The following is a 288358-nucleotide window of genomic DNA, read 5'->3' as shown; positions in this document are numbered from 1 at the left end:
TTCCCGCTATTCTCATGGCCCAATACCTTCCCCTTTTTCCGCACACTCTGAATAGGCCCTTCATCTGCCAGTCTTGAAATGCCCAGCTTCCAAAACTGTGAGAAGTTAATGGCAAGCCACCCCAAGCAGAGCGGATGAGGTACCACCCTCAAGGGGACATCACCACTCCCCACCCAATCTATCAGAAGTACAGGCATCGCACTCAGAGGGTCCACAGTGCCGTGGACGTCAGGATTAGGATGAGCTACTCGCAGACAAGAAGCACCATTGCTTCCTAGACAGAAAGGACAAGGACACGGGATGGAGGGGGGCGCACGGGACAGCGGTAGAGCCTTCCCTGCGCTATGGAGAACAGAAGGAAGTGCTAGCTGGTGTGGTTGTCCAGAGATCTTAGCCGGCCTTCTCTCAGAGCCACGCCCATCCCAAGCAGGCCTGGTTTCTCCAACAGGGTTAACAACGCCAAACACAGGTTCTAACCCCTTGGGTTGAGGGGGGGATATTAGGGGTTAGGGTTTTGTTTATTTTGTGAGGGGGTGGGAGAGAGGAGGGTTGTTTGGTTGGTTTTGTTTTGTTTTTGTTTGTCTATTGATGCAGGATCTCCTAATGTCAAACTTGCTGGGTCAAGGATGACCTTGATGGATCTGCCTCCACCTCTGGGGCTTGTATTACAAGCATGTGTTAATATGATCCTTTAACATCTTAATTTTAAGTTTCCCTTGGTAAGGAGAAGAGAAAGATTCGCCGGATTTAAACTAGAACACAAGCAGAGCGTTGAGAACCGCAGCCTGTTGCCAGGTAGTAAAGTTATAAAAAATGGAGGCGCCCTAGCATGTCCGCCCAAGACCTTTCCCTGCAGTTCCATCAGCCCCAGGCTGGCTACAAGACTGTTGCGTTTATTTTTAAAACCTGAGTGAGAAGATTCGGGATCAATGTTTTATCGTGGAGACACTGAGATCCCCCACACCGCCTGCACTGGCAGCTGCTAAACAAGGAGCCTTCCCCGAGCCAGCGCGCCCAGTGTCTCGCAGCCTCGCTCGCCCTGCCGGCTCGTTCTGTGGACTCGGGCGCCCTCTCGCGGTCGCACGCACCGGCCTAGGGAGCCCGAGTCCCCGGGCGGATCCTCGGGCTCACCGCCCGCTGCTGCCCTCAAGCCCGCAGCCTCCCCCGGGCCTCGTCAGCGCGCGGGGAGCCCGTGTTTACGAGATCGCCGGGCTCCCGCGGGCCGCAGCGTTGACGGCCAGCCCGCGATGCTAACGAGCCCCAGCGGAGCGCAGCCGAGGCCCGGCCTTGGCAACCGTGCAGCCGCCCGGCAGCTCCCAGAGCCACCAGAGCGGAGACGGCCGCGGCCCCCCCACTGAGGAGACAGAGAGACCTAAACTAGAGTTCACTGTGCCTTGGCCCCATCCCCAGATCCCCCCTTCCTCCCGGCCCACCCAAAAGCCTTGGCTGCCGAACCCTAGCCCCTGGTCCAGTGACATTCCCAGTGACCAGAGGCCAAGGGGAGAAGTGGGGAAGTGATCACTGGGTCTCAGTCTGGGATGTGTGGATGTTCCACTTATACTGCAAACTGAAAAGGCTAACCTCGGGACAAGATCCACACATCTGGAGGGGAGATCAGTCATGGCTCCAGCCCAGAGGAGGTTTGCATGTATTAAAAACCCAACACTTATTGTTGTGCGCCAGAAATTATGTAGAATTATATTGGTTTCCTCACTTAGTCCTGATAACATTGAGATAGGCCCTTTTGTGCACACACATGTTCCCATTTCGCAGAAGGAAACTAAGCCCACAAGGCGACACTGAGACCCACAGTGACAGACTGCAGCAAAACAAAAGCCCTGTGAGCTTGGCTTCGTGGCACACACTGATAATTCCAGCACTCAGGAGGTAGAAGCAAGACGATGTAAAATTCAAGGCCGTCTTCCACTACACAGCCAGTTAGAGTAGCCTGGGCTATGGGAGACCCTGTATCAGAAATTTTAAGAAATAAAAAAAGGAAAAGGCAGAGAAAGCCTTGTTTTCCCAATTGTCTTTTAGGAGACAACACACCGGTGCTACAAACAAAACAGCACTATGGCCCCGGCCCTGAGTTTGAGAACCACTGTATGCGCTCTCCCTCAGCTTTCAGGGCTGGAGGGCTGACAATTTCTGTTAATGAGTTGGAGTCTCTCAGAGGGGAAAGGTGTTTCTCTTGGTTCAATTCTTTGAAAAGATACTAGCGTCCTGTGACAGTTTTACGGAGTGCACCCTGGGACACACCTCAAATGTTTGCCTTGCTCAAGAACACCATCCTTGGCCTTGTGGGACGTCCCTGGTAGTGTGGGGTAGTGACAGCTTCCTCTGTTCACATCCTATGTCCCAAGCACCATCCTACATGCTAGCCTATTCCTCCAAGCACCCCAGATTACTTTGAGGGAAGGGAAACCGCTAAGAGCTGAGGGTGAAATGCAATAATACAAAGCTGCAGCGGGGGCAAAGAATCCGTGGTCTGCTTTTGTCCTCCCATTAGAATCACTCTCCGTGGTCTGCTTTTGTCCTCCCATTAGAATCACTCTCCGTGGTCTGCTTTTGTCCTCCCATTAGAATCACTCTCCGTGGTCTGCTTTTGCCCTTCCCCCATTAGAATCACTCTCCGTGGTCTGCTTTTGTCCTCCCATTAGAATCACTCTCCGTGGTCTGCTTTTGCCCTTCCCCCATTAGAATCACTCTCCGTGGTCTGCTTTTGCCCTTCCCCCATTAGAATCACTCTCCGTGGTCTGCTTTTGTCCTTCTCCCATTTTGCAGAATGAAACCTCTGTGCACAGCAATGAAGTCACTTTTTTTAGGTCAGAGTCACACTGTTAGCAAGTGGGCCAACGGTGTGAACTCAGGCCAGACCCGTGGTGATAAGTATGTCAGCGTCTACACTGCCTCTCCACCACACTTGCAGGGGAAATCTCAAGGCTGAGTCCTCTCTGTACAGCTAGTTTTATGGTTCTCTTCTCCCTCTAGGGCCTCCCTCCTCTGTCTGTCCATAGCAACCACCCCCATATGTGAAGAAATATCACCCCAAGGATGAAGAAATGGGGACAAGATTTGAGTTTAAACAATACTTGATTGGATCCTGGCACCACTGTTTGCCAGCAGGGTGGTTTGCGAGAACTAATGTAACCACCACCCCCAGTAGAAAAGCGACCTCATTGCCTATGAGAACGAGGTGGGCTGAGGTCGTGTTTACAGAACACTTGGACAGGGCCCAATCCTTTATAAGAACTCAACAAACCCTGTCTGACTTCAGTTCCTCTGGGAACCCTCCGCCCCACATCTAGATGAGGATAGAGGGCCTCTGCTAAGGGGTTTGGCCCACCTCAGCCACCCCACCCTTGACCTTGAAACTATGGCCTTATGTATCTGAATCCCCTTAAAATCTGTCTCCAAGGACAGCCATGTTCACTGCTGCAACCCCAGGGCCTACAGCACCAGCCTTGGCACACAGTAGGAGCCGCTTGAGCTGGTGGGTCAATGGCTGGATCATAGTAACTGCAAAGATGGCTGGAATTAACTGTTGAGATCCCACCACGCAGAGGACCAGCTCCAGCATTCCCCATGAACTCACTTAAAACAACTACCCTATGAGGTGCGTGCTAATATTTTGTGATTTGGGGAAGCAGAGGCACAGAAATAATGGAGAAAGGCTATGTGCACAGTATGACTTTAGAGTCTGCAGACGGGTAGGCAGATAGATGGCTGCTTCTTTCCCATCACATGGCTGCTGAGGTGGCCAAACAGTACTAAAGTACATAGAGTATCCACGCAAGCCCTGCTCCTCCCTAAGCCTGTATCTCCTCCCATCTGTGCAGTGAGGGGCAGGCCTAGTTAGGGACAGGCCCTTGACTGTCTGAAAGCCTAGGAAATCGGGGGAGAATAGGGAAGGACTGGTGCCCAGGGAGACCTAAAAGCAGCACAGTCACTAGGTCAACCCAACCTGGAGCAGAGAACTCAGGGGTCACCAGAGTGGTAAGCCCACACCAGTGTTTATGAGCACCAGGATCAGAGCTGGCTGAATCCTGCTAGGAATAAGAGGTCAGAGTCAAGGTCACAGCCGGGCTAAAGGCAATGATATTCATTCCCAGTACTCGGCTCTTCAGTTTGTGTAACATCATCTTGTCCTCCTGCCAACTCTGTGACTGTTGGTCTGGAGAACAAAGTCCTGAGAAACCTGGGCCTGCACCAGACATACACATGGATCAGTGTTGACTAACAGACCTGCCTGTTGATTGACAGAGCCATTCAAACTGCAGTACATTGGACACTAAAAATTGCTCTGTGTCTTTAAGTGGGAAGCAGGCAGGGCCCAGGCGTCACACCTGAGGAAGCGAGAGAAGCAGCCATGGAACTCATTAAAAGTTTAGCCAGGCAAGGAAGTGGGCACCTGGGGCAGATGGGGCTCCTGGGATTCAGGCCTCAGCTGGACCAGGCATTAGGTCCAGGTTGCAGTAATTGGGCTCCAGGTGTCCTGCTGAGTCTGCATCCTCAGGGGCACCTAAAGGAGCCACGAAGGTCCGGCTCATTATGGCCTAATTAGTGGCAAATCGCTTGGCAGCCTGAGGGACTCACGATGAGCTCGGAGGGAGAAAAGTTTGAGTACCTGTAATCTTCTCCCATGGCGTCCACAACTTTCTCTGCTGAAGCCAAAACTTTCCCCAACCCTGAGGGACACCAGGTCCCTGTTGATCCCCAGGTTTCTCCACGTTGCTCAGGCCCAGGCATGAGCCCCAGCCACTGTCTGACCATCTGAGGCACTGCTGGCTCCTCAGGGCCTCAGTTTGCCCTGACCCTGTCCCCACCCTGTCCTGGGACACGAGGTCAGGAACTACGACAATGAAATGGCCCCTCCATTCCCAGGGTCCGTCACAAATGCCCCATTTCCTTCTCACAGCAGCCACGGGAGGGAGCAAAGGTGATGCAAAGATGATGCCAGGGTCAAGCGGCCATGTCTCAGAAGCAGACATCTTACATCATGCGATCCATGTGCCCCGGAAGATCTCCAGGGGGTGGATTCCTCACCCCGACTTAGAGAAAAATAAGCCAAGACCCAGAGACTTCCCAACTGTCCACCATGTCTAACTGCCCCTGTGGGGAGTAGTAGCTCTAGACTGAGCCCCCACTCTACTGCCGCTGTGCAAATACACACAATATGGATTTAGCTCCTCTGATCTCTATTTCTTTATACACAGGAGGGGATTTTAAGCAATCTACTGCATAACATTATTAGGTTGAAGGCAGTGTCTATGACACCTGTCACAGGTACAGCCCTAGGTAATTTTTCTTTTTCCTGTGGTTTATACCACAGTATTTTAATGGGATACGGGGTCACAAAATTTGGTACTAATAATTCTGAAAGTAATTTTTCTCCCTTAGCCCATGTCAGGTTTTGAGTCTACTGCAGGCTTTCCATGCCCTCCTCAGGCAGGCGTAGAGTCTGATGAAGACTGGGAAGTGAGTCCAGCATGGCCCCTGGAATGGAGAGACAGGCTGGGCATCCCTGTGGAATGTCACAATCTGCCTGTGCTCAGCCTCAGCATCCCTGCTCCTTGGCATTATTGTGAGAACAGAGTTGAGAGATGTGGGTGAGCATGTCCTGTGCGTTCTAGAACTGAAGAGAATTATTCTGTACTGTCTCCCACACAAGGCAGCTATGGTCCCGAAGACTGGGACTCCTATCTGGAGGTCACCAGGCCCAGAGTGAAGTCCAGGGCTTTCCGGCCCAGAGAGTGTAGGAGCCGATTGGCAGGAAGGGACAGATTTTTCTTAGCACTTTCACATCACTTCACCCTGCTGACACCGCTGCACGGCACACGTCACCATGAGCATGCACAGCACACAGCACCATGACTATGCACAGCACACCTCACCATGACTATATACAGCACACCTCACCATGAGCACACACAGCACACCTCACCATGAGCACACACAGCACACCTCACCATGACTATACACAGCACACCTCACCATGAGCATGCACAGCACACCTCACCATGACTATATACAGCACACCTCACCATGAGCATGCACAGCACACCTCACCATGACTATACACAGCACACCTCACCATGAGCATGCACAGCACACCTCACCATGACTATACACAGCACACCTCACCATGAGCACACACAGCACACCTCACCATGACTATACACAGCACACCTCACCATGAGCATGCACAGCACACCTCACCATGACTATATACAGCACACGTCACCATGACTATGCACAGCACACCTCACCATGACTATATACAGCACACCTCACCATGACTATATACAGCACACCTCACCATGACTATATACAGCACACCTCACCATGACTATATACAGCACACCTCACCATGACTATATACAGCACACCTCACCATGACTATATACAGCACACCTCACCATGACTATATACAGCACACCTCACCATGACTATGCACAGCTCACATCACCATGACTATGCGCAGCACACCTCACCATGACTATATACAGCACACCTCACCATGACTATATACAGCACACCTCACCATGACTATATACAGCACACCTCACCATGACTATATACAGCACACCTCACCATGACTACATACAGCACACCTCACCATGACTATATACAGCACACCTCACCATGACTATATACAGCACACCTCACCATGACTACATACAGCACACCTCACCATGACTATATACAGCACACGTCACCATGACTATGCACAGCACACCTCACCATGACTATATACAGCACACCTCACCATGACTATATACAGCACACCTCACCATGACTATATACAGCACACCTCACCATGACTATATACAGCACACCTCACCATGACTATATACAGCACACCTCACCATGACTATGCACAGCACACCTCACCATGACTATATACAGCACACCTCACCATGACTATATACAGCACACCTCACCATGACTATATACGGCACACCTCACCATGACTATATACGGCACACCTCACCATGACTATATACAGCACACCTCACCATGACTATATACAGCACACCTCACCATGACTATATACAGCACACCTCACCATGACTATATACAGCACACCTCACCATGACTATATACGGCACACCTCACTATGACTATGCACGGCACACGTCACCATGAGCACACACGGCACACCTCACCATGAGCATGCACGGCACACGGCACCATGAGCACACACGGCACACGTCACCATGAGCACACACGGCACACGTCACCATGAGCACACACGGCACACGGCACCATGAGCATGCACGGCACACGGCACCATGAGCTCACACGGCACCATGAGCACGCACGGCACACGGCACCATGAGCATGCACGGCACACGGCACCATGAGCACACACGGCACAAGGCACCATGAGCACACGGCACACGGCACCATGAGCACACACGGCACCATGAGCACACACGGCACCATGAGCACGCACGGCACACGGCACCATGAGCACACTCGGCACACAGCACCACGAGCACGCACGGCACACGGCACCATGAGCACGCACGGCACACGGCACCATGAGCACACAGCACACGGCACCATGAGCACACGGCACACGGCACCATGAGCACACACGGCACACGTCACCATGAGCACACACGGCACACGGCACCATGAGCACACTCGGCACACGGCACCATGAGCATGCACGGCACACGGCACCATGAGCACGCACGGCACAAGGCACCATGAGCACGTACGGCACACGGCACCATGAGCACACACGGCACACGTCACCATGAGCACACGGCACACGGCACCATGAGCACGCATGGCACACGGCACCATGAGCACACACGGCACACGGCACCATGAGCACACACGTCACCATGAGCACATACGGCACCATGAGCACACACGGCACACGGCACCATGAGCACACACGGCACCATGAGCACACACGGCACCATGAGCACACACGGCACCATGAGCACACACGGCACCATGAGCACACACGGCACACGGCACCATGAGCACACACGGCACCATGAGCACACAGGGCACCATGAGCACACACGGCACCATGAGCACACACGGCACCATGAGCACACACGGCACCATGAGCACACACGGCACACGGCACCATGAGCACACACAGCACACATCACCATGAGCACACACGGCACCATGAGCACACACGGCACCATGAGCACACACGGCACCATGAGCACACACGGCACACGGCACCATGAGCACACACAGCACACATCACCATGAGCACACACGGCACCATGAGCACACACGGCACCATGAGCACACACGGCACCATGAGCACACACGGCACACGGCACCATGAGCATGCACGGCACCATGAGCACACACGGCACCATGAGCACACACGGCACACGGCACCATGAGCATGCACGGCACCATGAGCACACACGGCACACGTCACCATGAGCACACACGGCACACGGCACCATGAGCACACACGGCCCACGGCACCATGAGCACACACGGCACACGGCACCATGAGCATGCACGGCACCATGAGCACACACAGCTCACCTCACCATGAGCATGCACGGCACACATCACCATGAGCACGCACGGCACACGTCACCATGAGCATGCACGGCACACAGCACCATGAGCACGCATGGCACACGGCACCATGAGCACGCACGGCACACAGCACCATGAGCATGCACGGCACACAGCACCATGAGCACGCACGGCACACGGCACCATGAGCACACTCGGCACACAGCACCACGAGCACGCACGGCACACGGCACCATGAGCACGCACGGCACACGGCACCATGAGCACACAGCACACGGCACCATGAGCACACGGCACACGGCACCATGAGCACACACGGCACACGTCACCATGAGCACACACGGCACACGGCACCATGAGCACACTCGGCACACGGCACCATGAGCATGCACGGCACACGGCACCATGAGCACGCACGGCACAAGGCACCATGAGCACGTACGGCACACGGCACCATGAGCACACACGGCACACGTCACCATGAGCACACGGCACACGGCACCATGAGCACGCATGGCACACGGCACCATGAGCACACACGGCACACGGCACCATGAGCACACACGTCACCATGAGCACATACGGCACCATGAGCACACACGGCACACGGCACCATGAGCACACACGTCACCATGAGCACATACGGCACCATGAGCACACACGGCACACGGCACCATGAGCACACACGGCACCATGAGCACACACGGCACCATGAGCACACACGGCACACGGCACCATGAGCACACACGGCACCATGAGCACACAGGGCACCATGAGCACACACGGCACCATGAGCACACACGGCACCATGAGCACACACGGCACCATGAGCACACACGGCACACGGCACCATGAGCACACACGTCACCATGAGCACATACGGCACCATGAGCACACACGGCACACGGCACCATGAGCACACACGGCACCATGAGCACACACGGCACCATGAGCACACACGGCACACGGCACCATGAGCACACACGGCACCATGAGCACACAGGGCACCATGAGCACACACGGCACCATGAGCACACACGGCACCATGAGCACACACGGCACCATGAGCACACACGGCACACGGCACCATGAGCACACACAGCACACATCACCATGAGCACACACGGCACCATGAGCACACACGGCACCATGAGCACACACGGCACCATGAGCACACACGGCACACGGCACCATGAGCACACACAGCACACATCACCATGAGCACACACGGCACCATGAGCACACACGGCACCATGAGCACACACGGCACCATGAGCACACACGGCACACGGCACCATGAGCATGCACGGCACCATGAGCACACACGGCACCATGAGCACACACGGCACACGGCACCATGAGCATGCACGGCACCATGAGCACACACGGCACACGTCACCATGAGCACACACGGCACACGGCACCATGAGCACACACGGCCCACGGCACCATGAGCACACACGGCACACGGCACCATGAGCATGCACGGCACCATGAGCACACACAGCTCACCTCACCATGAGCATGCACGGCACACATCACCATGAGCACGCACGGCACACGTCACCATGAGCATGCACGGCACACAGCACCATGAGCACGCATGGCACACGGCACCATGAGCACGCACGGCACACAGCACCATGAGCATGCACGGCACACAGCACCATGAGCACGCACGGCACACGGCACCATGAGCACACACGTCACCATGAGCGCACACGGCACCATGAGCACACACATGGCACACGGCACCATGAGCATGCACGGCACCATGAGCACACACAGCACACATCACCATGAGCACACACGGCACCATGAGCACACACGGCACCATGAGCACACACGGCACCATGAGCACACACGGCACACGGCACCATGAGCACACACGGCACACGGCACCATGAGCTTGCACGGCACACAGCACCATGAGCATGCACGGCACACAGCACCATGAGCACGCACGGCACACGGCACCATGAGTACACACGTCACCATGAGCGCACACGGCACCATGAGCACACACATGGCACACGGCACCATGAGCATGCACGGCACCATGAGCACACACGGCACACGTCACCATGAGCATGCACGGCACACGGCACCATGAGCATGCACGGCACACGGCACCATGAGCATGCACGGCACACGGCACCATGAGCACACACGGCACACGGCACCATGAGCATGCACGGCACACGGCACCATGAGCACGCACGGCACACGGCACCATGAGCACACACGGCACCATGAGCACACACGGCACACGGCACCATGAGCATGCACGGCACACGGCACCATGAGCACGCACGGCACACGGCACCATGAGCACACACAGCACATGGCACCATGAGCACACAGGGCACCATGAGCACACACGGCACCATGAGCACACACGGCACCATGAGCACACACGGCACCATGAGCACGCACAGCACACGTCACCATGAGCATGCACAGCACACGTCACCATGAGCATGCACGGCACACATCACCATGAGCACACACGGCACACGTCACCATGAGCATGCACGGCACATGTCACCATGAGCACACACGGCACACGGCACCATGAGCATGCACGGCACACGGCACCATGAGCATGCACGGCACACGGCACCATGAGCATGCACGGCACACGGCACCATGAGCACACACGGCACACGTCACCATGAGCACACACGGCACACGGCACCATGAGCTTGCACGGCACACATCACCATGAGCATGCACGGCACACGGCACCATGAGCACACACGGCACAGGTCACCATGAGCACACACGGCACACGTCACCATGAGCACACACGGCACACGGCACCATGAGCTTGCACGGCACACGTCTCACACACGTATACACAGCTCACCTCACCATAAGCAACAGAGCCCATGCAGAGCAGAGAAAGGCAGAACTGGGGACACACAGAGGCTGATGGATGCCTCTCCTACATCCATCCTGAACAAAAGTGAAGAGCTTGCTATGTGTGCCCCACAGCCCTTCCTTCTGGCAGCCTCATGTGCCTCACGCTGTCTCTGAAGGAGAAAACCCTCATGCTTTCTCAGTCTTTGAAGCAAGGATGCGATCAATCGCCCCAATCTACATGATAGGCATTCACAACGGGACCAGAACCGAGGACAAAGGACTTGGGCCTCTATTCCTGATGGACCTGTGTCCAGGAAATGGCAGATAAAAGCTGGGGCTAGAACCTTCTAAGCACCCCTGAGTTTTCAGTGGGCTCCTGCTTCCACTGACTTTTCTGGCATCCTTGTGAGTCCTCGCCAGAACCAAACCTGCAGGAGGAGTGGGGACTTAGGAGGAAGGAGGGAGGTTAGGGTCCTGATGGGCAAGTGCCCTAGTCACCCTGCTTGATGCTGTGACAAAACCCCTAACAGTGGCCGCAAAGGCATGAAGACTATTTGGTTGCAGAAGGCAGAGTTCAGTCCGGTGGGAAAGGCTTAGCGGGGGAGCGCAGGCTGGTGGCAGGAGCTTGCAGTTACCACTTCTCACATCTTGGTGGAGTAGGAAGCAAACAGCACTAGAGTAGGCAGGACTTCCACAGATCTACCCCTAGTGGCCTGTGTCCACCAGGTAGGCCACGGGTCCTTCCAAAACAGCTACCACCTGATGATCAAGCGATAAATACAAAATGACCAAAGTTGGCCCCAAGTCCCCTGGAGAAGACTGGCTGGAACTCAGAAAAGCCATAGCACCCAACACAGGAAAGCATGGAAACCACCCTTGACGGGGCTTAGAGTCAAATGGTCCAGGTTCAAATCCCAGCTCGGCTGTTTCCTGGTCATGCAGCCGTGGGGACAGGGAGCCTTCACCTGCCTCCTCTTCTGTGAGTCAGGGTCAGGGTTGTTATAAGACTAGTTACAGTCTCAGATATTGTTTATAGACTCCACGTTGTCTGTGTCTGCGCTAGGGGACCTCAATTGACCCTGCACACAGCTGTATGCTACACCTCATCTAGGGGGCTCAGTAAATATGGCAGAAAGAACAAAGGAAGAAGAGGGGGGCAGAAGAGGGATGAAGTTGGTCTTGATGCTGTGCTCATTCATCAGAAGAGCAATCTGAGTCTCAAAGTGGAAGGTAGGGAATGAGATTATCTTCCAAGACTGCTCAAAACCAGAACAGAATCCAGGTCCCCCGCTCCAGGCCTCGACACTAGAATGGAGAGAGTCCTTTAGAGGGTGTGTAAAGCTGTACAAGGGAAGTCTAGCACTAAGGGCGCTCTAAACCAGCCCGGCCAGGCTCAAACATCCCAGACACAATCCCTGCAGCGTAGACCCCGGGTTCTGATGTGTGGCGCGTGGGTTCCACCTTGTGGCGTTTCTGAGAAGTGCAGCCTGTGACTGAATGGGTGGGAGGGAGTTATGCTGAGGAAGATGCAAGCAGAGGCCAGAGGTCTACTGGTGCACGGATCCTGGGGTGTCCAGACTGGATTGGAAAGGACAGGCAGCAACAGAAGCTTCACCCAGAGATCAAAAGGCCTACAGCCAAATAATTCTGCAGCCTGGGAGGAGCCAGAATTCAATAGCTGGGGTTGCTGGGTTTCCATCAGGGCCCTGAGGCCCCGGCCAGGCTCAAGTGACCTCTCACCTGTCCCCACAAACTGCAACCATACCACACCATTTTTCAAATTCCCTTCTACTTAAGCCTGAGGTCTTCAGGCATGATGCCTAGTTGCGGACGGGGGGTTGGGTACCCAGCCCAAAGCACCCTGTGAGGGAAGAGTTTCCATCCTTTCTATGTTCATGGGGGCAGGACTCTAGAGTGCACCCATCTAGTCCAGTAAAGTGACCTCCGTCCAGCCTGTGCCCAAGCGGGGTGCTCTAGAAAGAGTGGCCACATCAGAGCCAGGCCTGATGGAGTCCAGTGAGTCCTCACTAACACCCAGTTAGTCCAGCCAAGGGTGAGCTCTCCGGCCGGTCTGTCACAGCTGGGAGAGGTCTGAGGATCATTGCTTTACAAAGGCCTGTGAGACTCAAGTGGCCTGCAGCTTCTAGGGTTTAAGTAGTGAGATCAGAACACTGGGGAGGACAAATCAGGGGCTGGCAACTGAGTGGCTCATTCTTGACGAGGCACTGTTGGCCTTTCTCCTGGTAAATGTCACAGCTTTGTGGATAGATATATTTTTATACCTATCCTTTTGTTTAAGTCAGGGTCTCACATGCAGCTCTGACTCCTCTTTGTAGACTAGGCTGGCTTTGAACTCACTGAGATCCACTCACCTCACCTACTGAGTGCTGCGACTAAAGGCATGGCCAGAATATCCTTGGGGTAAAGAGGAGGAATGGTAGACCAAGATGTTTACAATCATTTCCTATGATTCCACAGCCTATATAGGACAAGATTTGAGGGAAGCCCTTCTCTTGGGCTGTTTGCCTACTGTCTGAAAGGTTTCCTTTATTCCTTCCCTGAAGACAGAGACAAGGCTGGAGGAAACAGCAGATCCAGCAAAGGGACCAGCATCCATTTTTAAGACTGTCCCCAGCAACAGTGGAGGTGTAAGTTTGAGAGATCACGGTGAGCAAAAGGAGGACCTTGTGTAAGAGTTTCAGCTCTAATGGAGAGGTATCCTGACAGTTGGGAGCCAAGGAACAACACAAAGTCTGGCTAAGCATAGCAGCCTACCGCCCTGCTCCAGGGAAAGGTTTCCCAATGTAACTTCTCTGCTCTGGAGAGGAAGGGAGGGTTTCACCAGCGAAGTTGCTACAGCCCTACTCCAGGATAAGTTTCCCCAATGTAACTTCTCTGCTCTGGAAGGGAGGGTTTTACCAGTGAAGTTGCTACAGCTCTGTTCCACTAGGGGAAGGTTCCCAGAAAAGTGCTGCACTTCTGCTTCCCTCAAACTTGAGCAAAAGTTATTACAGCTGGGTTCCTCTCCGCCAAAAATGTCACATGACACAGCAATCCTCGCTCAGGAGACTGGTTGGGAAGGAAGAATCCAGGAGGGTGGCTGCTGTTAGGGTGAGAAGCAGCAGCAAACTGAACAGGGTACAGAGCTTATATAGGGTTTCTCTGGGCAGGGGGAGCTTTCCAAGGTGATTTGGAATCGGATTTTTGCAGCCTGATTCTGGGGCAAACTCAGGTAATGGTGGGATTTCACACACAAGGACCTCAGAGATTGGTGGGATTCTGTGCTCAGGGTTTGAAGGGATTCTACAGCCTGACTCTGGAGTAAACTCAGGGATTGGTAGGATCTCAAGCCCTGGTCCTGGGGTCAAGTCAAGGTCAAGTCAGGGTGTTTTTCCTTGGCCCTTTTCACCTTACACCTTGTACAAAGGAGAATCTGCCCAGCATCCAGGAGACAGAAAGTCTGTCCTGTGCCTCTGCAACTAGGGTGGGCACCAGAGACTGGAGAGCCAGGGGACACACTCTGACCTCGCTTTGTGGCTACCCAGACTGCCTGCTCAGAGCCTCAGTTCTCATCTGCAGAGAGGGGCAATGCCACTCCTCTCCCCAATGAATTAGGTGAGGACCATGAATGAGCCTTCTTGTCCACAGTGTGGCCAGGCTCACAGAAACTATGGCCTAATCAAATCCAGGAGGGCTACTGAGTAGATAAAGTAAAGGACAAGAGTGAGTTCAGATGCCCAGAGCCAATGGTTTTGGTTTTGGTTTTGGTTTTAAAGCATGGTTGTACACATCTGTAACCTTCGGACTAGGGGGTGGAGACAGGTGAGCCTCAGACTGGTGACAACAGTGAGCCCCAGCTTCCAGAGACCCTGGGTCAGAACAATATAGGAAGCCAGCAGACAGCAGCTTCTGGCCTCTGAGTGTTCACACACTGGAGTAGTGTATGCATTTACACACACACACACACACACGCACACACACACAAAGAAATCTCAGTTGTTTTGGTTTATTTTCCATGCAATCTAGGAAGGGAAATCCATGAAGCTACCCACTCTAACACCCTTTTTTTTTAAGAAGAGACAGAGAGCCAGGCTTAATAACACATGCCTTTAATCCCAGCAATTGGGAGGCAAAGGCATGCAGATCTCTGAGTTCAAGGCCACCTTGTTCTACAAACAAGTTCCAGGACAGTCAGTGTTGTTACACAGAGAAACCCTGTCAAAAACACACACACACACACACACACACACAAAAGGGGGGGGTGACTAGCCAAGGACTTCCAGCCAGAGTGTTGCACACTCAAGAGTCTAGAGGCCCAGCTCCTTGTGGTTGCTGTCAGTGCCTCCTGGAGTCACAGGTTCTATTTCTCTGGGCTGGGGCTTGAGAGGTGCAGATGTAAGAGAGACACACGTTCAGAAGTCACTGGTGAGCTCTACACAGAGCACAGATATCTTGAGACAGATATTGTTGGAAACAGGATAAAGCTCTTTGTGCTAAGTACTGCCATTTTGACTTCAGACTCCATCTTACCTGTAGGGTGAAACAAAAATCACACTCCTGAGCCCTAGGAGAGCTGAGAACTTTCCAATAGCTGGCCCACTTCCTCTTTAAACAAGAAAAATGACCTGTTATTCATCTTTAGCTCTCTAAAAATATCACGGCTGCTCTTAACAACAGAAGGAGCAAAGGAATCTGATTAGCTAGACTGGAAAGCTACATTCTATGATGTTGACAATGACGGACATGTAATTGGACTTTGCTTTTGGCCACCAACCGGCTCCCAAATAAAGACATGAAAACTTATCACTAATTATAAATGCTCAGCCTTAGTTTGGCTTATCCCACTAACTCCTGTAACTTAATCTGTTTATTTTCATCTGTGTTTTGCTTTGGGACATTTTATCTTTTTTTTTTCATTCTGTATGACTTACTTTCCTGTTTCCTCCATGTCTGCCTGTGTGCCCTTGTAATCTCCCTGGTGTCTCTTTTTCTTTCTTTCTCAAGCCCAAGTTTCTCCTACCACTTACTCTCACTGCCCAGAGGTTCTGCCCATACCTCCTCCATCACTATTTGCCATTCAGCTTTTTGTTAGACCAATCGGGTGTCTTAGGCAGGCAAGGTAAAACAGCAACACATCTTTGCATTAACTATGCAATACATCTTTGCATAGGTAAATAAATATTCCACAACATTTCCCCTTTTTGTCTTAATAAGAAGAAAGTTTTTAGCTTTAACATGGTTAAACTATACACAATAAGAACAATTATCAAGTAAGAATTATATTTACAATATCCAGTCCATTATATTTGGCAAACTTAGAGAAAATACTTCATTGTCTATTCTATCTTGGTAAATCCAAAGTTGTATACCTAATTTACCTTCTATCCTAACCTATATCATCAACCCAAAACCATCTTTTTAGACCTCAAAATACTGAATCCAAGAACACATCAGAACTGTCATCCACCATGGTCAAGTCAGCTTCATCCCACAGATGCAGGGATGGTTCAACATACGAAAATCTGTCAACATAACTCACCATATAAACAAATGAAAAATAAAAGTCATATGATCATCTCATTAGATGTCAAAAAAAAGCTTTCGACATAATACAACATCCCTTCATGATAAAGGTCTTGGAGAGAGCACGGATACAAGGAACATACCTAAACATAATAAAGGCAATATACAGCAAGCCAACAGCCAACATCCCACTGAAATCAGGAACAAGTCAAGGTTGTCCACTCTCTCCATATCTATTCAATATAGTTCTTGAGGTCCTAACTAGAGCAATGAGACACCAAAAGGAAATTGAGGGGATACAAATTGGAAAAGAAGAAGTCAAACTCTCACTATTTGCTGATGATATGATAGTTTACATAAGTGATCCCAAAAATTCTACCAAGGAACTTCTACAACTCACGAACACTTTCAGCAATGTAGCAGGATACAAGATTAATGCAAAAAAAATTCAGTAGCCCTCTTGAACACATATGATAAAAGGGCTGAGAAAGAAATCAGAGAAACATCACCCTTCACAATAGCCACAAAGAGCATAAAATATCTTGGAGTAACGCTAACCAAACAAGTAGAAGACTTGTATGACAAGAACTTTAAATCTTTGAAGAAGACACCAGAAAGTGGAAAGACCTCCCATGCTCTTGAGTAGGCAGAATTAATATAGTAAAAATGGCAATCTTACCAAAAGCAATCTACAGATTCGATGCAATGCCCATCAAAATCCTAGCAAAATTCTTCAAAGACCTCAAAAGAATGGTACTCAACTTCATTTGAAAAAGGGAAAAAAACCAGGATAGCCAAAACAATCCTGTACAATAAAATAACTTCTGGAGGCATCACAATCTCTGACTTCAAACTCTACTACAGAGCTATAGTACTGAAAACAGCCTGGTACTGGAATAAGAACAGACAGGAGGACCAATGTAACCAAATAGAAGACCCAGATACCAATCCACACATCTTCGAACACCTGATATTTGATAAAGAAGCAAAAGATGAAAAAAAGAAAGCATATTTAACATGTGTTGCTGGCATAACTGGATATCAACATGTAGAAAAATGAAAATAGACCCATATCTATCACCATGCACAAAACTCAAGTCCAAATGGACCAAAGACCTCAACATAAAGCCAGCTACACTAAACCTTATAGAAGAGAAAGCAGGAAGTGCACTTGAATGCATTGCCACAGGAGACCACTTCCTAAATAGAACCTCAGCAGCACAGACACTGAGAGAAACAATGAATAAATAGAACCTCCTGAAACTGAAAAGCTTCTGTAAAGCAAAGGACACGGTCAACAAGACAAAACAACAGCCTACAGAATGGGAAAAGATCTTCACTAACCCCACATCAGACAGAGATCTGATCTCCAAAATATACAAAGAACTCAAGAAATTGGTCATCAAAAGAACACATAATCCAATAGAAAAAAATGAGTACAGACCTAAACAGAGAACTCTCAACAGAGGAATCTAAATTGGCTGAAGACACTTAAGGAAATGTTTAACATCCTTAGTCATCAGAGAAATGCAATTCAAAACAACTCTGAGATTCTATCTTACACCTGTAAGAATGGCCAAGATCAAAAACACTGATGACAACTTATGCTGGAGAGGTTGTGAGGAAAAGGGAACACTTCTGCATTGCTGGTGGGAATGCTAGCTGGTACAGCCCCTTTGGATGTCAGTGTGGTGATTTCTCAGAAAAATAGGAAACAATCTTCCTCAAGACCCAGTAATAACACTTTTGAGTATATATCCAAAGGATGTTCAATCATGCCACAAAAACATGTTCTCAACTATGTTCATAGCAGCTTTGTTTGTCATGGCCAGAACCTGGAAACAAGCTAAATGCCCCTCGATTAAAGAATGGATAAGAAAAATGTGGTACATTTACACAATGGAATACTACACCGCAAGAAAAAAAATGACATCTTAAATTTTGCAGGCAAATGGATGGAGCTAGAAAACATCATTTTGAGTGAGATAACCCAGACACAGAAAGACAATTATCACATGTACTCACTCATAAGTGTTTTTTAATGATTTTTTATTTATTTATTTATTTATTATGTATACAATATTCTGTCTGTGTATCTGCCTGAAGGCCAGAAGAGGGCACCAGACCTCATTACAGATGGTTGTGAGCCACCATCTGGTTGCTGGGAATTGAACTCAGAACCTTTGGAAGAGCAGGCAATGCTCTTAACCGCTGAGCCATCTCATAAGTGGTTTTTAAACATAAAGCAAAGAGAACCAGTCTACAAATCACAATCCCAGAGAACCTAGACAACAATGAGGACCCTAAGAGAGACATACATAGATCTAATCTACATGGGAAGTAGAAAAAGACAAGCTCTCCTGAGTAAAATGGGAGCATGGAGACCATGGGAGAGGGTTGAAGGGGAGGGGAGAGGCAGGGAGGGAAGCAGAGAAAAATGTAGAGATCAATAAAAATCAATTTAAAAAACATTTTCCTAGATAAACAACCTAATCTTTTATATTTCTCAACCCCATAAACTTTACATCTCATGTAAATTTCTTTTCTAAATTTGGCAACAAGTAAAACTATAGCTATAACTATCTCATCTCCAGCCCCATCAGAGACATGAGACATCGGATGCAATCTTAACCGAGTAAACAGGAAAAGCAGAGTAAGTGTTTTCTAAAACCATAGACATGACAGAAGCAGCTAGCTGCCTGGACAGTCACCTAAGGTTCCTCTGCACCATTAGGGCAGCCATCTTTAGCCTACAGACCTAGAATATCTGGCAGACTTTTCTGTGAAGCAAGAATTTTGAAGAACTTTCCTATCTTGTCTTGGCAAAGTTTGGCAGTCTTTTTCCTTTGTGTCCTGCTTGTCCAGATTGTACAGTATACTGTCAACAATCAAGACAAGGGTAGTTTCTTGCCCAAATGGCTAGCTTTGCCACAATTAAATAGAACTTCATATGGAGATTCTTTGATGCCCTTCATCCTTTTATGAAGTAAATCGGTTCTGCCAGGAGCAGACATGTCTCATGTCATCAAAAGCCTTAAGCATTGTAAGTGCCCTACTCTGTAGGTCTCTAAAGACAGATCAGCTATCTATCTAAAAGGTATCTGTTTACCCTTTAAAACATACCTAACATAACTACAAGTTTGATTGTTATAGGTGACTATTAACCTACATCTCTTAATTATCTGAAACAGATTGTAATAATAGCATTCAATGACTAGAATTTTATATTACATTTTTAAATGAGCTACATCGGTACAATATCTTAAATAAGAGTAGAAACATATATGCAGCATAACAAAATTAACCTTAAATTTGTATCACTATACAAAAGTCCATATCAATTTAAAACATTGGAGATGAATACTTATCTTTTTATCTTCTATCTCCACTAAATGACTGTGCTCCCTAGACTCCTCATCTGGTCATCTGTTTTGCCTTGGGACTTTTGACCTTTCATTCTGTATCTATTTTCCTGTTTCCTCCATGGCTGCCTGGCTGGCCCCTAGCATCTCCCTGGTGTCTCTTTTTCTATCTCTCCCAAGCCTAAATTTCTCCTTCCACTTACTCTCCCTGCCCAGAAGTTTTGCCTATAACTCCTCCATTGCTATTTGCCGTTCAGCTTTTTATTAGATCTATTAGATGCCCTCGGCAGGCAAAATAAAACAGCAACATATCATTGCATAGTTAAACAAACGCAATACATCTTTACAGGCTTAAACAAATATTCCCCAACAGGAACACACAGGGAAAGTCCCTAATCTTTGAATCCTAATTGGTGAGAAAATGTAACTGTAACTTGGCACAGATGCTTGTAGATTCTGTGCTTAAATACTCGGTAAGATGAACCTTCTGGGACACGGTCAGCTCCCGAATGTGTGCTGTTGTCCCTGACTAGTCAGTTTCTGTTTGTGCTGCCCCATTATTGAATCTTGCTTTTTGTAACCCCTTGTGTCTACACAGGTTGATTTGAAGCCTCAGACCACAACAATGTCAAGGACTTCCATGAGACCTTGTCTCCCATCTACTCTGCATGCCACAGCCATTCCTCCCATCCCCTACACACCGATTCCACAAAACCCCTCCTTCTGAAAGACTCAGACACTGTGACAAAGGCAAGCAGGGCAGCTTCCAGAGCTGGTGATGCCCACTCTGGTGAGGCTTGGGAAGAAAGGGCCAGTCAGACAGAGGGGTAGGCACCACATGAGTCAAGTGAGGAGGGTTGAGAGGTTCAGGGGGGCTGGGGAGAGGAGAGTCTTGAATGCAAGGTGAGAGTCTAGACTTGGCGAGTTGATGGTGAGAGCCTCAGTGGGCTTTGCTTAGGTGATGAGGGGCTGGAGGAAGTGAAGAGGCTGAAAGGGCTGACCTGCAGGAGACTTGGAGATGACCTAGAAAGAAGGCTCTAATAGCTCACCAGAGAGGACGCTGGAGATAAGACCAGCAATACCTGGTACATGGAGAGGGCCAAAGGACTTAGCACAGCCATGTGACCTTCCAAGAAAGATGATGGAAAAGAAAAGCTGACGCTGACGGGCATGGGGGTGGGTGAAGGAGCAGGCCCTCAGGTGACCCTGTTGCCTTTGAGATGCCTGGACCCACTTTCTGTGCCCCTTCTTGGTGAGCTGCCATGCAGACCTGGCCACTGACTTCAGGACCTGCCCTGTGCCCTTTGCCCTCTGCCCTCTACACTCTGCAGCCTCAGAATCTCACCATCTCATTGGACATTGCCAACCCACAGGAGGATACCCCAGTCTGAGAGAGGATGATCGGCTTGCCCGAGGAAGCTGTCTGAACCAAAGAAGAGGCATAACTGGGGGTTGAGGGTTCAAAGGGCCCTTGAGTGAACAACATCTTTCTGTCTGAATGTTCGCTCAGTAACTATGGGCAGCTGTTTCCTACAACAAGGCTTGAGGCTCACCTCCCCCAGAAAGCCAGCCTGGCTGACCACAACCTTAGCAGAGGTAGGTCCCATTCTTCTCAGCTGCTTCCCTAGAGTCCATGACTTTAGACCTCTACAAGATGGAACACAGCTTTGGACCCCACCATGACCATTAGACATACACCCGCATGTGACCCCAGAGCAAGGCTCCTCACCAACCCTCTCCTGCTTCTTCCACGCTCCACATATAAAGGCTTCAGTAAGCTGTGCAATGGCCTCACAAAATAAATGCCCAGGTCCTAACCCCTGGAGCCTATGAATGTGATCATATAGGAAAAGGGTATTTTGCAGATGAAGTTGAATGAAGGATCTTTGGGTGAGATCCTACTATTATTCAGATGGAGCCTGAATCCAATGACAAATGTCTGTATAAAACAGAAGGAAGAAAAAGGCTTGTGGATCTGGGCAGAGGTTGAAGTCCTGGGCCACAGGACACAGGGAAGAGTCGTGTGAGATGTACCTTGCCTGAAAGAGGGGATCCTTTCTCTTAGTAATCCTCACCCCTGAGCCTGGGTGGTGGCCAGTGAGTAGTGTGTGGGGTCCCTGACAGGTCCTAAAAGGCCCTCCAGCCCTCTGACTACCCACTCACCACACCCCACTGCCTCCCCACCCCATCACTGCTGAAGCACACTCCAGCCCTGGGCTCCAAGCCACACAATCTGGTTTGGTTTCTGCCTTCCTATTCCTTCACCCTCATCCATGGCTTCTGGATGGCTTCTCACAGCCACACACCCATGAACATCGGTATCCTTGTGTGAAGTCTCAACCCCACAACTCTCCTCCCAGCCTGTGTGCTGCTTCCCAACATCTCCAGCCTGGCTCGGGAGTCTGCTCCTCCGTGGGCTTTTCCTTCCCCGGACCCAAAGAGAAGCAAGGCAAGGGATGGTTGGAGGGAAGCAGGTTTGGGCCAAATGATCCTCGTAGCACTACCACAGGTCCGCAGAGTAAGTCACCTAAAAGCCCTAGATACCCCACCACTAATATGGGGTAATAAGATCCCACCTCAGCAGGACCTGCCACTTTCCATCCTCCTGCTCACAGGGTCTCCCTTTCCCATAAATCCCACAGGAGCCCCCAATCCTTCCACACCCTCCCACCACCACCATATACGCACAAATCACCACACCCAATAAAAGTCGCCTTTCCTTGGTTTCCTGGCTCCTCATTCCTGACAATTAGGTCCTGCCTGCTGGACTAATCAACACCCTGAAGCCCCCTCCTTGCCCCTCCCCTGGCAGAGTCACCCAGGCAATCAGCTAGGGCTGAGTTGGGGGCATAAGGTCTGAGTTCATCCTGACTCTCTTGGGTCTCTAGTTCCAGAACAAGGACATGGAACAGCACAGACCTCAGAAAGGGCCTGAATGCCAGGTGACCAGTTGGTTTCTCAGAGCTCCTAGGAGACCATGGGTCAGGCAGACAGCTCTTGCTCTGCCCATAGACTGAGCTAACGCCTGAGTCCCCAGGGGAAGGAGGAGGCGTACATTTAAAGACACTCGGGGAAGCCAGCTGGCTCTCTCTGCTCCTGCCTGTCTGTGCTGGCATGAGGATCAGCTCCAGGGTAAGTGTGGAGACGGGCTGGGAAGATGAGGAGGTCTGGGAGATGTGTGTGGCAGTGACTTAGACTCATCCCTGCTACCCCTCCCAGGGTCCCCATCACACCACTACCCCAGCCCACTCTGCTGCCTCCTTAGCCTCACCCCCAGGCCCAGGTCTTCTCAGAAGGAAATTGTTTTCTGTGTCCCTCTTTTTAGAAACTGGGTCTCATCCATCCCCCTTCCCATCATCCTTTTCCTTTCTAAGCTGTAATTTCTTCTGTAGGAGGACATCCAGGTACCTCCTTTGAGGCTGATGACAGGGATGGGGACTATGGCTTTGGAGTTCCATCCATCTCTGGCCTGATTCCCAAGTTTCAGCTCTATGGAAGCTCACCTAAACTTACCTTGACTCAGACTTTGGTTCTCTATTAGAAATCCAGACCCCTGAGCTCAGCCTCACAGTCCCATGCCCACCAGCTCAGCATCCCTGGTCTTTGGGTGGCGCCTCCCCCTCAGATTTTGTCCCTAGAGTTGAAATAGAGAGCATAATTTAGAGCAGAACTCCTTGGGTCTTCCCAGCTAGACCCTAAGCAATTTGGGCACTGAAGTCACGTCTAAGGCATATGTGAAGCCTGAGTGAGTGACCAGCAGAGTGACTGGGATACAACAAATGTCAAAAAAAATAGAGTGTTAGTAATAAATGGATAAAGAATAGATAAAGGGCCATGTCCTTTGCTGTCAGACCTAAACCAACATGGTACATGCTAGAGAACACACGCTACACCGAAAACGCTTGGTAAAATATAGGGTGCTTTTCCCCTCTTAGTTTTTAACATGATTCTGGGAATTCTAGTTTATTAAATATATATATATATATGTAAATTTCAGCTGTTAAAATCAGGGTGGGGGGTCAAGTAATTCTGCTCGAAATGCCCAAGAGAATCTCCTGAAAACACTTTAACAAGAGTGTACAGAACTGTGGTAGCCTCAGTGAAGCACACATGGACACACTCACAGCTCAGGAGATGCTCACTATTTGGCTGCTATGTTCCGAGTGTGACCCAGCTGTCTGTATTTGCCCTCAGGAATACAAATGGAGACAGGATGTCTGTTCCCATGGCCCTGTACAAATCACACCTCACAACTGCTGAGATGGTCAACATGACTTGAAAGCACAGGACATTGTAGTTTAGGGTTGGTGAGATGAATCAGGCTAAAACCGCTTTTCTCACACGCCTGATGCCTGAGTTCCATCCCTGGACCCCACAGTGGGAGGAGAGAACCAGCTCCTAAAAGATATCCTCTAACTCCTTCATGCATGCCAGGGCACACACACACACACACACACCACACAACACAACACACACATCATATACACACCATACACATAATACACACACATTATATAAATACTCATCATACATGCACATGTGTGCACATACAATCACATACACACACCATACATACTAATTTTTTTAATTTTGGAAAAAAAAACCACACTTTGTCACCAGACAGAAAGACAGAGTGTGGTCAAGATTTTGATTCTCCAGAGACTACTCTACAGGTTTAATGAAATCCCAATTTTTCAAATTACAACAAGGTAATTTTTGAAAACTAGCAAAGTGAAACTTTTTATCACTTAAGTGGGAAAATTAAATAAGAATAATGAAAATCTTAAAAGCACTTGTGAAAGTGTTGCATTAGGAACCTAACAATTCTATAGTGATCAAAATGGCTCTGGATCCTAACAACTCAGTGATATGAAGCAACCAGATTTAAAGGTTCAAAGGTATGATCCAAACATACATTTCCAGCCGGGCAGTGGTGGCGCACACCTTTAATGCCAGCACTCGGGAGGCAGAGGCAGGTGGATCACTGTGAGTTTGAAGCCAGCCTGGTCTACAAGAGCTACTTTCAGGACAGGCTCCAAAGCTACAGAGAAAGCCTGTCAAAAAAATACATTTCCCTTGAAGAAATGAGATGAAAAGATGCTCAGAAAGCACAGACTAGATGTGGTGGTGCACATTTGCCCTCCCAGCTAGCTGCAAAAGATAATTAGGAAATTTCCTGAGCAGGCAAACCCACTAACTCGGAAAGAACCTTAGCAATTGATCAGCAAATGTTTATGGGTGGACTGGGGCTAGTGAGAGTGTAATCGTGGTGGTTGTTGCTCCACGTCCTGTGAACACCCTAGGAACCACTAAGTTGTGCACTTGAAGTGAAGAAGTCCTGTAGCGAGTCATTTACAGTGAATATTTTGAAAATTGTATGGTGATGGTATGAGTACAAATGAGACATCACTACCTCAAAAATAACAATTAACAATAAAAAAAAACAACTAGAACACCTCAGGAAAAGGGACATAAGTCAGTGTTTACAAGAACCTGCTGCTCTTCCAGAGGACCCGAGTTTAGTTCCCAGCACACATGTTGGATAGCTCCAGCTCCAGGAGATCCAGCACCCTTATCTAGCCTCCTCGAGGACCTGTACACTTGATGGGTAATTGGAACAACAACCAAGTTGCTATCTGGGTAAAACCAAGTTAGATTATCACAGGTTGTGAGCCAAATGTATTTCATGCTGGTCAGAACTCATAAACACCTGGATGGAAAGATTGCTCAATGAATGTCATGGCTTGAAAGAGCAATGTCTCCCATTTGAACACTTGGTCCCCTATTGGTGGCACCATTTGGGAAGATTATAAAACCTTTAAGAGGTAGAGCTTTGCTGGAAGATGCTATGTCACTGGGGAGTGGGCTTTGAGGGTCTATGTCCTCACTTTGCTTCTTGCTCCCTCTCTCTGTTTCCTGTGTGCTGCTGAAGAGGTGACTTCAGCTTCCTGCTCAAGCTGCCTGATGCCAAGCCTCCCACCACTGTGGCTCTGTCTGCAGTTGAGAACTAGAATAAACTTTCTCTCAGAAGCCTCTCTCTCTTTTGCATGGTGTTTTAACACAGCAACAGAGATTAAGTAGAACAGTATAAAGTGTTTGCTGAACAAACATGAGAACCAAGACGGTTGGATCTCAGGTACACCAAGGTCAGAAAATATAGTCAAACAGTGAACAACCTGTCTCAGGAATTAGGTGAAAATTTGTACAGAAAGACACCTGGTGTTGACCTCCAGACACTCAGGCAAGCACACCAACACAAACATTCAGACACAAGCATACAAAAAATAAAACTCATACCCAAAGAATAACAGAATATATTCACTATCTGTTTGCCCTTTGAACAAGACAGTATTTTCTATGCTAAAAAACAAAGGAACTAATTTACAAAAAGATATATCAATTGAATTAATTTTATATGTGTAGACTTTAAGTTTTAGTAATACCACAAACAAAGTGAAAATTCTGACAAGATTAATAAACCATGTCTCAAAATACATAATGACGAACACTTAAACTACTAGGAAATACTAAGTTCCAGATAGACAACAAAATCAACTAGACATGTCAGCTAAAATGTCACTAACAGCCACCACAGAGTCAGTGATGAGCTCCATTCAAATTCTCTGGAAATCCACTTCACACATGAAAAAAGTGTGACTATCACTTGACCCACAGATTCTGCACGCAAAATCTGCTCCCATGATATATTGGAAATGCAAGCAATGACCTATAGAAAGATGTGTAGCTCATTAAATATAAGCCTAAAAGGCTTCTTCCTTCTTCTAGAAATATTGGAGACTAATGAAAATCCAAATACCCAGTCCAGCCTGGTAAGGCTGGGGCAGGTTCTTGCAGGGCCTTTCAGGGACTGAAACCAGGCATCCTCCCCCTCCTTCTCCCTGGAGCTGCCCTGTGTCCTCAGGCATCATGTCAGGGTGGAGCAATGGCACCTACAATGAGTCCTACACCAGCTTCCTCCTGGTGGGCTTCCCAGGGATACAAGAAGCCAGAGCCCTCCTGGTGCTGCCCTTCCTCAGCCTCTACCTGGTGATCCTCTTCACCAATGCCCTGGTCATCCACACAGTGGCATCCCAGCAGACCCTGCACCAGCCCATGTACCTGCTCATTGCCCTGCTACTGGCTGTCAATGTCTGCACTGCCACCACCGTGCTTCCGGCCATGCTGCTCAGCTTCTCCACACGTTTCAACCGCATCTCCCTCCCTCGGTGCCTGGGACAGATGTTCTGCATCTACTTTCTGGTTTCTATGGACTGCAACATCCTCCTGGTCATGGCCCTGGATCGCTATGTGGCTATCTGCTACCCTCTCCGCTACCCAGAGATAGTGACAGGACAGCTACTGGCTGGCCTGGTGGGGTTGGCAGCCACCAGGAGCACATGCATCGTTGCTCCAGTGGTGGTGCTGGCCTCCCGAGTGCGCTTCTGCCGCTCAGATGTGATCCATCACTTTGCCTGTGAGCACATGGCCCTGATGAAGCTCTCCTGTGGGGACATCTCACTGAATAAGACCATGGGACTCATCATACGCACCATTAACAGAGTCCTGGATATGCTTCTGCTTGGAGCCTCCTATTCCCGCATCCTCCAAGCCGTCTTCAAGATCTCATCAGGTGGAGCACGGTCTAAGGCCCTGAACACCTGTGGCTCCCACCTGCTGGTCATCTTCACTGTCTACTCCTCCACCATGTCCTCATCCATCGTCTACCGCATGGCCCGCGCTGCCTCCCAAGACACACACAACCTGCTCAGTGCTTTCTACCTGCTGCTCCCATGTCTGATCAACCCCATCATCTATGGGGCCAGAACCAAGGAAATCAGGCAGCACCTGGTGAGGTCATCCCTGAGTACAGGCCCATGAGTCTCTTCTGATAAATCCTTGTTCACTTTCAGTTAGCCCAGGTAAGACTGAGGAAGTGGGTACACGGGACCGAATTGCTACCATAATGCTCCCTCTCCTTACTCTGTTGTTTTGTTTCAGTTGAGTTAGTGTACAGAACAATAGGTAGCATCAAGGCATTCTTACAATGTGCCCTAGTGCTCTGTTCCCACACGTCCCCTTCACCCACGGTCCTTCTTTGTGCCCCTCACACCCCACCACCATCGCTGGATCACCCGCACCTTCAGATCACATGTACCCCATTATCCCTCTCCAAATTTTCCTCACCTAGCACAGAGAGGGGAGAGAGGGGAGCATGCCAGCAGCTCACTCAGTTCTGCTCTCCCGGCATCCTAACACCAGGTGCTGTCTAGTCTCTCAAAAGAGCATCAGTATGTCCTCAGCTGCACAGCAAATCCTGCTAAAGCTACGGGGGCTGTGATCTTCTAACCTCTCTTTAGCAATGCCTTCAGAATCACGTAAGATGTGTGTAGTAAGAGCGGCGGGCTGTGTCCCACCACCCGGCTAGCTTTATCCAAAATAATTACACAGAAACTGTATTCTTTTAAACACTGCTTGGCCCATTATATCTAGCCTTTTCTCGGCTAACTCTCGCACCTGGACTAGCCCATTTCTTATAATCTGTGTAGCCCACGAGCTGGCTTACCAGGAATGATCTCAACCTGCGTCTGCCTGGAGTGGGAGAATCATGGCAACTCCTTGACTCAGCTTCTTTCTCCCAGCATTCTGTTCTGTCTACTCCGCCTACCTAATTTTTTGTCCTAACAGAGGCCAAGCAGTTTCTTTATTACTTATCCAATGAACCAACAGATAGAAAGATGACCCTCCTCCATCATTTCCCCTTTTTCTATTTAAACAAAAAAGAAAGGCTTTAACTTTAACATAGTAAAATTACATATAGCAAAACAGTTATCAAGCAAGAATTACAGTTACAATATTTATATCTATTTTATCTTTTATCATAACTAAAAAAACTATAACTATAACTAACCATTCTTCAACTCCATCAAAGACTCCAGAAGGATATAATATTATCTAAGCAAACAAGAAATCCAAAGCTCTAGAAATGACAGAGACATCTCGCTGCCTGTACAGTCACCCAAAGTTCCTCTGTACTGTTGGGGCATCCATCTTCAGCCTTCAGGTCCATAGTATCCAGCAGACATTTCAATGAAGCAGGAAATTTCAAAGACAGTTCAGTCACTATATGTTGTGTCCTGCAGAATGTCTCACAGACTCTTTCATGAATCAGGAACCCTGAAAGACCGTCTCACCTTTAGGCAAGTTCAGCAGTCCTCTCTGTGGGTTCTCTGTGTCCAGTTTATGCATCAGTCCAGGCAAGAGCAGTTTCTTGCCCAAATGGCTATCAAGCTCCATAAGGATCCTCTTCGATGCCCATCTTCTTCTTGAAGTAGATTGGTGCTGCCAGGAGCAGATGTGTCTCATTGTCATGAAAAACCCTAAGTTATTAAAATATTTTAAATGCCATATTCTGTAGCCTTTGAGAGATATGAAGAATGCCTATCTGAAATATATCTCTATATATCTAGAAAATCTAAGTAACATGACTACAAACTTGACTATTATTTATGATTATCCATCAACAACCTATATTTCCTAATTATACATTACATTTTAAATGAACTACACAATCACAATACCTTAATCAAGATCAGAAATACATATACATATAACAAAATTGACCTTAAAATCTATACCAATGCAAATTATTCATACCTATATCATTTCCCCCTTTAAATGTAAAAGAACATTTATAAACAATATTTTGGGAACATGGGCACAGTTTTTTCTCTCCAAACTGCTTCCCGCTGAATGGGGGCTCTGTTAATCAGATCATTTAGGGTGTAACCTGTGTGCCAGGTTTATCTCAGTTGGCAGTTGAGTGAAGTAATTTTTTGAGGGTGTTCACAGGAGCTTTTCGGGAGGTCGTGGTCTATTATACCATATCGGGATAGATGCAATCCACAGGGTCTGGTCCTCTGTGAAAACAAAAGAAGACCTGCTCCAAAGCATCATATCCTTAGACCCAAATTTTGAAATCATAATATCCTTATGATATCTGTTCTGGTTCCATTTGGCAGTTCATATAATGAAATGTCTGTCTGTACTTAACTCCTTTACAGTCAAAAATTGTAAGAAAACACAATGACACAAAGAATCCAGACTCTCTGTGAATTTTCCATTTTTACGTGGCTTATTTTTCTTTATTTCTCTTAATCTATAACTATCTGTACTCTGTCTCTTTAAAGACTTTACCTTTTTTTAAAAAAAAACATTAACTTTATTCTCTATATTCTTTTTCTTCTTTCTCTCTCAAGCCTACGTACATTCATCCAACAGTATGACTCATTTAGTGGTCTGAATCTGTCCTATTGTGAATCTGCAATTTTTTACTATCCAGGAGCAGTTTTGATTTGTGCCTTTAAATCACTAGGCGCTTAAGAATCTAAGCTGTGCCGGGCGGTGGTGGTGCACGCCTTTAATCCCAGCACTCGGGAGGCAGAGGCAGGAGGATATCTGTGAGTTCGAGGCCAGCCTGGACTACAAGAGCTAGTTCCAGGACAGGAACCAAAAAAAAAGCTACGGAGAAACCCTGTCTCGAAAAATAAAATAAAAAAAAAAAAAAGAATGTGACATTCCTAGGTCAAAAACAGGTACTGCCTGCTGGCCCCGCCCAGTCCAACATGGCGGAGCTGCTCATGCCTCTGATCCTTGCCCATTGCACCACTAGCATATCGGAGCTGCTTGTGCCTCTGAGCTGCGGCATGCAATGTCCCCCTTTTAGGCACACAGCAGTCTAGTTGCCATCAAACAAATCGTAGCACTTTACTCCAAATGCTCCATTCAAAAGCTCTGTCTCCCGCAGGAGCCAGACAGAGATCGCAATGGCAGCACACCCCAGAAAGCTGGCATTTTAAAACAGCCAGTTTTTTCCTGCTGCTGAGTCAGGACAATTTCTTTGTGGCACGCAACCCACAAATAGCAAAAAGCTGTCTTAAATTCTCTCTCTCCCCTTTTCAAGCCCTCTCAGGTTTTATGTGGAGTTCATTAGCACGTTGGGTGCCACTCTGTAGTAAGAGCGGCGAGCTGTGTCCCGCCACCCGGCTAGCTTTATCCGAAATAATTACACAGAAACTGTATTCTTTTAAACACTACTTGGCCCATTATATCTAGCCTTTTCTCCGCTAACTCTCGCACCTGGACTAGCCCATTTCTTATAATCTGTGTAGCCCACGAGCTGGCTTACCAGGAATGATCTCAACCTGCGTCTGCCTGGAGTGGGAGAATCATGGCAACTCCTTGACTCAGCTTCTTTCTCCCAGCATTCTGTTCTGTCTACTCCGCCTACCTAATTTTTTGTCCTAACAGAGGCCAAGCAGTTTCTTTATTACTTAACCAATGAAACAACAGATAGAAAGATGACCCTCCTCCATCAGATGTGAAGAAGTCTGTAGCTCTTCTTCTTAATATATCTCACCACACAAGACCTTCACATTGTCCACATTTACAAATGGCATTTTAAACTGGGAGTCTCATGAAAACAATATTGACCTCCAAAAAAATAAAGAATGCATCTTGACATCTGGGTACCAGCTTTTCAGGAGAATCTATCACTGAGCAAATAAAATGAAGGAAAATGTTTTCCATGTTCTAAGAAGAATCAAATGGAAGGATACTCACAGAACTACCCCAGGCCTTGGCTCACGCTGACTCCTATTCGTAGGACAAGGGCCTAAAACAGCATTTTTAATTACCCAAAGATTTCATTGGAAGCAACATAGAGAATTCTTGGCTTAGAAAATCCAGAGGGCAGGTCTATCATTAAATATTATTGCGATAGCAAGTGATAATACAAAAGTATCATCCCAGCACTTGGAAGGTAGAGGCAGGAGGATAACCATGAATTTGGTGGCAGCCTATCTAGCAGATTCTAGGCCAGTCAAATCTACACATTAAGGCCCTGTATCAAAACAGGCAATAATGATAAATAATTATTAAGAGTGGCTGGGGATATAGGTCAGTGGCAAATACTTGCCCAGCGTGTGCCTAGGGACCCTGGATTAATCCTTAGCACCGGGAAGAAGGACGCGTTTGTTAGTGAGGTGGGGGTGGAGATAGAAGAGGCCTCTACTTGATACTTTATGGTCTATGAAGGTATCGTGACTCAAAAATACACAGCTTATTAAATAATACAAATAAATTATTAAGAATTTTAAGTGGAGGCTGGAGAGATGACTCAGTAGTTAAGATCACTGCCACTCTCTCAGAGAGCTTGAGTTCTGTTCCCAGCAGCCACGTCAAGCTGCTCGCAGCTACCTGTAACTCCAGCCGGCCTGCTAGGCCATCCACACACATGGCACACCCTTGCACATAAATAAACAAACATACACGTAAATAAAAATAAAGTTTAAATAATAATAGGCAGGCGGATCTCTGAGTTTGAGGCTAGCCTGGTCTGCAGTTTGACTTCCCTCAGGACCAAGTCAGCCAGACTGGAAGTGGAGTTCCATCAGCGCAGAAGTACCGTTTAAGGCTCCCTTCTCTGCCCACTGTGCAGCCCAGGATGGTCTCACTGAGCCCCATAGAAAACCATTTCCTACAGAAAGACAGACAGCCTTGCAGGAAAGTCTAGATCAGGGCCTCCCAACCATGGCTACACATTAGTTTCCAGGTAGCTTCTCAGTGTGTGTGCCACTGCTGGGCCTCAAGGCTTACCAAGCTCCCTCTCCTCGCTATATGTGGCTGCTGAACCCAGACTGTGAGTGTGTCCCCTCCCATCCTGACCCAGATTACAGTCTAAAATCAGCTCCCCTGCTGCATCCTGAACCCAGACTATGAGTGTGTCCCCTCCCATCTGGACACAGATTACAATCTAAAATCAGCACCCCTGCTGCATCCTGAACCCAGACTATGAGTGTGTCCCCTCCCATCCTGACCCAGATTACAGTCTAACATCAGCACACTGCTGCAGGCATCCTGAACCCCCTGGACCAAGCGTTATTCAAACTCTACTTTCTCTCAGACCCCTGGGCCTGAGCAACTCTCCTGCTGTGCCCAGAATGTCCTGGCTCTAGTGTGTCCAAATCACACTCTTGTGCAGAAGAATTGTCTGTATTCTGCCAATCATGTTTTAAATAAACGCTGATTGGCCAGGCAGGAAGTATAGGCGGGAAAACCAAACAGGAAGTAGAAATGATGCAAGGAGAACAGGAGAATTCTGGGAAGGAGGAAGCTGATTCCTCTCACTCCTGTCCAGACCACCGAAGCAGCAGGATGTGATCTGCCCCACTGAAAAAAAGGTACTGAGCCACATGGCTAACATAGATCAGAAAAATGGGTTAATCAAGATGTGAGAGTTAGCCAGTAAGAGGCTAGAGCTAATGGGCCAATCAGCTTATAATTTATGGAGACCTATGTGTGATTTTCTTTGTGGCTAAACAGTTGTGGGGTACCGGGCGGGACAAAAACCCCAACAACAAGCAGGCCCCATTCATGTTACAACACTCCATTAGAAGACATGCCTGGATCGTGCTTGACTTTCTTCTGACTTCCAGGTGTCATGTAGACACATGACCCTGAGATAGCCTCAGCCCCACACCAGGAGTCAGACACTACACATCCTTCTCCCTTCACCAGCTTCTCTTTTGGCCGCCAAGCCCTGGACTTTGTCCTCAAGAGCCTGGATAAAGAACTAGGCTGGGGGAGGGGACTGGAGTGAGGCTCAGTGGTTAAGGGTGCTGCTGCTTTGGCAAAGGACTCAGGTTGGTTCCCTGCACTCACAGGGCAGTTTACAACCCTCAGTAACTCCAGTTCCAGAGGATCCAATGCTCTCCTCTGACCTCCCTGGGCACCAAGCTTGTATGTGGCACACATACATACATGCAGACAAAACACTTATACACATCTAAATAAATAAATATTTTTAAAAGATCTAGGGCAGATTTAGAGTTTGTCCAGTGCAAATGCCATGGTCTCTACATCTTCCTCTGCGCTCATCTCTTGCCTCTTCTCCCGGCCATAGGCGGCAGGTTCAGTCTTTAGAGGCCGACAAACAGTCCAAGATGTGAAGTAATGAAGTTCTGGGAATTTTCAGGTTCTTCATATGGACTTGACTGTCTGTTTCCTCAGATGCCACAGGCAAAAAACAAACAACAACAAAATGAAAATTCAAAAGTAAAAACAGAGCCTACTCTCTTAGGTTGTAAGAAATAAATACGAATTCACAGGACAGGCATGGTGGGATATAGGCTTAGTTTCAGCTAAGGGCTGCTAGGGAAAGAAGGAATAAAGATGGGCGCATTTCACAGAAGGAACAAAAGCCAGGCAGGGTAAGGCTAGGAAGAGGAGGCAGCCCTCAAGGTCATTCCCAGTCCTGACTGCTTTCTCTACCCCACCCCAGAACACATGGGGTGGCAGCATTTCTAACAGAGGGGACACCGAAGGATGGGTGTTTGGAAATGAGGACATGACCCCAGTGTGCAGTATGCTGGGGCACAAGAGACAGACCTGGACATGGGGATATGGAGTCACTGGGGTTGATGGGTGGCTGACCCCATAGGATGAGAACCCTGGGAAGGGAAGGAGTGGGTGAGACAGTCAAAGGAAAATCCTGGCTAAGACTCTCTGCAGGGACTGGGCTCCCTAGAGACAAGTGTTCCCCCCTTCCCCTAGCTTCTCTCAGCAGGAGCTCTTCTCATTCTCCATCCCCCGCCCCACATAGAGGATCCTGGTGGCCACTGGGGCCCTGGTAATTGGCTAAGTCAGAACCTGGTAGGGAACCTCAGGAGCTCTTGTTTGCCTCAGGGAAGAAGGGAGAGAATTTAACTCACTCTGGCGACTGGCGCTGACTTGACCAGTCCTTACTTCCCCACCTGTGTCCTGGTAAGTAGGAGAATATGTGCTTAGCCAGGCAGAGGCAGGGGCGAGGCTCTCAGAGAAGATAGAGATGAGGCAGGGGCGAACTCCAGCTCCTCAGTTCCTCTTGCCAGTACGCCACCCTTTCCAATCCAGCGGAGAAGAAGAGCACGCATCCACAGTCCCAGCCTCTAATCTTGGTTGTCAGGGCTTCTGAGGTTGGTCATGTCTCCTAAGTCATCTTCTGAGAGGAACCCAGAACCGTACTGTAACAGACTGAATCTGACTTACTCCTTTCCTCGTGTGTGAAGGTAAATTCTAGACCTTCCTGACAGATGTGCGTCTCAGAGCAGCCAGTGTCGCGCTGAATAGTGTCCCCCAGCAAATCTGTGTACCTGAAGATCGGATGTCTGCCATCACAGCCAGTGCCACAAAGGACCCGGTTTTGTATAAGGGGGAGATCTGAGACAGAACCTTCCCTTTTCTGGACAGATGGGAACTAAGGTTGCGTGACCTATCTGCCTACAAACTCAGGGTAGCGTAGGTACCTATGCCCACGGACCAAGTCATCAGCCTTTCCTCTGTCCCCAGACTCTTTGTTCATGTCCAGGATTTACAGAGGGGCCCTGAGCTGACTTCTTTTATTTACCAAAAAGGGACATAGAGAAAGAAGCCCCAAACTTGATCTGGTGGCCCATACCTGCACTAGCACAGCCCTTGGGAAGTGTTAGCAAAAGATCAGGGGTTCAAGATCAACCTCTGCTACACAGTGAGTTTAAGACCAGCCTAAGGACATGAGACCCTGGGGGCAGGAGAGGTGGGGAGAAAGATAAGAAAAGATTCAGAGTCCTCCATGCTATTCAGCCTCTTTACAGAAATCCTGAGAGCCATTATAGTAAGTCCCACTTCAGAGCTAAGGAGCGAATAAATCCTTGACTTACCAGTTCACACCAGTGAATGGCAGAACTGGGTTTCCTTGTGACTGTCTCCACCATGCTGTCCCATGAGCTCAGCACACTCCAGCTTTCGCCCTCATCTCCCCAGCCTGGCCTCCCTCCACCTCAAAGTTCTTTCTTCTGATCAATGACAGGCACGCACTTTGATGCATCCTATAGTCAGGAGATGAAACACAGCCAGCACCTGTCCTGTCAGGATCACATTTAGACCAACCCAAACTCCTGTCCAAAAGCCTCCTCTAAAAGACTGGATTTGCCTCGCATGGTGACACACACCTTTAATCTCAGCACTTGGGAGGCAGAGGTAAGTGGATCTCTGAGTTTGAGGCCAGCCTGGTCTACAGAGAAAATTCCAAGACAGCCAGAGCGACACAGAGAAATCCTGTCTCAAAAAATCAAACCAAACAAACAAACACACTACCGTTTTATAGATTGGATGGGTTCTGTGTGACTCCTGGGAGCACACTCAGGAGAAAGGGAGGAATATTCAGAGGGATGCCAATAGCTCCATAGAAAGTTCTTGCTAACTGTGGTACAGTGGGTTGTTTCGCCAAAAGATAGAACTTTAAAACAAAGTAAAACCATTATCCTCAAAGGCCATTGTCCTCCCAATGTCAGATAGCTGTGCTCTGACCAAGGCACCAGACAGGGAATCACATTCTTGCAGGAGAACCTGACTCCCCCCTATGAGTCCATCCTCGGCTGTTCACAGATTCCTGAGCTCCACAGGGCTCCGATTCTGTGATCCCAGGGAACACGAGAATGGTTATGCTGCCCTCTCCTGCCCCGTTCTCACTACCACTAAATAACTTGAAATATGAGCCGCCCCTCACCTCCTTATGGTAGTCCAGGCTCTTCTCTGAGAACTTCGCTCAGCCCTGAGCCATAGTCTCCTCCCTTGGCCCCAGTCCCAGAGTCCAAACCCTCCTCTGCTCAGACATTGGGGTCAGCCTAGGATGGCTCTCGAGATTAAAGGTCTGAACTTCTGAAGGGAGAGTTGAAAACTCAGAGTTGAGGAGAATGTAGCATTCGGATGATGATTTCAGAAAGAAGTAGGGGTAGGAGGGAGAAAGAGGCGGGGAAGAACCAAAGAAACAGTTGTACAAGTCGCCCCGATGGTGCAGTCATAAAAGCCAACAGAGAAACTGCTCTGCTGCCCTTCCCCACCTTGGGTTTGTCCCATCAGCTGAACCTAGAAGGGAAAGGGTTCCACTTTGACACCTGGGAGTTCACGGTGTCTTCTCTCTTCTCACTTGGATCACATTCAATACAATCTGAAGCCACTCAAGACAGAGACAATCTATTGCTCACCTGACGTTCCAAGTCCCACGTATACAAACGAGCAAAAGTAGGTCTCCAGTCAGGACTCAGTGACGAATGGGAAACAGCCATAGAGGGACTGGGGAGTCGTCATTTCCATGAAGGGAGTCGTCACTTCCTAGATAGCAGACTAACTGTTAACATGCAGCTCTTCATTTCCTCTACAGAAACTCTGGAACCGATGACTGGCAAAGCACCCAGTCCAGCCTGGTAAGGCTGGGGCAGGTTCTTGCAGGGCCTTTCAGGGACTGAAACCAGACATCCTCCCCCTCCTTCTCCCTGGAGCTGCCCTGTGTCCTCAGGCATCATGTCAGGGTGGAGCAATGGCACCTACAATGAGTCCTACACCAGCTTCCTCCTGGTGGGCTTCCCAGGGATACAAGAAGCCAGAGCCCTCCTGGTGCTGCCCTTCCTCAGCCTCTACCTGGTGATCCTCTTCACCAATGCCCTGGTCATCCACACAGTGGCATCCCAGCAGACCCTGCACCAGCCCATGTACCTGCTCATTGCCCTGCTACTGGCTGTCAATGTCTGCACTGCCACCACCGTGCTTCCGGCCATGCTGTTCAGCTTCTCCACACGTTTCAACCGCATCTCCCTCCCTCGGTGCCTGGGACAGATGTTCTGCATCTACTTCTTCATTGTCTTTGACTGCAACATCCTCCTGGTCATGGCCCTGGATCGCTATGTGGCTATCTGCTACCCTCTCCGCTACCCAGAGATAGTGACAGGACAGCTACTGGCTGGCCTGGTGGGGTTGGCAGCCACCAGGAGCACATGCATCGTTGCTCCAGTGGTGGTGCTGGCCTCCCGAGTGCGCTTCTGCCGCTCAGATGTGATCCATCACTTTGCCTGTGAGCACATGGCCCTGATGAAGCTCTCCTGTGGGGACATCTCACTGAATAAGACCATGGGACTCACTGTTCGCATCTTCAACAGAGTCTTGGATATGCTTCTGCTAGGAGCCTCCTATTCCCGCATCCTCCAAGCCGTCTTCAAGATCTCATCAGGTGGAGCACGGTCTAAGGCCCTGAACACCTGTGGCTCCCACCTGCTGGTCATCTTCACTGTCTACTCCTCCACCATGTCCTCATCCATCGTCTACCGCATGGCCCGCGCTGCCTCCCAAGACACACACAACCTGCTCAGTGCTTTCTACCTGCTGCTCCCATGTCTGATCAACCCCATCATCTATGGGGCCAGAACCATGGAAATCAGGCAGCACCTGGTGACTCTGCTCCAAAGGACTCAACAACAGGTCTCCACTGAGAAGCCCCAGTCCCTGCCCTCACATAGAGAGCTTCCTGACTGATTGTCCAGGATTTGTGGGCCTCAAAATCACTTTCACTATTTAGTGAAGGAGGGCGTTCGTGTGAGTGCGTCATCTCTGGTATATTTTGTTCATGGCTACCTGATCTTTTCATGACAAAGTTCTGTTCCAGAGCCTCAGCTGTCTAGAACTCCTTGAGTTGCCCAGGATGACCTGGAACTCAAAGCGATTCTCCTCTCTTAGCTTGCCAAATGTTAGCGTTAGAGGCATGAGCCACAGTGTCCAGCTTATCTGCATTCATCTTTGAGAATCTTATATCTGCTTCCGGAAAACACCTACCCATTCTGAACTACTACCAACAGAGCAAGCATCTGTCCCTGGCTTGACATTCTCTCCCCGTCCCTTAGCATATGTTCCAGTCATTCATTCATTTGTACACCCATCAAATGTTTATTATGCATACATCATTGTAACTCAATGATATCAAAGAAAGAGAAAATTTTGTCCCTCTCCAGGAGATCCCCACGTTAGCAATCTATGGTGTGATAATATTCAGTGGTAGTTTCTGACATTCACTACAGGTAGGAATGCCTCACAGAGAACCCGGTGGTTTGAATGAGAGTTCTGGAAAGGCAAGGATAAGGAAAATGAAACCTATTCTAGGATAGAGTTGTAGACTCTCTGCTGTCTCCCTGATGTGATAGGGGGCTGGGGATGGGCAGGAGTGGCTACAATAGAAGACCTCATCTGTGATGGAAAGAAGTTTGAGCTTTTACTCCAAGCAATATTCACTGAAGAATCCAAAGCAAGGAGGTCCATCTCATACTGTGCACCATCACCGTGCTGCCATGGGAGAGTGTCTGATGCAGTGGCCAAGCAAGCTCCTAGGAGGCTGTTACACTAGTGCGGAGCAGAGAGAGATGACTGGGATTGCAAGTGGAAGAGTTGTAGTGAGGCCAGGAATGAGAGAGACCAGGACGAGGAGAGCTACAGCCAGGCGTGGGAGAGACCAGGAAGAGAGCTACAGCCAGGCGTGGGAGAGACCAGGACGAGGAGAGCTACAGCCAGGCGTGGGAGAGACCAGGACGAGGAGAGCTACAGCCAGGCGTGGGAGAGACCAGGACGAGGAGAGCTACAGCCAGGCGTGGGAGAGACCAGGAAGAGAGCTACAGCCAGGCGTGGGAGAGACCAGGAAGAGAGCTACAGCCAAGCGTGGGAGAGACCAGGAAGAGAGCTACAGCCAAGCGTGAGAGAGACCAGGAAGAGAGCTACAGCCAGGCGTGAGAGAGACCAGGACGAGGAGAGCTACAGCCAGGCGTGAGAGAGAGAGACCAGGAAGAGAGCTACAGCCAAGCGTGGGAGAGACCAGGAAGAGAGCTACAGCCAGGCGTGGGAGAGACCAGGAAGAGAGCTACAGCCAGGCATGGGAGAGATCAGGAAGAGAGCTACAGCCAGGCATGAGAGAGAACAGGAAGAGAGCTACAGCCAAGCGTGAGAGAGACCAGGAAGAGAGCTACAGCCAGGCGTGGGAGAGACCAGGAAGAGAGCTACAGCCAGGCGTGGGAGAGACCAGGAGGGAAGCTGGGTTTGTATATCAAAGTCAGGGGCAGAAACAAGGTGAATGGCTTTACCAATGCAAGGGAAGAGGCTGTGATCAGATTGGAGCAGTCAATGACTCTAAAACCTTGGATGGATCAGGGAGGACTGATGGATCTATCAACTCAGTGCTGTCCAAGTAGCTGATGAATGTTTCCACTTTGGTTGTTTCTTTCTCCAGGTCCTGGGAAGATGGCCCTGGCCTTCAATAGACTGGATATTTCGAGGAAAGGGATGAGGTGTGACTCAGTGGTGGAGCACATTTTCAGCATGCCCAGGGCAGGGGTCTAGCTCAGAACACACACACACACACACACACAGAGAGAGAGAGAGAGAGAGAGAGAGAGAGAGAGAGAGAGAGAGAGAGAGAGAGAGAGAGAAGCTACGTGAGATAGTCACTTTCAATGCAGTGAAATGGTGGGGATTGAAAAACCACCATGTTGAATTCCCATGAGAAACTTTACCCTCTCTGAGGAGTGGGTGGGGTTGGTGTGAGGGAAATGTACAGGGAGAGGAAGGAAGGACAGGAGGGGGAACTGGGATTGATATGTAAAATGAATTAATACAATTATAAAAAAAGAAAAAGAAAAACCACCATGAACCTAGCTGAGGATGGAGAGAAGCTTTCAGGAGGTAAATAGAAAACCATAAATGGCCTGGCGGTGGTGGTACACGCCTTTAATCCCAGCACTCAGGAGGCAGAGGCAGGTGGATCTCTATGAGTTCGAGGCCAGCCTGGTATACAAGAGCTAGTTTTGGGACAGGCTCCAAAGCTATAGAGAAACCTTCTCTCAAAAAACCAAAACGATAAAAATAAAAAAGAAAAAAAAAGGAAAGGAAAGAAAGAGAAGATGTGGCTAAAGTTTGCAAAAAAAGAAAGAACATGGAGCCCAGGAAAGGAGAGAGTAGAATATGAGTCTTCGTTCAGACACTCACAGGGGGCAGGAGCAGAAAGCAGCCTTGGAATCCTCCAGCCCACCTGAGAACTCTGCCTCCTGTTCTGTTAGTTGAAGCAGAAGCCTTCAGTGATGTGCAACCTGCAGCCAAAAGAGCAGAGCAGGAAAGGCAAGTCTTAGCAAGAGGGACCTTTCCAGTTTTGAAAGAGGGGATGGAGCTGAAGCCCCGAAGCTGTGCTGGGTCTCCAGGGACCCCACGTCCACACAGCTTCCTCCCAACTCCCAGCAGATAGCATGAGAGTCAGCAGCCCTGGGGTCGAGTCTGACCTCCCTGGACAAGAGGACAGATGAGACGGGAGTGTGCTGAGCAAGTGGGAAAGTTCCAGGTCATGGGGGTCAGCATGAAATATAAAAGTAGGCATGGGAGTGATGATCCAAAGAAGGAACTTGTTTGTGGGCTGTATGGAGGTAAAGGACCACTAAACAAAGATGTTAAATAGATCACTGATGGGTCAACTGCTCCGGCATCCGTCCTGCCCATGCCGGATCGCTTTCGGAACCCTGCAGATATTCAAACTGCTTATGTAAGATGGTATAGTAATCACATGTAACCTCCACTTGTTCTCCCATATACTTAAATAATTTATAGATACTAATGAGACTTAATACAGTGTAAAAAACTATATAAATAATTGCTATGATGTGCACTTAAGAAATCATAAACAGAGCTGGGTAGTGGTGATGCATGCCTTTAATCCCAGCACTCAGGTGGTAGGGGCAGGTGGATCTCTGAGTTTGAGGCCAGCTTGGTCTACAAGAGCAAGTTCTGGGACAGGCTCCAGAGCTACAAAGAAACCCTGTCTCAATTAGAAAGAAAGAAAGAAAGAAGGAAAGAAAGAAAGAAAGAAAGAAAGAAAGAAGAGAGAGAGAAAGAAAGAAGAGAGAGAAAGAAAGAAAATAAAGAAATCATAAAAATAAAGATCTATTAATGTTCAATACAGATGCAATTCTTAGAACTACTTTTAATCTATTGTTGGTTGAATCATGGGCACAGCATCTGTAGGTGGGGTGGCTCACTCTACTGTATGTAGTTCAGAAGAATGCCCAAGCTGGAGTCTTTATTATTTATCAAAATAAAAAGACTTTGAAGCCAGTGGATGGCAATGATGAAGAAAGAAGCCACCGTTTTGGAAACCATCTTTTTAGAAACAAAGGAAAAGCCACTGTGGGGTTGAAGAGATGGCTCAACAGTTAAGAGTGAGCACTGGCTACACTTGCAGAAGACCTAAGTTCAGTTCCCAACATTCATATGATGGCTCACAAACATCTGTAACTGCAACTCCAGAGGACCTAATGCCCTCTTCTGGCCTCTGTGGGCACTGCATACACATGGTGCACAGACATACATGCAGGCAAACACTCAAACACGTAAAATAAAACTAATTCCTTTTCTTTGTTTTGTTTTGACTTTGGTTTTTCTTTTTTTTTTTAATTGATTTTATTGAGCTCTACATTTTTCTCTTGATTTTGGCTTTTCACACACACAGGGTTTCTCTGTGTAGCCTTGATTGTCCTGGAACTCATCCTGTAGGCCAGGCTGGCCTCAAACTCACAAAAATCTTGTATGACACTAACTCCTGGGTGCTGTTAAAGGTGTGTGCCACATTAGCCAAGCTATAAAAATATTTTTTAAAAAAAGCCATTGATTGGAAGTACTATTCAGAAGCATCAAGACTGAGATTCTCAGAAAAATATCAAGAAATTTATTTGGAAGTAATCATCTTTTTATAAAAAATATTAGTTTATTTTTATTTTACATATGTATACTTACATATATATGTATACACACAAACATATACACACAGCACATGTGTGGGGAAGTGACTGAAGGTTTTGGGTCTCTGGGACTGGAGGTACAGATGGTGGTAAGTCATCTGATGAAGGTACTGATACTGAACCCTAGTTCTCTGCAAGAGCAACCAGGGCTCTTAACTGCTCAACCATCTCTCCAGTCCCAAACAACTGTTTCTTTATAATATATATTAAACTGAAGCTTTCCTTTCCTCAAAAGAACTTGAACACTTCAAGTACAAAATGAAGATGCTTCACAATACAGTACAAAGTAGTTGGTGTGGGGGGGTGTTTAAAATCCCATAAAAAAGCAACAACAATAAATCCTAAAGGAACCACTGAAATAATAGCAGACTGAAGAGGAACAAATTCATCTGGGTTTCTCCTTGTTCCCTCCCTCAAGTCCCTGCTCCCACGGGTCCCAAGTATAATTACCCAGGCCTCCGCAGACTCCCAGATCAGTGCCTTGAAACTGGGCACTGATCACACACCTTTTGCCTGCAGACGTCAAATCAAGGCCCGGTAAGTGACACACTTGGAGACTGTTTGCAGGCTGCCGTGGTGAGGACAAGGAATTATGGGAAATTTGGAGGCAGGTAAACCTGAGTTTGGAACCAACTTTACCTTTTACCTTTGGCAAACTTAGATTTGCATTTCAGTCCCAGAACTTAATTAATGCCTGCAGTACGTTAAGAATGCTAGTTCGATTCTTGAGTCTCCACCTCCGTATGGGTTAATATAAACAAGTGTTAATCTCTTGACATTGTCATGGGGAAGGACACACTATATGATAAATACCTGACACAGTATTGCCATGTAATAAACCCTCTTTTATTGCTGCTGAGAGACCAGCTCAGACGTTTCCGGTGCCTCCTCAGGAGGCCACAACGATGCCAAGGTAAGACCAAGAGTTGAAGCCTGGTTCTCTTGCCCGGTGAGACTAGAAAAGTCACTTGAAATCTTTGAACCTGGAAGGTTTGATTTTCATTCATACATTCAGCCTCAAAGAGCTCCTTCAAGTTCAATATGATCCCTTTGTACACTCGTCAGTTCCCAGAACACACTTTGTAAATGCCCTGTTCTGTAGACAGCTCTGTGCTGGGCACTCACAGAGATGAATAAGCCATGATCTCCCCACTAGAAATGCCTCTGGTCTAGTAAGGAGGTAGATAAACATGTCAGGAACTGCGCCAAGAGAAGGGCATGCCAAGGGCTCGGCTTGGAAAGGAAGAAGGGAGATTGGGACCTAGGGGAGGAAACGCTTCCTTTCTCTGATAACACAGTTAGTTGACTTTTCATAAGCTGGGGGAACAGAGGGAGACATGGAAGTTGCCCCGAGGTCAGAGAGAGAACAACCGTATCTCTCCTAGAACATGGCCACACTGACCACAGGCTGTATGGGGATGGGATGAGCTTTTTTTGGCTGCAGAGGTTATATCACCTCTTAAGGAATCATGTGATGTCTGCAGTCTGTTCTGCCATGGCTGCTCTTCACATCAATCCTCAAAGGACAGTTAGAGTTGTTATCTTACCCTATTAGTCTGCAGGTTCACATACCACGAAGCCTCCTGCAGTTTCTGCCTGCTCGCCCCTGGCTCTCATTCCCACTCCTCTCCCTTTAAGTCTTTCACGGACACTGGCTGTCCTCTCTGCTGTGCCTTGGGATGCTGTCTCACGCCCCACACTTCCATCCCCAATCTCAATCCTTCACCTGAAGAATTGACTAAAGATAGCAAAACTCTTTGCTTGTGAGTTGCTTAAAGCACCCAAATGCAATTCATTAACTCTACCTTCTAGAACCTCAATCTAATCCCTCCCTTCTCCAGGTTTGGCAACTCCGATATTATCGTTATATCTTTAAAACCTTGACATTATTGATCATTCTCTTTCTCTGTAATTGGTTGCTGTGTGACTGATTTGACTCTAGGAAGTTCTTCCTAGCCAGGTAAATGTCAGCCCTCCAGTCTCCCCAGCATGTCTTTTGTCCCTTCTTGGCAGGGTCATTATTCTGCATGCCTAAGATGTTCCTTATGGAATCTATCTGAGGACGCCTAAGACACAGGCAGGAAAACAAGTTAAAGATTTATGAGCAGCCTGCCCCTTTTGTTCTCCTTTATACCTTTGGTATATCTGAGAAAGAGGACTATAGGATGTCTGATGTCTTCCTAGCTACTGCTCCTTCAGTTTCTTTCCCTCCTTTAGTGTCCACTTCTCGCCTTGTCCGTGTCTCGCTGCCACCATCCTCTACAGTCTTTGACAGACTCAACTATGTAGATTTTCATCACTTTGCCACAAAGGTTGTCTGGTCCTCACCCAACCCAAGCAATGATAGATCTTCCAAAATATGCGGCCCAAAGCCACGTTCTGGAATTTTCAGGAAAACATCCCAGGGTGGGGGAATTCCAAACCCACCTTTTCCTGGACGCTCCTCCCCAGGAGGATTTGGTGACAAACCTGCCTCTTCTGGCATTCAGAGGGAGTCTTGTCATTGATGGAGGAAGGTCATTGGTTAAATAAAAAGAAACTGCTTGGCTCTCATTGGTTAGAAGATAGATGGGAGGAGTAAACAGAACAAAATGCTGGGAGGAAGAGGAAGTGAGGTCAGACTCGACAGCTCTCCTCTCCGGAGCAGACGCCTCAGAGAGACGCCATGCTCCCCGCTCCAGGGAAGATGCACGCTATGAAGCTCTGACCCAGGATGGACTTAGGCTAGAATCTTCCCGGTAAGATCGGTGCTATACAGATGATAAGAAATGGGCTAGTCCAGGTGCGAGAGTTAGCCTAGAAGAGGCTAGGTAGAAATGAGCCAAAGCAGTGTTTAAATGAATACAGTTTGTGTGTTGTCATTTCGGGCATAAGCTAGCCGAGCAGGCGGCTGGGGTGTTGGGGACGCAGCCCCGCCGCTCCATATTACTACATGTCATGACCACAGGAACACTGACAGAGAGGGAGGAGAGCATTTCTGATACTCCACAGCTCGCGAGGCTTCTCTGCTCTTCAGTGGAAGCCGTGGTTATGGCAGGGAAGTGACTAGCTGCTGGGTCCACCTGGCCATTTTCTGGGGATTCCAGACTTCCAATTCTAAAACTCTAGACAAACCAAGACAAAGTGTGAATCTTTTTTTTTCAAAGTGTGAATCTTGAACTTGTGAAAAAGAGTGCATTGTGGACCAGCTGCCTGGGCATAAATCCAAGTCTCATTTATTAGTGTGACTTGAACTAGATTTTACCTTTCTGTGTCTCAGTTTCCTTGTTGATAAGATGTTTTTGTTGCTGCTGCTCTGACAGGGTCTCATTATGTAGCCCTGGCTGGCATGGTGCTCACTGTCTACATCAGGTTAGTTTTGAACACAAAGAGACCTGCTTTCTGTGTTGTGGGTCTAAAGGCATGCGTCACCACACTTACCTGATGGAGGAGGGTCATCTGTCTATGTGTTACTCTCATTGGTTAATAAAGAAACTGCCTTCGCTTTTTGATAGGGCAAGATTTAGATAGGTGGAGTAGACAGAACAGAATGCTGAGAGAAAGAAAGCATAGTAGGTCAGACACGATGAATCTCAGACCCAAGATGGACATAGGCTAGAATCTTCCTGGTAAGCCACCATATCGTAGTGCTACACAGATTATTAGAAATGGGCTAGTTAAGATGTGAGAATTAGCCAATAAGAGGCTGAAACTAATGGGCCAAGCAGTGTTTAAAGGAATACAATTTGTATGTTGTTATTTCGGGTGTAAAGCTAGCCATGCAGGAGCTGGGTGGGATGAAAAGCAGGCCTGCCTGCAGCTCCTCACTACACTTACCAAGCTAAAGACTTTTTTACTGGAATTATTTATTTAATTGCATGTGCACAAGCACCTCGCTCACATCCATGTCTGTACATTGTGTGTGCCAGGGGTCTGCAGAGCTCAGAATAGGGCTTTTATTCCCTGGAACTGGGGCTATAGGCAGATGTGAGCCATCATGTGGGTGCTGGAAACTTAACCTGGTTCCTCCGGAAGAACAACAAATGCTGAACCATTTCTCCAGCTTCCCAAGTGAAGATTTTTTTTTAATATATTTCTGAAATTACTTGAAACATCTTTTCTGATGTATAATCACTATCAGAGAGGCACAACCTGGATGTACACCTCCTTCTAGTCCTCATCCATGTACCCAGCAAAGCTCTTGGAAGGTCTGTGCGGCTCTGCACTCAGCATCTGGTGGACCTTGCTTTCCCTGGACTCACCCTGGGGAAGGAAAGCAAGCTCCCAGGACAAGGTCAGGCAGGAGGTTCTGCCACCAGACTAGAAGGCTGAGGAAGGGACCAGACTCTGCAGCCTGGTGCCTTAGGCCCCAAGAAACCACTTTCCTCAGGAACTTTCCCCTGGCCTACATAGTGTGCCTTGAGCACACAGGAAAGTCCACTGCTTCTGGATGACTCTGCTCTCCAGTTTGAAACCTTACTTGGGTCTTTTCCCAAATTCCTAGGAACAAAGATACTTTCTATACTTTCTTGTCCTCCTAGCTAAAGATTTTTTATTGTTTTACCTCCGAACATCATTTTCACCCTCTTATATACCACATCTAATCTTCTGTCTAACATTTTATCCTACAATAAAACAACTATAAAATCCCCCAAACATATATAAATGTATCCCATACATTTCTATTTTACACAGAGAAAACCAGGAGCTCCCTGAGGACAAGGAATGTCTTATTCATCTGTGTTGCTCCCCAAACACCTGGCGGTGTACATGTCTGCTCCCAAGGAACACACACACTTACATACACACACTCATACACATACACACACACACACTTACACACACACACACATACACACACAGTCACACACACTCACACACACACTCATACACATACACACACACTCACACACACACTCATACACATACACACACACTCACACACACACTCATACACATACACACACACATACACACACACTCACACACACACTCACACACACACTCATACACACACACTCATACACACACACTCACACACATACTCATACACATATACACACACTCACACACACACTCACACACTCACACACACACTCACACACACACACACACACACCACAGGTAGCATTTCACCATGCCAGCCTCAGGCTCCTAAAATAAGCATTTTGTTCTATCAGCCTCTGATTCTCAAGCGTGGTGCCAGCCCAGGAGCAGAGTCAATGGGCAAGGGTGGAAACGCCAGCATCTTCAACTTTTCCTACACCAGCTTCCTCCTGGTGGGCTTCCCTGGACTGCGCGAGTGGCGCCCCCTTCTGGTCCTGCCTCTTTCCTTCCTCTACGTGTCCATCATTTCTGCCAATGCCTTAGTCATCCATACAGTGGTGGCCCAGAGAAGTCTGCATCAGCCAATGTACGTGCTCATTGCCCTGCTCCTGGCTGTCAACGTCTGTGCCTCCACGACTGTGATGCCTAAAATGCTGGAAGGCTTTGTGCGCTACGCCAATCCCATCTCGCTACGTGGCTGCCTGGTACAAATGTTCTTTATCTACTTCACGCTCCTTCTGGACTACAATCTCCTGTTAGCCATGGCCCTCGATCGCTACGTGGCCATTTGTCACCCACTTCGCTATTCAGAACTGATGACCTCTCATTTACTGGGCCTGATTGCTACCTTCGCTCTGACACGGAGCCTAGGAGTAGCAGTCTCCCTAGTGGTAGTAACTGCCACAGCTCGATTCTGCAGGACATCGGTGATACAGCACTTCACCTGCGAATACATTGCACTGCTGAACATAGCCTGTGGAGACCTGACCTTCAACAATCGGTTAGGATTGGCTATGCGGTTGGTCACCGTGACCTTTGACCTGACCTTATTGGGAACCTCCTACACCCGTATCATCTATGCTGCCTTCCGGATCTCTTCTGGGGGAGCCCGAGCCAAGGCCTTGCACACTTGTGGGTCCCACTTACTGGTCATCCTCACCATCTATCTTTCTGGTCTGTCTACTTCCATTGTCTTTCGAGTGGCCAAGACTGTGTCTCAAGATGTCCAGAACCTACTCAGTGCCATATACCTGCTGCTCCCAGGAGCCTTGAATCCTCTCATTTATGGGATGAGAACTAAGGAGATCCGGCAACACATAGAGAAAATGCTCTGTGGAAAGCGATCACCCCAAGACATCAGAGAGAAGTCAGAGAACATGAGAGGGGAGAGGGAGTTACCGGGATAGATGGCATCATCAGCTAGAGGCTGGGGCCGTGGCCTCTGCACACAAGAATTAGGCAGTCTGTACTGACAGGCTGGGTGGGTTCAGAGCAGCTTAGGGCTCGAAGGAGCCTCTTGTTGCAGCTGTGACTTGATAAATTCTTAGAACATTCTGTTACTAATCCCCCAAAATAGATCTGTTTGTATCTATCCTTCTAGATTCCTTTTATCTTCTTCACAGTTCTTGAAAAAGTTAAAATTCTTTATGAATGCCTACAGTTTCATTAGGAGACACAGAACAAGGCAAACAGACCACAATCTGCTCTGAATCCCTGTCTGAAGCAAAGTCCCAGCCCTTCCTGTGTCTCCTAGATAAAGCCTAAGACGTGACATGAATTTCAACATGACCAGATAGAGTGTCAGCCTTGGTTAAGTTCTAGAGTCCTGTCAGTCCTGAGAACCCAATCTAACACAAGCACACAGAGCCAGACAACCCTGAGTGTCATTAGGACCACACAAATAGGTCAAGTCTTATCCAGGAGCCTCAGTCTGAAAGACAGTCAGGCCAGACCTTCTCCAGGTTCTGGTCTGACATTCTCTGTTTGGTTTCTATTACTGTGATAAACACCAGGATCAAAAGCAACCTGGCTGGGACAGATTACCATCCAGCAAAGAGAAGAGAGCAGGGCAAGAACAAACGCAGAGTAAGGACCATGGAGGAACACTGCTTACTGGCTTGCTCACCATGGCTTGTTCAGCTTGCAACACCACCCACAGTAGGCTGGATCATCCCCCATCAATCATTAGTCAAGAAAATGCCCAAGACATCTCTCCAGGCCAGTCTGATGGAGGTCTTTGCTCAGCTGAGCTTCCCTCTTTCCAAATGACCAAAAACTAATCAATACAGCTCCTAAGACCAGAGTAGAGTCTACACTACAGGCTCCAAATGAGCCTAACTCCCAACCCAGAACCCTGTGGTCTCCTTGGATACACAGACACGGTGCTGCTACAGAGCCCAAATCTGGGGACCTGGTCTGACCCAAACACACATCAGGTCGTTCTCTCAATGGCGGTACGATCTATGGAAATACACTTCCTAACCAAGTATAGAGGTAATGTCTCAGGGGCACCTGATCCCAGGAGTTGAAGGCTAGCCTGAGCAACATAGGAAGACTCTCTATAAAATAATAAAGGGACTCTGTTGCTGAAGACTTCTACAGTCTCCTGTCTTCTGTGAATGTCTTTTAGGTATGTCCCAGAAATGGACTATCGTGAATGCTACACAAAACCTCCTGCCAACTAAGCGGGATTTTTTTCTTATCTTTCTCTGTTAGCAGATTATAGGAAACTCCTTAGGAATTCATGGGTGCAGATTGGGAGGGAGAATCAGTGGAGCAGGTGCAGGGACCACATGGACCAAGTGCCTTCAGTACTTGGTCAAGTCCAATAGTATTACATGCTCCTTCATTTGATAACAAAATGCTGGGCGTGCTCAAAATTATGGAGAGGTGAGTAAGACAACAACCCAGTCATGATACACAATACATGATAAAAGGCCACTTGGTAACCCACAGTTAAATCTCCGGTCCCTGCTTAGGCTAGCCACCAAGCGAAAAGGTATTTCTCAAAAGAATATGCATCCAGAGGATGGCAGGACTTCACCCCCAAATCCTCCAGCATCCTCCCAAAGGCTGAAGGGAACACCTGTCCGCACTGTGACCTCAGGATCAGTTTGGGTCTGCTGGATCCCACAGCCCCAGCAGCAGAGCAATTTGTGCAGCATCCTTGATGTGTGGCAGAGACTTCCCTTGCTTTGGACCACATTTAAAACAAACAGCTTTCCCAGGTACTCAGTAATACCAGATGAAGAATATTTTGCCTAAATCCCATGGGATTTAAGGTAGAAGTCCATCAGCTGTCCTACCCTTTCCCGGATCACAGAAGGTGAGGTGGTTTAGTTTATCCTCTACCTTACATCACAGGGATCCTGGAAATCCCTCTGGTGTTTTGTTCGATGTATCTCCTGCCCATAGACATGCCAATAAATCTAGACCAGTCTACATCTTCCCCATGTTACAAACACTGCTCCAATCTGCAATTATATCATCAATGTACCAGTTCTGTTTTGTAGAAGGCAAAGCTGACTGAAATCATGTGGGAACTAAATTATGACACAGAGCTGATGAATTGATATACCTTCAGAATAAGATGAGGGACTGGAGAAATGGCTCAGTGGTTAGGAGCTCTTTTAGGGGACCCGAGTTTAGCTCTCAGAAGTCACATCAGGAGACCCACAAGCGTCTGTCATCCCAGTCCCAGATCTGATGACTTCCTTTGGCCTTTGTGGGCAGCTGAACTATGTACACATACCCTAACTCAGACACACATATCTATACATAATTTAAAAAAAAAATCTTAAGGCCAGGCAGGGGTGGAGCATAACTTTAATCCCAGCTCTTAGGCAGAGGCAGGAAGATCTCTGAATTTGAAGCCAGCCTGATCTACTAAACAAGTTCCAGGACAGACAGGACTACACAGAGATCCTGTATTTAATTAATAAAACCTCTTAAAAGACAGTGGAAGTATGTTGCTGCTCTTGTCAGCTGAAAGCAAACCTGCTCCTGGTTGTCTTTACTATGGATAAGGAGGGAAAACAAAACAAACTAGGAACTGCAAACAGGCCAAGAGATAACATATCCAGCAAAACCAAAAAACCCATCTGATTGGATCACCACCCAGTTAAGCTTAGACTAATCCATTGTCATTCACTTGGTTTTTCCATAGGCCAAAGAAGTGATCTGAAGGAAGATGGGGTAGAAATCTCAAATTCACAGTGACCCTAACCTGGTGAGTGGCTAACATTTCCCTTTTCCTGGTGCAACAGTCCCCGGGCTGTAGTCACAGGACCAAGTGGAGACTCTGTAAGCTGCAGAGTGCATGCTACAATGAGGCCTTCTGAAGGAACGACCACAGGGTGGTTCTGGCATCCTCTTCAGACTGTGAGACAAAGCTGAGCAAGATCTACCTATAGATCATGATGATTTGGGGTGTTATCTGAAATTAGTGCAGTTAAAAGCCAAAATCCAGTAATCTGAGAGGTTTAACTTCTCTTCCCAGTGCACATCATCCCGTTCAAGGCTAGCAGGAACAGGAAGAAAGATTTCACTCAAAGGAATGTGGTCTCCCCTTCATTAAAGGGCTCTGGACCTAGAAACCTGACCAAACCTGGACACTGGGTAAAGTACTATAATATAGAATTCAATTAGACTGTTTATTGGACCCAAGCTTGTCCGTGCATACAGGTCAAGTAAGAACAGCACTCCCATCGACCTGGGGTCTAGGAACTCCCTGATTAACTGCCCAACCACAATCTACACACAAATAACACTGTCGCCTGACACTGCTGTCCTTCTTGGCAACCAACCATACTCTGCCTATAGGGATGGCTAGGACAGCTCTAGAAATTCAAGGAAATATTTACACAAACATAACCCGACTTCAGTGACCGCACATGGCTAAGGCCTTCCACAATAAGCAAAGCAGCAGTCTGGAGAATCTGATGTGCAGACTGGCCCCTTAAAAGTCAGAGTCTAGATTCTCAGTGTCAGAAGCCCACAAGGCAGGCCAGCTACAGAAAACAAGCTGGAACTTCCTGGAGGAACCAAGACAGTGGTCCTACTGGTCCAGACATTAATGCTGCCTCAGGCTAGAGGTGTGGCTCTGGAGGTGGTGCCTGCTAACAGGCAAGAATCCTTGAAGTAGGGACCCCAGCACAGCACACAGCAGGTACAGCAGCACACACCTGCAATCCCATTCTCAGCAACTGTAGACAAGGTGGTAGATTCAAGGTTACCCTCAGCTACACAGCCAGTCTGAGGCCAGCTAGGCTTCAGGAGGTGCCAGTCTCAAACAAAGCAAAACAAAACAAACCAGCTGTCTTAAACAAGCTAAAGGCTGATGGAAAACATGCATGAACAAATTACTAACAAATCAGAGCACCAACCATCGTGAAGCAGGAGATTCTTTTGAGTTCCATGAGAGAAAAAAAAGAACGATTAACTAAAGAAAAAAATAACCTCCCTGGATTTAATGAACATATCGATCTACAATAACATGAGAAGGGCCTTACAAAAATATGAGATGTAAGTATATAAGGATACGAAGACAGGGAAACCCTTAAGCACTTTTTATGAAAATATAATGGGACTGTCAATATGGTAGTTCCTCAAAGTCAACAAAAAATTATATAGTCCAACAGTGTTTGCTGTATAGAACCAACCAAACCAACCTGAAAGCAGGAATTCAACAGATACTTGTACACAAATGTTCGTGGTAGCCATCGTCCTTGAAAGCTAAAAAAGGAAACAGCTCAAGTTCATCTAATGGTGAGTGGAGGGACGTGTGTGACTGAGAGTTTACACCGTGACGCATCTAGGGATCACGTAAGACACAAAGGGACACATGCTGCATTCTCTGCATGCGATCCCTGGAGCACACATTCAGAAAGAAGTGAGATAGTGGAGTGTTCACAGGGACTGAGGAGACTGAGGACAAGGTAGTACTGTTTATGAGTTTCTTTCAGTGATGACAAAAACATTCTGGGAATGACTAGTGATGATAATTATGCAACAGTGTGAATATACTAAATGCCACGGAATCAAATTTAAAATGGATGAAACTGTCAATTTTATGTTATAGTTTATGTTATAGATATTTCATCACAGGGCAGGGAAGTGCATATATTAACATCAGACTTCTATATAGTCTAATCAATGCCTTTAAAATTTTGCCTCTGAACTCTAAACAGAAAATTGGTTTTTTTTTTTCCCCCAAATGACCTTTGTATGATAAATGACGATTGTACCACTACAGAATCGGTTAGAAATGTTTTTATTTCAAAATAACCTATAGAACCTCATCTAGGCAAGGTCTGGAACAGATGAGTAATCGCTTAGTTTATTCCTAGGCAATCAGTCTCTGTCCAAATGAAATGGTCAGACAGGAATGCTGGAGGATGATGAGACTTCGTGTCTACCTCCAAGAAGCCTCTTCTGCATACTTGAAACTTCAACTTTGAATCTATTATCAAAGCTGGGTTTGGTTATTTTTGTTTTGTTTTGTTAAAAATAACTTTACACTATGAAGAAACAGTACTGAGAATCAAGGACTCCTTTCCTGGCAGTAAGGTCCAGCAAAACCTTCCTGTAACGAAGCAAACCCACTATGCCTATCTAAGCTCAGGAAGTCTGCTGTGGCAGAGAGCTGGTCTCTCCTAGGCCTCTGCTCAGGACCCACACATCAGACACTCCTCTCTGTTCTCCAAAGAGCACACCATGGCTGCTGTGTTCCGCTCCTTCTCTTCTTCCTCCTTCAATGTCTTCTCCCTGTCCTTCAGCTTTTCCTTGTTCAGAGTGAACTGGATTGGATTAGCTGCAGGCCTTGTCCTTAAATAATACATGCCGGTCTTCAAACCCTACAAGGAAATACAGCTATTAGGAAGAATTCCGGGACAGTAGAGTCAAGAGCTTTGTTCAAAACAATTCTCATAGCCGGGCGATGGTGGCGCACGCCTTTAATCCCAGCACTCGGGAGGCAGAGGCAGGCGGATCTCTGTGAGTTCGAGACCAGCCTGGTCTACAGAGCTAGTTCCAGGACAGGTTCCAAAGCCATAGAGAAACCCTGTCTCGAAAAACCAAAAAACAAACAAACAAACAAAACAATTCTCATGTGATCGGTTACAAAATTTTTGAGACCTTTAAATATATTCCTATAAACCAACTTAAACTTTTTTAAACTTGCAATTTTATCTATTCTATGTAACATTCTGAAAAATGCTTAAATAGATAGCTAAACCTTGGAATTTTTGTCCCTAAAAGAGGATTACTTCTTGGAATGTCAAATATTTTTGTTAAGTTGTATTTACTTTTATATGTGTTACTTCCAGGTTTGTACAAAACAATGTTACTGCCTTGAACAGTAACCATTTTGGGGGATGAGATGGTCTCAACAGAATATCAAAACTTCACAAAGGTCATCCTGTCCAGTAATCCCAGGAGCAGACAATAGCACAGTAATAAATAAGAGTATTGGGAGTATTATGCTAAGGTGTGTTACTGTTGTTTATGTTGCATTTGTTTAATTCTGTGAAGCTGTGACTCTCTTTTTTTAATTTATTTCTTTATAAATAATACCAATCAAAATTTCCACTTCCTCCCCTCCCACTTCTCTCCTGCTCCCCCCCCACATCCTGTCCCCCTCCCCCTCCAGTCATGAGAGAGGGCAAGGTAGTTGTGACTCTTTACCTGTCTAGATCACCTGATGATCTAATAAAGGTCTTAACGGTCAACAGTGAGGCAGGAGAAAGGATAGGTGGGTTGGCAGGCAGAGAAGCCAGAGAAGAAGAAATATAAGGGGGGGGGGGGCAGTCATCCAGCTCTACACAGTACTCCACAGAGTAAGATTTACAGAAGTTAGAGAATGGGAAAGCCCCGAGGCAAAAGGCAGAAGGAATAATATAAATTAAGAAAAGCAGGCAAGAAACCAATCAAGCTAAGGCTAGACGTCTCCTTGTGTAATTCATTTGGGAGCTGGGTGGCAGCCCCCACAAAAGAGTCCAAAGAGCTTAACATCATCCTACTACAAGAGAGTCAATCTGTAATTCCATAGAAAGGTTCTCACACGTCAGGGAATAAGAATATAGAGCAGAAGAGGATTCTAGCACTTTGAAGTTGGCAACAGTGCAACCTGGCTCACACACTCCGGATAAAGCACCCATTCTTATGAATTAGTGGATTAACAGTGCAAGGCTACTCTGGAAAAGGCACACAAGATGGTCTTTGTAACAAAGGTCAGTAAAGAAGAGGGCAGTGGAAGAAAGAGAAAGGAAGGCTTAACAAAAGTAAGAGACAGAGGTCCAGACAACTGGAGCAAGTCATTGTCCTAACAAGGAGTTCATAGATCCAGTACTAACTGAGGAGCTATGGACAGTGGACGGTTTCTTGGGAAGAGAGAGTCAACATCCCAGTGGATGATCCCCCATCCAATACAAATGGGAGTTGGTGGATTATTTACAAACAAGAGAAAGAGGGCCAGGTGTGGTGGCGCACGCTTTCAACCCAGCACTTGGGAGGCAGAGAGAGACAGGCGGATCTCCTTGAGTTCGAGGCCAGTCTGGTCTACAGAGCAAGTTCCAGGACAGGCTCAGAAAAACCCTGTCTTGAAAAGACAAAAAACAGAAAGAAAAAAAGAAAAGGAAAAAAGAGAGAACATTAAGTTGTGGGAGTTGGGTGGATCTGGGAATAGTTGATTATGAATGATCAAACTACATTGTATGAAATTCTTAAAGACTAAGAATATAAAAGACAAAGCCAGGATGATGACTCAGTAGTTTAAGAATACTCTAGAGGACCTCAGTGCTCAGCTCCCAGCTCCCATTATCAGGAAGCTCACAACTGCTGAACAGAAACAAGAAAACCCAATGTGAAAGTCTGATCTGGCATAATGATGAGTGGCTACTCAGGTTTAACACATTTGAACTTCAAGCAAAAAAATACAAATAGCAATATGTAAAAGGTAACTAGAGCAGAAACTATTCCAATCCCCCAATATCCCAAGCTGGCAAAGCCCTCTCAGAGTGGCCAACCAACCTGCTTCCAGCCGTAGAAGTGCATACTCGTGAGTTTGCCATAGTTGGGCTCAGCAATGTGGATGTTTAAAGACTGGCTTTGATCGATGAAAGCGCCTCTCTCAGCAGCCATCTTGAGAACAGTCTTCTGAGAGATCTCCCACACCGTCTTATAGAGCTGCTTCAGGTCATCAGGAATTTCTGGTATGCTCTGGGAAAGGAAAACCATGTGTTGTTGTAATTCCAATTAAAGCAATATAACAAACAGGCTAACAATGCTTGCACTGATGTTTGGTTTGGTGTCCCTGCAGTTCTGACACTGCAATGCAGTTCCTATCTTAATGGTTTTAGCAAGTTTGCCCAAACTGCTTATCCCCTGCTTAGAAAGGCAATAAAATCTCATTTAATCAACCAAATATAAATTTGATGTAGTGATTTAAAAATGAGCTGGCTTATGGACAAAGCAGTTACTGTTTTAAATGTATTTAAGAAAGAAATGGGGACGGGTGGTGGTGGTACATGCTGGGAAGCAGAGGTAGGTGGATCTCCGTGAGTTCGAGAACAGCCAGGGTTACACAGAGAAACCCTGTCTCAAGGAAAGAAAAGAAAGGAAGGGAGGGAGAGAGGGAGGGAGGGAGGGAGGGAGGGAGGGAGGGAGGGAGGGAGGGAGGGAGGGAGGGAGGGAGAAAAAGTAAGAGTTAAGCTAATATACAGCAGAAACACAAGTAATCAGGGCTTTCAAGACACACAAACCAAGGAAGCAGTAAGATAAACTACTTCAAACGCTACAGATTGCACTTAGAGACCAAGTGATTTTCTTAGGCCTACGACTGACTGAATTGAAATACACACCTAGCTGGTGCTACAGTTTCTGCCATGAAAATCTGAGAGTTGAAGGGGTATTGCCAAGCTGGTGTGCTTAGCCAAGGCGCCCATCTACACAAATGCAATCACTTTATTGTTAAGCACTAGCTGAGTACCTTTCTAGCCTGCTGGTCTCAGTCCCCCATATTTTTAAAGTTTAACTCCAATTTCAGGATTTTAAGAAATCTGTAGGACAAATTCCAACTACCTGACATTCTTATTTACTTGGCAATAAATGCAACCCAAGCTTCAAGATTTTAAAAGCTCCCCGATTGTGCAGAAAAATCAGGAACTAATGTTTTATTGGAGAAACACTATGTAAAGATGTGTATAAAACTAGCATAACAATGCAGAAATGCAGACACATTAAAACAGTCTGTGTGGACTGTACTGCCTGGGAGAAGGGAGACGGCACCGCAACGTGCAGCTTAGAAAGCACACGTCATTTCAAGCCTGTACCTGGATGGAGCCATTGCATGCAATAATCTGGTTTTTCATCTCTTCGTTCCATAAGCCCCGTTCAGTAAGATCTTTCAGTAAGTGAGGATTCACAATCTGATGAAAAAAACAAAAGACGTGAAGAAATGAAATAACACTGTCAGGGCCTAGAAAGGATCCCAGGCTTAGCTGGAGCTCAAAGTAAGACAGCTGAATTACTTATTAGGTCCCCTAATAAACTCCACTGTTTTTTGGTTTCTTGTTGTTTTTTTTTTTTAAACAAAACCGAGAGGATCATTGCACCACACAAAGCTACCTCCCTTCTAGGTCTTGACATCTATCATTAAAGAAACAATATATTGTAGTAATCATTCTACAATTTATACACACATGTACGTACCACACACATATACATCAGATACATCAGATCATCAAAGTATTTGTCTTGGATTTTTGTAAACTAAAATTTTTTGAGGGTTTTGATTGTATGTGTACATACACACATAAAGGCCAGATGAATGAAATCCCCTAAATCTGGAATAACAGGTGGTTGCAAGCCATCCAGTGTGGGTGCTGAGAACCAAGCTTGGGTCCTCTGCAAGAACAGCACATGTCCTTAGACCCTAACGGCACCTGCAGGTATGCATGCACATAATTAACAAATCTTAAGTGGCTCAGCCTGTAAGGCATGTACCACCAAACCTGACAACCTGAGTTTCTCCCTGGAACTCATATGAAGGACAGACCCAGGAGCTGTCCTCTGTCCATGTGCAGTTTGGCCCGCCCCTCCCCCAAAAATGTTTTTAAAAGCTTAAGAAAAACTATAGCATTTGCAAAGAAGAAAAGAAATAACATTGTCTAAGCCAAGAAAGTTTATATAAACTGATTCTTCTTTCATTTTCTTACGTGATCACACAGTAAAAACTTCAGCAAAATAACTAGAAATGTAATGTCCCTATATAAACAAAACTTATTTCAAGACCTCTAGAAACCCACTTTTTTTAAAATTGGTAGTTTTCAACCTTGCAGCACAAAGAATTACCTGGGAATTTACAAAACAACACTGATCTGACCAACAGAAATTCTCATTGGTAACCGTGTCTGAGAACCATGCATTCCGACCTCTTTGCTTAAGACTATGTCTCAGGCAGCTCAAACTACCCAGGAACTGGCTATTTGTCACCAAAGACGACCTTCTGATTCTCCACCTCCAAGTGCTAGAATTAAAAGCATAACCACCATTCTTGACCCGAGAACTACTCTAAAATGGCAAGAGTAAAAAGTGGGATGGGATGGGATGGGATGGGGGGTGTTATGTAGCCTAGGCTAACCTAAAGCTAGAGTGCCCCCTACCTCAGTTTCCCAAGTGCTGGGATTATAAACACAAGCCACCATACCTGAGTAATGACATTTCTATGGGTACCTTTAATATCCCAACTAAAGCATGAGAGGTAGCATATATGGAACATGCAGGGAGTGCTCATACCTCTAATTCAAGTACTCAGGAGACAGAGGTAGGAGGCTCGCTGCCAGCCTGATTTCATAGTGAGACTTTTCAAGAAACAGAAACAACAAGTAGACATTTGTCTACTCTGACTCAGCCAGGCATGGTGGTGTGCACCTGCAATCCCAGCAGCTGAGAAGTGGAGAAAGAAGGAGCTGCTTGAGGTCATCCTCAGCAGCAGGGTAGCTAGAGGCCAGCTAGGGAAGATACACTCATACTGTAGCTGGTCACTGGCTGTTTAAGATGAGGATTAAGTTTTTACTCTCAGCTTTCAGAAGAGCTCCTATAAACCTGGGTGTAAAGGTCTCACCTGAAATTCTCCTGACAAGACCCTGCGCGTGTAGATGTTACTGGTGTAAGGCTCAATGGACTCATTATTCCCCAGAATCTGAGCAGTTGAAGCAGTAGGCATTGGGGCAATAAGTAAACTGTTTCTTATACCATACCTTAAAAGAAAAAGATTATTAGAGGTTAGTGCTAAAGACAACGTCTGCCAAGGCAGCTACTCTCCAACACTGCAGCAGACAGAGGCTGAGCATACCACCAGAGGCATGCAACTCACAAACTGACTTCAAACTACAGGAGGAGTACCGGTCACAGCAGGAGGCACTGTTCCACAACAGACCCAGAACCAGTGTAACTGGTAGCAAGCCTTATGAAGTCCTCACTTACCCCACTTGTTCTGGGCACTCGGGTTACAAACAGTACTCAATGTACTATTTTGCCCAGGTAACCTGAACTCAGTCATGAGTCCATCTGGATCCTGATGGCACAGTCATTCAATCCCACTCATCTTTACCATGTGCCTTAATGATCAGGGCCCCTTCCCACCATGCCGGGAAAGTGGTCAGGGCTAGTCATGTATCACACAACTCTCCGCTATCCTGTGTGAAGGGAAAAATTATACTCAGAGGAAATCTAAATGTCCCCTACTACCAATTACTAGTTTCTAAAAAATTACTTTTTTCACTTTTTAGCATCGAGAATATTTAAAGAACACTGATGGAGGAAGGTCATTGGTTAAATAAAAAGAAACTGCTTGGCCCTCATTGGTTAGAAGATAGGTGGGAGGAGTAAACAGAACAGAACGCTGGGAGGAAGAGGAAGTGAGCTCAGACTCCACAGCTCTCCTCTCGGGAGCAGATGCCTCAGAGAGACGCCATGCTCCCAGCTCCCAGGCAGACGCATGCGATGAAACTCCGACCCAGGATGGACATAGGCTAGAATCTTCCTGGTAAGCGCACCTAGGGGCGCTACACAGATGATTAGAAATGGGCTAAATTAATATGTGAGAATTAGCCTAGAAGAGGCTAGATAGAAATGGGCCAAGCAGTGATTAAATGAATACAGTTTGTGTGTTGTTATTTCGGGCATAAGCTAGCCAGGCAGCCGGGGTGCTGGGGACGCAGCCCCGCCGCTCTTATTTCAACAGAACACACTATTTAACATTCTTAGAAATCTTCATAGTTTAGCCTAGGATACCAACTCCCGGGCCTACAAAATGGCTCAGTGGATAAAGGCATCTGCCACCAACCCTGATTACCTGAGTTCAACATACAGAACGCACATAGTAAGAGAGAACCAACTCCTTCAGGCTGTCCTCTGACCTCTATGCATGAACCAACATACATGTATGTATGCACACACACACACACACACACACACATACATAATAAATAAACATTAAAAAATGTATAGACCAACCTCCATAGCATTTTGCTGCCCAGGTGGGAAACAAACATAAATGTCAAAACAAATACTTGTTCTTCAAGCATTAACAGTGACTCCCACCATTACACATACTGTCTGCACTGCCTGTATTACCTATGTTCCTCTAATACAGACAGCCTATCCTTCCTATGTTCTACCTGTTGATCCATATGGTGCACAGCACTGAGCAAGTCCTAAGGGGGTCTGTACAATGACATTTGCAATCTCACTGTCACCTTCTAGACGTAAGACATGAAGCAGACCACCTGTTTTCTCATGTCTCTACCTCCTCACCTGTAAATCCCAGTATCATGCTCATAGACAGGAGATCACTATGGTCATACTTGTTAGATCCCAACTATAGAATCATCTGTAATTGCTGAAAACATTTAGAAGATCTTCTTTCACTAGAAGATCTCCAAACCAACTTCAGAATCTCTCAAGTTCTAATTACATTTATATAATCAAACTGTATGTGTTTGGAAGAGGTCTAGAAAAACACATCAACAATAAATAAGGCTTATCTCTGGGGAAAGGAATAAACCAGGTTTCTGTTTGTTTTGTGGCGCAAGCAGCTGACAGAGTATAATGAACAGTTTTATTACTGTATTTAGGATAGGGTGTGGTGGTCTGTATGTTTGCAGTCAGTCTGAAATGTGGAGTGAATTTCTACTGAAAATACAAACAAAAACCAAAACAAAACAAAAAAATCTCCAAACTATTTATAAGCCCAGTGAATTAAAAAAGTAAAAATAAAAAAAAAATTTTTTTTAAAGTAGACCTATTTGGGCCAGGTAATGGTAGCACACACCTTTAATCCCAACACTCTGGAGGCAGAGGCAGGTGGATCTCTGTGAGTTTAAGGCCAGCCTGGTCTACCGAGTGAGTTCTAGGACAGCCTGGGCTACATAGGGACACCATGTCTTGAAAAAACTAAAAGTTATAACAAAACAAGAAATTAGCTAGCATAGGTGTTGAGCTCCTCAAACAACATCAACTCCTACTGAGAAGCCTACTGTGTGAAAGGCTTTCACTGTGCAGAGCAACTCAGAGGACTATTTTCTAGTATTTCCCCCTAAAGCCATTTCTGTGAGATAGGTCACAGCCCTGATTCAAAGTTATAACAGCATATATACTCCTGAAAAGCCAGAAAGCCCCAGCCTCCTGGCTTTCATGCTACTTTATACATCTTTACTTACTTTGCAATCTTCTCCTTGAGAAGCTTCCAGTCCCACAGGTCTGTAGGAGTAACATCCCACATATCATACTGAAGAATCTAAGAAACAGCCCATGTTTATGACGTTACTCTAAGGCAATTTAAAACAATGACCAACTTTTTTTTTAAAAAAGGGTAACTACCATATCCCCACATTAAGAAATATAAGCTCCTTGGCTGAGTGGTGGTGGCTGGCGACACACACCATTAATCCCAGCACTCAGGAGGCAGAGACAGGAAGAGTGAGTTCAAGGCCAGCCTGGTCTACAAAATAAGTTCCAGGGCAGTCAGGAGTATAGAAAAACCCTGTCTCGAAAAAAATAAAAAGGACTATCAGCTCCAGTGAGTCTCCTGGACAAAGTTCCATGAAGCATTAATGATCAGAAGCAGCCTGGGACCTTGTCTCACCACATTCCTGCAGATCTGCAAACCAGGAAATCTTAACATTCACGAGATGGTTTGAGATACATTCCTAGCCAGGTGGTGGGGGCACAGACTTTTAATCCCAACATTCGGGAGGCAGAGACAGGCAAATCTCTGTAAGTTCGAGGCCAGCCTGATCTACAGAGCGAGTTACAGGACAGGCATCAATAACTACAGAGAAACCCTATCTTGAAAAACCAAAGGAGGGGGGGGAAAGATACATTTCTTTTATAAAACATTCTCTCTCTTTTTTTCCTTGATCTGCATACTTGGCTAAGAATATCAAATTTCAAATAACTATACACTAGACTTTCTGAGTATCAGAATAAATGTAAAAGCTGAAAAGACATACTACTGATGACAAGGGCAGCATGGAAAACAGAATTCTAAGATGGCTCCCCAGATTCTAGTCCCCAGGGTCACAAGTCATGGATAATCGATGTCTTCTACTTGAGTGTGGACAGGACCTGGGAAACATCATAAATGTCCCACTGTCTCTTGCAGAACAGTGATTGCTGGATTTAGGGTCCACCTGAACACATCCAGGCCTCAATAATCCAAAACAACCCCATCTCGAGGTCCTAAACTAAATCTGTAAAAGCCATTCTGCAAACAAACGCACTCTCCCAGGCTCCATCCTCTGAGGAGGGGCCATTATTCCACCCATTACTGTACTCACAGGCAAAGGGAAATCTCAACTGTGTACTTACTCCTTTGCTGATTGGAGAGCCCTCATACGTTTCATAGGGTCCACATTCCTTGGCTAGGTCACAGCTGGCTTCCAAAGCTCCATAATAAATAGTTTCAAAGATTTGCTTATTCAATAACTGGGCTTCTGGGCTTTCAAAGGGGTACCTCATCAGGATGAAAGCATCTGCTAGACCTTGTACCCCAATTCCAATGGGCCGATGGCGTTTATTTGATAACTGTGCCTTTGTGTGAAAAGATTTGGGGAAAAAAGAAAAGAAAACATCACTGAACACAAAAGGTAACATCTTACACCACTGATACACATGACCTCCTCCTTTCCATTCTCTCACACCATTCCAAGGACATCCATCTAAATTAGAACTTGCAGACCAAGACAACTGTCCTCCATCTTGGATTCAGTAACTACCAATAAGCAGGGACATGTAACCATACCTCTGGGATAGGGTAGTAGTTTATATCAATTATCTTATTCAAATTTCGGACAATGACTTTAGTGACTTCAGCCAGTTTCTCAAAGTCATATGTGTGTTCTGGAGTGACATACATATTTAGAGCCAGAGAAGCCAAGTTACAAACAGCAACCTGCAATATAAAGATTCAGAATCACATACTTTTAGTTTCTTCTCTTTGTATCATTGAGATCATTACAGCCTTCAGAACTATCAGATGTCTATCAGACAACCACCCCCGACACCAGTGCTGAGAGAACCAAACTCAAGGAATTTATCAGTCTTTGCTGGGTAACCTCTTTACAACTAAGCTAAACCCCCACCCCTAAAACTGGGGTCTCCTCATCACTTCTCAGTGTATTTCTGACCTACCACCGTCAGCTACACAGGGAGTTGACTGGTCAGAATGCTGGAATGTTCTTAACTCTTTGATGTATGCCGTTCCCCATTCTCCCAAGTAGCTAAATTCTTATTTTTAAAATACAGCTTAGTTTAGTTTCTGGGTTTTGTTTTGTTTTTCTTTTTCTTTTTTTCAGTGCTGGGGAACAAAATTTCCTTCAACCACTTCAAGTGAATCCAAGCGAGGGAGTCACAGTTAGTAACTACCTCTACGATTCCCTCAGGATGCAGCAGCGTCTCTGCCTACCTCATCTTTGCTGGTATACTCTACTATTTCTGTACACAGGTTGCTGCATTTGATGGTGCCCAGGTTCTGCTGGTTGCTCTTCCGATTACAGGAATCTTTGTAGAGCATGTATGGGGTGCCCGTCTCTGTCTGAGACTCAATGATGGCGTACCAAAGCTGCTGAGCTTTCACAACTTTGCGGACACGACCCTGCTTCTCGTAACTGAAAGACAGATAGAATTATTCCAACATTCATACCCTGGGAAGAATACATGAAAATATAAAGTTATGTAAATTCTCAAAGCTTTACTGAAGAGGACAAAGGGAGTGATATTCACCTTTCTTAGAAAGCTGGTTCTATTTATTTCTTTATGTGTGCCTGTGTAGGTGTGTGTGAGGGAACATGCCTATGGGCACATGGAAGCCAGAGCTGGACAAACGGGTATTTTCAGGATGCCTGGCTTGTTACCTGGGGGCTGAGACCCAAAGCAGGGAGGGCCTTAAGACTGCATGAGCTGAGACCACCAGAAAACCAGCAGCTTTAGATTCCTTCAAATGACCCCACCAAATCAATAGCACTTATCAAAATAAAAGGGAACAAGAGCCATTATTAAAGCCATGGCACTGCTTACACTACCTCTGCCATGCCAGCTGCTCAGTCTGACTGTTATTCAGTCTGACTGCCTGTTGTTCAGTCTGACTGCCTGCTGTTCAGTCTGCCAGCTGTTCAGTCTGACTGCCTGCTGTTCAGTCTGACTGCCTGCTGTTCAGTCTGCCAGCTGTTCAGTCTGACTGCCTGCTGTTCAGTCTGACTGCCTGCTGTTCAGTCTGACTGCCTGCTGTTCAGTCTGCCAGCTGTTCAGTCTGACTGCCTGCTGTTCAGTCTGACTGCCTGCTGTTCAGTCTGCCAGCTGTTCAGTCTGACTGCCTGTTGTTCAGTCTGACTGCCTGCTGTTCAGTCTGCCAGCTGTTCAGTCTGACTGCCTGCTGTTCAGTCTGCCAGCTGTTCAGTCTGACTGCCTGCTGTTCAGTCTGCCTGCCTGCTGTTCAGTCTGACTGCCTGCTGTTCAGTCTGCCAGCTGTTCAGTCTGACTGCCTGCTGTTCAGTCTGACTGCCTGCTGTTCAGTCTGCCAGCTGTTCAGTCTGACTGCCTGCTGTTCAGTCTGCCAGCTGTTCAGTCTGACTGCCTGCTGTTCAGTCTGACTGCCTGCTGTTCAGTCTGCCTGCTGTTCAGTCTGACTGCCTGCTGTTCAGTCTGACTGCCTGCTGTTCAGTCTGACTGCCTGCTGTTCAGTCTGCCAGCTGTTCAGTCTGACTGCCTGCTGTTCAGTCTGACTGCCTGCTGTTCAGTCTGCCAGCTGTTCAGTCTGACTGCCTGTTGTTCAGTCTGACTGCCTGCTGTTCAGTCTGCCAGCTGTTCAGTCTGACTGCCTGCTGTTCAGTCTGCCAGCTGTTCAGTCTGACTGCCTGCTGTTCAGTCTGACAGCTGTTCAGTCTGACTGCCTGCTGTTCAGTCTGCCAGCTGTTCAGTCTGACTGCCTGATGTTCAGTCTGACTGCCTGCTGTTCAGTCTGACTGCCTGATGTTCAGTCTGACTGCCTGCTGTTCAGTCTGCCAGCTGTTCAGTCTGACTGCCTGATGTTCAGTCTGACTGCCTGCTGTTCAGTCTGACTGCCTGCTGTTCAGTCTGACTGCCTGCTGTTCAGTCTGCCAGCTGTTCAGTCTGACTGCCTGATGTTCAGTCTGACTGCCTGATGTTCAGTCTGACTGCCTGCTGTTCAGTCTGACTGCCTGCTGTTCAGTCTGCCAGCTGTTCAGTCTGACTGCCTGATGTTCAGTCTGACTGCCTGCTGTTCAGTCTGCCAGCTGTTCAGTCTGACTGCCTGATGTTCAGTCTGACTGCCTGATGTTCAGTCTGACTGCCTGCTGTTCAGTCTGACTGCCTGTTGTTCAGTCTGACTGCCTGATGTTCAGTCTGACTGCCTGATGTTCAGTCTGACTGCCTGCTGTTCAGTCTGACTGCCTGCTGTTCAGTCTGACTGCCTGTTGTTCAGTCTGACTGCCTGCTGTTTTTCTCAAACTGTAGCAAAGCTGTCATTCAGCTTCAAAGAAATAAAAAACCAAAATTCACTACTGTGCTAATTTTAATGAATTGTCAACATGTGTGTCCTAGTTACTTGTATTTTATATTATCAAAAGTACTATACTGGGCCAGAGAGATGGCTCAGTAAGGAAGGGCACTTGCTGACAAATCTGAGACCCTGAGTTTGACACTGGGGACCATCCAGTGGAAGGAGAGAAGCAACTCCTGCAAAATGTACTCTGACCTCCACATCTGCACTGTGGCACACTTGGGGCCCCAATCCCAAAATAATTACATAAATGTAATTTTTTAAAAAAGTACTATGCTATAAAATAACTCAGCTAGTCTTTAATCTCAGTTTTTATAAGAATCAATTAAAAAAATTACCAAGCACCCAAATATTAAGAAGATAATAATTTTGGTGAAAAAGTCAAGAAACATCAAACAAAAACCAAATTAATAATTACACTCTCTTCTAGACTCTTTCAAAGATTTCTAGAAATGAACTAATGATTAAATATTTTTCTCTTGGGCTGGAGAGATGGCTCAGTGGTTAAGAGCCTTGCCTGCTCTTCCAAAGGTCCTGAGTTCAATTCCTGGCAACCACATGGTGGCTCACAACCATCTGTAATGAGGTCTGGTGCCCTCTTCCGGCCTGCAGACATACACACAGACAGAATATTGTATACATAATAAATAAATAAATAAATATTAAAAAAAATTTTTTCTCTTTATCCAAAGGCAGGGCTCAAACTTGGTGCCTCACAACAGGGTAGGCAAATGCTCTTAAGAGTCTCAGTGTTAGCCCACCATAAACACATTTTGATATCTGGATACCCTGAGAAAGAGAAACCATGGCTCAAACAATTATAACATTAATATTTTTCTCATACCTTTCATATAACTTCTCAAACTCCTCTCCCCAAACCTCATCCAGACCAGGACACTCATTTGGACACATCAATGACCAGTCCTACAGAGAAGTAATACCAGCTATGAGAAATGTCATACAACCAGCCCAGCCCATTACAAACACTCCAAGAAGCGGGCTTTCATGGAAATTGGGTATAAAAGTAATAATTTGGGGGCCCAAAACTGTGCACAGGTGCCAGCCCTCTCACCTGGTTAGTCTCCACTCGCTTCATGAAGAGATCCGGAATCCAAAGTGCAAAGAAGAGATCCCGGGCTCGCTGCTCTTCCTTCCCTGTGTTCTTCTTCAAGTCAAGGAACTCAAAGATGTCTAAGTGCCAAGGCTCCAGGTAAATAGCAAATGCCCCAGGACGCTAAAGGTAAGAAAGTTAGCATTCTTATCTGAACCAAAATAAAACAAAGAAGCTTCAGATTTTGCAAAGAACTTTTATGTCTCCTTTCATCTTTATTATGATCAGTGAAATAAATTTACCCTCAAAAGTAAATATTAATATTTTTCTTTAAATTGTAGGAGTAGAACTGAACTGACATAGAGAAAGCTTAGGGGTTGGAAAGATGACTGGCTCAGTAGTTAAGATCATTTGTTGCTTTCAGAGGACCAGAGTTCAGTTCCCAGCACCCACATTAGGTAGCTCACAAGTGCCCATTCCACTTCCAGGAGATCTGACACCCTCTTCTGGCTGCCATAGGCATCTGCATGCAGGCATGGACACACACAGCTAAAAGAGAACATCTGGAACAAGAGTGATTTGTTCCAAGTGGCTGTGAAGTGCAGGCAGAGCAGAGCACTTCACACCAGTGAAGCAGAGGCTCTCCTCACTGCAGCGCAGAGCACTTCACACCAGTGAAGCGCAAGCTCTCCTCACTGCAGAGCAGAGCACTTCACACCAGTGAAGCGCAGGCTCTCCTCACTGCAGCGCAGAGCACTTCACACCAGTGAAGCACAGGCTCTCCTCACTGCAGAGCAGAGCACTTCACACCAGTGAAGCGCAGGCTCTCCTCACTGCAGAGCAGAGCACTTCACACCAGTGAAGCGCAGGCTCTCCTCACTGCAGAGCAGAGCACTTCACACCAGTGAAGCGCAGGCTCTCCTCACTGCAGAGCAGAGCACTTCACACCAGTGAAGCGCAGGCTCTCCTCACTGCACGCAGAGCACTTCACACCATGACCAGTACACGAAGGCCACGACAAGTTGCTTTAACTTTAGCAATATAACAAGTGCTCTTAGCTAAGGAGAAAGACTAAGCAGCTGGGTGACACATACTTGTAACCTCAGCACTTGGGAGAGAAAGAAAAGAGAATCAGGAACTAAGGGCCAGTCAGGGCTACACGAGAACACCTCAAACAAACAAACAAAAAATGGTGATCTACCTTATGAAAGTTGTCAAAGTTCATTAGATAAAAAGATAAAACAGCCAGGGATCAAGTATGTGTGGGTGATATTAGCAATGACTGAATGCAAAAGTACATTAGCAAACATTCTGGAGTACTCAAAGTGCCCTGTATCTTAACTATGTATGGCAGTTATTCTAGATGTACTTTCATTAAAATCCATTCAACTACATATTAAGCAAGCAACTATGTCTCTTTAATTTTATTAAGTAAAAAAAAAAAAAAAGCCGGGCAGTGGTGGCGCACGCCTTTAATCCCAGCACTAGGGAGGCAGAGGCAGGCGGATCTCTGTGAATTCGAGACCAGCCTGGTCTACAAGAGCTAGTTCCAGGACAGGCTCCAAAAACACAGAGAAACCCTGTCTCGAAAAACCACAAAAAAAAAAATCACACAATATTCAAGACCAATCTAGACTGCACAGCAAGTCTGAGTGAGGTCAGCTTAAGGTTACAAAATAAGATTCTGCCTTTTAAAAAGAAGGCATGGTATTTAGAAAATTGGGGGGGGGGGCGCACTGGAGAGATTCGAGCTCAGTTCCCTGCACACACACTGGTTGGTTCACAACCACCTAGAGCTCCAGACCCAAGGATCCAATGCCCTCTTCTGGACTCCATGAGTACCCATTTGTACATGCTCACAGAGATATACACATGCTAATCACATAAAGAATAAATCTTTAAAAACAAAGTGAAACAATATATGACTGAACCAACTTTCACAGCTAAAGACTTTCAGTTCAGATCTCCAGCACTTGCCAGTAACAAAGCATACCTTGTTTCCGCCTTGATCCACATATCGAGCTGTGTTATTATATACTCTCAGCATCGGTACAAGGCCATTCGAATTGCCATTAGTCTGAAAGAAAGGTCAAGAATAAAGGCATCTGGATGAGACAAAGGGCTCTACAAGGAAAAAAACCCCAAACAGTTCAAAGTAAAAAGCAGTTCCGGGCCGGGCGATGGTGGCGCACGCCTTTAATCCCAGCACTCGGGAGGCAGAGGCTGGCGGATCTCTGTGAGTTCGAGACCAGCCTGGTCTACAGAGCTAGTTCCAGGACAGGTTCCAAAGCCACAGAGAAACCCTGTCTCGAAAAAAACAAACAAACAAACAAAAAAAAAAAAAAAGCAGTTCCGGATCTTCACTTCAAGCAGCGACTGATTTCTAAGCAGCCACCTATGAGGTTTACCTGCTCTCCATCCACACCTGAGCAATGAAAACATAATGCCTAACAGAAGAATCAACACAATATCGCTAAGTTCTATGTTCAGCTGTTTTAACACAACCCTAATATAGAATGAGATAGAGTAAGTCAAAAAATTCCAAAACCAAGGTAATGAAATTTAAGTGCTAAAATTTAAGTCATTAGATAAAAATATACTTTGAGTACCTTAAAAGAAAAAACATAAAGAAAACACATACAATGATAGCATTTTTCCCCACTAAAGAATTCAAAACAACTTGGCACACACCTTTAATCCCAGCACTCCAGAGACAGAGGCAGGTGGATCTCTATGAGTTCAAGGACAACATGGTCTACAGAGTGAGCTCCAGGACAGGCTCCAAAACTACACAGAGAAACCCTGTCTCCAAAAACCAAAGCCACATAAATGACGGCTGCAATTACTGTTGCTTCAAAAAAAAAAAAACCATAATTCTAAAATCTGAGCTAAAAAATACTCTAGAGAGCCAGGCGGTGGAGGTGCGCGTCTTTAATCCCAGCACTTGAGAGGCAGAGGCAGGTGGATCTCTGTGAGTTCAAGGCCAGCCTGGTCTACAAGAGCTAATTCCAGGACAGGCACCAAAGCTACAGAGAAACCCTATGGGGGCAGGCGAGATCCTAGAGACTATCTCACATAACCTAACCCTCCAATGACAAACGGAGAAGTAAAAAGACTCTGCCACTCACAACTAGGTGTTAATTAACAGAAACCCATGCCTACCCAATGCTAGCATTATCATGCCCATGACTGGCTTTAGGTCATACAACTAAAAACTTACCCCAGCAATGTAGCTGCCAGTAGCCCGAATACAACTCACAGCAACACCAATTCCCCCAGCAGACTTAGAAATCAAGGCACACTGCTTCAGAGTATCATAAATTCCTTCAATGCTGTCATCTTTCATACTCAAAAGGAAACAACTGTCAGGAGAAAAAGGGACAACTCAAACAAGGCCATCAGTGAGTCACGAAAGTGGCTACACAATCTGGACAATCAAACCAAATGAGGTGAAACCTATAAAGCTCCGAAATGTTTTCACAAGAATATAAAACACCAATATATTCTATTATTTTAAACTAATCTTGCTACCTAACTTAGACATTAAGCCCAGAAGAAAGTTTTATAGGTAAGCCTAAAATATCAGTCTGATTTTTACCAGACTACACTTATGTGCCAGAATTAATTTTCTCAAACAAATTCTTACACATAAACTAGACTTTTCTAATTGTTAGTAAACCACCAGGGGAAAAAAAATGAAGGTTTTTTGTTATTGTTGTTTTTGAGACACGGTCTCTCTACATAGTCCTGGCTGTCCTAAAACTCATTATGTAGATCAGGCTGGCCTCAAACTCAGAGCTCTGCCTGTCCCTGTCCCCAGAGTGCTAAGATTAAAGGTGTACACTACCATGCCTGGCCCTACAACTGAAGTATTGTTGAATACCTAATGATCAGTCAATTATTTAACATGTACATTAAAAACAGTTCGCGTGCAGTCAGTCTTTCTTTAGAGATGGCTCCTCTACCTGAACTCTGGATCCATCTCATCACACTTCCTTCACCACCCTGAGTGTTAAAATACTCAAATAGATTCAAGTCACTGACTTTCTATAAAACACTCAGGTATTCAGAAAGATTATACACATGCATCTGCAAGGCACCTACCTCAAGAAATAAGATGCCACAGAGAACCCAATTTCAATTCCTATAATTAGTTATCCTTCTGAAGTTATCCCTTAACTCAATGTTATAGCAATTCATTCCTACAATACATGTAGGTTTATTTTCCTGTTTGTAAAGCAATCCGTTGTTTGAGTATCCCATACGTTCACTTGTTGCTCTTCTAAAAACTGTTCTATTCTTTCCTCCCTCCATTTATTTATTTACCTACTCTCTTAAAAGGGTACTGCTACACAGCCCAGGCTGACACTGAATTCAGAAAATTCTCGAACAATTGAGTGCTAGGACTCAAACTCAAGACCTTACACATGCTAGCAAGCACTCTACAACTGAGCTACAGCCCCAACCCTTGATGTTTGGAGGCAAGGTCTCCCTGTACAGCTCAGGATGGTTGTCAATTTGCTATGTAGAGCAGACTGACCCCAAATGACAATTCTGTGTTTACCCTGAGATCACAAGCACACCCATCATGCCTGGCTCTTAACAGCAAATCTTAAATTTTCCAAATGCTACAGCTCAGAATAAAAACTAATTTGTTGGGCTGAAGAGAGAGCTCAGAGGTTAAGAGCATTGCTTGCTCTTCCAAAGGTCCTGAGTTCTATTCCCAGCAATCACATGGCGGCTCACAACCACCTGTAATGGGGTCTGGTGCCCTCTTCTGGCCTGCAGGCATACAGACAGACAGAATATTGTATACATAATAAATAAATAAATATTTTTCAAAAAAAACTAATTTGTTTACACTGAATTATATTAAAGTATTTTGCTGAAATCTCTAATTTTAATCATTTGTCCATAGGTACTTTTGAATTCTTCATGTAAAAATCATATCTGTATCTTATTCTTCCATTTTCAATTATTTCTTTTTCTTATCTTACAATGCTAGCTCAGGCCTCCACTACCACACTAAAAACAGTGATAGAGACAAGGGTATTGTTTTACTTTTAGATTTATTTTATTTTATGTGTATGAATGAGTATTTTGCTTGTATGTGTATGTGTACCACACGCATGCCTGGTCAGGTGTGAGATCCTGTGGAACTGAGTTGTAGACAGTTACAAGCCACCATATGGGTACTGGAGATCAAAAGCAGGCCTACAACTAGAGCCACAAGTGCTATCAACCTCTGACCCAAAGCCCAGATCTAAATTCTTAATGGGCATCTTTTACCAAATTAAGGTTATTTTCGACAGCAATTTTGCTAATGAATTTTATTCTAAAACAACAATGAAGTACATAAATGTTAGTGCAATGAGGTGTGTATACAGACACTGGCATAGTCTTCATCCCTAAGACACAGAGGGTTTTTTCTCTTACTTACTCCAGACACTTTAACTGTGATCCCTTCCACAGTCAAGGCATCACCAGTAATCCTGTTATTCTGCCCATCAACTCAGGAACTGTCCTTAACCCAGATTCAGAACAGCACAAATCCCATCAATTTAATTCCCATGTATCTTAGGAATGTGCCTTTCCCAACCTCTACCTTCACCTCATTAATCCTTTCACAATTTTTAAAATAAATTACTGCAGGAATTTCTTAACTAGCTCCAGATACTTACTAATCATTTTAACAGTGCTGAAAACTCTTAACCCAAAGGTCTTGTGCATGCTAAGCACATGATCTACCACTAAACTATGGCCTATTTTTTACTTAAAAACTACTTTCTTGAAATACAAATGACATACAATTCCCTATCAAAAACATTCTGTTCAATGGCACCTAAAACACTCAGGTGCAGAGCCACCACCCCAGTCTGTGACGTTCTCACTAACAGCACTTGTCCTCTTCCAACTTATTTACCTAAGTCAGAGATTGTTCCAAATGCAAATTATTTCATTCATCAGAGTAGGCAATAATTGAAGTTTTTGTTTATTTTTAATGTAATGAACCACCTGGCTTTTTCTTATTTCCCTAGTCAAACCATTTATAAAAGCAGTTTAAGGGCCATAGAGATGGCTTGGTGGTTAAGAACACTGGCTGCTCGTTCAGATGACCCGGGTTCAATCCCTAGCACCCACATGACAGCTCAGAACTATCTAACTCCAGTTCCGGGGATCAATGCCCTTTCTGATCACAGGCAACAGGCACACACATGGTGCACATACAGACAGACAGACAAAAACAGTATCATAAAAAAAAAACCTTTAAAAAACAACAGCAGTGAAACATAGCTTTAGATGATACGTGCCTGGACAGCTGTGGACGGTTGGTCCCAGCGTTGAAGAGAGTAGGAGAGGCATGAGTAAACCACTTCTCAGAAAGCAGGTTGTAGGTTTCAATTGCAGCGTCGATATCTTCTTTGTGAATCCCCACAGATACCCTCATCAACATATGCTGTGGTCTTTCAGCCACTGAAAGAAGGTAGGAGTTTTCAGATAACAGGACATGTCAGAATAACTAGGCTCAAACATACCCAAGCAAAAAACTTAACAACAAGCAACACAATTCATAATAAACCAAAGTTTAAATGTCATTTAGAGATATTTTGTTGCCCTTACCATGTGAGAATCCCCAGAACCATGAGCTAAAAAAGTTTCTATTCTTTACAATAAAACAACAAAAAGGTTATTTGGAAGGCTGCAAAGTGGCTCAGGAGGTAAAAGCACTGTTGCTAAGGCTAAGAACTGGGTCCCACACTGTGGAAGGGAAGAACCAATTCTTCTCAGTTGGTCTCCAACTTCCACATGTACATTATGGCACAAGTACATATCTCTCCCTTCCCATACCTATGCACACAAATAAATAAATGTAATAATTTTTAAATGTTTTGTTTGCATATGAATGACTATGTACCATGTGCACACCTGGTGCCCAGAGACCAGAAGAGGGCACTGAATCCCCTAGAGCTGCCATTACAGACAGTTGTGAGCACCCAGGCTCTTAACTGCTGAGTCATTTCTACAGTCCCAAAAACAATAAATGTTGTAAAATGTTATTTTGATTCTAAATAGAAATGTTAAGGCTAATAGTGCAAAGCCCTACATTCAACGTAATGAACAGAAAAGCTACCATACATTTTCATTTCTTACCTTTTCCATTTATCTTCAGTAAATAGGATCGTTCCAGTGTCTAGAAGAGCAAAGTCAACAAATAATTCTCGTTTTAAAATACATAGCAGATATACAATTTATAGTAAGGTGATCTGATGAAATCTCTCAAACTTATCATTTTAAATAAAAAGAAGAATATTTACCATTTCTACCTGCAGTCTAGAGCATTATCACTTAGCTGTTCTGCTGCAGCAAAAACTATATACAAACTCCTGGGGAAGGCCTGCTTGCATACAACAATTCTATAGGCTCAGCAGCAGCAGCAGAGACATCCTAACATCTGTGCAGTGCTTTTAAGAGACTAGACACTGACCCAAGCAACATGATTAGTCTCCAGAAGAGACATGTTGACTCTTACACTTTCCTCATTCTAAGGGGCTGATCGCACAGCTTATGAACAAGAACCGGGAGAGCTGAGCCCAGCTGGTCTGAAATAAACAGCCCTGTCCTTAGTCACTACGTTAGTAAGCACAAACACTCTCAGAGTAGGGAGTCAATAATAGGTATTGCAAAAAAAATAGTAGAATATAAAGTAATTGTGACAGATTATCCAAGTAATTTTTAAAAATAACCCAGAAGTAATATTTGGAAAGTCTGAAAGCTATTAATGAATAAGCTGTCTTTGCTTAAAGTTTCACCACTACCATAATCCTACCATAACCAGGTGCATCCATGTTGATTTCATCAAACATGAACAAAACCTTATACTTCCAGATTCAAGGAGGAATCCTCACATATTTGAGACCCATTATTTACTTACCTTAAAGCCAAAGTAGTTATAAGAGAAATCTCGGTCATAGATAATGGCAGAATTCAGGCGCTGAAGGAAATCAAAAGAATCCATAATTAAGATAATAAGACTTACTTTCATAACTTCTAATGTTTTTAGCTGACTCCAGAACTAAAACTAATATAGGATACCAAAGAGATAGCACTATGTCTACTCTCACAGACACAAATCTCACACACTGAGAGGCAGAGCGGTGGGAAGCATACGAACTGAACCCCAGTAGACTTTTTAAGACAAGCACGCAGGAGTGTGCTAGAGGCTGCGTGACAGGGCACTAGCATGCACAACCCTAGGCTCCATCCTTACCACAAAAAAAATTAAAACTTTAAAACATAATTATTTAAAAACTAGAGAACTTACACTAAGTGATTAATTTCCAAATTTCCCTTATGTTTGTATCAATCTGAAAGAATATGAGCATGAAAGTGACTATATGATCACCCTTAAACAGGCTTTCTATACTAGTAAATAGTAAAATACTGGTACCACATATTAATTCATTTTTAACTTTATTGCATGTGAGTATACTTATTTAAATTTGTTTGTTTGCTTTTTCTTTCTTTTTTTTTTCTGAGACGCGGTTTCTCTGTGGAACCCTGGCTGTACTGGAATTCACTAGGTGGACCAGGTTGACCTTGAACTCAGAGATCCACCAGCCTCTCCCTCCTGAATGCTGGGATTAAAGGTGTGCTCCTGCCTTTATTTATTTTTGAAACAGGAACTTGCTACATACCTCTGACTAACCTAGACTCACTAAGAAGACCTATAAACAGTCCTGACTCTTCCTCCTAGGGTCATAAGAACGCACCATTTCCAGTTACAAATATTTGTTTTGACAATGAACCCACTTTAAACTGAACAAAATAATATGTATTACAAACAAATGCACAGTAGTTTATAGGCTTTGAAAATTCATGGTTCTTCAACAGGTCGAAAACAAATTACTATTGTGGCAGTAAGATTTTATAAAATTGGTCACTGTTAAAGAGGTTCGGTAGGTTATAAAGCCACTTAAAGACAATAAAAGTGGTCACATCAGCCATACTACCTGAAATCCTGTTCCTTCTTCTGTCAAACTTTGAAGGGCGATTTTGTAATCCAAACCAGGCATGGGCTAGACTGATCAGTGAAGAACTGGGGTACGAGACTATGAGTATTTGTTTATCTTCTAATATTTACTTTTAGGCTTAGGTTTTGCTACTGTTACCTGTTTTTAACTTATTTTCAAAACTATGCAATGGGCCAGGTTTGGGGGCTCAGGCCTATAAAAGCACTCAGAAGGCAGAAGCATAGAGGACGGCTGCAGGTTCCAGGTCCACCATGGCTCCAAATTCAGATCGTGAAGAGAGGCTAGAGAGGACTCTGTGGTTAGGAGGAGCAGGGTCCACTTCCCTGCACCCACATGGTAATGCAGAACTATGTGTAACTGTAGTTGTCACAGGGATCTGAGAGCCTCTCCTGACATCTGTGGGCACCAGGCATGCACATGGTGCACATAAACACACGCAAGTAAAACTGTTATATACATAAAAATAAAATCAAAAAATCTTAAAGAAAAAGGGGGCGGGGAAAAAGACTTGTAAATAACATACAAATGGCTGCTTTAAGTCTCCAAAACTGATTTCTACCAAAACACTTACATGGCTATCATACCAGGATATTTACGTATTGCAGTGAAGATGGAAAATAAACTTTCATCCACAGAGGGATTCTCATGGGCACAATCAAAATAATTTACAAAATGGAATGCTAAGCAACTGATGACAGGATGAGGTAAATTCATAAACGCTGACAGTTATGAGCTATAGTTCTAAATAGCAACAGCGACAACAGTAAGCCCAATACAGTACACACACAGTGAAATGTTTTAAAATGCTTAAATGAAGTTGCTTTTACTAAAGAAAACCAGGATCTAGAGCAGGATTGGTTTTTATATACACCTTTTGTAGTGTTCAAATGTTCTTGATGAACGCATTTTGTTTTGCTTTGCTTCTGTTTAAGACAGGGTTTCTCTGTATAGCCTTGGCCATCCTAGAACTTGCTCTAGAGAATAGGCTAGACTTTAACTCAGAGATTCACCTGCCTCAGCCTGAACGCTGGGATTAAAGGTGAGCACGACCACTGTCCGGCCTTAAATGCATTATTAAATTAATTAATTAATTCCCACCAGAAAAAAAAATGTTGTACATACATCCTTATTGGCTATAACAATATCCAGGGTTGAACTGGCCACCATGGGAGAATGCTTGCCGTTGTGTGGATTTATGTAGTTGTAGAGATCCTCCATCACATCTGAGGAAAGATAAAATAAACAAGGAAAGCCAAACCGCTAAATGGCTATTTTAAAATAATGACTCTCGATTCTTGTTTTTTAATACAACCTACTTCAGCGCCTAGCAGAGAAAATACTCAACAAACATACCTCTGTTGAGTACCTATAGCATAACACATTACATATAAAAGAAACAGTCTTTAAAACATAATGAATATAAGCCCTTATAGCTTAACAGCAACTCCTAAATGGCTCTCACACACAGCTAAAAACAGGGTGCAGAAGGAAATTACCGTCACTTTGTGACACTTTTTTTTTTTTAATTTTTTTCAGAACAAAAACTTAGGTCAGCAAGATTGCTCAGCAGGTAAAGGGATTTGCCACCAAACCCGATGACCTGAGTTCTATCCCAGGGACCGACTCCCACAAGTTGTCCCTGGACCTTCACATGCATGCTGTGGTACACATTTGCCCACACATGTGCACAAACACACAAAATAAGCAGACATAATTAAAAATTAATTTTAATAAATTAAAAAGAACAGAAACTCAAGCCAAAATGATGACATATGCCTATAAACCCAGCACTTGGGGGATAGAGACAAGAGAATCAGGAGTTCAAGGCTGACATGGATTACAAACTGAGTTTGCAGGCACCCTAGGCTAAGAGAGACCCTGTCTCAACATATACCACACACACACACAATTTCACATACACACACATTTCACACAGCAGGTCAGCTACATGGAGAAGTAGGAAGTTCTAGTTCCTGCTTTTTAAAATAAGATGCAATCTTTGGAACTTATGTAATATTATCCCTATAATTTTATGACAATATTAAACTCTTTCTACCGCTGTTACTCCAGACATACCACTGAACACTTTCTTTGTTTCTTTGTGCAAGTTAGAGACAGCAATCCTTGCTGCTAAGATGGCATAGTCAGGGTGCTTTGTAGTCAAGGTTGCGGCTGTCTCAGCAGCCAGAGTATCCAGTTCCACTGTGGTGACTCCGCTATACAGGCCTTGGATTACTTTCATGGTGATCTGAGCCTACAAAAATAAAACCAACAGTTATTTGAGCTTTCCCCCAAAAAACAAGAGCCTCCTTAAAAGAGCACTTAAGACAACCAAAGTCTTAACATAATCTCCTCATCCTTATCCCAATGTAAGAATCCATAAACCAACAAAACTACCAAAAATGTATCCTATACATATACAAATGAATTAGTGTCACTTTTCAAAAAGATGCCAGCGGATGGCAGAAGAGGTGTGGAACAGATACTCTGGGGCCGAAGTCACAATTGAGTTGTCACGTGGGTGCTGGGAATTGAACCCAGGTCCTCTGGAAGAGCAGCCATCGCTCCAACCCCCACCCCACACACTTCTGTTTTTGAGACAGGGACTCTCACTGATCCTGGAGTAGCACACCAGCCAGTAAACTTCAGGGAGACCCCGTATCTTCCTTCCCACAGGCATGCGCCATCACATCTGACTTCTCCATGCATGCTGGGGATCCAAACTCAGGTCCTTATGCTTACAAAGCAAGCACTACCAACGGAGCCATCTCCCCAGCGCCTATACCATACACTGTTGGCATACAGACATGTGCACACACACATGGGGGTAAGCTCACTTACCCACGCAGGTGCATGTGGAGGCTAGAGTTGACTTGAGATCCACCTGCCCCTGCCTCCCGAGTTGAAGTTTTTAGTTCAGTAAAGACCATTTAAATTTTAAAGATAAATAATACCAAAAGCATACTTTAGACTACATGAATAGCTTTGTATTTTGTTTTTTGTTCTTGTTTTCAGACATGTTCTTACTACCCTTGGCTAGCCTGAAACTAGAATAGTTTTTATAAGTATGTTTTAAATGAAGCTGATTATAATTTTCTCCCACGGTAGTAAGTATAAATTTACAAAAAGAAAAAAAAAACACAACAGAAACCTCACAAGCACACAGCACACACAGTCAGAGGAGCCAGCATAGAAAGTCTATGGAAAGAGGCCTCACTGTAACAACTGCCTTCTACTTACAGATAGTGTCTCCGAGTCTGGAGCTTGCCATTTTATGTGCGCCCAGGATCTGACCCTTTCTGCATGTGCCAGAGCTCTGATTACACACACTGTTGTACCTGGCTTTTCCACATAGGTGTTGAGATCCAAATTCAGGGACTCATGCTTATAGAGCCCACCAAACATTTTAAAGAAAAATAAAATTTAAGTTGTGTTTACTTATTTACTGTTTTAGAAACAGGTTAACTAGGAAAGCTGGCCAAAGCATATCTCCTTAAGAAGTGATGTGAGAGAAGTAGGCGGTTACATTTATAACACAGCTAAGCCACCGGATGGTGGTGGCGCACGCCTTTAATCCCAGCACTCGGGAGGCAGAGGCAGGTGGATCTCTGTGAGCTCGAGGCCAGCCTGGTCTACAAGAGCTAGTTCCAGGACAGCTCCAAGGCTACAGAGAAACTCTGTCTTGAAAAACCAAAACCAAAAAACAAACAAAACAACAAAAACCACAGTTAAGCCAGTTTGCTCCTGATTGCTTTCTTGACTCAACAGATAAGCAGGAAAGCAAAGAAGTCCATATAGCTTCTGGAAGTAATCAGAACTCAGAATAGCATATCATCTATGTGCCAAATATAACAGCATCCAACAGACTTTTTCAACAGGATCCACCCTGGGAAGCTAGTCAATTTCTGCATGTGGACAAATGTTTTTAGATGAGGCAATAGACTAAGATTCAAGAAACTCTACCTGGTTCTCATTACACTACCATTCAATCAGCCCCCTCTGCTCTCTTATCTACAAAACAAAGAAGATGAAATAGGACGAGGTCTCAGATTCATCCCAATATTAACATTTGACTATTTTAATTACTATCTAGAAGTTCAAAATGTGTAGATTTATAAAATTTTAAAGTGCAAAATTATTTTCTCACTTTGGCTACTAACTAAACATTTACCAAGTACTTAATCACATAAATGTCACACTGTGGCTCTCACAAGAATTCATGAGGGCTGGAGGACTGGCTCAGCAGTTAAGAGTGCGTACTGATGGCACACACCTTTAATCTCAGCACGTGGAGGCAGAGGCAGAGGCAGGTAAATCTCTATGAGTTCAAAGCCAGCGTGACCTACAAAGAGAGATCCAGGAAGGCCAGAGCTATGCAGAGAAATCTCATCTTGAAAAACCAGAAGAAAGAAGAAAAGAAAGGGGCTGGAGAGCACTGCCTGCTCTTCCAAAGGTCCTGAGTTCAATTCCCAGCAACCACATGGTGGCTCACAACCATCTGTACTGGGGTCTGGTGCCCTCTTCTGGCCTGCAGGGATACACACAGACAGAATATTGTATAAATAATAAATAAATAAATATAATTTTTTTTTGGGTCCTGGGGAGCCATTCACAGGACCTCCAAAAATTCTATAGCACGGGTTGTGTAATTTTTAAATTCCACCAATGCTAGGGCTGGAGAGATGGCTCAGTGGTTAAGAGCATTGCCTGCTCTTCCAAAGGTCCTGAGTTCAATTCCCAGCAACCACATGGTGGCTCACAACCATCTATAATGAGATCCGGTGCCCTCTTCTGGCCTGCAGGCAAACATACAGGCAGAATACTGTATACATAATAAATAAATCAATCTAGAAAGGAAGGAAGGAAGGAAGGAAGAAGGCTGCTCTTCCAGAGGAAGGAAGAAAGAAAGAAAGAAAGAAAGAAAGAAAGAAAGAAAGAAAGAAAGAAAGAAAGAAAGAAAGAAAGAAAGAACGAACACTGCTTTTCCAGAGGACCCGAAGTAGGTTCCCAACACCCACACGACAGCCTATATACTCTAGCTCCACAGGATCCGGTGACCTCTTCTGGTCCCTTTGGGCACTCAACTGCAAGACTTGGGCCCATCAAGTATTGCACAAGTGGATGACCGACACTCAGGGCCCTTCCCTTCACTGTCCAGCTAACGGCTGCTGGAGGGGTCAAATTCCTCAGCGATGCAATCACTGGTAAGTCGCCCTTGCTCCACCAGGTAAATTAAGCCCAGGGTCCTGCTCATACAAGTAGCCCTAATTAATTTTAACGAGTGAGGACAGACAGGGACACAGACAGACACAAACACGCAGAGTACTAAAAGGACTTATGAAGAAGTTTAGTGGGAAGGAGATAAGAGGACACTGGGCAAAAGATAATAAAAACATATTTTATATATGTACGTATAAAATTGTTAAGAGCATCTTAAAAGTTAAGAATAAGATACATCCACTCTTAATACTAGATGATGGAGATACATGTGTGGCTAGAGTGGAGAGGAACACAGGCACCAGGACAGGACAATGAGGTGCCTACACAGGGTAAGATTAACGGCTCCCTCTGTCCACATTCAGAATTCTCTGAAAAGTGAAAGCTCAAAGGACACATCTGAGTTTCGGGCAACAAATTCACATTTAACACTTAAGTATACTGTTAGTGAAGGTCTACAGATAAGAGACACAAAAAGTCACAAGAGGGGAAGAATCTACGATATAAATATACACACTATATTTACTTACAGGATCAACAAAGTCCATATTGAGTCCATAACAGAGTTTCTGGATTCGTGATGTAATTTTGTCAAACATAACTCGCTCTTGGCGGCCATCTGAAGAATCAAACCACAGTTTGCACTAGCAGTTACTAAGATGGGAATATGAAAGAATCGAGTGTAATCAGCTTTTGAAACTGACCAAAAAGAAATGTTAAGAGATCGTCTTTGGGGTCTGCAGAGACGGCTTGGTGGCTAACCTTGTCAATTTAATTGGATTAAAAGTCACCCACCTCAGCATTTAGGAGGCAGATGCAAGCAGATCTTTGTGAATTCAGGGCCAGCCTGGTCCACATAGCCAAAAGTGGTCAGCCACCACTAACTATATAGTAAAACCCTATCTCAAGAAACAAACGACACACAAAAAAACCCTCCAAAAAAAAAAAAATTCAGGGGTGGATACCACACTCCCACCTCCCAAAAGACCAGAAAAATGACTGTGGTGTCCAACGTCTTTTCTTTTCTAATTTCCAGGTCATCAACTTCGTGCTGTTTGTTTTTGTTTTAGAAATTAAAAAAAAAGACTGACAAAAGTGTTATCAGCTATATAAGTTTCAACTCTAGCCTCATCAATTACTGGCGGGGTGGGGGAGTGCTTTTCGTCAGTCTCTGAAACGTCTTCTGCAAAATGGAGCCAAAAGCAGCTGCGGATGGCGACTAGGAACAGCAGTGCTCGGGGACAAGCCCACACGGGAGTAACTGTGGAGGGCGCGCCACCACAAAGGCCAAGCGAACCCGGGGACTCAGCGGGCCCAGCGCGCTGACAGGGCGGGAAGCCGCGGCGGGAAGGGCGGGAAGCGCGGGGCGCCGCGGGGCGGGCGTGAGTGTCTGAGGTGCTGCAGCCGGGCGGCCGCTCTCCCTCCTCACCTCGCTTGATCACGTGCATCGCGCTGCCGGCTCGGGTGCCAAGGGTTTCGAGACCGATCTGCAGCTCCGCGGCGCTGATGGGCAGAGCGGCGGCCGAAAGTGAGCGCTGACTCCCAAGGAACGCTCGGCGAACGGACTGAGACTGCGCGACAGACAGCACTTTCCTCACCGCCAGGAACGAAAATCCGAACTCCTTCCCGCTCCCGCCACCCGTGACGTACAACGCAACGCCGCGCGACGGAATTCGAATGACGTTCTTGACGCTTCCAACGCCCGGAGCCGACTGCAGAAAACGAGTAGCGGAAAGTCAGCGTGCCCTTCCCGTGGTCGCCATATTGAGTATGGGCAAAGCCCCGGAGTCTGCGCCTCTCTCCCGCTTTGGGTAAAGGCGGACCTGGCGGGAACACTGTTCTGCCGCCATATTGGGTGTGGGCAAAGGGAGTCTCCGCCCACAAGTATTTTTAAATTTCGTAACAAAAAAGTAACTGCCCATAACACTTTTTTTTTCCTGTTTTACATTCTGGCAACCCCAAGATTTCCATCCGGTAAAGCCTACGCCCTGCAGACCAGAGGCAACTAGGAGGCCTGCACTCCTGAATTGAAGAACCAGGATAGACCAGGGGTATTTAGATTTTAGCCTTACAGAAATAGGTTTGGCAAAATTTTTAAGCAGGGAGATCCCATTCGCCTCTTTTTTTTCTTTTTCTTTTCTTTCTTTCTTTCTTTTTAATTTTTTTAAAATTTTATTTCTTTTCTTTTTTTGACACAGGGTTTCTCTATACTTTGGGGGCCTGTCCTGGAACTAGCTCTTGTAGACCAGGCTGGCCTTGAACTCACAGAGATCCGCCTGCCTCTGCCTCCCGAGTGGAGGGATTAAAGGCGTGCACCACCACTGCCCAGTATCGCCTTTGCAGCTTTGTAGATGGTGGTAGAGGTGGGATCAGCAATAAGGTAATTGTCACTTTGGGATGGGATGGTATTAATGAATGAACACAAAAAACATCAGTCCTATGGGATGTCACCATCGAATCCCTCAGAAGAGGAAGCAGAAACAATGTTGAGAGCCAGAGGGGATGGAGGACACCAAGGAAACAAGGTCCTCTAAATCAACTTGATCAAAGCTCGTGTGAACTCAGAGACTATGGCAGCATGCGTGCAGGGCCTGCATGTGCCTGCACCAGGTCCTTTGCATATACAGTATGGCTTCCAGTTTAGTGTTTGTATGGATTCCTGAGTGTGGAAACAAGCAGGTCTCTGATTCTTGTGCTTTTCTCTTGTGATCTTTGCCTTCTGTTGGTTTTGTTCAATACTGATGTCTTATTATACTTAATTCATTAATAAAAAATAAATTGCTGGGCAGTGGTGGTTGACGCCTTTAATCCCAGCACTAGGGAGGCAGAGGCAGGCGGATCTCTGTAAGTTTGAGGCCAGCCTGGTCGACAAGAGCTAGTTCCAGGACAGGCTCCAAAGCTAGAGAGAAACCCTGTCTCGAAAAACCAAAAATAATTATTATTCCTTAGAAACTTGTTTGTTTTCTAATGGGAGATTGAAAGGGAGGGGATCCAGATGGAAAGGAACTGGAAGAAGTAGAGGGAGGGGAAGATATAATCAGGATATATTATATGAGAAAAAAAAAACTATATTCAAAGGGGGAAAAGTGAAAGAATATGTGAAAAAATAAAATAATGAGGGTGCTATTCTGTACTTATACAGGGAAGATATAAAAACTAATTTGAGCCACTCAAACTGTCCTTTTAATGTAAGTGGCATATTTTGCTAAAATCTTTCACTTGTTCTTGTACCCTCCGGAAGCTGTTCATCCCCACCCACACAGCTCCCACTTAAAGGAGTCCTACTTGAAGCTAGAAGACCAGGGTGGTCCAGGGGACATGTGATGTATGTACACAATTAAGTATTATTCAAACATTAGAAACAAATTCGTGTCATTTGCTAGAAAATGGATCTGGAGAGTGTCGTGATAAGCCAAGCTCATAAAGACAAATACTGTATGTTTTCTCTCATGTGGGATCCAGATGCAAACCACCACAACAAAAAAACTCCACTAAACTTAAGCCAGCCACCAGAACTCCAGATTGGTACCTAGCCCATTCAGTGAAGCTTCCTCCAAGAGGTGATAGATGCTTAGAACCACAGCTAAATATTAGGCAGAGGGAGAAACCAAATTGAAGATCTCCATCAGGTCCCTCCCTTTAGAACTTGGGTAACCCCACAGAAGATGGAAAGAAAGAACTGTAGGAGCCACAGGGTTCATGGACACCAGAACATGGTCCACAGAATCAACTCAGCAGGGCTCATAGGGCCCACAGAGACTGAAGTGACCATCATGGAGCCTGCATGGGTTTGCACTAGTTTCTCTAAACAAGATATCATTATTAACTTGTTTTTGTGAGACTCCTAACAGTAGAAGTAGGGGTGTCTCTGACTCTCTAGCCTGCTCTTAGGACCCTTTTCCTTCTACTGGGTTGCATAGAGCAGCCTTGATATGAGGGGTGTGTGGCTAGTCTTAATTGTATCTTGTTATGCCATGTTTGGTTGATATGCCTGGGAGGCATATTTTTCTGAAGAGAAATGGAGAAAGTAGTTGGGGGCAAAGGGGAGAAGAGGGAAAGGGAGGAGTGGAGGAAAGGGAAACTGAGGTTGGGATGTGTTGTACAAGAGAAGACTAGACAAATATAAATATTTTTTTAAAAAACTTGAAGCAGGGGCTGGAGAGATGGCTCAGAGGTTAAGAGCACTGACTGCTCTTCCAGAGGTCCTAAGTTCAATTCCCAAAAACCACATGGTGGCTTACAGTCATCTATAATGAGATCTGGTGCCCTCTTCTGGCATGCAAGCATACATGGAAGGAATGTTGTATACATAATAAATAAATCTTTTTTTTTTTTAAAAAAAAAGCTTGAAGCAGCAGCACTATTTGGAAAGAGGAAAAGTGTTAACAGGGTAAAGGTTTCTCCATTTTCTCTCAGCTGAGCCATCTTTGGTTGCTACCCTGTGGTTTGAAAGAAAATGGTCCCCCAAAGGGAGTGGCACTATTAGGAGATGTAACCTTGTTGGAGGAAGTGTGTCACTGTGAGGGTGGGCTTTGAGGTTTATTTTACTCAAATTTCCCTCAGTTGTTACTGTCAGTTGACTTCCTCTTGCCTGCAAGATGTAGGACTCTCAACTACTCTGGGACCATATCTGCCAGTATGCCTTCTTGCTCCCCGTCATGATAATAGACTGAACCTCTAAAACTGTAAGAGACATCACAATTAAATGTTTTCTTTATAAAAGTTGCCATGGTCATGGTGTCTGTTCACAGCAATAAAAGCTCTAACCCATTGCCCTGAAAAGTTCCATGGGAAAACACCCAATCCTGTTCTAGAAACTCATGATCCTAAATGTCCCAGCTAACATGTTCTTGGCTCTTGTAAAACAGTTTGCTGGCTTCCCCTTGCAACTGCCAACCAGTATGGAGTTTTTCTGTGGTGTCTATAAAACCTCCCTGTAATATGCATTTGAGTCTGCTCTGTGAGAAGTGTTTCTCTCCAGGCAGTCACAAGCCAGCTTAACAGACTCTCAATTGCAGTGGCCTGAGTGGTCTCTGGGTTTCTACCCCATAACAAAGAGGACACCAATGTAGCAGTGATTCCATAGTTGAGAATGGACTAGAGCCCTGGCAAAAGAGAGATCCCTCTGTTCTAAGAGAACTGCTGAGAACTGAAACAATGCAGGCCTCCTCCTGAGAGAAGGCACGCTCAACTCTCACAGCAAAGCTATATACCGTGCCTTTGTCTCACAGTTTTCTTTTTTTTCTTTTTATTGATATTTATTGAGCTCTGCATTTTTCTCTGCTTCCCTCCCTGCCTCTCCCCTCTTCAATCCTCCAAGGTCCCCACGCTCCCAATTTACTCAGGAGATCTTGTCTTTTTCTACTTTCTACTTCCCATGTAGATTAGATCTATGTAAGTCTCTCTTAGTGTCTTCATTGTTGTCTGAGTTCTCTGGGATTGTGGTTTGTAGGCTGGCTCTTGTTGTTTTATGTTTAAAAACCACGTATGAATGAGTACATGTGATAATTGTCTTTCTGTGTCTGGGTTACCTCACTCAAAATAATGTTTTCTAGTTCCATCCAATTTCCTGCAAAATTCAAGCTGTCGTTATTTTTTCTGCTGTGTATACTCCATTGTGTAAATGTACCACATTTTTCTTATCCATTCTTTAATCGAGGGGCATTTAGGTTGTTTCCAGGTTCTGGCCATGACAAACAAAGCTGCTATGAACATAGTTGAGAACATGTCCTTGTGGCATGATTGAGCATCTTTTGGATGTATACCCAAAAGTGGTATTACTGGGTCTTGAGGAAGATGTTTCCTAATTTTCTGAGAAATCGCCACACTGACATCCAAAGGGGTTGTACCAGCTTGCATTCCCACCAGCAATGCAGAAGTGTGTTCCCTTTTCTCCACAACCTCTTCAGCATAAGTTGTCATCAGTGTTTTTGATCTTGGCCGTTCTTTCAGGTATAAGATGGAATCTCAGAGTTGTTTTGAATTGCATTTCTCTGATGACTAAGGATATTAAACATTTCCTTAAGTGTCTTTCTTAAGACTCTTTTTTTAAGAGTTCTCTGTTTAGGTCTGTACTCCATTTTTTTATTGGATTAAGTGATCTTTTGGTGTCCAATTTCTTGAGCTCTTTGTATATTTTGGAGATCAGACCTCTGTCTGATGTGGGGTTAATGAAGATCTTTTCCCATTCTGTAGGCGGTCATTTTGTCTTGTTGACTGTGTCCTTTAATTTACAGAAGCTTTTCAGTTTCAGGAGGTCCCATTTATTCATTGTTTCTCTCAGTGTCTGTGCTGCTGAGGTTCTATTTAGGAAGTGGTCTCCTGTGCCAAAGCGTTCAAGTGTACTTCCCACTTTGTCTTCTATAAGGTTCAGTGTAGCTGGCTTTATGTTCTGGTCTTTGATCCATTTGGACTTGAGTTTTGTGCATGGTGATAGATATGGGTCTATTTTCACTTTTCTACATGTTCATATCCAGTTATGCCAGCACCACTTGTTAAATATGCTTTCTTTTTTCCATTTGATGTTTTTTGTTTCTTTATCAAATATCAGGTGTTCAATGATGTGTAGATTGATATCCGGGTCTTCAATTCGGTTCCATTGGTCCTCCTGTCTGTTCTTATGCCAGTACCAGGCTGTTTTCAGTGCTGTAGCTCTGTAGTAGAGTTTGAAGTCAGGGATTGTGATGCCTCCGGAAGTTCTTTTATTGTACAGAATTGTTTTGGCTATCCTGTTTTTTTTTCCTTTTCCAAATAAAGTTGAGTACCGTTCTTTCGAGGTGTTTGAAGAATTTTGCTAGGATTTTGATGGGCATTGCATTGAATCTGTAGATTGCTTTTGGTAAGATTGCCATTTTTACTATATTAATTCTGCCTACCCAAGAGCATGGGAGGTCTTTCCACTTTCTGGTGTCTTCTTCAATTTCTTTCTTCAAAGATTTAAAGTTCTTGTCATACAAGTCTTCTACTTGTTTGGTTAGAGTTACTCAGAGATATTTTATGCTATTTGTGACTATTGTGAAGCATGTTGATTCTCTGATTTCTTCCCCAGCCCTTTTATCATCTGTGTACAAGAGGGCTACTGATTATTTTAAGTTAATCTTGTATCCTGATACATTGTTGAAAGTGTTCATGAGTTGTAGAAGTTCCTTGGTAGAATTTTTGGGATCACTTATGTAAACTATCATATCATCAGCAAACAGTGAGAGTTTGACTTCTTCTTTTCCAGTTTGTATCCCCTTGATCACCCTTTGGTGTCTTATTGCTCTAGCTAGGACCTCAAGAACTATATTGAATAGATATGGAGAGAGTGGACAACCTTGATATGTTCCAGATTTCAGTGGAATCACTAGGAGTTTCTCTCCATTTAGTTTGATGTTAGCTGTTGACTTGCTGTATATTGCCTTATTTATGTTTAGGTATGGTCCTTGTATCCCTGTTCTCTCCAAGACCTTTATCACGAAGGGATGTTGTATTTTGTCAAATGCTTTTTCGGCATCTAATGAGATGATCATGTGATTTTTATTCTTCAGCTCATTTATATGGTGGATTACATTGACAGATTTTTGTATGTTGAACCATCCCTGCATCTATGGGATGAAGCCGACTTGGTCATGGTGGATGATGGTTCTGATGTGTTCTTGGATTTGATTTGCTAGTATTTTATTTAGTATTTTTGCATCAATGTTTCATGAGTGAAATTGGTCTGTAATTCTCTTTCTTAGTAATGTCTTTCTGTAGTTTGGGTATCAGGGTAATTGTAGCCTTATAAAAAGTTTGGCAATGTTCCCTCTGTTTCTATTGTGTGGAATAATTTGAGGAGTATTGGTATTAGTTCCTCTTTGAAAGTCTTGTAGAATTCTGAGCTGAAACCATCTGGTCCTGGGCTTTTAATTTTTAGTTGGGAGACTTTTGATGATTATTTCTATTTCTTCAGCAGTTATAGGTCTGTTTAATTTGCTTATCTGGTCTTGATTTAATTTTGTTATGTCCCCCCCTTTCATTTCTGATTTTGTTAATTTGGATATTCTCTCTCTGCCTTTTGGTTAGTTTGGATAAAGGTTTGTCTATTTTGTTGATTTTTCTCGAAGAACCAACTCTTTGTCTCATTGATTCTTTGTATTGTTTTCTGTTTCTATTTTGTTGATTTCAGCTCTCAATTTGATCATTTCCTACCGTCTAGTTCTTTGTTGTAAAGGTTTTTGTTGTTGTTGTTGTTGTTGTTTTTTTTTTTTTTGGTTTTTCGAGACAGGGTTTCTCTGTGGTTTTGGAGCCTGCCCTGGAACTAGCTCTTGTAGACCAGACTGGTCTCGAACTCACAGAGATCCGTCTGCCTCTGCCTCCCAAGTGCTGGGATTAAAAGGGTGCACCACCACCACCCGGCTTGTTCTAAAGTTTTCAAATGTTCTGTTAATTCACTAGTGTGGGATTTTTCCAGCTTCTTTATGTAGGCATTTAGTGCTATGAACTTTTCTCTTAACACTGCTTTCATGTGTCCCATAAATTTTGGTATGTTGTGTGGTCATTTTCATTGAATTTTAGGAAGCCATTAATTTCCCCCTTTATTTCTTCCTTGACCCATTGATGATTCAGGTGAGCATTGTTTAATTTCCATGTGTTTGCAGGTTTTCTGGAATTTGTATTGCTGTTCACTTCTAGTTTTAAAGCATGGTGATCTGATAAGGTACATTGGGTTATTCCAACTCTTTTGTATTTGTTGAGGTTTGTTTTTTACGGAGTTATGTGGTCAATTTTTGAGAAGGTTCCATGAGGTGCTGAGAAGAAGGTATATTCTTTTCTGTTTGGATGGAATATTCTATAGATGTCTGTTAAGTCCATTTGAGTCATAACATCTATTAGTTCTCTTATTTCTCTGTTCAGTTTTTGTCTGATTGACCTGTCCAGTGGTGAGAGGGGAGTGTTGAAATCTCCCACTATTAGTGTGTGGGGTTTAATATATGATTTAAGCTTTAGAAGTGTTTCTTTGATATATGAGGGTGCCCTTGTATTTGGGGCATAGATGTTCAGTATTGAAATTTCTTCTTGATGGTTTTTCCTGTGAGTAATATTAAATGTCCTTCTTTGTCTCTTTTGACTGATTTTAGCTTAAAGTATATTTTGTTAGATATTAGGATAGCTACATCTGCTTGTTTCTTAGATCCATTTGATTGGTATTTTTCCCAACCTTTACTCTGACACGATGTCTGTCTTTGAGGTTGAGATGCGTTTCTTGTTTGCAGAAGAAGAATGGATTCTGTTTTTGTATCCAATCTGTTAGCCTATGCCTTTTTATGGGTGAGTTGAGTACCATTTACATTAAGGGATGTTAATGATGAGTGGTTGCTATCTCCTGTTAATTTAGTTTTCATCATTGGTGATGTTAATTTGTGCATTTTTTTTCCTTCAGGATTTGCTGTAATGAGATCATCAATTGTCTGTGTTTTTGTTGATGTAGCCATCTTCCTTGGGTTGGAGTTTTCCTTCTAATATTTTGTGTAGGGCTGGGTTTGTGGCTAGGTATTGGTAAAATCTAGATTTGTCATGGAATATCTTGTTTTGTCCTCCTATGATGATCGACACTTTTGCTGGGTATAGTAGTATGGGCTGGCATTCGTGGACTCTTAATGTCTGCATAATGCTTGACCATGACCTTCTAGCTTTCATTGTCTCCACTGAGAACTCAGGTGTAATTCTGATAGGTCTACCTTTATATGTTACTTGGTCTTTTTCCTTTGCAGCTCTTAATATTCTTTCTTTACTGTTTAGTGTTTTGATTATTATGTGGCAAGAGGACTTTTTTGGGGGAGGAATCCAGTCTATTTGGTGTTCTGTGAGCTTCTTGTATCTTCATAGGCATATCTTTCTTTAGGTAGGGAAAGTTTTCTTCTATGATTTTGTAAAATAAATTTTCTGTGCCTTTGAGTTGAACTTCTTCTATATCTATTATTCTAATATTTGGCCTTTTAAATGTTGTCCCATATTTCATGGATATTTTGGGTTAAAATTGTTAGATTTAATGTTTTCTTTAACTGTTAAGTGTATTTCCTGTATTTTATCATCAGCGCCTGAGATTCTCTCTTCCATTTCTTGTACTCTGTTTTCATGCTTGCATTTGTGGTTCCTGCTCTTTTTCTTCTGATTTCTGTTTCTATAATTCCTTCGGCTTATGTTTTATTTTTTCTATCTCTGTTTTCAAGTCCTGTATAGTTTCTATGTTTGAGTTCTTTTTCTTGGTTTTAAGTGACTTGCCGATATGTTCCAGTTTTTTGTTTGTTTTTTCCTCCACATCTTTAAGGTAATTTCTCATTTCATCTTTAAGAATTTCAAACATTCTCTTGAGGTTATTTTTTGGATCATTTTCTTCTGGTTCATCCATATTTGGTCGTTCAGGTCTTACTTTTGTAGGGTCTTTAGGTTTTACTGATATTGTGTTGCTTTTTGTGGTGTAGCATGTGATCTTACCTATTCTACTCATCTTTTCCTCAAATAGGTGTGGTTGGGGCTGTCTGAGATTCTGTTGAATAATCTAGGTGACAGTGAATCCAAAGCTCAGATGGTTGTTCCTCATGGTACAGTCAGTGTCACAGTTCTAGTGACCCAGTTGGTTATTCCTGTTCCTGGAGGTAACTCAGTGCTCCTGTGCTTTGGTCTGCTTCCTTGGAGTTTGCTGTCTCAGGCCTACTGTGGCCTAGGCTGCTGGCTTTGATCTGTTTCTGTAAATTTTTTGTTGTTGTTGTTTTTTGAGACAGGTTTCTCTGTACCTTTGGAGCCTGTCCTGGAACTAGCTCTTGTAGACCAAGCTGGTCTCAAACTCACAGAGATCAGCCTGCCTCTGCCTCCCGAGTTCTGGGATTAAAGGCATGCACCACCACTACCCAGCTGTTTCTGTAAATCTTGGTCTAGATCTCCTGTTGTAGAAGTCCCTGGCTTGGAGTTGGACCTGTTCTGGTGGCAATCACTGGCTCTGGATCTGGTGGCTGGGTCAATCCTGATCTGCCGTGTCCTGGGACTGGGTTTGCTCCTGGCTTCTGTTCCTGGTGGAGTTTGTTCTCTCTGTGTCTTAGGTAACTGGTTCAGTCCCACTCTGTTTCCAGTGGAGGTTGCAGACTCTGAGTCAGGTCGTTGGCTTACTCCTGGTCTGCCAGAGTCCCAGGACTGGGTTGGCTTCTGGTTTCTGCTCCCAGTGAAGCTTGTTTCCTCCAGCTTTCTCTGTCCTTGTCTCATAGTTTTCTATAAACTGTAAAAGACTACCAGCATGCTAGAGAAAAGGATGGAGTTATTTTTTCTCCCCAGTAACAAAACTACAAATCAATCCATTTCCCATTCCAAATTTCTGTTTCCTAATTTCTTTTGAAATGCAGAGAAACTAAGATGATAGGTTTATGGACCTAAGAATGAATGGGTTGAGGGGTGGAAGTGAAAAATATCCAAGTACTTGCTAGACATACATGAGGATGCCAATAAAAACTCAGTATTTTATTCAATGAATGTACACTTTTTTTAAATTTATTTATTTATTAAAGATTTCTGCCTCCTCCCCGCCACCGCCTCCCATTTCCCTCCCCCTCCCCCGATCAAGTCCCCCTCCCTCATCAGCTCGAAGAGCAATCAGGGTTCCCTGACCTGTGGGAAGTCTAAGGACCACCCACCTCCACCCAGGTCTAGGAAGGTGAGCATCCAAACTGCCTAGGCTCCCCCAAAGCCAGTACGTGCAGTAGGATCAAAAACCCACTGCCATTGTTCTTGACTTCTCAGTAGTCCTCATTGTCCGCTATGTTCAGCAAGTCCGGTTTTATCCCATACTTTTTCAGACCCAGGCCAGCTGGCTTTAGTGGGTTCCCGATAGAACATCCCCATTGTCTCAGTGTGTGGGTGCACCCCTCGCGGTCCTGAGTTCCTTGCTCGCGCTCTCTCTCCTTCTGCTCCTGATTTGGACCTTGAGATTTCAGTCCGGTGTTCCAATGTGGGTCTCTGTCTCCCAAAAAGAGGAACACGGGATGTACTCACTCATATTTGGTTTCTAGCCATAAATAAAGGACATTGAGCCTATAATTTGCGATCTTAGAGAAGTTAAATAAGAAGGTGAATCCAAAGACAAACATATAGGCATCCTCCTGAATATTAACCTTCATCAGGCGATGAATGTACACTTTTTAAAAAAGATGGGTCCATCGAGGTGGTGATAAGGCATTTACCACCAAGGCTGACAATTGGAATCAAACCTTCAGGGTCCACATGGTAAAAGAACCAATTACCACAAGCTGTTCTCTGATGTCCTCACAGGCATATGATAAATAAGTATATTTTCCCCCTTTAAGATGGCTCAAATAGAGAACTGTCAAAAGGGCAGAGTGGCATAAACCTGTAATCCTAGGATTTGAGCAGTGGCTGCAGGAGGATTACGGGTTCAAGGTCAGCCTGGAATACATAAGACCCCCTTTTTAAAGAAGTTTTCTTAAAAAGGAAATAAAAAAAATAGGACTGTTGGATTTAATCAATAAAACTGAATCCCAAGTATTGTGTAAGACAAGATTATACTAAAAAATCTTCACCCGGAGCTAGAGAGAGGTTAAGAGCACTGGCTGCTCTTCCAGACATCCTGAGTTCTGTTCCCAGCAACCACATGGTGGCTCACAACCATCTATGATCGGATCTGATGCTGTCTTCTGGTGTGCAGGCACACATGCAGTCAGGACACTATATACATAATAAATAAATAAACCTTTAAAAAAGAATCTTCACTTGAAACTCAAATTTTCTAAGTATCCTGTATTTTATTAGGCATCTCCCAGACAGAGGGCTTCCGGGTATGTGCACTAGAGCTTCATTCACCCTGCAAATGAATAATAGTCTCTTTATCCTTTTTATGTTTTTTTAAAAATGCTTATAATTTATTTAGGCTGGTGGTGGTAGAGAATGCCTTTATCCCAGGGAAGCAAATACAGACACATCTCTGAGTTTGAGGTCAGCCTGGTCTAAAGAGCAAGTCCCAGGACAGCCATGGCTACTCAGAAAAACCCTGTCTCAGGAAGGGGAAAAAATGCGAATGTATTTTTTGTGCCCCTGCCTGTGCATGCACACCATGGCTCATGTGTAGAAATTAGAGGACAGAACTTCCAGATTTGGTTCTGTCCTTCCACCATGTGGGTCTCTGGGATGAAATTCAGGCTTAATGTCAAGTGCCCTAACCCAATGGGCTATTTCACCAGCCCTTCATCCCTTTCGCTAAGCCAGAGAGAACACAATGAGAGAGTAACAGCCAGCAGAGGTTAAAATCTCCTACATGCTTTATTGGACTTCAAAGAATCTCATGAAATAACACAGAAAAGCCCATGTGAGAGTGTCCAGGGGGCTACAAGGCAGTCTATAGCCTAGCACCCGCCTAAGACCGGCCCCAGCTGCACCCAACCCAGGCCCAAATTAGGATCTCAGGGTAAAGGCATGACAGAATGGGGCAAAGGGAAAAATACCTTTACAGCCATAGCAAAAACAGGTAAAGAAGAGAGTTGTCTGGAAGATGGGAGGCGTGAGCAAGAAGTGGTCACACAGCAGCCTTCACATACAGATACTGTCTTCCTTCACCACCCCCTCCCCAAAACAGTTGTATCTGTTTTGAGCCTCTGGTCCAGGCTATGCAGTAACATGAAAATGGAGTCTGACAAGGGAGGATGCTGTGCAGGCACTTGGGAAATTCAGGAGATTTATTTTACTTTATTTTATTTACTTTAAAACTGTTTGTCTTTTGGTTCAAATACAATATCCTTGCACAGGGCTCCACAAGAGCCCTGTGTCATGACTGTGGCTCCCATAGCCAGGGGAGTAAGTTGTCCTGAGCCCCAGCAGTACTGATGCTTGAGGAGCTTCAGGGAAGCACCTCGTAAGAGATACACTCCTGCAATATAGGGGAACAGAGGTAAGAGGAAGGCAGAAGTGGGCAGGGCAAGAGAGAAATGGCAAGTGCCTTATAGCCCACAGCTTTGGCATCTACTTATCCTCCACCTAAGAGAAGTCTCTCCCCAATAACGCAAGCCTGGCCTCTCCTCAAAACTCGTGACTTGTTCCCTGGGAGTTGGTTCATTCCCTGAATGGAGCCCCGGAGATCCAAATGAGCTCCAGGATGAGGTTCCCTCCAACCTATCACACGTCCACAGAACAAACAGTCTGGGATAAGCAGAACGATGCTGAGTAGGATGAAGAGATCTGAGGTACAGGTGTCAGAAGTTACTCCTCCTATCTTCCCTACAACTGTTAGGAAAGTTAGGGAGTAATGGGGGAGAGGAGCTTGAAAGCAGGAAACAGAAACAAAAACCAAACCTCAAAACTGGGACAGCAGAGATGGTGGAGCTGGGACACTGCTGAAATGGCACTAAGACATGCACTGGAGTGGAGAGGGTGTGACGGCAGCCATGGTTGGAAGGAAGGGTTTCAGGGCAGGCCGGCCATGGTGGTCAATTAATAAATAATGATGAAGGATCAAGGATGAGTGGGGCAGGTATGTACAGTGCCCAGAACCCAGGCCAGCCCCTCCGTGCCCCACTCCAGGGGCCAGATAGCTCAAAGAAAGGAAGGGGGGAAGGCAAGGCTGTCTCAACACTGCCATCCTATCCTGCCTACTTCTTAAGAGGCTTCTTAAAAATTTTGAGGGGAAACTTCTTCCTGCCTGGGCTAGAGTCTGTCTCCTCACCAATAGAACCATTATCCTCCTCAGCCACAGCCTTCTTGCCAGCCAAGTGGGGAATCCGTGTGTTTCGGCTACCTTGCAGGGCTCGGCTGTCCCCAACTGGTGATGGTGTGTCTGGGTCTGGGGAACTAGGGCTATAAGAATGGGAAGAATCCAAAAGTGGGGAGCTACCAGGTGGGCCTGAAGGGTTCAACTCCATCAGGCTGTGGGCCTTGTCTAGGCCGTGGTTCAGCGCCAGTAATGCCTTCTTGGCCAGAGCAGGGCTGTCAGGCAGTTTCTCCACCAGAGCTCCTGGATGGACCCCCTCAATCAGCCGATGGCTGCCATTGGAAGGCATGGCACTGAGAGCCTCATCTGCAGCACGGCCCATCTGAGGAGGCTTGGGAGCCACACGCTGGCGGTCACTCATGTGGAGGGAGGACTCCGAATCGGAATGGGTCAAATCCCTGTAAGACATTGGACAGAGAGGAAAAAAGAACATAGAATATAGGGAAATGGGAAGAGGAGGAGAAGAAAAAGAGAGGAAAAGTAGGATTATGGAGGAAACAAAGTGGGTAGAAATAGGAGAAAGGGAACAATGATGAAAAGAGACAGAAAGAAATAAAAACATATGTTATTATATACCATCACCATCAGGGAAACAGCTTTACATTGGCTGAATATCAAGGTTCTACACTGATAAAAACCATAGGCTCAAATTCCATAGGCATCCTCTTCAATAATCCACCTTCCCATGTCTGGTAAAGTTTATTAGGACTAAATCCTAAACTACCATAGAAGCATCATGTTGCTCCGAATCACCATTTCCCATGCCTTCCTCCCCCCACTTAATTCTATCACACCTGGGATACATGCAGTCTAGGCCAGGCTCCAAAGAACAGGACACATGCAGTCAGCAGGCCTGGTCAAGGCCGGGGAGAAGTTAGAACAGCCTAGCAAACAATCTCTCATTCATCCCAAAGGCCGAGATGTTGCCTCTTCCTACCCTCTCACAGGATCTAAAGGAGGCCATGGAGAAGTTCTGCAGAGTTCAAATCAAAGCAGGAAGTGTGGGATTTGTCAGAGCTCTGTTGACAGGGAGAATTTAGAGAGGCATAGGAAGATAGAACATTGGCCTTTAAGGTACAGGGCTTGAAAAGAGCTCTAAACCCTTCTGTGATCTTAGTTAGATAAGTCATCAAACTTTGCTGAGCTTCAATCTTTGCCCAATGAAGATGGTATCAAACTAATTACAAGACTGGAGGAACAAAAATGTTAACAAAGCACTTAGAAACTGCAAAGTATTGTAGAAGAAAGGCAATAGAGCCAGCCAACCTGGAAGGTCAATAGAGGACCAGTTATAAGAGGTCTTCTTTGCAGATCTGAATTATGGGATCATGCCATTACATACTGGACATATACTCTGAGTCTAGTTCAGGGACTAAAAACCCTTCAAGGGCTTGGTGAGCCAGGGAAGGCCATGAGCCAATCTCAGATGCCTCTGCTCCTGCTTCTACAACAAAGGGGTGACTATTAGGATTACCCTGTCAATCTTGAATTCTCTTTCACTTTCCTAGAGGCCTGAGATCCCACAACAGAGGCAAAGGAGAGGGCCAAAGGAAAGGTATAAACATCTGAGTTAGAAGAGTAGGAGAGGAAATACTAAACAGGAAATAGGTAAGAAGGAAGTCAGGGGTCAAAGGTTAGGAAGGCCACCAGTCTTCTGAAACAGGCAAAAAGTATGAGGTTGGCTCATAGCTATTTTAGGTCTCTCTCAGGAAACAACTGGGCAGCAATTCCAAGGGTCAGTACCTTCCTATTTACAGGTGGAAGGGAAACAATGCAAGTACCCATTCCACTACTACAATACTGCTTCGGCCACATAGTCTACTGTCCATAATCAGTCAGTCTCCTATTTGGCTTTATATATCTGACACTTTTATCTAAATGCGTCTTCACCAAGTGCACATCTGTAATCCCAGTACTTGGAGGGCGAAGGCAGGAGAACTACCCCAAATCCAAGGCAAGCCTTCTGTACATATATAGTAAGCCCCAGGATGAATGGCTAGGGCTATATAGGAAAACCATGTTTCAAAAACAAAATAAATTAAACAAAAAGCTGGTGTGGTACCACACACCTATACTCTCAGCAACTGGGAAGTAGAGACTGAGGATCAGGAGTCAAGATTACCCTTAGCACATACCAAGTTTAAGGCCAGCCAGGACTATATCTTAAACAATAATAAAAAAAGTGTCCTTGTTTCTCTAAGCACACAACAATCCTCCCCCATAAACAGAAATCACCTAGAAAGATGTTCTGAGAAGCACACTAAAAATGGTGGCTCTTTTAAACTAAGAAAGTAAGAATCCTATCAATTTCTACCTTTATAGCACTAAGAAAAAGATAAAAAAAGGTTTGGACCTCTCAGCCTCATTTTTCCTGACCTACAGTCTAGAACTTGTTCTCGATCCTCATCCTTCCATGCCTCCCTCATCAATTAAATGATAAGAATCCCATAGAAGGATAAGAACCTAGGAGAAAGCCTTTGTAGATATAAGAGGGGAAAAGTCCATTAAAGTAAGCTCACCTTCCCTCCCTGAACTTCTGAGACATTTTAGGCCAGAGTTATCCCTCCCCAAAGGCTAGGCTGCCTTGGACTCCCATCCCAAGCTACTAACCTTACTAGAGAGCCTGTTTGCCTTTAGAGATGATCCTCTGGTGCATGGTGCAAAAGAAAATTAAGCAGTGAACAGGCCAGGTGAATGCAGGAACTACCCACCCTTCCTCCCAATTGTCCTCGGCTTAGACCTTGGAGCATGAAATTACAGCAACCCCTAGATTCCCCAACCCATTTCAGTCTTCTCCATGGGTATGACGAGGAACAGTCTCTCTTCCCACACTTTCAGATGAAAATGATGATGAGAGTGAAAATGGGCAGCTCTGCTAAGCAATAATCCTTAAGGGCAGTTTCTTTGTGGAGGCAAAAGAACAGCCCTCAAGGATAACTATCCAAAGGTTCATGAAGCAGAGGTAGAGAGAGGGACAGCCACCGTTAGGCCAGACCCAAGAAATCAACAGAGTAAGCAGGCTGCAGCTCTACAACCCGGACACAGGACTGGACACAGCCACAATTTCAGGGATGAGATGTACTTGCGGAGGCAAGTCTTTTCTTGGGGTCCCCTAAGCTTGTCCCATACAAGGTCAAGGCTACTACCTCCGATCTTAGCCTAACATTTTGACATATTAGCAGGGAAAGTTAATGAGCTGCCAGATCAGGCTGAGGAGAACTTTCAACTCTTTTCTGCGTCGCTTACTGAAACCTTGCAAAAGAACAAGTATCCTAAATGAAAAGTTAAGTTCTGTCTGTGCTCTACCTGATTATCTCTGCGACCTGGGCAAAGCTGCCCTTTCAGAGCCTTAACTCCCTACTCTAACAAAGTATTTCAATACCTGCCTAACTTTTCTTGCCCCAAATTTTCAAATCTGTATTTCTTCTCCTGTAGTGTAATTCCACGAAGGCTGTGCTCATTTACTCAGTCAAACTAGACACTTCTTTTTGCATCTCTAGTCAGTTATAAGTAAACTATCTTGCCATACTGAGACCCAGCTCTGCCCCAGCGGTATGCTGCAACCTCAGCATTCCTTAGTCTTCTCTTTCCTACCTGCATACAGGCCACTACTCTGTTATTTCTAAAATGGAAAGATTTTAGTTTGTATTTTATTACACATATTTATTTTGTGTATGTGCACACAAGCACACACATATGGCACAGATGTGGAGGTCAGAGGACCACTTCCAGGGGCTGGTTCCTTCATTCTATCATGCGGACTTCTGGGTTCAAAGTCAGGTCATCAGGCTTGGCAGCAAGCACTTGTGATTATCCCATGTCCTTTCAAACAGAAGTACAGCCAATTCACTTTCATCTAGAAACCCTTTATGCTCCACTTCTTAAGAGATAAAGACTAAATCCTTAGCCTTTCTGAACTTTTCATCATTCTGACCTCATCTACTACTGCTTCTCTCCAACACATATGCAATATTTTCATTACAAATATATACTATGTTCTTACACTTCAATTCCTCTACACATAACATCTCCTCAAGCTAGAACACTATTCCTTTCTCCATGAACAGGGCTTCACCACCAATGTCATCTCTTTTGTGACACATTCCACCTAGATACACACTGTTAGTCATTCCTCCTTCCTCAGTACCCCAGAGCACTTATAAAATCGGCTCATAATTGACGTGTGTGCCATTCCCAGATAAAACTATATGTCATGATTACTGGGATTTCATCTTATCATCCATGAAAGAACCTAACACAGTACATTTGTTTAAGGAGTAAAGGAAATGAGAGAACTGATCTGAAAGTGCATAATTTAAACAAGTGTTATAGGATCATGAGGGAAGAGGACCGGTACTCATTTTTAGAGTCAGAAAACCCCAAACAGCAAAGGGAAGACAGGTGTAGGAAATTAAGCTGACCTTAATAAGGAAATGCAGAATCGAGAAAGGAAAGGACAAGGGGGGAGATTCCTCACCACACCTCCCAGAAGTCAACAAGCAGCAGGCAGCAGGCAGAAGCCAAGGTAAAAGCAGTAGAAAGGGAAGGAAGAAAGAGAAGAGAGATAGCTGATACCCCAAGCTCTCTGAATGCCCAGACATCACAGCGGTGTTGTCAGAAGGGGTTGGGTCAGGGTAGGGATCCATCTGGAGGAAATAGGAAGTGCTGTGATGATAATAAACAGGGTGAACATGGACGGTGTTGATGGTGGTGGTGGTGGTGGTGGTGGTAGTGGAGGTGGTAGTGGTGGTGGCGATGGTGGTATTGGAAGAGGAGCAGGAAGAAGAAGCAGAGGCAGATGGAGGGCTGGTCCCGTGGCCTTCAGAACTGAAAGACTGTCCAGATGAAAGGCTACGCATTCGCCGCAGAGATACCCGGCTTGTCAAGAAGTGGCCAGCCTCGCCCTCTACCAACCTCTGAGATCCCAGGCCATGTTGTGGCTCCGTCAGGCGCTGCCGAACACTGCTCTGCAGGCTGGGAGCTGCAAGGAGAGGAAAAAGAGTATAAGGACTGCCAATCCAGGTTGGATGCAGGCAAGCAGGTACCCATAAATATATGCCTGCTAGATACTTCTCTGGACATTTGATACCCAATCTAGGGAGAAGGACACCACCTCCCAGAAACCTCCCACTATGGGACCTGAAAGGATGGGAAACTGTAGAGGAGGGGTCAGTTTTAGTGGTAATTCCAGTGGAAGGAGACCTGAGGCCAATGTCACTATAAAGGGAAGTAGCAAGGCAGTTAGTGGGAGGACACAGGCAGGGCAGTACAGGATAGGGTCTTGGAGCAAGGTCCGGGAGAGCAGCAAGAACCAGCCTTTCCTTTTTAACCAGCCTCAGTAAGTAATTCACAACACAGACAAGGACTTATACACAAACATGTTTGTTGGATCATTATTAATAGTTGCATAGAAGTATACATAAAGATGAAATGACTGAAAAATGAGAGCAAATCTATTTGCTGGGAGACAGCAGAGACATCAAAAGTGATGCTTATAAAAATTTTTTTAAAGATTTATTTATTTATTATGTATACATAATATGTATTCTGCCTTCATGTATGCCTGCAGGCCAGAAGAGGGCACCAGATGGTTGTGAGCCACCACTTGGTTGCTGGGAATTGAACTCAGGACCTCTGGAAAAGCAGCCAGTGCTCTTAACCACTGAGTCATCCCTCCAGCCCCACTTATGAAAATGTTTAAGAACTTATTAAACCTGTCTCGAAAAAAACCAAAAAAAAAAAAGAACTTATTAAAGTTCCTGGAGCTGGAGGTGGTAGGACATAACTAACCTCAGCACCGGACAGACCAAGGCAGCAGAGTTAGGAGGTTAGAAGCCAGCAGACTAGAAAGTGAACTAGAGATTAGCTGGGCTGTATAATGAGACTCAGTTTCAGAAAACAAACATCAGAAACTTTCAAGGGACAAAGAAGGATAAAAATTTTTATGAAATAGCCTTGAACTTTGGAATATAAAACACTAGAGTTTGAACCCAAGCCTTTCTACTTCTAACTGCAACCACTTACACTCTCATTTTGACCCATATTTGTAGAATCCTGTGGGGGTTGTTCTGAGACTTTCATGCACCCCAAAAAACCTACACAGGTCATTGTACTCAATAAATATTTTAGCCACCTTTTAAAAATTCACAAGAGGAGAATGGAGAGATGTTCTATCTGCTAACTGTATCTTCTGCTCTTGCAGAGGGTTTGAGTTTAGTTCCCAGCACATACTTTGAGCAATTCACAAGAACCTGTAACTCCAGCTCCAGGGATCCAATGTCCTCATCTGGCTCTGTGGATACTGCATTTATGGGTACAAACCCAAACTCAAGACACATACATATACACATAATTTCAAATAAAAATAAAATCTTCTCTTAAATTGATAAAAAAAATCAAGAAAAAGTATTCAGCTATGGTGAGACAATAAACGCCTTTTCTGTTTTTGAAGACAGGGTTTCTCTGTGTAGCCCTGGCTATCCCAGAACTCACTTTTTAGACTAGGCCAGCCTCAAACTCCGCCTCATAAGTGCTGCCTCTGCCTCCTGAGTGCTGGGATTAGAGGCATGCACCACCACACCCAGCATGAATGCCTTTTAAAAATGCTATTATTCATGTATTTTTTTTTAACTTTCCAAATTTCCTCTAATACATACATAAATGACAATGACCTAGTTCCTGGATCAGTGCTGCAAACCAGGCTCTTATAGGACAATTATCACCCTGACCTGGGCACCAGTAACCTAGGGATGTGCCAGAGCATGTCTTTAGGTTCAATCCCAGCTACAGCTTAAAAAACAAAAACAACAACAAAACAAAAACAACAACAACAAAAACTTACTCCTTAAGTTGGAGAAAGTCAGAGTTTATTAGGGTGGCAGAGTTTTCAGGGCCAACCCACGGAGAGAACACAATTCCACAGTGTGGAAAGGTAGGCAGCAGGGCTTATACAGCTAGCTGGTAACTTTCAAAGCATGAGGAGAAAGAAACCCATAATAGGAAAGGTGGGGAAGAGAAACTGGGAGATAAGGGAAGAACATGAAAGAAAAGAGAGGCATGTTCTTTCCTTTCCTTTCACCCCGGCCCAGCTGGAAGAAGGTCCACTAGGACATCTGTGGCTGGGCTGAGGGGAAAGGCCTAAGCCTTCCACACTATAGATGTCTTCTCTCCAGTCCTCAACAGAGCAGGCTGATTCTCATCACCCCCGAACCCCTCCCTTCAGTTAGTAGGGATAGTGCTGAGGGAACATGGGAAGCAGGCAGGGGTGTGAGGCAGGCAAGAGAAGGGGCCCATTGGATAGGAGTGTCGGTTTAGTTCCAAAAGTCGGAAAAACAAAAGCCCCAAAGGGGCTCCTCAAACCCGGGTATTTCCAGAGGGACTGATCATCCGAGCCGGCGGATGTAGAGCAGAGAGAGCGGTCACTGAACCTACGCCCCATCAGCCAGGCAGCATCTAGGGTCAACAGCCAGGCCAAAAGGAGAAGAGAATTTGATTTATAAAGGGTTTTGGCCTGTCTATCAATGGGATACAGGAAGGGCTGGGGACAGGGAATGAGTGGAGAACAGAACCTTCGGAACTACCAAAGGTTCCTCCTAAACTAGAGAGCACAGGAGTCTTTAGATCAATAAGTTAGGATCCAGACTTGCCTACTAGTGACCCAAACCTTGTTAGGCCTTTGGCTAAAGAACTAACAAGATATCAGATCAAGCCAGGTGTGCTGGCACAAATCTTTAATTCTTGGGGGACAGGGGCAGGTATATCTCTTGAATTTGAGGCCAACATGATTTTCAGAGTTCAGGCCAGCCAGAGCTACATAGTGAGATCCTGTCTCAAAACAACCAAAACCAAAACAAACAAAAAATATCAAATCAAGGATACAAAGAGGCTTGGCCTTAATGTACTACTGAAAAAATTCACAGTCCTACGTGTTTATAATACCAACACTTGGTGGGGTGAAAATCAGGAGGATTATCAGAAATTCAAGGTTAGCCTGGACTAAACAGCAAGTTCCAGAATCAGCACATTAAAAAGGACATTTACAAATAAATGTTGTCTGATCAAAGGACCTGGACTTCAAGGGAGGCAGGGAATTATATGGCCTCCTGAAAATGAAAGCCTAAACCAGCCCAAATTCCTCTGCACTGGTAAGGTATGGACCCACGATAACACCTTTACCATAGATATGCCTAATTTATTTAGCTAAAATAATCTCCCATTCAAATAAAAATTCAGCTGTAGAGCAGAATGGGAGTCACTACAGAATTCCCACAGAACACTGTCCCTTTAGGCTGAGCTCTACTAAGCTCTTATCACCTTTGGGGAAAAGAAGAAATAAGAAAGAACCAGAATAAAAATGGGGATAGGAGGAGTCCACACTTGGTAGGTAGCCAGACATACTTGTACAGGAGTGCCCTCCTGGGCAAGAATGCCTCTTGGTTTGAAGACTTTAGGGATAGATATCACTTTAAAAGATTGCTACTATTTGGGGTTCTCACGCAGAAAGGCAAAGAAAAGAAACATCATTCTATTCACTTGCTTTAGTAATTAAGAATAAGAAACAAAGTGAAATAAACACAAACAGTCCAAATTAATATTATTTTATACTATGAATAAAAAGTCTCTAAAGAAGATTATTTCTTCATAAAGATAAATAGTGGGGGAAGAAAAGGGAGGACTAAACAAACAAAAAAACAGAAGAAAGAGACACAGACACAGGACAGAGAAGGCATACAGCAAGGGGAAAAATATTAAAAGGACAGTTATAAAGACATATCGTAATGTGAATTGTTTTATTAATCAATGATAGGAGCTGACTTCTTTTCTGGTTAGCTTCCCCAACTGTTGTACAAGCACAGCAGAGGCAACAGACTTCTCATCTTGTACACCAAATGCTATTTCTCTCATTCCTACAAAGAGGTCACCTACACTGCATGGACAAGGGTGATACAATCTCCTCATCCATGTCATCCACGTCGTCAGTCATGATGAAGTGGGCAGGGTTAGGGCGAGTACTACCCATCCAGCTGGGGTCTATGTTGAGGGCAGCCACCAAGGAGTGGATGCCAGGATTATTGACAATCTGGAAGCCACAGAGGATCTCAATCTGCTGCCACCGGTGCAGGCGCTCCCTCAGTGCTGCTGTCACCTCGCTTAGTGCTTGCCTAAAGACAGATGAAAGAAAGCTGCAGGTGCGGGCCATGTGGCAGCCCCAACAAGAACAAGGTCACTTTTCAGAGGAACACATGGGGTATAGACATATATGAATAAAAACCACAATATATTCATAAACTTAAGAGCAAAGTAGGAGCTGCATCAGGGTTTGGGCAGGAGATCAGAGATGTTACCCCATCATGAGAAGATGGAATTAGGGTCAATCTCTAAGATGGTCACTGTGGAGCTGATAACTGGTGCTACTTACTTAGCAGTTAAGATCTTATGATCCACATCATCCAGAGAAGAGCTGTGGGCCACATGGAAGGTACCAAACAGTGTGTTTCTCTTCTTTTTTATTTTCTCAGCCTGCAAAGATGAAGAACCCAGCTTAAAGAGAGTTGGATTCATGATTGAAAAACATAAGGCCTTCCTGTAGCTGGGTTCCCATCCCACTAACACAACTTAAGCTTCACAAGGAAAAGAGAAAAGTGAAGTAAGACAAGGGGAGAAAGCAAGTGGACCGGTTGAGAGGTAAAGGGTCCAGTGCCAGTGCCCCAAGCCCAGAAGAGCTTCTATTCCTGTAGCAGCTGGGAAAACTGAAAAAGCTTGCCCTCTGCCCACCCCTACTTGATTTATCATGCCCAGGAGACAAGAGGGAGTACCCAATACTCAGTACCTCCTCCAAAAATTAGAAAATTGTACACTAGAAAAGGAAACAGAACCCACTGCCAATGTATCTCTTCACTCAAAGGGAGGGACAGGTAGAGTAGGAAAGAACAGAGGGAGGGAGCATAAAAAGAAGAGGACAGGAAGGAGGGAAGAGGGCAAAAGGAGGCCAACAGGAAAGCAGGCCTCACCCCCTCCTTGGCCACCAGCAGCTGCTTCTCGGCATTTTGCTTCTTGATGTTATAGTACTGCACCTCCACTTCATGTGTGAGCTGCAGCCACTTCTGCAGGGCCTCAGGAGCATACCATGAGCTGTGCGATTCCAGCTCCTTCTCTGCTTTCCTCAAGGCCTCGCGAACCTATGAGGACACAGAAAGTGGGTCTGACTGTTGACATTAAGACCCTCTCCAGCACTCTGTACAATTCTTCAAAACTCTGAGTCCATACCTGCTTTACAATTCTTGCAGTAGGAAGACATGACAATAATTGTTCTCTGAATTTCATATACAAAGAATTAAGCACAAAGAAGAAAAACAGCCTACTTAAGATCACGCTGTTGGCAGGCAGCGGTGGCTGCGCGCCTTTGATCCCAGCACTCAGGAGGGAGGGGCAGGAGGGATCTCTGTGAGTTCAAGGCCAGTCTGGTCCACAGAGCAAGTTCCAGGACAGGCTCCAAAGCTACACAAAGAAACCCTGTCTTGAAAAAACAAAACAAAAAGAATTCAAATAGAGGCTTTTTTTTTTTTTTGGTCCCAGCACACTCTTCTCTCCTATCACATCAACTTAGTCTCCAGGTCACACAGCCAGTCTCTGTCAGCCCTCCTGGTCTCTTCAGGAATATATCTGTCACTGAATCATCTTACTGTGAGTTGGAGTCTGTATATGGGCTTCAATATACCATAACGGCCGGGCGGTGGTGGCGCACGCTTTTAATCCCAGCACTTGGGAGGCAGAGGCAGGCGGATCTCTGTGAGTTCGAGACCAGCCTGGTCTACAAGAGCTAGTTCCAGGACAGGCTCCAAAAACCACAGAGAAACCCTGTCTCGAAAAACCAAAAAAAAAAAAATACACCATAACGTGGGCTGGAGAGATGCAAGGTTAAGAGCACTGACTGCTCTTCCAGAGAACCTGGGTTCAATTCCCAGCACCCACACGACAGCTCACAACCATCTGTAACTCCAGTTCCAGGGAATCTAACACACTCTTCTAATTTCCTTGAGCACCAGGCACACATACGGTATACAGACATAGATGCAGGCAAAATACTCATACACATTAAAAAAATAGTAAATTTAAAAAATACCATAAAGTGGTAGACAAAGCACTTGGTTGGAATTTTAATTCTGGTGGATGGATAGATGAATCAGCAGTTAAGCGTGCACAGTGCTCTTGTAGAGGACATGTTCAACTGCCAGCACCACAAGACAAGCTCACAACTGCCTATAACTCCAGCACACAGGGCATACACCACAGCCTTCTGAAAGAGCAGCCAGTGCTCTTAACCATTAACCCATCTCTACAGTCTTAGTTTTAGTTTTTTAAGGAAAGGTCTCGTGAAGCTCAGGATGGCCTTGAATTTACTATGCAGTAGAAACTGGTCTTGAACTTCTGGTCCTTTTGCCTCTACCTCCTGAGTTAGGCATGAGTCACTATGTCTGGCATTAATTCCCATTTTTACTCTCTTTTCCTACAAGAGACCCAATATAGACACTAATAAGGGAATCTAGGATGCCTGTGGTGGTGCACACTTATAACTCCAGTTTTTGGGAGACAGAGGCAGGATGAGAGCAATAGTTCAAGGCTATCCTAGTCATAGGGAAAGAGCTTGTATCAAAAACAACGAAAAGAGAACACAGCCTATTTCCTGCAAGATACAGGACTCTCAGCTACTGTCTGTGCAACACCATGCTCCCACCATGATGGTAACAGACTAAACCTCTGGAACTGTAAGCAAGCCACCCCAAATTAAGAGTTTCCTTTATAAGCGTTGCTGTGGTCATGGTGTCTCTTCACATCGATAGAAACCCTATGACACAGCCCAATAAGACAGACATTTAAAAGATATGTAAAATTGTAAGGAGTCACTATTTTTATTACATTGTTCTTAGTTGCCAGGCAGAGATGGTACATGCCTTTAATCCTAGCCCTTGGAAGGCAGAGGCAGGCAGATCTCTGAGCTTGAACTCAGCCTCTTCTACAGAGTGAGTTCCAGGACAGCCAGGGCTCTACAAAGGGAAACCCTGTCTTTAAAAAAAAAATGGTTTTAGTTTGGAAAATTTAGGTTTTTTTTTTTTATAAAATGTTATTTATTTTGATTGGTAATAGTACAGTTTTTTATTTACTAAATATTTAAATGTTTTTCTACAGGAATGAGTTACAGTGCCTGACTTCAAATCTTATTTTTATTTATTTATTGGTTTTTTTTGAGACAGGGTTTCTCTGTGTAACAGTTATGGCTGTCCTTGAACTCGCTTTGTAGAGCAGGCTGGCCTCGAACTCACTGAGATCCGCCTGCCTCTGCCATCCAAGTGCTGGGATTAAAGGTGTGCACCACCACCTTTAATTTCTTAATTTCTAACAGGGTAAATATCATCAGTAAAACTCCCACAGAATATCCTAAGTAATTTCTGGAGGTTTTATAATTTCTTTTATATAGCACAGTGCATACAAAGAGCTGGAATGGCCGTCCATTTTCACTGGACGAATGGTTGTAAACACTCCAGTAAGATCATTTTCCTAACTTAATGAAGCATATGTCCCTCCAGAGCTGATAGAAACCCTGCCACTTCATGCTCAGACTCTTTCTAAATCAGATGGCAGCCGTTTGTGAAGACTCATCAAGAGTGAGAACCGCCGGGCGATGGTGGCGCACGCCTTTAATCCCAGCACTTGGGAGGCAGAGGCAGGAGGATCTCTGTGAGTTCGAGACCAGCCTGGTCTACAGAGCTAGTTCCAGGACAGGCTCCAAAGCCACAGAGAAACCCTGTCTCGAAAAAACCAAAAAAAAAAAAAGAGTGAGAACCATGACCCAACTGTCATGGGTAGCTCCAGCAGAGGTGACAGTGTGGACCTCTCTTGTCTTCTGGGATCCAAGAAGAAAAAAGGAGGGAAGCAGGGCAAACGTGTGCACTTCAATTTTCTTTTCTAAAAATATTCTTTAAGATTTAAAAGGGTTGTGAAGTCAGACATGATGCTGCACACATAATTTAGCCACTTAGGAGGCTAAGGCAGGAAGATCACAAGTTCAAGGGCAGCCTGGGCAATATAGCAAGACTCTCTCAAAAAGAAAAGATAGGGGGCAGAAGCCTAGTGGCAGGCCTTAATCTGAGACACTGTGGAGGACTGGAGATTAGGGGAAAAAATTCAAGACAGTTTGGAATACAAAATGAATTCAAGCCTAAATTGATTGAATGATTGATTGATTGATTGATTGTGTGTGTGTGTGTGTGTGTGTGTGTGTGTGTGTGAGAGAGAGAGAGAGAGAGAGAGAGAGAGAGAGAGAGAGAGAGAGAGAGAGAGAGAGAGCCTGCATCAAATTTTAAAAAACTGTGCTAGAAATATGGCTTAGCAATAGAGTAATTGCCTAGCAAGGTCGTGGATTCAAGTCATTTTCTTCATGGTGGCATTTGATGATTCTAGGTGAGGGCTCATTTACATTGCTGAGTAATACTCAACTAAGTATTCTATAATTAATTTTTTCATTTTCCTGTAGATAACAACTTGGCTTTTTTAGATTTTATGACTAGCACTACAATAGATGTAGTGTTACTGAATATATATCTTTTAGTGAGCATAAACAGTCATTTCCGTTGGGTATAAAGCAACAGAGCATTTATGCATTAGCTTTAGTAGAAACTGTCAAACAGAGTCTGGAATGTAGTTCAGTGGTAGAGTGCTTGATAACATGTAAAGCCCAAGTTTGATTCCCAGCACTGGAGGCAGAGAAGGGGGTAGGAAAATGCCAAGTACTTTTTTACAATGGTTGTACCTACGAATATTGCTACCACTGATGCAGGACCTTTGTCTGTAGGCATTCTGGTAGATGTAATGGTATTTCATTGTTATTTTAACTTTCACTTCCTTAATATTGGTTTTTATAACTGGTCATTTGTCGTGTGAATCTCTTCTCACTTAGAAACTTGGGTTGAAGAGATGCAGAGTGGCAAAGTCTGAAAGTAAAGGGGTACAGCTCAGTGGGTCCAGGGTGGAGGTGGATTTAAGTCTAGTGCTTTAGAACAAGCTTCAAACACCTGAGCTGAGCTATAGTTAAAATTGGCAAACCTTGGCATTTCCTAAACTCCAGCATACTGGATTCTTGTGATGATGTGAAAGAAAATGACCCCAAAGGGAGTGGCATTATTAGGAAGTGCAGCTTTCTTGGAGTGGGTGTGGCCTTGTTGGAAGAAGTGTGTCACTGTGGAGGTGAACTTTGAGGTCTCTTATATATGTTCAAGCCACACCCAGTATGCCAGTTCACTTACTGTTGCCTGCATATCAAGATGTAAAACTCTCAGCTCCAGCACCATGTCTGCCTGCAAGCTGCCATGTGCCACCATGTTGATAATGGACTAAATCTCTAAAACTGTAAGCCATCCAATTAAATGGTTTTTTTTTTTTATAAGAGTTTCCATGGTCTGGGAAGTAGAAAAAAGACAAGATCTCCTGAGTAAATTGGGAGCATGGGAATCATGGGAGAGGGCTGAAGGGAAGGGGAGAGGCAGGGAAGGAGCAGAGAAAAATGTATAGCTCAATAAAATCAATAAAAAATAAAATAAAAAAAGAGTTTCCATGGTCATGGTGTTTCTTCACAGCAATAGAAACCTTAAACAGTTCCATGAGCAATAGAATAACTGGGAGTAGTTCTGGGAGCTAAGGAAATATTTTAAGATGGAGCCATACCCTGACCTTACATTTACAAGGTCCTGGCTACAAGACTCAACCAGAAGGAAAAGCAAGCTGAGACAAGGTTGATCACATGGGTGCATGCCAGAGCAGGAGTTGTGACTCCCATTTGCCCATCTGAACCACCCCACCCAGCTCAGCTCCATGTCCAGGGCCCACTGCTAACAGTCACAAAGCTGGAGGTGCAAGCTCATTCCCACCAACATGCAGAGTCTACAGCCGCTTTGTCTCCCTGCCTTCCCTGTGCTGAGCCAAGCTTCCTGAAACACTGGAGGCCTTCAGAGACCTCTCTTGATCTCTCTTGATCTCTGTGTCCACACCTGAGTACAAAGATACAGATGGCACTACACAGAGATGGCGTGGCAAAAAGACAAACCAAGCTCTGAGGGCTTCTGAATCTATATTAAGGGTATTCTGTAAACCCCACAGAGCTAAATCCTAGGGGCCCTTGCTCAGTGATTTCTGCCTCTGATATACTGGCTCCTTAGTCAACAGGAGTTAGAGGTTCTAATCTTTTTTTCCCTAGTTCACCTTAGCACCGGCCAGCCATCAACACAACAGGTAGCAGACATGACTTGAATTTTCTTGATCCTCCTGCCTCTAATCCTAAGGGTTGATTACAGGCCTATACCACAACTCCAGTTTTTGTTTTGTTTTGTTTCCTAATTTTGCTGTTGTTTCTGATACAGAGTCTCACTAGTTATATCCCAGGCTGACCTGGAACTTGCAGTGGCCTTCCTGTCTCAACTGTATGTTAAACTCACTGGACCTACACCTCTACTTTTGTGAGATTTCTTTACTATTCATTTGTGCCTCTAGCTTCCCCTACCCCTGTATACTGATTTTCAAATTGCTTAACAGGGACCAATTTGGTATTTTAGATCTGTGTGTGGTAGATTGATTATAAAATAAAATTATTGCTAGACACTAAAAATAAACTAAAACTTGAGTTGTCTTTCTTGTTTGTAAGAGTTCTTTATATACCCTGGATGTAAGCATTTGTGTGTGTGTGTATGTGTGCAGGCGTGTGCACATTACCCATATATATATATATATATATATATAATATTTCCTCTCTGATTGTGGTTTGCCTTTTTACTTTCTTTTTAAAACTATTTATTTTACATGTATGAATGTTTTTTATGAATGTATTTATGTGTATCATATATGTGTCTGGTGCTCTCAGAGGTCAGAAGAGGGGCTTGGACCCGCCTGGAACTGAAGTTATGGATGATTGTGAGTCACCATTTGGGTGCTGGGACTCAAACCTGGATCTTCTGCAAGACCAAGTGCTCTTAATCCCCAATTATCTATTCAGTATTGTTTGGGGGTGGGGGGAGTGTTGTTTTGTTTTCTGAGACGGGGGTCTCACTATATAGCTCTGGCTGGCCTGGAACTTGCTATGTACACCAAGATGGTCTAGAACTCACAGAGACCCTTGAGAGCTGGGATTAAAGGTATGTACCACCACACCCAAGTGGTTTTTGTTTATTTTTACTTTCTTAAGACTGTCATGTAATGGAAATCAATCATCAATCACTACATGTAACCTGACTCTTACAATGTTCTCAAAGAAACCAAGCACAAAAAGCATGTATACATAATGCCATTTTTTTGTTGTTTTATTTTATTTTTGTTGTGCTGGAGATTGAGTCCAGAATTATATGTATGGCAGGAAAAGATTCTAGTACTAATCACACTCCTAGCACTATATTATGTGTGTATATTGTGGGTGGGATGGAAGATATACATATGAGTACAGTGCTCATGGAGACCAGAAGAGGGTGTTGGGTCCCTTGGAGCTGGAGTCACAGGCACTTGTGAGCCAACTAACATGGGTGCTGAGTCCTCTTTAAGAGAACATCCTCTTAACTGTTAACTCCAGCCCCACTGATATTTTTATAAAATTCAAAATCATCCAAAACTAATCTAGTTTAGAGGTTATGACAACAGTTATTCTTGGAATAAAATTGGACAAGATCAAAAGTGAGCTTTCTGAGTGGTGCTTACACGGGCATCTCCATACGTAACAACTTAGCGGCTCGATACTTAGGATTTGTTCACCTGATGAAAATACCTCAGTGAGAAAGGGGAGGTATAAAAGAATCACTTTTATCTCCCATTATCTGCCATTCTTTGAAAATAATGGTAAACATTTTTTATTTTATTGATATTTATTGAGCTCGACATTTTTCTCTGCTCCCCTCCCTACCTCTCTCCTCCCCCCTCCAAGGTCCCCATGCTCCCAATTTACTCAGGAGATCTTGTCTTTTTCTACTTCCTACTTCCCATGTAGATTAGATCTATGTAAGTTTCTCTTAGTGTCCGTATTGTTGTCTAGGTTCTCTGGGATTGTGGTTTGTAGGCTGGCTTTCTTTGCTTTATGTTTAAAAACCACCTATGAGTGAGTACATGTGATAATTGTCTTTCTGGGTCTGGGTTACCTCACTCAAAATAATGTTTTCTAGCTCCATCCATTTTCCTGCAAAATTCAAGCCGTTGTTATTTTTTTCTGCTGTGTAGTACTCCATTGTGTAAATGTACCACATTTTTCTTATCCATTCTTTAATCGAGGGGCATTTAGCTTGTTTCCTGGTTCTGGCCATGACAAACAAAGCTGCTATGAACATAGTTGAGCACATATCCTTGTGACACGATTGAGCATCTTTTGGATATATACCCAAAAGTGGTATTACTGGGTCTTGAGGAATGCTGTTTCCTAATTTTCTGAGAAATCACCACACTGACATCCAAAGGGGCTGTACCAGCTTGCATTCCCACCAGCAATGCAGAAGTGTTCCCTTTTCCCCACAACCTCTCCAGCATAAGTTGTCATCAGTGTTTTTGATTTTGGCCATTCTTACAGGTGTAAGATGGAATTTCAGTAAACATTTTTTTATAGCTTTCCCACTACCCTTATTGGTAAGTCTAGAGGAAAGATTTGAACCATATTTAGAAAGGTTCACACATGAAGCTTCCCAGTCAGACTCTGGCCCCTGCCCTAATACACCCCTTGAGGCATCTGGTGCACTCTCTTACCTGCTCCAGCTCTTCCTCAGCGTATTTCTGGCGGCTCCTCTCATTCTCAGTGCCCTCCCTCAGCTCCTTCAGTCGCTGAGCTTCCTGCTTAGCAAGGTTGATCTCATCGCGCAGCTTCTTCTCCAGATGGACCTTCTCTACCTCCACTGTGCGGTGCTCCTCCTGGGCCTTGTGCAGTCTAGGAGTTGAAGGGGGGCAATATAGAGAGCTAGAGGAGACCAGGCAAGGAGGAAAGAGGTGCCAGCTAGTATGCCATGAATTATGATGATAAGGAAGAAAACAAGAGCCACAGGCTCTCAGCATAAAGTTTCTCTGCTGGCTATGTAGATCTGAGCTAGTCATGGCCAACAGAAACCACAGTCATTAGCCTTAATTCTTAAGTTGGCCATTTTCTGTTGCTAGTAAACAAGAGCACAAAGCCAGGCTCACAAACATGGGATGCCTCCCCTAACGTAACCCACACCGAAATGATAACAACCACTAGTTTGCAAGGCAGGACACATTTGAGTCCCACATCAGTCTGGGACAGACTGAGTATGAAGAAGGGAAATAAATGGCTAGAATTAAAACCTTGTGATCAAAGTCTACAATTATTCTCCCATTTCAAGATGTATGGAAGGTTCAATAAATGTAGAAAGCGCCTAACGATAGATAAAGTGAGGCGATACCTGATGCTTCAGATTCAGGTGAGGTGGTGGAAGGAGAGAAGAATTAGCTGGACCTCTCTTAGACTCTCAAATGTCTGTTCCAAGCAGCATGCACTGTGCTTGTACACAGCCACACAGAGAATGATGTGGGATTCCCCTCTGTATGCGATAAATATGTTTTATTACCCTTGGTTACTAAAGAAGTTGTTTAGGCCAATGGCTTAGTAAAGCCCGGTAGGAAATCTGAACCGAGATATAGAGCTGCCAAAGGAGAAAAATGCTAGCTGTTGGCCAGGTTCTTTAATAACCAATGGTAATAAAACATATTCATAGCACACAGAGAGGAATCCCACATCATTAGACACACACACTGAGATGCATGTCCAAGCAGGGGACTGGACTGAACAGGTCTTAAAAGACTATCTGCTGCTTTTGGTCCTATGGTTTTTCCATAGTTGTAAGATTTTAAGGAAATCTGTAACAATAAAACTTTATCTAGCCAAGTGATGGCAGCACATACTTTTTTTTAATCCTAGCACTCGGGAGACAAATTGATCTCTGTGAGTTTGTGTGTAAATCAACCTGGTTTACAGAGCAAATTCCAGGACAGCCAGGGCTACACGGAGAAACCCTGTCTGGGGTGGGGGGTGAAGTGGGGGAAACATTGCCTATTCCAAAGTTTACCAGCAGTAGACTAATGATTGTCTACAGTGTGATTCTACAATAAAGGGATGAATGCGTGGTGTTGAGTGAGGCAAAAGAATGAGTGATTGACTGTGACTGAAAGGAGTCAAGGAAGGAAATGTCTGGAGTAGATTTGTGCTGGCTAGTTTTATCCCAACTTGACATAGCTAGAGTTATCTGAAAGGAGGGAAACTCAATTGAGAAAATGCTTCCAAAATATCCAGCTGTAAGGCATTTTCTTTATTAGTGATTGATGGTGAAGAGCCCAGTGCACTGTAGGTGCTGGGCTGGTTGTCCTGGATTCTACTAAGAAAGCAGGCTGGGCAAGCCATGATGAGCAAGCTAGTAAGCAGCACCCCTCTACTGGGGCGGGGTGAGGGTTCCTGCCCTGCCTTAGCTCCTGTCCTTTGATGATGAACAGTGACGTAGAAGTATAAGCTAAATGAACCCTTCCCCCCCAAGTTGCTTTTGCTCATCGTGTTTCATCACAGCAATAGTAACCCCAACTAAGACAAGACCCAAGAGAAAGAGTTTACTAATTGCTCTCAAAATTAAAAGAACTGTGCTACTGTCTGGTCTTTTTTAACTTAGCAGGAAGCACCAAGTTATCTGGGAACTAGGATTAAGGATAGTAGAGAAGAGACTTAGCAATTGAGGTCCTTGGTTTAGTCCAAAGGGGGGTGGGGTAGTAAGAAAGGAGAGGGCAGGAAAGGTGAGAGAATGGAAGGGGGAACTAAAAGGGAAAGGAAAGAAGGAAGAGGTCAGCGAGGGAGCTCAGTAAGTAAAGGTGTTGGCTGCTGAACCCAACAACTGAGTTTTTTTTAAATAATTTATTTAATTTTATTTTATGTACATTGATGTGGAGGTGTCACATCCCCTGGAACTTGAGTGACAGACAGTTGTGAGCTGCCATATGGGTGCTGGGAACTGAACACAGGACCTCTGGAAGAGCAGTCAGTGCTCTTAACCACTGAGCCATCTCTCTAGCCCCCCAACAACTGAGTTTTATCCCAAGGACCCACATGGTAGAGTGAGAGAACAGACTCTGGTGAGTTATTCTCTGACTTCCAGACCCACACCATGATATACTGCCCCCCCCACAAACAAATAAATAAGTAAACGTAAGAAAAATATTTTAAAAGAAAAGGGCTGGGCATGGTGGTTCACACCTTTAATTCCAGCATTCTGGAGGTAGAGGTGAGTGGATCTCTGTGAGTTCCAGACCAGCCAGGGCTATATAATGAGACACCGTTAAGAAAGAAATGAAAGAAAGAAAGAAAGAAAGAAAGAAAGAAAGAAAGAAAGAAAGAAAGAAAGATTGATTGATTTAGAATTGAGGTACAGGAAAGTAAAAGAAAAGGTCAGATGTTGTGGTACATGCTTGGAGTCACATAAGAGGTAGAGGCAGGAGGATCAATGCATGTTCAAGACCAACCTGGTCTTTATAGCAAGTTCCAGACTACCCAGGGTTACACAATGAGATTACCATCACTACCACCACTAAAAGTAGTAACAAGAAAGAAAATACAGACTATAGAATAAAAAGTCCCCCCCCCCCACAGGGGGACATTGTCTACTTAGTTAAAATGAAAATATCCATGCATGTTGAAGAACATCTATAAACCCAACACTTAGAAGGTGGAGGCAGAAAAATAAGGAGTTCAAGGTCAGCCTCGGCTATAAGAGACCATATCCACAAAGAAAATAGAAGATTAAAAGACAGATATAGAATTCAATGTTTTAAAAACAGCAGGTCCATACTTGTCTGCGGCTGCAGCCCTGAAAAGAACAAACAGTAACCTACAAGCAGCTCTGCAACAAGAGCACTTTGCTGCCTACTTTGTCTCTGGGAAGGAGCTGACCATCCCTGGGATGGACACCAGATGGCGATACTGCATAACTTAAAAAGAAAAGAAAATCAGAGGTATCATTTCCTTTCCTGGCTGATATCTACCGTCCCGTGACCCCAACTGCAAAAACTGTACCACTAGGGATTCAACCCTTCACCAAAAGGCTCTAAAACAGCCTCTTCTGAAAAGCCAATATTACCACATCTTTCCTCTTTAATACAGAGTGCCATTAAAGTAAAACGATCCACTTATATCTCCATTGTCTAATGGAGATAGAGATCAATAAATATCATTGGGTGCAGAAATGAGAAAATAAACATAAATCAAACAGTGTCCTACTCCAAGGCAACTATCAATTGGCAATATAAGGAAGAAAAGTAGACACCTGTGTGACATTTCACCTGTTTTTTCATACCAAAAGGAAATAAAATTCCTGCCTGCCTCTGAGAACTGTTTGGAAAGCAGTAAACTCCTAATTAGAATGTATATGTAGCGTTATACGTATTCGCACCAAAGCTTCGTGATGGCAGTATTTCTATAGACAGGAGGGACAAGGTGGCATGTGGGCTCTGTATTCTGTCAGAGAAGGGCATGTGTGAATATGCACAAGTCTAGAGGAGGATGTGTGTCTCCTGCTTGGTGCTACAGTGGTCACTGAGCCCAGGAGGCTTTAGAGAGCAGGGAGGGCTCACAGCTTAAGTTTTATCCCCAGACTTGGAATGTCTCTTGCTTCGATTCTTTTGTCTTTGGAATGAAAACAGTACATATTTTTCAAACAAATGAAGTATGGGAATTGTTCAGACAGCAATAGTTAGCCTCTAGTTGGCAAGGATCCAAGGACAAGGGGCCCAGCAGATCAGTTCCAAGTACCCATGGCTCACAATTGGCTGTAACTCCAGTTCCGGGGATCTGATGCCTTCTTCTGGTGTCTCAGTTACCAGGCACACACGATGCACACACAGACATGCAGGCAAAAGATTCATACATATAAAATAAAAACAAACCTTAAAAAAAAAAAGACCTTGGCCAGGCAGTGGTGACGCACGCCTTTAATCCCAGCACGGGGGGGGGGGGGGGGGAGCAGAGGCAGGCGGATCTTTGTGAGTTCGAGACCAGCCTGGTCTACAAGAGGTAGTTCCAGGATAAACTCTAAAGCTACACAGAGAAACCCAGTCTTGAAAAACCAAAATAAAATAAAATAAATATGTGGCTCAGGGCCAGGTGTGGTATATGCCTTTAGACTTAGCACTTGGGAGGCCGAGGCAAGCAGATGTCTGAGTTCCAAGTCATAAAGGCCTATATAGTGAGAGCCAAACCAGACAATGATATATTTTAAAAATAATAATAAGTTAATTAACTAATTAATTAAAGACCCACCCCAAAACAAAAAAGAAACCTGCTCATAAGAAAGCCTTTCCTCATCTATTCAAAGAAGACAGTGTCTGCTACTTAAAAGTAGCTCTTTAAATGTCTCAGGCCAAGGCAGGACCACCATGGATCCCAGGCCAGGCTTGGCTACACAGTGAGATCCTGTCATTAAAAAATAATAATAATAACAACAAAAAACCTAAAGAAGCCAGGTTGGTGGTGCACACTCATAATCCCAACTCTTGGAAACCTGAGGCAGGAGGACTGCTATGAGTTCAAGGGCACCCTAGACCTCGACTACTTAGTAATAGTATGTCTCAAAACAAAACACACTTACATATCATGTGCATGCACGTGTACACACAATCACACACATGCATATGTACACACACACAAATGGGGAGGGGGACACACTTCAGGCTTCTTTCTTTTGGGGGACACAAGGACATTCAACTCCCGATTTGCTGACCTCAGGCACATGTTCAGCCCCATCCTTTGGATTAAGGACAAAGAGTTCTGGAAAGGAATACACACTGTCCCAGAAGTCAGTACTTAAGGTATGTAGAGTATATGAAAAAGAATTATGGGAACATGATGAAGACTACTTTATTTCTTATTTCTTCTTCTTTTTTTTTTTCAAGACAGGGTTTCTCTGTAGTTTTTGGTGCCAGCTCTTGTAGACCAGGCTGGCCTTGAACTCACCGGAGTGCTGGGATTAAAGGCTGCGCCGCCACCACCGCCCAGCTATTTCTTTTTGAGACACAGTTGAGACCTCAAACTTGCTATATAGCGAAAGATGACCTTGAACTTCCAATCCTCCTGCCTCCAAGCCCAGTTAAAAATGTTCTTACAGGTGTCTATGCATACATCCAACATGAGAGCATGTGGAGATTAGAGAATGACCCTGACTTCTGGGAATTAATTCTCTCCTTCCACCCTGTGGCTTTTAGTGTTGAACACACATGCCAAGATTGGCAGCAAGCACCTTAACCTGCTCCACTCCCTTGCCAGGCCCTATGTCCAGTTTTATGTGGTGTCTGGCCCATGCTAAGCATGTGCTCTATCAACTGAGCTACATTCTCAGCCATTTCTGTTTTCTTTTTGAAACAGCCCTGTCTCAGACTTGCTAGAAGTCTATGATAACCTTGTGTTCTTGATCTTCTACCCCCACCTCCAAAATGTTAGGATTATAGACATGACCAGCTTGTTTTATGAGGTTTCTTTGGGAGCCGTGAGAAACTGTTAATGTATCTATTTGCATGAGGAAAGTAGCAAGATGTAGGACAAGAAACAGAATGATCCATAACAAGCCCCCTATCAGGGAATTCTCGACCTCTGGCAGCAATGCAATTCTCCCTTTCAAGCTCAGACAAAAAAAAAAAGTTTGTTTTGTTTTTAAATAAAATAGAATACAAGCTCCTCTCAAGAGGAGCAATGAAATCCAGGGCAACTGAACTGGCTGACAGGAAGGTAGCATCTCAAAACCGCTCTAGAGGATGGGACAGTCTTTACATTCATGTCAACAGGGTGCCAGGAGCTAAATGGTTCATAAAACAGGAGACTTCAAGAGCTGGCAGCACCAGGGCTAGGTAAAGAAGCAAGGCCTTACCGCTCCTGAAGGTCATGCAGACTCTGCTCGGCTCTGTGTAACCCTTCCAGATCCTTCATCATCTTCTTCATGTGCTCCTTAGAGTAACGGTTCTGAATATAGGCAAACCAGCAGCCACCCACGCCGATAACGATAGACACCACCAGCATGAAGTCTTTGAGGTGATTATGTCGAGTCACTGCCAGATAAGGGAGGCCGTGGTGAGTCAGGGCACCCATAACACTACTTACCTGCATCCCTCCTCAGTGATTCCTCTTGTGAAAGGCAGGCATACCTTTCAACTCAGAAAGAATTGATTCTCTTAGGCACATACTCCACATACTATCAAAATAAGGACTACTTATCTCTCCACCAGTGAAGGCCTAGTTTAGATAGGATAACAAGCCTGAGGATAATTTTGAAGACTTACTAACTCATCCTTCCCTAGGATGTAGTGAGGAGAACAGTGCCTCCTCAGTACATCTCAACCATCTTTGGGATGGGATAGGCCTAAGCAACCATGGGGACTCTATGGAATTAAAGACAAATTAACATAGCCTATTTCCATGCAAGAAAGGGGAATTACGAGATCCATGAGAGCAGCCATAGATGTTTAATACAGGCTCTCTGAGAGAAAACTGAAAAGCCTTTACTGCAGTGGTCCCTTTGAGTCACATATGGATATCCTGCCTATCAGATATTACTATTTATAACAGTAGCAAAATCAGTTATGAAGTAGCAATAAAATAATTCTATGTTGGGGTCCCTACAGCATTAGGAGGCTGAAAGCCACTCCTCTAATGGTTACTCTCCAGCCTCTATTAATCCTGTACTTCCAGCCATACTCAAATTTTCATTATTTTGTCCTCAGATACACTATTCAGCACAGGAGTTACTTTTCTTTCTGGAATATACTTGCTCCCTCCACAGTCTTTACTAAGTGCCGTGGATATTCTTTGTCTCCCCTGAATGTTAAGAACTTCTGTTCTCGGTTTGTTGGGATTCCTCAATGCCAATATCACCATATACACACTTCGGTACTAAGGGCTTAAACCTAGGGCCTCAGGAATACGAGGCAAGTACTAGTTATCCCAACAGCACTTTTTACTTTTTTGAGGCAGAATCTCATTAACTTGTTCAGTCTGAAGTAAACTTGTGGTCCTCCTTGTTCAGTTGGAACCTCCATGATCCTGAAAGCCCTATTCCTGCCCCTCTCTCTCCCTCCCTCTCTCTCTTTCTAAACCCCATCCTCTTAGAGAATAGTCAACTAAAAAAAAAGTGCTAAAATGCCCAGTTACAAATTCCTGGCAACTATTGAAACTCCCAAATCTCCATCTAAGTGGTCCAGCTTTTGACCATACTTGGGCACAAACCCAGCTTGTGGTGGACACGTCATCACCCCTCGCCTACAGGCTATATAATCTCCCTGCTTTAGTTTGGGTGAGTGGCTTCTCCAGCCTCAACCTCTGGGACTGGAGAAGTCACCCAGAAGTGGCTTTGCTCAAATAAACCTTTTGTTATACTTTTTCAATTCGGCTTATCTGGCTTACTGCATCGGCAGAGAAACCTATTATCCTGATACAGAAAACCTATTACTCCCAAATAGCTGGGATTACAGATCTGCACCAACAAGCCAAACTCCTTGTACATTCTACTCTTTTAAGTACATGTATGTATTTTTTATATTGATTTAAAGTGGGTAAGGTGGAGGGTGCACATCATGACACACGTGAGGTCTGAGAGCTCAGTCTCGCCTTCTACCATGGAACTTGAATTAGCGGGCTTGGTAGCAAGCACATTTATCTCCTGAGACATGTCCATCAGTCTTACTCTTACATTTTTTAAAGTATGTAGTATGTATGTATGTGTGTGTGTATGTATGTGTGTATGTATGTGTATATGCAGGTGCCCACAGAGGTGAGAGGTACTGAATCCCCTGGAGCCAGAGTTACAGGCAGTTGTGAGGTACCTGACATGTACACTGGGAATCAAACTCAGGTCCTCTTCAAGAGCAGTAAGCATTCTTAACCACTAAACCATCTCTCCAGCTCCCATTCCTCCTTTATGGTTCTTGTTTTATTTTATTTTGTTTTGTTTTTGGCTTTTCAAGACAGGGTTTCTTTGTGTAGCCCTAGCTGTTCTGGAACTTGCTCTGTAGACAAAACTGGCCTCACAGAGATCCCTCCCAAGTGCTGGGATTAAAGGTATGTGCCATCATTGGCTAGCCCCTTAGCAAATATCTAAAAATGTCTTGCTCACATGAGACTATTAGATAAGCATTTTTCCATTTAGTGCTTCTAACCCATACAGACTGTGTCTATCTATTTCACTCAATCTTTACCTTGTCCAGATTGATTTGGAATCATAATCTATTCTTTTCATCAATTTCATGTTCTGGAACTCATCAATGCAGCCCAGACTAGTCTCAAACTTACAGCAATCCTTTTGCCTCAACCTTAAGAGTGCTGGGAATTACAGGTATGACCAGAGGTTCTCTAGAGTATATGTGACCTCTGCTTACCAAGTGCTGAGATTAAAGATATATGCCACCATGCACGGCTATTCTTTATTCTTTTGATATTTTGAAAAAGTACAATATGTCTTTTCTTCCTTTTGCTGCTTAGGTTTTAAGAAAGAAGGAGGCTGGAGAGATGGCTCAGAATTTAAAAGCACTGGTTGCTTTCACAGAGGACTGGGGTTCAGTTCCCAGTACTCACTTTGGAGAACTCACAACCACCAATAACTAACTCCAGTTCTAGGGGAAACACTGCCTTTCTTCCGGCCTCTGTGCAAACCTACGATCATGTGGTGTACATACATGCATTCAGGCCTGCAGCGAGCCCACACATATTTTATAGTAAATGTACAGCTGACAGCTCTATTGGACTATCCATGGGAAGTGTATATGCACACCCCACATGGAATAACCCATTTTTACAGAGTTACAGGGACACCTGTCCTTTGAATAACTCACTGTCAGTTCTGTAAAAACCTTATGAAATCATGGCATTTCTCCCTTCTGTAGTATCCCAGCAATGTATAAGTCAGACTTTTCCTGTAAGGGAAACAGGATACCTACCCCCATACCATGAAGCCATGGTGTGAAAAGGATTCACTCAGTCAAACCTTTGTTCCCATAGCCAAAATTCACATAAAACTAATCTCCCACAACTATCTTTAATGACCAGATTCATCAACAAGGAAGGAGCCCATATGTCTACTCTAACAACAGACTCAGGAAGGTGTAATCTACTGGTCTGCTCTGACTTAACAAGATACTAATATTCCGTATTTACCCTTTACCTTGGTTTCAATTAACATAAGATCATAGCCCAGGAAATTAACTGTTTTTATCTTTAACCTTAGAGATACAGAAAAAAGACTTGAGTTGCTAAATCAGCCTCAGAAAAAATAATTTCCACTTAGTTACTGGCAGGGACCCTGCTGGAATCAAAAGCAAAACCTCCATAGAGACCCCCCTTTTTACTCAGTCAGCAAGACATTAATGCAAATCAAGCCTTCAGATTACCATGGCTACCAATGCATTAAGCGAAAATGCCCAGAGACTGCAACAGTGCTGCTGCATTCTTCTGCAAGTAATCATAAACTTCTAGTTATACTCAAGAAATATAGTTAGTGCACAAAAACTTCCTCTTAGAATTCTGTAATGATTTAAAAGGTCCCATTCTTAGTTGATCCTCCCAAAATCTGCCTGGGACCTTCTCACCCACACCCCCTCTGAGATGTAAGCATCTCCTGACTCTGTGAAATGCATGTTTGATACTATTGTTACCACTTATGGGATTGCTACCTTGTCTGTATGCCCATATAAACGGAAAGCCTTGAAGAGAACATCCCTCCTTCTTTAGTCTTCCCCCAAGGAATAAAGAAACTTGCAGGAAAAAAGTGCCCGAGTCAGTCAGTTTGTTCTTCCCCTCAGATCCCATTCCCAAGCCAGTCTTCACTTACTGTAGAAGTCCTATTCTGAACCCTGGGGGAGTGCTGAGGCTGAGAGCTCCCGATACAGACAGACAGACAGACAGACAGACAGACAGACAGACAGATAAAATAATTTTTCTCTAAGTAGCATCTTGAGGTAAAATTCATATTATACAAATGAACTATTTTAAAATGAACAATTCAGGGGCAAGCAGTACATTCTCAATGCATGTTAACACCAATTCTACCTAGTTCCAAAGCAAATCTAATCCTCCAAAGTAAAACTTACTGCTCATAAATAAATAAGAGAGGGCAGGGTGTGGTGTAATACATCTTTAATCCTAGTACTCAAGAGGAAGAGGCAGATGGATCTCTATGAGTTCACGGCAAGCCTGATAAACAGCAATATCTGGGATCGTCATGGCTACAAGAGGAAATGGAGGAGAGACAAGGTGGTGGCAGCAACAGGAGCAGGAAGAGGAAGTGGAGGAAGACGAGATCTGGGAATGTATGTAGCTTAATGCAAGAACACTTGCCTACCATATGAAAAAAATCTGGGTTTCATTCCCGGTGCCATTGTTTCTCAATTATCATCATTATTGTTTCTCAGCTGGACGGCCTAGACAACAGAATGATTTCAAGGCCAGCCTAGGAAATAGACTGAGACTCTATTTCAAAACAAAATTATGAAATGTGGTGTGGATATAATTTAGTAAGATGCCTATCTACGTGCACAAGGCCCTAGTTTGAACCCCAATGCTGAGAAGGAAAGAAAAAAGCTGCAATCCTCTTAGGAGGCTGAGGTAGGAGACAGCTGTCAAGATTCCAAGACCAGCCTGAGTTAAAGATTTCTTGTGTGGGAGTGGGTGGAGGGGTTGGTGTCCTTGGTTTACATCTGTAATCCCAGCACTGGGAAGACTGAGGAGGGAGGATTATCATGAGTAGGCCAGCCTAGACTTCAGAGTAAGACCCTATGTCAAAAAAAAAAAATCCCCTCTTTTTTTCTTCTCATTCCTTCCTCTTTCCAGTTCCTGTCTACCACCAATATGAATTTGATTCTAGGATGTGTCTATGAATTTACTTATTCTGGGTGTTTTATATAATGAAAACAAAAATGTAACGTTCTGTAACTAATTTCTTTTATTTAGCATAATGGTTTTATTTTGTTTTGTTTTGGTATGGTTTCATTTTGGTTTGGTTTGATTTTTCTAGACAGGGTTTCTCTGTGTAATAGTCCTGGCTGTCCTGGAACTCGCTTTGTAGACAAGGCTGGCCTGACACTCACAGAGAGCCACCTGCCTCTGCCTTCCAAGTGCTGGGATTAGAGGCGTGCACCACCACTACCAGGCCATGTTTTTTTTTAAGGTATTTATATTGTAGTGTGTATCAGCACTTCTTTCTCATGGTTGCAAACAATCACACTGAATGTATAGAAAACAACATGTTTATTCACATTATTTCCTCATTTGGCCTTAGACTTATGCTGTTATGAACATGTGTATACATGTACTTGTTTGAGTACCTGTTTTAATTTTTCTGTTATATACTTATGTATGTAATTGCTGGGTTGTGGTAACTCTTATGTCTAATTTTTAAGGAACCACCAGACTGTTTTTTCATAGTAACTGCATCATTTTACATTATCATCAACAAAGTTGAAGAGTTGCAACTTTTCCTATCTTATTTTCCATTTTTTTAGAAACTATTATTAGGGGCTGGAAAGACGGCTCAGCAGTTAAAAGCACTTGCTATGCAATCAAGAGGGCCAGAGTTTGGATCATAGCACCACATAACAAGCTAGGTATTCCACAAATGCCAGTAACTACAGCTCTGAAAGATCCAAGACCCTCTTCTGGCATCTGCATGTGCACATCAGTTAACACATGTAAACACATACACACAAGATAACTAAATACATAAGCCAGTAAAAAAATTTTAAAGTCTGAAAAGAAACCAAAAAGTCCAAACTTTCTTTTCTTTTACATACAGGTTCTCAATGTGGAGCATGGCTGGCCTGGAACCTGCTAAGTAGACCACACTGGCCTGAAACTCACAGAGATCCGCCTGCCTCTGTCTCCCGAGTGCTGGGATTAAAGCTGTGTGCTACCACACCCAGCTGAAACTAATATTATTGCTATTACAGCTATGCTATTCTAGATGGTATAAAATAATCTTAGCTATGATACTCCTGCTTATCTCAGGAGCAGTTTTCTGACCTCTGACCCCCTTTAGCTTTGATCACCCTCAGCATATAAGCTATACGAAATGGGCCTAGGAGAAAACTGTTCCCGTTCATGTCACAGTGCCAGTCCTCCATGAAGACCCCTCCTGCTGACTCTCATCATCTAGACCTAATCTCATGGAAGCAGGATTCTCGTCCTTATATTAGCTGATCTTTCCATCTAGAGTACTTGTCTGTACTTTCTTCCTTTTGCTTTTATGAAGCAGAGTTGGGGTTTGATAAAGATATTTTAACATATACTTAAGTATAATTGTTAAGAAAGGCTCTCAGAAAAAAAGTAAAACATACCCAAGAACAGAGTTTTGGACTTTTCAAAGAAGAGTTATGGCAAATAAGACATGCCCAAGTGTGAGTAATGGCCCTCATGGGAGATCTGCCTTCAGTTTCTTTCCCACACACCTCAACCCTCACATACACAGGATTTCACTGAACCCGGGTGGACAACTACCCCAAATTCTCCTTGCTCCGCCTCCTGTACAAGACTGGAGATGGACACCACCAAGCCATGATAGAAATTTTGGTCTTTCTTGACTATATTAAAATAAGAAAAGGATGGCAAGGCTAACTACTCTCACCAGTTAGAACTCCAGAGCTGAACTATTTAGTAAGTATGTATTGCTACATCAAAAGCCCTTTTAGTCTTTCCCAACTACCCATGGACACAAAGTTTTCAGCAATCAAGTCCCTTCCCTCTGTATAAACCCAGTGATGGCAGCTAACAGCTAACTGACATTCACTCTCTATGTGTTCCTTAATAGTTTTAGCCTTCCTTCTTTAGGTTGTTTCCTTCATCTACAATGTCTTCTCTTGGAAAATCCATGGAATAAAGCTAGGCTCCCTCTGAAAGACAGAGATCATGTGTCACTTTTTCCCTGGACCTAGTCTGAAGTCCACAGTCAGAGCACTAGTAGAGAACAGTGGTTTCAGTGTGGCTCTGTGCAAGTGGAACCTAGGACCTCATGAGTGCTAGGCAAGCATTCTATCACCTGAGCTACATCCTCAGCCTGGAATGATGATGCTATTGTTATTATTTTGCTGACCTTCCCTGTCACCTGGGTACCCTGTCCTTTTAAGAAACAAGCTCCGCACACTTCCAACCTCCCCACTCTCTTCCACTGAGGCAAACAGATCCCCTGTCTCCTCTCCAGCCTGCTCTCTCTTTTCCTGTCCCTCTTCTGAAGAGGTAACTGCTGTCCCTCTCATCTCTTTCCCCTTTCCTCCTTCCTCCCCTTCTCTTTCCCCTCCATAACCCACTAAATAAACTCTATACCCCAACTCTCTCTCTCTCTCTGCATGGCTTATCTGTCTGTCTCTCACTCACCCTGGTCTCCCACCCACCAGAGGGACCTGCTGAGGCCTCTGGGGACCTGCTGCTGCCCCTCATGGGACTGGTCCACCACCATGTGTTTATAAACAGTAACAGCTATTCCACTAGGAAATACTATGGTTGGTTCATCTAGGTCTTCCTATATAATCCTGCACAACACTAGCAAAAAGTAAATCTTTCCTTAAAATATGTAATGAATGAGTAGATTAAATGTATAAATATGGGAGACTTAAACAAGAATGTTTCATATTTCCACACCAGTGGGATAATGAAGGTGCTTTCCTGTAGGGGCGCCTATGAGACCCAGAATTTCAGCCTAGTCACTCCCAATGGCTTTAGGCTCTATGCACAGCAGTAGACTTCTACACACGACTCACAGAGAGGAGGTCCAAAGAGCACAGTGTCCAGGGCCTTCAGCTGCAGCTTCTGCCTGTGGCTCCGATCTGTCATCTTCAGTACAGTCCCTGTCATGGTGGTGTTGGTTACAGCTAGCCTGTTAAGGGAAAAGAATAGGGATTAGGTTTGAGACATCAAAAAATATTCATGAACACATTCAGCTTTTGGTGATTTGCTCTCCTCTGCACTCTAGAACACAGAGTCTGAACAAGTAAGATGTTTTGTTTGTTTGTGGTCTTTTTTAATGTGAATATTTTATCTACATGCATGTCTGGTACCAGATGCAGGCAGTACCCACAGAGGCCAGAAGAGAGCTCTAGATACCCTGGAACTGGCATTACAGCGACTGGGCCACCAAGTGGGTGCTGGCAATTGAACCTAGGTTCTCTGGAAAAGCAGCAAGTTTTTTTTTTTTTTAACTGAAGAGCCATCTTTCCAGAATGAGTAAGTTGTCTCTAATACGGAGCATAACTAAGAATTTGATCCCTTTCTATCCACAGTCTCCTGAGGACTCTGCCCTAGAAGGACTAACAATCTGTGGCAAATCATAGTTAATTACATATTTTTTTTTTTTTGGTTTTTCGAGACAGGGTTTCTCTGTGGCTTTGGAGCCTGTCCTGGAACTAGCTCTGTAGACCAGGCTGGTCTCGAACTCACAGAGATCCGCCTGCCTCTGCCTCCCGAGTGCTGGGATTAAAGGCGTGCGCCACCAATGCCCGGCTTTAATTACATATTTTTATGCTTCTTTTTATTTCTTATTTCTCCTTCTTTTTCTTCTTGTTGTTGTTTTATGTATGTACGATATGTATGAGTATGGGCATGCATGTGCTACAATGTGCATGTGATGTCTAAGAATAAATTACAGGAGTTGATTCTCTCCTTTCAACATTGTTGTAGGGGGATTTCTCATTTCTCCCATGAGAAATAATCCAGGCTACATAGTCCATGAATTTCCAAAAAATCGTCCTGTCTCCACCTCCCATTTCACTGTGACGTGCTGGGATTACAGATATGCACTACCACACCTTGCTTTTTCCTTCCTTCCTTTCTTTTCTTTCTTTTTCTTTTTCTTTTCTTTTTTTTTTTTTTGGTTGTGGTACTCAAATGCATCCCAGGCTTACACAACAGGCGTCTTACCAGCTGAGCATCTCACCAGTGATTTCTTTTATGTTTCTGCTTTCAGAGATTATCTGGATTATTATATATTAGTCCCTACATTTCATCGCACAAAAATATGCTCTCCTGTCCAGTCCAGATCAAAACAACATGTTCGATGACCCACTGGTTCTTGGGCCTTCTAACCCATTGCTATTATATATAAACCTGCTTATGAACAAAACCGAGTTGGCCCTATTTGAGTAATTGCAATACTGTTTACTCCTAATAAGATTAGTGTAGTGTTTTGACCTTTAACCACACTGATAATAAGACTTTGTCTTATTAAGATAATAAAAAGCCTGAAGAAAAACTGGACTTCATCTTTTTTCTGCTGAAACACAGCAGGTATAGAAGGAAAATAGTTTAAGATTAAAAAAAAAGGGTGGAAACTATGTGCCTGGGCTCCCTGAGGGCACATTTAACACTATACTACTCTGTACCACTGATCATCTTTTCCTCAGCTAGAAGAAAAGCCTCTGACATCATAGTGTGTGGTTTCTACTTCTGTCTGAGCATGAAGGAGTGGCAGCTCCTTCCCCCTCTGAACTTAGAAGGCAATCAAGGGCACCTACAAGAAAGGCAATGGGGCACTATAAACAGCTGGTCAGGAGATCTGGCTTCTGGTCGTAAGCAATCTCACTTGTCTGATTACAAGGGGCTCGGTTCCTCCCCTCAGACCTCAATTTCCTTTTGTGTACATTTTTATTTTACTTATTTTACAAGGTCTCTATGAATCTTTGGCTGCCCTGGAACTCATCATGTTGACCAGAATGGCCTCCAATTCACAAAGATCCATCTGTTTCTGACTCTTGGAGTATTAGGGCTCCACCTGGTCTTCTGTGTAACTTATATAAAACGGGTGTTTTCTGAAAACCTGGGGGTCATTAAACTCCTCTTAAGGTTACTTCTGCAAAATGGATTTCATATTATCACCATACTTCCTACAAGCTAATTCTCAGTGGCACCAATGAGCTATAATGCTATCTCCTTTTAAGTAATGAGAAGGAAAAAGGCATCCGTATTTACTAACACTGCCTAATAGTGTTCTGATGTTTTACATGGAACACTCATTGAACTTTGAGTCCTCACTACAGACTTAGTAACTAAATCAATTCTCTTCCTAAAAAGTTTGTTTGTTTGTGGATGGCGGGGGTGGGGAGGGGGTATGTTATATGGTGCATATGTGCAGATCAGAGAACAGCTTGTAGTCAGTTTTCCCTTTCCATGATGTGGGTCTCAGGGATTGATCCCAAGTCATAAGATTTAGAGGGAAGTACTTTACCCATTGAGCATGCCTGGTATGTACTAAGCACCCAATAAACAGAAGCCATTAGTATGAGTCTCAGGAGTGATAAGAATTATCACACAAGAGAACAAATACAAAGTGGCCTTTCTGCTTTATATAGCAAACACCCAACTGGTATGAGACTAGCAGCTTTCACAGACTGTTGAGGATGAAGCCTTACTGAATTGTCCACAGCAACGTTAAGGCAGACCCCTTCCCAGCCTGTACCCTCAGGAGAAAAATCCAGCCCAGTTCCTAACCTTGGCATGGCATGGCCAGTAAGCTGCAACTTCCGAAAGGTCTCCTCATACTGAGGCAGCTCCACATACGTAATCAGCCACTGTATCACCTCATCCACGGTCCAGTTGTATACTATGGTAAGATAAGAAAAAACATTACTCCAGAAATTTCTTGCTTTAGTTGTCCTTTTTCCTCCTAGTAGCTGTTTGCTTTTGAGTATGAAAGCTGACAGCATTGAAGGAATTTATGATACTCTAAAGCAGTGTGCCTTGACTTATACTTGCTATTGTGGTCACACTGACTTAATACTTACCATGTTTGTGTACTTAACATTCCCTTGTCCATAACACCTACCCATAAGTCTGAAAGGATTAGGCACTATATGATCTACTAATATGAAACTCTAATACAATAAAACTATCATTGTTTGGTTTCAGCCAGAACTGACCAAGACAGAATAAAAAGCAATGTTTCAAGGGGAAAAAAAACATTCTGTATTTTGAATGTGGTGATTATATAAATGCTAACATCTACCAAAATTCATGAAACTTTATATCTAAAATAAATATGTTACGGAGCATAGTGCCTCATGCCTATAATCCCAGTATACAGGAAGCTGAGGCAAGATGATGGTTATGAATTTCAAGCCAGTCTGGGCTAGATAGTAAGTATGAGGCTTGCCTAGACTACACAGATAAACCCTGTCTCCAAAAAAATAATAATAATACCTGTATCTTTTTTATGTCTCGATAAACTTAATTTAAAAGTATTTTTAAACTTGAGCATGCGGGAACACACTTAAAATCCTAGCATTGGGGTAATCTGGGATAATGTTAGCACCAAGGATACTGAGAAAGAAAGATCATGAATTCCAGACCAACCTTAGCTACATAATGAATTTGAGGCTACCTCTATTTCAAAACAAAATTTTATATATATTAGTCCCTACATTTATATATATATATATATATATATATATATATATATTATATATATAACTCATATATCCCAGGTTGACCTTGCACTCAATGTATAGCTGAGGATGACCGTGAACTTCTGATCTACTTCATCTCTCGAATGTTACAATTTCAGGTAAGTACAACCATACCTAGTTTATTTGGTGTTGGGCATCAAACATAGTACCTTGTGTATCCTAAGTAAGTACTCTACCAACTGAGCTACATCCTAGGCCAAAATAATGACTTTTTAAATTATAAATGTTATCAGGACTGAGAACAACCATCCATCCAATTTGACCAAATATTCACAATGACCCACATAATGCCAAGCTTTCTAGAAGTTGTTTTCCAGTCCACAAACTTAATAGCATCAGTGAAGCATGGATTAAAGAAATGGACAAAGGACTGGAGAGATGTTTTAGCAGTTAAGAGCACTTGTTCTTGCAGAAGACCCAGATTCAATTCCCAGCATCCACATGGCAGTTCAAACTGTCCATAGTTCCACTTCTAGGATGTATAAGATACACAGATATACATGTGAAGAAAAGTCACTGAAATAAATCTAAAGAAAAAATTTTAAAAAGAAATGGTTGAAGAATTATAATGAAACATAAGATAAAGGGAATAGTTGCCAAGGTGTTGAGGGTCAGATTTTGGTGAGGAGGCTAGGGTATGACTCAGTAGTAAAATATCTCCTTAGCAGATAAAAGTCCCAGGACTCAATCCCTCAATATAAGAAAATAAAACAAAAGATAGTAGGAGTTTATCTAAAATAATCCATAGGTATAGGAGTGGAAGGCACTTAATAGATAATGAAGTCAGATTCCAAGAAAACTCAAAATTTGATTTGTCTAGAATACAAAACTGTGAAGACAGCTATGATGGCTTATAATCCCAATACACTGGGAGGCTGAGGTAGGAGAATTACTTCAATAAGGCCAGTCAGGGCTACCTGTCATGGCAGATTCCTGTAATCCCAGCAGTAAGGAGGAGGGAGAAAGGAGGGTGAGGAATTGAAGGCCATCCCTGGCTAGACAGTAAGCTCAAAGCCAACAGGGGCTACTTGAGACTCTACCTCAAAACATCAAAATAAACAAAATTTTAAAATAGAGTACATAATTTTTGGGACGTTGTGACAGAAGAAAGTTGAAGCCTTGTCACAAACAGTCCTGGCTGCCATGCTGAGCCATCCACTAGTATTACCTTAGGATGAGCCCATGGCTGGTCAATTAAGTGAGGTCCAGCCTCTTACAAGATAGGGAATAGTAATATTTCCACTTCTTATATTTATTTTGTCCTTGACATAGAGCAAGTTGGATACTTTACAGCTGTTCCCTTACTTAAATCTTCTATGCAGAATTGCACTGTCCAAGAGGCAGCCAGCAGTCACCAATGGCTATTTAAATTAAAATTTCTTAAAATTAGGTTAATAATTCAGTTCTTCAATGGTGCTAGTCATCCCAGAAATGTCCAAAAATTGTACATTTTTTTTTAATTTATTTATTTATTAAAGATTTCTGTCTCTTCCCCCCCCCCACCGCCTTCCATTTCCCTCCCCCTCCCCCAATTAGGTCCCCCCCTCATCAGACTGAAGAGCAATCAGGGTTCCCTGCCCTGTGGGAAGTCCAAGGAACCCCCACCTCCATCCAGGTCTAGTAAGTTGAGCATCCAAACTGCCTAGGCTCCCACAAAGCCAGTACGTGCAGTAGGACCAGAAACCCATTGCCATTGTTCTTGAGTTCTCATACATTTTCTATATTATAGAAAATTCTACTGCACAACACTGGTCAAGATATCTTTCTATAAATAAGTTTAAATTCTATATACATTTTATTTTGAATATGTAAAAGTAAAAACAGGGGTAGGATATGGCTCAGCAGGCAGGTAAAGCATTTGCCACACAAACATGAGGACTTGAGTTTGAGTCCCCCAGAACCCACATAAATGGCAGGTGGGCATGGTGACCCACCTGTAATCCTAGCACCTGGAAGACAGAGACAAGGGAAGCTGGCTAATGAATCAGTGAGCTCTGTGCTTGTTTCTGAAATAAGATATATAGAAACAAAATTCTAAGATTTTCTCTTATTGACTCATAGGGGACAGACTTGCATGTTGAGTCTACTGGTATCCTGAAGTACAATATTAGTAATAATTACATTAATAGAAACCATCACTTATATAGTACTTTTTGATGATAGTGTTTAAGCATTTTTTTATTTTTAGAGACAAGCTTTCTCTGTGTTGCCCTGGCTGTCCTAGAACTTGTTCTGTAGACCAGGTTGGCCTCGAACTCAGAGATCCATCTGCCTCTGCCTCCTAAGTGCTGGGATTAAAAGTGTGCTCCAACACCACCTGGCTGCCACCTGTACTTTATAAAGAGACCCGATCTTTAAAACAAGCAAACAAAAAAACCTCAGATATTCCTTTGGTAGTAGGCATAACCATACCTATCAATCTCACATAAACTACAGAGGCTGGCAATTTGGAATATGTCCCTTCATTCTCCTGCTTCCACTAAAATATGACTACCAGAAAGACATCTTGAATGAAACAAAGTTGAAAGCAAAACTGACTCTATCCCAATGCTGTCAGAACATGTTGGATCTCAGGATAAAAGTGCCGATGCTGAGTGGTTTTGAGAGTAGCTTAGGCAATCAGCAGAGACACAGGAGGTGAGAGGGAAAGATGCTGGGAGAAGAAATGAGGCAGGTATACTGAATGTGCTCCAAGACTGCTCCTAAAAGACAAGATGACAGACTTACACAAAGGGTGTCTAATCACGGCTGGTTAAATGTCTGGTTCCTAGTCGAGAATACATTGGAAGAAAAGAAAAATTAATTTCCAATACATGCATTCAAACGTCAAAGTTTGAAAAGGATAATGGAGTTGATGTTAAGAAAATACTGAGAAAAGTATAATGAATTAGCCATTACCACTAAAATGAAAATATATCCTAACACATTACCAACATATTAATTCACTATAGTCTGGAACATCTGGAAATGAAGGATAGGAAAGCAATACACATGAGGCAGACAGACAAGTGCCAGCCTGTACACTACAGAACAGCACAGTGCCGTGATTGTGCCAAGGAATCTTGGCCTCATCCAACACAAAGAAGCCTTTCTGCTTGGCATTAGAGTGGAAGGAAGGCACACCACTTTTATTGGTAGAAAAGCCTGAGGCCAGCGGTGCTTCAAAGGCCTTTTGTCTACTAAGAAGACGCCTTAACACAAGCCTGGGCATGGATTCTTGGCATGTTCTAATCAGCACTCTCCACAGACATGGAGACTAGCAAGAGTTACTCTAGACCAGTGGTTCTCAGCCTCTGAATCAGTGACATTTGGAAGGGTTTATCTTTGTTGTAGGGACTGTGTTCTGCATTATTGCAGGACATTTGACAATATCTCTGGCATGAACCACTACATGCCATCAGCACACTGCTGGCTGTTACAACAAAAATGTCTTTCTTCAGGTACTGTGAAATTTGTCCCTGGAAAGACAAACTTGCCCCCTGCTCCCAAAGCTGAGAATTACTGTTCTAAATACTGTATTGAGGCAAAGGTTCTCTAAGAGGATCACTGTACCCCAAGAATAGCTTCTGACCAATCACTCCCTATACAGCTAAGCTACAGGGGAAAGAGATAATGGTTTCAGCATCATGCCAAATCTCAAAGCAAAGTTTTGCTTGTTTGTTTTTAGCTCTATGTATTATTCAGTTACCTAGGCAGCAGCCCCATCTAGGCAGGACTTGCCAGCATGGTGTCATCCACCTAAAGTACTGCAATCTGAACAACATAAGCCATAATGAGCTGTATCCTATATGTTATCTGCATCTCAGATAGCAACTCTGAGTTCCAACAGGATCTCACTCAACAGTCTAATTGAGATACTAGGGTATCTCATCCCTAAGACTCAAGTTCCTAAAATTTAAGTCTTGTTCTACTTTTTCATTCGTTTTGTTGTTGTTGTTGTTGTTGTTAGTGTCTTTGTCTTATTTGAGGTGGGATCTCATTTAGGCAATGTAGGTCTTCATACTCGCTATGAAGTAAAGGATGACTCTGAATTCCACTTCTTCATTGAGAGTGATGATAGGATTACAAGCACACACTACCAGGTTCAGACCGTATTCTCAATCCAAAAGAGAAGAAAATAGAAACTCTGGGCCAAGCTAGGAAGAGGGCCACAGCAAGAATAGAGTGCTCACTATCAATAAGAGACTACAGAATTCAGCAAGAAAAGCTCATAAGACATCAGATACAGATGACGGGCATATCCAAATCCCAGGAGGACATCTGAGCAAGAGAATATCATAAAACCACACACTTCATCAAACCTGTCCATGTGGTCCCTAGAATACCAAAGACACCATCTATAGGAAAAATGATGAACAATACTACACAGAACAAGAAAAAGCCATACTCTAGTGCTTATAACAGCTATCAAAAGAGATATACTTGCAGAATTATAGGGAGAATCATTCTTTATTGAATATATATAGCTACCAGTAGGTTCTCGTGTTCCAGTAGATGGCTCTAACCCATGTACACATAAAGGCAGCAAAAAAATGGACTTAGTGGGTTATTAAAACAAACAAACATGATGTTGAAAAATTGAGTGTTGGGAAGAACAGGCGAGCTTGGGAGGAGGACTAGATGAGATCATATTTCATTGTATGCATGTATAAAATTCTCAAAAATATAGAAAAGTTTTAAAAGAGAGAGAGCATCTACCAGGCGCTGTCGTCTCCAATCTTTTTCTTTGTTTTGGGGTATGCTCAATTGCTTTGTTGATTTTGTTTTTTTGAGACAAGAGAAACATGGAGTTCGTACTAGCTTCAAATTTGCTATGTAACCAAGGTTGGCCTTGAACTCCTGGTCCTCCAGTCTCCATCTCCAGAATACTGGGATTACAGGCTTAGCCCTGAAAGACTTGTATTATAAAATATATAATACAAATTTAAAGCTAAAGACCTTAATTTCCATCTTATTTGCCATGGACTAACTGGGATAAATCAATTAATTGCTATGAGCCTCAATTTCCCTTTCTGTAAAACATTCACTGTCACTCACTAAACATTTATTTTGTACTTTTCCAAGTTAGGCACTGGAAACAGAGCAGTGAGAAGAAGGAGATCCCTATTCCCAGGTACTGTTTGTAGCTTATAATCTAGCATTATCTATCTATAGTAATTGCTTGTACATACATTCGTTTAAAAAAAAAGGAGTTCACTGGCTGGAGAGCTGATTCCATAGCTAAGGAAACTTATTTTTTTTATTTATTTATTCATCATGTATACAACATTCTGCCTCCATGGATGCCCACATGCCAAAAGAGGGCACCAGATCTTATTACAGATGGTTGTGAGGTTGCTGGGAATTGAACTCACAACCTTTGGAAGAGCAGCCAGTGCTCTTAACCACTGAGCCATCACTCCAGTCCCCGGAAACTTATTAATATTACAGAAGACCCTGGTTCAGTTTGCACATGCATATCAGGGGGTTCACAACTGCAACTCCAGTTCCACACATGTAGCGTACATAGACTCATGCAGGCACACATATACATACTAAGTAAGTAAATAAATATATAAATAAATATTCATTTTAAAAAACAGAGTGATCAGAATTTGGGTAGACAGAGATTCATGCACCAAAGAAAGAAATAAGAAGAGCAAGACCCAGAACTACAAGCTGCGGTTTATGCTTGGAGAACAGACTTCAGTTTATCTGGAGTTCAAGGTCATTCATAAAGACAAGGAAATAAGAAGCTACTGAAGCCATAGGATAGGTGTTTGAAAACAGGTTGTCTCCAATTCAAGAGTAAGTCATGGGGATAATTATTAAACACCCCTACTTGCTAGATCACACTCTAGAACCTAGAAACACAGCAAAATATTAAAGTCACATTTCCCCTGGTGTTTATGATTCTGAGGGTAAACACAAAACAGGCAGTCTAACTGAGCCTATGAGATGGCTCAGTGGGTAAAGACACCCAAAAAACACCTACTACCAAGCCTGACAACCTGAGTTTTAATCCCTGGGGCTTGCAAAGTGAAAGAAAAAAAAGCAGCTCCTGCAAATGGTCCTCTGACCTCCATACATTCACACACTAAAATCAGCCATTATTACAGCCCAAGCCTTTAATTCTAGCAGAGGTAGGTGATCTCTGTGAGTTCAAGGTTAGCCTAGTCTATATAGAAATTCCAAGCTAGCCAGGGCTACAGAGTAAGACCATGCCTTAAAAATAAGTAAGTAATGTAACAAATGAAAAAGAAAAAAAAAACCACAATAAACGCATGAAGTGGTAAAAAGCCCATTATTAAAAATTAAGCAGTAAGAGGATAAAAGTAAAAAGAAAAACATTTGTTATTGTTTATTTTTTTGTTTTTTAAAAGAAGAAACAGCTTCTCTAGTGAGGTGACATTTCAATGCAATGAAGCTGTGAGTCATGTGGGTACTTGGGGTAAGGGCACATCAGCAGAAGGGACAGTAAGTCTCACTCCTAGCACTTCAACTACAGCTACTCTCCAGAGATGCGCCAAGGCTGATAGTAGGCCTCAGCCAATCTTTTCTCTTGCCAGGAAAAGAAAAAGCAATATGAAACAAGCTCCTGAGTCAGTATCTCTCATATAATGGACTTGGGGCACCTCTAGACGAAGCCCTCATCTACTTCTGTGGTTTCAAACCCGTGTCCCAAGAGAATCATGTCTACTAGGAAAGTTGCCAAAAACCTTTGGGTCTCCTTCACACAGCTATTAGTGAATTAGCTGGTCACCTGGTCAGCCTCAGTCAGTCATTTGGGCTGTCAGTCAAACAGCAGTTACAAAGGTGGACTCTACAATCTTGTGCCTTGTACCAAACATCACTTATTAAGTGTAAGACCATGAACAAGCTGCTAAAAGTTTCTTATCTCATTTTTGCTACTTATAAAATGGTGATAAGCAGAGCTCTCACAAGGGTATAGTGAAGATACAAAGACCTTCCTTTCCTATAGTAAGTTCTAAAGAAATAGCAGCTAGTCAACCACCCATGGCGGCACACACCTGGAGATCCAGCACTAGGGAGGGAAGGCAGGATGGTCGGGTATGTAAGCCCAGCCTCGGCTACGTTTTCTATCACCACCATTCATTGATTCACTCAGTCACAAGTTTATTAGTGTATTTACTGTGGAAGGCGGTGGGAATGTTACCAGCACAGAGACAACTCTTCATGAGCTCCAGCCTTAAAAGTTCTCTCAGAAAGAGGAAGAAAAAATTCACTGAAGCGGCAGGTGAGTAAGTGATTAAAGACACTAGCTGCTTTTCTAAAGGAATTAGGTTCATTCTCAGTACCCAATGACAGCTCACAACCATCTCTAACTCCAGTTCCACTTCTAGAGATCTCTTCTGTCCTCTGTGGGTACCAGGGATACACATGGTGCATAGCTATATATGCAAGCAAGGCACCCATATAAAATAAAAATAGTAATTTTAAAATTAATTGACCAATAGCTGAGGTTTTTTGTTTTTTTTGTTTTTGTTTTTGTTTTTTTTTTTTTTTTGCTTATTCTAAATATGAGCAAACTATAGCAGTTACAAAATCCTCCCAAAGTGGCTCTATTTAAATGGAGTGTAGCCTGGAACTGGGTTACCTGAGACGCTCCCTCCCCGCTACCTAGGAATCTTAATTTCCTAGTATGATGTCAATATCAAATTCTGAAACATCACTGTAAAATAATCTAGGCCTTGGGTGTAGGCGTCATGACAGGCCCACTCCACTAGGTTGCTGTGTGAAACTCTCATCTATTAAACCCCAAGAGGACACACTCTTGAAGGCCATGTGCAGTGCTACAACAAAGCCCAGAGAAAGCAGGCGAGAGAGACACTGGCAGTGCGGCCACACAAGGCTGTGAAATGTGAAATTGTAAAAGGGAACAAACTTTGGACTTCTTTCCTAGTTTGGGCTGAGTACAGTACTAAGTGTTAGAAATGGGATCATAGAAGATGCTGACCTCAAGCAAACTGACAGGGAGACAGGCAGGGGAACAGACTGTAATTAGTATGTTAAGTGTTACGTGAGATAAACAGAAGAGGCTGTGGGAACACAGCACCCATTATCTAGACTGTGATTTTCAGGAAAGATTCCAAAAGGAGATATTTAAATTGAATGTTTAATTGCTTTTGTTTGTTTGTTTGAGGCAGGGTCTGAGGTAGTCAAAAGTGGCCTCCAACTCTATGTAGCCAAGGATGATCCTGAACTCCTGACTATTCTGCCCCCATCCCCCAGCTGCTGAGATTTACAGGAGCATGTCATTCATTCTACCTGGTTCACACAGTCCATGCTGAGAATAGAGCTCAGGGTTTCATGTATGCTAGGGCTCATATACTACTCTTCGAGACCACTCCCTTTCTTTAAGACAGGGTCTCTCTTCATAGTCTTGGCTGTCCTGGAGCTCACTATGTAGACCAGGCTGGCCTTGAACTCACAGAAATCCTCCTGCATTTGTCTCCTGAGTGCTGGGCCTTTTTTTTTTTTTTGACTTTGGTTTTTCACGTCAGGGTTTTTCTGTGTAGCCCTGACTGTCCTAAAACTTGCTCTGTAGACCAAGCTGGCCTCAAATGTAGAGATCTTTCTGCCTCTGCCACCCAAGTGCTGGGATTAAAAGCGTGCATCATCACATCCAGCAGCACCTCCCCTCGTTTTTAAAGAAAGAATCTCACTATGAAGTCCAGGGTGGCTTCAAATTCAAGGTAATTTTCCTTCTTCAGTCTTCTAAGTTCTGGCATCATAGGTGTAAAACATAACTGCCTAGTATGTATTTTTAAATTTAAAAACATAAACCAAAGTCTAGAATATAGCTTAATGTGAAAGTACCTGACTAGCACATCCACGGCTGGGCCTAACCCTTAGTACTACAAAAATAAATAAAATAAAATGAAAACAGACAGGAGAAGATACACTAACAAGAAAAACAAAAAAACAAAAACCCTATACCTAAAAGTAGTAGAACCTGTAGGTGTGGCCTAGCAGAACAAAGTTCGATCATTTGTGACATATGGGTATTAGAAGCCCAGATCACTAACCACACACTCTCTCTCTTTGCTTCCTGGGCACCATGAAATAAACAGTTTCCCTGCCGTGCATACTCTGCCTGTTTGTTCTGCCTTACCACCTGCAAAAGGCAACAAGACTTCTAAAATTGAGAGCCAAATAAAAAATTCCCCCCCCCCTTTGAGGAAAAGAAGATACATTAGCACCAAACAAACTTTAGAGAAAAGAATATTATACAAGATGGCTCTGTGGTTAAGAGCACTGGCTGCTCTTCCAGAGGTCCTGAGTTCAATTCCCAGCAACCACAACCATCTGTAATGAGATCTGGCGCTCTCCTCTGGAGTGCAGGCAAAATGGAGGCAGAATGTTGTGTACAAAATAAATAAATAAATAAGATTTTAAAAAAAGAATATTAAATGAATTAAAGAATGCTGTTTCATAATGATAAAGGGTCAATTAATCAAGAAGACATGATAACTGTAAATCTTTATGGACCCAATTACAGAGCTTCAAAATACATAAAGCAGACTACAAAAAGAAACAAGCAAAGCCATAATTACAACTAGAAACATATGTGTTCCTTTCTCAGTAAATGATAGAGCAAGCAGCCAGAAAAGTCAACCAAGTTAAGTAGACTTAATATCATCAACCAATGACGTGGTTGGCACTTAAACACTACCCCACAGAACACTGGGCCAATGAGCATGTGCACGTGGAACAGAGTATATGCTAGGACAGAAGAAGAAAAAATATTTATAAAACTGTGAAGGTTTCAACTGGACATGATGGTCTGCAACTGTAATATTAGAGCAGGAAAATGGAGGCAGGAGAGTCATGAGCTTGAGGACCCTGTTATACAGAAAGTTCACAGCCAGATAACACCTGTAACCACAGCACTCAAAGGCAGAGACCGAAGGACTGCTACAAGTTTCTGTGGACAGTGTGTAACACACAGTGAATTCTGAGCCAGCATTAAATAGGGTGGAAGATGACTGAGGAACGCTCACAGCGTCAGTCTCAGGCCTCTACACACTTGTGTACATGCATGCATTCATACATCTTTAAAAAAGAACAAGAAAGTGCTCAAATCAGTGATTTCAGTCTTCATATTTAAAAGCTGGGGGCGGGGGTCTATTTCACAGTCACAGGGCATAGTGATTTATTCCTGCAAGCCCAGCACTTACTCAGGAGGGAAAGGCAGATGGATCAGGAATTCAAGGCCCACCATAGCTATATGGCAGTTTAAGGCAAGCCTGAACTATATGAGATGCTATTTTTTTTTTGAGACAGGGTTTCTTTGTAGTTTTGGAGCCTAGCTCTTGTAGACCAGGCTGGCCTCAAACTCACAGAGATCCACCTGCCTCTGCCTCCTAAGTGCTGGGAGTAGAGGTGTGCGCCACCACCGCCAAGCATGAGATGCTATTTAAAAAAAAAAATAGGCCTAAGATTTAAAAGATACTCCACCAAAAACAGATGGCAACTTATATGTATGAAAAGATGCCCAGTATCATTAATTATTAAGCGAACCACAAACTAACACCAAAATAAGACACCACTACACTACGCTAAAATTGACCAGACTGATTATAACAAATATTTACAATGAGATGGGGGAGATCAGAGTCCCATACACTGCTAATGGGAATATGGAAGAGCACAGCAACCTTGAAAAACACTAATCATTTCTTGATACCTCCCATATGATCTAGTTATTCCAGCCTAGGTATTTTCCTAGACAGAAAAAATGCATGTGACTCATACTTAAATGGTCACTGCAGCTTTATTTGTAATAAACAGAAACTAGATGTAGCTCAAGCGTCTTAACAAGACATAAATGGATAAAAACAATTGAAGTATATCTCTTCTATGTGTTAATACTCAGGAATAAAAAAGATGAGCTATTTATACATGTAAAATATGAATCCCCAAAAATTATGTCAAATGCAAGAGACTATATTTTAAAGGACATATATTATATAATTCTACCTAAATCAAACTCTAGAAAATGTGAACTAAACTTGGCAGAAGGCTCTTCAGTAGTTATCTAGGAAGGAGCTCTCAGAGTGGAAGGAAGTGATGGCCACAGGCAGCCTTTGCTGTGCGGTGGCTCCACACTGTATGCACATGCCAAAACAGAATACAATGAACTTCAAATGTTTACACCTTATGCCAATGACACCTCAGTAACTCATATGAAAAAGCTGCTAAAATCCAGCTATGGTAGTAGCACAGGAGATGCACATAAGATATCAGAGAGAAAGAATTTTAGGCTTGGTGGCAGACTGGAATGTACAGTTTCCCTATTACACAGGGATGGAAGTAAGACCGTTTATCTTCTAGTATATATTTAAAATAAAACACAAAATTACTGTGCTGAAATTAGATCACAGCATAACTGACAATTCTGGTGCAATTGTCAGAAAGAGAAATTATCTAGGGTTTCAGAGAAGAGCTTAGCGGCAAGTAGCGAACCCGGGCCTGGACTTGAGCTCCAGCTCCTGAAAGCAGCGGAGTAGCGAGCACCAGGTGCCACACGCTCGTGATCCCAGGATTTGGGAGACAGAAAAGCAGGAGGATTAAAAGTTCAAAGTTAACCTTGGTCACTTGAAGTGCAGCCTCAAGAAAGGAGAGGAAGGAGGGAATAAATGAATTTTCTTTTTCTCTCAAAATGTGGTAACAACAAATAGAAAGGGTAGAGGAAGAAGAAGCTGCAAATGGCCTGGGGATGCCCGGCTTTATGATGATGTCAGTCAGAAGTGAGAGGAGGCTGGTTAGGAACCATGATCTGAATTCGTGAAATCTGAAATAACTTCCAAGTAGTTAGTGAAAGAATTATGTTACATTATCCCACTTAATCTCTTTGCCTCATTTTCCATATCTAAAAATAGAGATAACACATAACCATACTAACTATACATCATAAGGTTACTGTGAGAAATGAATAAACATGAGAAAAATACTCAGATTGGTGCTTAGCATGTATGAAGTACTAAAAAAGTACCAGAGTAGTTTCTAAGTTTCTGTTATTTTTATTATTTTTTTGTTTATTTATTTATTTATTAAAGATTTCTGCCTCCTCCCCGCCACTGCCTCCCATTTCCCTCCCCCTCCCCCAATCAAGTCCTCGTCCCTCCTCAGCCCAAAGAGCTATCAGGGTTCCCTGCCCTGTGGGAAGTCCAAGGACCACCCACCTCCATCCAGGTCTAGTAAGGTGAGCATCCAAACTGCCTAGGCTCCCCCAAAGCAAGTACATGCAGTAGGATCAAAAACCCATTGCCATTGTTCTTGAGTTCTCAGTAGTCCTCATTGTTCGCTATGTTCAGTGAGTCTGGTTTTATCCCATGCTTTTTCAGACCCAGGCCAACTGGCCTTGGTGAGTTCCTGATAGAACATCCCCATTGTCTCAGTGTGTGGGTGTACCCCTCGCGGTCCTGAGTTCCTTGCTCGTGCTCTCTCTCCTTCTGCTCCTGATTTGGACCTTGAGATTTCTGTACAGTGCACCAATGTGGGTCTCTGTCTCTGTCTCCTTTCATCGCCTGATGAAGGTTAATATTCAGGAGGATGCCTATATGTTTTTCTCAGGGTTCACCTTCTTATTTAGCTTCTCTAGGATCGCGAATTATAGGCTCAATGTCCTTTATTTATGACTAGAAACCAATTATGAGTGAGTGCATCCCATGTTCCTCTTTTTGGGTCTGGGTTACCTCACTCAGGATAGTGTTTTCTATTTCCATCCATTTGCATGCAAAATTCAAGAAGTCATTGTTTTTTACTGCTGAGTAGTACTCTAGTATGTATATATTTCATACTTTCTTCATCCATTCTTCCATTGAAGGGCATCTAGGCTGTTTCCAGGTTCTGGCTATTACAAACAATGCTGCTATGAACATAGTTGAGCATATACTTTTGTTGTATGACAGGGCATCACTTAGGTATATTCCCAAGAGTGGTATTGCTGGGTCCAGGGGTGGGTTGAACCTGAATTTCCTGAGAAACCGCCACACTGCTTTCCAAAGTGGTTGCACAAGTTTGCATTCCCACCAGCAATGGATGAGTTTACCCATTTCTCCACAACCTCTCCAGCAAAGGCTATCCTTGGTGTTATTTATTTTAGCCATTCTGACAGGTGTAAGATGGCATCTTAAAGTTGTCTTGATTTGCATTTCCCTGATCCCTAAGGAAGTTGAGCATGACCTTAAGTGTCTTTTGGCCATTTGAACTTCTTTTGTTGAGAATTCTCTGTTCAGCTCAGTGCCCCATTTTATAATTGGGTTGATTAGCCTTTTACGGTCTAGTTTCTTGAGTTCTTTATATATTTTGGAGATCAGACCTTTGTCAGTTGCAGGGTTGGTGAAGATCTTCTCCCAGTCAGTAGGTTGCCTTTTTGTCTTAGTGACCGTGTCCTTTGCTTTACAGAAGCTTCTCAGTCTCAGGAGGTCCCATTTATTCAATGTTGCCCTTAATGTCTGTGCTGCTGGGGTTATACGTAGGAAGTGGTCTCCTGTGCCAATGTGTTGTAGAGTACTTCCCACTTTCTCTTCTATCAGGTTCAGTGTGTTTGGACTGATATTGAGGTCTTTATTCCATTTGGACTTGAGTTTTGTGCATGGTGATAGATATGGATCTATTTTCATTCTTCTACAGGTTGACATCCACTTTTGCCAGCACAATTTGTTGAAGATGCTCTCTTTTTTCCATTGTATACTTTTAGCTCCTTTATCACAAATCAGGTGTTCATAGGTTTGTGGGTTAAAGTCAGGGTCTTCTACTCGATTCCATTGGTCGACTCTCTGTTTTTATGCCAATACCAAGCTGTTTTCAACACTGTAGCTCTGTAATAGAGTTTGAAGTCAGGGATGGTAATGCCTCCAGACGATCCTTTATTGTATAAGATTGTTTTGGCTATCCTGGGTTTTTTGGTTTTCCATATAAAGTTGATTATTGTCTTCTCCAGATCTGTGAAGAATTTTGATGGGAACTTAATGGGGATTGCATTGAATCTATAAATTGCTTTTGGTAGAATTGCCATTTTTACTATGTTGATCCTCCCAATCCAAGAGCAAGGGAGATCCTTCCATTTTCTGGTGTGATCTTCAATTTCATTCTTCAAAGACTTAAAGTTCTTGTCAAGCAGATCTTTCACTTCCTTGGTCAGAGTTACCCCAAGATATTTTATGCTATTTGTGGCTATCGTGAAAGGTGATGCTTCTCTGATTTCCCTCTCTGCTTCCTTATCCTTAGTGTATAGGAAGGCCACTGATTTTTTGGAGTTGATCTTGTATCCTGCCACATTACTAAAGCTGTTTATCAGCTGTAGGAGTTCTTTGGTAGAGTTTTTGGGGTCGCTTATGTATACTATCATATCATCTGCAAATAACGAAAGCTTAACTTCTTCCTTTCCAATACGAATCCCCTTGATCTCCTTATGTTGTCTTATTGCTATTGCTAGAACTTCAAGCACTATATTGAAGAGGTATGGAGAGAGTGGACATTCTTGTCGTGTTCCTGATTTTAGTGGGATGGCTTTTAGTTTTTCTCTGTTTAATTTAATGTTAGCTGTCGGCTTGCTGTAAATAGCTTTTATTATATTTAGGTATGACCCTTGTATCCCTAATCTCTCCAAGACCTTTATCATAAAGGGATGTTGAATTTTGTCAAATGCTTTTTCAGCATCTAATGAAATGATCATATGGTTTTTTTTCTTTCAGTTTATTTATATGGTGGATTACATTGATAGATTTGCGTATGTTGAACCAGCCCTGCATCTCTGGGATGAAGCCTAGTTGATCATAATGGATAATTTTTCTAATCTGTTTTTGGATTCGGTTTGCCAGTATTTTATTGAGAATTTTTGTGTCGATATTCATGAGTGAGATAGGCCTGTAATTCTCCTTCTTGGTTGGGTCTTTGTGTGGTTTCGGTATCAGGGTAACTGTAGCTTCATAAAAGGAGTTTGGCAATGACTCTTCTGTTTCTATATTGTGAAATACAATAAGGAGTATAGATATTAGGTCTTCTTGGAAGTTCTGGTAGAATTCTGCATTGAATTTGGTCCTGGGCTCTTTTTCGAAGGGAGATTTTTGATACCCATTTCTAATTCTTCGCTACTAACAGGTCTATTTAGATCATTCACCTGGTCTTGGTTTAGCTTTAGTATATGGTACTTATTTAAAAAAATGTCCATTTCTTTTGTATTTTCCAGTTTTGTGGCATACAGGCTTTTGTAGTGAGATCTAATGATTCTCTGAATTTCCTCTGTGTCTGTGGTTATGTCCCCCTTTTCATTTCTGATCTTATTTATTTGCGTGTTCTCTCCCTGTCGTTTAATTAGTTTGGATAGGGGTTTGTCGATCTTGTTGATTTTCTCCAAGAACTAACTTTTTGTTTCATTGATTCTTTGGACTGTTTTCTGTGTTTCTATTTTGTTGATTTCCGCCCTCAGTTTGATTATTTCCAGTCTTCTACTCCTCCTGGGCATGTCTGCTTCTTTTTTTTCTAGAGCTTTCAGGTGTGCTGTTAAGTCCCCAATGTATGCTTTCTCCGTTTTCTTTAAGTGGTCACTTAGTGCTATGAACTTTCCTCTCAGGACTGCTTTCATTGTGTCCCATAGGTTTGAGTATGCATTAAATTCAAGGAAGACTTTAATTTCTTTCTTAATTTCTTCCTTGACCCAGGTGTGGTTCAGTAGTTGACTGTTCAGTTTCCATGAGTTTGTCGGCATTCTGGGGGTAGCATTGTTGTTGAATTCTAACTTTAGTCCGTGGTGATCTGATAAGACACAGATGGACACTGATATTTTTTTGTATCTGTGGAGGTTTCCTTTGTTTCCGAGTATGTGGTCAATTTTCGAGAAGGTTCCATGAGCTGCAGAGAAGAAGGTATGTTCTTTCCTATTTGGGTGGAGTGTTCTATAGATGTCTGTTAAGTCCATTTGCTTCATTACCTTCAACAATTCTCTCAATTCTCTATTAGGTTTCTGTCTGATTGACCTGTCCATTGGAGAAAGAGGTGTGTTGAAGTCTCCTGCTACTAATGTGTGTGGTTTGATGTCTGCCTTGAGTTCTAGGAATATTTCTTTTACATAAGTGGGTGCTTTTATATTAGGGGCGTAGATATTCAGGATTGAGACTTCATCCTGATGAATTGTTCCTATTATGAGTATAAAGTGTCTATCACGATCTCTTCTGATTGATTTTAGTTTGAAGTCAGTTTTGTTAGAAATTAGTATGGCCACACCTGCTTTTTTCTTAGGACCATTTGCTTGAAACACCTTTCCCAACCTTTTACTCTAAGTAGATGCCTGTCTTTGTGGTTGAGATGTGTTTCTTGCAAACAGCAGAATGTTGGATCCTGTTTTCGTATCCAATCTCTTAGTCTGTGCCTTTTTATAGGTGAATTGAGACCATTAATATTAAGTGATACTAATGACCAGTGGTTGTTTATTCCGGTTATTCTTATTGTTTTTGGTAGTAGAGTTTGTGTGTCTCCCTTCTTTGAGTTGTGCTGGTGAAGGGTGGCTAGATGCCTGAGTTATTGTAGGCAGTGTTGGCAATGTTGGATTCCTTGGGTTGTGATTTTCCTTCTATTGCTTTCTGTAGGGCTGGATTTGTGGCTACGTATTGTTTAAATTTGTTCTTATCCTGGAATGTCTTGTATTCTCCATTGATAGTGAACAATAGCTTGGTTGGGTATAGTAGTTTGGGTTTGCATCCATGGTCTCTTAGTTTCTGGAGTACCTCTGTCCAGGACCTTCTGGCTTTCATGGTTTCCATAGAGAAGTCAGGTGTAAGTCTGATCGGTTTACCTTTATAAGTTACTTGGCCTTTTTCCTTTGCAGCTCTTAATATTCTTTCTTTAACCTGTATATTTTGTGTTTTGATTATTATATGGCGAGGGGATGTTTTTCTTTGATCCAGTCTGTTTGGTGTTCTGTATGCTTCTTGAATATTCAAAGGAATATCTTTCTTTATGTTGGGAAAGTTTTCTTCCATGATTTTGTTAAAAATATTTTCTGAGCCTTTGAGCTGTGACTCTTCTCCTTCTATTCCTATTATTCTTAGGTTTGGTCTTTTTATTGTGTCCCATATTTCCTGAATGTTTTGTGTTGAGAATTTGTTGGCTTTGCTGTTTTCTTTGATCAGTGTGTTTTTTTCTCTATGGTGTCTTCAGAATCTGAGATTCTTTCTTCTATCTCTTGTATTCTATTGATTATGCTTGTTTCTGTAGACTCTGCTCATTGACCTAGACTTTCCATATTCAGCTGGTCCTCAGTTTGTGTTTTCTTCCTTGCTTCCCTTTCAGTTTTCAATTCTTGAACTGTTTCTATTACCTGTTTAATCGTTTTTTCTTGGTTTCCCAGGGTATCATGTACGTATTTACTCATTTCTTCAAACTTTTTGTTGTACTTCTCATCCATTTCTATATGGGCATTTTTTACATGTTGTTTAAGGGACTCTATTGCCTTCATAAAGTCAATTTTTTCCACTTCTGTGTTAGGGTGTTCAAGTCCTTCTGTTGTAAGATCATTGGGTTCTGGTGTTTTCATGTTGTTTTTCAGATTGTTGGGTGAATTCTTGCTTTGGCGCCTGCCCATCTCCTCCTATTGATGCTATCTAATAGATCTTCTAAAACAAGATCAGGTTTCCCTTCTGGCCAGTGGCTCCGCTTATAAAATGCCCTCGCTCTGTTTCCTGGCTCCTGCCGTGGGCCAAGATCCCTCTCACCACTCAGAAGGGTCTTCAGGTACAGGACCAGGGTCCCCGTTCGCCAGGGACCTTGCCAACAAAAGGCCTACCTATTTGATTTAATTGTAGTGTTGTTTTTATTATTAAAACCAGAGCTTGTTAATGTATGATTAGCAAACTTTTCTGCTAAGATCTAAATAATACAGGAAAAATGAAAAACAAATACTGGTTTCCACCATGAATCAGAGAATGTTAACACAATAATCATAAAAAGGAGTGGCCTAAGCCTGCTGGTTCTCTGAGCGCCAGTGACTGACGCTGACGCTGCCACCAGCAGCGGCAGGCAGAGCAGCCACAGCACCACAAGCTTTGGTGGCTCTGGAAACTGTCCCTCTAGAGAGAATAGGTGCCTTTTTCGGAATAATGGGACAAAGTATTAGACACAAGGAGAGTCTTACTTGTCTATCAAACCACATGGTAAACCAATCTTTAAAAGGTGTATCTATATGACTTCTCGGCAGTGAGGTACTCTGCTGTACGTTAGAATGTTTTACTACTAAGGGTAAATGAGTCCCAGTACCTTCTAAAAAACTTGCTTCATTGTCTTCCATGTTCCTGTAATTCAAAATACACTGGAAGTGTTCCAAATAGTTACTAAGTCCAGAAATAAAGTTATTACCAGAAAATTGTGGGGCTGTTTTCTAGTATTATGATTCAAACCTCTATTTCTGCCTTCCCTTTGGTCACTTTCCTTTCTTAGTTACTTTTCTTTGAGCTTGTTAAAAAGGCCAAGATTATGTTTCTTGTCTCTTGCATTCTACGTTTGTACTTATAAAACCTACTCTTAAAAACAAAGCTCCTTATCATCATGTTATTAGAGAAGAAAATCAAAATTAAGCAGAACTAATGGAAGATTTTTCCTGGCAATGCTAATATACCTCCAAAGCTCATGTCCTAGATTCAGATCTCATCAGTAGACAGTCCGAATCGCTCAGGAGCCGTAAAGACACAGGAGCAGGGTGTGGAGCTTAGGGGTGGGGTCTTTGCTTCGGAAGACTTCTGGAGGCTTTCTCCTCCCTGCTTCTTTACACACTTTCTCTAAACTGATAAAACAGTTAAGTAGCAGCAACTCCCTTTTCACCCCACTGCAGAATAAGGATTAGACTCCATTTCCTGCTGCAAATCTAATGAATCTAATACTCTCTGCCTATATACACAGGTTCCTTCTCGGGTATAAAATTCTACAGTCCTAGATAAGAATTTGAATACAAATAAAAACAGCCTCGTTCTATTAAAAGTAGTGTTTTCTGCCATCAGATGACAAGGAAATGCATTGGTCTACAAGGGTCAGGGGATTTACATCTACTTCTGGCTCTCCTAAATGCATGATAGTAAACACATGATTTTATAAGCCCAGACCTAAGTTTCCTCATCTGAAAACCAGAAAAATTACAAACAGTGTCAGGTTCCTATAGCTGCAACAGCTTAAGAGGCTAAGAAAGGAAGATCCAAGAGTCTGCAGCCAGTATGAGCAATACAGGGAGACAGTCCCAAAATTCTGAACCCATGGGTCAATCAAGTTTCTTTTTTTTTTAAAGATTTATGAATTTTATGTGTATGAGTGCTCCATCTGTATGTATGTCTTCACACCAGAAAAGAGCACCAGATTGCATTACAAATAGTTATGAGCCACCATGTGGTTGCTGGGAATTGAACTCGGGACCTCTGGAAGAGCAGACAGTGCTCTTAACCTCTGAGCCATCTCTCCAGCCCTAAGTTTAACCTTTCTTAACACCTTGTATTAGTCAGGTGGTTTTTGTTTATGTTTTTATTTTTTTACTTTGTTTTTTTTCTTGTTGTTGTTTTTGGTCAACTTGGCACAAGCTAAGGAAACCTCAAATGAGAAAATGTCTCCATTAGATCGACCTGTCGGTAAGTTTGTGAGGCATTTTTTAATTAATGGTTGATGTGGGAGAACACAGGCTGCTCATGGTGGTGCCACCCCACCCCAGGGCACCAGGTGGTCCTGAATGAAATAAGAAAGCGGGCTGAACAAGCCATGAAAAGCAAGTCAGTAAGCAGCTTCCTTTATGGTCTCTGCCTCAAGGTTCCTGACTTGAGTTTCTGCCTTGGCTTCTCCCGATAATGGACTATAAGCTATAAACCAAATGAACCCTTTCCTCCCTAAGCTTTGACCACAGCAAAGGAACTGGGACACATATGTTCTACAAGACGTTGGGAAAAGACTGTGGCCAATATTTTTATCTGTCTGTCTGTCTATCTATCTATCTAAAAATCTATGTATTTTAGCGACTATGTTTCATAGATCCAAGGCTGCCAATGAACTTAGTGAGGATACTCATGAATTTCTGATCCTGCTGCTTCTCCTTCCCAAAAGCTGATATTATATATGTGAACCACCACAGCTGAATTATGCAGTGGTGGGGAGCAAATTTGGGGCCTTGTGCGTGTGAAGCAAGCTCCCCTCCAACTGAACTACATGCCAAGTCACTGTTCCATCGTTACTGAGATCCAAGGACACTCCACAGAGATAAATAAAGCTCAAAACCTGCTATCTTCTTCCCTGTTGAGTTTCATAAAACTAAACATACTCTTTCCCTCAAATTTCAGAATAAAATGTTCTAGAGGGGGAAAAAAACAGGTAGTCATGGTTTAGGAGCTTAATTAGTAGAAAGATCTACAATTTTCACTGAGAAATTCAACATGAGTCAGTAATGTGCCCACTGAAGGCACCACATTTAATAGGGCAGTGCCACCGCTCAGGGTTCAGGGCTCAGAAGCTGGCAATGCAATTCAGCTCTGTATGAATCAAACCACACTTGGGAGTGAGTCTGTGACCAATTCAGGGACTTAAGAAAGATATTATAAAAGTGTTTACAAAAAGGAAATCTAGATCGAAAAGAGGCTGAAAATGTTTTATTCAAGGATGAAGAACTATTCAGGTTTTTTCTGCGGCGGGAGCTAGAATTAGGAATGGACCCGTCTTTACTGTTGCTCGACCTCTGAATCACCTGGACCCAGAAGAAGTGGGGCTCAGCAGGGAGCAGAGAACAGCAAGAGTCTTTTCTCAGGAGATTATGTGGGACAGTATGAGGACAGAAGATGAGTTAGGCTGGAGTTCAGGACATCCTGATGAAGGAAGACTTCAACTCTCTTCCCCAGCATAATGACCACAGCTCAGTCTTACCACATGACTGTACACAGAATGATTTCAGCGAGTCACACCTTGTTCAGCATTTTTTGTCCATGTCTTTTAGAGTCAGACACCTACTCATCTCCTCTCTTCTAACCTCTGACAACTAGAGCTGACAGCCAGGCTGTCTGTTACCTTCAGATGCCTTCCATGCTTTCCACAGGTCCTCCACACTGATAAGCTTATCCTCACCATGGAAGGTGCTGTGCTTCACTGTTGGATCATGGTAATTGAGGTCTTCCCTTAGAAACTGCAAGGGAAAAGCATACAAGTCACAGGAAATACTTGTGAACCAGCCCACCAAGATCTCCACATAAATCATCTGTCTCCAGCTATACACCTTCCCAACACATTGCTTATGAACTTCAGTCATGTAACATTTTTTTTTGTAACTTTCTTTTTATTTATTCTTTGTGCCTTTCACATCATGCCTCCTGATCCCACCCATCTCCCTTTCCCCCAAAAATAAAACAAAATAAAAGTTACAAGAAAAAAGAGAAAGAAAAAAAAGGAAGAAAGGGAAAATCTTGTCATGGGAGCTTCAGTGTGACATCTTGAGTGTCACACAGTGAAGCACGCAGTAAACTCCTAATCCATACATTTTGACATATAGGTATTATATGAAAGTCTCCATTGCCAAAGAGAACATTTTTTGTTTTGTTATATGTTTTCATATGAAAAAAATAGGTATACTAGAATTTTCCCTTATACTTTTTTAATTATACAAACAGTGACAGTGAATTAAACTAAAAGAGGGAACAAAGAAAAGTTGACATTTTAAAAAATGTTTATTATGTTTCTGCATCCACATGCACACATATGGGTACATATGTTTGCAGAAGTCAGAGGTCAACATTCACCTCACCTTTAGAGACTGAACCTGGAAATCACCCATTTGGCTAGGCTGACTGGCTAAGTGAGCCCCATCTGCCCACCCACACCAGCCTGGAGGTACAGATACATGCTGAAGGGCTCAACTTTTATATGGATGCTGGGGATCAAAACTCAGGTACTCACACTTGTATGGCAGGCACTTTACCAAATGAGCTATGCTCCTATTAGCTACAAATTCCTTAGTTTATTTGTTTTAGGACAAAGTCTCAAGTAGCCCATACTAACCTGGAACTTGCTATATAGCTGAGGATGACTTTGAATTCTTTTTTTTAATTTTTTTACCTTTATTTTAAATTATGTGAGGAGAGGAGTAAGGGAGGAGAGGAAAAACTGGAAGAAATAAGGAGGAAAAGAAAACCATGTCTCAAAGGAAAAGAAAAAAAACTAGGCTAGGCATGGTAGCACACACCTTTAATTCCAGCACGCAGGAGGCAGAGGCAGGTAGATCTCAGTTTGAAGCCAGTCTAGTCTACAGAGTGAGTTCCAGGACTGTCAGGGCTACAAAGAGAAACCCTGTCTCAAAAAAAAATAAAAAAGGAAATAATATTAAAAGAAAAAATGTTAAAAGAAAAGGAGCATCAAGTACAGTTTTCTGTGGGCTGGAGGATAACCTAGTCTATATAGATAGTTCCAGGCCAGCCAGGTCTACAGTGATACCTGGTCTGTGGGGGGGGGGGGAACCTATTTACTTAAATAGAAAGGAGAATGGGGCCTGACATGGTGAGACACACTTGGGAGGCAGAGGCAGGTGGATCTCTGAGTTCAAGGCCAGTCTAGTCTACAGAGCAAGTTCCAGGACAGCCATGGTTATTCAGAGAAGCCTTGTATTGGGGAAAAAGAAAAAAAGGAAGGAGGGAGGGGAGGGAGGGAGGGAGAAAGGGAGGGAGGGAGGGAGGGAGGAAGGGAGGGAGGGAGGGAAAGGAAGGAAAGGGAGGGAGGGAGGGAGGGAGGGAGGGAGGGAGGGAGGGAGGGAGGGAGGGAGGGAGGGAGGGAGGATGGATGGGAACTGATGAAGTTTTATGTAAACTGTTGTATTTCAAATGCAATTTTTAGATTTATGTCTCTGTGTGTATTTGTGCACACAGTAAACCAGAAGCATCAGCTCCCCCTGGAACTGGACAATTCAAGTCCTCTGGAAGAGCAATATATGCTATATAATTAATATATATAATATAATATAACAATGTAATATAATGTAATATATACTACCATTTCTCTAGCCTGAAATGTAGATGGTAATGAAGATGACTTTCTTCATGCTTTACTTAAAACTGAGGAAAATATCAATTGCTCATATCTAAGTAGAAAGGGAACCTAGAGGCTGGGAGAGTTGGTATTTAAGGAGCTAATGAAAGGTTCAAGCCTCGCCCTCCTGGCTCCACTCCTGGGTTCACATGCATGTGCTACAAGATAGCAGAGCCCTTTCTGAAGAGCATGTGCTCCGTCACTCACATTCTATGTGGCCTTGCTCAGGCATGGGACTCTCAACCCCACGGACGCACAGAGTTAAATGTTCCTAGTGTACACAAAAGCACTTCTAAGCTTTAAAGCATAACTCAGAAGTAGGTAAATACAGAAAACAGAAACACCTTGACCAAAGATGACCTTTTATGCTGCCACAGCTCCAATGTATATTCCTATCAGAGTTGTAACTCCCTTCAAAACCATATGTCCCCTGGCAGAAGCTCCCAGTTATCCAGTTATAAACAGAAACATAATTTTTTTTCTTTAGCCAGGCGTAGTAATGTATACCTGTAATCTCAGTACTCGGGAGGTAAGAGGAGGATCAGATATTCAAGGTTATCCTTGGCTACATATATAAGTCTGAGACCAACCTGGACTATACATGCGTCCACCTTTTTAAAAAAATAGTTTTTTCTTTTTCTTTCTTCTCAATATGTAGACAAGACTGGTCTCAAACTTGCAGCAATTCTCCTGCCTTTGCCTCTTGCATGTTAGGATTATAAGCATATACTACAATACTGAGATAATAATATTATACTAAACTAGAACTCCAATTCCCACTATGTTTTAGATAAGCATTAATCATATTTCACTCTAAATATTGTTGCATATCCAGCAAATAGTTGATTTCTTAATTAGAACAATATTTAGAAGGAATAAAATGCAACAACAAAAATCAGGCTACTTTTTTGGCTCTCAAAACAAGGATTTACTGTTTCAAGCTCAGAACAAGGAGCTCCTCGCTTAAGAAGGTCCAAGGAAGTTTTGTCTTACCATGGGGAATGTAGCATTGGCTAGAATGACAGCCCAGTAGCTTGCCTAAGTGCCAAAGCACCAGCTGTCACTAGGTATATTTAGCTCTATGAGCTCAGAAAATGCTCTTCCATGAGGTAGCACAGAGCTGATCCCAAGCAGTAGTGGGTCCTGTGGGTGGTAGCAGAGGAGAAGGAAGATGCAGCTCTGGATCCCCTCAGCACAGACCCCGCTAGCGTACTGAAGGGGCAGGGCTCACTTAGAGCCAGAAGAGCAGCACATCTTCAGGTACAGGGATCTGAGCAGCTCTCCAGGGCTCCCCCTTAGTATCACTGTCTCCTTCCTCTGCATTCAGCCTTGGCCCTCACTACATGTCTGCTATGTTTCGCAAACTAAACAGCATCTCTAAAGCGTCTTCCTCAAAACATTAAAAACCCATGTTTCACAAAATAATCTTATAAAACTGTGATTTTCCACTTGGTTGTGTAAAGCTGTTACTATCAGAGTGATGCAATGACAAATCTAATAACATATGTAAGCTGTAATAAATGCTTTAAACATAAAAACACCAGGCAAATACTAGCAAAATAGCAGTTACAATAATTGATTTCAAGTATTAAACTTGAATACTGAAAATTAATTTATTCATAAAAAACATGTTTCTTAGCTCTTCTTTGTACCCTAAACATCTATCAGTAATTCACTTTTCTGTTTTTGTTATTTGTATTTTGAGACTACCCTTGAACTCCTGCTTCTTGCCTCCACCTCCAAGTGCTGAGATTACAGGCATGTACCACCATGCCTAGTTTGTTGTTGTTCATCTGTTTTTCAATGCAGGGAAATATATACATAGTGCAGGCCAGCCACAAACATGAGACCTACTGTTTCCTTCTGTTCCAGCACCCTCAGTACTGGAATCACAAAAGTGCCACCACACTGAGCTTATGAACTTTCATTTTAGCTGTCATAGCTCCAGGTGCCGTTTATACCAAGTACTAGGACAGGAATGTTTCAGAGGTGAAATAACTGTCCTCAGTGACATTCACCCAGCTACTGCTAAAAGGTTAGGAGAGGACTGTCTTTTTTTCTTTTTGTGATTTTTTTGGTTTGTGAGACAGGATTTCTCTGTGTAACAGCCCTGACTGTCCTGGAACTTGCTCTGTAAACAAGGCTGTCCATGAACTCATAAGAGATCTGCCTGCCTCTACCTCCTTAGTGCTGGAATTCAAAGTATGTACGGCCCAGGAGAAACAGTCATTTCTTACTCATCTTTACACATCTAGGTCTGCCATTTTAAATCCCAGAATGAAGAGAGGTACAGTGGTGCATAAACATAATCCAAATATTTGTTGGGAGACTCCACTGATCAAAGGTTGCAGTCTAACATTGCTTGGCAGATCTTCCTGGGCTTGGCACAACATGGAGGACCCCCCCACACACAAGGGGGCCTTCCTGCTATCTACCTAGCTTTATCTAGAGATGTCTCTAGGCACCCGGATTCTATCTCAAAGATGAACCTTGACACAGTTCCGTGTAAATGCTCTTTCCCTGATGTCCACATGGTAATTAAGTAATACGTTCTAGCTATTTTCAAGGCATGCTGCCACCAATCCAGCTACATGATAGGAGAGTGCCACCTGATGCAAATTAGAGTTTGCCCCAGCTACCACCCCAATCCTATATATCCCTCACTCTGGAATAAAGTTGAGCTGTCTCACTAAAGTTATCTCCTGGAAGGCTATTTTTGCTCTGTTAGCAGGCTGTCCAAAGCTCTGTTGTCGCTTATACCCCCTTCATTCTCATGGACTGGTGGCAAAAAGACCACGAGAAAAAAGGAACCCCACAGTGGTGCACAAATATAATCTCAATACTTCGGATGTCAGGATCAGCATTTCAAGTTAGAAGTCATCCTAGGCTAAAGAAAGAAGACCCTGTCTTAAAACAAAGTAAAACCCACTAGAAAGAATGACCTTTATGAAATACAAGTCTAACTAGACCAATACCTCTACCTAAAATCCCATGGCTCCTAATTATCTAAGATAAATCCCTGGTTTCATTGACATTCCTTCATACTCTGCACCCCTCCCAGGCTAGAGGTCATGAAACTATAATAAGTCAAATTCAGTGTATAATCTTTTAATTTACACATCATTTTTTTTCTTTTGGGATTTGTCTGTTTGTTTTAGTATGTATCCTAGGCTGGCCTCAAATATACCAAGGATGATCTTAAATTTCTGATCTTCCTGATTCTACCTCCAGAGTACTGGGATTACAAGCATTTACCACCACCATGCCCAGTACATGTGATGCTAGAGATCAAATCAAGAGCTTTGTGCATGCTAGGCAAGCACGCTGCTAACAGCTGAGCCACATCCCCAGCCCCACTATGTAAAACAGAACCAGAATACTGTCCAGCAAATTCATTAACATAGTATCTATAACTAATTTCATACTACAAAAGTAGAACTGAAACCAGGTGTGATGGCGTGTGCCTTTAATTTCAGAACTCAGGAGCAGAGGCAGGCAGATCTCTATGAGTTCAAAGTCAGCCTGGTCTACATAGCAAGTTTTGGTATAGTCAGGACTACCAAGTGAAACACTACCTCAAAAAAAAAAACTAAGTAGTTGCTACAGAACTACTTTATGGTTAGTAAACCCTAAAATATTTACTTCCCAGATATTTCCAGAAAAAGCAACTAATCCCCCTTTAGAAATATCAAGCCATTTCAGACCCTTGAGCATGTCATGAACTTTTATAGCTCCAAGCCTTTCCACAGCATGCTCCATATGAAAGGTGTTATGCCTATTAAAGTCACTGCCTCTGTGTAGTTTTCCACACTTCTAGATAGATTAAGTGAGCGTCCCTTAGCTATCTGTTCCCTTAGTTCTCAAGTACATATTTATGACAATACTCCCACAACACTATAATTACTATTTAATTAGCCCCTTCCTACTTGCCCTAAGTAAATCAAAACTTGAAACTATATTTATTATTTATCTTTTTATTCACTTACCTTATAAATTCCCTAGAATACTTAAATGAATAATGAATTTAGCTCCTGAAACCTACCTACAAGTATGGGCCCTGGCACAGAGCAAGATATTCAGGTACTAAATAACTGAAAGACTGTCTCTTGAGTTTATCCTACAGCACACAGAATGCTGGACAGATGTCTTAGCAATTAATTATACTAGCTGGAATTCAAGTCAGACCTTGCTTCTAAAGCTGGCTGCCTCGGTTTGAATTGTGGGTCTACCACTTACTTTCAATGCATCATAGACATCATCTGTAAAATGCAGGTAAGAATAATATCCCTATATATAAATCACTTACTTATGAGTTAATTTGTTATAACAGCTTAGAATAGTACCTGAAACAAAGTGAGTGTGTGGAGGGCGGGGATTAGAGGATAATATAACTAAGTATGTACAATCCTGGGAACCACTATTATAATAATGAGAGTCCCATAGAGGATGTAGAAGACAGATATTTCCTTAGTGCCTGCTAACACAAGTCAATGTGCTAGAACTGCAATGGAGAAAATTAAGAAAAGACACAACTGTCTACTAACTTCAAAGGTTCTTTCTGTTCTACACTGGAATTCCTTGCAATCCCTAACTCTACCATAAATTGAAACTAGATAGTCTTTTGCACAATCTTCTATGGTCTGAGTTCTACCTGATGCTACCAGAGCATCAACTGCGTCTTTCTCCTCTTCCTGATGGTAGTAAATTGCTAGTCTCTGAAAGTGCCAGCCCTTTCATCAGCCCAATGATTTGTACATGCTACTCCGTCACTCCCCTTCTTCTCCAGACCACACTGAGCCATCTGTTCAGATCCAGGTTGTTCATCAGTGGTCATCCTGAACATGGATAAAGCTAACTTAGGTCTTCCTCTGCTGTGACTCCTACTGTTCACTTAAGATAGCAACTTCAACTGTTTCCCAGATCTCTGCCACTAGGAAGCTTCTTCCAAAGCAGCAACAACACCCTCTCTTTTTCCCTTTATTTCCAGCACCAGCACATATAAAAGTACAGAGAATATACATCTGAGGTTGAAAATAAAGGCAGCCATTATCATGGAATCATCCTTGGTGCTGTAACATAACATTAAGTACATGATACAGGTCAACTCCTAAGGTCAACATCTAAGGTTACAGCTTTCCTGGCACTGGGACAGAACAGCAAAGACCGGATTACTCTAACATCTCCAGTCTTGCAAACTATTAGGACCAAAGTATCCAAAACAGTCAAGGACTACAGGTTGGTGACCTTTGTTTTATGACAGAAGGACAGAAATACATGACTAATTAGAATAATTTTCCTCAGAAAAAAAAAGAACATTTAATAATTGGTATCAAAAGGATGAATATACAGCACAGGACCAAATGCATCAGAAAGGATATTTGCAGTCTATGCCCATACCACCATGAACACACCCAATCTCCTTTGATCTTAGAAGCTAAACTGCATCAGTTTGGCAAATGCCTGAATGGAAAAAAAAAAAAGGATATTTACAAAAACTGCTGGGATTGAAGGTACTTGTAGCTTGATACCATGAAAAGCTAAATGGACGAGGTCTCCAGTAAAACTGAGGAAGACATTCTCTGGGAACCCACAGGCCACACAGACCATGGGAGCAGATAGGCTAATGTAGATTTTCACCTCACGCAGAAGCGCAAGTTCATAAGCACTAAGTGCTTACATTAAAAAATTGGGGAGATCTCCTCCTGAGAAAATTGGGAGCATGGGTAGAGGGCAGAAAGGAGAAGGAGAACATGAGGGAATGGGATGGTTGAGATGGGGAAATGATAGAGAAGGGGAACAAGGAAATACATATCTTGATTGTGGGAACCATTGTGGGGCTAGCATGAAACCTGACACTAGGGAAATTCCCAGGAATCCACAAGGATGACCCTAGCTAAGACCTTAATAGAGGAGAGCGTGCCTGAACTGGCCTTCCCCTGTAGTCTGATTGACCTTAATTGTCATCATAGGACTTCATCTACCAACTGATGGAAGCAGATGCAGAGATCCACAACTAAACACTGGGCTGAGCTTCCGGAAACCAGTCGGAAAGAGACAGAGGAGCAATAATATGAGCCAAGTAGTCAAGACCATGATGGGTATTCCATAGAAACTCCCGACCTGAGCTAGTGAGAGCGCACTGACTCTGGGCTGATAGCGGTGAAACCAGCACAGGACCAAACTAGGCCACTGAATGTGGGGGACAGTTGTGAGGCTTGGACAGTCTGTGGGGCCACTGGCAAAGGGACCAGGATTTATCTCTAATGCTTGTACTGGTTTTTTGAAACCCATTCTCTTTGGAGAGATACCTTGCTCGGCCTAGATATAGTGGGGAGGGCCTGGTCCTGCCTCAACGTGATGTGCCAGACTCTGCTGACTCCCCCTGGGAAGCCTTACCCTCTCTGAGGAGTGGATGGAGGATGAGGTGGGGAGAGCAGGAGAAGTAGAGGGAGTAGGAAGTGGGATTGGTATGTAAAATGACAAAAGATCATTTTTAAAAAATTAATTTTTAAAAATTGGGGAGATATCATACTTGTAACTTAAAAGTACAACTGAAAGCTCTAGAAAAAGGAAGAAATATCCAAAAAGTACACAGCAAGATATAATCAAACTTAGGGCTGAAGTCAGTAAAATAGAAACAAAAAAAATACAAAGAATCAGTGAAATAAAGATTTGGTTCTTTGAGAAAAATCAGAAAGGTTGACAGTTTCTTATGCAAATTAACTAAAAGGCAGAAAAAATATTAAAATTAACAAAATTAGAATTGAAAAGGGGATTTAACAACAAACACTGAGGAAACCCAGATAATAAGGATATATTTTTAAAACCTATACTTAACCGAACTGGAAAATCTAAAGGAAATAGATAAGTTTCTATCTAATTTAAAATTTCTATCTAATCTAAAGGAAATAGATAATTGATATATACCTCTTCCAAAGTTAAAGCAGGACCAGATAAGCAATAAAACAGACCTATAAACCCTAGTGAAATAGAAGCAGTCATTAAGTCTCCCAACAACAACAACAACAAAGGCCCAGGTGCAGGCCAGGGGCAGATGGTTTTAGTGCAGAACTACACCACTCTTAAAGAAGAGTTAAGGCCAATACTCCTCAAGTGTTTACAAAATAGAAACAGAAGGAACACTGCCCAATTCATTTTATGAGGCCACAGTTACTCTGATAACCAAACCACATAACAACCCAATAAACAAAGAGAATTACAGGCCAATTTCCCTTATGAATTTAGATGCAAAAATTCTCAATAAAATACTCTCAAACGGAATCCAAGAACATAAAGATGATCCACCATGATCAAACAGACCATCCCAGGGATGCAGGGATAGTTCAACATACATGAATTAATAAATATAATTCACCACATAAACAAACTGAAAGAGAAAAAAACACATCTCATTAGATGCAGAAAAGGCCTTTGACAAAATCCAACACCTCTTCATGATGAAAGTCCTGGAGAGGTTAGGGATACAAGGGACATACGTCAACATAATAAAGGCAGTTGACATCAAGCCCAAAGCCAACATCAACTTAAATGGAGAGAAACTCAAAGCAAAAGCAATTCCACTAAAATCAGGAACAAGACAAGGTTGTCCACTCAATACCTATTCACTATAGTACTTGAAATCTTAGAGCAATAAGACAACTGAAAAAGAGCAAGGAAATACAAACTGGAAAAGAAGAAGTCAAAGTATCTTTATTTGCAGATGATGATAATATACATAAGTGATCCTAAAAATTCTACCAGAAAAGGCTTACAGCTGATAAACACATTTAGCAAAGTAGCTGGATACAGAAAATTAACTAACATAAAGCAGTAGCCCTCATATATATATATATATATATATATATATATATATATATATATATATGACAGATTGAGAAATAAATCATGGAAACACCTTTCACAATAGCCTAAAATAATATAAAATATCTTGGGGTAACTCTAACCGAACAAGTGAAAGACTTGCATAATAAAAACTTTAAGGCATAGAAGAAAGAAACTGAAGAAAATATCAGAAGATAGAAAGATCTCCCATGTTTATGGATTGAAAGAATTAATATAGTAAAAATAGCCATCTACCAAAAGGAATCTACAGATTCAATGCAATATCCATCAATACTCCAGAACAATTCTTCACAGAATTTGAAAGGACAATCTTCAGCTTCATATGAAAACAGAAAAGACTTAGGACAGCTAAAACAATTCTGAATAATAGAAGAACTACTGGAAGTCTCACCATCCCCAATTTCAAGTTGTACTACAGAGCTATAGTAATACAAACCACATGGTCTTGGCAGAAAAACAGACATGTCAATCAATGGAAGAGAACTGAAGACCCAAACATAAATCCACACACCTATGGACACCTGAGTTTTTATAAGTCAGAGATACATACTGGAAAAAAAAGATGACATCCTCAACAAATGTGTTGGTCAAACTGGATAGTTATATGTAGAAGAATGCAAATGGATCCACATTTGTTACCCTGCACAAAACCCAACTCCATATCAAAGACCTCAACATACAACTAGATACACTGCACCCGATATAAAAGAAAGTGGGGGATAGTCTTAAACTCGTTGGCACAGATCATCATTAGCACAGGAACTAAGATCCAAATTAATAAATGGGACCTTAGGAAACTGAGAAGCTTCTGCACAGCAAAAGATACCGTCATTTGGACAAAGTGACAGCCTACAGAATAAGAAAAGACTTTTTACCAACTATACATCATATACACAAATATATGAGGAACTAAAAAAAACTAGGTATCAAGGAAACAAACAACCCAATTAAAAATGGGGTACAGATCTAGAGAATTCTCAAAAAGGGAAAGTCAAGTGGCAGAGAAACATTTAAAGAAATGTTCAACATCCTTAGCCATCAGGGAAATGCCAATCAAAATTACTTTGAGTTTCATCTTATATCCATCAGAATGGCTAAGATCAATAGCACAAATGACAGCTCATGCTGGCAAGAATGTGGAGTATGGAGAACATTCATCCATTGCTAGTGAAGGGCAAACTTGTACAGCTACTATTGAAATCAGTGTAATGGTTCCTCAGGAAAATGGGAATCAATCTATCTCAAGAATCAGTTCTATCACTTTTGGGCATATACCCAAAGGATGCTTCATTCTACCACAAAGATATCTGTTTAACCATGTCCACTGTTGCTCTATTCATAATAGCCAGAAATTAAAAACAACATAGATGTTCCTCCACAGAAGAACAGATAGAAAAAAATAAATATGGTATATTTACACAATTACAACTATTACTCAGACTTTAGAATGAATTATGAAATTTGAAAGTGAATAGTTGAAACTAGAAAAAAAATCATTCTAAGTGAGGTCTTCCAGACCCAGAAAGACAAATACATTATGTATTCCCTTATATGTGATATTAGCTAAGTCAATGATAACCAAGCTACAATCCATAGAACCACAGAGACTAAATGCAGAGGAAGGGACTAGGGCATAACAGATAGATCTTGTTAGAAAAGAGAACAGAATAGTTATGGATGGATGGGGAGAATAAGAGGATCAAGTGGGAAGGGGGAGGGGAGGACAAAGGAGGGCATATGGAGAGAGACAGATAAAAATGAGGGCTATTTGAGGGATGGTACACAAACCTAATCCAATAGAAGCTTCCTAAAATTTATACATATATGAAGACAATCTAAATGAAATCACTAAATAATGGGGAGAAAGAGTCCCAACTAGACATCTCTTGTCACCAAATGAAGTTTCCAATATCAGGACTGAGTTGCATCCAATTGAGTTCTTGGCCAAAGAGGTCTCATGGGAATCCCCAACAATCCAGTCTTTGTAAAGACTGTCTCTTCACAAACTGATTGTAAGTCTCCATTGCTAAAGGCAACACCTGTACAACTCACTGAACATGGAGAAGTTGAGCTGGTGCCTACACAGAGCCTTTACTCCTACTTTCTAGTGTCTTTGGTACAGGAAGATACTCTGCATGCTACCAAAAGGGAAATGTAAACACAAACCCTCTGATCTATTATGTCCTGTCTGCAAGATATGCTAGAGCAATCAATGGTGGCACAAAGCTTGTGGGAGTAATCAATCAATATCTGATCTGACTTAAAGCCCACTCCAGGAGACGGAATGTATACCTGACACGGCTTGGGTGACCAAGAGCCCGAGACTAGATAGCCCAGAGACCTAGGATAAAAACAAATACTACTGGTTTTTTTTTCAGTACTAATAAAATTACTCGTAAAGACATTCTGCTATACTCATAGATTCCTGCTCATAATCAGAAAAGTTTCCTTCTACAGCAGATGGGAACAAATACAGAGACCCACAGCCAGACATTTAGAGAGTTAGAGACCTTGGAACACTCCGCCCTAAATGGGATGTCTATATCAAAAGTCTCCAACCTCCTCAAGGATCAGGGAACCCCATAGATGAGAAGGCAGAAGAAATGTGAGAGACAGAGGGGATGGAGGACACCAAGAAAACAAGACCCTCTAAACCAACTTTATCCACACACATATGAATTCACAGAGACAGAGACAGGATGTACAGGGCCTATGTGGGTCTGCACCAGTTCAGGTCCTAGAGTTGAAAGCAGTGGACACATGTGCCCACCTCACTCAAAAGCAATCTCCAATAGCTAACCACTTGCAAATGAAAATTTAGTTTCCTCCAAGGGGGTCTCACTGGGGGAAAAAACAAAAACAAACAAAAAACTACTCTTACAGGTAAGGCTGCATGCTCAGCAGTAGATGACTAACAGAAAACCAACTCAATGGCATCACCGAGGGTCCTTGTCTCATAATGTCACATCTTCCTTTCTTTTTATACTATTACTTTCTTAAAAATTTTTTTAAAGATTGATTTATTTATTATGTATACAGTGTTCTGCCTGCATGTCTGCCTGCAGGCCAGAAGAGGGCACCAGATCTCATTACAGATAGTTGTAAGCCACCATGTGGTTGCTGGGAATTGAACTCAGGACTTCTGGAGAGCAGCCAGTGCTCTTAACCTCTGAGCCATCTCGACGGTCCTTAAAATTTTATTTATATATTTTTCCTTCTTTCTTTTTAACCTATAGGTCCTTGATGTACATAATATGGCTCCCAGTTTAGTGTTTTTATGGGATTCCTGAATATGCAAATGAGGGGGTCTCTGTTTCTTATGCTTTCTCTTGGACTCTTTTCTCTTTGTTTTGCTCAGTTCTGATGTGCTAGGTCTTTATGTCATTCTATTTTATTATTATTCCATAGATGCCTGTTTGCTTCCAATGAGAAACAGAAAGCAAGTAGATCCTGATGAAAGGGAGGTGGGGAAGAACTGAGGAGTAGAAGGGGGGAAATCATAATCAGGATACATTATATGTAAGAAAAAAATCTATTTTTAATAAAAGGAAAAACTGAAGAACAATAGTTTTCAAAAGCTCTAAGGGAATAAAGCAAATAAAGAAATACATATGTTCAAGAAAACCTTCCAAAATTCAATAAGAAGGCAAAAGTGTAGCAGTCTTTGACCCTGCTGCTCACTGATTCTGCCCACATGCATTTACTGAGACAGAAATTCTGTTCCAGAATAGTGTAGGTAAGTACACAGGCTTACTTTTGCCCTAGATGTATAGCTGGATCCTGGAAGAGACAGGACACCAACAATTCTCATCTTGCTACCTGTGGCTGGTGTCAAGAACTGAGTATGGTCATCAGGTAGGCCAGTCTTCTACTCAGCCCTCATATGGACATGGTGCAGTGCCAATGAGAATGCTATCATGGACTTCAACTATCATTTCCATAACTAATAAAATGACAATTATGCTTTGGGCAGACACCTCTGCTAAGTGCGCAATCCCAAAAGAGAGAATATTATCTAAAGAAAAGTATGACTTACCTATAGCTCTAGAATCTCAGCTCAAAGGCATTGCCTGGAAGTAAATCAGGCTTTAAATCCCTGTAAGTTCAAGACTAAAGAAACCATGTAGTGAGTATAAACTGGTTTTCTAACAGTGTTGAACTCAAATAGTTGAAACAAGAGAAAATAAAACTTACTTGAGTGGGACAAATTATAGACCAAATAATTACATGGAGAAAATTGGAGAAAAAACAATTGGAGGGGCTGGAGAAATGCGGGAGAATTGTCTGTAATCTGTCAATCATGTTTTAAATAAATGCTGATTGGCCAGGCAGAAGGTATAGGCGGGAAAACCAGACAGGAAGTAGAAATGATGTAATGAGAACAGGAGAATTCTGAAAAGGAGGAAGTTGATTCCTCCCACTCTTGCCCAGATCATCGAAGCAGCAGGATGTGATCTACCCCACTGGAAAAAGGTACTGAGCCACATGGCTAACATAGATCAGAAAAATGGGTTAATCAAGATGTGAGAGTTAGCCAGTGAGAGGCTAGAGCTAATGGGTCAATCAGCTTTATAACTTATAGAAATCTATGCATGATTTTCTTTGGGACTAAACAGTTGTGGGGTACTGGGCGGGACAAAAACCCCAACAAACAAACAAGCCAGCCCCCTCATGTTACAGAGAAATGGCTCAGAGGCTAAGAGCACTGGCTGTTCTTCCAGAGGTCCCAAGTTCAATTCCCAGCAACCACACGGTGGCTCACAACCATCTGTAATGAGATCTGGTGCCCTCTTCTGGCCTGGAGTCAAACATGCAGACAGAACACTGTATACAAAATAAATAAATAAATAAATCTTTTTTTTTTTGTTAAAAAAAAAGCAGCTCTAAAGAACTTTTCCAGTGGTAAATACAAATCTCAAACAATGACCTCAGAAACTATTCCTTTAAAGGACCTCTGATAGTATCATCCTGTTAAGTAATTTATGCCCCAAGGCACTGTTGAAAATAAAGAGTATTGTAGAATATTAGTTAAAGATGTGTTACATACTTTTATCTGTGGATACTTAATGATCCAAAGACGTGTTGCATTCTTTTATGTTGCATTTGTTTAACTCTGTAAAGCTGTGTTTTTAGCCCGTTAATCATCAGGACTGTCATCCAGAAGAGATAAAGCAAACTCTACAACAGAGAAGGGAGGAAGGGAAACAACAGCCTGCTTAGTGAGAAAGAATTTCCCTGTCTGTCAAAGCAAGCCACCTTCTGGTTTTCCTGGAAGCATGCAGGACGCCATCTGGAGGAGCTGCTGCTTCATCCTGTATCTGGCAAGTCACTGAGACAGATTGCAAAGTATGCCTACTCTCTGGAATGTGTAGCTCCATGTGTCTGTCAACTGGGACCCTTGCTTGAGTGCCAACTGACAATGTATCCTCTCCTCTACAGCATATACTAGTTCATGACTGTTGAAATAATGGCGGCGGGCTGTGTCCCCGGCACCCGGCCGCCCCCACGGCTAGCTTTACTCAAAATAATTACACGGAAACTGTATTCTTTTAAACACCGCTTGGCCCATTTCTATCTAGCCTCTTCTAGGCTAGCTCTCGTACCTGGACTAGCCCATTTCTAATAATCTGCTGTAGCCCATGAGCTGGCTTACCAGGAATGATCTTAACCTGCATCTGCCTGGAGTGGGAGAACCATGGCGACTCTCTGACTCAGCTTTTTTCTCCCAGCCTTCCGTTCTGTTTACTCCACCCACCTAAGGGTGGGCCTATCAAATGGGCCTAGCAGTTTCTTTATTGCTTTAATCAATGAAATCAACAGATTGATATATGACACTCCCACATCACATGATATCTGATTCTTCTTAAAACTCTCAGAGTTCTTTGTGAATACCAGCACTCTGGCCCTTAAAACTACTTCTGTCAACTGATATAATCCAGTACTCAACTCAGAAGGCAGGGTTGAGGGAATCAATGCAGGCTCAAGACCAACTTGGTCTCTCTAGTGAGTTCCAGGGCAGCTAGGGCTACATCCAGTCTCAAAACAAATAAACTAGTATTTCTGTTATAGACCACTTCCTAAACAATAAAATCATACATAATGGTGCACGCCTGTAATTCCAGCACTTGGTAGGCTGAGGCAGAAAAACTGCTGTGAGTTTGAGGCCATATGGGCTACATAGTGGTTTCAGGACAGCCTGCACTACAAAATGTGGGGGGGGGGGACCCACAAAATTAAAAGCTCTAATAGAAAGCCAATGTCCTTTAAGTTTAAGAAACTCACAGAAACGAACACTGAATGTTTTAGCAGATCTATATTTCTGCTTCCAAAACTGTCAAAGAGACTATGAGAGACCAAGTGGTAATTCCTTTTGCCCCACAGAGACCTAAATCCATTTCTCCACCCTTACATTATGGAAGGCCATGTGAAGCCTTGGCAAAGACAGCTGGCCAAGAACTAATACATAGTTTACAAAAACCTATAAAGCTAACTATGAACCAAGTGTGATGGCTCATGCATATAATCCATGCACTTGTGAGGCTGCAGGCATAAGGACTGCTGTGAGTTCAGGCCAGCCTGGTCTACATAATAAGTTTCAGGCCAGCCAGAACTGCATTTTCAAGAACTTATTTCATAGCAGGGTTGGTATGGAACACTAGTAAAAGGAAAATAAGGGGGTCTGTAGAGAGGCTCAGTGGTTAAGAGCACTGACTGCTCTTCCAGAGGAGCTAGGTTCAGTTCCCAGCACCCACACAGCAGCTCACAACTGTCTGTAACTCCAATTCCAGGGGATCTGACACCTTCAAATCAATGCACATAAAATTAAGTTAAATTTTTTTTAAAAAAAAAAGGAAAATAAGAATAAAGTATTTATGTATACATACATATGAGCATGTTGCAATGAAACCCATTATTTTGAATGCTAACTAAAAAAATTGAAAGGGGGTCATTTAACTCATGTTTGTAACCCTAACACTTGGGAGGCTAGAAGTTGTCTAGAGTTCAAGACTAGCCTGGGCTACAGAGTGAGACCCTAAACTGTCCCAGGTGAGGAAAAGATGAACCTAAGAATCAGTTTCACCTGAAGATTATTATTATGATGATCATCTTTTGTTGTGTTCCAAAGGTCTAAGCAGAATTCAATCTGCACTTTGCCTGGATAAAGAGCAAAACACCGAATGTTCCATGAGATAGGAAATAAAAGGGTGATTGCAATAGGATGTGCGTAGGAGTTAGAATCAGGAAAGCAAAAATGCAGAAAGATGTTAGCTCTAGCATTTGGGAATAGAAGGCCAGGAGTTCAAGGCCACTGTGGCTTATCTCAACAATACAAGAACAAGACTAAAACAAAAGCAACAAAATAAGAAAAGTATCTCCAAACTTCCCTTGCCAACCAACATTATGTACAGAAACTTCTGCTGATATGCTCAGCCTCAGTCAGAGGAGCTTCTAACCGCAGCACTTGATGTTTAATTGTCAAGACAGGCTTTGTCTGTGTAACTTTGGCTGTCACTCACTTTGTAGACCACTGGCCTCTGCCTCCTGAGTGCTGAGATTAAAGGTGTGCACCTCCAGGTCTGGCAATGCAGAGACTCTTCACTGAGAAGTGACAGCGGAGTGCTCAGCCCTCAACAGGACATCCGTATCAGTCCCACTGAGGTCATTGTAGAAGAAGAGGAAAGAAAGAAGAGCTGGAAGATGGAGATATGCAGAGACATCTTCTGGACGTGACAGAGTTGTTCTGCTTATAAATTCACAGCAACTGAATTACCTGCACAAGACCTGTGCCGTACTGGATCTGTCTCTATTTCATCACGGATGAGTCCACAAGACCCAATCCCCTGATGACCACTGTTAACGGTTACTTAGGGGTAGTGTGTCATTTCTGTCAGTGGTGTAGTCACTGATAAGTTTCCCATGTTCCAGTAAATAACCATCCACCCAGCCTGAAAAGGGGGACATGGACCTAAACTGAGTGGGTAACACAAACGCACACAAACACAAATACACACAGCATGGAAGCAGGAGTCAGGAAGAAGGGCCTCAGTGGAAGAGGGAGGATAATGCACATAAAAATGACTAAAATCATTATAAACATGTAAAAAATTGTTAATGACGATGATTATTATTACTGTTATTATTATTACTATTTTGGTTTTCTGAGACAGGGTTTCTCTGTGTTACAGTGCTAGCTGTCCTGGAACTTTCTCTGTAGACCATGCGCGCCTCAAACTCACAGAGATCCACCTGGCTCTGCCTCCCGAGTACTGGGATTAAAAGTGTGCACTGCCACCAACAAGTTAAAATTATTTTAAAGCCGTATGTGTCTGAGTGTTTTTGCTTGTATGTGTGTATATGCGCAACACATGCGTCCAGTGCCTGGGGAGGCCGGAAAGGACCTCTGACACTTTGAGCTTTCATTTCCTCATTGTAAAGGAAGACAATAATTTCTGTTTCAAAAGGTGTTCCAAAGAAATTAAATCATATATATAAAGTTCACAGCTGCAGTATGATTACTTCTTTGATTACCACTATTATAATATATTTACTTAGTAGTTTATTCATAAGTCTACTGCCCAAACCTGAACAACTCCAGAGAAACAAATTACCACTGACTCAGTTTCTACCCTGAGGAAGATCTCACAAGTCCAAACCATCCATCTCCCACAAATTGACCATCCAATTCGGTCCTCTTGTTCTACCCTATAGAAATAATTAAAGAACACATAATGAGGAGAAAGGATCTTTCAAATTAAAAAAAAATCTTTTTTTTTAGGCTTTCCTTTTTTTTAATTTTACATACCAACCACAGTTTCCCATCCACCCCTACACACACACACACACACACACACACACACACAGCCCCACCCAATCCTCCATCTCCCACAGGAGTTAACAAAGCCTGTTAAGGCAGGACCAAGCTCCTCCCATTGCTTCAAGGCTGGGCAAGGCATCCCACTATAGAGAATAGGTTCCAAAGAGCCAGTTAAATTCCAAAATTTTTTTAACATTTTTTTATTGATTTTTATTGAACTCTAAATTTTCCTCTGCTCCCCTCCCTTTTTACCTCCCCTTCAACCCTCTCTCAAGGTCCCCATGCTCCCAATTTACTCAGGAGAGCTTGTCTTTTTCTAGATTAGATCCATGTATGTCTCTCTTAGGGTCCTCATTGTTATCTAGGTTCTCTGGGACTGTGATTTGTAGACTGGTTTTCTTTGCTTTATGTTTAAAAACCACTTATGAGTGAGTACGTGTGATAATTATCTTTCTGGGTCTGGGTTACCTCACTCAAAACAGTGTTTTCTAGCTCCATTCATCTGCCCACAAAATTCAAGATGTTGTTATTTTTTCTGCTGTGTAGTATTCCACTGTGTAAATGTACCACATTTTCCTTATCCATGTTTCGGTCAAGGGGCATTTAGGTTGTTTCCAGGTTCTGGCTATGACAAATAAGGCTGCTATGAACATGGTTGAGCACATGTCCTTGTGGCATAATTAAGCATCCTTTGGATATATACCCAAAAGTGGCATTACTGGGTCTTGAGGAATGCTATTTCCTAATTTTCTGAGAAATCGCCACACTGACATCTAAAGGGGTTGTACCAGCTTGCATTCCTACCAGCAATGCAGAAGTGTTCCCTTTATCCCACAACCTTTCCAGTATAAGTTGTCATCAGTGCTTTCGATCTTGGCCATTCTTACAGGTGCAAGATGGAATCTCAGAGTTGTTTTGATTTGTATTTCTCTGATGACTAAGGGTGTCATATAAATGAACTCACTGTAATTTTTTTCTTTTCTTTTTTTCGAGACAAGATCTCACTATATACCCCTGGTTGCTACGAACTCACTATGTAGATGAGATTGGTCTCAAACTTGTAGCAATCCTTTTGTTTCTACTCCCAAGAAGTTTTAGGATAATAGATAGGCACCACCATGCCAAAGTTCTCACATATAATTTTTAGACTGATTTTTTTCCACTCGGCATAATGTCTTTAAGACTTATTTATTATGTACAACAGACTTCATTTTTTACGGTGACAGACATATGTAATCCCAGCATTCAGGAGGTTGAGGCAGAAGAATCATAAGTTTGAGGCCAGCTTGGGTTAGTGAGTTCCATGTCAGTGAGTTTGAGTTATATCACAAACCCTTTCCAAGCCCCTTGAAGCATGAGGGAAAGAAAAGTCCAAGATCAGGCCACAAAATCCCACCAATCCCTGAGCTTGTCCCAAGATTAGATCACAGAATCCCATTAATCCCAGGCCACCCTAGAAAGCTCCACCCCGCCCCCACTTCAAGAAAGCCTACATGAAGCCAGCCTCCTGCTCATCTCTTTGCTGTTTTTCTTCTGAGCAGAGGCGGCCATCCTCTTATGTCTTTCCCAATAAGTCTCTTGTGTGAGGTTTGTTGTAACGTATGACTTTGGTATTCCTTGGCTCTCAACTGCCAGAATAGCTTTTCCTTCAGAGCTGCAAAGCTTACAAAGAAAATCAAATATAATTCAAAGAAAATCATATATAATTTTTAGTAGGGATGTAAATTTTAATTTACCTAATAGAGTAAAAACCTAGAAGGAGAATTACTGGGACAGATAGCAAGTTATGTTTAACTTCATAATAAACTGTAAAATTACCAGAACAGCTTTATCATCTTACATTCCTGTTAGCGTGAATTATGATGGCTCTTATTCCTTACTTGGTACAGTACACTTAATTTTTTTTTAAATATTTATTTATTATGTATACAATATTCTGTCTGTATGTCTGAACTAGACCTCATTACAGATGGTTGTGAGCCACCATGTGGTTGCTGGGAATTGAACTCAGGACCTTTGGAAGAGCAGGCAATGCTCTTAACCACTGAGCCATCTCTCCAGCCCCCAGTACACTTAATTTTTTAAAAATTATTTTAGCCATCTTGATAGGTTCATAGTAGAATCTCATTGTGATTTTAATTTTCATTTTCTCTAATATAAGTGTGTTTATATATGCATCTAGTGCATATGTGCATATATAGATATAGAGAGTAGGCAGGGTGTCATATAGCCCAAGGTAGCCTCAAACTTCCTATGTAACTAAGAATGACTTTGAACTCCTGATTCTCCTGTCTCTGTCTCCCAAGTGCTGGAATAATATGCATTTACCACACCTGGTCATTGCATGAACTTTTTCTTTCTATTTTAGCCTGGAACTCACTCTATATGCCAATTGGCTTCAAATTTACAAGGCAAGGTGATCTTCCTTGCCTCTGCCTCAGGAGAGCTGGGACAACAGACATACCATACCATACCCAGCTATCCAAAGAAGTCTTAACAGTCAGTATGTTTTTTTAAATTTAATCCTGACAACTATTCTGGAATAAGAATCAGTAATCATTATTTTATCCTGAGAAAACAAAAGGGAGAATCATTAAACTACTATAATTTAATCATCTTTCTAATGTCACTTAATCACCTGTGATATATAAATCACTAGAATGCAGGCTCCAGAAACTAGGAATCTGTTTTGTTCACAATAGAATCCTGAGCCCTCAATCAATAACTGGAACAGAACAGATAGCCGACTATCATGTAGAGTTTGGTTTATTGTATCTGTCCTCAATGTCAGTACTGGAAGGGTGACTGGCAAGCAGCACCGTATGAAGGTCAGCGCACAACTTTCAAGCATTAGTTCTCTCCTCCACTGTAGGTCCTGGATATGGAATCTGGGTCATCAGCCTGCGTGGCGAGCACTTTCACAAGCTTTTCCTTCTCAACACCTCACTGCCCCTGTCTTTATAATGTTCTAGTTTATTCCTTTTCGTGGAGGCAGGGTTTGATGTAACCTAGGTGGTCTCCGGCCTCCCAATTCCTGTGCAGTCAAGGATGACCTTGACCCTGATCCTCTTGCCTCCACCTCCCAACTTCTGGGATTATAGGTTTGTGTGGTTCTGGGAATGGAACCCAGGAATTTGTGCATGGTGGCACTTAAGCACTCTACTAAGTAAGTTATATTCTTAGCTACCAAATAAATACCTTAATTTTACATGAGAAGAAAACAATAATACTCTCAATTCTCAAATCTATGATCTGAAACTGAGTTTGAGGCTAGAGGACAGCTTGGGATACATAAAACCCTATCTGGGGGGAAAAACACAACCCAACAACAACAAAGGCCCAATGAGATTGTTCATAGGTTGATGGTCTGAGGTGTTCAACACCTTAGACTCATAGGATGGAAGGAGAGAACCAACTCCTACAAACTGTCCTCTGATTTCCACATACAGATGGTAGTAAGTACGTACGTACACACGTACACACACACACACACACACACACGGAAAACAACATAAAAAAAAGAGTCTAGTCTAACCTAAGTAAGACAGTATTTTTAAGTCCTATCTGTCCATCTCAGACGATCAGGATAACCTAACACTTCAGCAAATCCTTTACCCATAGACAATTTTACTACCAGCTCTGGAGTTCCTATACTGCTAGCTTAATAAATTCCCTGCTTTACCAAGAGACCATCATTGCCAGGCATGGTGGTTCACTCCTGTAATTCTAGGACTGTGAAGGAAGAGGCATGAGAATCATTGTGAGTTTAAGGTTAATCTAGGCTACATAAAAAGCACCAGGCTTGCCCAAGTTTCAGAGTGAAATCATATCTCAACAAAACACAGTAAAGTAAGTTGGGGAATGTGGTTCAGTGGTAGAGATTTTATCCAGCATTCGCAAGGCCAGCACAGCTAAAATCTGAGAAGATTTAGCAGTGAGGTAGATCTTTCGGTTCACTTTAGTTCTCTAAAACACTCACCAATATGAGGCAGAATAAACTGGGTTTTAGGGTAGGGTGTACTAGGAATTAGATCTTGGGCTTCACTCATACTGAGTGAACTACCACTGAGATACGTATCCCACGCTCTTATTATTTCTCACTCACTCGGCTACCTAGACTGGCCCTAAACTCTGTTAAGCCTATGCCAGACCTTGAACTTGCAATCTTCCTGCCTCAGTTTCTCAAGTACCTGGGATCACAGGCCTATGACACCACAACAGGCCTGAATGAAGTTTTAATATTCCTTCAGACTTCTACTGAGGTTATTGGGTAATTAGCAATATCTTTAGATGGGTCCCAAAAATCTGAGATCTTTGACAACCAATGCAACCAGAATTTTTCCACAGCACTATACCATCCATTACCTAAGCCCTGCTCTATCTACCTAACTTTCTAGTTAGGTTCTGACTCCAACTGTGTCTCACACATGTTTAAACCAAGGGAAGAACACGCATTTTACTGGCTTCTTGCTCTAGGACTCAGGAGATAAGTGACTATGAAAAGGCACAATAATAGGTCTCCCTAACCATAGAGGCCTGAGATTCCAGTGAGGGCAGGGAAGCCCAGACAAGGTAGAAGCTCTGCTGGAAAAGAACATCTCACACCACTGGTGCAGGGAAAACGGGCTGAAAGCTTTTGTTACTTTAGAACAGTTTGTGCTGATGAGACTTTTGTTGTGGTAACATTTCTCTAAAGAGAACATTTTCTTCCTTCCCTCTTTGACAAAGCAATTCAACAGAACACGAAGAAAGGAGGAGCGCTGACAAACATACTCAGAAATGTGAGATTTCATATCTGCACAAAGATTATGTCATCTTTGTTTCTTTTTTGAGACAGGGTTTCACTCTTTAGACCAGGTTGGCCTCCTGCTTCTGCTTCCCAAGTACTGGTATATCACTTTAAAAAAATTATCTACTTTATGTGTATGAGTATTTCGCCTACATTTGCCGGTAGCAGTCAGGAAGGTGTTGGAGCCCCTGAAACTGGAGTTACAGGCAGTCAAAGGCCCCCATGTGGGCACTTGGAACCAAACTCTGGTCCTCTGTAAGAACAACAAGTGTTTTTAACCTGTCTGGGCCATCTCTCCAGCCCCGAATAGATCACTTTCTCAGTTTGTTGAGCTGCCCATTCTCCAGTCTTGAGGCAATGCTAGGAAAATGATCAGGATATCTCTAGGCCTCATTTCTACCTAGGAATATAACTCTTTCTTTTTCTTTTCTTCTGTTTTTACTCTGAAGGCCAGTAATACTTCTAGATAAGGCTAAAATCTAGATACTTTGACCATAGTTTTTCTTGGTTTTTTTTTTTTTTTGGTTGTTTTCTTTGGCGAGGGGAATATGTTGGTTTGGTTTAGTTTGGTTTTGGTTTCTCAAGATATGGTTTCTCAGTGCAGCTTTAGAGCCTTCCTGAAACTTGATCTGTAGACCAGGCTGGCCTTGAACTCAGAAATCCACCTGCCTTTGCCTCCTGCTTACTGGAATTAAAGGCGTGAGCCACCACTGCCCAGCTACCTTGACCATAGTTACTGGCCCTGTTTAGCTTATAATTGAGACTGAATAAATACAATATTTCAGTTTGTTTAATCTGGGCCCCCTTTTCCTTACCAATTTTTAGTTCAGTGATTCTTTTTTTTTTTACCACAGTTCCTTTGTCTAACCAAATCAATCCACTGTGCTTTTTACTATACCTAATAACTTTCTCACTCTGATTCTCTACAACTCAGAGAACCCTACCACTTTCATTCTATTCAAATTCCACCTTTCTTCCTTCTTGAATTCCTTAGACATTACTGCACTTTCCAGAAGAGTCAATCTCCTCTACCAATCAATTAGTAGAATGGTACTTTCTACTTGTCCTGTCTTCACTGACAGGGGATTCAATATTTAACATGGCAGTCCCTTCTATAGCAAAATATCTCTAACTATTAGACATCTTTATTCCAGGAGAATATACCTGCCTTTAATTTCCCTACATTGGTCTTGTTCTGCCCTTAAGATAAAGAAAACAATACATTACATAAGACATGGCTTTGAAATCAGATATAAGCTCAAATCTAGCAAGTGTCTAAAGGAAAATGTTTAAATTTTCTAGCATCAGATATTCTAATAATAAAGCCAATTTCCCCAAGGCTTTTAATAAAATTAAAAAAATAACTATGCAAAGAGCTTAATGCTGTCTGGAATAGTGAAAGAGCTCAATCGATGACAGGTAGTTCTATAGCTTTCATTATCATTTGCTTTAGAGAAGGTCTAATGTAGCCTAACTAGACTGGACTTGAACCCCTGATCCTCTTCCTCCACATCCAGAGTGCGGGGATCATAGGAATTTGCCACAATACTCAACCAATCTGTCATTTTCTAAATCTGATTTCTCAACTCCTTATGTATTTGGATTCAAAAATACTATTTCAATGCCAGGGTTTTGATATGATATGCAACCAAAAGACCCTATGTTGAAGGCTTGGTTCCAACTGGCCAATCTTGTCACTGAGAAATGATTAGATCACAAAGGCTCTGACCTATCAATGGATTAATCTTCTGATGGATTAATAATATGATGGTGCTATTGAGAGGTGGGGCCTAGTTGCAGGAGATATACTGGTGTGTGGGGGTATGTCCTTAGAAGATCTATCTTGTTCTAGGACCCTTCTGTTCTCTCTGCTTTCTAGTTGCCATGATGTGAGTTCTGCTCTACCGCATGCTCCTTGAAATGATTAGTCTGCTTAACTACAAGCTCTGAAACAATAAAACTGACCATGAACTAAAAGTTCTGAAACAGTGAGCTGTAATAAGGTTTTCTCAGATATTTTGTCACAACAGTCAGGAACCAAGCTTCTTCACTAGCTTATAAATTATGTAAGAAAAGAAAGTATCTCTTAATCTGTCTGTCTTGTTTACTCTCCTGTCTTCATACCTAGCACATTTAATATTAGTGACCTGTGTTGACGATCTTAGTTGAGGTTTACTGTCTTCATCTCTCATATCACTCCTTTCTGTATAGTGTCTTGCTGTACTAAAGTCTTCCGATGGTGTGACATCCAAGATTGAACACAAACTCAAAGGTAGACTATTTACAAGGAGAAGAGACTAGGCCTCTTTTTCACACTGTACACTATGCCCTACTGGATGTTTAGCACAGCCCGGTAGCTCCAGCACTTGCTTGTTTGTGTTAAGCTTGAAATTAAGAGACTGTTCAGTCTCTCCCACATGATGACCCTGCACTCTGGGCTCTGTTGATCCAGAGCTACAGTAATGTCAAAACATACAACAGCAAGACAGCTCTTTCTTCTTTATTTTTTTAAAGGGATTTCTTTTTCTAATTCTTATTAACTGGCTCCCATAAACTACATCTTTAAAGTTAGACTGACCATGCTAAAATTTGCTTCTTCCTCACAAATAAGAGTATAAAACCCCAGAAGGTGGCATATGACTATTTTTGCTTTCTTTCTTCCCATGCCAAAAGAAGGCAGAATATAGATTAATATTCTCTTTCCACAGCAAGATCACATAAAAGATCCAGGGAAGCTTTAGAGACCATCTGAGGAATCCCTTCCCTCCCAAATAGTTACGTCAATGTTAAGCTATTCACCAATCAGCAAACAGAGAGAGTGGCTCTGCTGGGTGTCATCTTGCTTAATGGGAATAAGTTTCTATGAGGCAACAAGGAGAGACCATCTCTCCACAGGGATTAGTCTAGGCAGCTGTCAGGGATCATTTCATACAAGAGAAGAGCCATAAAAGGTAAGAAACATTACCTCGTCACTTTCTTCCACATCCACATCACCATTGGCATCATCATCCATCAGCTTATGGATGTTGCGGACAGCCTCAAAGCTGAGCTTCTCATCTTCACTGTGACACAGAGGCTTGTCAATCCGGCAAAACTCTGCATGGAAAAAGCAAGGGACAACATTAGCCAGAGCTGCCACTCTGCCTCCACCACTGTCTTGTGCTAGCGGTCTTAGTCTCCAGCCCGATTCCCCGTACATGCCTCTGAACCAACGACACACAATGGTGGAAGTGTATCATCTACCCTTTACCCGTCTCTTGGAAATGTGCTGAGCTTCCCCATACAGAAACAATGTTTTGTCACTCTCACAGCTCTCCAGCAGATAGATCTGCATAGGACTAGGCCTATGCTAGGACCCAGACAAGAACATAAATGTTCACAACTGAGAGGGGAAACCAAAGGGACAACATATACAGGAAAAAAGCTTCGACTCACTAAGAATCAAGGAAATGCATTATTTTAAACATAATTTAATCAGTCAAATAAAAAAATAATTTATTTTCTAGCACGAGAACAACAGTTCCAACATCTGAATAAACAGATTAGTTTTCCTTTTTACTTTGTCACTAGAAATACCATATAATTCCAACCACAGGCTAACCAGGGAAATCTCTCATATCAGGTAGGTGACCTTTATTGTCCTTCCTATTCTCCAGACTAGTCTTCAGAGTTACTCTTAGTCCTGCTGCAGCCTACCCACAGCAGCCTCTCCTCCCAGTCCTCCTCCAGTCCATTCTAGGGACACACTCAGCCTCTCACTTTGTCACTAGAGGTACATATAATGCTTACCTAAGTATTATACATCTCTAGTAGGCTTTTTAGAAATAACAGAAGAAATAATTTTAGAATAATGGTCGCTCTAGCAACCAAAGGTCTCCAGGCTAGGCATCACTGGTTTCCTGAGCTCAGCCAGCATCTTTCCCAAAGGCCTACAGCAAAGGCAAGATGTTTGTATGTGACCTGATCAAACAAACAGGTGATCTCTGCTGCTGACACCATCAGGCATACAGGATTAAAGGGATGAGGCTAAGAGAGGACAAAAGTTTGATGCCCCACATAGTGTTAGAATTGTACATAACTCCTTTACACAAGCATCTCCTCAGCTGCCTCTTTGACCTTCCTGAGACCTTTTCTACATTTTCCACACAGTCAAAGTTTCCCACAGCCATCTGGAATACCTTAAGAGATCCACTCATTTAGGAATATCTTTTTTACTGCAATGACCTGATACACATGGGTCTTCTATCTATCTGTTGTTTCATTGGTTAATTAATAAAGAAACTTAATAAAGAAACTGCTTGGCCTTTGATAGGCCAGCTTAGGTGGGTGGAGTAGACAGAACAGAATTCTGGGAGAAAGGAGCCGAGTCAGGCAGACGCTGTAGCTCTCCTCGCCAAGATGGACGCAGGTTAGGATCTTTCCTGGTGGGCCACCACCTCGTGGTGCTACACAGATTGTTGGAGGTGGTGTAATCAAGATGTGAGAGTTAGCCAGCAAGATGCTAGAGCTAATGGGCCAAGCAGTGTTTAAAAGAATACAGTTTCCGTGTAATTATTTCGGGTGTAAAGCTAGCCGGGAGCCAGGGCCGCAGCCCGCCGCTCCCACTACTATAATGACCTTTTTAGAGTCAAAAACACATACACCAAAATCCTATCTTTAATCAACTAAAATTCTGTGGCATTGGACAAGTGGTAGAATGCCTTCAAGCCTCCATTTCTCAGGCTAGGCACAGTGGTGCCCAGGCAGAATATGAGAACTTGAGAGGTAGAACCACGAGGACCGGGAATCTTGACTACACAGGGAAACCAAAGCCTGGTTGGATGACACAAGATCCTGTCTTTACATTAAAATTTTTGGTTTTAAAAATAAGTAATAAACCTGATTCTCAGGTCCTAGTATTCTTTCCTCCTTCCAGATCAACAAGTGAATAATTTCCATTTTCACATAACTGATTTTTCCTGACAGAATAAGAAGACTCAAACAAGATTGAGTTTGAGCCAGGCGGTGGTAGGGCACGCCTTTAATCCCAGCACTCAGGAGGCAGAGACAGGCTGATCTCTGTGAGTTGGAGGCCAGTCTGGCCTACAGATAGGGTTCCAAGACAGGGATCCTTTTGTTTCTGCCTCCCACAAGCTAGAATCACAGATGAGAAGTAGAACGCCTGGCCTTGTATATCAAGTGTGCATCGCCAAGCTCATTTGTGTGATACTGAGGATAGAACCCAGGATTTTATGCATGCTAGCCCAGCTCTCCACCAATGGAGCCCCAGCCCAGTCTCTATTCTTTTTTTCTTGCTTGCTTTATTGTTATTTTATGTTATGAGTACAGACATTTTGCATGAATGTCTGTGCGCAATGTGTGTGCTTGGTGCACACAGAGGACAGATGAGGGTGTTGATTCATCTGGAACTAAAGTTATAGATAATCATGAGCCACCACGTAGGTGGTGGGAACTGAACCCAGGTTACATATACCTAGGGTTACATAAAATACTTCAAGCAAAAAAATGTCACAAGTGGAAAAGATTTAAGAAGCCCTGATCAAAGCGAATAGACAACTCTAACAACGGCCTAAACTCTTACCACATTTATTTACAACTACTAGTAACTTTAAGTAACATGGAGCTCCAACTGTCTGTTGGACATGTTATGACACTGGACTATGACCTCCACAAATTGCAATTAGCATGTCCCCAGCAGCAATAAAAAATCTAGATTCTTGTTAAGATGCTCAGAAAAAAATTAAAAGAATACTTTAATATTAACTCTAGGAGGGAACAAAAGAAGATAACTAGAAACAAAAAGAAGAACAAGGCCCAAATATTTGAATTTTTGCTCTCAGGATCTCTGTATGCAGTTAAACTCTATAATCTCAAAGAACTATTTGATATTTGCCACATTAGAAATTGTAAAAGAAGGGGTTAGGGTTTAGGGTTTAGGGTTTAGGGTTAGGGTTAGGAAAAAAAAACAAAAAGAAAAGGAAAAAAAAAGAAATTGTAAAAGAAGGCCAGCAAGAGAGTTCAGGAAGTAAACTGGCTGCTATGTAAGCCCAATGACCTGAGTTCAATTCCCAGATCCACACTGGACAGAGCAAACTAACTTTGGACAGTTTCACCCTCTAAGCTCTATCTACATAAGCTACGGGATGTACAAGCCTGAACATATGCTTGCGTGGGCATGCACAAGCATGTATACACACACACACCATATACACAGAGATAATGTTTATTTATTTTCTTTCTCTTTTTAGAAAAGTCAGGTGTGGTGGCAATTCTCACACTTGGGAGATGGAGGCAGGAGGATTGGGAGTTTAAAAGCAATCTCAGCTATATAATAAGTTCAAAGTCAGCTTGAGCTACATGAAACTATGTCTCAAATCCAAAAGAAGAAAAATAAATAAACAAGTAAATGCAAAAAAAAGATAATTTAAAACAAATCTTTATATTTAATTATTAATTAGAGAATAATAAGTCTCTAACAAATTAAGGAAAATAGCATGCTTTATGAAAACTAATTATGTTTCCTGAGCTAGAGAATGCAGTTCAGTTGGTAGAGTGCCTGTAATCTCAGTACTTGGGAGGTAGAAAGAAGTAAGATCACAAATTCAAGGTCATCTTTAGCTACATATTGAATTTGAGGCCAGCCTAGATACATGAACTATTTTTAAAAATGTTTTCTGAAACAAATTCATGAGAAGGGAAGAATCATTTCATATTTTTGAGAATTCTTTAAACATTTAGCTTAATAGAACACAGTTGTAATTTTTTATTTACTTTCACATCCATGCTGTTGTAATGTAGTTTTCACTGAGGATCAAAACACAGGCCTGTACCTGGAAAGGGAGGAGTTATTTTAATAGTTTTTCCAGACAAAAACGATGGCTATTCTCTGATTTACACCCAAACCTGACACATGGTCAAGTTTAAAGACTAGCTGCAGTATGAAATCTGAAACTACATGGATGAATATATTGTACTCTGTAACATTCATATTCTTTGGTCTATCTTGTACTTTGAATGAATCTTTCACACATGCATGGTTTTGTAATGTGATGCATATCTCATTTGGAAACTGGTTCTAACTAAGTTATGCAAAATATCCAAATATTGATTTAGACATTCTATTTAGACAAAATCAAAATAGTCATAATCATTAATGTCACCACTTCATCAGAAAAGCTTTCCGTCCATGGAAGCTGTCAAACTCATAGTAACTGATACAAACTTTCAGAAACTTAATTTTCACTTAAATACTGGGATTTTACCACTGGCAGCAAATATTATCTGTTTTCTTTCAAGTAAAACATTCACTTCATTGACTTTCAAGAAAATGGCAAGTTGGTACTAATGGTTCAAGGCTAAAATCACAGACCTCCAGCAGGAGGCTCACCTCCAGTTTCAGGTCATCTGAAATATAGGCTAAGACCTTGTCTTAAAAGGATGCGAGGGAGATAAAGGTTCAGCAATTAAGAGCACTGCCTATTCTTTCAGAGGACTGGGTTGATTCCCAACCGCCATATGCAGGCTAACAACCATTTGTAACTCCAGTACCAGGGGATCTGATGCCCTATTCTGCTGCTTTTCCCTGAAATAACTACCAACATCCCTCAAGAAGCAGAGCTTAGTTTGTGTATTTCTTATTTCATGGCACAGAATACTAAGCAGCATGTACTCAAGGGACATAATTTAAAAAAAAAAGAATAATTTTCACTTATCAGACTGGAATATACACACACGTCTTCATTCCTATTTTCAGACATACATCTCCTAAAATCCTCGTAACCTTTATATGCTAATGGCATATACTAACAGCTTCTAAGCAGCTTCAGGATGGGAGCTGGTCATAAGAAAAGGCCAAGGCAAGGTTAAAAGGCTCAGTCTTCAACCTTCAGGGAGGAGTTCAGAGTTTGATACCTGGGGCTCACACGACAGAAAGAGAGAACTGATTCCTACAAGTCAAACAGTCTCTTACTACTATTATTATGGCAGAGGAAATTTCAAAGTTCTTTCCCAAATGTCCAAATCTCTTTCTCTCCCCCAGGCAGAGTTAGTCATTTAGTGCTCACTGCTCCATGCTTCAGAGCACTTTGTACATAGTTCTAGTATATGAATTTTCCTGTTCTGCATTGTTCACATGCCACATCCAGAAAAGGGCAAGAACCAAGTTTAACTCACTTTATTCCCGAGAGTCCAGTCTGTCATCACTGTAACATTCTCCATGTCAAGCATGAAATCAGCCAATTCTAGCTGAATGAATGGATAAACCCTTGCTCTTAGAAAGAGACCACAAGTCTAAGACTGACAGATCTAGCCCTGGGAAGACTCTCAGATTTGGCCAAGTACCAGAGTTTCAGAGATAAAGTTACAGGGAAACTCAAGTGGAGATGGGGTAGAGAAGAGTAGATGAATGGACTTACTAGAAACGTGGAGACTAAGGATGAGAACAGATTTAATGTTGGGAGGATGGGAAACACTATGTAAACCCCAATGAAACACATAGCAAGTCTGGCCACTTGCTATGGCTGAGGAGAAAGATCAGGTCATGGATGAGTATAACCCAGCTAAAGTGAGAGATGTACTTACACTTCTTAGAACACTATGTCCTCATAACTAAGAAGAGACCCAGTTCTTCTCAGCAGGAGGCAGGAATACAGAAGAGCATTAGAGCTTTTCTTCCAAACAAAACTGGCACTGACTTCAGTTTTCCAAGCAGCACTGACAGTAATGACCAGCACCCAGAATGCAGAAGTAAAGGGAGTATCACAAGTTCTAGGTCTAGCCTAGTCCACACAGCAAGTTCCAGGCTAGCCAAGATTTCAAAATGATACTCTGACATGGGTGCTAAAAACCAATCATAGATCCTCTGCAAGAACAGCATGTACTCATAACATCTGAACCATTTCCCCAGCCCTACTTCTCATTATTCTTAAGATAAACTTAAAAATTCTTATTATTTGGTAGGGAGGTTATTGGGTTTTTTTCCCTGCTGCTGGAGAATTAAGTCAGGGGTTAATTACAACTGTGTATACTATGCAAGAGCTCTATTATAGAGCTACGTCCCCAGTCCTATGTCTGGATTCTTTCACTTAGCGTGCTTAAAATTAAATCATATTCCCACACCAATAAGTAGCTTGTTCTAATTTTCAAGTGGCATTCTACTAAACAGATATACCACACTCCCACAATCCACTTACAAGTTGGTATTTGTTTGTTTGTTTGTTTTTCCTGATACAAAGATACTATGACTACTTACATCTATGTATTTAAATGAAAACATACTTTTAATTCCCTTGAGAAAGTACCTGAGTGGAAGTGCTGGGTTATATGAAAGGAGTATGTTTGGCCTTTTAAGAAGCTGTCAATAGTTTTCTAAAGTATCTGCATCAAGGGGAGGGTATGATGATGAACACCTTTAATCTCAGCACTTGGAAAAGAAGCAGGTGGATCTCTATTAGTTCAAGGCCAGCCTGGTCTATGTAGTGAAATCAGATACATCAGTGTCACTTCCTAACGCTCGCAGGTCAAGATGTAGAACTCTTAGCTCCTTCTCCAGCATCATGTCTGCCTGCACACACTATGTTTCCTGCCATGATGATAAAGGACTAAACCTCTGAAACTGTAAGCCACCCCAATTAAATGCTTTCCTTGAGTTGCTGTGGTCCTGGTGTCTCTTCACAGCAACAGAAACCCTAACAAAGACAAAGACATTCATACGACCCCCTCTAAGGTTCAGGGAACATTGTGAAAGAAGGTACAGAAAGTTTTTAAAAGCCAAAAGACAGTGTGAAAGGCTACAATGCTATTCTCTAGATTTGGTACAACTCTTATAATCATTAACTCCTAACAATTGTAGTAACCTGCACTGGGCCCACACAAGACCCAGTAAGTCAAGGAAGGGAGGGGGCTCATAAGATGCCCCTTTACTTCTGAACTATATAGGTTATTGATAGATTCTGAGAAAAGGGAGCCACTGCCTTCAGTTGTACACCTATTGCTGAGAGTACCAGCTCCAACAAATAGCTCCAGGCTTATAGCTACAAAGATTGCCTTGGTTAATCTTGATGAGTCACCAAACTAAACAAATAGACAAGTGAAGATTTGTGAGGAAGAACTGGGGAGGATGGAGCAAGGTTGAAGAGAGTGGGGGTGAGGGTGGTCAGCATGCAGTATGTCCACCAAAACAGAGACCACCATCATTATGCTGCCTAATCAAACTCCTCTTAGACCATAAAAGGAAGCTCCCACAATAACTAAGGCGCTTGAATGTTTTCTCACTCAGGGTTTTCTTGTTTGCAGGGTATTCTGATCTGTATAACTGTTTTGCCTTTGGAAACAATTTCCTCTACTTACTTTGTAGTATGTGTATGACTGTATTACAATCTTAAAAAAAAAAAAACCATCAAGTACCTGGAAAGACCTAATCTAAACACTGACTACAAATTTATTCTCTGATAAAAAATGGCCAAAAGTTCCTTTCTCACTAGTCCCTGGCACATTCTGTGTAAGAAAGAGGAAAGAGAACAATAAAAAAAAAAACCACTTCTATGCAAGGACAGGAACCCTAATCCTCTGCTGGAAGAGAAATCATCCCCGTTTCTCCTCAAAGAAGACATTCACTCAACTACTCCTTAGGCTCTACATTTACCTTCTTCTTCTCCTTGGTATTTTCTTCAGACTTTGCTCTCACAAAAAACCTTCTTCAGCCAGGCGGTGCTGGTGCATGCCTTTAATCCCAACAGAGGCAAATAGATCTGAGTTTGACACCAGCCTGGTTAATAGAGCAAATTCCAGAACAGCCAGGGCTACACAATGAAGCCCTGTCTCAGGGGAAAAACAAAAAACAAACAAACAAACAAAACCTGAAGCCTTCTTCATAAAGAAAATAGTTAATTCTTATAGGTGGTCCCTAACTGAGCAGTCCCTGGTGCACTCTAACTGCCTTTGCCTGTTTCTCAGTCTCTCCCAGGGCTGTAACTATTGCACATTTTCCTGGCTTTTTGTCTCTGTACCCTTCCTGACTGAATTAAAAGTATCTGCTCCCAGTTCAGTGCTCATACATATCCTTCTCTGCATTTTACTTAACACGTTTAATTTGCTAAAAACAAAATTAGTCAAACTAGTCAATGCACCACCAGGAAGTCTGAATAATAAAACCCTTTCCTGGTCTCTAGGATCCCCTCTGTTCTTACCCTATGAATTCCTGTAATACATTCTGAATTACAGAAGGGGAAATGTGCATCTTTGAATTTTAGCTTTCAAATACATTGATTGCTACTCCTAAGTATTAATATTTCTCTCTTCTTTCCCCACCCTCTTATTTGTTTTGTTTATTTGTCTGTTTGTTTAAGGCAGGGTCTTAGGTAGCCCAGGCTAGCCTTGAACTCACTATGCATCCCATGCAATATGTATCTCATGGTAATCCTCTCTCAGCCTCCTAAGTATTGGAATTACAAACAGCTACTATTAGACAGAATTAATTTTGTATGAAAACCCAGCAAAGTCCTTTGAAAAGCAGTAAACCTGCACCACTGTTGTTCATTTGTCAGTTCTGTGTTCTGTTTTATTAGAACAGCCTCTAATTTTTCTAGTGTTCCCCTATGTCTAGCCAAGTACTAGGCAACACAATTCCTGATGTAGGGACAACTTAAAACTGTATACATTCTTTGAAGACTTGCTTTTCCCAGCTTTGGGGTACCACATGCCATGAGTCTTTATATGCTAAAGCTGTCTGTGCCAAGAAACAAGCCAGCCCCAGAGGAATTAAATCAACACACTTGTGCAAAAACCACCCCAAGTTCTCTGACTTGGAGGCTGACCCAACATTCTTGTGCCCTAGCCAGCACTCATCAGAGTCTGGGATAGCCAAAAACATAATTAAAGACAACTCAAGACAGATTTCTACTGGGAAAAGTTTTATGAAAGTGTTAAGGACTTAAGAAGTAGCCCAGATAGGGACTTTGCACAGTGCCCACAAAATATGTTTATTCCATCAGTGAACCAGCTAAGATTATACCCCTCCCAGGTTCAGAAATGAGGCTAGTTCCAACAACTATCAAGTCCTAATCACAACAGCACCAAAAGCACAATGACATTAATACTAAGGAATCAAGCATACCACAGCATGGGGTAAAAACAATGTGGATTCCAGTTTCCACAGCAACAAGATCTCCAAGATATGCTGCTCACTAGCTCACCAGAGAAGACATTACAAGACTCCACAAGAGACCACAACTGGGGAGAGAGACACATTATTTTTCTATCCCATACAAACTTCTATTCAAACAATAAAAGGTAAATGGACATTCATCATCTCCTAGAAGATATTATCTGTTGAAAAGCTTTGCATTCAAGATGATAATTCTAAGAAGCAATTGCAGCTTAAGAATAACTTTCTCGGCCTACACTTCCTGATCAACCTACAGGGCTACACTGCCCAGTACCTCCTCTCTCTTCCTATCCCATCCAGCTTACATCCAGATCCCCCCACCCCCTGACTCCCTCCCCCCCTCCCTTCCTTGGTGGCAGAGCGCCTCCCTGCTCTGCCTGCTTGGGCGCTGGGTCCTAACCCAAAGCGGAGGGTAAAGGGGAGCTCGGTAGCTCCTTTGTCCCCATAGCCCGCCTGCAGCAAGCAGGGTGGGCCCTTTGTCTGCCAGCGAACCAAGCAGCAAGGAGTTTCGATCAGGACACCTAGTGAAACATCATTGTGGTGAGTGAGTGCTGCAGCACCTGGGAACAGCCCGCCTACACTTCCTGATCAACCTACAGGGCTACACTGCCCAGTACCTCCTCTCTCTTCCTATCCCATCCAGCTTACATCCAGATCCCCCCACCCCCTGTTTCTCTCCCCTCTCCCTTCCTTGGTGGCAGAGCGCCTCCCTGCTCTGCCTGCTTGGGCGCTGGGTCCTAACCCAAAGCGGAGGGTAAAGGGGCGCTCGGGGGCTTCTTTGTCCCCATAGCCCGCCTGCAGCAAGCAGGGTGGGCCCTTTGTCTGCGAGCGAACCAAGCAGCACGGAGTTGCGATCAGGACACCTAGTGAAACATCATTGTGGTGAGTGAGTGCTGCGGCACCCGGGAACAGCCCGCCTACACTTCCTGATCAACCTACAGGGCTACACTGCCCAGTACCTCCTCTCTCTTCCTATCCCATCCAGCTTACATCCAGATCCCCCCACCCCCTGTTTCTCTCCCCCCTCCCTTCCTTGGTGGCAGAGCGCCTCCTTGCTCTGCCTGCTTGGGCGCTGGGTCCTAACCCAAAGCAGAGGGTAAAGGGGAGCTCGGTAGCTCCTTTGTCCCCATAGCCCGCCTGCAGCAAGCAGGGTGGGCCCTTTGTCTGCCAGCGAACCAAGCAGCAAGGAGTTTCGATCAGGACACCTAGTGAAACATCATTGTGGTGAGTGAGTGCTGCGGCACCCGGGAACAGCCCGCCTACACTTCCTGATCAACCTACAGGGCTACACTGCCCGGTACCTCCTCTCTCTTCCTATCCCATCCAGCTTACATCCAGATCCCCCTACCCCCTGTCTCCCTCCATCCCTCCCTTCTTGGGGCAGAGCGCCTCCCTGCTCAGCCTGCCTGGGCGCTGGGACTGAACCCGAAGGTGACTGCAAAGGGGAAGGTGGTAGCTCCTTTGTCTCCATAACCTGCCTGCAGCAAGCAGGGTAGGCCTTTTGTTTGCAAGCTAACCAAGCAGCAAGGAGATCCGAACTGGACTCCAGGAGAAACATCACGGGGGAAGTGACATCACTGGGAAGGTACATCAGTTGGCAAGAAGACCTGATCCTGTAAAAGAAGATCCATAGGAGAATATTGGGAGGAAGAGATGGGGAGACGCCAATGCAAGAATTCACCCAACAATCTGAAAAACAACGCGAAACCACCAGAAGCCAGCGACCTCACAACAGGAGGACAAGAACACCTTAATCAAGAAGAAGGAGAAAAAACTGACTTCATGACAGGGATTGACACCCTTAAACAGCATATAAAAAACGCCCTTATAGAAATGGATGAGAAGTATAACAGAAAGTTCGAGGAATTGAGTAAATCAGTGAATGATACCCTAGGAAACCAAGGAAAAACAATCAAGCAGATAATGGAAACAGTTCATGATTTGAAAAATGAAATGGAGGCAAAGAAGAAAACACAAACAGAGGGCCGGCTGGACATGGAAAATCTAGGTAAACGAATAGAGACTACAGAAACAAGCACAACCAGCAGAATACAAGAGATAGAAGAAAGAATCTCAGAGTCTGAGGATAACATAGAGAATATAAACGCACTGATCAAAGAAAACAGCAAGGCCAACAAACTCTCATCACAAAACATTCAGGAAATATGGGACACAATAAAAAGACCAAACCTAAGAATAATTGGAGTAGAAGAAGGAGAAGAAGTGCAGCTCAACGGTCCAGAAAATATACTTAACAAAATTATAGAAGAAAACTTTCCAAACCTGAAGAAGGATGTACCTATGAAGGTTCAAGAGGCATACAGAACCCCAAATAGGATGGATCAAAAAAAAACATCCCCTCGCCATATAATAATCAAAACACAAAATATACAGAATAAAGAAAGAATATTAAGAGCCGCAAAGGAAAAAGGCCAACTTACTTCTAAAGGTAAACCTATCAGACTTACACCTGACTTCTCTATGGAAACCATGAAAGCCAGAAGGTCCTGGATAGATGTACTGCAAAAACTAAGAGACCATGGATGCAAGCCCAGACTACTATATCCAGCCAAGCTTTCATTCACCATAAATGGAGAAAACAAACTTTTCCAGGATAAAAACAAATTTAAGCAATACGTAGCCACAAATCCAGCCTTACAGAAAATAATAGAAGGAAAATCACTAACCAAGGAGTCCAACAAAGACCTCAATAACTCAGACATCTAGAGACCCTTCACCAGCGCAAATCAAAGAAGGGAAACACACAAACCCTACTACTAAAAAAGTGACCGGAGTTAACAACCACTGGTCATTAATATCACTTAATGTCAATGGGCTCAACTCACCTATAAAAAGGCACAGGCTAAGAGACTGGATACGAAATCAGGATCCAACATTCTGCTGTCTACAAGAAACACACCTCAACCACAAAGACAGGCACCTACTCAGAGTAAAGGGCTGGGAAAAAGCTTATCAAGCAAATGGACCTAAGAAACAAGCAGGTGTGGCCATACTAATTTCTAACAAAGTTGACTTCAAACTTAAATCAATCAGAAGAGATGGAGAGGGACATTTTATACTCATAACAGGAACAATTCATCAGGAAGAAGTCTCAATCCTGAATATCTATGCCCCTAATATAAAAGCACCCATGTATGTAAAAGAAACATTGCTAAAATTCAAGGCAGCCATCAAACCGCACACACTAATAGTAGGAGACTTCAACACTCCTCTCTCACCAATGGACAGGTCAATCAGACAGAAACCTAACAGAGAAATTAGAGAATTAATGGAGGTAATGAAGCAAATGGACTTAACAGACATCTATAGAATATTCCACCCAAAGAGGAAAGAATATACCTTTTTCTCTGCAGCTCATGGAACCTTCTCGAAAATTGACCACATACTCGGTAACAAAGCTAACTTACACAGCTACAAAAAAATATTACTAACCATCTGTGTCTTATCAGACCACCATGGATTAAAGTTAGAATTCAACAACAATGCTACCCCCAGAAAGCCTACAAACTCATGGAAACTGAACAGTCAACTACTGAATCATACCTGGATTAAGGAAGAAATAAAGAAAGAAATTAAAGTCTTCGTTGAATTCAATGAAAATAAAGAAACAACATACTCGAACTTATGGGACACTATGAAAGCAGTCCTAAGAGGAAAGTTCATACCACTAAGTGCCCACTTAAAGAAAACAGAGAAAGCACATATTGGAGACTGAACAGCCCACCTGAAAGCTCTAGAAAAAAAAGAAGCAGACTTACCTAGGAGGAGTAGAAGACTGGAAATAATCAAACTGAGGGCTGAAATCAACAAAATAGAAACACAGAAAACAATCCAAAGAATCAATGAATCAAGAAGCTGGTTCCTGGAGAAAATCAACAAGATTGATAAACCCCTATCCAAACTAGTCAAACGGCAGAGAGAAAATTTGCAAATTAATAAGATCAGAAATGAAAAGGGGGACATAACCACAAACACAGAGGAAATTCAGAGAGTCATTAGATCTTACTACAAAAGCTTGTATGCCACTAAACTGGAAAATGTAAAAGAAATGGACACTTTTTTAGATAAATACGATTTACCAAAATTAAATCAGGACCAGGTGAACAATCTAAACAGACCTGTCAGTCGCGAAGAACTAGAAGCTGTTATCAAAAACCTCCCTACCAAAAAAAGCCCAGGGCCAGATGGTTTCAATGCGGAATTCTACCAGAACTTCCAAGAAGACCTAATACCTATACTCCTCAATGTATTCCAAAATATAGAAACAGAAGGGTCATTACCAAATTCCTTTTATGAAGCTACAGTTACTCTGATACCAAAACCACACAAAGACTCAAACAGGAAAGAGAATTACAGGCCGATCTCACTCATGAATATCGACGCAAAAATCCTCCACAAAATACTGGCAAACCGAATCCAAGAACACATCCGAAAAATTATCCATTATGATCAAGTAGGCTTCATTCCTGAGATGCAGGGCTGGTTCAACATACGAAAATCTATCAATGTAATCCATCATATAAATAAACTGAAAGAAAAAAAACATATGATCATTTCATTAGATGCTGAAAAAGCATTTGACAAAATTCAACATCCATTTATGTTAAAAGTCTTGGAGAGATTAGGGATACAAGGGTCATACCTAAATATAATAAAAGCTATATACAGCAAGCCGACAGCTAACATCAAATTAAACGAAGAGAAACTCAAAGCCATCACGCTTAACTCAGGAACACGACAAGGCTGCCCACTTTCGCCATACCTCTTCAATATAGTGCTAGAAGTTCTAGCAATAGCAATAAGACAGCATAATGGGATCAAGGGGATTCGAATTGGAAAGGAAGAAGTTAAACTTTCGTTATTCGCAGATGATATGATAGTGTACATAAGCGACCCCCAAAATTCCACCAAAGAACTATTACAGCTGATAAACAGCTTTAGTAATGTGGCAGGATACAAGATCAACTCCAAAAAATCAGTCGCCCTCTTATACTCAAAGGATATGGAAGCAGAGAGGGAAATCAGAGAAGCTTCTCCATTCACGATAGCCACAAACAGCATAAAATATCTTGGGGTAAATCTAACCAAGGAAGTGAAAGATCTATTTGACAAGAACTTTAAGGCATTGAAGAAAGAAATTGAAGAAGATACCAAAAAATGAATGGACATCCCTTGCTCTTGGATTGGGAGGATCAACATAGTAAAAATGGCAATTCTACCAAAGGCAATTTATAGATTCAATGCAATCCCCATTAAGGTCCCATCAAAATTCTTCACAGATCTGGAGAGGACAATAATCAACTTTATATGGAAAAACAAAAAACCCAGGATAGCCAAAACAATCCTATACAATAAATGATCTTCTGGAGGCATTACCATCCCTGACTTCAAACTCTATTACAGAGCTACAGTAATGAAAACAGTGTGGTACTGGCATAAAAACAGAGAAGTCGACCAATGGAATCGTATAGAAGACCCGGACTTTATCCCACAAACCTATGAACACCTCATTTTCGATAAAGGAGCTAAAAATATACATTGGAAGAAAGAAAGCATCTTCAACAAATGGTGCTGGCACAACTGGATGTCAACCTGTAGAAGAATGAAAATAGACCCATATCTATCAGCGTGCACAAAACTCAAGTCCAAATGGATTAAAGACCTCAATATCAGCCCGAAAACACTGAATCTGATAGAAGAGAAAGTGGGAAATACCCTACAACAGATGGGCACAGGCGATCGCTTCTTAGGTATAACCCCAGAAGCACAGACATTAAGGGCAACATTGAATAAATGGGACCTACTAAAACTGAGAAGCTTCTGTAAAGCAAAGGACACTGTCACTAAGACACAAAGGCAACCTACTGACTGGGAGAAGATCTTCACCAACCCCGCAACAGACAAAGGTCTGATCTCCAAAATATATAGAGAACTCAAGAAACTAGACTTTAAAATGCTAATTAACCCAATTAAAAAAAATGGGGCGCTGAACTGAACAGAGAATTCTCAACAGAAGAAGTTCAAATGGCCAAAAGACACTTAAGGTCATGCTCAACCTCCTTAGCGATCAGGGAAATGCAAATCAAAACAACTTTGAGATATCATCTTACACCTGTCAGATTGGCTAAAGTCAAAAACACCAAGGATTGCCTTTGCTGGAGAGGCTGTGGAGGAAGGGGTACCCTCATCCATTGCTGGTGGGAATGCAATCTTGTGCAACCACTGTGGAAGTCAGTGTTTCGGTTTCTCAGGAAATTCGGGATCAACCTACCCCTGGACCCAGCAATACCACTCTTGGGAATTTACCCAAGAGATGCTCTATCACATGTCAAAAGCATTTGTTCAACTATGTTCATAGCAGTATTATTTGTAATAGCCAGAACCTGGAAACAACCTAGATTCCCTTCAATGGAAGAATGGATGAAGAAAGTATGGAATATATACACACTAGAGTACTACGCTGCGGTAAAAAACAATGACTTCTCAAATTTTGCATGCAAATGGATGGAAATAGAAAACACTATCCTGAGTGAGGTAACCCAGACCCAAAAAGATGAACATAGGATGTACTCACTCATAATTGGTTTCTAGCCATAAATAGGGGTCACGGAGTCTACAATCGGCGAATCTAAAGAAGCTAAGTAAGAAGGTGAACCCAAGGAAAAACATATAGTTATCCTCTTGGATAAGGGAAGTAGACAAAATTGCCGGGGAGAAAAGTGGGATCTTGGGGGTGGGGTGGGATGGGGGTTAGGGGAGATGGGGAGAGAAAAGGTAGAAGGGAAGGAGGGGGGACTTGGGGAAACAGGAGTATCGGGATAAAGGAAGGTTGGATAGGGGAGCACGGAACCACAATTCTTAGTTAAGGGACCCACTTTAGGGTGGGCAGGAGACTTGACCCTAGAGAGGCTCCCAGGTGCCCAAGCTGAGGTCCCCAGTTAGTTCCCTGGGCAGCTGAGGATAGGGAACCTGAAATGACCATACCCTAGAGCAATACTGACGAATATATTGCATATCATCCTAGAACTTGCATCTGGCGATGGATGGAGATAGAGACAGAGACCCACACTGGAGCACTGGACTGAGCTCCCAAGGTCCCAATGAGGAGCAGAAGGAGTGAGAACATGAGCAAAGATGTCAGGACCACGAGGAGTGCACCCACCCACTGAGACAGTGGAGATGATCTACTGGGAGCTCACCAAGGCCAGCTGGACTGTTACCAAAAAAAGCATGGGATAAAACTGGACTCTCGGAACATGGCGAACAATGAGGGCTGATGAGACGCCAAGGACAATGGCACGCGGTTTTGATCCTACGCAATGTGCTGGCTTGGTGGGAGCCTAGCCAGTCTGGATGTTCACCTTCCTAGATATGGATGGAGGGGGGAGGACGTAGGACTTACCACAGGGCAGGGAACCCTGACAGCTCTTTGGACTGGAAAGGGAGGGGAAGAGGAGTGGGGGGATGGGGAGAGGGGTGGGAGGAGGGGGAGAAGAGTGGGAGGAGGGGGAGAAAAGTGGGAGGAGGGGGAGGGAAATGGGAGGCTGGGAGGAGGTGGAAATTTGTTTTTTTTTTCTTTTCTTTATTCTCCTTTTATCAATAAAAAAATTTAAAAAAAAAAAAAGAATAACTTTCCCATGGACTTCCTGAATCTGCCGCAGAAAGACTCCCGAGTGAGGACCATCCAGAAGGAAGTGTGCCTGAGCCTCCTTACAAACTGCTTCCTCATCCCCAGTCGGAACTGATTTCTGAAGGTCATGCCTCTACAGGATAGCACATCCCAAAAAGAGAGCTTAGTCAAAGCCTCAATGCCCTAGATAACCACAGAAGTTTCCTCAATAATCCCTCTGTCTGTTTCAGTTTCTTTCAGACTCATCAAAGGGATAATTCTCTCTGTGTGTCTCTGTCTCTGTCTCTCTCTCTCTCCTTCTTTCTCTGTGTAGCTTTGGAGCCTGTCCTGGAACTCACTCTGTAGACCAAGTTGGCCTCGAACTCACAGAGATCCATCTGCCTCTGCCTCTTCAGTGCTGGGATTAAAGGCATGTACCACTACTACCCCAGCAAGAAGATCAAAATTTTTCTGAACTTTAAATCTACTAGATTCTGTTCTGCTAAATAAAATCCTTTGCAGATTCTCTCTCTTCTCCCTCTCATCTGTCCTCTCTCTCTCTTCCCTCCTACTCCCACCCCAAGAACCCAAACAAGATCAGTAGAGTATATAAATGTCAATACGCTGTTAGTAATATTATATTACAGATTTTCCAAAATGACACTGTGGAAAAAATTGCAATGTTTCCAATGATAAGTCCATGCTACTTAAACCTCCATGTAAATATGTAACCACTTCAGTGAAATTTTTATTTTTTCTGAAGATTTAATTTTATGTGTTTATGTGAGTGAATACCATGTGTATGCAGGGGCCCATAGAGGCCAGAAGTGAGAGGCAGAATCCCTTACTGGAGTTACAAGAGGTTGTAAGATGCCTGACATCGGTGCTGGGAACAAACTTGGGTCCTCTGGAAGAACAAGTGCTCTTAACCAATGAGCCATCTCCCCAGCCTATAAAATCTAAAACACATCTTCATTGATGGAATTCTCAAGTCCTACAACTGTTACTTCAAAGAGTTTCATATAATAATAATTAATGTATATCAAGTATGGTGGTGAATACCTATAATCCAAAACCTTCAAAAACTGAGCCAGGATGCCGTCACAACTTTGACATCAGGTTAGGATACAAGTCTAGCTTCTGTCTCAAGACTAAAACAGTTCATTTAGCATCCACCGATCGTCTCATGGGAATCCTTACTCTATGTTTATGCTCTTAAAGGCCTTATGCTTCTTTGTTACAATCTAGAACATTTATTTGATTTCTGTTTCTATCTATAAAATAAGGAGAAGACAGTATCTACTTCATAGAGTTGTGAGAATTAAACAAATTAACGCGTATAAAGTACTTCAACTAATTAATGCATATAAAGTTCTTTAATTAAAGTACAACATACAGCAAACACTCCATGGTTATCATGTTCTCTTGTTGCAGCTGTCCATCTCACCACTAAAAGGCCTGTGGCAGTTGAATGAGAATGCTCACATAGGCCCGTATGTTTGAATGTTTGCTATCTAGTTGATGGAACTGTTTGAAAAGAATTAGGAAGTGTAGCTTTGTTGGAGGTGGGCTCTGATATTTCAAAAGCTCCTGCCAGGCCCAGTATATATGTGTGTCTCTCTGTCTCTGTGTGTGTGAGAGACAGAGACAGAGAGACAGAGAGAGAGAGACTCCTGCTTGATGGATAAGATGTAAGTTCTCAACTATTGCTACAGGGCCCTGCCTGCCTGCCTGCCTGCCTGCCAAATCACCATGCTCCCCACTATGGAGAATATGGACTCACTGGTGCTCTGAAACTGTAAGCAAGGCCCCATTTTAATACATTCTTTAAAAAGTTGCCTTTGGTCATTGTGTCTCTTCACAGCAATAGAAATAAAACTAAGACAAAGTCAAAGCAAGAACCAGATTTGCATCCATCTATACTTGAGCACATTGAAGATGGTAAATGTTTTGGGAAAGAATTAAGGGAGATAATGATGGAGGAGGGTCTATGTGTTATTTTCATTGGTTAATAAAGAAACTGCCTTGGCCCTGATAGGACAGAAAATTAGGTAAGCGGAGTAGACAGAACAGAATGCTGGGAGAAAGAAGCAGATTCAAGCAGTCACCATAATTCTCCAACCCCAGATGGATGTAGGCTAGAATCCTTCCTGGTAAGCTACCACCTCATGGTGCTACACAGATTATTAGAAATGGGTTAAGCAAGATGTGAGAATTAGCCAATAAGAGGCTATAGGTAATGGGCCAGGCAGTATTTAAAAGAATACAGTTTGTGTCTTGATATTTAGGGTGTAAAGCTAGTCATGCGGGAGGCCGGGCACCGGGAACGCATCCTACTACAAGATAAGACTGAATAGGTAGATAGAACCTGAATCAAAGATAGAACTGAAGATTTAGAGTACAGAGAACTGTTGCTAAGAATAGGCAAGAGCTAAGATAAGATAAATCTTTCTGGAAAATAAATACAAGACAGCCCTATTCCAGATTGAGTATTTGGATGAATAAGAAAAATTAAGAACTGTTAATTTATAAATACAATCTAAACTGACTCAGCCAAACCAAATGCTCACAGCTATAATCCCAGTATTTGGGAAGACAAGGGAAGAGAACTGCTGTGAGTTTGAGGCCAGCCTGGGGTAAACTAGCTCAAGCCATACTTAATCTTTATGTAAGATTCTTTGTCATACTAGCCCAAACAGTTGCTTAACTTATTGGAGGAACTATTTTCTGTAACTGTAAAATATAGCATAATGTAATTTTCTATTAGCAGGGCGGTGGAGGTGCACACCTTTAATCCCAGCACTCGGGAGACAGAGACCAGCCTGGTCTACAAAAGCTAGTTCCAGGACAGAGGACAGGTTCCAAAGCTACAGAGAAACCCTGTCTTGAAAAACCAAAAGGAAAAAAAAAAGATCTAGTTCCAGGACAGGCTCCAAACCATAAATAAGTAAATAAATAAATAGATAGATTGCAAGCATAGACAAAAGTAAAACTTGCTTATCTTGGGTTTGTTTTTGTTTTATTTTGTTTTTTGTTTGTTTCCAAACAGGTCTCACTATGTAGTTCTAACTGGCCTGGAATTCCTTATGTAGATCAGGCTGGCCTCAGAGATCTGCCTGCCAATTAGCTGGTTCTGTTTTTTTTTTTACTCCAATAATTGTTTGTTTTAATTTTATGAGATTTTGCCTGAATGTATGTATGTGTACCATGTGTGTGCCTGGTGTTTGTGGTAGTCATAGAGTGTCAAAACACTGGACCTGGAGTTACACATGGTTGTTGGGCCATATGGGTGCTGAGAAACATATCTGTGTCCTCTGGAGGAACAGAAAGTACTGCTAGCCACTGAGGTTAGCAATCCCTTAGGTTATCCTCTTAAGACTCATTTTCTCTTAAAAATTAAAAAGAGGGCTGGAGAGATGGCTCAGCGGTTAAGGGCATTGCCTGCTTTTCCAAAGGTCCTGAGTTCAATTCCCAGCAACCACATGGTGGCTCACAACCATCTGTAATGAGGTCTGGTGCCCTCTTCTGACCTGAAGGCATACATGCAGACAGAATATTGTATATATAATAAATAAATTTTTAAAAAAAAATTAAAAAGAGCTGAGGCTATAGTTAAGTGATAGAAATATACAAGATCCTGGGTTGGCTCCCCAGAACTGCAAATAAACAAATATTCTTAAAGATAGGAGGATGAAATAGAGAATGGGGCAGTTTTTTTAAAAGATTTATTTTATGTATATGAAGATTTGTCTACTTGTATATATATGTGCCGCATCCACACCTGGTGACCATGGAGACTAGAAAAGGAAGTCTAACCCCCTAAAACAGGACGTACAGATGGTTGTAAATCACATGGGTGCTGGGATTGAACCTGGGTCCTCTGTAAGAGCAGCCAGTGCTCTTAAACTGTTGAAACATCTCCCCAGCCCCAATCATTTTTTCTTGATGCACCCAGTCTGCTTTCCCTTAAAATTATTCACTATTGAACTATTGATGAACTTTCAGATGAGCTAAAGGCTAATTCATATCTCTAAAACAAAACAGTAACAAAATTTCCTAGAATCAATTAGGAAAAGTCTAGGCATGGTGGCACAAACCTACAATGCCAACTTTTGGAAAGCTGAGGTAGGATTGTAGTCTACAGACAGAATTCCAGGTCAATCAGGGTTATATAGTGAGACTTGTTTTAAAAAACAAAAACAACCCTACAATCTACAATTGTGACCTGACTGCATGATAGACTGATGCAATGGTGGTACAAATGTTGTGGGAGTAACCAACCACTATATCCAAATGGACTTAAGGCCAATCAGATGAGATGAAACCCATGCCTGAAATTGTTCAAATGGCCAAGAACCTGAGACTAAACAGGCAATGATCCTAGGGCGAATACTATTGTTCTGCTAAAGGAACACAGCCATGAAATGACTCCCAATGGCATTCTTGCTATGCCCAAATATCAGTGTCTCACTCAGTCAATATCAGAGAAGCTTCCTCCTGCAGTAGATGGGAGCCAATACAGAGAACCACAAATGGATGATGTGTAAGAGTGAAGAGACCTTCTGGTAGTTGACTAACATCTTTTGAAGGATGTTAAGTCAGACACAGTTGAACAAGGTAGCGTGGGAAGACTAGAGCAGAAGTTTCTCTGCAGTATCTACTGGTACAATCTATTGGTAGAAACCAATGCATTTGAAGTGTCTTGATATGATTTCCTTTGTTATGTTCTCATAAAACTTGAAGATGGTTACTTCCTTGGTACAGGGAAGATAGAGTAATCTAAATCTGTGTTCTACATTGTTTGAGAATAGAATAAACTAGCCCTTATTTTAAAAAAAAAAGACTGAGACACCTTGGGACACTCAGTCCTAAATATAATGTCTACATCAGAGCCCTCCCATGAGGGCTCAGGGAACTATACAGAAGAGGAAGCTGAAAGATTGTAAGAATCAGAGGGGTGGATGACTCCTGGATGCAACAAGCCCAGTGCACATATGAACTCACAGTGACTGTGGGTGACTGTGGGTGACTGTGGGAGCATGCACAAGGCCTGCACAGATCCATAACAAATGAGGTCCCAATGTGGAAAGGAAGAAGTGGACATGAGCTGCCATCCCTAGTAAAGAAGCTATCTCCAACTGATATCCACTTGCAAAGGATAATTTAAGTTTTCTCCAATGAAGGCTCACTGGATATATGAACCACACTTAAGGGTAGGTGCCATGCCCAGCAGTAGAAGGCTAACACAAAATGAACTCGATGGTATTTTTAGAGATTTTTTGTTTCATATTACTTTGGGCATATTTTACTTACAGGTCCTTTCTGTATATATTATGGTTTCCAGTTTAGTATTTGTATGAATTTTGCAAGTGTGTGTGTGTTTCTGGTGCGTGTGTGTGCGTGTGTGTAGTGCTTTTTATTTTTCTCTCTTTTTAAAATTCCAGTTTGCTTTATTTGCCTGTTTGTTTTCTAAAAAGAAGTCATGGAGTTGGATGAGTATGGAAGTGGAAAAGATTTGAAAGGAATTAGGGAAGGGAAAACCATGATCAGAATATATTGTATGAAAAAAATTACTTCTACTTAAAAATAGAATGAAAAATACCAAGGAACAAATAAAACACAATACTCCATGCATTCTTCTTCTCCATACAACTCATACACTCATACCCTAAGACTTAGAAAAAAACAGACTGCCATTATATACAAGGTTTACAGCAAGCAAATTCAATGGATGGTTTTATCTATAATGATGTACAAAATGCAAGATACACTTTTTGGAGGCAGAATTTAATAAAACTGTGTAGCTCTAGAACTTACTATAACATAAGTGGTATACTGAAGAGATAGATACCAACAATGAGGAATGGAGAGATAAAATCACAAATGGGTTAATAGTGGACTTTTTTTCAGTTGTTTATTTTTTTTTTGTTAGGATCTTAAGATCCCAATGGAGTTGATTCAAAGGTAGACCTCAGTATAGGACCAAATTCTATCTTCTGTACCAACCTCTTCTCACAGGTGTAACACTGGCCTTTCCTTAGCATTCCTCTTTTTAGCAGATTTAAAGATTTGTATGCTCTAGATGAACTAACAGAGGACATAGCTTCCAATAGCCAGCAGGGCTTTGTACCTGATTAATTCACTGAATAATTGGCTTCTGAGGAGACCAAGGAAAGGAACATAGTGTACCTAAGAAGCAAGGATTCCATATGTATGTGTGTTAGCGGAGGAAGGGTCGTAGGATGAAGTAAAAGTAAAATGAGAAGACCATGGCCAGAGAAATACAGAGTTCAACTCTTCCTCAGCATCACCTTTTTACTATTTTGGTGGCCTAGTAGAAAGGGTAGAAGTCAAAGTCTTTCCTACATTGTTACCACCTATAATAATATATAACTGCTGCTTTGTGGGGCTCATCTTCTTCATAAGTCAAACGGGATCAGGACTGCCTCATCTGACTTCTTGGGCTGTAGTGAGGACTGCTGATGTTAGATGAGAAGGCTCTGCAGATTAGAGGGGATCAGTGCTAGAGCAGGACTCTAGTTACTGTCCTTTTTTTTTTTTTTTTTTGGTTTTTCAAGACAAGGTTTCTCTGTTGCTTTGGAGTCTGTCCTGGAACTAGCTCTTGTAGACCAGGCTGGCCTCAAACTCACAAAGATCCACCTGTCTCTGCCTCCCAAGTGCTGTCATCAGGATCCTGTACCTAGAGAAATAAGCTACAGTAGCCTGCTCCTGGATGATGTGTCTCCTCTGACCTTTCTGGGTTTTTAGCTGCTATGCGGTCTTTATATAATATGGGTGATCAAGAAATATCAATTGTCCGTGTAAAACCTTTCACAGCTTTGATTTCACTATCAGTACTCATTAATTGTGTTTGGAGGTAAACATAGAGCAGCGGTTCTCCACCATTAGGTCACAGTCCCTTTGGAGATCAAATGACCCTTTTACAGGGGTCACCTAAGGTCATTAGGTCACAGATATTTACAGTACTTTACACTTCATAATAGTAGCGAAACTACTATGAAGTAGCAATGAAAATAATTTTAAGATTGGGGATATCACAACATGAAGAACTGTATTAAAGAGTCATAGCATTAGAAAGGTTAAGAACCATTGTTATATAGTACAGACTCTAGGCAGGTATAGTGGCACCTGCCTGTAATACCAGCACTAAGAAGGCAGAAAAGGGAGGAGCATGAGTTCAAGGCCAGCTTGGAACTAGTGAAGTTCAGCCAGGCAGGAAATCACTACAAAACACAAGGCACTCTCAAACAAACAAAAGCAACAAACACTTAAAACAGGAAGAAAATTTATTCAAAAATGTAATAGAGAACTGAAAATATGGCTCAACTGGTAGAGTGATTGCCTAGCAAGCTTGAGTCCCTGGTTGGTGTCATAGGCCTATAATCCTAGCACTAGGAGGCAGAGGCAAGAAGATCAGAAGTTAAAGATCATCTTCAGCTACATAGTGAATATAAGATTTGCTGGCCTACATGAGATCTTATCTGAGAAAAAGTGTTACATATTGTCACAAAAGAAAATTATTAAAATACACGGTGATGTGTACCTGGAATCTGGAAAGTTGAGGCAAGAAGTTTCAAGGCCAGTCTGGGCTACAGAAGATACTATCTTAAAAAGCAGAAACAAGTAATAAATAACAGCTGCTAGTTAATTGTAGTTTTATAATTAGACCCCTTTAGCTCAGTGATCACATCTATTCATTACACCATTGACAAACTTTTGGTAAAAAATTCTTGGATAAGAGTATATGCATTTGAATACTAGATTTGCCACATATAGTAGTAGTAAGTTTAGGACCATGGGCAAAAGACTTGTCTAAGTCTTAGCTTGTCTGTTAAATGAAGTCATAATCTTTGCCTTAAAGGACTGTGTGAGAAATAAATGTATATGATATGCCAGACAGTGTGTGATGTCATTTCTCTGCACACCAGCCAGATGTGTGATGAATGAGACCAAGTAGTCTACTAGTCACTGTATTACCCAAAAAGTGGGCTGCTGAACTCAGATGTTTATGAGATGATATGTTCTGAATATGTAGCCTATGACAGAGGATGGAAACAGTAAACCAGAATTATCTTTAAGATTTCTGTCCTGCCGTTCTCTTTTCTACTTCCTCCTCTTTTCCCACCTCTCTTCTCCCCTCTCCTGCCCTGTTTCTCTCTCTTCTTCTTTCTACTTTCAACAGAGTTTCATATAGACCAGGCTGGTTTCAAACTTGCTGTGGATCTCAGTATGATCTTGGCCTCCTCTCTCCACTCCCAAATACTGGGATTACAAGCCAGCACTACAAATGCCTGGCAACGTGTTAGCCTTTTCTATCTGCCTGCCGCTTGTTCTTGCTTGGATTCTGAGTTCCTAAAATAGCCACAATTTTTATTTCTTTGATTATTTATTTATTGCTTCTTAATTTTCCAAGTGTCTTAAGCAAGAACACTTTCATTTGACTCCTTTAGATTGGTTCTGTTTGGTTTTCTTCATTAGCTGTTAACATATCCTGCTTGGACCTCAGTTTCCTGGCCTGATATACTTTTTCCAGGACTAAAACAGCATTTTTTTCTATTATTCCAAGTTATTTTTTTCTCTGAGCAATGGGACGCACCTTGCTGTGAAGTGAAGACTTATGTTCCAGTGTTGGCTCTGCCACTGTCTAAACTGTACCCTTGGGTAAGATGCTTGCCCTCTGAATCTTAGATTTCTCATCTTTAAAATGAAGGATTTTAACCAAATCAGAGGTTTCCAGGTGTCTTTGAAATCTTAGTTACACAAATTACTTCTTTTGGGGGGACTCTTGGCTTTCTCATCAGTAAAACAATTAGGCTGGTCTCTGCTGCAGATGGCAAACCTAGCCTGACTACACTCTCACTCTTAGGTTGTTTTTTTTTTAACCCCCTTTCTGGAGATTTCTGACAGTTAGGAGCATGGACAGGAAACCCTTGAACACTTCAAACTTGGCAAAATTTGTTGTTCCCTCTGAACCTCATCCCAGCTCATTTCCTGTGTTTACAGCCTTTGGGTTTTATACTTAGTGACAGGGCTGGCAGGTCATACTTCACTGCCGTCTCCACAACTTAGTACAAGGTAGAACTAAACGAGTACCAATTTAGGACTCCGGAGGAAGGGTTTCAGTTTCAACTGTGTGATCTCCTCTGACACACTTCAACTTCCTCATCTGCAAAGGCAAAGTTTAACTAGAGTAATTTTTTTGGCCCTGATATTGGAAGGCAAGAGTACTTGTCATTTTATCCTCTTGGAACAACCCTCTGTTTAGCCTGCTTCTTCCCTTCTCCATCTTGGAAAGGATTGTGGAGGCTCCATTTGTATTCTGTGTATTGGACAATGTAAAAGGAAGAAAATAAACCGAACCATCCCCAGCACTCAGGAAGCAGAGGCAGCCTGATCTACATAAGGAGTTTCAGGCTGAGCAGCACTACATACTACATACACAGACTCTATTCAAATAAAAAGAAGAAAAAAGCATTGGCAGGTGCTGCCACTACCAAACAGCTTTCTAAGACCTAGATGGAGCAGAGAAGAATTAACACGGAAAGCTGTGGTCACAAAACCCTGGAACCAGTTAGGCACAGTACACAATCATTCTTGTCGAGACTCTGAAGACATAGAACTTTCAATGCCAGCACTTGAAGGACAGAGATGGACAGATCTCAGTGAGTTCAAGACCAGATGGCTCAGTGGTTAAGAGCATTGCCTCCTCTTCCAAAGGTCATGAGTTCAACAGGTGGCTCACAACCACCTGTAATGAGGTCTGCTCTGCTGCCCTCTTCTGGTCTGCAAACACACACAGACAAAATATTGCATACCAAATAAATAAACAAATATTTGGTCCAGACGCGCGCGGCGGAGAGACACCGCATTCAGGAAGAGGCTTTGGGGGACCAGCGCGGCAGCAGATGCAAGCGGTGGGGACCAGCACGGAGGCAGACGCAAGCGGCGGAGACAGGCGTGCAATAAGGAGAGCAGATTGCCCTACTACAATTAAATCAAAGAGGTAGGCCTCTGGTTAGCCAGGTCACTGGCAAACGGGGAGCCTGGTCCTGTCCTGAAGACCCTTCGGAGGGGTGAGAGGGTTCTTGGCCCGCGGCAGGAGCCAGGAAACAGAGCGAGGGCATTTCATAAGCGGAGCCCTTGGCCAGCAGGGAAACCTGATCCGGTTTTTAAAAGACCCATTAGATAGGATCAATAGGAAGAGATGGGCAAGCGCCAAGGCAAGAATTCACCCAATAATCTGAAAAACAACATGAAAACACCAGAACCCAATGATCTTACAACAGAAGTATTTGAACAACCTAACACAGAAGAAGTGGAAAAAATTGACTTTATGAAAGCAATAGAGTCCCTTAAACAACATGTAAAAAATGCCCTTATAGAAATGGATGAGAAGTATAACAAAAAGTTTGAAGAAATGAGTAAATACGTATATGATACCCTGGGAAACCAAGAAAAATTGATCACACAGGTAATGGAAACAGTTCAAGAATTGAAAACTGAAATGAAGGCAAGGAAGAAAATACAAACTGACGACCAGCTGGATATGGAAAATCTAAGTCAATGAGCAGAGTCTACAGAAACAAGCATAATCGATAGAATACAAGAGATAGAAGAAAGAATCTCAGATGCTGAGGACACCATAGAGAAAATAAACGAACAGATCAAAGAAAACAGCAAAGCCAACAAATTCTCAACACAAAACATTCAGGAAATATGGGACACAATAAAAAGACCAACCCTAAGAATAACAGGAATAGAAGAAGGAGAAGAGTCACAGCTCAAAGGCCCAGAAAATATTTTCAACAAAATCATGGAAGAAAACTTTCCCAACATAAAGAAAGATATTCATTTAAATATTCAAGAAGCATACAGAACACCAAACAGACTGGATCAAAGAAAAACATCCCCTCGCCATATAATAATCAAAACACAAAATATACAGGTTAAAGAAAGAATATTAAGGGCTGCAAAGGAAAAAGGCCAAGTAACTTATAAAGGTAAACCTATCAGACTTACACCTGACTTCTCTATGGAAACTATGAAAGCCAGAAGGTCCTGGACAGAGGTACTCCAGAAACTAAGAGACCATGGATGCAAACCCAAACTACTATACCCAGCCAAGCTATCGTTCATTATCAACGGAGAAAATAAGACATTCCAGGATAAGAACAAATTTAAACAATACGTAGCCACAAATCCAGCCCTACAGAAAGTAATAGAAGGAAAATCGCAACCCAAGGAATCCAACATTGCCAACACTGCCTACAATAACTCAGACATCTAGTGACCCTTCACCAGCACATCTCAAAGAAGGGAGACACACAGTCTCTACTACCAAAAGCAATAAGAATAACCGGAATAAACAACCACTGGTCATTAGTATCACTTAATATTAATGGGCTCAATTCACCTATAAAAAGGCACAGACTAAAAGATTGAATACGAAAACAGGATCCAACATTCTGCTGTTTGCAAGAAACACATCTCAACCACAAAGACAGGCACCTACTCAGAGTAAAGGGCTGGGAAAAGGTGTTTCAAGCAAATGGTCCTAAGAAAAAAACAGGTGTGGCCATACTAATTTCTAACAAAACTGACTTCAAACTTAAATCAATCAGAAGAGATCGAGATGGTCACTTTATACTCATAACAGGAACAATTCATCAGGATGAAGTCTCAATCCTGAATATCTACGCCCCCAATATAAAAGCACCTACTTATTTAAAAGAAATATTACTAGAACTCAAGGCAGACATCAAACCACACACACTAGTAGGAGGAGACTTCAACACACCTCTCTCTCCAAGGGACAGGTCAATCAGACAGAAACCTAATAGAGAATTAAGAGAATTATTGGAGGTAATGAAGCAAATGGACTTAACAGACATCTATAGAACATTCCACCCAAATAGGAAAGAATATACCTTCTTCTCTGCAGCTCATGGAACCTTCTCGAAAATTGACCACATACTCGGAAACAAAGGAAACCTCCACAGATACAAAAAAATATCAGTGTCCACCTGTGTCCTATCTGATCACCACAGATTAAAGTTAGAAGGCAACAACAATGCTACCCACAGAAAGCCGACAAACTCATGGAAACTGAACAGTCAACTACTGAACCACACAAATCAGGAGCAGAAGGAGAGAGAGCATGAGCAAGGAACTCAGGACCGCGAGGGGTACACCCACACACTGAAACAATGGGGATGTTCTATCGGGAACTCACCAAGGCCAGCTGGCCTGGGTCTGAAAAAGCATGGGATAAATTTGGACTAGCTGAACATAGCGGACAATGAGGAAGAATGGGAAGTCAAGAACAATCGCGGTGGGTTTTTGATCCTACTGCACTTACTGGCTTTGGGGGAGCCTAGGCAGTTTGGATGCTCACCTTACGAGACCTGGATAGAGGTGGGCGGTCCTTGGGCTTCCCACAGGTCAGGGAACCCTGATTGCTCTTCGAGCAGATGAGGGAGGGGGACTTGATCGGGGGAGGGGGAGGGAAATGGGAGGCGGTGGCAGGGAGGAGGCAGAAATCCTTAATAAATAAATAAATTTAAAAAAAAAAACAAAATAAATAAATAAATATTTTTAAAAAAGACCAGCGAGGCTCTGTATCCCAGTTCCATCCCTGCTCCCAACATTTGTGTTGTCAATAATTTAGTGGGTTGGGTCTCAAGGAGAATATAATGTAGAAATGTTCAACATCATTCCTGAGTCTTTCTTCCTTTTCTTATTTTTGCAATAAACATCCATGCCTGCGCCCATCCATCCATCCATCCATCCATGTCTGTGTAGGTACATACATGAAATATGCGGTGGAAATGAAGCTAAAGAGATAGAAGTCTGGACTGTATTTAAAAGAAGTGTTTTGGAGCAACTGTTTCTTTTGTTTCCTTTCTTTCTTTCTTCCTTCCTTCCTTTCTTCCTTTCTTTTCTATCCCAAGGATTTCTCTGTGTAACCCTGGCTGTCCAGGAACTTGCTCTGTTGACCAGGCTGGCCTCAAACTCAAGAGATCTGCCTGCTTCTGCTACCTGAGTTCTGGGGTTAAAGGTATACATCACTACTGCCTGGCTTGGGCAAGAATTCCTTTTTTCTTTCTTCCTTTCTTTCTTTCTTTCTTTCTTTCTTTCTTTCTTTCTTTCTTTCTTTCTTTCTACTAAAAGGTGAATTCTCGAGACTGATGATGTAGCTCAGTGTTAGAATATTTGCCTCGCATGCCTGACGGCTTGAGTTCAGATTCCCAATACTGAAAAAACAAAAGACAAAAACTGGTTATGATGGCACATACCTTTGATCCTAGCACATGAGAAGTTGAGGTAGAAAGACCAAGAGTTATAAGAAAGCCTAGACTACACTAAATCCTGTCTCAAAAAAACTATGACCCCAGAAATTAGGAGGAAGTTCAGGGCTAGCCTGGGGTTCATCATAAATTTAAGACCAGTTTGAACTACATGGAAAATCCCGTTTCTAAAACCTAAGTATTACTGTAGAATAATACTTCCCTAGCATGCACAAGGTCCAGGGTTTTACTCCTAGTATGTGTGTACAGTAGGTCTCACTATTTGTCCAGGCTAGTCTTAAACCTATGGAGCGTAAGAGTCAGAGACATGGGTGACTACAAAGAAACAGTGTCTTCTGGACACAGCAGAACAGCTGCTCTTATGAACTCACAACAGTTGTGACAGGATACACAAAACCTGTGAAAGCCAAGCCATACTAAATCCCAGCACGGAGATGGAAGTTAGACAATCCTCCTCTTGTTCATAGAACAACTGGGAAATGGAGAAACCATTTTGTCTACTACTGTAGCCCTTGGTAAGTCAACCATGGTCAATTAGAAGACCACACATCCAAGAATATTTAATCTTGATCTTGAAGGGGTTTTTTAAATGGACACAAAGTTGGGTAGGTAGAAAACAGCAGTGGATCTGGGAAGAGTTGGGAGAGAGGAGGTAAATATGAAGAAAACATGTTATACAAAACCTCAGAGAGCTAAGAAAAAATAATAAAGCCGGATGGTGCGAAACATCTGCAATTCCAGCACTGTTATGGGGAAAAAGGCAGCAGAGACAAGAGAATTTCCTAGAAGCTAGCAGGCCAGTCAGCCTGGAATACACACCACAGCACAGTAGAAACAACAGAAGAAAACCTGCCTCTAGGGGCTGGAGAGATGGCTCAGTGGTTAAGAGCATTGCCTGCTCTTCCAGAGGTCCTGAGTTCAATTCCCGGCAACCACATATTGGCTCACAACCATCTGTAATGAGGTCTGGTGCCCTCTTCTGGCCTGCAGGTATACACACAGACAGAATATTGTATACATAATAAATAAATAAATGAATGAATGAATGAATAAATGAATATTAAAAAAAAAAGAAAACCTGCCTCTATAAAGGGAGGTGGAAGGAGAGAACTGATTGTCAAAAGCTGTTCTCTGATTTTCACAGACATGCTTGCACATACACGTATATTCATGTACAATATAATAAATAAAAGTTTTAAAAAGAAAAAATTAAGTTATAGTATTAGTTTGCCAATGGCACACAATACTAAAGAACATGTTTGTCCCATTGCACCTTGTAAGTCCCTAATTACCTATTCTATACATGTAAATACTCATATTGCACAATTTAAGTTTTCATTTTACGAATTGGGATAAAGGAAGTTTGGACAGGGGAGCACGGAAGCACAATTCTTAGTTAAGGGATCCACCTGAGGGTTGGCAAGAGACTTGACCCTAGAGTGGAGCCCATGGTGATGTCCCCAGTTAGTCCCTTGGGCAGCTGAGGATAGGGAACCTGAAATGACCCTATCCTATAGCAATACTGACGAATATCTTGCATATCACCATAGAACCTTCATCTGGTGATGGATGGATATAGAGACAGAGACCCACACTGGAGCACTGGACTGAGCTCCCAAGGTCCCAATGAGGAGCGGAAGAAGGGAGAAGACGAGCAAGGAAGTCAGGACCACGAGGGGTGCACCCACCCACTAAGACAATGGGGCTGATCTATTGGGAGCTCACCAAGGCCAGCTGGACTGTGACTGAAAAAGTATGGGATAAAACCGGACTCTCTGAACATGGCGAACAATGAGGACTGATGAGAAGCCAAGGACAATGGCTCGGGGTTTTGATCCTACTTCATGTTCTGGCTTTGTGGGAGCCTAGCCAGTTTGGATGTTCACCTTCCTAGACATGGACAGAGGGGGGCGGACCTTGGACTTTCCACAGGGCAGGGAACCCTGACTGCTCTTTGGACTGGAGAGGGAGGGGGAGAGGAGTTTGGGAGAGGGGGAGAAGGGTGGGAGGAGGGGGAGGGAAATGGGAGGCTGGGAGGAGGCGGATACTTTTTTTTTTCCTTTTCTCAATAAAAAAAAGAAAAAAAAAGTTTTCATTTTACTTAAAAATTGCCTCAAATTCCGTGTGTGTGTGTGTGTGTGTGTGTGTGTGTGTGTGTGTGTGTGTGTGTGTTTCTTATCTCTCCCACCTGAACTCTGGTCACCTCTACTCTTACATGAATGGCTTCTCTAAAGCACAGAACAGTGACTAAAGAGATTCACCAACCCCAAATTGATGGGGCTGAACTCACCAAGAAGAAATAATTGTTTTTGCTTTTTTTTCTGGGTAAAGCTGTTAGCAGCTGTGTCTTAACCATATATAACAACTAATTTATTTTAGAGCTAAGGAAAAGGCTCTCTTAATGAGAAAAAAAATCACATAATGAAATCTATGAGTCACCCTTGTCAACAATGATATAAAGATTCCAGAAAACAAATAACCAAAAAGAACTTCAGTATGTGGTGTGGTTTTTCCCTGCCCACTCAGGAAAATGATGGTCTTCTTCACCATCAGCTACAGGATTAAGGAATCCCAAAGAAAAGTTCAACAAAGACCAGCTAATCACAATGGTACTCAAAGAAAAACTATAGGGGTCTTTGCATAATCTGAACAAGGAAACAGAATCTAGACTCTAATTTTGTGTCATTCATTTATTTAGTAACTATTGGTAGCACTAATGATATCAACCAACCTAATGTGTAATTTGAACAGTTAAATTCATTAACATTGGTGTGGGAGGTCCTTCTGTCTATGTGTTGCTTTTATTGGTTAATGAATAAAGAACTGGCTTGGTCTACAGCATAGGAGGAGGAAGGCGGAAGCAGAGAGACGCCTTGGAGCCACCATGGAGCCACTGTTGGAGATAGACCTGCTGAAACTTTGCTGGTAGGCCACGACCTCGTGGTGATACACAGATAATATTAAGATGTAAGAGTTAGCCAATAAAAAACTAGAGCTAATGGGCCAAGCTGTGATTTAAATAATACAGTTCCTGTGTGATTATGTTTGGGTCTAAGCTAGCCAGGCGGCCAGGAACCAACAAGCAGCCTCCTCCAACATAACATTATCTCTAAGATGGCCTGATTAAGCCCTTTCTAGCCCAACCATACCACACAGAGAAATTATAACCAAAAAAGAAAAGAAACTAGTTTCAGAGACAACAAAGTCAAGTGCTCAGAACAGTTTGCAGAAAGCTAGAAGACCAGTGTCTCTCCTCAGCTTCACAAATCAAATGACCTTGAGCTAGTTTCCTGCCCACTGTGAACCTGTATCCCCATCTACAGAATGAAGACAATCTCATAGTTTATTACGTGAAATAATAAATACTAGAGATACTAGAAAAACAAGTGTTAAGTGGTGTTTTGACACATGTCTCTAATCCCAGCACTCTGGGAAGGAAAGGCAGGAGGACTCCAAGTTCCAAGTTAGCCTTGGCCAGAGTGAGACCTTGTTTCAAAAACAAACAATGCCAAAGGTGTCAGACTCTCTGATCAGACCGTCAGTCCTCTGAGAAATCCCTGAGCACCAGGTGGAAGAGTCTCTCGTCGTGGCGGCTGCAAACATGATGGCAGCAATGCTCTGGAGGAGTTCCCATCTAGCTATTACAGGGAATTTGTTCCTTTCCATTTTCTCACCTTGCACAGTCCCCAAGGGCCAAACCTGTGAACCAAAAGATCCAGTTGCCAAGACAGGCTCATCCCTGGCATTTCCTCCCAACACATTCCCTGGGTCTGGCCCAAGAGCTTAGAACAGCACAGGGTGAAGGACAAGGTAAAGCAAAGCTGGACATCAGAAACTACAGTGTGTAGGAGAGTTGTGAGGCCTTGGTGATAAATACTACAATGAACTACAGAAAGGAAATCCGTCAGCTTATGGAAGTACAGAAAATAATTACATCTAACAGTCTACTTCTAGTTTGGACATCATTACACTGATGTGTAGTGAATTTAATTATCCAATAACAGCCTCCCTCAAACCCTCAGCTTGTACAAAACAGAGAAATTTCAACTTCTTGATCTTAAGAAGTTCAAAATGGATGGGCATGGTGCACAGGTGTAATCCCAGATGTAACGGCTATCCTTGGCTGTCAACTTGACTACATCTGGAATGAACTAAAACCTAAGCAGATGGGCACACTAGTGAGAAATTTTTCTTGACTGGATCATTTGGGGTCAGAAGATCATTCTATATCTGGGCCAAACCTTCTGTGGCAGCCTGTATAAAGGATGTAGAAGATTTTGCCTGCATGCCTTCATTCTCATTGGCATACAGCTGAGGCATTCCTTCACTCGTATTAGAAGCTACTTCTTCAGGATTTCAATGTATATTGAAGACCAGCTGAGACATCCAGCCTTGTGGATTAAACAACTATCAGATTCTTGAACTTTCTGTAAGGAGACAGCCATTGTTGAACTAACTGGATCACAGTTCGTAAGCTACTATAATAAATCCATATTTACACAACACATGCACACACATTCTATCAGTCCTGTTCCTCTAGAGAACCCTGACTAATCATACACCAGAATTTAAGAGGCTGAGAGAACCCCCAAGAATGAGGCCATCCTGAGTTACTGCCAATTAAAAATTAAAAAAAATAAAAGATGTACAAGATGTGGGAAGAAAGACACGCAGCTACATAAATAATCACAGTATAACTAAGGGCCATATAAAGTGATATGAAGGCACAAAAATAAATGTAACTGCCTCTATTTTAAAAGGAGACCCAAGGTAGTAACACTAAAAGCTAACATGCAACTTAGTCTTGAAAGAAGATTATGAACACATAGGACAGGAAAAAAAAAGAGAAAGATATCATTGTCAGAGGGAATAGAAAGTACAAAGATTCAAGATATAAGAAGTCCTATGAGTTAGAAAGTTGGACTGGGAGTGAATGAGCATGGAAACAACCAAGCTTTGAAGGGGGCTGACAGCTGGGGCAGACTGTGGGGCCACTGATAGTGACACTGGGATTTGTCTCTACTGCATGTACCAGCTTCTTAGGATCCTATTCCCTTTGGATATAAATCTTGCTCAACCTAGATGTAGTAGGGAGGGCCTTGGACTTTCCACAGGGTGGGGTGCATTGCCCTCTCTTAGGATTGGAGAGGGTGGGGTGAGAGGGTTGTGGAGGGAGAGGGAGGGGAGTGAGAAGAGGGTAGGAAGAGGGAATTTGGATTGGTAATTTTTAAGTAGTAACATAATAAATTAATAAAAAAAAAGAAAGTTGGCTCAGTGGTTAAGAGCACTTGTGTAACGTTGAGGACCTGAATTCAGTATCAGTACCCATGTAAAAAATCAGGAGTGTCTCACATAAATCTGTAAGCACAGCACTAGGAGGGCAGAGACAGAAGGATTACTGGTACTTACTGGCTGCCAGCCTAGCTAAGAGTTCTATGTTTAGGGAGAGACTTTGGCTCAAAGAAATAAGGAGAGAGTGAGAAAGAAAGACACTGTACACCTTCCTCTGGCCTCGACATGTGCAAGCAAACACATGCACAAACACCACACACACACTCTGCTCTGAGAACAGTAAGCAGACTGGTAAAGTTAGAACAAAGAATGTTAAGTGTAGCAGCTCTGTGTTATTTAAAACCCTAAGTAACCTCACTCTCTATCTCCTTTTCTCACTCCTCCTTCTCTTTTTTCTCCTACTATTTATTCTCTCTGCCTGGCAACCCTGCCTATTTCTCTCTCCTGCCTAGCTATTGACCATTCAGCTCTTTACTAAACCAATTAGGTGTTTTAGGCAGGCAAAGGAACACAGCTTCACACAGTAAATCTATCTCTGGATCTCTGTCAAGCTCAAATCTGTAGCTAGATGACACTTCTTTGTCCATTCAGTCTATCAAAACAAAAATATCATAGGTAGAATGATTTAAATGTAACCATTCATTTCTCATAGTTCTAGTGGCTAGTTCAAGGCAACAGCAGAGTTGACATCTTGTCTCACTTCCTAGTTCAGAGATTCTTCTCACTGTGTCCTCCCCTGGCAGAAGGGGTAAGCTCAATGAAGTTTTTGTTTTTAAGGACACTAGTTCCATCTATAAGGACCCAGGGCTTATGACCTAAAAGTGATACACCTTTAACACTATCACATGGGGAGTTAGGATTTCAACATGTTTGGGTAGGACACAACATTCAGTCATATTCTGCCTCCATCCCCCCATTCGAATCATGTATTTGCTGGATGCAAAATAAATTCATAACATCCCAAAAGAAGCAAAGGTTTTTATATTCATTTCTTATATTAACTTGTTCCTCCAATTTGAAAGTCTTAAAACTAAATCTTGACCATCAGATTTAGATTAGACTCAAAGTGCAATTCATCCTGAGGCAATGTGTTTTTCAGCTGCGAACCTGGGAAACTAAACAAATCATGAGTTTCAAAATACACTGGGGGCAGGGCTGTAAAAATGTCAGTTAAAAGTGTATACTGGGGGGCTGGAGAGATGGTTCAGAGGTTAAGAGCATTGCCTGCTCTTCCAAAGGTCCTGAGTTCAATTCCCAGCAACCACATGGTGGCTCACAACCATCTGTAATGGGGTTTGGTGCCCTCAGCTGGCCTGCAGCATACACACAGGCAGAATATTGAATACATAAAAAATAAATAAATTTTTTAAAAAAAAAGTATATACTGGAGCAGGCATGATGTTGATCCTAGCACTGGGGAGGAAGAAATTGGCAGATTTCTGAGATCAAGATCAGCCTGGTCTACAAAATAAGTTATAAGCAGCCAATGTTACACAGTAAGACCCTGTCTGAGAAACTAAAACAAAATCTGAAAAGAATGTGCTGCTCTTGCAGAGAACCTATATAGGGTGTCTCACAGCCACCTGTAACTCAAGTTCCAGAGGATATAATGCCTCACAGGCACACACCCAACCCCCAGACACACATTCATACACATAAACATAATCAAAAATAATAAATCTTAAAGAAAAATATAATGATGGGGACTAGAAGTCTGGCTTGGTAGTAGAAAACTTATGTAACATATTCAGGATCCTAAGCACAATATTTAGCATCATAAAACTAAACTTAAAAATAGGCAATAGCAGGCAGGAGAGATGGCTCAGAGGTTAAGAGCACTGGCCGCTCTTCTCAGTCCTGAGTTCAATTCCAAGCAATCACACGGTGGCTCACAACCATCAATGGTGAGATCTGGTGTCCTCTTCTGACCTACAGGCATACATGCAGGCAGAACACTGTGTACATAATAAATTTTTAAAAATCTTTAAAAGAAATAGACAATAGTAAAATATCCTAATGAGATTGGGATACCCGGCGGCCCTGCTTAGGTGCTGTGGAGTTCTGGACGGGTGAGTGTGTGCTATCCAGGGGCGGATTGTCCCGGAAGAGAGCACAGTCCCCCCTCCCCCAGCTTCTTCTGCAGGGCTGTCTTTCTTGCACACGACCCCCCCCCCCCCCAAGCCTGCGTTTTCTGCTGGGTCCTTTGCTTGGGAACAGTTTTCTGCTCCTACACTGAGGCTGCCCACCCAGAGCAGTGAGTGCCTGCCTATCGGGCGGGCCTCAGCCCCCCCCCCCAAAGGGAGCTCGCGCACCTCCAGCTTTGGCGGCAGGGTGTCCTGTGTTCTACTCGTCCCCGCCCTGCCCCCCAAGATCCCCCCTTTGTCCGCGGGTCATTGGACTACCAGGCGTCTATGTTTCGGTGCTGAGGAGTTCCATCTGGACAGGACGGTTCCTGCTTCTACATTGAAGAGATACACCCAGAGAGTCAGTCACAGCAAAGACTGGACCAAGACACCAGGCCTCTCCTGGCTCCATTTGAAAGAAGAGATGGGAAGGCGCCAATGCAAGAATTCCTCCAACAACCTGAAAGGCAACATGACATCACCAGAATCCAGGGATCCCGAAACAAGAAGAATTGTACACCCTACTCTAGAAGAATTAGAAGAAATCGACTCAAAAGTGCATTATATGAAAATAATAGAAGACCTTAAACAGGAGGTGAAAAACTGCCATAAACAATTAGAGATCACAAACAAAAAGGTAGAGGAAATGAAAAAATCGCTCAAAGATACCCAAGAAAAACAAGAAAAAGCAATCAAACAGATAAGGGAAGCGGTTCAAGACTTGAAGAATGAAATGGAAGTAATGAAGAAAACACAAACCAAGGGAAGGATGGAGATGGAAAATCTGGGTAAATGAACAGGAACTACAGAGACAAGTACTACCAACAGATTACAAGAGATAGAAGAAAGAATTTCAGACACTGAAGATACCATAGAGAAAATAAACACACTGATCAAAGAAAACAGCAAAACCAACAAATTCTCATCACAAAACATTCAGAAAATCTGGGACACAATAAAAAGACCAAACCTAAGAATAATTGGGATAGAAGAAGGAGAAGAAGTAAAGCTCAATGGTCCAGAAAATATATTTAATAAAATTATAGAAGAGAACTTTCCCAGCCTAAAGAAGGGTATTCCGTTAAAGGTTCAAGAAGCATACAGAACACCGAATAGACTGGACCAAAAAAAAAAAACACCTCCTCGCCATATAATAATCAAAACACAAAACATACAGAATAAAGAAAGAATATTAAGAGCTGCAAAGGAAAAAGGCCAAGTTACTTATAAAGGTAAACCTATCAGACTTACACCTGATTTCTCTATGGAAACCATGAAAGCCAGAAGGTCCTGGATAGATGTACTGCAAAAACTAAGAGACCATGGATGCAAACTCAGACTACTGTACCCAGCCAAGCTTTCGTTCACTATAGATGGAGAAAACAAAATTTTCCATGATAAAAACAAATTTAAACAATACGTAGCCACAAATCCAGCCTTACAGAAAGTAATAGAAGGAAAATCACAAACCAAGGAGTCCAACAATGACCACAATAACTCAAACATCTAGAGACCCTTCACCAGCGCAAATCAAAGAAGGGAAACACACAAACTCTACTACTAAAAAAGTGACCGGAGTTAACAACCACTGGTCATTAGTATCACTTAATGTCAATGGACTCAACTCACCTATAAAAAGGCACAGGCTGAGAGATTGGATACGAAATCAGGATCCAACATTCTGCTGTTTACAAGAAACACACCTCAAACACAAAGACAGGCACCTACTCAGAGTAAAGGGCTGGGAAAAAGCTTATCAAGCAAATGGACCTAAGAAACAAGCAGGTGTGGCCATACAAATTTCTAACAAAGTTGACTTCAAACTTAAATCAATCAGAAGAGATGGAGAGGGACATTTTATACTCATAACAGGAACAATTCATCAGGATGAAGTCTCAATCCTGAATATCTATGCCCCGAATATAAAAGCACCCACGTACGTAAAAGAAACATTACTAAAACTCAAGGCAGCCATCAAACCGCACACACTAATAGTAGGAGACCTCAACACTCCTCTCTCAACAATGGACAGGTCAATCAGACAGAAACCTAACAGAGAAATTAGAGAATTAATGGAGGTAATGAATCAATTGGACTTAATACATCTATAGAATATTCCACCCAAATAGGAAGGAATATACCTTCTTCTCTGCAGATCATGGAACCTTCTCGAAAATTGACCACATACTCGGTAAGAAAGCAAACTTACACAGTTACAAAAAAATATTAGTAACCACCTGTGTCTTATCAGATCACCATGGATTAAAGTTAGAATTCAACAACAAGGCTACCCCCAGAAAGCCTACAAACTCATGGAAACTGAACAGTCAACTACTGAATCATACCTGGATTAAGGAAGAAATAAAGAAAGAAATTAAAGTCTTCGTTGAATTCAATGAAAATAAAGAAACAACATACTCAAACTTATGGGACACTATGAAATCAGTCCTAAGAGGAAAGTTCATACCACTAAGTGCCCACTTAAAGAAAACAGAGAAAGCACATATTGGAGACTGAACAGCCCACCTGAAAGCTCTAGAAAAAAAAGAAGCAGACTTACCTAGGAGGAGTAGAAGACTGGAAATAATCAAACTGAGGGCTGAAATCAACAAAATAGAAACACAGAAAACAATCCAAAGAATCAATGAATCAAAAAGCTGGTTCCTGGAGAAAATCAACAAGATTGATAAACCCCTATCCAAACTAATCAAACGGAAGAGAGAAAATATGCAAATTAATAAGATCAGAAATGAAAAGGGGGACATAACCACAGACACAGAGGAAATTCAGAGAATCATTAGATCTTACTACAAAAGCCTGTATGCCACAAAACTGGAAAATGTAAAAGAAATGGACACTTTTTTAGATAAATACGATTTACCAAAGTTAAACAAGGACCAGGTGAACAATCTAAATAGACCTGTTAGTCGCGAAGAATTAGAAGCTGTTATCAAAAACCTCCCTACCAAAAAAAGCCCAGGACCAGATGGTTTCAATGCGGAATTCTACCAGAACTTCCAAGAAAACCTAATACCTATACTCCTTAATGTATTTCACAATATAGAAACAGAAGACTCATTCCTTTTATGAAGCTACAGTTACCCTGATACCAAAACCACACTAAGACCCAGCCAGGAAAGAGAATTACAGGCCAATCTCACTCATGAACATCGACGCAAAAATCCTCAACAAAATACTGGCAAACCGAATCCAAGAACACATTAGAAAAATTATCCATTATGATCAAGTAGGATTCATCCCAGAGATGCAGGGCTGGTTCAACATACGAAAATCTATCAATGTAATCCATCATATAAATAAACTGAAAGAAAAAAAACATATGATCATTTCATTAGATGCTGAAAAAGCATTTGACAAAATTCAACATCCCTTTATGATAAAAGTATTGGAGAGATTAGGGATACAAGGGTCATACCTAAATATAATAAAAGCTATATACAGCAAGCCAACAGCTAACATCAAATTAAATGAAGAGAAACTCAAAGCCATCCCACTGAACTCAGGAACACGACAAGGCTGTCCACTCTCGCCATACCTCTTCAATATTGTGCTTGAAGTTCTAGCAATAGCAATAAGACAACATAAGGAGATCAAGGGGATTCGAATGGGAAAGGAAGAAGTTAAACTTTCGTTATTTGCAGATGATATGATAGTGTACATAAGCGACCCCCAAAACTCCACCAAAGAACTTTTACAGCTGATAAACAGCTTTAGTAATGTGGCAGGATACAAGATCAACTCCAAAAAATCAGTCGCTCTCTTATACACAAAGGATATGGAAGCAGAGAGGGAAATCAGAGAAGCTTCACCTTTCACGATAGCCACAGACAGCATAAAATATCTTGGGGTAACTCTAACCAAGGAAGTGAAAGATCTATTTGACAAGAACTTTAAGGCATTGGAGAAAGAAATGGAAGAGGATACCAGAAAATGGAAGGACCTCCCCTGCTCTTGGATTGGGAGGATCAACATAGTAAAAATGGCAATTCTACCAAAGGCAATTTATAGATTCAATGCAATCCCCATTAAGGTCCCATCAAAATTCTTCACAGATCTTGAGAGGACAAAATCAAATTATATGGAAAAACAAAAACCCCAGGATAGCCAAAACAATCCTATACAATAAAGGATCGTCTGAAGGCATTACCATCCCTGACTTCAAACTCTATTACAGAGCTACAGTAATGAAAACAGTGTGGTACTGGCATAAAAACAGAGAAGTCGACCAATGGAATCGTATAGAAGACCCGAATTTTAACCCACAAACCTATGATCACCTCATTTTCGATAAAGCAGCAAAAAGTATACAATGGAAGAAAGAAAGCATCTTCAACAAATGGTGCTGGCACAACTGGATGTCAACCTGTAGAAGAATGAAAATAGACCCATATCTATCACCATGCACAAAACTCAAGTCCAACTGGATTAAAGACCTCAATATCAGTCCAAACGCACTGAACCTGATAGAAGTTTCCTACAACATATGGGAAGTACCCTACAACATATGGGCACAGGAGATCGCTTCCTATGTATAACCCCGGCAGTACAGACATTAAGGGCAACATTGAATAAATGGGACCTACTAAAACTGAGAAGCTTCTGTAAAGCAAAGGACACTGTCACTAAGACACAAAGGCAACCTACTGACTGGGAGAAGATCTTCACCAACCCCGCAACAGACAAAGGTCTGATCTCCAAAATATATAGAGAACTCAAGAAACTAGACTTTAAAACGCTAATTAACCCAATTAAAAAATGGGGCACTGAACTGAACAGAGAATTCTCAAAAGAAGAAGATCAAATGGCCAAAAGACACTTAAGGTCATGCTCAACCTCCTTAGCAATCAGGGAAATGCAAATCAAAACAACTTTGAGATATCACCTTACACCTGTCAGAATGGCTAAAATCAAAAACACCAATGATAGCCTTTGCTGGAGAGGCTGTGGAGAAAGGGGTACCCTCATCCATTGCTGGTGGGAATGCAATCTTGTGCAACCACTTTGGAAATCAGTGTTTCGGTTTCTCAGGAAATTCGGGATCAACCTACCCCTGGACCCAAGAGATGCCCTATCATATGACAAAAGCATATGCTCAACTATGTTCATAGCAGTATTATTTGTAATAGCCAGAACCTGGAAACAGCCTAGATGCCCTTCAATGGAAGAATGGATGAAGAAAGTGTGGAATATATACACATTAGAGTACTACGCTGCGGTAAAAAAAAACAATGACTTCTCGAATTTTGCATGCAAATGGATGGAAATAGAAAACACTATCCTGAGTGAGGTAACCCAGACCCAAAAAGATGAACATGGGATGTACTCACTCATAATTGGTTTCTAGCCATAAATAAGGGTCACGGAGTCTACAATTGCTAAACCTAAAGAAGCTAAATAAGAAAGTGAACCCAAGGAAAAACATATAGTTATCCTCTTGGCTATTAGTAGACAAAATTGCCAGGGAGAAAATTGGGATCTTGGGGGTGGGGTGGGATGGGGGTTAGGGGAGATGGGGAGAGAAAAGTGAGAAGGGGAGGATGGGGGGAACTTAGGGAAACAGGATGATTGGGATAAAGGAAGGTTGGATAGTAGAGCAGGGAAGCACAATTCTTAGTTAAGGGAGCCACCTTAGGGTTGGCAAGAGACTTGAACCTTGAGTGGCTCCCAGGAGCCCAAGGCGATGTCCCCAGTTAGTTCCTTGGGCAGCTGAGGATAGGGAACCTGAAATGACCCTATCCTATAGCAATACTGACGAATATCTCGCATATCACCATAGAACCTTCATCTGGTGATGGATGGAGATAGAGACAGAGACCCACACTGGAGCACTGGACTGAGCTCCCAAGATCCCAATGAGGAGTGGAAGGAGGGAGAAGATGAGCAAGGAAGTCAAGACCACGAGGGGTACACCCACCCACTGAGACAGTGGGGCTGATCTATTGGGAGCTCACCAAGGCCAGCAGGACTGTGACTAAAAAGCATGGGATAAAACCGGACTCTCTGAGCATGGCGAACAATCAGGGCTGATGAGAAGCCAAGGACAATGGCTCGGGGTTTTGATCCTACTACATGTTCTAGCTTTGTGGGAGCCTAGCAGTTTGGATGTTCACCTTCCTAGACATGGACAGAGGGGGGCGGACCTTGGACTTTCCACAGGGCAGGGAACCCTGACTGCTCTTTGGACTGGAGAGGGAGGGGGAGAGGAGTGGGGGGAGGTGGAGAAGGGTGGGAGGAGGGGGAGGGAAATGGGAGGCTGGGGGGAGGCGGAAACTTTTTTCTTTATTTTTCCCTTTCTCAATAAAAAAAAAATATATCCTAACTAAGAATGACCTCAATTCCAACAGTCTATGTGAAAGCACACCTAAGATTCGCCTCTTAGAATTAGATGACCCTGTCCCTATTGCTCTAGACAGATGTCTTATAGCTGCTGAAAGCAAAATAATTGTCCTCCCTTTGGAAAACAAGGAGCCAGCCCTAATGACCTATAAATCACCTTCAGAATTTTTCTTTTCTTGTCTTCAAGTTCAGTGCCTGGCTTCTGCTGAAATAGCTGAATAAGGTTGTGACTCACCCATAGTAACCTCCTTATCATCACTAGAACACACCCTTAGGATTCTCTTCCAAATATGCACTTTCTTTACCTACCTACCTATCTCTAACTCTAGCTCTATATGGATATCCTGAGAGTTTTTCAAATCTTTAGGTTGTAAGTTTATTGCTTTTTCTTTGTCATTTTCTGTTTTCTTTAAAAATTCCTTAAGTCATTTCTTTCCTCTACATTTTACTATAATCAGGAAGGAGGAATCAAGCTACACCTTCAATAACTTTGCTTAGTTAAAGCTAGTGAAATGGTTCAGTAGTGAAAGCTACTTGCTGCCAAATCTAATACCCTAAATTCAATCCCCAGGACTTATATATTGGAAGGAGAGAACCAACTCTCAGAAGTTATCCTCTCATCTCCATACTTACCAGGATGTGGGTGCACACACAAACATACACACAGCAATCAACCAATACTGATAATTAAAAATTGTTAAGAAATTAGCTAAATGTTCCATTTCTTTACATGCAAGTTCTACTTTGCACAGATCAGTACAACATGAACACCACTGAACCAAGTTTTTACTACTTTAGAAGGATCACCTTTCCTCCAGTTTTCAACACTTTTCTGATTTTCTAAGACCTCATCAAAATCATCTTGACCAACCAGACTTCTACTAGCATCCTGTTGAGGGCTGTTTTGAAATCCTCTAAGACAGAGACTTTCTCTACAGCTTTTCCCCCCTTAAATTCTCATCAGGAAAACCTTAAATGTCTATTAATGTAAATAAAGAGTTTTCTGGCATGTACCTCTAAATTATCCCAAGCTATCTTCACTGACCAGTTTACAAAGTCACTTTCACATTTTTAGATATTTATTACCTACTTCTTGGTTACAATTTGTCTTAGTCTTATTTACATTGCCATATAATCTATAATACTATAGACTCCGTGGTTTAAAAAATATATTGACTTCTCATAGTTATAGAAGCCAGAAGTCTAAACCCAAGGAACTGGCATGTCTCCAGTGGGGTCCACTTCCAGGTTAGGGGAAGGCTGTCTTCTTCACTGTACCCTCCCACAGCAAGGGCACAAGGGTGCTCTCTGAGGTCTAATTTATAAGTGCAACAATCGCCAAGGGGTGGTGGCACTTTAATCCCAGCACTTGGGAGGCAGAGGCAGGCGGATCTCTGTGAGTTCAAGGACAGCCTGGTCTACAAGAGCTAGTTCCAGGACAGGCTCCAAAGCTACAGAGAAACCATGTCTCGAAAAAAAAAGTGCAATAATCACTTTCATAAGTGATCAAGCCTCACAATGTAATCATCTGCCAAAGGCCCCACCACTTATACTAGGGTTGAGATTTCAAAATACTAATCTGGAGCAAGGGCAAGCTCCTAAGTATTTTCTAGCAGAGTCCTAGCAATCAAAAATCTGGTGGCAATGAATTCAAGGATAAAGACAAGTGCTGCAAGTTTTCAGCAGTGACACATGTCCTCTGACTGACAGGTAGGGTAAACACTCAAGGGTAGGCAGTTTCTCTAAGGGTGTTAAGTCCAATCACATGGGACCCAGGAATCTGAGCCCAAGATCTAGGGTGACCTTAGCACCATGGCTACCAAGAAATGACATCATTACTCCTAACAGAGTTTCTCTTCCAGGACAGGTAGGGAACCACATCTGATTGTTTGGTTTTCTATGATCCCAGAATCTGATATAAAGCAGCTGTAAACAGATTTTTTGGTTTGTAAACATAGACACACACAAACAAAGACTGGCATGGGCATGTCTAGCCCTTAAGACCTACTCTTCAGGCCTTTGAATATACTCTTCCTATCATCTAGAATTATCTTTCTTAATTCCATTTACACAAATAAGCCTTGCCAAGTTTTAAGTGCCCCTCCTCAGGTGTGTCATCCTAACAACAATGTAGGTTTCCTGCTCTCCCCGTTGAATCCTTTATTTCCATTCAATAACACTCATCTTACTTTTATGAAAGTTTTCTTCTCTGGCTTTTCTACAACACTGTAAGCTCCAGGAGAGCAGGAACCATATCTATTTATTGTATTTATCATACAGATTGCCAAGACCTAAGACAGGAGTGGACAAAGAGGTAGTATCCTGTATGATCAAGTGAATAAATGAGCTAGCTTCAATCCAAAATTATTCTGGAATAATCTGAAATTCAGGATTGTCAAGTGAGTTCTAAGCTAGCAATAGCTTATTTGCCAACAATCCCAAGAATCTATACATGCACATGCATGAAAGATAACAGTATGGTTAGTGGATAGGGAAGAGAAATAAAATAGGTTTTACAAAACAAGCACTCACCTCTGAGTGCTATATATGCCATGGTAAAGCATATGATTGGTTTATTCATTTACATATCTGCCACCTATCCATTCATTTACCTATTCAGAAAGAAGGTCTCAGGAGGCCCAGATTGTGAACTCCATATACAGCTGAGGATGACCCTGAACTTCTGAACATCCTAGAGTGCTGAGATTACAAGTGCACAGCACTATGCCCAGTTTATGCAGTGGCAGAGATCAAACCCAGGGATTCCTACATTTTAGGTAAGCACTGTACCAACTAAATTCACCCCTAACCCAGAACATACTTTATAACCTACAAGATAGGACACTATTTAACTTGAATTCATTAAGGTCTTATATTATACTACTGTAGGTATCATCCTATTTCATCCCTCCAGTGAGCAACCTTTGTAGCCCATAGATTTCATTTCTAGAGTGAAACAGATAATTCAATACAAGTCTCCCCAAGGATATTTGTCCAAATGATGCCAGGCCAATTTTACTACACAAAGTTATAAACATGAAAGCTTTCTTAAGTGAAGAAGAATAAAATCAAAAGGTCTGGATAAAGTCTTGATGGCTATATGACTTTAGTTACCTAGTCAATCTTTTTCATTTCTGAAAACTTATACAACCTTTCCCGAAAGGTTGTAGGAAAGACTGTGGTAATGCACGCGAAGTACCTAACAAAGCACATTATATATAAGTGAGGACCAACACATCTACTTCAAAGAAAAAAAGAAAATCATTCTTACATACAAAGGTATTATTTCCTTCTAAATACTAAGTACTTTCACTTGACCTAAAGCAATGTAGAGACCCAAGAGGCCAAATATACTTGAGACTTAACTGCCTCCTAGGAGAGGATGGGCAGGCTGCCCTGTTTCCACTCTCCATCCAGCTGTCTGAGTACTTCAGAAATTACAAGCAAGGGCAAGAAGCCTGAGGCTCTCTCAGAACTTCAGATCTATTAATAGCCTGATTGGTTACCTGTCCTGAGAGACTTGGGACTACTACTATCTGTAAACTTGGTAACCTATACCTCAGGACAAGCAAGTAAGGCTGTGTTTCAGAACAAAAGTGAGAACAGTGTCCACCTGAATAATGAAATGTGTCGAAGTAACAAGAGATTTTTTAAAAAAGTATCTAGAGGTGTTGATTCTTCTCAACAGTTGAAGGAGAAAACAAAATAATATATCCCGCACCCTTCCCCACCTTACTAGCTTTAAGATACAGTAAGGCTAAGGTAGGCCTTACCATTTAAGATATTTTACTGTGCCTTCATAAATACCTTCAGGGGTTCAATGACTGAAGTACCCGCAGCACAAGCATGAGGACCTGAGTTCACATCCCTAGGCCCTACATAAAAACCCAGGTATATTGCTGAATGCCTGTAAACCAGAATGAAGAAGGAGTGATGGGGGAGGGGGTCCCTGGAGTTCACTGGCCAGCTAGTATTGCTGATGGGTGAGCTCAGGTCTAGTGAGAGATTCTATCTAAAAGAAACAAACAAACAAATAGAGTGGATGTAGGCCTGAAACACAGCTCAGCAGTTAAGAGCAGGTACCACTCTTGCAGGTACCACCTGAATTCTGAATTCAGCTCACAACTGCTTATAACTCCAGCTCCAGGGGGATTCCACAACTCTACCCTTATCAGAAACTGGAGTGCATATCTGACACAAATGCAAACACATAATTAAAAATAATAAAAATAGCTGGGTAGTAGCAGAAAACATCTTTAATCCCAGCACTCAGGAGGCAGAAGTAGGCAGAGATCTCTGTGAGTTCAAGGCCAGTCTGGCCTACAAAGTGAGTTCCAGGGCAGCCAGAGTGGTTGTACAGAGAAACCCATCACAAAAGAAAAAAGAGAAAAAATAAAAATGGGTTAGAGAGATGGTTCAGCAGTTAAGACCGCTGGCTGGTCTTCCAGAAGACACAGGTTCAGTTTCCAGCACCTACATGGCAGCTCAAAACTGTCTGCAACCTAGTTACAGGGAACCCAACACACATATACATGCAATAAAATGAAATTTTTTTTTTAAAAAATGAGGTGGGGATCAAAAGTGGAAGACATCCAAGGTCAAGGTACATAGTCATATACAACATACACATAAACAAAGAAATAACTTCAGGTATCCATCCTACTCATGACTAAATATGGAGATATTAGATAATTCACTATTCTCTGGCTTGTTTTCACATCTGAAACTAAAAAAGCTAGGCCAAGTCATCTATGCATTTTATTTATTTATTTGTCTATTTATTTATTATGCATCCCAACTGGTTTACCCTCCCTCCTCTCCTCTATCCCCACCCCCATTCAATCAACTCCTCTTCTGTTTCCCTTCAGAAAGGGGCAGGCCTCCCATGGGTATCAACAAAGCATGGCATAACAAGTTGGAGTAGGACTAAGCTCCTTTCCTTGTAAGGCTAGGCAGGGCAAGCCAGTACAAGAAATAGGTTCTCAAGAGCCAGACAAAGTGTTAGGGCCAGCCCCTGCTCCTACTGTTAGGAGTCCCACAAGTAGACCAAGCTACACAACTGTCACATATATGTTGAGGGCTTAGATAAGTTCCATGCAGGCTCCCGGATTGCTGGCTGGTTCAGACTGTGAGCTCACATTAGTTGATTCTGTGGGTTTTCTTGTGATGTTCTTGACCCCTCTGGCTCCTACAATCCTTCCTCCCCTCTTCTGCAGGATTACCTGAGCTCAGACTAATGTTTGGCTGTGGGTCTCTGCATCTGTTTCCATCAATTATTGGATGAAGGCTCTGTGATGACAATTGGGACAGTCACCAATCTGATCACAGGGGGTGGCCAGTTCAGATTATGTATCCATTCTTGCTAGGAATATTAGCTAGGATTATCCTTGTAGATTCATGGGAGTTTCCCTGTATCAATTTCTACCTGACCCCGCAATTGCCCCCCCTTCACTCATCTTTTTCAGTACTCCCCCTTCCATCTGCTCCCCAACCTGATCTCTCAATTTCCCACCCCACTAACCCCCAGTCCACCCAGGAGATCTCTTCTATTTCCCCTTCCCAGGGGGATTCATGCATCCCACTTTGGGTGATCTCTACATTTTGATAGAGTTGCTCATATGCCTCTACCTCAAAATTTCAGTCCTAATTATGAGAGAAGTCAAGGTCTAAAGACAATGAGACAAGAATGTCAGGCATATTACCCTCTACTAAGAATCTAAATTCATTCCTGCAAGACACTGAGACAAGAATGTCAGGCATATTACCCTCTACGACCAATCTAAATTCATTCCTGCAAGACACTGAGACAAGAATGTCAGGCATATTACCCTCTACTACCAATCTAAATTCATTCCTGCAAGACACTGAGACAAGAATGTCAGGCATATTACCCTCTACGACCAATCTAAATTCATTCCTGCAAGACACTGAGACAAGAATGTCAGGCATATTACCCTCTACCACCAATCTAAATTCATTCCTGCAAGAAGATGTGAGGAGCAGACTGCTGGTCTCTAACTATAACTTTCAGGATTTAGGAGGCTGTGGTGGCAGGATCAAGAGCTTTAGGTGGGACTAGGTCTCACAGTTAAGAACCTACCCCTAAAAAGATAGACAAGAGGGAGGGAAGCAGGTAATAAACTGAGAACAAGTCTTCTCACCCTCTCCAAATCCCAACCACTCCAGCCTCAAAAGACTTTTATCTCTCAGCACCCAGCAAAGGCTTGGAAATGCAAGCAAGTGATTTCATAAGATCAGAATGCTGGGTGCTAACTGCAAGGTCCCATATAGTTCCTTGAAGAAGTCTGACTGCCTTAAAATGAAAACAGGAGGAGGGGAAATGTACTGCTTCCTGTCATTCCCAATCTTAAAACAGCTATAAGGAAAGACAAAGCAAGACAACCATAGGAAATGCTCCAAGAATTATAAAGTTGTGTGTGATAAGAAATTTGATATGCACACACACACACACACACACACACACACATACACACACACACAATTTTCTATGAGTGTATAGTCTTTTCTACACTCTAGCAACAAGCTCCAAGGAAAATCTAAGAGTGACTACTTCCAAAATGTCAGGAATGATGCTAAAAACTGTCTTAATACAGAAACAAGAGATCCAGATTCTTGTTAGCCCTTTGAGACTATGTTAAGTATGTGTGTATAATATCATATTATTTATATATATATATACATTCATTCATTCATGCATCTCAGAGCTAAACTAAAATATCCATAGAGTATAGATAAACCAAGAGTGTTTTAAAGAAATAACTTTTGAGCCATTGAAACTTGACTGTTAAATGGAATATGTCCATATTAACATATCTAATGCTAAACAGTATCCATTGGGAGATTGGTTAATATAAAGCTGACAAAAAGCGGAAATAGACATTTATTAATAGTACCCATGATTAATTGATTCTATGAATATTTACTGAATATTAATTATAGGTCAGGCATAACTGTAACCACTAGAAATAAAGAAATCTTGGAGATATGAAGACAGGTGTGGTGATGCATGCCTGTAATCCCAGTTCTTAGGAGGCTGAGGCAGGATGATGGTTCAAGATCATACTGAGTTTCAGGTAAACATGGGCTACTGAGACCCTGTTTTAAAGAATGAGAAAGAAATGAAAAAGATAAAAGGGGGAGGGGAGTAGGCAACAGTGTTCAAACATTCCAGTTGCATCCTCAAGACCATTCCTTCTCCGAGACAAATGCATCAGGATGCTCTATCAGCAAGGTTCTTACATGAGCAACTTGGCTTGCAAGTTCTGCATACAAGCTGATTCTGACTAGTTTAAGCAAAATAAATAAATAAATTAATGCTCCTCAAAAAGAGTTTCTCAGACTCACTTGGAGAAGTGGAAAATGAAAGACAGATGCCAAGAACAACGCCTAAAACCTGGTAAAACTAGTCTGATCAGGGCACCTGGGTTTCCACTGCCAACCTCCACTACTCTTAGCCAGTTAAGAACATCGTTGTCTTTGCCTCTGATCCTCCAGTAAGACTCCACAAGACTTCCTAATAAAGGATAGGAAAAAAATGTGGTTTTCTTTTGCTCTGGAGAAATAGATAGGTCTCACCATGTAAAGCAGGCTGGCCTGAAATTCACAATCCTTTTGTCCAGCCTCCCAAGCACCATGATTCCCACATGCATCAATATTAGGGGGAAAAATTAACTTTTTTGGGTTTTTCTTGTTGTTGTTGTTGTTGTTTTGGTTTGGTTTGGATTTGTTTTGGTTTTTTTGAGACAGGGTTTCATTGTAGTTTTAGAGCATGTCCTGGAACTAGCTTTTGTAGATCAGGCTGACCTCGAACTCACAGAGATCCGCCTGCCTCTGCCTCCCGAGTGCTAGGATTAAAAGCATGCGCCACTACTGCCTGGCGAAAATTAACTCTTATTTTATGTCTTTTTTAAAATCTTAAAGTTAGATTATGCCAACATTACATTATGTACAAGCTGACAATGGTATCCTCTTTATGGGTCTGTACGACATTTCCACACTGTACCAACAAGTCCGATTAGAATGAGAACTTCCGCACTCTGGAAGACAGAGGTAAATACCAATGTCTGCAGCTACTCATTGCTTTCTGGATACTAAAGCATACTGTAAGCAATACACACCTGACTGATGAATTATGAACTACTGTTTCTATCCTTACTCAACTAAACTTATCCTTATTATAAATGCTATTAGAGAATACTCACAAATAAGTAAAAGCAACAGTCCAACAAGAATTAAAGACAATACTAAAACTAAAAACAAAAATAAACAAGAAAATGACAGAGGTGATACTTTTATTCCTAATTTAAGCATTATTACAGGGTAAAAGCAATCTAATTGTTCCAAACAGTAAGTTGAACAAAAAGAAAAATCAAATTCATCAAAAGATTACTTAATTATGAACAAAATCTTTACTATGCTTAGACATATTGAATCAGGAGTCAGTAAATATTTTGTATGAAGGGTCAGAGAGTTAACATTTTAAGCTTGTGCTGCTGTGTAATGCTGCACACCTTTAATACCCCTTAGGGAGGAAAGACAGGTGGACATATGTAAGTTCGAGGCCAACCAGGTCTTTAGAGCTCGTTCTAGAATATCCAGGGCTACACAAAGAAATCCTGTCTCAGAAAACAAAAATAAAGCAAAAATTAAAAAAGGCTAGTAGATTATAAAGTCTCTGCTGTACTTAATTACTCCTACACTGCAAAAGTAGCCACAGAGAATATGTAAACAAATGAGTGTCATTGTGTTCCAATACAAGCTTGTCTAAAAAAGGTGTAACTTGCTGATCCGTGTATTACATAATGGTGAAATGAATCCATCATGATTAAAAACACAACTAAAAGCCAGACTAGCAATAGTAGTATTGGTAGTCTGTAGTACAATTGTAGCCCAGGCTACTGGAAAGTCTGAGGAAGGAAATTCACAGCCAGACTAGACAAAACAATCAAACCCCATATTGGGAATAAAAATAAATTAGGGAACCCTGACAGCTCTTTGGACTGGAGAGGGAGGAGAAGAGGAGTGGGGGGGAGGGGGAAAGGAGTAGAGGAAGGGGGAGGGAAATGGGAGGCAGGGAGGAGGTGGAAATTTTTTTCAATAAAAAATAAATAAATAAATAAATAAGGGGCTGGAGAGATGGCTCAGCGGTTAAGAGCATTGTATGCTCTTCCAGAGGTCCTGAGTTCAATTCCCAGCAACCACATGGTGGCTCCAAACCATCTGTAAAGAGATCTGGCACCCTCCTCTGGCGTGTGGGTATAAATGGAGGAAGAAAGTTGTATACATAATAAATAAATCTTTTTTAAAAAAATAAATAATATTTTTTCTCTCTGTGTGTGTGTGTGTGTGTGTGTGAGAGAGAGAGAGAGAGAGAGAGAGAGAGAGAGAGAGAGAGAGAGAGAGAGAGAGAGAGAGAGAGAGAGAGAACTGCCTGATTGCCTGATGTGGGTTCTGGGAACTGAACTCAGACCCTCTAGAAGGGAAGTAAGTGTTCTTAAACACTGACCTATCTATTCAGTGCCCTAAATAAAAATCAAGTTTTAAAACATAAAATTCATGCAAGAAAATAAATCAAGAGTAGCAGCACACATCTGTAACCCATTTGGGAGGCTAAGGCAGGAAGACTATGAGTTCAAGGCCAGCCTGGAATACATAATGAGACCTTATCTCAAAAAAAAAAAAAAATGCCCGGCAATCTTGTCTACTTCCAATATCCAGGAGGATGACTATATGTTTTTCTTTGGGTTCACCTTCTTATTTAGCTTCTCTAGGATCACAAATTATAGGCTCAATGTCCTTTATTTATGGCTAGAAACCAATTATGAGTGAGTACATCCCATGTTTATCTTTTTGGGTCTGGGTTACCTCACTTAGGACAGAGTTTTCTATTTCCATCCATTTGCATGCAAAATTCAAGATGTTGTTGTTTTTAACCGCTGAGTAGTACTCTAATATGTATATATTCCACACTTTCTTCATCCATTCTTCCACTGAAGGGCATCTAGGTTGTTTCCAGGTTCTGGCTATTACAAATAATGCTGCTATGAACATAGTTGAACAAATGCTTTTGTAATATGATAGGGCATCTCTTGGGTATATTCCCAAGAGTGGTATTGCTGGGTCCTGGGGTAGGTTGATCCCAAATTTCCTGAGAAACCGCCACACTACTTTCCAAAGTGGTTGCACAAGTTTGTATTCCCACCAGCAATGGATGAGTGTACCCCTTTCTCCACAACCTCTCCAGCAAAGGCTATCATTGGTGTTTTTGATTTTAACCATTCTGACAGGTGTACGATGGTATCTCAAAGTTGTTTTGATTTGCATTTCCCTGATTGATGTGGAAGTGTCATATATCAATCTGTCGATTTCATTGGTTAATTAAATAAAGAAACTGCTTGGCCTGATAGGTTAGAACATAGGTGGGTGGAGTAAACAGAACAGGATGCTGGGTAGAAGGAAGTGAGGTCAGACGCCATGCCGCTCCTCTCCAGGGCAGATGCAATGAAGCAAGCCGCCAGGTCAGACATGCTGAATCTTTCCCAGTAAGACTGGTGCTACACAGATTACTAAATATGGGCTAAGCAAGATATGAGAGTTAGCCAAGAAGAGGCTAGAGCTAATGGGTCAAGCAGTGTTTAAAAGAATACAATTTGTGTGTTGTTATTTTGGGGCATAAACTAGCCAGGCGGCTGGGAGCCGGGTAGCAGGAATGCAGCCCGCAGCTCCTTCAACGCCTGATGGCTAAGGAGGTTGAGCATGACCTTAAGTGTCTTTTGGCCATTTGAACTTCTTTTGTTGAGAATTCTCTGTTCAGTTCAGTGCCCCATTTTTTAATTGGATTAATTAGCATTTTAAAGTCTAGTTTCTTGAGTTCTTTATATATTTTGGAGATCAGACCTTTGTCAGTTGCAGGGTTGGTGAAGATCTTTTCTCAGTCAGTGGGTTGCCTTTTTGTCTTAGTGACAGTGTCCTTTGCTTTACAGAAGCTTCTCAGTTTCAGGAGGTCCCATTTATTCAATGAGGCCCTTAATGTCTGTGCTGCTGGGGTTATACGTAGGAAGTGATCTCCTGTGCCCATATGTTGTAGAGTACTTCCCACTTTCTCTTCTATCAGGTTCAGTGTGTTCAGATTGATATTGAGGTCTTTGATCCATTTGGACTTTGAGTTTTGTGCATGGTGATAGATAGGGACCTGGATATTGGAAGTAGACAAGACTGCTGGGCAAAAATTGGGAACTTGGGGGTGGGGTGGGATGGGGGTAAGAGGAAATGGGGAGAGAAAAGTGAGAAGGGGAGGATGGGGGGAGCTTGGGGGATTGGGATAGTTGGGATAAAGGAAGGGTGGATATGGGAGCAGGGAAGTATATATCCTAATTAATGGAGCCATCTTAGGGTTGGCAAGAGACTTTACTCTAGAGGGGCTCCCAGGTGTCCAGGGAGATGTTCCCAGTTAGTTCCTTGGGCAGCTGAAGAGAGGGAACCTGAAATGACCCTATCCTATAGCCATATTGATGAATATCTTGCATATCACCATAGAACCTTCATCTGGCGATGGTTGGAGATAGAGACAGATACCCACATTGGAGCACTGGACTGAGCTCCCAAGGTCCAAATGAGGAGCAGAAGGAGGGAGAACATGAGCAAGGAAGTCAGGACCGCAAGGGGTGCGCCCACCCACGGAGACGGTGGGGCTATCTATTGGGAGCTCACCAAGGCTAGCTGGACCGGGACTGAAAAAGCATGGGATAAAACCGGACTCTCTGAACATGGCAGACAATGAGGGCTGATGAGAAGCCAAGGACAATGGCACTGGGTTTTGATCCTACTGCATGTACTGGCTTTGTGGGAGCCTAGCCTGTTTGGATGCTCACCTTCCTAGACCTGGATGGAGTGGGAGGACCTTGGACTTCCCACAGGGCAGGGAACCCTGACTGCTCTTTGGACTGGAGAGGGAGGGTGAGAGTAGTGGGGGATGGGTCTACAGCCTGGTCTACAAGAGCTAGTTCCAGGACAGGAACCAAAAACCTACGAAGAAACCCTGTCTCGAAAAATAAAAAAAGTAAAAAAAATAAAAGAGGTCAGACCAGCCTGGTCTACAAAGTGAGTTACAGGACAGCCAGGGCTATTACACAGAGAAACCCTGTCTCAAAACACAAACAAACAAACAAAACAGTATGCACCACCAAGCCCAGCAAAATTTAATTTTCTTGATTTACCAGATATGTATATATTTTATTGTTTCCCCTTGACAACCCCACATGATCTTCAGAAACACAACAATTCTTTGGGGTCAGCATCTATTTTATTTTTGAGTCAATGTCTGACTGTATATCCCAAGCTGACCTCCTACTTCAGCCTCCTGAGTGCTGGGTTTGCATGTATAAGCCACCATGTCCAGCTCAGCTGTGATGTTTTGTACATGCGGACATTCAGATCCAGTCTATAAACTCTACCCTTTCACACTTACACACTTTGCACAGTTCTCAACAAACCAAATGCAGAGCTGGGAACTGGCTGGGCTCAACACAGACTTGCTACCTTACCACCCTGTTCCCCTGAGCCCTTGCAGCTCTGCCTTGTTTCAATTAGGCCTCGTCCTGCTCCTTTTCTTCACAGGCTGGGATGCTGACAAGCCTATGACACAGCCTCCCACTACATGTACAGAAGAAGTGTCATCATTCAACTGACTGGCAGCTCTCAATCGTGACCTTATTCTCACAGTAGACCCAAACATATCAAATACACATCAGTGGGCAAGATCTAAGCAAGCAAAAATGTCTTCTGAGAAGCATATGATGGTAAAGAGCTGCACAGCAGCCAAAAGCAACCAAACCACCCTTTGATGTCTGCTGAGATCTTAAATCTCAAAATCATTAGCAACTGCAGAAACCCCAACAGCAAACTTTCAAGAGTTTAAATTTAAAGGTATACAAGGCTCAACACTATTTTCAAAATTTAATTCAAAGCCAGATAAATTGGTGCATGCCTTTAATTCCAGCACTAAGAGAAGGTGGAGGCAGACAGAGTTTGTGAGTTCCAGATGAGCCTGATCTACATACCTAGTTCTAGACCCACCAAAACTACATACTGAGACCCTATCTCAAAAAAAAAATTAATATTGGGTCAATACCTAAATATAAATGCTAAAACAATAAATATTTATGACATTGGCTCTGACATTCTTAGATAAGAAACCAAAAGCCATGAGCAGTAGAATAACTTAGAATCCATAAAATCTACGGTCTGGGATATGGCTTAGTGGTAGTGCCCTTGACTAATATGTGCAAGGCCTTCAGTTCAATCTCCAGCACTGAAACAAACAAACAAACAAACAAGTAAACTGAAAGCACCGTGCACCAAAAGACATTATGAAGAATGCAAAACGCCAACCTTTTGAAAAGAGTATTATGATTGTAAACCACAATTATAATAGTCTAGTATCCAATATAAAGAAATTTATAAACTCAACAAAAATACAAATAACCTAATTTTAAATAAATAACTTCAATACATTTCCTCAAAGGAGACATAAAAGTTGCCAATAAACGTGGGAAGATCATCAGCTTCAATAGTAACGAGGGAAGGACAAATCAAGTCACACTGAGATACCACTTCATACACACAAGAATACCTACTAATTAAAAACAAAATAGAAATTAAAAGCAATTAAAAGCAAACAGAAAGAAAAACAAGTTTGGCAAAGAATCTGTAATGGTTTCAAAAAATCTGGAACCCTTATATACTGATTATGAGGAGGCAGGTGGTGCAACCACCATGGGGAAACCAGTTTGGGGCCTAGATATGTCACTTGGTTCATACAGCACTTGTCTAGCATGTACAAAGCTTTGAGTTCAATACCCATCATTGGAGGAAAAAATTTTTAAAAAAAAGTTAGTTCCTCAAAAACTTTATAGAATTCTCACATTACCTCCCAGTTCTACTCCCACTCAAAATTGAAAACAGATTTTCCAACAAGGATATGTAAAGTAAGTCCACTGTAGCACTGCTTAGGATTAGTACTAGGATTACAAATGTGCTAAGTATTACCAATGAATTGTATACTCTTTTTATTTGTGTTTGATCTGCTTTGGTTTTGATACAGGTCTCCCAATTTAGGCTGGCCTTGAACTAAGTACATAGACAAGACTGGCCTCACATTTGTGGCAATCTTCTTGCTTCTGCCTCATGAGTACAAAGATTACAGGCATGAACTACCATGCAGTTTTGTTTTGAACTGCTAGTCCTACCTCTACCTCACCAAATACTGGGATTAAAGAGGTATGCCACCATACCTGGTTTGATTGTACAATTACAAATTATTAAGGTGGCAAACTTTATGTTTTACATATCTTACCAAAATGAGCAACATAACAACAAAATTTAAACACAACTTTGTTAAATGGATAATGTAAACATGGTAACACATATCTGTGATCCCAGACTTGAGAGATAAAGGAGAATTAAGAGTTCAAAGTGACCTTTTTTGTTACATAAAATCTAAGGCCAGTCTGGTCTATAAGAGCTAGTCCCAGGACAGGCTCCAAAACTACAGAGAAACCCTGGGGGGGGGGGGGGGATCTGAGGCCAGTCTGGTCTACATGAGATCCTGTCTTTAAAACAATAGTAAAAATAGTAAAATTACTTGCTAATAAACCTGACAAATGAAAACTGATCCTCAGAACCTCTATAAAAGCTGGACAGACTGTGCAGTTCCAGCTCACTGGGTCCCCCAACATTCCTGGGTAAACGAGCCTGGAATACAAAGCACAGCAGCCTCAACAGGAAGAAGGCACAAATCAACTCCCAAAAGTTATCCTCTGGTCTCCACACGGTAGTGCAGGACATCCACGTCCACACTTACACCCACTTAAAAGTACTTGCTATGTAAACCTGACAGCCTGACTTTTACCCCAGCTCCCACAGTGGCAGGAAAGAAACACCACCACAGGGTTGTCCTCTGGGCTCCACACACGTACACATACGTACACATACAACAATTTTTTTTAGTTTTTCTAAAGGGTGTGTGTTAAAAGAAAGTTTGCAACTTGAATCATTTACAAGTGTGCAATCAAATGGTAGTGCACGCCTTTAATCCCAGTACTGGCTCGTTCCCTGTTGTATGCTCAGCTAGTTTTTTAAGACAGACTAAGTAGGGCACCGCCCACAGTAGACTGGACCTTCCTATAGCAATTAGCAATGGAGAAAATGCCCCCACAGGCTAATCTGATGAAGGAAATTCTTCAACTGAGGTTCCCTATTCCTAGGTGACTCAGGCAATATCAAGTTGACAATAAAAACTAACCAAGACAATAAACTTCCAAATTATTCTACTAAACTAAAGAAGGTAGTCACAATGAGTTATATACCATAAAATCCCACTAGTTTGAAACACTCCCAATAGATACTGATAGTTATCACAGGGAGGGGAAATTGGAAAAACTGCTTAAAAAATAAAAAGGTATTTCTTTGGAGTAATGGAAGTACTTTAGTTTTATTAGGTTTTGTTATTATTTGATTTTGTTTTTTGCTTTCCTTTCCAGTTGCTAAGCAAGCACTCCAGCACTGAACTACACCCTCAGCCCAAAGGAAATATTTTAGAACTACATAGTGTGGTAGGTGTATATTTAAGACGCACTGTCCCTCACCTACTTCCTGGTTACACTCTCTGCTTCCTGTGTGGTCAACATATGATCTCTCAGCTTCCTGCTCTTGTCACCATCCTTTCCCCACCGTTACAGACACCTAGCCCTCTGGAACTGTAAACCAAAATAAACTTTTCTCTAAGCTGCTATAGGTCATGGTGTTTTAGCACAGCCAACAACTTGGTGACTAACAGAGAAGAACTGCAGAAGGACTTCCCTAAGGTGAGTTAGCTATCATGTAGATTGAATAAAACTGTCTTCCGATTCTTAGTGCTTTGTCCTTTCTACTTACCTAATTGACCAATTCACATAAAAATACTTATCAGTGCACTTACCATACGCCCTGTGCCAAGAGAATATCATTCTACAGTTTAGTAACTCTTCACAAGTAGTTTGTCAAAAGATTAAGCCCCACTACAGAAACTCTCCAACATCATGCAACAATAAGATACTAGAGTGAACCACTCCCACTAAGGAGTGATTTATCTTGTTTTTTCTCTGTAAACAATGTATAAAATGGAACTTTCAGTACCTCTAACGCCCTGGTAAAAGGAAAGCAGCTAGAGAGATGGCTCAGTGGTTAGGAACTTGTACTGCTCTTGTAGAGGATCTACATTCAGTTTCCCAGAACCTATGTCAGGCAGCTCATACTCCAGCTCCAAGGAATCCAATATATTCTTCTCGTCTCTTCAGACAACTGCACTCATTTGAATATACCCCATATATAGACGCACATGCATATTAAAGCCTACAGCCACCAGGACTATCAGCTAAATTTAAAAAAAGAGAAAAAAAAGCAGATGAATACCTTCTTCCTTAACGCCACAAATGAGGTCATATCCCCTCTAGGCAAGCACCAGTTCCAAATTCTATCTTTGTCCCTCTGGACCATCCATCTCTTCCCCCTGCAAGGGTACTCTAGAGTCAAAACACTAAGCCTCTAGTGGAAAAACCAACAGTGTAAAGCAGGAGCCCATCTTGAAGATCCAAAGACCCAGCTGAAAGTTTGGCTCCACCATTAACTAGTGTGTTTTTTAAACCTATTTCTCTATCTCACAAACAGTAAAAAATACTTACTCTGGGAAGCTGTGGAGAACTTTAGAACCTACAAAAAAATATCTGTCATGCAGAAGTTACACAATAAATGGTGTTATACATACTTATTATTAAAGACAAGTTCTGCCTGTCTACTCCACTCCTAGTGGCTGCAGGTTTCCAGGCAGGAAAGTCCAGAGCTTCCACAACAAATGGCTCATTCTGAGAGCTGCAGCGCCTTCACTGGCTACAATTACTATTTCTCTACTCTTCAACCTTTCGTCAGCTCAGTTCTCTACACTCCCTCCAACGCTGAAGAAATAAATCATTAAATCCTGCACCCTCTTAAAAACAGTACGCTATTCCTCCCCTCCCCATACCACTGCATTTCTCAAATGAGAAGTCTTTTGTTGCCTCTGTGTCCTCAGTCACAGCAGTCTAGCTTCCGTCCCCACCCCTCCACGGAAGCTGTTATCACTGAGGTCACCGATGACTCAGTAGCTTCATTTCAGGACTCACCCTACTTGTTCTCTGCCACAACTGACACTTTCCCCTGTGTTAGAAACTCTACATTCCAGGCTTCCCGGATTTTCTCTCTATGACTGCTCCTCCTCAGGCAGCCTAACTTCTGTCTGTATGCATCAGAGTTCCTAGGGCTCTGTCCTCAACTCTGCCCCTATTTTATGAACTTTACTCAGTAGATCTCATTCTCCTTTTATAGTTTCCACTATAACTTATATGCCATCATTGTCATCCATGTTTCTCTCTCTCTCTCTCTCTCTCTCTCTCTCTCTCTCTCTCTCTCTCTCTCTCTCTCTTCAAAACTCATCTCCCTAAAGCAACAGTTGTTCCCCCATAAACACCCCACACATCCAGCTTCATCTACTATTACTTCCCTCTAGCACCCCAACTCTCTAGCTCAAAGAACAACCCATTGTTCCTGAAGATTCCCTGCATTTCTAGGCTGACTCTGTTCAGAATAGCCTTTCTGGTACCTCTCTGCTAACATACTTCTTGTCTTTGAAGATCCAGCTTCAACAGCTTTCATTCCCTTTCTGAATCTCTCTTGCTATGAGCATTTAGACCCCTTTTCCTTTCTTTCTCTCCCGCTACATTTTCTATGTTCCTCAATTACAGCACTGAGTGACCACATAAGCTTACCTGCTTACTTCTTGAGCAATCTGTGCTTAATCACAGAGAGGGTGTAGGTCATTCTCAGTTCTGTACCCTAGCCTCATACTGAGAATCTGAAGAAGAGCAGGCCAACTAACAATCCTAAAAATACCCTCCACCCCTATAACAGGACCCCAAACTCTAGGCAACAGGAAGTCTTAAAAAGTTCAACTTCCCCTCTTGCAAATGCTTCCAGATGCTGCTTAGACTCCGACCCTAAAGGAGCTATTCCTAACTTGACTCCAGCTTTCCCTCTGCCTGGAACAACCTATGCAGTAGAGAGAAGAGAATCAAAATTATTGTTGGGCTTGTAACTTACCACTTAGAGGCTCGGGTAGAAAGCCAGCCTAAGCTACAGTAAAATCCTGCATCAAAAAAAAAAAAAATGAAGGAATGGAGGGAAAAGAGAAGAAAAAGAAGAGAAGGGAAGGGAAGAGTAGTGAAGGGAAGAAAATAGAAAAAAAGAGGAGCCAGAGAAATGGCTCGGAAGAATAGGGCACTTGCTACCACTTTTGACCGACATAGAAGAAAGATAAAACCAACTCCAGCAAGCTGTCCTTTGACCTCCACATGGCCAAAGGAGGGCACATGTACATAGAAATACATAACATAATAAAAATTTTTCAAGAATGTTCTTTGGAAAATGATTTCCAAAAAGGGCTAAGACCAGAGGGAAGAATGGCAGCTGCCAAGCCCATCTCAGGAAAGAATTTATGAAGTAACTAATGACCTTTATACACCTTCAGAAGCAACTAGGTTGGTTACTACAACAGCCTGTGGCTAATCTTCTTCCCTTGGGAAACTTGCCTGAACCATACTATTTACAGAAAGTTGACATACTAAATAGAACTCTATGATGGCTTCTCACTGCCTAAAACTATACAGCACAGTGGCTAAGGGCAAAGATTCTGAAAGCATATCACCTGAGCTTAAATCCCAACTCCACCACTTATGAGCCATATGAGTTGCATTTAAATTTATAGGACCTTGTCTATAAAACAAGAAAGTAAAAATACCTACCTCACAGGTTGGCATAAGGATTAATAAAATATTTAATAATTAAATAATAAATATTAAGTAGACTTGGTGGCAAGTGACATTACCCACTGAACCATCTTGCTTGCCCTCTTAGCATCTTTAACCCTAAGCCTGCTTTATTTCAGACTACATTCTAAGAGGTCTTAATTAAGCCACAGATGCAGCAACAGGTACAAGGACACAGTATAAGATTTAGTAATTTATACCTTAAGAATTGTGTCCCCGGTCAACAAGACAAAATGACAGCCTACAGAGTCAAAAAAGATCTTCACCAACCCCACATCAGACAGAGGTCTGATCTCCAAAATATACAAAGAACTCAAGAAGTTGGACACCAAAAGAACAAATAATTCAATTTTAAAAAAATGAAGTACAGACCTAAACAGAGAACTCTCAACAGAGGAATCTAAAATGGCTGAAAGACACTGAAGGAAATGCTCAACATCCTTAGTCATCAGAGAAATGCAAATCAAAACAACTCTGAGATCCCATCTTACACCTGTAAGAATGGCCAAGATCAAAAACACTGATGACAACTTATGCTGGAAAGGTTATGGGGTAAAGGGAACATTCCTAAATTGCTGCTGGTGGGAGTGCAAGCTGGTACAGCCCCTTTGGATGTCAGTGTGGCAATTTCTCAGAAAATTAGGAAACAACCTTCCTCAAGAACCAACAATACCACTTTTGGGTATATATCCAAAGGATGTTCAACCGTGCCACAAGGACATGTGCTCAACTATACTCATAGCAGCATTGTTTGTCATAGCCAGAACCTGGAAACAACCTAAATGCCCCTTGACCGAAACATGGATAAGGAAAATGTGGTACATTTTATACAATGGAGTACAACACAGCAGAAAAAAATGACATCTTGAAATTTTCAGGAAAATGGATGGAGCTAGAAAACATCATTTTGAGTGAGGTAACCCAGAGCAGAAAAACAATTATCACATATACTCACTCATAAGTGGTTTTTTGACATAAAGTAAAGAAAACCAGTCCACAAATCAAAATCCCAGAGAACCTAAACAACAATGAAGACTCTAAGAGAGACATACATGGATCTAATCTAAATGGGAAGTAGAAAAAGACAAGATCTCCTGAGTAAATTGGGAGAATGGGGACCTTGGGAGAGGGTTGAAGGAAAGGGGAGAAGCAGGGAGGGGAGCAGAGAAAAATGTAGAGCTCAACAAAAATCAAAAAAAAAAAAACCTAAAAGACTGTGTCTCACTATGTAGTCTTTGCTGGACAGGAACTTGCTATGTAGCCCACGTAGATCTTGAGTTCATCAAGACCTTTGGAATAAACAACTATTAAGGAATATATTCTAGTCAGATGTGGTAGTTTTTACCTTTACTCTTAGCACTCAGTTGACAGCAGTTAAGCTGGTGAGTTGAAGGCAAGCCTGGTCTACATAGAGCTCCAGGCCACCTAGGGTTACATAGTGAGATCTTGTCTTTAAAAAGAAAAAGAAGAAGAAGAGGAGGAGGAGGAAGAAAAGGAGGAGGAAAAGGAGGAGGAGGAGGAGGAGAAAGAAGAAGAAGAAGAAGAAGAAGAAGAAGAAGAAGAAGAAGAAGAAGAAGAAGAAGAAGAAGAAGTCGTCGTCTTTAAAATCAAATGGACTTAGATCTAAACAAATACACCATAGCTCTGCTCAAAACAGGCATTTAACCACTGAAGGCTAAGTTTCCATATCATGAAAAGAGAATGTAATCTTCTGTATCTTATGTGTTCATTGTGTATGCCTATGTATCTGTGGTACATGTGCAGAAGTCAAGAATTCTCTCCTTCTACACGTGGGTTCTGAGGATGAAGCTCGGGTTTTCAGGCTTAGCAGTAAGAGGTTTAGCAATGGGCCATCTCTGTACCCAAGATGAAATTCTTGATCATATATATTCATTTAAGATTTATTTTATTAGGAGCTGGAGAGATGACTCTACAATTAAGCATACTTGTTGCTCTTGCATAGGATCAGGGTTCAGTTTACAGCACTAACATGGCAATTCAGTCACAGGAGAAACAAGTGTCCTCTTCTGGCCTCTCTGGGAGATGCATGCATGCAGTACACATACATATATGCAGGTAAAACACTCACAAACATAAAATAAAAATAATAAAACTTTCCTTAAAATATTTATTTTATTTTCAATTATGTATATGCATGTGAAAATTCAATTGCCCTCAAAGTCCAGAGAAATGCTTTGGATCCTCTGAACTGAAGTTACAAGTAATTGTGAGCTGCTTTACATGGGTGCTAGGAACTAAATTCAAGTCCTCTGCAAAAGCAGCAAGTGCTCTTAACTGATGAGCCATCTCTCCAGTCCATATAATGTTTTTTAATCAAACTAAGATAAACACTTAATACAGTACTTGGTGCATAAAAATTATTCAACTTTATGGAACTATTCAGCTTCACCCTCCTATATGGACAGAAAGCATTAGTCTGGAAAGCCAGTCTAATTAGCTATAACTAATTAGCTAAGTACTTCTTTGGGGTTTTGACCTCTTCTTCATCTACCACTCAGAATGCTTGGTTCAGAGAAATGAAATAAAGCATGCTTGAGTGTCTAAATAAACTGATGTCATATTACCTCTCGAGCCTATAAAATCACCCCTGGACTACACTGCACAAAAGTGTCTTGCTGATCAAGAACACTACCCTCTCAGGGCCTAAAAGCTATAAAGGGAGGGAGGATTTGCACTGTCACTAGGAGACAGTGTCTGTCCCACTGCCAAGTGTCTTTCCTCCAGAAGTCTCTAGCTAATTAAGGTCCTGCCCCTTTGCCCTGTCTGCCTGTGACCTCTGAAAAGGCTGGAGAACACCAAGTTCTCCACAGCAGCTCTTTCCTTGCTTGGCAAGAGTGACATAAGTAAGGTATTGCTGAGAGAGATCAGCCAAAGCTACTGCTAAGAGGTCCCTGCACTTGGTTTTCCTTAGAACATAGTGAAAACTAGGAGCTCTCTCTCCTTTTCCTGAGATTATTAGATCAGGATTCCTGGGAATCCACCCTAAACACAGATCCCAAGAATCTGGGTCTGGAACATATCAAATATGACACAACTAAGACCAGACCATCCCGGCCATTTAGACAAGAGGGAGCCATGTGAGGATGTGAAATATGGGGCAAAGAACAGGGACTGGTCCATACTCACTATGCACCCCAACCCAGCTAACAGTATTTAATCTTAGATGCTCCTAGGGCCATATTTTAGTTTCTTCTTCAGGCTCCAGAGGCCCCAGGGACTTAACCACTTCCTTTGCTCATTAAAGTAGAACTGCCACCCCTTAGGGCTCCCTTTCTTATGACTCACTCTAGGGAAAAAACAGTTCATCCACCTACCCTTTCAAAAGTTAAAATATACGGCCCTTTCTGTTGCAAGGATTTAACTGTTGGGTTAGAAAAGAGTGCAGGCCAAAAACAACAAACATGAGGAAGTTTTTAAAATATGTTTAAGAAGTCTGACAAGTTAGTTACATTCACTGTCCCCATTATAGCCCCTGGTTCCTGTCACACAGCTACAATTCAATAGTTTTCAAAACTTACTTTTTAAACAATAGAATCTTTTTTCAAATACAGCTCAGTTAAATCAACAAGGTGCCTCAGTGTCTAACTTAGTCTCTAATGAAATAACAGGTACAGGTAATAAATATTACCTATTATTAGGAAAAAGGTTTGTAAGAAGCCAGGTACAAGCTGGATGTAGTAACTCACACCTTAAATTCCAAAACTGGGAAGCAGAAGTGGGCAGATCTCTGTGAGTTCAGGCCAGCCTGATTTATACACTGAGTTACAGGACAGCCATAGCTATATAGTGAGACTCTGTCTAAAAGCAAAACGAAACAAAATAGAAAGAAGCCATGTACAGAAGTACATGCTTCTAATCCCAGCATACACGAGGCCAAGGCAAGAGAAGGCCTATATGGACCTACACTACATTTCTCTAAAAATCCTCCCTCGGCAGTTTGAGCATACTAGGCAAGGATGATGACCTACATCTGATACTCAGAACCCAAAAAGGAAAGAGAAAACTGACTCCCAAAAGTTGTCCTTTGACTTACACACACACACACACCTTGAACACACAATAATAATAAATATTTTTAAATTCTCAAGAAGTAGGAGGGTAAAAATGAAGAAAACTTGAAAAACTTAATCCTAAATGCACACCTGTAGAGATGAGTCCCCGGCATGTGGAACCCATCATACACACTGTATAATATATTATACCTCCCTAGTTCCAAATGTTAAAAATTTTCCAGAGATTTCTTGGAAGTTGTTTTTTGAGACAAAGTAGCCCAACTGGCTTCAGACTTAGCATCTTTCTGTCTCAGCCTCCTGAGTGCTAGAATTACATTGGCGTAAATCACACCTGGGCAGTTTTTGTTGTAGTTAGTTGCTGCCTGTTTCTTTTGAGACAGTCTTACAGAGCTCAGGCTGGCTTTCTAACTCCTGGTGCTTCTGCCACTCTTTCCCAAGTGCTGGATTACAAACAATTGCCAGTATGCCAGGCTGACAAGTGTGGAGGACCACCATGACAACGTGGGAGATTGTTGGGGAAGATGGCTCAACAGTTAAGAGTGATTACTGGTAGCCGGGCAGTGGTGGTGCACGCCTTTAATCCCAGCACTTGGGAGGCAGAGGCAGGTGGATCTTTGTGAGTTCGAGACCAGCCTGGTCTACAGAGCTAGTTCCAGGACAAGCTCCAAAGCCACAGAGAAACCCTGTCTCGAAAAACCAAAAAAAAAAAAAAGTGATTACTGGTCTTCCTGAAGACCCAAATTCAGTTCTAGCACGCATGGGAGGTAACTCAAAGCTGCCTCTAACTCCAGATCCGGGGTATGATGCATTTTCTGGCCTCCATGGGCACTGGCACACATGTAGTATGCACACACAGATAAAAGTACTTGTGATAAAAGTCAACCATTGGGAGGAAATACTTTGCATTAGTGATAGTTTAACTGCTTATTACTAACTACAGAGTACTGAAATTTACTTTTGAGCAACACTTAACATTATTCCTTCACAGCTCCTCATGATTTGAGGTATTTTTGTCTGTATACAAAGAACACTTATTGAAAAAGAATTCAACTTTTCCAGTTGTGTTATCACTACTTTCTCTTGTCAAAAATATTAATCTAAATTTTAACAAACTACATATAATTATCAAACTTCATGCTGGGTGTGGTGGTGAACACCTTTAAACCTAGTACTTAGAAGGCAGAGGCAGACAGATGTCTATAAATTCCAGGCCAGCCTATTCTACATAATGAGTTCCAGGCCAGCCAGGGCTGCATAGAGAGACACTGTCTCAAAACAAAACAAAACAAAACAAAGCTTCATAACAATACTGTTTTGAACTAATATTTCTAATGAGCAAGAAAATAAGGTAAATGCATGAGCATTCAAGTACTAGCCCTGCTGACAATTGCCTCTTTAGGCTCTTTTTTTTTTTAAAGGAAAACAAACTATTCTTTTTTCATTTTACATACCAATCTCAGTTCCCACTCCCTCCCCACCTCCTATTCCCTCTACCTTCCATACACACACAGCAGTCTGCCCCAGCCATACAACTGTAAACCACATTCAGAGGGACTAGTTTGGTCCTATGTTGGTTCCTTCCCTGTCTGGCTGGAGTTGGTGAGCTCCCATTAGCTCAGGTAAACTGTTTCAGTGGGTGTCCCCATCAAGGTCTTGACCTCTTTGCTCATATTCTCACTCCTCCCACTCTTCAACTGGACTTTAGGAACTCAGCCCAGTGCTCCACTATGGGTCTCTGCCTCTGTTTCCATCAGTTGCTGGATGAAGGTTCTATGGTTATATTTAAGATATTCATCAGTCTGAACAATGAGGACAGTAAGAGAGACTTGCATAGATCTAATCTACATGTGAAGTAGAAAGTAGAAAAAGACAAGATCTCTTGAGTAAATTGGGAGCATGGGGACCTTGGGGAGGATTGATGGGGGGAAGGGAGAGGAGCAGAGAAAAATGTAAAACTCAATAAAAATCAAAAATAAAAGATGACTACAGGGCAAGGCCAATTTGGGCGCCCTCTCCTCTGTTGCTTAGTTGCTTAGGGTCTTAGCTGGGGTCATCCTTGTGGATTCCTGGGAATGTCTCTAGTGCCAGGTTTCTTGCTAGCCCTATAATGAATGGCTTTCTCAATCAAAATATCTTCACAGACCTTGAAAAAACAATAATCAACTTCATATGGAGAAAAAAAAACAGAAAGCCAAAACAATCCTGTACAATAAAGGAACTGAAGGCATTACTGTTATGGTTTAAGTAAAAATGCTGCAGGTCCCCGAGTGATGCCATCATAAGAACACACCACAGGTCCCCAAGCAGCAGCCAGCAAGCAATGGGTCCTGAAACCACAGCAGGTCATGAAGACAGCCAGGTCCCAGGTAGGGAACCGCGTGGTCGGTGAAAGACTAGGATGAATAGACACGCCACAAGACCATGCCACAGGTCTCTGAAGGCAGCTGGTCTCGGGCAGGGAGCCACATGGTGACCAGCTGTGGGCCAGAGACAAGAGACATGGATAGGCATGCTATGCAGAGTGGGGTTGTGATGTGGGAGTGATTTCTTTCTAATCTGTTGCTTTCATTGGTTAACTAATAAAGAAACTGCCTAGGCCCATTTGATAGGCCAACCCTTAGGTGGGTGGAGTAAACAGAACAGAATACTGGGAGAAAGAAGCCAAGTCAGGGAGTCGCCAATGATTCTCCCACTCCAGACAGATGCAGGTTAAGATCTTCCCTGGTAAGCCACCTCGTGGGCTACACAGATTATTAGAAATGGGTTAGATCAACATGTAAGAGCTAGCCAATAAGAGGCTGGAACTAATGGGCCAGGCAGTGTTTAAAAGAATACAGTTTCCGTGTAATTACTTCGGGTGTAAAGCTAGCCGTGCGGGCGGCTGGACGCCAGGAACGTAGCCCGCAGCTCATATTACAACAGGGTTGGATATTTATTTAGTGAGTTATGGAGGTGAAGGGAAAAGGGGAGAAGAGCAGAGAGAGACAGACAGACAGACAGACAGACACAGACACACACATACACACACACAAGAGAAAAAGGAAGGGGAGGCATGGCTTGTCTCTTAAAGGGACAGAACAGACCATTACAATTACCATCCCTGACAGCAAGCTCTATTATAAAGTAATGAAGAGCCAGGTGGTGGTGGTGCATGCCTTTAATCCCAGCACTCAGGAGGCAGAGGCAGGCGGATCTCTTGTGAGTTTGAGGCCAGCCTGATCTACAAGAGCTAATTCCAGGACAGGCTCCAAAGCTACAGAGAAACCCTGTCTCAAAAAAACAAAAAATAAATAAATAAATAAATAAAATAATAAAGTAATGAAAACAGCTTGGTATTGGCATAAAAACAGACAGGTTGACCAATGGAATCAAATCGAAGACCCAGATATTAATCCATAAACCTATGAACACCTGATTTTTGACAAAGAAGCTAAAATTATACAATGGAAAAAAGAAAGCATCTTCAACAAATGGTGCTGGCATAACTGGATGTCAACATGTAGAAGAATGAAAATAGATCCATATCTGTCCCCATGCACAAAACTTAAGTGCCAATGGATTAAAGACCTCAATATAAATCTGACCACACTGAACCTGATAGTGGGAAGAAGCCTTCAGTGCATGGGCACAAGAGACTACTTCCTATAACACCAGTAGCACAGACATTGAGAGTAACAATAAATAAATGGAGCCTCCTGAAACTGAGAAGCTTCTCCAAAGCAAAGGACATAGTCAATGAGACAAAAAAGCAGCCTACAGAATGGGAAAAGATCTTCACCAACCACACATCAGACAGAGGACTGATTTCCAAAATATATAAAGAACTCAAGAAATTAGGCCCTATTCTTATGACCATGGTAATCTCTTCCTGGACAAGTTAATGTCCTACGATGCTATCAATTACCAAGGAACCTATCAGCATAAGCAAACTATTGTACTCTCAGAATTGGCATAATTTAAGTCAAAAAACAAAGACTACTTATATATAAATATACAATTTCTACTATACTTATTAAGATATTAAAAGCAATTTAAATTCATTTATTCATTCAAGAACAAATATTTACTAAGCATTCCTATCCATCCATACTAGCTAGGCACTAGTGGCAAAATGAGCAAGACATAGTCCATGGCTATAGTGACTCATCACTACACATGGCCTCATGTTTTCCAAACAAACACATCACTTTTACTGTTTTCATGGATTTCTAAGGTTCCAGAGACCATAGGCCACCAAAATTACAAGAATTTTAAAAGGTGTAATTTTTTTTTTATTTTGGTTGTTTGAGACAGGGATTCTCTATGTGTAGCCTTGGATATCCTGGAACGCACTCTGTAGAAGATAAGACATTCTTATTCCTTTATGAACACAGTAATTTTGTTGAAAGGCATCCAGCTCTAGAATGCAATCCACAAAGCACAAAGCTACCCTAGGATACAAGCTACATCTGTTGAACTTTTTTTAAAATTTCTTCCCTGGTGAGGTAGTATGTGCTATAATCCCAGCACTTGGGAGGCAGAAGCAGGCAGATCTCTGAGTTCAAGAACAGTCTGGTCTACAAAATGAGTTCCAGGACAGCCAGAGCTACATAGAGACACATAGAGAAACTCTGGGAGGGGAGGGGGGTCTGTATCAAAGTCTTTGTGCACAATTCAGCATTTACTAAATTTCTATTTTCTCTTTGCATATTGACTTGACAGCCCTCAGCCAAATCCTGCCCAACACCTATTTTGTAAGAACATTGTCTTAGAACATAACCATGTGCACTCATCTGCTTACCGTCCGCAGCTGCTTCCCTCCAACAACTCGCTGTGTGGCTCCCTAAAGTCTGAACTACTTACTATCTGGCCCTTCACAGGACATGGTCGCTGACCTCTCTGCTAGACTCTACAGTCACAGAAATGTATCCATGTCTTGGCTTTGTTTGTTTGCTTGCTTGTTTAGGTATTTGGTGGGGTTTTTTGTTTTGTTTTGTTTTTTTGTTTTTTAGCCAGGTATCATCATGATTTTTTTATTCAACAGGTGCTCAGAAGAGGTTGTGATATGATTTTAGTCAGTGGCTAAGATTATACATATCCTATCATTATCTGGAGAGTTTTAAAAACAATCGTATGAAGATTCTAGAATTAGAAATGCCCATCAACTAGAATGCCATTCATCCAAGAAAAATGATATTTTAAAAGGTTTTCTAGCTTTGTTCTAAATTAGAACCATTGGACATTATTAATATCAAATTACTCAACATAAAGAGATTACCAACTTGAAACAGACCTTAATTTCTCACTAATTGCATCTACCACTATAATATTTATTCATGTGTTTATGTATTTATATATGTATATACGTATTTATGTATTTGTATGTATTCATATTTGCATTACTGTGAGTGTACCTGTAAAAAATAAGAAACTGAGGAGAAGTGGATAGGGGAGTGGAGAAGGTGAAGGGGCAGATGGACTAGGAAAAGAGGAGAGGACACTATGTTTAGGATGTAAATTAATTAAATAAATAAATAGGAAAAAAAGGAAAGGACTTGCAGGGATCACTGCAATGAAAAATTACAGTGTGACTGGACAATGATTCAGCGTAGAAAGTGTGAAGACATAAATTCAGAATCTAGCGATCAGCTAATACAGGAAATAAAGGAGCATCTCTGTAATCCCAGCTCTCCTGTGCTGAAACATGAAAGGGAGTCAGGACATTCACCGGAGTATCACAAGGCAGGTAGTCGGGAATGCTGGAAGTGAAGGCCCAATGACCAAGTTGTATACTTACCTTCCCATTGACCTCCACATGAGTACTGTCAGATATTTGTTTGGGTATTTGTTGGATTTCGGGGGGCAGGAAGTCTAACCCAGGGCCTTGTATACATTATGTAAGCAATTACCACTAAGTGACACTCCAAGTCCTGTATCTGTACTTAAGCTAGACAGGTGGATAGGAGCACCCACTTGTTAAAATTCATCAACACCTTTGCCAGGCATGGTAATGCCTACCTGTAATTCCCAGCACTTGGGAGGTGGAAGGAAGGAGGATACAGAGTTCAATGTCATCCTTAGCAATATAGAGAAGTCATGGTTATCTTGGACTTTGTGTGTAGCCTTTACTCAAAAATAAAAGCAAAAGCGAACAAAAACAATTCTTCAGTCAAATTCCCCTTACTATCAGTCTGGGAAGATTGATTTAGTCCACAATCCTCTCCTTCAAGAGAAACTCAAAGGGCTGAGGAGATAGTATCATGCTTGCCTTTCAAGTACAGGACTAGCTGGATACCCAAAATCCATATTAAATAATAATAATAATTAATAATAATAAGGGATGTACTTATTATTCCAGTTCTGGGAAGGCTGCCAAAGGCGCACTACTGTGCTCCCTGACTAGCCATCCTAGCCTACTTGGCAAGTTTCAGGCCTTGTCTGGAAAAAAAACAAATAGATAGTGCCTGAGAAATAACATCTGAGATTGTCCTCTGTCCTCTACCAGGGATGCTGAGCATATAATCCAACAGAGTGATAGGGAAACTTCTAAACAACGGGGTCCGTAAGATACTCTCAGTGATCTCCACGACAAACATAAAGCTTCTGGATGTCCTTCCTTATACTAGGAGCAGAAGGGGATGATCACAGAAATCAAAGATTTTGGAAAAACTGCAAGTCCTCTAGAGATCACGTCCTAGACTGACTGCTTCCAAAATGTAAATACCTATCTATTATTAGCTTCATTTTATAAATGATACAGCTAATATCCAAAAATGACAATAGAGCCCAGGTATCTATTAGAGTGCAGAAAAAAATGTGTGTGTGTGTGTGTGTGTGTGTGTGTGTGTGTGTGTGTGTGTGTATGTATACACACATATGATGGAGAGATGGCTCAATGGTTAAGAGCGCTGGTTGCTCTTCCAGAGGACCTTGGTTTGATTCTCAGCACACATGCAACAGCTCAAAATTGTATGTAACTCCAGGGAATCTATCACCTTCTTCTGGCTTCAATGGACACTGTATACACATATATAGTGTACAGACAGACACGCAGCCAAAACACATAAAATGAAAAAATAAATGAATCTTAAAAACAACAGCAAACAGCCTGGTAAGGAGCTACAGGTAAAGAAGGGAAGAACAAGCGCTATATATAACATTCCCTAGGCAACACAGCTTTCACAAATTAAAAGGGCCCCCCCTTGGGAGGACCTAGGACTTACCACAGGGCAGGGAACCCTGACTGCCCTTTGGACTGGAGAGGGAGGGGGAGAGGAGTGGGGGGAAGGGGAGAGGGGTGGGAGGAGGGGGAGAAGAGTGGGAGGAGGGGGAGAAGAGTGGGAGGAGGGGGAGGGAAAGGGGAGGCTGGGAGGAGGTGGAAATTTGTTTTTTTTTTCTTTATTCTTCTTTTATCAATAAAAAAAAAGAGAAAAAAAAAGTAAAAAAAAGGGCCCCCCCTTGCATTCATACCTCCTTACTACCCAGTAATGCCTAGTTATGTATCTCTCCACACAGCAGTAGCTCTTCAAAGTTATGTATCTTACATTATCCTTCTCTATATTATCAAAACTCAGCTGAGAAATGCCTGCTGACTTTGAAATGACTTAGACTAGCCTATTAACAACCACAATACTAAAAGTAAGGCATGTGTCTGTCAAGACATAGGGCAGATCCTCAAGAGAAAGCCTCAGTGAAGTTACTTTTTCGTCAATTAATTTAGTATCTTATTTTTCCCATCTATAATCTCCCAGAACACTGAATTAAAATTAAATGTTAACTGGGTATGGTGGTGCACACCTGTAATCTGAGCACTCAAAAGGATGAGGCTGAAGGAAACATGCAAGCTTGAGGCCAATACACGATTACTTGTGGTCAGCCTGGACTACAAGTGAGTTTTGAGGCCCTACATAGTGAGACCCTGTCTCAAAGAAAGAAAATAAACATACACACAAAAAGGAAGTATCTGTGAAAAGCCAGATGTAGTGGTACATGTCTCTAATCCCAGCACTGAGAAGGTAGGGGCAGGAGGATCAGGACTTTAAGGGTCAGTCTCAGGTACATAACAAATCTGAGGGCAGCCTGGACTATATTGACATGATGCTGTCTTAAAAAGGGAAAAAACGACATGTGAAATCAGTAAACACATTACTTGGCACATAGTAGGTATGTTACAATGCAGGTTCCCTGCTCACAATCCTTTTATTGATTCCTGTTTAAAAGAAGGGGAACAGGTTTTTATGCCAGCAAGATGCTCAGTAACTAACAGTGCCTGCCATATAAGCCTGAACCTAAGCTTGATACCTGGAAGCCACAGGAAGTAAAGAACTGACTCCCAAAAGCAGTTCTCTGATCTCAACGTTTGTACCTTGACTCAAACATCCCCCCACTCACACACAATAATAAAACATTTAAAAATAGCTTTTCCTACTACCAATACTTGCTTTTTAAATTTTATTTATTTTTATGTGTTTTGCCTGCATTTATATCTGTGCACCATGTGCATGCAGTTCCCACAGAGGCCAGAAGAGGCCATTAGATCCCCAGGGGCTAGAGTTACAGTTGTGAGCCACCATATAAGTGCTAGGAAACAAACCCAGGTACTCTGGAAGAGCAGCCTGTGCTCTTAATTACTGGACCATCTCTCCAGCCCCTTGGTAATTACTAAGCCACAAAAAAAAAAGTATTACTGTGTGGAGTTTCACAGATATGACAATAATCTTAAATGTTTCTGCTAAGATTCAGCACTTAGTATGATACCCTCTATAGCCCATAGCTGCCTACTTGCTAAATAGAAAAGTCCAGGACAAATCCTGAACATAGACCACTGATGGGTTCCTTCCTTGTATTGCATGAATGCTCCATCTGCTTTGTGAGCCCTAGAAATAAGCATGTATAGCAAGCAACCAAGTCCCTAGCCAGCAACAAGTCTATACATTTACAAAGCTTCTCATCTCTCACAGTAAAGCCTGGCCATTGAGATGACAAGAATGATCCAGGTAATTCCTCAAGACTGCATTAAGGACAATATGGGCCAGGTATGGTGGCACACAACTTTAATCCCAGGATTCGGGAAGCAGAAGTAGGCGGATTTTGGAAGTTAGAGGCCAGAATGGTCTACAGTGTGAGTTCCAGGACAGCCAGGACTGTTACACAGAAAAAAACCTGTCTCAAAAAACAAAACAAAACAAAACAAAACAAACAAACAAACAAACAAAAAAGAACCATATGGAAAACTTTCTAACTATACAACATCTCTATTTAAGACATACGTGGTAATCTTAAACTGAACAGTTACACACTTACATTTCCTACACTGCACACTAGGAAGGGAAGTGTTTCTTCCTTTTAGTACTGTTTGTTTGAAAAAGCTGATCTCCTGGGAAATGGCTAGGAACATATCCTGACAAAGGGATCTAGCAAAAGCTTGAATCCCACAAAAGCATCTCTCCCATTATACCTTTCAGGGTTTCAAGACAAATAACAGAACCAAATAAAAAAACAAGCTATACTGACTATGTGCAGCTTCACAGCAAAGGCAAGCCTTGCCAAAGAGGATAAACACCTAGCTCAGCAACTTTAAGCAGAGTTAAGTCTCACCTGTTTCCAGTCCCATAGCAACTAGTATAGCTCTGGCACCATGTAGGATTTGTCTTTCCAAAACAGCAATGGGATACCTTCTCCAGTCACTCTAGCACTGCTTGGAGAGGTAACAGAAAGGAAAATATTCCTGGACACATGCCATTAAATCTGAAGGTGGAATGAAAGGCTAAAGCACAGTCTATACCCCAAGAGTACCCCTGTTGCATCTCATGCTGACTTTAACATGTTCCTCATTTAGATCCTTTCCTAGTACATATTCTAGAGTAGGTTTACCTAATCTCAAGGTGGAGTCAGTCTGCAATCTCACATACCAAGTACATCTCTTGTTTGTGACATGTCCTAAGCCATGTATGACAGTCAACTCTTTCTAGACCTTCTGGATTATAGTAACCACCTAGAGAAATAGGTTCTACATTTCATAATGCATGTTTACAGTTCTACAGGGGCAGGGCCGGACTCAGAAAAGATGCTCAAGGATTGATCTGTTACAAAGTAAAACTTAGAAGATACAAGAAGACAGGAGCAAAAGTTCAAGAGTGTTTCCTGCCTTCTCCCCAGGAGGCCTTCACCCAGTTTAGCCTTGGACTGAGGATGGATTTCCCAGGATTCTTTTCTTATTACCAGTCTCATAGGCATCTCTCCCTTCTATGACTGGATAATCAGAAACCTGTCATCCTAAGTGTTTGCTTCATCCTGTAGGTGTGTTTGGAGATTTCTTGATTATATTGCTATCTCTCTGTATATGATAGAAAACACAACCATAATGAAGTACATTATGAAGTACAAAACAGTATCTTTTTACAGGCTAGGGAAAAAGATGCAATTTCCCCAAACATCATAATTTCCTACTGTGAGATGAAAACTTCCTGTCAGCCAGGTGTAATGAAGTGTAACACCAGTAGTCCTAGTTATTACTCAGGGGCACTAAAACCTCTGGAGTTCACTGAAACATAAAAAGACCCTGTCTAAAAACAGAAGAGCCTGTCACTTGTATCCATTACATAATGCATGATTACAGTTCTACAGGGACAGGGACAGGCTCAAAAACCATGCTCAAGGATTGATCTGTTACAGAGTAAAACTTAGAAGATACAGTAACAAGATAGGAGCAAAAGTTGCTCCTACAGGCTTCAGTTTCTCCAAGGCTCCAGCTGGTTCCCAGGGAACACTCCTGTCCTAGTCATTCTTCTACTGCTGTGAAGAGACACCATGACCAGGGCAACTCTTATAAAGGAATACATCTAACTGGGGGCTTGCTTCCAGTCCATCGTCATCCGGCGGAGAGCACACATGGCGCTGGAACAACAGCTAAGAGCTACATCCTAATCAGCAGGCTGAGATAGACACTGGACTTCTCATGCTCAAAGCCCACTCACAGTGACACACATCCTCAACAAGGCCACACTTCCAATCCTTCTAATCTTTCAAATAGTGCCACTCCCTGGTAACCAAACATTCAAATATATGAGCCATTCTTTTTTTTTAATTAATTAATTTATTTATTTAGAATTTCCACCTCCACCCATCCTCCCATTCCCCACTCACCCTCCCCCTGGCTCTCCAGTCCTAAGAAAAGTCAGGGTGCCCTGCCCTGTGGAAAGTCCAAGGCCCCCCTCCCTCCAGGTCTAGGAAGGTGTGCATTCAAACAGACTAGGCTCCCAAAAAGCCAGTACATGCAGTAGAATCAAAATCCAGTGTCATTATCATTGGCTTCTCAGTCCGCCCTCATTGTTAGCCACATTCAGAGAGTCCGATTTGATCACATGATCATTCAGTCTCATTCCAGCTGGCTTTGGTGAGCTCCCATTAGATCAGTCCCACTGTCTCCATGGGTGGGCGCACCCCTCAGGGTCCTGACTTCCTTGTATATGAGCCATTCTTATTCAAACTACCACATACCACTCCCTGGCCCTCAGAGGCTTACGGGGAGAGACTGAAAAAGGTTAGACAATTAGATTACCAGTAGTCAGGAGAAATAAATTTTATTACATTTTATTACATAGTAGGGTAACTATCAACAACAATAATGTGCTGTATATTTCAAAAGACTAGAAGAAAGGATTCTTTTAATGTTTCATTATGAGGAAGCAATAAATACTTGAGAGATAGGTTACTCTGACTTGAACATTATATAATACATACCTGTAATAATACATTATGTTGATTAAAAACTAAATTACTGCCACTGAGGATGTAGTTTGTGGTAAAGTACTTACCTAGCATTCAGGAAGCCATAGGTTCAATTCTGTTCACCTTAAAAAGAAAGGAACTAAGGAGACAGCTCAGTGGGTAAAATCACTTGCTGTACAAACATGAGGACCTGAGTTTGAATCTCTAGCACCCATGTAAAAAGGCAGGTATGGCTGCACACACATCTGTAACCCCAATGATGGAAGTTGGGAGACAGTGAAGACAAGATCACCAGGACTTTGCTAGATGCTAGCTTTGCCCCAGATTCAGTGAAAGACCCTGTCTCATGGAAATAAGGTAGAAAATGAGAGACCAGGATACCCAATGTCCTCCTCTAGCCTCCATATGTACCTACATAGGTGGACACCTATATAGCGCATGCGTATGCGTGTGCGCGTGCGCGTGCACACACACACACACACACACACACACAGGGGAGTATGGGTATGGCATACTGATAGAGGCTATAATTCAGATCAACCTTCAAAACTGTATGCTAAGTGAAAGAAGTCAAACACAAATGGTCACATATTATAAAATTCCATTTATGCAAAACATCTACAGCTGGGGCTGAAGCTCAATTGTAAGTGCTTACCCAGCATGCATACAGCCCTGGGTTCAGTCATTAGAGAGAAACGGGGAGAATGAGGATATCTAGAACAGGTAACTCCATAGACTGTATATTGGTGCACTGGTGGCTCAAGAAAGGAAAAGGACAAAATGAAAAGCAACTGTTGAGTGGCTGTGGGTTTCCTCTGAGATGGTGAAAACTGTTTTGGAACTAGTTAGAGATGGTAGTTGCCCAACATACTGGATGTACTACATGTCACTGGATTGTTTACGTATTTAAGGAGGTTAATTATATAGTATTTGATGGGTTTTGGAGACAGGGTCTCTCTATATAGTTCTGGTTAGCCTGGAACTCACTTTGCAGACCAACTCAGCTTTGACCTTGCAGCAATACTGTCTCCGCCCCCCAAGTGCTAGATTACAGGCATAAACTGGTTGTCATGTAACTATCAATTAAAAAAAAAACACCTAATGGTACCATGCTCTAATAAAATGAAAAACTCAAGTTACAAACGTTTCCCCATCTAACTATGCCTTTATGTCTCTTCAGGACGCCAACCTTCTCGGCATCCTTCAATCATCCAAACCTGGCATCTTAGCAATGAGCAATGTTACCTTGGTCATATTTTCTAGTCATTTCCTGTATGTTAGGCATTTTAAAAAGCTCCAAAGAAAAAGAAAGCTCCCTTTTAAATAAAATCCAAGTTGTCCATGTGTCTCACCCTGTTTCCCCACAGCACATAGCAGGTCATGCCTGGGGAGTAGGAGACACACCCTGGCTGACTTCTCCTAAAACAGCTGTCTAGAGTAAAAGACACCACCATTGCACAATGAGCTGGACCTAATTTTCCTTCAGGGAGAAAGGTGAGAATTCAGAAAGAATATAGAAGTGCTTAACAAATAGCTTGGGAACCATATCTAGTTTCAGAAATAACTAAAATTTCTCGGTAACAATAAAGTTCTTGACTTTACAAAACAACAATTCTAATGCCAAACTCCTTCACAAAAACAAAAATTTTACTGCCAATAATTGACACTGAAACTATGCCCCACTGTCTGTAAGTTGTTTTCCTTGCCCTCAAGAGGCTAGGAGAACGAGGAGATGTGAGTATCCGAGTACTGTTAGTCAACAGGCTTCAAGGTTACATGTTGCTACTAACGCTGACTCCAGGAATAACCCATGAAAGTAAGAAACACAACTGGTTTCTTTTGCCCTTCGGGAAAACTATACTTCAAATAATACTGAAAACAAAAAACATCAACAAATTATTTTGGATTTGTTTTGTTTTTATGTGTTTGAGTATTTTGTCTACAAGATTGTCTATATACCATGTGCATGCCTGGCATCCACAGAAGCCAGAAAAGAGCACTGGATCCCCCTGGAACTGGAACTACAGACAGTTGTGAAATACCATGAGGGTGCTGGGAATCAAACCCAGATCCTCTAGGAGAGAAACGAGATTTCAACCACTGAGCCACCTTTTCAGGACCAATCTGTGGCCCTTGAATAAATTCTCACAATAGTCCTGGTGAGATTAATGAGTAACCCAGGGTCACAAAACTCGTAACAGAAAAACCAGATCTCAAACTCTGATATGACTGCTTCCATTGTTGTATAACTCCCAGAATCACACATCATGTTCTATTTCCTGGATCTTCGTGAAAGACTACTCTAAGAGTAATCCAATGCTTCTTAATCCTAGTAGCCACAGCCACATGGTCAGACTCTCAGCTAGCAGCAGCACAGAACACAGATGGATGCCATCAAGAGATATCTGGAATTGCTCGTGAGGTTACACCGACATACCCAGCAACCAAGTCTGCTGAAAACTACAAGACTGATGTTCTACCTTGGATGGCAACAGGTGAAAAGAAAAACAAGAAAAAGCACAGCTGTGGAGGGGACTGCAGACAAACACTAAACCAGAAATCAGTAGATCTAAATTTTAGCTCAGTTTTGCCCTAATTAAATATGTTTGTTTGCTCTGTATAATACAGAGATAGTAATCCTTTGTTGTCATGCCTCAGTTTCTCATGTCTGGAGTAGAAGAGTGCAGAGTACAAATCAGTCTGAAGGGACATTATGATGACATAGCCACCAGTGGCTGGCCGAGAGAAGATTAATGTCCCCATAACCAACAGAAAATGAAATGGCTCACACCTTAATTCCAGTACTTGGGAGGCAGAGGCAGGCAGATTTCTGAATTTGAGGCCAGCCTGGTTTACAAATCAAGTTCCAGGTCAGAAGAAACCCTGTAACAGAAAAACTAAGAAAATAAGAGAAAGGAGGAGGAGAAAGAAAAAGAAAGAAAGAAAGAAAGAAAGAAAGAAAGAAAGAAAGAAAGAAAGAAAGAAAGAAAGAAAAAAAGAAAGAAAGGAGGGAGGGAGGGAGGGAGGGAGGGAGGGAGGAAGGGAGGGAGGGAGAGAGGGAGGGAGGACTGATGGACAGAAGGGAACCAGATGTAGGGGGCTGGAGAGACGCCTCAGCCTTAAACGTACTGACTGTTCTTTCAGAGAAACTGAATTCATTTCCCAGCACCCACATGTGGGTTGACAACTGCTGTAACTCATTCTAGGAATCTGACACCCTCTTCTGCCCAGGCACCAGGCATGCATATGTTGCATAGACATACATGCAGGCAAAACACCAATATATATAAAATAATATATATATATAAAATAATCAAAATAAATTTAAAAATAAAATGTTATATAAGAAAGTACAAATCATAGTGTGCAAAGAGAAGTATCTGGGATTGATCAGGAAAACTACAGAAAACAAAATAACTACTGCTGGAGGGTGATAGAGAACAACAGCAGAAGCAAAGGTAACCAGAGGTAAGAAGGATGAAGATGCAAGAGGACAATAGTGCTGCACAGATGCTATGTGTTGGGGATCAGGGAAGTCACAAAAGATGTTGTGGTCTGAATGAGAAAGGCCCCCAGAGGCTCATGTATATTTGAATGCTTGGTCCCCAGTTGGTGGAACTGTTTAAAAAGGAGTAAAAGGTGTGTCCTTGTTGAAGGAGACAGCTCACTACAAGTGGGCTTTGATGTTTCAGAGGCCCATGTCAGGCCCATTTCTCTCTCCCTCCTTCTCCCTTCCCGCACCCTCTCTGACTCCTGTTTGATGGATCAAATATAAACTCTCAGCTAAGCCAGGCGGTGGTGGCGCACGCCTTTAATCCCAGCACTCGGGAGGCAGAAGCAGGTGGATCTCTGTGAGTTCGAGACCAGCCTGGTCTACAGAGCTAGTTCCAGGACAGGCTCCAAAGCCACAGAGAAACCCTGTCTCGAAAAACCAAAAAAAAATAAATAAATAAACTCTCAGCTATTGTTACAGCACTGCGCCTGCCTGCCACTATTCTCCTTACCATGATGCTCACAGACTGACTCTCTGAAACTGTAAGCAAGTCCCCCACCCAATTAAATGTTTTCTTTTATAAGTTGCTTTGGTCATAGTGTCTCTTCATGGCAACGGAAAAGTAGCTAAACTGATGAGTAGGGTAGAGCCAAGGTGAAAGGCAGATAGACGCTGAGAAACTGACACAAGATGCCGACAGCAAGTGCTGGAGAGATGACTCAGGGGTAAAGAGCACAAGGTACACATGCTGCACATATATACAGGCAGGCACAACACTCATATCCATAAAAAAAAACCTATGATAGGATGTAAATGGAAACAGGGAGTCAAGGCAGATAACATGAGCTATGAGTGGACATCAGAGCCAGGTCTTATTGGAAATATTAATTGGCTACTAATAATATAGTAGACACTATCATACAGTATGGGGTAAAGGAAAAAATAAGACATGTGCCTGACTCTCATGACTCTCAGCTCCTCCTCTAGAACAATGACATGGATACCAAAAATAAATTGGCCCCACAGCTCATACTATTAAAGACCTGGTCCTCAGCTGATGGTACTGTCTCAAGAGATTCTGGAATCTTCGAAAGGTAGAACTTAGCTAGAGGAAGCAGGTAATTATGAGGAAGGCTTCATATAACACAACTCCACTTCTATACCAATCTCTCTGCCTCCTGGTTCACCAAGTTGTGAGCAAGCCGCCTGCCATTGCATCTTCCCACTACTACACCTTCTCAGCCATGATGGACTACTTCCTCTCAAACTGTGAACCAAAATAAGTCTTTCCTTCTTTAAAATGTTTCTTTGTCACAGCAATGAGAAAAGTAACTAATGCAGACATTGGGAGACCAAGCTTCGTAATCAGACAAGAACAAGTACATTTAGGGTGGTATGACTCTAGACAAGCTCTGTAATCAGATAGACCTTGTTTTAATCCCTACACCACCACTCTAAGATGAGTGACCTTCTACAAGCAGCCAAAGCTTTCTAATTCTAGTGCTAAAATAATACTAATCCTTCATAAGATCAAAAGAGAAATTTGGTCACTAGGGAGATAGCTCAGTGGTTAAGAATGCTCTCTGCTCTTGCAGAGGACCTAGGTTCAGTTCCCAGCACCTCTATCTGGTGACACACAAGCACCAGAAAATCCAGTTTCAGAGGTTCTGACACCCTCTGGCTCCCTCAGGCACATGCATGCATGTGGTGCACATAAAACTCACATAGGCACACACACATATACATTAATTAAAATGACAAATTGTTTTTTAAAAAAGAAATCTGTACCATTCAAGCTCCCATAAATAACATTTACTACTATTATCACTCACTAAATTTGTGAGCTTGGGAAAGTTGTTTAGCTCTCTGTTCAGTGACTTTAATTTTTTTTTTTTTTTTTTTTTTTTTTTAGTTTTTTCGAGACAGGGTTTCTCTGTGGCTTTGGAGCCTGTCCTGGAACTAGCTCTGTAGATCAGGCTGGTCTCGAACTCACAGAGATCCGCCTGCCTCTGCCTCCCGAGTGCTGGGATTAAAGGCGTGCGCCACCACCGCCCGGCTTGTTCAGTGACTTTAAAACAGGACTAATGACAGCTGCCTCCCCGACGCTGTCATCAAGCTTAGAGGAGAACTGAGGTAAAACACCCAGCAGAAGAAAAGGTCAGGACGTTTTCTTCCCTGATCTCCTATCTCCTCAACCCTACTTCCCCTTCTCCTTGACCCACATTGACATCTCCCCTGTGGCAATGCTAAGTCCCAGAGTTTCTGAGAGTCCAGAACTCTCTCAGAAAGCCCACTTCACATTCAAACTAACTCTAACTTACCCAAAGCTTGATTATGCCATCCAGAAACACATTCTCTTCATTCTTCTTGCCAAGAGTCTTCAATTCGCCAGTAAGAAGCCCTTTCTGGAGCTAAGGAGATGGCTTAGTGGCTACGTGCAAACACTGCTCTTTCAGAGGACCTGAGTTCAGTTCCCAGAACCCACATCAGACAGTGCACAAACACCTTTAACACCAGCTCCCAAGGGATCTAACACCTCTGATCTCCATGGCTATTAACACACATAATTTTTAATTGTATGTATATGGATGCTTTGCCTACCTGTCTGTATGTGCACCACACACATGCCTGGTGCTCACAGCAGCCAGAAAAAGATGTCAAATTCCCTAATGGAACTGGAGTTTCAGAGAGTTGTGAGTCATGTATGTAGTAGTCAGTAGTCTCTAACTAATTTAACTGCCATACACAAAATTTTTAAAATAATAATAAGATAAATATTTTTAAAGAAGCCCTGGGGCTGGAGTGGCACCCTCTGGCTTCCTAGAGCACCTGCATGCTCTTGCAGAGGACCCAGGTTTGGTTCCCAGAAACATGGAGGCTAAACAATCATCAGCAATGCCAGCGCCAGAGATTCCAGTGCCTTCTTCCTGCTTACATGTAGTGATGAGGAGAGCAGGCCTGCTTTTCGTCCTGCCCGGCTCCCGCACGGGTAGCTTTACACCAGAAATAACAACACACAAATTGTATTCATTTAAATACTGCCTGGCCCATTAGTTCTAGCCTCTTATTGGCTAACTTTCACATCTTGATTAACCCATTTCTAATAATCTGTATAGCACCACAAGGTGGTGGCTTACCGGGAAAGATTTAGCATGTCTGACCTGGCAGCTGGCTCCATGGCATCTGCCTGACTCTGCTTCTTTCTCCCAGCATTCTGTTCTGTCTACTCCACCCACCTATATTCTGACCTATCAGGCCAAGCAGTTTCTTTATTAATTAACCAATGAAAGCAACACATAGAAAGAAGACATCACTTACATAAGCACCAGGCATATACACAGCACACTTAAATGCATACAAAAGGCTCATATACACAAAACATAACTAACTAAATAAATGAATCTTTAAAAATAAATAAATAGAAGCCCTTCTGCTTAATGGCCAAATAATTTCTCTCTGCTTATTTGTCTTCCCAAGAAACAAACCAGAAGAAAAAGTTCCAAGATCTAAAATGCTTACCAGAAAGAGGAGAATGACTATCCCAGTGCTTTAAAGCCACAGGCAGGACAAAAGAAAAAGGTTCTGGCTCCTCTCTGAGTAGCAGATAAATTTTACTGCCTTTGTGTATATTTGACAAGGGCAGGCAAACCTAGCACAACTTCCAGAAGTTTCAGGAACACTAGGTTAAGCTTGCTAGAGTTACTCAAGCATGAGAGCAAAATGAGGTTTTCAACAGGAAAGGTCAACTCATAAATACATGATTAAACCAAGTGAACATGCTCTGCTCCAACCCCTCAGAGAATTTACAACTGATCTGGAACAGAAGTCAAGTTGAATACATGTTCTCAAAGTCAGTTAATTATTGGTGGGTCTAATGGGTGAATGGGTAGAGAGGCTGACAGCTAGCTACAAGAGCCTAAACCAAATCAACAAAGTCTAGTCTTCAGTGAAAGTTGCTTTTTCTCAAACAACTTTTTTACAGTGTAATGGAACCTTTGAAAGCACAAGATTGAAACCCTCTTACCAAGATCCTAGGAGATCCATAAAAGCAGAAGATATTAATTCTAAGACCCTGTAAATAATCATAATGTATGAGTTCTGAGCTCATGCATTAAAAAGACAGTGTTAGATCAAACCTGTAAGGCTAATGGTTAACCTCACAAGTGGTTCTGCTTCTTCCTTGGTCCATCCTCTACACTTTATGAACCAGAAAGGGAAGATCAAAAGAACTATTAAGAACTACATGCTAGGCTTTATACAAATCTTTATACAAAGATTTCTTTTTTATGTTTTATATGTATAGGTGTTTTACCTGCATACATGTCTGTGCACTTGAATACCTGGTACTCTTCAAGGCTAAAGATGGGGTAAGAGCCCTTACAACTGAACTTGCATCTCTCCGGACCCTAGAGAAAGGTTCTTAAATGCTTGGTTTCTTGGTTGAGCCTCCTAATGACTTTGTATGGCATCTAATCCTAATCTCATTTTTAAAAATAATTTCTTTAAATTTATGTACATTGGTGTGAAGGTGTCAAATCACCTGGAACTGGAGTTACAGACAGATGTAAGCTGCCATGTGGGTTCTGGGAATTGAACCTGGGTCCTCTGGAAGAACAGTCAATGCTCTTAACTCTTCAGCCATCTCTCCAGCTCCATCCTAGTCTAGTTTTATAAATGAAAAATATGGGCCGGGCAGTGGTGGCACACACCTTGAATCCCAGCACTCGGAGGCAGAGGCAGGTGAATCCCTGTGAGTTCAAGGCCAGCCTGGTCTACAAGAGCTAGTTCCAGGACAGCTAGGACTGTTACACAGGGAAACCCTGTCTCGAAAAACCAAAAAGAAATGAAGGCAGGAAGGCAGGAAGGCAGGAAGGCAGGAAGGCAGGAAGGCAGGAAGGCAGGAAGGCAGGAAGGCAGGAAGGCAGGAAGGCAGGAAGGCAGGAAGGCAGGCAGGCAGGCAGGCAGGCAGGCAGGCAGGCAGGCAGGCAGGCAGGAAGGAAGGAAGGAAGGAAGGAAGGAAGGAAGGAAGGAAGGAAGGAAGGAAGGAAGGAAGGAAGGAAGAAGGAAAAAAATCTGAGTGACCATTCCAGAAGAATGAGCTAGTAGAGCGCAGAACCCAAACACTAACCCAGGCTTTCTGACTCCAAAACTTAACTCGTTCTTTAAGCAAATATTTACTGAGAGTTTATTACTTACTAGGCACCACTCCTGGGTGAATATACAGCAACATCTGAGTCAGACAAGAATCCCTCTTTATGGAGTTTTCATACTAAATCAAGCAACTTCTATATTTTACCAGTTTCTTTCTCTTTCACTTGGCAGAATAAGATACAAACTACAGGCATGAATGCATGCCTTTCTCTCACCAGAGCTGCTGCCCAAACAACGTTCTTCATCTGTGTATCCATTAATTCTCTATCTTTCCTCCCACCTACTTCAAGCCATATCTTAAGTCAAAAGCTTCCTTGAAATGTTAGCAAATCTGTTCTAGCTACCTAGTAAGTATGAAAATAAAAGTACTTCAAGGTTTCAAAACACTTTCAAATAAATAATTTTATTTAGTCCCCTAAAATTAAACAAGATAGGTATTATTAGCATTTAACAGGAAAACTGATACCTAGAACGCTAATTACTAGCCTACGGGTGCACTTAGGAGAGGAACTCGGCTACCACTCGGCTCTCTAATCTCAGAATACATTCCTTTCCCCTCCTAAGAGTGCTTCATGTTCTTCAGGGCAGACAAACCAGAAGGGTGTTGTGTCACCAAGCTAGTTCAGATTTCCCTTTATATCAAAATAAATAAATAATAACAAAAACCTTCTTGCTAAGGCCAGACCACAGTGGCATACATCTATAATCCCAGCACCGGGGAGGTGGAGACTGAAGGGATTACAAATCTAGCTTCAGCTACATGGAAAGCTTCAGGACAACTTAGAGCTACATAAGAAACTGTCTCAATTTTCTGTTTTTGTTTTGTTTTGTTTTGCTTTGCTTTGTTCTGTTTTGTTTTGTTTTTTGATATTGTTGTTTTATAGCCCTGGCAGTCCTGGAACTCACTTTGTAGACCAGGCTGGCATTGTTTTGTTTTGTTTTTAATCTACTATGTGGCTAGGCAATGGGGACTTAGGTCTTTAAGGCAGAGGTAGGCAGATCTCTTTGAGTTTGAGTCCACCCTGGTCTACAGAGCCAGTTCTAGGTCAACTAAGGCTCATGGCAAAACCCTATCTTTACAAAAAATAAAAATAAAAAAATTTAAAAAATCTGCTATGTATCATCCAATTGAAGAATTTACTTTATTAATATTAAGTCTTACCACTTTTCCTATAAAATATGTTTTACTATATTTAATTATGGTCCAATTTGCAATTTGTCCCCAAAAGAGCAAACTTTTTTCATGGTAAAAATAAAGCATCTAGGGCTGGAGAGATGGCTCAGTGGTTAAGAGTACTGCCTGCCCTTTGAAAGGTCCTCAGGTCAGTTCCCAGCAACCACATGGTGGCTCACAACCATCTGTAATAAGATCTGGTGCCTCTATTCTGGCCTGCAGGCATACATACAGACAGAATACCAAGAATACTGTATACATAATAAATAAATAAATTTAAAAGAAAAAATAAAGCATCTATTTGGGGGTTAGTCTCAGCACTTGAAAGGGCCGGGCAGATCTCTCTGAGTTTAAGGCAAGCTTGGACTATGTTGTGACTTTCAGTCCAGCCAGAGAATAGAGAGACCTTGCCTCAAAATTGGGGGTGGAAACAGGCTGGAGAAATAGCTCAGCAATTTAAAGCGCTTGTTGCTCTTCCAAAGGACCAGGGTTCAGTTCCCGGCACCCACTTCAGGCAGCTCACAACCATCTGCAACTCTAGCTCCAAAGGATTTGACACCACTGGCTCCAAGGACATATGCACTCACATGTACATACCCACACACAGATACACACAACCTACACATAATTAAAAATAATTTAAAAAAAAACTTTTTCTTTCCTGGAACTAGATCGAAAATCAGGCTGGCCTCAAACTCAGAGGTCTGCCTCCGCCTGCCTCTGCCTCCCAAGTGTTGGTACTAAAAGCATACTCCACCACCACCCAGCCAAAAAAAAAAATCCTTTTTTCATAGACAAGTGCCAAAAAATACTTTTTGTTTTGTTTTTGTTTTTCCAGACAGGTTTTCTCTGTGTAGCTCTGGCAGTCCTAGAACTTGCTTTGTAGACCAGGCTGGCCTCGAACTCACAGAGATCCACTTCCCTCTGCCTCCCGAGTGTTGAGATTAAAAGTGTGCACTACCACTGTCCGGTTTAAAAAAATACTTTTATAATTATTTTCCAGTCACTGAGAAAGAAAATTCAACTTATTTTAAAAATGGCTTTACACATGCTTACCTCTTCCAGGAAAGCCATTTACTCTGTGAAGTGATGCATTTCAGAGTGTGAACATTACAGAAGTATCGTCCCAAAAGCTGGGTTAATATAATAGTCTTTGCAAACGATGAATAAGTAAATAAAAACAGCAAATAACACAGTCAGTAGGCATAATCCAGCAACTAAACTTCATTATACTTCTCTACCCAGATACCACTGAGCCTAGCTCTACTATCTGCAAGGACAACTTTAAAGCCAAACAGCAAGAAAAATACCCCAAAGGAAGTGATACCTACCTCTGGAGAACCAGAATGCCCTTGGATGGAGATCCACTGCATCCGGAATAAAACAGCACACTAGCAAACCACAGACTGGGCTTTACTCAAAGAGCTAGCCAAGATTCTGCCCAAGACTTTCATCAGTCTGTCATGACAGCTGAGATCCCAACCTTACAACTTCATTCAGTTCTCCTTGAAAGAATAGGAGCGGTCAGATAAGGCAATCAGCGGAATCAGTGTTTGACGTTAGAAATCAGAGAGGACTTCCTGAAATTGAGAAATTAGCTGTTTAGAAGGATAAGGGGATTCGAGGACAAGCACGTGGGTAAGTACAGCATCCTAGCTGCTTGGGGAGGCTGACACAGACGGTCATTGAGCCTAGAAGTCCATGATCAGTCTGAAAATTGACTGGAAACCAACAAAGGCATGAGGTCATTTACACTACCTTGGGGAAAGTAACCAGAAGCTTAATAGATTTCTGAATTCTGATTTGATGGTAACAAGCTGTAATGACCATCAGGCATGTTCTTTTCCTTCTCTGAATCCATTTCCTCATCTATAACACGGGCATTGTGAAGCATACCTCAAAAAAAAAATAGTTGTGTAAACATGACTAGCCTGACCTGACACATGGTGGGCTAAATAAATAATATCCTTTCCTTATCCATTTTTCTGGTTAGAGCAGGAACACACACCAAGGAAAGAGAAATTACTTGCCAGCTAACAGAATAAACCCATCGGCAGTTGGGGGAGACACAGCAAAATAAGAAATCAACCTCAGGGGCATCTTAGAATAGCAAAGCCAGGTCTCAAAACACATTTCATTCCACTGCGAGTTGTCCAGCAGCCTATACTGGACAGACGTTACATCATAGTATATTTAGTACATGGGGAAATAGAAACCACTCCTCTGTTCCTCAAGAAAGGCAATCTTTTAGCAACTGCTAGAACTCCAGGAGGCTGAAACAAAACCTAATGCAAGGAAAAAAGTACTGAGTCCAGCTGCCAACATGTTTTAATTAGTTCAACCTTAAAAGTCTATAACCATAGGAGATTAAAAAGGGCCCCCAGGGAAAGCCTCTGCCCTTCACACAGTTCAACCAATTAGATCTATTCAAATGTCCTAATTTTCATCACTGAATTCTTTAGGGAATCAGACTCACCAAGTTCCCAGTTCTATGTGAGAGTATAGTATAGGCACATGTTCAGCTCAGAAGAACAGCCGAGCAGGAGCTACAAGACAGGCAGTGTATAGCATGTCTTGAGATTCTGACATCCTTCATAGACAGATGAACTTAGCTAACAGAACTGCTCTCTCCCAATCCTGAGTCCTACTGTAGCTCTTTCTCATAGTAACTATTTCCCAACCTGATTCATACTAGAATTCTAGAGAGCAAAGGCAAGTTTGATCCCTCAGTTCAGGAGTAACCTCATCAAAATAACACATGTATTTTTATATTATTTTAAATATTTATATAAGCTCATGGATTTTACTATTTTAGAAATACTTACACTTGCTTTTTTTGCATTTGTTTGAGACAGGGTCTCTCTGTATAGCCCTGGCTATCCTAGAACTCACTATGTAGACCACTCATGGTCTTAAATTTACAGAGATCCACTTCTTCTGCCTCCCAGATGCTGGGATTCAAGGTGTGCACCACCATGCCTGACTGTACTTGCTTTTTAATTGTGTGTGTGTGTGTGTGTGTGTGTGTGTGTGTGTGTGTGTGTGTATTTGGGGAGCTGGCTGTCTCCTTCCACTTTTACATGGGCTCCCAGGATGGCAACTAAGATCCTTAGGTTTGTACAGCAAGTGCTTTTCCTATTGAGTCATCTCATTGACCCCAATGCTTATACTTTAAAGGAGAGAGGGGAGGTCCTCAAAATTAGAAGTAATTTCAAAACTCAAAGGAGAGCTAGAGATACAGTAGTGGTAGAATGCCCGCCTAGCATACATAAGGTCCTGGGTTCAATCCCCAACACTAAAAGAAAAAAACAGACAAAACAAAACTAAGTGTGGTAATACATGCCTATAATCACAATACTCAAGTAGAGGCAGGAAACTCTTCAGCTACACTGAAGTCAACCTGGGATATAAGCCCAGTATTTGTCAAGTTAATAAAAATATTATATGGGGCTGGGAAGATGGTGGTTAGACTGCATACTGCTCTCAAAGAGGCCTGTGTTCAGTTGCCAGTACAGTTGGGTGGCTACAACAGCCTTCAACTCCCGTTCCAGGGGACTTGACACCCAGCTACCACTAGCATTCAAACACACTCGCCTGCAAAGGCACACACACATGTACAAGGGGCATAACTGAAGTATAGTGGATCTAGTCACTATCCTAAGTCCTCTATGCAGAACAACCCAACCAGAGCACTAGTTTTTGGAAGATACAAACTGAATAAAAAATACTCACAGCAGCTAAATACTTCACCAAGTAACACTCAAAATTCATAAATAAAACAGTTGATCTTTCTCTCTTTACAGCCCCCAAACTCCTAATTTTAGCTTCTTTCAGGACATTTCCACGTGGAGTACACTAACACTACTAACAGTGGTACTGTTTCTAGTCAAAATGCTTATCTTTACTTAAATCCCTCCATAGGAGGGAAAACAAACTAGAATTTAAACAAAACTAGAATTCCTATTGGTCTTGATATCAGATAAAGCTCAATTCAAATCCCAATTTAGTCATCTTGAGAAAATTACCTTAAGTTCTTAGAAACACAGTGAACACTATACAACAGTAAGGATTGTATAGTTGTAAAACATCTACCCAGAAGCTCCAGAAATCCTACCTATCATCATCATCATACTTATCATTTGGTTTTCAAGACAGGGTTTCTCTGTGTAACTGGAACTCAGACCAGGCTGACCTCAAACTCACAGAGGCCCACCTGCCTATCTCCCGAATGCTGGGATTAGGGGTGTGCACCACCACTGCCCAGGTAAGTTATTAGAGTTGTGTGAATTACATATTTATCTCTTTAGAGATATGAAATATGAGTTCCAGTGATCTTTGCCCCTATCAGCAAGTTTCTCAAAACAAGATCACTGAAAATTTGACCTTCCAGGAACATACAACATAAAGCACAGATTTCTAACCTAGGGAGATATAAGCATGAAGGGCACCCATCTTCCCTGGCTGGTATATTTTAGAATCTGGCTCTGAGAACTTGGCAAACATGGGCACATTTGCTTTAACACACACTGTAGTGATGAGAGTTCTGAGAGCTTCTTGAGAGGCCTAAGATAACCCAGAGAGGCCAAACAAGTACAGAACTACTGAATCACACTTTAAAAATTAGAGACACATGAGATTTGGAAGCCTGCCAGCCTGCCTGCCTGCCTGCCTGCCTGCCAGAAAGATTTCTGGTCATTATCTAGACCAGAACTCAACACAAGGCAACCAGGAACTCTGGAAATATAGGCAACAGAGAAAGGATCAGGTTTGCTTTAGTTGGGCCATGCTGACAGCACAATGGGCTGTCTTCTTTTGAAATCTTCTATCCAGTCCAGAGAGGCCCTCCTTAATGCTTCGAAGAAAAGGTCCAAGGAGTTCTCAACATCACTGGTAACATTTAAAAGCAATCAGCACAGGACTCTCCCATCTCCCTTCTACACAACCAGCTCAGCAGTGGGGACCATAAAAGAAGGTTCCCTCCTTCATCCCACAAGCCAGGCTAAGAAAAGCAGTTAAAAGTTCATTCTGTTTATCTGGCTGTCTCATGTCTGACCTGAAATAAACCCATGTAGACCATAGAACCAAAGATAGAGCAGCAGAACCCAAGGAAGTCTTGTCCACAGGCATCATGTCCTTCTGGGGCCTAGCCTTCCTCCATTCCTACTGCAGCCACTTGATCAAGGTAGCCATGACTGTTTCAAACAAAAACTGCCAACCAAAGGCACTAACAAAAAGTTCCCCACAGAGTGACCAAAATTGTCACTTCCTAGGCACTCAAGAAATAAAGATAAAACACTCAGCTAGGCAGAAAAACAATGCCCACATAACTTCAGAACAGCAACCAAGTAAATTTAACCTCAAATCCCAAGGCATTCTTACCTAAACTTTGTAGGAACCAGTGTTGGTTTACTTGGTGTTCTCACTACCCTCTTACAATTTCTAAGGACTAATTCATTATTGTGTATTCATTAGTTTATTGAATAAATATCTACTAAACATACGCTCTCTGACCAACATTGTGACAGACACATTTTATACACTATGGTCAACAAACTGAAGTAATAGTAATGTAGGTAACAAGCCAACATCCAAGTATTTGTTTTTGTTTTAACAAGTACTAGGTTAAACAAGTACTTCTACCTGCCAAACCTTTCATTCTTACAATACTGTGGCTGGTTTCATGCTCCTGACAACACATAATACTGTCTCTCAATGAAGAAGTATAAGCAAAGTGTGAAGTGCATACACAGTAAGGAGATAGTAAGTGCTACAAGACTGATCAAAAATGAGAGGTATGCCATAGCTAGCATTGAGGACTGAGATTAGGTAAGAATAAATGAGATGGAGAAAAACATTCTGGGAGTTAAGAAAATTGATATAATAAAAAATACAAGAGGAGGCTGGAGAGATGATTCGGTGTTTAAGAGCACTGGATGCTTTTTCAGGGGACCTGGGTTCAATTCCCACCCACTCACAACTATATCTAACTCCTGTTCCATGGGATCCAACACCCTCACATAGACATACATACATGCAAAACACCAATACACATATAATAAAAACAAATTATTAAAAAAGGCGGGCAGTGGTGGCATACTCCTTTGATCCCAGCACTCAAGAGGCAGAGGCAAGCAGATCTCTGTGAGTTCAAGGTCAGCCAGAGCTACACAGTAAAACTCTGTCTTAAAAAACAAACAAAAAACAAAACAACAACAACAAAAAAAAACAAAGAGGACCCTAGGAGAGATATGCATGGATCTAATCTACATGGGAAGTAGAAAAAGACAAGATCTCCTGAGTAAACTGGGAGCATGGGGACCATGGGAGAGGGTAAAAGGGGAGGAGAGATGAAGGAAGGGGAGTGGAGAAAAATATACAGCTCAATAAAAGCAATAAAAAAAATGAGGGACTACGGAGATGGCTCAATAAGCATGAGAAAGCACGAGGATTTAAACAATCAACAAGTTAAGACTATTCTATTGTAATAACAACAAAAAATGAAACAGGAGAAAAACATATAAAAAAGAATGTAGACATCTGTTGTCATGGCACATGACTGAAACCATTAAAAAAAGAAAAGACAAAAATAAATACATAAATGAAAGAGAATCAATAAATAGCATATTTGGCCAGATGTGGTGGCACACACCTTTAATCCCAGCACCTGGCAGGCACAGGCAGGCGGATCTCTGTTTCTGTGAGCTTGAGGTCAGCCCGGTCTACACAATGAGTTCCAGGGCAACAAGAGCTACATAGTGAGACCCTGTCTCAAGAAAACAAATAATAATGACAAAAATCATAAGAATAAGTCACATGTTTGCTAGAGCAAAACAAAGAAATATAGAAATGCTCCAAAGAACGCAATGGAGAGAACAGAGAGAAAGCGTACAGAAGCTTTCTAGCTGGAACCCTGATTTGAGAAAGCAACAGAGACTCTGCAGGGCCTGCACCTTCTCTTTCTAAGCTCCCCAGCAGAAAACAAAGTTATACTGCTGTTGGCTCATTTCAGGTTTTTCCTTTCATATTCTTTCATATTCTCCCACACAAAACAAGCTACTCCACTCTGAAAACCAAGACAGAGTCTTCCCTAATGACGCCTCACCTGCCCTAGCAAGCTGTTGAAACAGGAAAGAAATTTTTAGATTTCCAGTGCTTACAAAGCTTCTCCTTGGGACTTTTTAGGTGGCCACAAGTAACCCTACAAGACTTAAGACGTTATACATCATTCCTGTCTATAGAAGTTTCAAATCCATAGTACAATCCACTGAATCAAACAAAGGGAAGACATGGCATGAGGCCCACCTCCTTCACAAGTCTATTCTGTTAAGTCTATAGAGATATTGCCAACAGGGTAATACAGAGCACAGACATTAGTCTGTTAGTCCAATGCATGGACTGTTTGTCTGTTTGTTTGCTTTTCAAGACAGGGTTTCTCTGTGTAACTGCTGGGCTTATTTTTATGAACCTACTATAAATGCTTTCCAGCTGGGTAAGACCTAAGAAGCAAAAGTTGAACTTCTCTTCTGTTTGGGTCCTGGAGACTTCACTGTGCAAACTATCCATTATAGGAGAGAGGCTCCAGCAGAGTAGAAACAACATTGAGTGAGAATTGAAGAACATTAGCTACTATCGCTGGCTTGGGAATACACTGGGCAAATTTGTTCTTCTCAAGTGTAAAATAAGACATTTATAAGAGATGCTACCTAAAACCCCTTCCAGTTATGACATAATGACATACTAGGATGTTAAATCTCAGTACTTAATGCCAATGGTCAAAAAGACAGAGTAACTTTCTTTCTTTTCTTTTTGACTAGGGTGGCCTCGAACTCAGAGATCCACCTGCCTCTGCCTCCAAATACTGGGACTAAACGTGTGTGCTACCACTACCCAGCATGAAGCTTATTTCTTTAAGTAACCCATCCGAAGGAAAATATTTTTCAACTTTCAGATACCTAGTGTACTACTGTAGAATCCAAACTACTTAACATAATCTAATTCAAATTCACAAACTTTATAATATGTATGGTATGCCATATACCAAGCCTTGTGCTAAGAACTGTAATTGTCTCATTTATCCCAAACTAGCTTCAAACTCCTTACATAGCCAAGGGTGACCTTGAATTTCTGATCCTCCTGTCTCTACTTCCTGAGTTCTTGGATTACAGATATGTGCCACCATGCCCAGTTTATGCAGTGCTGGAAACTGAAACCCAGGGCCTCATGCATGCTAGGTAAGCGGTCTAACAACTGAGCCAATCCCCAGAACAGCTTGGAAATGGGTGGCTGTATGTACTATTCAAATATCTTGGTCAGTATAATGAGAGCAAGGCTATAGCAGACAGAGTTCTGAGGACCAGATCAGCAGGTATTTATTTGCTCCCTTTGGAGCTCACCAATGAGTAACGGTTTTGGTTAAAAATAGCATGGATCCAGATTCCCAGTTATTGTTCTGAGACTGTCCTTTTTAGTTATAAAATCTAGAAGGCAAACTGCCAGCTAGATTTTATTCTTCTTGAAAATGGTAAAAATGAGGATAAATAAAAGATTAAAGAGAGCCAGGTGGTGGTGTAGTATGAAGACAGGCCGCTTGTTTGTTCCTGGCTGCCCAGAACCGAAATAATCACACAGAAACCATATTAATTAAATCAGTGCTTGGCCCATTAGCTCTAGCTTCTTATTGGCTAACTCTTACATATTAATTTAACCCATTTATATTAATCTGGGTATCACCACGTGGCTGTGGTTTACCAGCTAAAGTTCCAGCGTCTGTCTCTGGCAGGGCTACATGGCTTCTCTCTAACTCCGCCTCCTTTCTCCCAGCATTCAGTTTAGTTTTCCCCACCTACCTAAGTTCTGCCCTATCAACAGGCCAACCCAGTTTCTTTATTCACCAATGGTAATCACAGCATACAGAAGGGAATTCCACATCACCTCCCCTTCTCTGTTTAAATAAAAAGAAAGGTTTTAACTTTAACATGGTAAATTTACATATAACAAAACAGCTATCAAGCGAGAATTAGAGTTACAATATTTATATCTACTTTATCTCTTATTATAACTAAGAAAAACTATCTTATTTCTGTCTATTCTTCAACTCCATCAAAGACTCCAGAAGGATAAAATACTACTTAAGTAAACAGGAAGTATATTAATTATAAGCAACTTCCAAAACTCTAGAACTGACAGAAAGAGACATCTCGGTGCCTGGACAGTCACCCAAAGTTCTTCTGTACCATTGGGGCATCCATCTTCATCCTACAGGTCCATAGTATCCAGCAGACTTTTCCATGAAGCAGGAAACTTCAAAGACAGTTTCACCTATATTGGCAGCTTGTCCATTACATTTTTCTTGTCCTGCAGAATATTTGGCAGACTCTTTCAGGAAGCAGGAACCCTGAAGGATCATCTCACCTTTAGACAAGTTCAGCAGTCATCTCTCTGTGGGTACTGCATGTCAGGTTAAGCAGTCCAGGCAAGAGCAGTTTCTTGCCCAAATGGCTTGCAAACTCCATAAGGAGCCTCTTCGATGCCCATCTTCCTCTTGAAGTAACTGGTGCTGCCAGGAGCAGATGGGTCTCATTGTCATGAAAAGTCCTAAGTTCTAAAAACATTTAAATGCCATATTCTGAAGGTGTCTGAAAGATTTGAAGAATACCTAACTGAAATATATCTCTATATATCTAGAAGACCTAACTAACATGACTACAAGCTTGACTATTATAAATGACTATCTATTAACCTATAATTCTTAATTATACATTCATAATACCTTAATCAAGAGCAGAAATATACATACATATAACAAAATTGACCTTAAGTTTGTATCAATAAACCAAGATCCATACCAATGCAAATATCTATAACATGGTGGTGCAAGTCTTTAATTCCAGTACTCAGGAGGCAGAGGCAGGTGGATCTCTGTGAGTTCAAGGCCAGCCCTGATCTACAGAGTTAGTCCCAGAACAGCCAGAAATACACAGAGAAACCCTGTCTTGTAAGGGAAAAAAAAAGATTAAAGAGGGATCTGAACTTGGATATTACCTCCAAAGGCTGAGGCCATGCCCAAACATGAGACATTTGCAAGGAGGAAAAATAATAAGATCTCATTCAAACAGTCCCTGATTACCAGTCTTTCCAACAAACTTCAACAATGGGTAGCCTCGACACAATGAAAACAAATTACTACCAGGCGGTGGTGGCCACGCCTTTAATCCCAGTACTCAGGAGGCAGAGACAGGTGGATCTCTGTGAGTTCAAAGCCATCCTGGTCTACAAGAGATAGTTACAGGACAGGCTCCAAAGCCACAGAGAAACCCTGTCTAGAAAAAAAAAAAATTACAACCACTCCTATCTTCCTTCACAAAGATCCCAGAGAAGAAAACAGACATACAAAGTACTACATTTATATCAGAAAGGTATACAAAGTATTCTTGGTTTAATAAAGAAAACTCTGTAGTAGTTTATTTCTTATGTTCATTCGGACATTTTATATTTTGTTATCTTAGTATTTCACCATTTTTTATAAACAGTTAAAAAAAAACCCATATAAGATATCTTTTTCCTCCTCAAGAGCCTGACAGACAGAGCTGCTGGGTTTCCTGAGAATCATTTCCCACAGATAGTTACGCACCAGAATGTCCTCTGTGACTGCAATGTGACTCAAAGGCCCCATAGAGAACTTAGTCCAAGTTCTGTGAAGACCTAGAAAACCACTCCCTTCAATGAGGCCTCATTCCTGGGACAAACAGCAGAAATTTGTTATTTGTTTCAGGGTTCTGGAGATAGGGGTAGCAGTCCATAGCCTGGGCTGGCCTTAAACTCATAGCAATCCTCTTGTCTCAGCCTCCAAAGTTCTGGGATTACCAACATGATCCACCATGTCTGGGAACGAAATTTCTATTTTGCTTTGTTCTGTTTGGTTTTGTTTGGACACAGAGTCTCATGTAGCCCAAAGCTAACCTTCAATTCTCTATGTAACTTAGGATGGTCATTAAACTTCTACTTCTCTTCCTGTTCTGTCTCCCAAGCTCTGAAAGCTGCCTCTGTCTCCTAAATGCCAGGAATTATAGGCTTGCATCTTCCTACCCAGCCTACATCATCATTTTCAATATTCTCTTACTGCAAGTTAGTATTTCTTTCAAATATATGTGTATGTGCAATATATATGCAGTCAACTACAATATTAACAGTACCTATAGTTTTTGTCACCAACCAAAATCATAGATATTCTCACATAATATTACATTATTATAGATATCTTTAAAAAGTATTTACATTTATCATTACGTTAAAGTTATGGTAATTATGACGATAGCAATGGTCACACATGACTGCATTCTTCCTATCTACAGTGCTCCCATGAGACAGCCAGCCAGCAGAGAAGCACCTGTCTAGTTTACCCAACCACCTGACAGTGAGATTCCATATGTTCACACTGGTCACCCAGATATCCACAATACCCTCTTTCCTTCAGTGCTCTCCAGTCACCTTAGCCTAGTACAGCCTATACAGATCTTTCTCCCTTTGCCTACACAGTCTATACTATTAGAATTTGATGAAGTCTGTGCATTATGTTGTTCTTAATATTACCTAAATAAATCCAGGCATGGTGGTAAAAATACTTGGGAGAGATATAGTGGCTGGAAATCAGCTCAAAGTTATCCTCAAGTTACACAGTAAACTCCAGGCCAGCCTGGGTTACATGAAACTCTTCCTCAAAACTCTAAAGCCTCCCCCAGTTCTCCCAGGCAAGTTTAGTCACTTGGTCCCTGGACTTCCCACAGCTTTCTGTATGAATGTATATTCGTACACACACACACAAACACACACCACCTCTACTGTGACTTTTGCAAGATAACTTCCAAAAAAAAAAAAATTAGGCTCAGGCTCATTGGGTAGCTCCATCTACAGTACAAACTGTCATTATTCTGACTTACACACTGAATAGCTAAGTCTGGATCTTTGGCTCAAACGTCCTGGTCTAGGTTCTCAACCAATAGCCTACTATGAGACTTACAGCTAATGCCTCTCTGGGAATCATTTCCTCACACATAAAAACAAGTAGGTTGAGCTTGTTTCCATCTCTTAACTCTTAAATCAAGCAACCACTTTTTATCTCCCCAAGATCTGAGAAAAAAAACTATGGGGAAAACTCTAAAGCCTCCCCCAGTTCTCCCAGGCAAGTTTAGTCACTTGGTCCCTGGACTTCCCACAGCTTTCTGTATGAATGTATATTCGTACACACACACACAAACACACACCACCTCTACTGTGACTTTTGCAAGATAACTTACTAGCTAAGGTAGTGCTAAGGAAATGAGCCAGAATCCTGAATTTAAACCCTGGTTCTCTTCACTGTCAGTGTAACATTGGGAAAGTTATTTAACCTCTCTTATTTAATTTACTGCCCTATAAAACAAGGATAACATCTATCACAGAAGCTGGCTATAACAATTAAATGAAATAAATTAAATTCATAATGAGCCAGGAGTGGTGGCAAATGCATTTAATCTTAGCACTTGGGAAGTTGAGACAGGTGGATCTCTTAAAGTTCAAGAGTAGCCAGGTCTACATGACAAGTTCTAGGCTAGCCAGAGCTGCATGGAGATTGTAATAATTGCTAGACACCAGGTTCAAGCTTTAACTATGTCTCTAGTCCCTTCTCATTCCCCTGAGCACCGTATTTGCATTTTCCTCTGATCCACTTTTCACAAGACAGTATTTGTGTGCTTATGAACTGTCTCCCCAACAGAGTATAACTTCCATGAAGAAAGAAGACAACTCTTTCCTTCATCCTTAAATCCCCACAGGAAGTATACACAGTAACTGACCCAGAGAGGTCACTCAATCACTTGTTGAATAAATACCGTATGAGCTGGCACTGTTCAATGTTTGCTGAATCAATTAACCTAGCTAAAGGTGATTGTCAAAGCTGAGGCCTGGAAGTCAATACGTCCAAGCTCCCCAGGATAGCTTGTCCCTCTTGCCAGCCCAGGGTATTAGCTTCAACCAAGCCCCACCCACCTGCTCTTGGCTCCAGCCCAGTTCCAGGAGCCACCCTCAGCTAAAATTAGCTTAGCTACCAAGATGGCCAGGCCATTTATAGCCTTGGAGGCAGCAGCAACTAATTGGGTGGGCTGGCTGGGCTGACCTGCCACTCCAAAGAGGCTGATTGAGAAGACAGCCTGCACTCTGCATAGATGCCTATCCTCCAGGACCTTATTCCAGCTAAACCAGTTTCTGATTAGAGACCCTCAAAACCATCTATCACGGCAGCCACAACTCCAGACTCGACCTGAGGTCTCTCACACAAAAGACATTCTATAGAAAAACATCTGAGTTTCTGAAAGCAAGGACCCTAGAGTCTAGAGATTCCCAGCCTTCATTCTGAGTCAGCTTCAAAAATGTAGGCCCTAGAATAACACAGCATATAGATCTGTCTATACAGTATAGATCTGTCTATACAGATCTTGGGAGAAAATTACCTAATACAGCTAGGTGTTCAGGTGGGTTTTTTTTAATATTTATTTATTTATTGTGTATACAATATTCTGTGTGTATGCCTGCAGGCCAGAAGGCACCAGACCCCATTACAGATGGTTGTGAGCCACCATGTGGTTGCTGGGAATTGAACTCAGGACCTCTGGAAGAACAGGCAATGCTCTTAATCTCTGAACCATCTCTCCAGCCCTGTTCAGGTGTTTTTAAAAAGTAAAAAGTGAAAGGAATGTTCTCTCCATTGTCCAATGAGAGCGCTGCAAGCTCAGCATTCAGAGATTTTGTTGGTCTGGTTGGTGGGTGGGTTGGTTTGGTTTTGGTGTTGAGTGAGGATCAAACCCAGGATATCATGTATACAAAACAAGCACTCTATCAACTGGGCTACCCATAACCTCAGCCTCCATGGTGAGGTTTTTTTTAGATATGTTTATTTTTATTTTATGTGTTTAAGTGTTTTGCCTGCACATATTTATGTGCACCATCTGCATGCTGGGTGCCCTCAAAGGTCATAAGAAGTTAGCAGAGCCTAGAACAGGAGTTAAGGATGGTTGTGAGCGACCATGTGAGCACTGAAAACGAAACCCAGATTCTCTGCAGGAGCAACAAGTATTCTTAACAGCTAGTTCACCTTTCATCCCCAGTCAGGGTTGCTCTGGTTTGGTTTTTCGAGACAGGACTCCTGGGTGTAACAGCCCTGCCTGTCCTGGAACTCTATAGACCAGCTGGCCTCGAACTCATAGAGATGCTGGGATTTAAAGGCATGTGCCCCCACTGCCCAGCTGGGTTTTAACAGTGTTTGGTGTAGAAGCTATCATTGCGACCCCATCTCTACCTTCACCATCACACCATGTTGCAAGTCATTAAGTATTTCTTTTCTTTTTTTTTTCTGAGGCAGTCTTCTCTATGTATTCCTATCACTGTGTAGACCAGGCTAGCCTAGAACTCACAGAAATTCAGCTTCCTCTACCTCTGCCTCCTGAGCATCATACCTGACCACTATAAAGATTTTAATAAAATCCTTAGAATCAAATTTTATGACTAACCAAAAGGAAATGGGTTACACATACATCCAAAATGGGGGGGGAGGGTGTGGAATTCTTTCATCAACACACTCTCCAAAAGAGAAAAAAAAAGCATCCCTTTTCTCAGACTCAGATACAGAGTCACCAGGACCTGCCTAATTGCCAGGAGGAAAGCAACATTCTCTAGGCCCCACCTAGCACTCCTTTAACAGGATAGGACCTGAGAAAATGGAAGAAGTCCAGGACATAAGCATCAGAGTACCTGCTTCAAATACCGAGCAAAGAACCCAGCGCCCCCTTTCTGTCTCTTAATTTGGGGGTACATACATGAATGACGTGCATTTGTGGGCACACTTACCATGATGCACATTCAGAATTCAGAGGACAACAGTTATTTCCTTGCACCTTCACCTGGGTTCCAGGGATGGAGTTTAGGTCACCAGAATGCACAGCCAAAGCCTTTACTCGCTGGGCCAATGAGGATTATTACCCTTCCCTGAATTTTAATACAGCTATTGTGAGGTTTTGCAGAATAAGTCATGTAACTGTTAAAATATAAGCTGTACAGAGCACAGAAATTTACCAGTTACACTGAATGTGGTGGAGAAAAGTGGTAGCTAGCCAGATACAGTGTCTGATGCCCTGTAGTCCAGCATTTAAATTGTGGAGGCAGATTAATTTTTTAGTAGACAAAGCTTAGAAAACTGGCTCATTATAATAAAATACAAAATAAACTTGCTCTCCCAAACAAGGTGCGTTTCAGATGGTTCAGACTTTCACAAAAATATGTCAACTTCTTAAATTTTTTTGTAAGAATGTTATTCCTTTGAATTTTTAACATTAAAATATTCTGTGAAATGGCATAGCTTCCAGGTTTCTTGGCCCTCGTGTGAGGATTAGTGAATCTGGACACATTGCTGTTATGTATTCAGTCTCGGCTAATAAAGGGAGATGACTGTAACTTAGCAAAAAAAAAAAAATTGTGGAGGCAGGAAGGTCAAGAGTTCAAGACCAGCTTCAGTTACATCTAGGCTACTGAAGACCCTATCTCAAAAGGAGAAGCAGGGGTGGGGGGTAGCTTTAACAAGTAAAATTCCTGTGTTCTGTGGATACAGAGGAGTTGGAAAGGCCACAAGAGTCCCTGCTATATAGACAATTTCTCCCCAAACCCTTTCACAGAGCCCAGACTATGAGCCACTTCTTTGAAAAAAGTAAGTCCCTGCCTGAGACAAAGTTCCATAGTGAGCCAAGGAGACAAACTAACAAAGCAATATTGGTAGACACTTACATTCCCACAAAAACCTACATCCCAGTGAACTAAGAGGAAATAAAGATGAAGAGAGAGGCCTTTATGGCTTAATCGGAATAGCCAGTCCTCTAAAATAAGATGTATGAGGAATGTCTCCATAAACACAAGCCATGATATATTCCTGGGGAATGCTAGGACGCTTCTCGACCTCAGGCAAAACACACACTCCATCAAAAGTCAATTTTCTAAAGGCTAGTGATTGCCTGAAACTCAAAGCTGCATCCTTTTAGTTCAGATCCAAAGTACAGAACACCTTTCAAAAAGATTCATTTTAGGTCAAACATGCATAGTCTGAAGTGAAAACAGAAGGATAAATTACCAATTAGAAATAAGGAGAGCAGAGATGCTGCTCAGGGCTACTTCACAGTTCAACCAACCCTTCCCGGCATAGTCCGGTGAGAAACAATAGTTAAGCGAAGCTTCAGAGGCCTGGGAGACTGCTCTAATCTAACAGCAACAGCCCAAATTCTATGCTCATGTAGACAGTCCTGGCATCATCTGAAAACCAGCCCTTGAAGCACCTAAAATCATACCCAACCCAGTGAAGAAAGTTGAGAGAGGGCCGGGTAAGAAAAAACTACCACTAATGCAATCCACGGAACTCCTGGCCCACCGGGACTTCTACTTTCCTACTTGTATCAGCAATTACCCTGAGACACCCCTCCCCTGAGCTTCCCCATCTTCAAACACCCCAGCTATTCCTCTACCCTCAAGCCTTCAGGCCAGTGTTTAGGCAGATCATAGTGACAAGGGGTGAGAAACAGAAAACGGGAACAAACGTACTTCTAAGCTATGTGAGAAAATAAACATATTTTTCAAAAGTTCCTTTCTACTGCAAGAATATATACCACTGCTACTGCTGCCGAACAAGGCTCCACAAGTATAGAAGGAACGTAAGGACAGATTAAAAATAATACCATGGAATCCTTACTCTCATCATTCAGAAGAAACAGATTAAGCCAACAAATGGTCCAGGATATTTTATTATGGAGAAGTCAAGAAAGGGCCATTTAACTCCTTTGTGGTAAGTAAGGAGGATTCCACCTTGGGACTTGCTTTGATATTCCACATAGGCAAACCCAAAAGACAGCGAGTATCTATGGGAAACAAGGGCTAGGATTCTCTCGACGGTTAGAACATATCGGAACACCTGGCTATAAGGAAACAGAGCCAGCCCAGCCCTGATCTTCCTGGCCCATCCCGTGTGGCCAGCCCACCACCACCGCCCGCACCCTCTAGTGATAAAACTGGCTAAAAGCAATTTTAACACTTGGGAAGACTACTCTTCCGGACAAGACACCTTGCTGATCTGAAAAGTCTAGGTGTCCCAAAGGCTTCTCACTACCACCAAAACATCCCGAGGAGGGCTAAGGAAAGTCGTCGGGGAAATAGTAACATTAGGCATGACTTCTAGACAGAACTTCTTGGACGACCGAGAGTACACGGTGCTATGTGTGCATCCCCCACCAACCTCACGTGTGCGGAGATTCCAATTTGCCACTTCGGGCCACTCAGTGTTGAGTCAGTCAAGCTTCCAGCCCAGTCCAGCCCGCAGCAGCAAGGCCTTACCTGCTTCAGCGGACTCCTCTGAAGTCGTCCCGGTGCCGGCTCCTGTATTCTTCTCGCTGTGACTATGGCTGAGGCTCTGACCCTGATGCAGGAGGAGACCCCAAAGAAGCCACAGGGCAAGACGGGCGCACACATCCATGACTGTAGGTCTCAGTCAACATGCGCCTGATGTAGACACCTTTGGATCCCAGAAGCAAATCCCAGAGTCAGGGAATGCAGCCGACAATTCCCAGGCAAGATGCCTCGCGGCACCGCAGCTGCACAGCCACCTGCGGGCTTGCCTCCTCCGACAACCGAAGGTCAAGCGCTCCAAGTTTGGGCGCAGAAGGACCAGAGCCTCCGGTCCAACAGTGGGTCCTGCCGGGGTCCGGCGGCCTGAGCTCTAGCTGCTTCCGGAGAGTTTGGGCAGGGTGGCTGTGGGGCCGCTGTCAGCTCCGCAGCCTGCTGCACCCCTGCGGGAGGAGGCGGGCAGGATCTCCCGCCCGCACCGAGGTGGGGGAGGGAGAGAAGGGAGGAGAGAGAGAAGGGGGGCACCTGACCTCGCCCCGCGGGCCAGCGGTGAGCGGCAGCAGCTAGGGCTTCAGCGTGCGACCTGCAGGCCCCAGCGGACACAGATGGCTCCGGGATCCGAGGTCAACAGCTCTGCCCGGTCCCGTACCTCTGCGGCTGCCGGTGCCCCGGTGCACCAGGCGGACGCGCACGGGCCAGGCCCGGGACAGCGGCTCTCGGGAGGGCGGGAGGGCGGGAGGGCGGCGCGGGGCGGGCCCGAGGTGGGCGGAGGCGTGCTCTACCGCCGGCCCGCCCCGCGCCGCCCGGCCCCCAGCGAAGCCCGGGCCCGCCCCAGAGCCGGCTTATCCCGGAATAACCTGTTGGAGACGGCAGGCCGGAGCCCACAGCAATCGGCAGGGTCTCGTGGGGACCGGGCCTGCGTTGCTGGTCGTCAGGACCGCGGCCCCGCGCCAAGGATGGGGCGTCGGCCTCTGCCTCCCGCTCTAGCCGCGGGCGAGCCCCTGACACGCAGTTGCTCAGGTAACTCAGGCCTGCGACGGAGGTGACAGCGACTGCCCTGCCCGGATCCGTGGGCCGCGGCGCTGCTCCCCGGGCTCCACTGTACAGCCAGGTTGCAGAGAAACCTGGCACCCCGATAACCGACCGGGAGCCGCCTGAGGGGACCACAGTCCCGCCGGGCTCGGCCCAGGGGCGCGCTCCCAGCCCCCAACTCCCGACTCCCGGGCTCCTCCCTTTCGACGCGCCTCGTAACCAATCGGCTTCCGCCTTTCTGCGGCTCTGGAACCCGCGCGTCCTGTCTCCCGTACGCAGCGGTCCCTGGTGGCCACATCTAAGTACTGCAGGCAGGACTAGTTCCTAGGTGGCCATGACCCTTACTAGAGAAGAGGAGCCCCTAGCCAAGCGCATTGGAGCTACAAGTGTTTACAGAAGAAATTGTTCCGAAAAGCACAATGAAATGTCCATCCCACGTAGGTAATATTTCACCGGCATGTAGCCTAAAAAGTCCATCTACCTTCCTAACACACTGATCTATGTCAGATGCCCTTGCGTGGCTCTTGCAACACGTTTTCCTGTTTTCCTACCCGTTCCTCAAGCCCCCACCCTCTTGAGGTTTATCAGTTAAAGCCTGTGGCTAGTTCCTCACTCTCTCTCCCATCTCTGATTCTGTTAGAGGAGGTGGCAGCGACTTGAGAATGCGTGCCCCCAAAACAGAGAACCCCGCCCGGGCTTCCTCATTCAACAAAGCCTATACTTCCTGTTCTCTTCTCAAGCTTACCGTCAGCAGAACTTTACTGAAACCTCGTGCCTTACCTCCGTCCTTGGCACAGGAGGCAGGAGACTGGATTAGACTCAGTCCCTCTTCTGACAGTGATAAACCAGCTTCTGTTCTAAGCAAGCCCTTTGAAGACCAGAACACGGATTTGCCCAACAGCTGCCTGGCTTAAGGGTTAGGCTGTTGATATAAAAATACACGTCCGACGTCATCTGCTACCACTCTCCCCACTTTTCAAAGCTCCCACCACACTAGTCTTTTTCTTTGTGTGTGTGTGTGTGTGTGTGTGTGTGTGTGTGTGTGCGCGCGCGCGCGCGCGCGCTTTTGCAGTGTAGTGGGTTAAACGCAGAACCTCAGACAAGCTGAATAACTGCTCTACAACCCATGGGCCTTCAGGAAGTTTCCAAACACATCAAACAGGCTTCAGAGCCCTTGCGTCTGTTGTTTCTTCTACCAGAAACCCTCCTCACCCTATTTCCCCCACACCCACCCCACCAATAAAGTTAACCTCTTCTTAGTCTAGCTACATGTTGAATGGCTCCTTAGATAGGCCAACCTAGTCCAGTGGTGGTGGTTCACGCCTTTAATCCCAACACTTAGGGGAGCAGAGGCAGGAGGATCCAAGGCCTGGTCTAAAAATGAGTTCCAGGACTCTTGTCTAAAAAAACCCAAAAAAGAAAAAAAAAAGCCAACCTAAAGCCAACAAGAGGACCAAGGTGACCTGAATTCCAGTCATACAACCCACATCCTAGGAGAACTGATCCCCACAAGCTGTCCTTTAACCTCCACACACACCACAAGTAAATGTAAAAAAATCTTTTAAAAGAAACCGCTACCAGTCAGGCAGAGATGGCACACACCTTCAGTCCCAGCATCCAGGAGGCAGATGCAAGCAGATTTGTGGATTCAAGGCCAGCCAGGCCTACACAGAGAAACCTTGTCACAAAATAAAATAAAAGGAAAGGAAAGA

The 288358-nt window shown here is 42.7% G+C and overlaps 5 protein-coding genes across 10 annotated transcripts; 3 read left to right on the top strand and 2 right to left on the bottom strand.

Annotated features, from left to right (window-relative positions):
* Window positions 1–27212: 27212 nt before the first annotated feature.
* Window positions 27213–28163, top strand: LOC142850762 (olfactory receptor 52K1-like). Its single transcript, XM_075974670.1, has one exon. The coding sequence runs from the start codon at window positions 27213–27215 to the stop codon at window positions 28161–28163; it is 951 nt and encodes a 316-aa protein (XP_075830785.1).
* A 9498-nt stretch (window positions 28164–37661) lies between these two features.
* On the top strand, window positions 37662–38666 carry LOC142851253 (olfactory receptor 52K1-like). Its single transcript, XM_075975143.1, has one exon. The coding sequence runs from the start codon at window positions 37662–37664 to the stop codon at window positions 38664–38666; it is 1005 nt and encodes a 334-aa protein (XP_075831258.1).
* A 9487-nt stretch (window positions 38667–48153) lies between these two features.
* LOC142850761 (olfactory receptor 52L1-like) lies at window positions 48154–49164 on the top strand. Its single transcript, XM_075974669.1, has one exon. The coding sequence runs from the start codon at window positions 48154–48156 to the stop codon at window positions 49162–49164; it is 1011 nt and encodes a 336-aa protein (XP_075830784.1).
* A 4851-nt stretch (window positions 49165–54015) lies between these two features.
* Rrm1 (ribonucleotide reductase catalytic subunit M1) lies at window positions 54016–83908 on the bottom strand. Its single transcript, XM_075971715.1, has 19 exons — window positions 83566–83908; window positions 82667–82755; window positions 78996–79173; window positions 78042–78142; window positions 75821–75880; window positions 75040–75079; window positions 74199–74361; window positions 71108–71249; window positions 69881–69964; window positions 67909–68070; window positions 67681–67760; window positions 64725–64926; window positions 64062–64211; window positions 63629–63850; window positions 62479–62555; window positions 59880–60015; window positions 58087–58182; window positions 56786–56974; window positions 54016–54612 (listed from the first exon to the last, which is right to left on the bottom strand). Exons 1-19 carry the CDS (start codon window positions 83582–83584, stop codon window positions 54424–54426), a joined length of 2379 nt encoding a protein of 792 aa, XP_075827830.1. The 5' UTR covers window positions 83585–83908; the 3' UTR covers window positions 54016–54423.
* An 11489-nt stretch (window positions 83909–95397) lies between these two features.
* Stim1 (stromal interaction molecule 1) lies at window positions 95398–286348 on the bottom strand. Of its 6 annotated transcripts, XM_075971713.1 has the most exons (14): window positions 285606–286348; window positions 179806–179936; window positions 153370–153484; window positions 131366–131477; window positions 128644–128759; window positions 120780–120957; window positions 114622–114799; window positions 106872–107039; window positions 106280–106380; window positions 105787–106022; window positions 104221–104313; window positions 101776–101842; window positions 99472–99508; window positions 95398–97259 (listed from the first exon to the last, which is right to left on the bottom strand). In XM_075971713.1, exons 1-14 carry the CDS (start codon window positions 285742–285744, stop codon window positions 97215–97217), a joined length of 1716 nt encoding a protein of 571 aa, XP_075827828.1. In that variant the 5' UTR covers window positions 285745–286348; the 3' UTR covers window positions 95398–97214. The 6 variants fall into 6 exon arrangements, with proteins under 6 accessions (XP_075827828.1, XP_075827823.1, XP_075827826.1 ...); XM_075971708.1 differs by lacking the exon at window positions 99472–99508 and having other exon boundaries at window positions 101437–101842; XM_075971711.1 differs by lacking the exon at window positions 99472–99508.
* Window positions 286349–288358: the final 2010 nt, after the last annotated feature.

This window comes from Microtus pennsylvanicus, chromosome 5, assembly GCF_037038515.1.
Source record: "Microtus pennsylvanicus isolate mMicPen1 chromosome 5, mMicPen1.hap1, whole genome shotgun sequence".
NCBI lineage: Eukaryota > Metazoa > Chordata > Mammalia > Rodentia > Cricetidae > Microtus > Microtus pennsylvanicus.
This window is presented reverse-complemented; position numbering and strand designations above follow the sequence as displayed.

Excerpts from the sequence above, each read along its gene's own strand:
- LOC142850762 (XM_075974670.1), top strand. The coding sequence starts at position 27,213 with ATGTCAGGGTGGAGCAATGGCACCTACAATGAGTCCTACACCAGCTTC.
- LOC142851253 (XM_075975143.1), top strand. The coding sequence starts at position 37,662 with ATGTCAGGGTGGAGCAATGGCACCTACAATGAGTCCTACACCAGCTTC.
- LOC142850761 (XM_075974669.1), top strand. The coding sequence starts at position 48,154 with ATGGGCAAGGGTGGAAACGCCAGCATCTTCAACTTTTCCTACACCAGC.
- Rrm1 (XM_075971715.1), bottom strand. Across the intron at positions 75,080-75,820 it reads ATAACTACTTTGGCTTTAAG|ACACTGGAACGATCCTATTT; the intron begins GTAAGTAAATAA and ends TTGCTCTTCTAG. Across the intron at positions 68,071-69,880 it reads TGGATCAAGGCGGAAACAAG|CGTCCTGGGGCATTTGCTAT; the intron begins GTATGCTTTGTT and ends TCTTACCTTTAG.
- Stim1 (XM_075971708.1), bottom strand. The coding sequence starts at position 285,744 with ATGGATGTGTGCGCCCGTCTTGCCCTGTGGCTTCTTTGGGGTCTCCTC. Across the intron at positions 114,800-120,779 it reads CTGCATGACCTTCAGGAGCG|ACTGCACAAGGCCCAGGAGG; the intron begins GTAAGGCCTTGC and ends TTCAACTCCTAG. Across the intron at positions 107,040-114,621 it reads CTGAGGAAGAGCTGGAGCAG|GTTCGCGAGGCCTTGAGGAA; the intron begins GTAAGAGAGTGC and ends GTGTCCTCATAG.